We start from the raw sequence: 288,358 nt of genomic DNA on the forward strand, positions 1-288,358 counted from the left end.
CCGTGCTGTGGTCGCGCCGCAGGAGGGCACGAGCGTCTCTCTCTCGACTGGCGTCATCGGTCTCCCAGCAACAGCCGGGCGCGAGCTCATCTCAATCATCCGCTGCTGAGCGTCATCAAGCCGCACGCACGCAGTCACACTGCAGCAGGAAGCCCGGCGGATTGGACCTAGAAAATAAAAGCATCGTTGAGTTCAGGTGAGTTTCTCATAGTGGACAGTGGAGTGTTTGTACAAATGCTCAGCATTTCCAAACATCTTCACATTGGTCAGTGATGTCTCTGTTTCCAACCATCTGCGAAAAATATCAAAATGAGTGGCCCACACAAATTCGGGTTTTGTGACACACCGATGTTAAAAAAAACAAAACAAAAAAAAGGACTACATTTTGGGTGGTTGAAAAAGGTCTTCGGACACAATATCATCCACTTCTCAACTCGAAATCAATGTTGAGATTGAGGCTGTTGCACACTGAGATATTTCATTAATTTATTATTATTTCTTAAAGAAATATTACCTAGTTTTATTTTTGATTTTACCATTCATTTATTATTTACTAACACATTTATCTCACTGTTATAATTCTTAGTTTTTTTTTGTGACTAATTTTTACTTTTCTTTTATTGTTAAAAGTGTGGGGAGAAAACACACAGAGGAGGGATCCTGTGTCCTTTTGCCAACTGATGACGAAGTTGTCGAAACCGTAATCTGCCGTCTCCACCCTAAAACGCAATTTCAACATCCACACTATATGACCCTTATTTTGAAAACCACTGAGTGGAAGTCGTGTTGTGTCCAACGCTCCCCGGCTCGCTCCCTGGTCCGCTCAGACGCAGCAGAACAGACGAGAAACCATGGAGCGCAACAAGACCCGTTGGAGAGACTCACCGAGCGGACGGGGACAGTGCCAGTTTCAGATCACTTTGTAAGTCACTTTCAGCGACAGTGGGCAGATCTGAGTTCACCAGCGGGTGGACACCGAGTTGCTGTGAGCGTGCGTAATTTGACGGGAGAAGTCGAGGAGAGAGGAGAGTCTTGGAGTGAGCCGCAGCTACCAAAGAACGCGAGGAGAGGAGGAGTGAAGAGCGCCCGAAGGAGAGACGAGTCCACGCTGGATGGACATTATCTCAACGATTTTGTTTTCGCACGTTTGAACATTTGTTGTGGTATTTTTGGAGGGGGAAATGTCGCTGGTGCGCGCTGCGTAAAGAAACAAACAAACACACGGACTGCTTGCATGTCTCATGCCGTTACTTTTCTCCAAGGGGACTGTTAGCGGAGTTGAGATTTTCTAAAGAAGGAGGCACTGGGCCGAACTGAGAGCCGGTCACCGAACAGTTACGAACCATGGTGAAGTTCCATAACTCGGACCTCTGGATAGCCTGGATGGTGATTTTCTGCATGGAGGGTAAGTTATGTGACACTTTGGAAACTTGTGCACCCGTCCTTCAACTGCGAGCAGACCTGACATTGCGCACAGACAGTCCCATGATAACAATATTGTCAATAACAATGATGATACAATTTACAGGCTGAGGGGAACATATTTCAAAAGGCTTACAGCTTTACCATCACGTGCGTAAGTACAATGCATCAGCGCTGCAAAAACAGATGTATCTGGAATTAAATTGTGCCACGGGCTCAACCTCTCCTCTCCAAGTGCGCGTGCCACAGCCATTTGATCCCCCCCGCCCCCCCCCCACCCACCCCGCTCTCCTCCTTAATACGGTATGTTTGGATCAGGCTGACAAATCCCCGGCATTTCCACAAAAACTAAAGCGCAGATTTAGGAGGACTTTTCCCCAGCCGTCGCCATGTCATCGCTCCCAAAAGCACTTTTGATTGTGCACGTCTTATCCATAATGCGCTCAGCCGCGCCTGATACCACTTTTGCGCGTCTAACACAACACTTAAGGTCTCAATTCACTGCTTTTTTTTTTTTCTCTTTCTCCTTTTTCTATTAAAACACTGAGGCACAGCACAGTAAGAGTCTGTGTGCTGAATCAGAAACGGGAGCAGACGGTGGAAGGCTGCGCTGGTACCCGCCCGGTTAACGAGGAGCAGGGTGACCAGACAGCACGGGAGAGCGTGCAACCCCAAAGGACAACCGCTATATGCTCCTATTATTGTGCTATGGAGAATTGTACTATGTGTGTGTGTGTGTGCGCGCGCGTGTGTGTGTGGCACTATAGCGAGCGTGTTGACCTTATTTGACTTCTTAGTCCGGTTGTGTTATTAGAAATGTACCGAGTTTAGTGACACTTTGTTTGTCACACTTTATTTAGCCATTTTGTTTATAATGTAATAGCAACATTTACAGAATTTCATTTTGTCTTTAAAACTTTTAAAGTAAGTCTTTATGAATACTAAAAAAAAAAAAATTAAAAAAAAAGTCTTTCCTGTAGTTTCGAGAGGGCACTGCTGGAATAAGATTCATAATTGACGAAAATAGAAACGCCATAACAGAAAAGATTAATGGGCCCATTAATAAATGAGCATCGTTTATAAATTCATGCAAATATGGTGTACACTAATGAATAAAAATGTTTAAAGAAAACATTATAAAGCCATTAAATATTTGTGAGTAAAAAATTAATGAGTTCTTTGAGATGAGATTCAGCTTTTCTTTCAAAAGAAAAATGTCCCAAACCTTTATTTATAAGATCCGAGCCGAGCAGTAGAGTGGTAGAAAATGCCAACGGAGGCTTCTTAGAGCCCTGGTGTCAGGACACAAAAAGCATTTCCACTGAACCCTGCAGGCACACGCACACACACACACACACACACACACACACACACACACACACACACACACACACACACACACAGCAGCCTGACATGTCAATTTGGACAGAGCAATTGTGTGAGATTGAATTTAGTCCTGATTGCCCAGGTGTTTCACTCCGCTGCCCACTTATTCAGCTGTACACCTCCGCTGTGAGTAGATCTACGGCGTCTTGTCAGCCGGGCTCCTCAGGGTTTTACACACACACACACACACACACACACACACACACACACATACACACAAATACACACACATGCTCCATTTTGATTCGATCAGTCTGACCCTTTGTCTGACCAAATGATTTGAAATGAAATAAAATCATGGCTGCTCTTGTCCATCCAATTCGAAAAGAAAAACCCCTCTGCCGCTGTAACGAGTGCGGGTTCGAGTCTACGGATGAGTTTAGGGAAACAACAGACTGCTCGGCGTGTGAGAGCATCGGCGGCTCTATTAATGGGCCCACTTGTTCAGACACGAGCTGCATTCGCCGGGTAGTTTTTCTTCTCTCCCTATCGCGTCTTGGCGGTGAGCTGCCAGGGTTTCTATAAATAAATTCCGATGCAGCAAAGTCACTATTGATTGTGGATGCTTGTTTTGGCTGTTTGTACTGACCTCCACTTTTTGCATGTCAGACACTGCCACTGCATTGATCTGATGTGTTCATTATGTTAGTGGACACCCGATTGTTTGGGGTTATTGCACAATGAGGCCTGGGTCTAGCTTCACTTGTACCTCAAATGTGCAGTTCTGACAGTCGATGCCGCTCATGATGAGCTTGTGGCTCTGGACGCACTGGAAACACTGAATAAAGAAGTGATAAGAGGAAAGTTTCGGAAATCAAAAAAGTGAAGTGATTAGACAGTTCATGGCAGGGACCTCCGTACCTCCAGCATCAGTTAGAGGACATGTCCGCCATCAACACTCCCCAGTTACACATGAACATTGTGTCCTCTCTTCTCAGTTAGAAACAGGCGTTGAAGAGCTACACGGCGGAGACAACTGCAGTGTTTAAATCCTTTGAAGAAAGTTTGTATTAGAAGAATAAACAGCAGAGGCTCTATGCTAATAAAATGATTGGTTCAGCTGATGTCACAACGAACCCCCCCGGCAATACCCACACAGAGCCGCTCTGTCCGCGATGCCCCGATTCAACGATTCACCCGGAACAACCCTCAAGGGTGTTGCAGGGACCGATCCGGAGGTCCAATCAATTCAACAGATTAAATCCAAGCGGAGGTGGTGACTCTGAACTCTTCAACTGCGGCTGCTTGTTCGGGAAGTCTGCATAATAGATGCTACAGAACATTACGAATTTGCATCCAGCGAAATGTTCGGATTAGCCCCCAGGCGTCCATCCCGCTGTCCCGTATGTTTGAGATGAAGGGTCCAGCGAGGAAGCGGAGCGCTCGAGCATAAAAACAAACACAAAAAGACGACGTGGAGTGCTTCTTAAGCTCATTGACATTCAGAGCAGTCATGTCTGCATCAAAGCTGAAGTCGGACGGGTTCTCTTCTCCACATTCACTGTGAGCTTGTTAACCTTTGAGGCTCTGCTCGAAGTAATGAAATTACACAGCAAGTCTTTCTGCTGGTTCCATCCTCTTTAATGTGAGGATTTGCTGCTTTTCTTTGTTATTTATGAAAGAAAATCATGAGAGTCTGGGTTTTGGGCTGTCTGTTGGACGGAAGACGCAATTCAAAGAAGTCACTTTTGGTTCTTGGAAACTGGAAGTTCTTTTGACATTGTATTCACTCGTCAATTAATCAGTTAATCACTATTTGTCGCAGCCCTTTGGGCCACAGTAGCAGTAAGGATGGATTTTTGTAGATTTGCAGGGCAAAATACATTCAGCTGTCAGTTTAAAATCTGGGCTAAATTTGGCCGGAAAGTTGTTTCAAAACTGATATTACAATATAGAAGGTTCAATAGTTTAAAAACATCAACATGTTTATGTGTGTATCCGCTTTGTTTGGTCCAGTTCCTTTACTTATTTTGTAGGTAGCCAAAGAGAACGAGGGATGAGAGGGAGCAAAATGACAGGTGCTCTGAACAGACAGAAAGCGCTGAAGTGGGAGTGAGAGACGTACTCTCAGTCAGTGTGATGCACCTAGCATCTTGCTGGAAAACATGCCGCTCAACCTAGAAAACCCTGCTAATGCACGATGCATATGATAAAAAAGATCCCTTCTGTGTCGGTTTTATCTGATAAGTAGCGTCCCCCCCCCCCTTTCCGCCTGCTGCTAAAAAGGAGCAGCTGGAACAAGAGTGTTGGACAGATGGAACTTTCCACCTCGATTATTTTCCTCACTAAAAATAGCCTCTCAAAAAATTAAAAGACCTCTGGGACCGCTTGCAAAGTGCATGTGCGTCTGTGCGTGTGCGTGCGCATGTTTGAGCGACAGAGACGCCGAGAACTTCATACGACGGGGTGCTCAGATGATGGCGGCAGCGGCCATCCTGGGAGTGTGAATGAATAAATGATGGGCAGATATTTGGAGGAGAGCGAGCGCAGCATTCGCCTGGTCCCACGGTCTCTTAAGCACACATTAAAGTAGGCCCCGAAGAGTCCACAGGCTGCTCTGCTGCACGGCAGTTGGCCAAGCATCTGGGGCAAACATCTGATGTGGTCAGTTCACAGAGTTTTGGGGGGTTTGGGGCTTTGAGGTTTTGGGGTTGGTTGTACCTTTAATCAGAGAGGCAAATGAGGGAATCATGAGCGGATCATGGGCGTTTAGGGAGCAGGGCGGTGTTGATGGTGTGATCGCTTATGTTGAGGTTCGGATGAGATCAGAAGCTCATCTGGAGGCGGGCGGTACACCTGTCAAACCTGTTTTAGGCTCAGGTTTGCCATCTATAACACTTAAAGGGGCAAACACTTTGCTTTCCAGGAGAAGTTCATTCATTTTGCATGATCGCCTGTCACTGCGGCATCACTCTGTGCGGCAGGAATTGCGTGAATGAAGCATTTCGACTTCAATTTCAGGACACGGAAGACGTACAAGATAGTTTCATCATTGCATCAAAGTTGCAGCGAAAAAATGTGCCACTGGATCATTTCCCAGAGCAGCAAGATGACTGCTCTGTGGCTGGAGCGGGAGAGAACTGCGCTACTGGGAAAGCTGATGTTATTTAGGAATAGTGACGGGTGATGCGGCACGTAAATAGTATTTTGTGCCACAGTGTTGAAATCTCTGGTAACACTCGATAATTACCATCATTGGTAAGTGATGAATTTGTTGTTAATTCAACTCTAGTGAATCTATTTAACAAAAACAATTCAATTCTTCATGAAACATGAATTAAGAAATTGTTGATTGATATGTGTAATACTTTAAAAGGTTATTATATACTGTGTAGTTCATCTACAAACATTACCTGTATTACCTATATGGTCTCTTATCGTGGTAACGATACAATCCCAATTGATTTAAGAACCTGCAAAAGGTCTTCACTTTATAACTCAAGCCTGGAAAAAGAAATCACTCCAGTCCTGCAACAGTTTGGTGCAGAGGGGAAGGTGTAAGTCAAAAAACTGGAAAAAAAACCCAGAACAAACATAAGTGATTCCCCGTGATGGAAGTGTATACAAGTATCTTGGTCGCTAACACACTGGGACAGATTGTACTATTCGGATGAGAGCATCTCTTAACTTGATTTTTCCTTCTGAGTGTGTGTGTGTGTGTGTGTGTGTGTGTGTTTCTGTCTGTGTGAGGGGCCCTGGGCTTATACATATTTAAAGCGGATGTCTTCCTCATGTCGCGGCACCCTGAAGATCCTCTCCTTGAAATGAGCAGTTTTGCTTTGCTGGCTCTCGAGGTCTGACAGGACCTTTGCTGACAGGACTCCCACCCCCGCCCATCCCGTCCCGTCAGCAACTCAGGGGGGGATTTGGTACATGCGGTCACAACATCAAGGTGGCCTCGTGTATGGAACTAAAAGATCTTACAAATGTTCGACCCCTTGCAACTATCAGTGAGCTTTGGTTGCAATCAGTTGAGTTCGGGGACGCTGGAAGTCAGTCACAGTTGGAGGTGCTGGGAGGTCGGTCTACGTAATGATGCTATTTAATTGTGCGCGGCATTCGAGATTTTTTTGTTTAATACATTTGAAAAAGCCAGGATAACGCTCATCAAATAGTTATTAACAACAATTTAAAGCTGTTTTGCACTACAGCACACAGCAAACGCGAAGAGCAACATACTATAGATCACAGTCAGCCACAGCACCTACAAAGTCAAACAGGACACTCCCACAGACTCCCCTCATAAAAACGCTCAATTTTTTTGGCATAGACACCTTTATTAAGCAGTAGACAGATTGGAAATGTGGGAGAGAGAAGAGGATGTGACATGCAGCAAAGGACCTCCAGCCGGAATCGAACCGGGGTCGGCTGCGTATATGGCATGCGCTCTAACCACTCGACCACCTGCGCACCAAAAATGCTCAATTTAGTATGAAGTAGGCAGTGATGTCTGTGCCATCTTCTCAATCAGTTGGGCCTTCCTGTAAAGTCGGCAGATGTTATAGGTTTAGTATAAGCAAGAAAGTGCTCTGTCGAGAATCTGCGTCACACGTTTTTCTTGTTATTGTTGGTTTTTTTAATGCCTCCTTTGGGGCGGTGCTGCAGCCCCCTCAGAGTCTCTAGTTCCTTCTTCCATGGTTTAGTTATCAGTTATAAAAGAAAGTGAAAAAGTCCCGCCAATCCAATAAATACGAGCAAAGTCATGAGTCCAAATTGGGGATTTCCACAGACTGCTCAAACAGGACAGCTATTGTTTCGTTGTACCCATTAGACAGGAATGACTGTTTACAAACAGTCCTCTGTCTCTAAATCCATATAACTAACAGATTTTAGGCTTCGCTCCTTTTTATCCCTGTATAAAACGAAAAATAGTGTTCTCTCTGTCTTTAAGGGCACGCGCTCGAACTTCCACGCTTGCAACAATCGGTGCTAATCGATTTATATTTCGCAAAGCCCCTCCCACACCGCTCACTTCCTTGTGCGTGAGATATATTGCGGCGCTCAATCAGTGTCTGCCAGAGGGTTGTTAGGTTGATCTCTGGTATTACCAAGAATAGTCGCCGTGTTTATCATTGTAAGCCTTTATGAGCCCAGATCAATGGCGAAGGAAATGCTCCTGTGCGGATTATTCCCACAAGTGTGTGTTAACAGACAGGGTGTGAATGTGTGTGTGTGTGTTTTGTGTGTGTGCGCCTGGGCCCTTGTGTTCCCCAGGCAAATAAATTACAGTGGATCCCAAAGGATCAAGGTTTCAGACAGTTTTTCTTTTGGGATCATTAGGCAAATTGGCGCTCTCCAATGAGCTCAACGTCGAGATGAAAGGAACTCACTTAAGTCCGTCCGGCTGTTTATCGCAATGCATAGGGTTGCGATTAAACGTTTGACTCGGCTCATTCAAACCTTTTGAAAATAAATTAAAAAGTTTGCATATCTCGAAAAATGTATCAGGCGCAGCTACATTTTCCATTCAGACTACCTATGGCTAAATGGATTTTTATATTTTCTTTACCCCTTTAATTGCCTAATCTGTTCCCCAGAACTGATAAACTGATCCCTAAACTTATGAAAGGGGGTTCTCAGGGCTACTTAAGGTCCTTGCGCTTACTTTGCACCCTGCTGCAGCCAAGAATAGCCTTCAGAATGAGACGAAATCAGTCAAAGCGTTTCTAAGTCATGCCAAATATACCACAACGTCGTGTTTTCATAGCCTCATAAAAGGACAAACTGTGGTGAATTACATGAATTACACAGGGATTGATTAAGTCATTTAAGTTCCCCAACGGAGCCATTTCTGTGAACAAATGAAGTCATTTGCAGGAGCCAAAAAAAAAAGAAAAAAGAAAGAAAACGAATCTAGAGTGCAAATTGCTAAACTGATAGAATAAAATCAGTGAATAATGAGTGTGACTTTTAAAAACACCAATAAATGCACAATATCTTTTCACCGCTTGTCACTCACCGGGCCGGTTACAGTGGACTTGGACGTGACGATGATGATGTGGCCATTCATCTGAAACACTCGTTTTTTTTTAAAAACAGATTTCACAGCACAACACCAAAACAAATATCACAGGGCTTCTGCAGAGGAGGCAGGCAGTCGATTCCCAGGACACGATGACAGACAGCTACATGAAATGCTGTGGTGGGAGCTGCGTTTTACAGCAGGCCTAGGGGAAGGATGCAGATTCAGCTGTGGGTGGTTTTAGGTCAGAGTTTCCTGACAGCAGTCCTGAAGCAAAGGACTATTTCCAACTGTACTCCCTGGAGTAATGTGGCCTTGCATCACTAATTTGAAATTGATTGTTAATTGATCAGCACAACAGCTAAATGACCTCCCAGCACTTGATGAACCCAGCGGCTGAACGGGGCTGGTGTCACCCTGTGAGATAATGAAGACCCCGTGACCTGCTTTGAGCGCGTGGTGGTCCGTTGAGTTGTCTCGACCGGATAATTGCACCGACTCTATAAATACGCTCTGGATAATTTCATATAATAGAGGAATGTGATTTTGTTAATTGCTCACTGTTGCACACGATAGGCTGTCCGTGCTCTTCTGTAATGGCTACCCCCATTGTTAGGTGGCCGGCCGAGAGCGATGGCGGAAACGACTCCTGTGCTCCTTCATTCTGAGGGGCAGAGGTCTCACACATGAATAGTCAGCATTAGTCAGCAATAGTCAGCGATCTTCTTGTTTGCTGCTGTATACAGCCTTTCCTTTATCTGGAAATTTCCGTAGTCATGTTTTCATCCTCATGGCAGCAGCATGTACGTCTGGCGGATTCGTTAATCTTTCAGAAGCGATGTGCAAAGGGTGAGCGGCAGCTGGACTTGAAACCCTCTGCTTGTTGTACTGACACTCACATAATGGAGTGGAAACGCAGAATACTGCAAAGAGAAGAGAAAAGAGGGGAACAAAGGGAAAAGGGGGACAGATTCTCCTGCATTAAATATGCCCAGGGCTTTTCACAGCCATAGGTAATTCATAAACTGGCTGTTGGGGTAAAACGCTGCTGTTTTATTTGTGCCTTAATCCAGTTCAGTGTCTCTGCTCCTCACAATGTACTAACAAGAAACACATTTCAAGAGGCGGCAGGGTGGCGTGGAAGGGCTCAAGGTAGTTTTTTGTTTTGTTTATCGGGTGGTTTTGACCATCGCACTCGTCGAGTCAACTGCCGACATCTGGAGACACGACGGCAGTTCAAAACCGACTTGGTTTGAGGCTGCGTTAAGACTTACTCAGGTGGTGGTGATGCGAGGAGGGTTGTGCAGCGGTGTGGGAGGACACAACTGGGAGAGCGTCACTGTTTTGTCCCTCAGAGTGGCCGGTCTCTGACGCACAGCTTGGAGGCAACAGCTTTTTCAGAGAGGCTTTCTCCGTCCAGAACCGTTTGCATAGTATTTCTGCTCCCCTGCCGGTGCAGTCTCTTGGCAGGACGATGATGTTGAGCCACCAGGCAACATATTAGAGACTCTGGGCGATTTGCAAAACCTCCGAATGTTTGTGCATGCGTCTGTTTTTGGCCGATATTGTTTTACCCCCTTCTTCCAAACTTTTATAGTAAGTATAAGTGCCCTTTTAATGTTCTAATGTAAACAGCTTGAACAACAGTACGGTTGACCAGTCAGTCTGATTAACAGCTCATCGACTGGCCACCGTAGTGTGACGCGAGGTTGCGTTTCTCCAAAAGTTGCTACCCACAGTCAAAATTAATGGGAGGATCAGTGCCGCAATGTGTGATCCGGTCTGAATGATGCCTTAACTTTCGGGGTTTCCGGCGGGTAAATCAATCAGTGGAGGTGCCACTGACGATAAGTCCAGCCGGTCAATGTGAACTTTTTATCTCACACATCAGTGCCTGATTGGGACTGACCGGGCTGCTTGTCTTTGTTCCCTGTTGTACTTTTATGTAACTTGTCCCCTGAGTCTCCAGATCCCTCCAAATACTTTGAGTACAGTGTTATCATAACTGATAGGAGGGATGGTCAGTACTCAAAGCTCTGATGAACCGTCCACATTTCTGCACAATAAAAACACCCAAAGTTCCAATAAATCCAACTGTGTTATACTCTAAATGCTGGGTCAGCAGCGTACTTGTATGAAGCGGTAGAGTGTCACTATCTGGTTAGTAATGACACCGAAATGCGATGTCCCTGCAGGAGAGGAAGACGAGCTCTCGGCGTGACACACTTTGGCTCTCAGTAAATGTGTGTTAACTGCCTCAGTTGCTCCCTGTAGGGAAGGTTGCGTGGCAGATCTCCGTAGTTTCATTATTAGTCCCTCTTTTGTACAGCGCCCCAGAGCCCCACACTCTCACTGGTGTTCTTCCTCTGCCCGCCCTCTGTCTCTCTCTGGTGTCATTCTCTCAAAACACAGGTCCAACTTTACTTTCTCCCTATCTAGACCTTTGTCTCTCTTCGTTTTCCTTCGCCATCCCCCGATACCCTCTTATTTGTGCTGCATTGCTTCCCTTTACATCAGTGTTTTCCAATTTCATGCTCTTTCACTGTCTCTCTTTTTCAGCCTCTATTTCCCTCTCCTTCACACATTCCAAATTTTTCTCTCTCTCTCTCTCTGTCCCTCGCCGCGTCCTCCCACACACACACACTGTCGACGCACAAATCGACTTTCCAGGGATGAGGGTGAGACTGAAAAGAGGTCCCCGCGTGTTCTGTCCTTGCAGACAACGAATGAGCATGTCAAATCTGATGCATGTGAACAGCCAGGGAGAACGGCTCGCAGAGACACACACACACACGGAGAGAGAGAGAGAGAGAGAGAGAGAGAGAAAGAGAGATCAAGAGAGAGATAGAGATAGAGGTAGAGGCAAGCAGGAGAGATCCCATCTGTGAATTGTTACAGCAGACTTCACCTTAGCATTGTCGCTGTTGCATCCAGTAGAACAGGAGGGGGCACAGGTGGGACTTTGACAAACTAGGGAACACACACTTGCACAGTTACACACAGACACACACACTCAGAGGCACTTGCAAGTGAATTTCACAGACATACATTGGCAATACATGCACATGCACTTGCACACACAAACATATTTAAAATCGCTCGGAGTTGCTCATTTGTCCGCATAGCAGAGTGGCTCACAAACACACGCACGCACGCACACACAGGCATGCACGCACGCACACGCACACGCACACGCACACACACACACACACACACACACACACACACCTGAGACCTCAAACGCCTTTATAGTAATGTCTCTCATAAATGTGCCTATGACAAAGTGTTAGTCTTTGCTTTATTTGAACTCCACAGCCTCTTTAGGAGAGTGGTTCAATGGTTTAGAGTGAGGTCAGTTTGGTGTGGGAGTTGTAGGATGGGTTACAGCTGGTCGCCACTTGTCATACTACATTTGAGGCACTTTAGCTAATGTTCTCCTATGGAGATACAGTCAGTCCTTCCAGAAAAACGCAGAGTTTTTTTGTGATTGTTGTGGGCAAAAATCCTTGATTATGCGGCACGTTTTCTTAAAAAATGCGATGGAATATGCGGGATATTTATGCAATTTTATGCGATGAAATTGCGGGAACTTGCAAAAATCGCGGGAACTTGCAAAAACTGCGGTTTGATGAAAAAGAGAAAAAAAAAGTGATTCCCCCATCACCCTGTTCTCACTAGGCTACTACTTTAATGTAAAGAGTCATTTCTTATTACTTCCTATAATAAACAAGCATACTACATCACAGAAAGTGCTGGGAATATTTAAGTTCTCAGCTTGTTTTATTTCAGACCTTAATCAACACATGGCTCAAACTTACAAATCATTGATGAGTCAAACAAGTTCTGTAGCTTTACAAAAGGAATATGCTACAACTTCTGTAAAAATGAATAAATAAAATATAAAAAAATAAAATGTGTGCTTCCTGTTTACACAGGTAGCGATACAAAACAGACATCTTCTGTTAAAATAAGTGCTTCCAATGCACAAAGTGCAGTCTCTTACTGTAACGTAAATTTACATACTACTAATATACTTACAACTGTAAGGTTTTTGAAACTAGTATGAGTTTTTGTTGGCAAATGAGACAGATTTGCGGGCTTCATCATGGCTTCATAGCGGGGTTTGCAGCTTTTCGACGATGTTCACGTCGTTAAATTACGTCACTTCATAACGTTCCCAGGGCAACAGGGGAAAATGGCTGCTCTTGTGTGAAGTAAATGCAACATTTTTCAACTTTTGCTAAGATATATGTGACTTTTTTGCAGTGAAAATGCGGGGATTATGAAATCATGCAAGCCCCGCATATTTTGCGTGGAAATTCGCAATTTATGCGGCGAAAGTGCGGCGTATTTGAAAAAATGCAGCCCCCGCATAAATATGCGGACTTTGCCTGATTATGCATTGAATTATGCGAGGGACTGTACAGTGTGAACAGAGGTAGGTTTGTTAGGGACTATTGAACAGGATGCATGGTTGTCAATGGGATTGAACCAACCCAGCTGCCAAAATAAATGTTGGCAGTGCATGTGTGGCTGAAGTGGTCAAACAGCAGTTTGTCAGCCAACTCAGCCAGGTGACACTTCTCCATGGTACTGTTCGTAATATGAAAAGTATTTTAGAAAATTGATTTGATATGTATTTACAGATGCAAAAACTTATTGTATTCACAGTTTTCTTAAACATACATTGCAAACATTTTATCGCTGCGACTGGCGTGGACTGAACCTCATTAAAACTCAATTTTTGAATTTGTGATTTGTGAAAAATATTAGTCAGTGTTTATTTTGATTCCTAAAAAGAAGTTTAGAAACTGGTCTGGTCCTTACTCGTACATCTTCCCATGGCCTGTAAACTGCACCGCAACTTTGTTTACTTTGTCTTTGTTCCCATGCTGGGGCTCAGCCTGCCAGCCGCTGTCAATCAAACAGAGATGCAGACATGTCCCTCCAGCCACTGAGCTGAAAACAGAGCAAAAACCCTTTTCCCTGTTCCTCTTAGGGATGATCCAAATGACTAATTTCAATGATGTTTAAACTAAAAGTGAGAAAACCTCAGAAAAATCAAATGTAGCTCATTTATGCTAAAAAGCTTCAACATTGTCAGAAAAAACAAATATTGTGTATATTACTAAATTGTTATTTTAGTCACCAAATTTCTCCCCATTTTTCTCTCTACTTTCACTTTCCTACATTTTCTGAGCTGTTAAAATCTCAAGTGGGCCTAAATTTACTGGGACGTCATGCAGCTAGGGACAAAACCTTTGGATGCGTTGGAATTTAAAAAGCGTGTAAAAAGAGTGTTTGAATTAGATTTCAAGTGTCATAGCTTTATGACCCTTTGGCCACTAAAACTTGTTGAGGGCATTGTCTTAACTTCAGTGGTTGATTAAAAAAAGAAAAAAAGAATGTGACGAGCCCTGTTACATCCTGTGAGACCTGCTCCCTGTTGGCGAGCACATAGGCAGTGTTAGTCTACCAACAATATAAGGGGCATGGATATCAGGGGGCACCATATGCTGCTGTGCCCCTTCAACCCTTAATCCATGCCTCTGCTGTCTTATCTGGTTGCCCTCTCTGACAGCCTGGAGACCGGTGGTGGGGGCAGGGAAACACTGTCCAGTACGCTCCACACTGCTTTGTGATAGTAAAGTGCTCAATATGCAAATCCACTTGGCCCCAGATAGTTCTGCCAGAATGTGAAAGGCCAAATTCGCCATTGCACACAAACACACACACATTGGAAGGCACGCATGTACCTACCCACACCCGCACACAGTGACACAAACACACAACGATCCCTCACCCCACCCTCCCACACGCATTAATATCACGAGGATATTGCACAGACTTAACTGATAATGCCAGATAGTAGTATTGTCACAGACCCCACTGACACACTATGTGTGTGTGTGTGTCCTATTTGTCCACTATCCTACAAAAAACCTTTTAAGTAGATCCCGGCTATCAGGGGAGCTTTAAATAAGTGTAACACAATAATGGATGCTAGTCTGTGCACACGATAGCGAGGGGTGAGGGCATATGCACAGGAACACTCTATTCAGGAAAACATGGAGAAAAACGCTGACACTGACTTTGTTATGATATCCTTAGAAATGAGAAGATAATATAAACGCAGCAGTGAAAGCAGCCTGACCCAGTGCTAATTAGCACACATACATACAATGCTGTAAAAAAAAGTCATACTTGAGTAAAAGTAAAGATATCGGGTTAAAATATGACTTCTGTAAAAGGGAAAGTCACTCATATGAATAGTACTTGATTGAAAGACTTAAAGTATCTGATTTTAAATGTACTTATGTATCAAAAGTGAAAGCATTTTATACACATATTTGGCTCTGATGCATTGTGTAATCTGCAAAGTAACTAGTAACTAAAGTAATCCAATGCATTTCATGGAGTAAAAAGTACAATATTTGCTTCTAAAATGTAGTGGAATGGAAGTAAAAAGCAGCAGGAGATGGAAAGTTAAACCACCTCAAGCACAGTACTTGAGTAAATGTACTCAAATGTAAATGTACTCAGTGACAGAAAACACTGAGAAAACTCAACAAAGTTAGTTATTTGTAACAGAGATGATTACAAAAAAATTCCCCTGTACTTTTCTTCACTACATTATCATCATTTATCAGTATTTTTAACTTGAAAAGTAACTTCGCACATTTACTCGAGTATTGTACAGGTACAAATTCAAAGTGCTTTCCTTGAGTATCTCCATTTTAGTAGAGTAAAAAGTACAATGTTTGCCTCCAAAATGCAGTGCAGAAAATGGAAATACTCAAGTAAAGTGCAAGCACCTCAAGCCTTTACTCAGTTACATTCCATCACTGTATACATACAAGAACCTGGTCAGAGTGGTTGGTGTGCAGCAAAAAATACTTAGACGTGGGATAAAGCCTTGAAAATGTTAATTTCTTCTAAACTGTTATGACTGTGTCTTATTTGTGACTTATCTCTGTCATCATGGTGGCGTGATTGGCAAAGTCAGCTATCATTTCAGCGAAAGCTTTGGTGTCATGTGTGCATCAATTGCTGTTTTACAGAATCTGAAATTAATTAGTTCCCAAATAAACCTTCGATTTGTTGCACTCAAACTCAAACTCAGTTGTTTTATCACCAAGCCAAACCCCCCTTGTTGCTTCTATATGAACGAAGTGGCCGTGGCTTGCCTTCCTCTGATGAGCTGCAGCTGCTGATCCGTGCCGGCTTGTCTGCTAAGAGGTGATTTGTGAATATGGAACAATGTGTAAACTATTGAGCCAAGGCCCAAATCATCTGCTAAAACGGGCTTTGCCACAGATTATGTCTGTCATTTGGTCTGTGACCCTGGCTTATAGATTATAGATAGCTTTGGCTTTATCAGTTCACTGACACAGGGGCGAAGAACTCGCGTGAGATTCCATCTATATACACATAGAAAGGTTTTGACGGTGATATAGCCAGGTCATAATTTATTCTATATGTCTTATCCTTTGACCCGTCTATCTTGACTGCTGTGTTTCTTTAAAATTCTTGATGGTATGTCTCTTCAGCGATGCAGAGGAAGGTCACGCTCTGTTGAGTGATAGTTTTGTGAAGGTCAAGTCACGTCAAGTTTGTTTATGCAGCCCCTCACCTCAAGAAAATACCAAAGGACTCTGCATTCACCAGGTCAAACCACTGTATGTGATAGTATCTGGAAAAAGCAGAGTGAAAAATATCCACTTGAAGCAGAGACGTTTATTCATACACACAGCAGAGAGGAAGGGAGTGTAATGGTGCGGCAACAGAAAGGCAGCTCTGCTCTGCTTTTTGAAGGCTGATTTCTGTGGTAATACTCTTTACATTAAAGTAAAAGAGGAGTGTGTCCTCCCAAGATAAAGACTGGATCGTATTTCAAGATTTCCGCAGGTTTATCGCCCTGAGGGAATGGTGGTTCTAAAGATATGTAGCTTGCTAGGAAATGCTCTGCTGCCTGCTAATTTCCTCCTGATTGTTGGTGACAGTCTGCCAGCCAGCACCCTGTGATCGGAACCCGTGACAGGCTACATGAGGGATGGTGAGATCAAATAAATATGATTGTGGGGGCTTGTTTATTATATATATGCCAGCCGAAGCTACAGTATCTGGCTCAAATTGGGAGCCAGTGGAGCTCGGCCCGCATGTCTGCAATTTGAACAAATTTGATCTTCTGATTTGATTTACTATTTGTGGAGCAGTTCTTTGAACAAGTTCAAGGTTTTTAATACATGGCATGGTAGTACATAAACATTTGTGAAAGAGCTTCGTCTATAATGCATCATCAGACAATATTGTAATATTTATTTTATTCATCAGGATGCTGTAAGCTTTACCGAAGGAAGCTGTTCACTAAGTTAGCTGACAAAATTGAAGTCATAATTCTGAATATAATTTCATAATTTCACCAACATGTGATGTATAAATAGAAAAAAGCAATGGGCCAAGCGATTAACCTTGTGGCACACCAAATTATCAAAACGATTAAATCTTAGTGATGTGTCAGCTACTTTGAATGGAGAAAATTGAGTACAACAGTGGAATAATTTAAATCTTAACCAAAATTTTAAGTAATTTATTTAAATCATCAAAAATGATCCTGCTACTATGAAATTAAATGATAGAAGGGTTACAGTTGTCTGCTCCTGAAAAAAGAAATAAGTTAATTAGTAACGACTTTTCTGTCCAGGAATTCAGAGTAAAAGCAATGATATGAAACAGCTTGTTAATTATTAAGACATGAAGAAAGAGTACGAATCATGAGGAATTATTTGAAAGGTGCGATTTGTACGAATTTTAGTTGAAAAAGTTCAAAAATGAACCAAAATGATCAACAGAATGTGAATAAATAGCAGTGTTTTTCATTATGACGTGTATGTATTGTGTTGCAGAACTATCTACTGGTTCTGTGCTTGCAGTAAAAACTCCCCTGGTCCCCGAGCTCCCAGTTTGAACAGCTAGCTGCACGACTAGATGAGCTAACTGCTTCACGGCAGCTAAAGTTAGCTATTACTCCAGTGATATGCTGCCAACTATTTGTTCTGATTATGAATTTGACAGTTGTCCAATTCTTACATATTGCACCTTTAAATAGATTCCTGAAGTATAATAAAGTATGATGCTATGCTTTTGTCCCAGTGTTCCTACAAATAGACTCTCTCCTGGGGTAATTTGTTTATTGCCATTTGCTCCAATGTACACACACACACACACACACACACACACCCACACATGCACAAATGCAAAGATGTACACATCCACACAATGTCAAACAATCCAATTAGCCACCATCAAGTCAATTGGGGTAATTACCCAGAGACTATTACCGCATTTTCTCCCTGTGCACTATCACAACTGTAATTACGGCAGAGCAACAATGATGTGCAATTACGGCTCACTGTCACTGCTCTGTAGTGATGTGATGTCAGAAAAGACGGCCGACTGGTGCTGAAATGATAGAGAATTGCACTCTATAATATTGATAAAGATAGAAACTGCAGGGTGTTGAAAAGGGGCGAGCTCAGTCAGGGAGAGCAGGACAGAGTGTATCCTCCTGTGGGACCTGTGAGTCGAAGTCTGAAACCTTCATAAACATATCTCATAATCAATGGCAGAATATCAAGTGATCCATCTTCCCTGGCCTGTAAACGCTTGACATTTTCCCTTTATTAAAGCTGTGAGATGAAACGCAGGGTTTTAACGATGACACGGGATGATCAATGACTCCATTGTACTCGGCTGGAGGGTGCTTTATTAACACGGGACATTGTCCCGTTCCACAACAATTTCTCCGTATTTAGAGGATGATTTCCTCATTGGTATTTGGGTCTCCTATGGCCAAAGTTGAATGCGTGGCTCTTCGTCTTTTGTGCATTGTAATTAAGGAGAATAGGGCTACGTCACGCTCTGAGGATGGGTGTGAAACGGAGAGAGATAGAAACAGAGGGAGATGTAACCGGTCGTTATTACTGTACCACTTGGCGATGAGAGAGATGTGGAGATGTGTGTTGCATATTGGAGCACAATGGAAAAAAATACTCTTTGTTAAAATGAGAATGGTCTCGAATAGAAGGGGCCCATTGAGACTGCCATCGGTGTGCCTGCACAGCCACATGAGACGCTATTCACCATTGTTATAATAAAACACTGCTCAGATAAAGGCTCATGAATACAGGTTGCATAGAAGAGCTGAAGCAGCCACTCTGTAACAGATTACACCGCCGCCATGCACAGCGGGGAGAAAAAAATGACTCCAGTTTTAATTAATCCTTGTTTAAATTAGGATGAAAAATTAATGCTGCGGATTGGCCGTGCAGATGAGATGAGGCGAATATGATACAGTGTTTCATAGCTGGTAATCAAAACATCACAGACACCGAGAGGCTGGGGGGTTGGCAGAGTAAGAGCTAAACTCTCAAGGAACGTGTGTGGGAGAATAACCGGAGCCCAGTTGACTTAAGATGGAGAGGTTATAGTGAAGCCGAGAGAGCAAATCAGCCACACAGGCAGATTTCACACCTGGTTTAACAGTAAGTCTGAGGCTTCATCGGAACTGGAGAGCGAGGGAGGACATTTAGGTCTCGAGGATGGATGAAGAGGGCAGGACGGTGCAGGGTGCGGAGGACTGATCTACAGACTGCAACCTCGTCTGCTAGAAATTTCGTTCGTTTACAATAATTGCTTTTGCCAGTTATGTTCCGATGGAGGCGTAGTTGTGAGCGAGGTTACTTTTTTCTCCATTGAATGAAGTCCTTCGTACACTGAGACAGGTGGAGAGGGTGGATTGTGGCTGTATGAAATGAGAACTTTGACACTGGAGGCCGGGGTTCACACCCTGACACCCGTGTTAAAGATTGTGGTTTAAGTATTAATCAATGAACATGTCTTATCTCGTGCTTCCTGACTTTTTCAATATTGAAGGAAGCACCGTGAGCGCTCACGTAACATTAACCATCAAAGGGTTTAATCATGCCCAAGTTGACACAAGCGGACATTGTAGCCTATTGCAAGAGCCGACGGTGTAATAGACAGCTGACAGTGTATTTATCACCTCTGGCTCGGCTCGCCTTCGCTGTGATGTGAACACAACACCTGGGTGAACATGCTAATCTTCTCTCCTTCTCAGGCGAGATGCTATGAGATCTGTTGGAGTTAAGGCTGCTGGCTTGTTAATGTCTTTCCATCCGTCTCTGTCAGGCAGAACTTGAACGTCGTTCAGTCGGCTGTGAGTTCAAAAGAGAGACTGAAGTTAAAGCTATTTTAAAACGCAACCGTTGTTTGCATCACGAGGAAAAAAACAGAAAGGCAAACCCGTCCACTGGAGATATGAAAGGAGTTTATCGCAGATTATTTGCCAGTTTACACGTGTTAAAAAAACCTGTGTATACACACTGATTTTGGTGTATGAGTGGTATTGCACTGTGACGAGGTGGTGCATTCTGAGTTTTGAAAAGGGCAGGAAAGGACATAGTAAGTTGATCTTCGTCAGGTAGCATTCATCATCATGTTAGTAAGTTAGATATGTACGTTACATACAGACCTAAATACAGTCAGTGCTCTGACTCCTCTCCTCTCCTCTCCTCTCCTCTCCTCTCCTCCCCCATCCTCCCCTCCTCAACCCAAAAAACTTCTGGAGCACACCACAGCCTAATCCCTCTCTCTTAAAGCATTTAACACTTGTTTGCTTCGTGCAGTCCCATCATCTTCGGCTCTGTTCAGAGGGCAGAGGGCTCCCGTCTACCCAAATGTTTGATTTCCCCTCTTTTTCATTTCCTTTCTTTCTTCCCCACTTGGGGAGTTGTGAATGAATAAGAAAAAGAAAAAAGAAAAAGAAAAGGTAAAATCGTTACTTTTACAGTTCATTTGCACTGCATTTTCTCTCCCTAGCCTGGTGGAGACTCAGGTGGGCATGTGTATTAATAGCTTTCCCCCGTTGGTGACGTCAGCTGAAATCACACATGCGCCTCTTAACACTCTGAGGTGTTTTATGTTAGTTAGACACGTCAGTCTCAGCAGTTATTTAGTCAGCGCTGTAAAGCACTTGTAAAATAAAGGAGGGAATCTTGTTTTTCTCTCCTCCTGCCTGCCTCTCGGCCCCCCGAGCTACGGTGTTTTCATGTTCATGCTGTTCTGTGTTGTTATTCAGTTGTGCTTGTGCCTCATCTAACAGTTGCTAACCTGCTCTCTGCTCCTCAATCTCTCCCCGTATCTCCCTTTCTCTCCATCGTTCTTCTCTTTAATGTGAGTGTCAAACAGTATTTCATTTCCCCTCTTTTATCTATGTATCCGCATGTGTCCATGTGACTAATCTCTCTCTCTCTTTCTCGCCGTCTCTGGCTCTCTCTCTTCATTAAATAAGGCCTGTATACTCTGCCTGAAAGCTTTGTGGGGTCCTAAATGCTAAATGCCAGTCTGTCTCTGCCAGGCGCCCGCTTAGTGCCTGGTCTCCTTGGTGATGAGACCGGCGATCAGGCCGTTCTGCACCAGACACTGAGTGGCTTGTGATTGAGAGTGCGCGTTTGTATGACTACGTGTGTGCGCATTTGTGCCGGCGCACACCAGATTTGTGTGCGTTTCACCCCTTATCTGTCTAAAGGCGTGTACTGTATGTAAGGGAGGGAAAGAAAGCAGGGGCACTACGCTGGACATGTATTCACTGGCTCATTATCATGTGAATGCATTATGTTTCCTGTCAACATGCCTCTGCCAAACAAGGGGGCCTCTGTTCTCTCTGCCAGGGCTCAAGCGCCGCAGCGGCCAGGCCCCAACGTGGTGCGGTTGTGCGCTGGCACAGTCCACCAGGAGTTTAGCTCCACAGACACTGCTGCTGGCCTCATCGCGATTCAGTCCATCTGTACTGGCATCTCAGCCGCCGAGGAATGAGTCTGTGGGAATGAGATGGGAAGACTCCATTCAGAAACATTTAATGACTGATGGAGGGCTTGTTACGGATCAGATTCAGATCATTATGATATGAAATTATAGAAATAGCAGAGCTGGTTTTCTTCGGTGCCTTCCCGGTTTGGTTTGACTGCAACTAACAAGGTCGCGATTTGATTTCCGACTTGGTTCAAGTTGATTCAATATCGCTTCGATTCGGGCTATTTCAATTTTAAAACCAGTTTTGCTAGAAAGAGATTGTGAATGAACTACTGCTGTAAGTGGTACAAGGGGCCCTCTAACCTGCATTCTACTAAATATTAATGTTTTCATGAAGAATTGAACTCAGTGGTTTCAGAGATACATGGTTAAAATCTGCAGAGGACAGAAACATGTCTGTGGTTAAATTAATAAAATAAGACTCTCAGCATGGTTTTGAATAACGGCTACCTGCATGTGGCACTAGGTGGATGCTAATTTTAGACCCCCATCCACAGGAAAAGGCAAGTTAAAAGATCCATGTCAGAATCTGATAATCTATATCTGATCATTGAAATGAGGATCAATTCCAACATGCACAAATTGACAGACACATCTTAAAGTGAAGCAAACAGCACTGCATGTACAAGCAGTTTGGTAATTTGTACTCTAACCCAGCTTGGTTCAGCTCTGGCCTTGGCAGGTGACCAAGCTCACCTTTGGCAGACCGGCCAAACATGACCGCCATCATGTCTGTCTGTCTGTCTGTCTGACCAGCCCCCAGGAGCGGAGTCTGGTCACTGTACTCGGTTGCCCTTGGAGATTGTTTGGCATGCTTGTAAATTTTGGCGGAGTCAATATAAAAAACAAACGACAGCCTTTGAAATGGGCAGACAGCTGAATTAACACTTCCTTGAAACAGTTAACAGTGTAAATATCTGTCTTTGTGATATCATCATAGCAGTTATGACACGGCATGACTCAAATCAAAACAAATCTTGAGCTATCTTAAATAATGGGTAAGCAGATATATTTTTTTTTGATATTTTTGACTTAATTGTCCACAAATAGGGTAACATGATGTCCATCTTGTCCAAATGCACGTCCACAATGATACTGACGAGATGATTCTGCTTTCCTTAATCGATTGCCCGAGATGACTCTTACAACCAAATGGGGGAAAACCTTCCCTGAAATCAAACCTTTGCTCCGAGGAGAAGATGGCCTTTGCCATTACCATCATCAGCTGACTAATGCTCTACAACAGCCTCCCTACATGCGAGCTGGGTCTCCAGCTGCTGCTGGGGATATTGACCTGGCTGACAGAGACTAATTCTTTGATACACAGGCGAAGAGTTAGAGGTCAGCCCTGTGGTCCGAGCTCTCACATCTCACTGGGACCAATTTAAAGGCCTGAATAGCTGAAGGTCCTAACAGCACTCATGTAAACCTGAGGTGCTATGAGGCTGTGTGGGCAGGGTTCCTGTGTGTGTGTTAGGGCAGGTATATGTGCGTATGTGTGTGTGTGTGTAGGAGGAGGGCTTTGTATGCACGCCTGCTCATGCATGTGCGTACCGCGCTCCAAAGCGCTTGTGCAAGCAGTATTGAGACGCTTCAACCTGCATGTGTGAGAGATTGCATGCAGCTTGCACACACTTATTATGCATAAATGGGCGTTTGAATAACACCCATGAAGCCTGTGTGAAGGAGCATATTCTAGACAGATGCAGTTAGCCAGAAAATGGCTCCACTGTGGGCGAAAGTCTCATGTATTATGAAGACCACCAGTTTCTGTCTCCGGTCTGAACTCAGGTGGAGGTGGACTGAGTGTCTAAAGTGGGTTTTAAAGGCTCGAGCCCTCTAGGAATAATTAATGAGGAATAAGAAAATGAATAACTCGGAGTCAAGTGTTTGGATCAGCTTTGATTTGTTTGATCTTATCTAGGATTAGCTCAGTTGAGGTTCAGCAGACCTGGCCAGGAGTGTTTCAGATTGAAGAATAGAGAATCTTACTGCTTCCTGAACGAGAAGATTTGGGAATGACCTTTATGGGTTGAAAGGGTTGGTTCCCGCAGAAAAGCTTACAAAAGTGGCTAAACTGCCTAGTTTGTCCTTATTTAGGTCTTTTGTTTGCTACTATGCTTCTGATAATGCATCAATTCACAGAGTATGGCAGAGATTACCACAAACACTGGTGTATCTGCTGATTTCTCAGCAGCCTCAAAGTGAGGACAAGACAAGACTGAGAAGTGACTGGTCCGGGACAGGCAGGGCATGCAACCGCCTGAAAACTGCAGGTTGTTTTGAGCATAGTGTATTTTGAGCATTTTTTATCCTTTCCTCTGTTAAGAAATTACAGCACAATAAGCAAACATACCAATGTAAGCACTGCATTTCTATTGTGGATGAAAATATGAAAACATGTTTTTAGGCTGCTCATGAAAATGAGCATATCTCAAAAACTGAAATGATTCCATAGTTCAAATAAATTGGAGAGTGTTAAGAAAGATTTAGTTTGTATTCCTACATTTAAATCAGCTTTATGTTTTTAATTAAACTTTTTTATTAAATGTCCCATTATATATATATTTATACATATTTTGTATATCATATTTATTTATCATATTTATTTATACTTTTGAATGTATGACATATTGTCTATTGTTTTATCATTCATTATTGTTTATTGACTCACATAACCTTTTAGCTTAGGTTGCACGGATTTCAGGGACATGAAGCATTTGGAGACACGCTAAGAAATACTTGTTGTGTCTACTACTGTAGGCTTACACAAAGTGAAGCTAACCAGCTGCGGGTGGTAGATTTATATCATCATTTATTGTATCAGTCTTCTCTTGTAAATCATAGCAAGTGAGCAAATCAGTGTTATTCCCAAAATGTCGAACTATTCCTGTATTTTACGGGCTTTATGGACACATGGTTTCGGGTCAGCCTTGTCCACATGCTCCAATAAACATTGGATTTTCAGATGGATTTGGGGGTGATTTCTAAAAGTAGAATTTAGCAGTTGATGTGTTTTCTCTGTCAGTTATTTCAGCCCATGAGTCAAATTAAGGGAAATTACGCCTACTTTGGGAAACACTGGATCATTTACGACACTCACAGAACGAAGCTAAACACCTTCTTTTAGTTTCTGACGTGAGATGGAGGCCCGGTTGAGAGAGAATATGAAAATAATCTGGCTACCTCCTCTTGCAGATTGACTGTTAAATGACCTTCTGATAAAAAGCATATGTGACTCCACTAAGTTGGCTCCAGCAGTCTCATGCTGCAACATATCTGTGCCAGAATGAGCCACTTTAACGGCTCCCATTTCTTTCACACTTATTCCAATTAAAACGTAGCTTGTGATTAAAGGACAGCAGTCCGCCTGGTAATATGTACAGCGCGTGTAAGTGCCTTTAACCGAGAGAGACGGATACAGAGAATATGTGTGAGCTTCGTGTCATGTCTTCGTCATTATCTTTGGTTAACTGTGCGTTTGTATATGCACATGTGTGAGTGTGTGCATGCACTTTTATTATCTTGGCTTGTTGGACGTCTGCGGCAGCACTTCTCAGTTCACACTTGGGGTTAATTGACCTCTGGAGACGTTTTCTCTCCGCAGTGATAATGAATGTGAGGATGATATGATTATTCTGCATTTGCTCTCGAGATTTGTAGGAAGCTTTGAGTTCGGAGTTTTTTTTTTTTTTTTTAAACAACACATTTGAGCGCTTCGTCTCTCATATTTCAAATCTTTCTTTGAAGGCTGTGTCAGAAATGTTGCCATAATATTGCTGGTGTCACTTGCAGCGTGGAGGGTTTTTAAAAATCATTTGAAGACAGGGCTGCAACTAATGGTTATTTTTGTTGTCGATTAATCTGCCAATTATTTTGAAGATTAATTGAGATGATCGCAATTTCAAAGAACCAAAAGTGCCTTAAAATGTCTCTTTTTATTCAAACAAACCCATTTTTACACTCAAGCACCTATAATAAGCACATTTTTGACATTCTGCTTGAAAAATTAGTTAAATAATACATTCATTATCAGTGTAGTTGGTATCAGTATCAGTTCTCTTTCCATCCCCAACCGATTAATCGTTGCAGCTCTATTTAAAGATGGGTGTCAGGTATTTAACCACGGTACTGTTAATAAATCAAGCCGACATGTGTACACTTAGACGGCCCACACACGTAATTATTTTCAGGTAGTACGTTTCCCTCAAAATAAATATCCAGTGTTTTGTCGCAGAACTCTTCATTTGTTTTGTTTCATGTGCAGATGAATATTATATGAGCAATATTAAAAGGTCTGATCATCAATGATTAATAGTCTTTGTGCTGTAATGTAGGTTAGGGCCCAGGAGGCGAGCAAGCTGGAACGTAAAACAAACAAATCATTCTCCATAAAGGAAAACATCTTTTAACACCCTCTCTGCTGCAGCCTGCATCGTAATGACCTGTATTCCCAATAACAAAGAGAGCTGACGATGAAAAATCATCAATGCGATGAAGTCATGAGGGGGTTTTAGATACTTGTGTATACATTTGTTTGCAGCAATCTCAAGGACAGCGTGTGTTCTCCGATGTTTAACACACACACACACAGGAGCGAGCACGCGGGCTCACTCAGAGGCACACACACACCTACAACAATCAAAGTGAGAAAACTAATGAAGCCTTTCAGAAACAAACAACTTGATTAAGACTCAGGAGGGGAGAGAATCAGGTGTGAACACCGTGGGTCATGAAATCATGTGTGAACGTATGCCAAGGATGTGTTTTTTAAAGATGCAGTTTGTGCGTTTTTAAGGTACGCGCCGTCTCCAGAGGGAGTGTGTTTGGGCATGTTATCTCCAGCGCCGCTGCTGCTCACTACCTGGTGAGCATCTTCTGGCTGAACACGCTGGCAGGGGAGCCGAGCGGAGTTTCGCCTCTGGGAGGCACAGTGTTGTCTCCTTGAAGCTGCATTACTTCGGCATCCACTGAGGACTTTCTCTTCCTTGCCTGTTCTCCTCTCAGACGGGCAGAAAGCTGTGAGTGAGGCAAGACTAGAAGAAAGACAAACGAGACATTTCTGACTCCGTGCGAGTGATTTTCGTAATAGTAGCGCATGAGAAACAAAAGAGAGTGACTATGTAAAGATATTTAACTTTGTGCAGCGCTTGAGTATTTAGCAATGAAATCTTCAGACTCTTGTTGTCACTGTGCAAACCGTGCTCTCTGGAATGCAGGCCAAACTAAAGGCACCCCAGAGTGATTTGCTCTATTGGTGTCACTGTGTTTTTAGAGGAAGAGTAACGAGCTGGGTGAATCAACACACGGAGGGAAGGTTAACGCTGGAAGCTAACTACAAATAATACATACAAAGAGCAAGAGATTTCAGGAAAGTTATTGGATTTAAATCAGGCAGTGTAGAGACCTACTGTCAGAAACCTTCTCAGCATCCAGCTAACCTCAATGTGATCTCTTTTGTTGAGTCCCACTCTCTCTCTTATTTCTTTCATTTGGTAGCTGAACAGACTCCATGTGCAGTGTTGCAGCAGATTGGTTCCTGGATTTCCAGGAGTGATTTGTTTTAGAAGGGAGCATCAGTTTGTGACTGTCAGCCTCATTTAAACCTGTGTTAACAGATGTTTGAGCTACTCCGGTGCAGCAGCAGGGGTTAAATTTGGATTTGTGAGGAGAAGAAGACCGTGTCATAAGGAGTGTTTTTTAGCAGAAAGTAGTTCCAACGAATAGCTGTAGACATGGTGTTACTGTGGATGTAGTAACAGTGGCGCTGTTTCAACAAATAATTTTTTTTACTGCTGTAAATCAAACTAAAATCCATTCACCACCTCCTTCTATATGGTCGATATGTTGAATTTAACTCAAATCTAAAATGAGATTTAATTTACTTGTATCATATCATTTGGGTGACGCGACTGTTTCGACATGTTTGAAACGCTGTGAGATCTCAAGACAACAAGCAGTGTAATAATCCACTTGATGTGTCGAAAACAAAATGAAAATGTACAATTGCCTTTTATAAATTTACAATTTTGCTTAAAAAAGTTAATGTACTGACAGCTTTGACGGTGCCGGACTTCTCCCAAGCGCGGCTGCATTTTCCCCTGATGATTTCACCTTATAAGCTTTCAATCCGTGAGCAATAACTTGTGTGTTTGCTTTGCAGAAAAGCATCTAAGTTAATAAGGCTACCGTGAGATCACAATGCTGTATCCGAAGACTTAAATAATTTATGAGGTAACCGCTGTGGGGGGGCACAGTATGGGGGTGCGTAGATTGCTCGCGGCCCCCCTCTCGGTTTGGAGACACAGTATTGATCCTGCTGCAGTGTGGTGGCCACAACAAAGTCAGCTCAGGCCCAGTTGAACTCCTGGGCAGCAGAAACAAGCGGTGGACACACTGACATGGTGAAGATACAAAACATAATTTGATGCGTGGCGAACTTATAAGTAAATAGCTGTTTATTTGCAAACCTGGGGCAACATTAGTCTCTTTTGTTCTCTTTTCACTCTAAAAACATCTATCTATTAAGCAGCTAAATGCTACTAATCACCAGCTGGTTGCTATTTGCTTTTGGGCAGCTAGTGTAAAGTGGGTTTTTTTGTTGAAAACAGCTGTCTGCTGCGCTGATGAGAGCGGGGAGACTGAATCATTCCGATAAAGTTGTGGGCCAAAAACAGAAACAATGAGCTAAAGGAAGCTCTGACGCCCCTCAGAGCTGAGGAGTTACACCTGTCGCACACACATTGAATCCATTGTTAATGTATAAATATTGCTCAAGCACAGCAACTGTTTTTTTTTTTTCATTTCTTGATTTAGATTCCATCTGCTTCCAGCTCTGAGCCGCCATCCACCCAATTTAGTTTCTCACTTCCCAAATGCCGCATGCGTCTTTGCATTTATTTCCTACGGTGTGCTTCCCAAAGTCCGAGCGACACTTGCGGGGGAAACTGCAAATGAGCAGCCACCAACATGTAAACACAGTAAACACAGAGGCAGATGTTTGAGCCGAAAACAAACACGCATAGATTAACACAAACGGCGATGTCAGACAGACAGAGACAGAGTCACAGAGAGGTTTGTGATATGTGCCTGTCAATGTTTTCTTTTTTTTCCCTTCTTTTTCTTTTACTTGTGGTGCGAAAGAGGGGGGCAGCTGGGATGGCTTGGTCTCCATGGAAACTGACATTCCCTTGTAGGTGCTTGGCAGCCACCGCCAATTGTTGAGCTTGGGTAATGGTTTGAATTTCTCTGTAAAGTGCCTCAGAGGTTGAGATTAAATTCAACCTGCTCGGGGTAGACTCACGCGGTGACTAATCGCACCGTTTTTAGAGAGTGAAGGAAAGAAAGAGCTTAGTGGCGTTCAGACAGCCTGTGATCATGTGTCGGATGTTTATTTTAGCTCCATTGTTCTTGGCTGCCAGTCACTCTGTAAAATATCACTTTCCCATTCATTATAAAGCACCTCTTGCATCGATAGTCACCGATTGCCCTCATATTCCAGACAAAACGAGGAGGTGTATCCCTCATCATTGCAGTGGTCCCTTTAATACCGTCCGATAATGCTGCTCCGACCATACTGTTCTACGTTTGCATCATTTGTTTTCAGAGGCAGGGACTTCTCTCTGTCAGATTTGTTAACAGCTTGTTTTTCTCTTTTGTTCCTGCACCCCCCTTCCCCTTTCCCATGAGCCTTTGCTCCAGCTGGCAGACCTATCTGAACGAGCGCGGTCAGGCACTGCTGCTAAACAACTGATGAAATGATTGTTCTCCTCCGTCTCCAAGTGCAGAGCACTTAAGCCGGATGCGGCAGGTAGTGTGAAGGCCTGCTGCTGATGGGCCCGCGAACGTCAGCGGCTGAAAAGAATCGGCCGGGCAAAGCGTCAAACCTCAAATGTCTGCCAACTCATGCAGCAAATATGGACAATTACTGCTTTGTGCATCGTTGAGAATCGGAATCAGATTTGCAGACATGGGTTTACCTAAATAAGCAAACAAGCCTTTTTTCTAGTTTAGGCTGCTGCTGTTGAATTTGATCTTGTCCACATGAAGAGGATGTAATGGGATTCCTTAGTGAGCAAGTGCATGAGTCTTTGCTTCCAAGATTATGAGCAGAAAGATTCCCTTTCAGTGCGTAATGGAAGCCAAAAGCAGGGGTGTCCAGACTGAAGCTTGATGCTGGATCATGGGACAAAAGCAAGCACCTGTTGAAATGTGTTGTTAAGATGCCAAATGGTACTAAGCTCCTGTAACTGACTGAGAGAATCATTCTGCTCAACATGCTCATGAAACAGGCTAGTTGAACGCTCCTCATTCTGTTAAAAATAAATGGATTTTCAAATACATCTCTTACACTTTTGAAAATAATCAACATTGAGTGATTTGTAGTTAGAACCAAGGAGTTTCATATGTTTCTTTCACAGACCTTTTTCATGCGGCGCCTATTGTCCTCTGATATGATGTTCAGGGTGGTTATGCTGCTGTTTTCCAAGTTGCGAGTTGAATAAACATAGAAAATCTCACGGATACCAAATTTGTTATCATTTTGCCCTTTCACGAATGAAAACATGATGGATAGTGAACATCTGTATGGACATGAGGCCATCTTTCTGGGTAAAACATCATATTAAATGACCTGTTAGGTAATGTTAGCATTCAACCACTTCCTAGCTAACACTGCCGTTTGATTACATTCAGTGCATTTCACTTTCAGGTTTAAATGAATTTTATCCAAGATGTACATTGATTTTTCAGAATTAAATTTACACCTTTCTTATTGTGTTGATTAACACAATATCGAATGGTGATGTTAGCTAGGAAGTGGTTGAATGCTAACGTAAGCTGTACAGCAGAATCAAATGCAGTTTCCCTTACAGTATGACCTGATGTCCCTCCACATTTTCACTATCCGTTTTGTCTTCTCAGATGCTGATCAATCAGGAGGCGATGAAATGATATTGTCAGATTCCCCACGTTTATATGACTTGTAACCTGGAGCACATCAGTAGGCTACAACAGCATGGTTGAACAAATTAAAATGCCAAATGGATACAAAACCCAGTGCTGGTTATGATAGGGCCAAAAAAGTTTCGATCCTAAGATTCAAAATATTTTGCACATATTTTTTGAAACCCCTGACATGAAATCTTGCATGAACAGCACTGGCATTGTGTGTGTGCAAGTAGCTGATTGTAAGGCTTATTTGTATGCCACAGCAGCTGCTGTTGTTTCCCCGGCTCCTGTGGCCTGGGTGGTCAGTCTCAGTCCAGCCTGAGGGAATCAAAGGTTTTCCTGCAGAGGACAGATCGTAACTGCCAATGTCTCTTTTCACAGTCCTGTGAATGGAACGACAGTGCAGGACAATGAAGCAGTGTTCCGCATGAAAAGAAAATGGACTGATTGTTTGAAACTGTAAAAGTATATTAAAGGCTGGTTTATTTACTCCGCTTGTAAATCATCAGATCTGAGGAAAGTAAGTCTTGAGAAAGTTCTGTTATTTAGGAAAGTAAAGAGATAAAAACACACACCTAAATGTACGTTTTTTACCCCAGGAGAAGCCATGTCAAGTGATTTCGTCCTGGCAGAATGCTTTTATCACCGATGATAACACTCAAAGCACTTTCAGGGAATGTGAATCACATACACTCACTGTGGCTCAGCGAAATGTCACTGATCAACCGGCAGCCAGCGCTGGACCATCCCACAGAGTGCCTGCTATCAGGCAGCAGATGTAGCGGGCATCTGTTCAGACCAATAGAGAACATGGTCTGTCATCCTGCAGGCATGAGCTGGGTTGTCCAAGTGCACCCACGTCAGACTGGAAACCAGTAATTGAGGGCAGAGTGGTTGGGGGAATTGGGGAAAAAATGTTGTTTTGGAGAATTTACTACTGGCAGGGTTGGTGGGCGCAGCTTGGCACTGGGAGGCGTATAAAACATTCATTCATATTCCCAGTCAATCTATTATTTATTATGTATCAAAATGATGATGTAAACATATCTACAAAGTATTTTCTGTTATGTCCTCTGTGAGGGCAGTGAGCAGTACCAAGACTTCTGAGCATGGAGCTGAAATAATGAAGCAATTTTGCAATCTAACAATATATTTCAAGTGCCCTTTCTGTGACCCCTGTTGTAGACTTATACTTTGATAATGCGCCAGTCACATGTAAGCTGCTGCCACGCAGAGGTCAAATACAAAATGAAATATTAAAAAAAACTACTGGGACTGGGTGTGTGAAATGAAAATAAGAATGCAACAGAATGCAACTGTTTGCAAAAAAACTCAGACTAAAACTCAGTGTCTCAACGTTTTAGAAGCAGGGTGGGTTGATTGCTGCCCATTTGAATGACGATTTTGTTTAAGTTAAAGGGTAACTCAGTATAGTGCCTCCAGTGATGTCACTCGGTGGCTAAGTTGCATTGTGGGAAATCTAGGCGCCAGGTTTTGAGAGCAGTCCGGGGTCTAGCATTGAACCCCTACAACACTGTTAAACTCAAAAACGTTAAAACAAATGATCAGAATCAATGCAGCAGAATCAGAGAGATCCCTTTTTTATTTCACATATTCTTCTTCCTTTACAAAATCCACAATGCAACTTAGCCACTGAGTGACTGTGAAAATTGGTGGTGTTACCCTTTAAGGATGTCAGGGTAACCCCCTGATCTATGTGGTGCACTGGTCTGAGGAGGTATAATCTCTGTCAGCGGGGTAGAGGGCGAGGGGTTCACGCCATGAACCCGACTACGTGGTGCTGTCAAGAGCAACTGTGGCTAAAACACATGGAAAAACACTTTGAGAAGAATGACATGCCAGAAGATAGTCAGGGCAGACGAGCTACCAGTAGCTCTGACAAGCGACAGCTGGACAGCAAACACAAACCAAAGCCAGCTTCATTATTATCTGCAACTTTCTTGCTGTACAGCAACAGAATGAAATGTGGAAATACTTCCAGCCACATGAGACTGGTGTGCTCCTCTCTCAGAGCCCCTCGTCAGACAACCTCGTCAAAGCGGAGGCGGTGTGCAGGAGCTCAGTGAGTCCACAGAGTTCCGGACTAGTCAGATGATTAGTTATAATGTATGTTGAGCAATTGTGGGCAAAATTAACCAAACGTGACATAATCTAGTTTTAAAGTATTTGCAGCCTGTCAGATGCAGGTCGATGGAGTCACATCTAGCTGCGCAAACAAGTAAAGGAATACTTTTGTCTGCGTCGCAGAAGTGCACACAGTTCGTGTGTGCACGTGTCGTGTCTTAAGCACATGTGGTTGTTGACTCTTTTTTTTTGTGGTTATGCATGCATGCACAATAATTACTTTATGCTCAGTGCCAGAGACGGATTTAATTAACTGTCCCCTCTCAGGGTAGATAATTAGTCAATAGCAAACACACACACACACACACACACACACACTGTACACACACAGAGAATAACGTCAATATGTTGTCCATCCTAACAGTAAAGCTGAGACTAGACTGTACTAACAATTACTTGCAGTTGCAGGAATATAAAGCACACGTCTTGAGCGACACGGCTCAATAGGCAATTAAAGAGGAGCGTTGAGGGAAGCTGCAGACAGGAGCAGAGCATGGTGTGGGTTCTGCCTGCCCACAGAGACAAGCTAATGTTGTTGATTTTGCTTTAAATGGCTTCATCAGTGTGGCGGCGCACTATATGATTTTGCTCCGCCTCGCTGGTGTTAACTCTGACTGCAGCAGTAATTATATTTTCTTCTTCTTTTCTTTTTTTTTTTTGCAGGTTCAAGGTTTGATCTACACACAGGGAAAGGTAAAAAAAAAACTTTAACTTCCTTCCAGATTGCTTTGTTCTTACTCTGCTGTAATTTTTTCCTGCATGCAGAGGGATACAGGATGATAGGCAGGCATTAGACTGCAGTTATGTGTGTGTTTGTTTTGGATATCGAGGCATTATAGTGGAGATTTGTGGGCCACTTTGTCGCTGTTCTCACCGCGTGCTCTCACACGCAGTTAGTGGAGCCTGTTATGCTAATCACAGTGAACATAAAACGTGGATTAGGGGTGTCTTATAGTATCAGCCATAATCACAAGCAAACATCTCCTGAAATACTCTGGCACAAAGACACACGCTGCAGAAAATATCCCGCCTCTATCGACTGGCAGGAGGTTTCTCCCAACTGATTTTTTTCGAAACCACACAAGAACAATTCTCCATTTCACCTCTCCCGTCTAAGTACTTAATTTGTTTTTAGGATGACAATTAGAGCTGTTTTGGGTTTTGCCATCTAGGCAGGATTTGATCGTTATGGCGATGGTGGACCTGCAGCTCTTTTTGGTCTATTTCTGGCAGATGGAGTCTGTAACGGTTTATGTCTGCGGCCTCCCCTCTGTAGATCCCAGAGTATTTTAGTCCAGAATAATCCCCACCATCTGCTGTCTCCTCTACTACGTTTTAGTGCTCAGTATCTATCTGTCCCTCTGGTTTATTTCCTGCTGCATTTCCTATCCTTGTTTTCTCTGTATTTTACTGTCAATCCCTCCCAGCTTTTTTTTCTTTTTTTTTTTTCAAAAACTGCGATGCCACTCTTCCCCTCCCATTCAGGCTCTAAACTCAGTCTCCATCACCGTCTTCAATGCCAATCCAACTGCTCCTCCTCTGTCATGGGTCTTAATTTACTTCCGTTCACTTTTACATAATCTCTTCCTCATGACTTCCTTTTAATATACGCCTTTTTTTTTTTCTCTCCGACTTGTTGTAAATCTCTGGATGTCTGTGCATGGTCTGCTCCTCAGTGTTTCTCTCTTTATCCCTCCCGCTGTCTGTCGACACATACACGCCCACGCCAACCACTCTCCACATGCTGTCAAATCCTAATCTGGGCTTCATGAACACAGACTACACCCCCCCGGTTTCTAATGTGAAAGTCCTAAAAATCCACCCCCATGGGAATGCGCGGAGCTACATGTTGTGTGTGCATTACTTCAGCAAAACTACTGAGCGGGATTTGATTGCACCAGCTCTCCATAACTCCGTGGCACCGTCCTATCCAAAACAATCAACTCCGTGAAGAAGCAGTCAATGAGCTGTAACGCAACATCCTAATACAACAGTTTTACAAAGCCAGATGATACATCAAACCTACCCTGAAAAATGCTTTTTACATAAGCAGCCATATTGGGTCATTTAGTTTAAGATCCTCTCCATTAATGTTTTCAAGCGCACATAAAAAAGTGTGTCTGACTTGCTTCACACTTTTGGAGCCAAGAAAGCGCCCGTTCCTTCAATCACGCTCGTATTCCTGCCTCTTAAAATCAGATTTTCAGCGAGCTCCTGGAAAAGTCGCACAATGAATGTGAACACAGCTTTCTAGTCATTCATCATTCTGCGCAGCGGAGCTCAAACTTTCACACGAAGGAACAAGAAGAAAAAGAAATGTTTTTGACTGAAGGTGGATTTTAATGTTACTGACACAGATGTTTCGTGCAAATTTGATTTCTGTCAGATCACATGTGTCCAATTGCGTCCAGTCCTTTTCCATTTATCCTGTCGCAGTAACTCCGTAAAGGGCAATTCATTGTCATACATTAGCATGCTAGTGACAACACATACACTTGACAGTGGTTTAAATTTTGAGTAACGCATCTCTGTGTAAGAGATCTTGTGTGCGGTGCAACCCGTTTTAACTGAGCTGTGTGTGAGGGCCGCTAAGGGTCTCTCACTCAGAACAAAACAAAAGTCATAAGTAGTTTGGTATCAATGGAGTCGTTTTCTTTTATTGTTAAGCAGCCACGTTTGCCAATAAAAACCTGTATCTACCTGCGCTCACTCCCCGACTCCCTTCCTCAATCTCTGAATATCTCCAGGAAACCAAATGAAATACACGTGTACCTTGAACAAAATGCCTAAAAATGTCTAGGATAGTGCAAGTACATAGCGCAACAAAATATACAACCAACATCTAGTCGTTTTATGGCATTTGAATGCAGAAATGTTGCAGATTATAACTTCACGTTATAGCTTGGTAAACTCAGTAACAGCTGTTGCGACCTGATCGAGGAGAGCCAGAGACGACTACCTGCAAATCTTTGCTGGCAACGCTGCTGACAAATGTGGAAGATCTTACAGGCTGCCAGCTCATTCACGCTGCTTGATGTTACCATGTAGAGGCTGTAGTTTATGGCAGAGAATTACAACTACAAAGGAAGTTAACAGACGCTGCCGAGTGCCTTTAAGCACCACTATACCTGGGAAATCAAACAGACAATTTCACAAAGGGTGAAAAGTTGATTGCATTGTTTCCTTTTGGAAAACTTATTTCATGCAGAAATTGTACGGAAATGATAAGATCTGATAAAATATGAAAAATATTGCAGCTTAACAGAGCAGCAACAGTAGCTATGATCGCTTGCTTGGGGAAAAAAAATAAATCTCATTTGAAATACAGAAGGCTCTCATCTTCCTCTACCAGTACCACTAAGGTGCCAGGGGAAGAAGCACTTGACTCTCTGCTGCTCCGCTGCAGTTGTTCTCTGGCAAATGGTACATGACTACTGCAGAGATCCTCAAAGTGTGCATGTCTGTATCCCTCCTTTTCCTCTGCCCTCCTCTCTGAGTGTGGCTGAGCTCTTTGTCAAATTAATACAACCGAGAACATGACACCAACACTTGACTCAGAGCAGAGACACGTGCGTTTATGACATTGATGATCTCCCTGGAGTGGAATTTGCCGTGCTTCAGGGTACAAGGGTACATGGTTCTTCTCCTCGATATGTTCGGTGTGTGCTGCGTGGGCCCCAAAGTGGCTCCAAACAACGGCGGTGATAACATTAGCAACCAAAATACAGACAGGTATGACATCAGCACTCTGGTGACATGGTTGTCAGCCATGTACAGCACATTTTTGTCCCAGCACACAGCTGGATTAACAATGACTGACTGGATTAGTGAGTGTGTGTGTGTGTGTGTGTGTGTGTGTGTGTGTGTGTGTGTGTGTGTGTGTGTGTGTGTTTTTGCGAAAGTGAGATAGTCAGACAGAGACAGAATGATAAAACACGGTGGTGACTCCTGTGTCAAGTGGGTATTTGATAAAGCCGGATACCTTAAACAGATACCGATAATACCCCGAGATCATCATATTTTGGCGCTGCCGCGAGTGACATCACAAAACCATGCACTCCTCGCGTACACGCGACCCCACACACGCGTACACCCGCGGCACTGAGCAGGCCATATCCTCGTCATCTGCCCCAAATCCATTCAGGCTAGGAGTCACAACCTCATCCATCCGCTCCTCTCCCTCAATTTCCTCCTCTTCCGCTTCCTCCCCTCTCATTCTTTCCCAGACGTCAGGTCCCGACATCCTCTGCGAGCGCGTCTGAAATGACACGAACGCAGACAGTTGAACAGTGAGATTAAGCGTGTAGGTGTTCGCAACCCCGTGGGCGCTCGCGGCTCAGCTTTCATAAGTGGCACCCAAACAGCCAGGCTCTCTGTACGCCACTCAGAATGACGAATGTATCAGTGCTCATCATTTTACAGTCCTGTGAGTGCAGCAGAAGCAGATGGAGATACAACAGCTATAGCTAATCCAGAAGCCTTCTTGTATGAAAACGCCTGCATCCTAAGGCCTAATGCCAAAGTTGTCCCTTAAGATCTTTTCTTTTGTGTCTTAAATATAATGTTTGTAAAATTAGAGTCTGCATGGATCACCCCCCCACAGTGTGGAATACATTTGAACCCTTGGATTAACCCCTTCACAGTGTGAAATACTTACTTTTTAACATCTCGGTGCTTAGTATAGACAGTGCTGTGGTGCTGTGGTGCTTACACTGAGCGAGTCTACAGAGTGTTGACCATGGATTTATTATAAGAGCTCATAATACAAGAGTAATGTTCTCAAAAAAACAAAACAAGTACAAAATTATTATTAACAAATAAATGAATTCATAATGCAGAAAGTTTGTATCAAGTTTGATGCTCATTAGGACATAATATTGTGTTAGATTATGATAAAGCTTTGGTTGATTCAGAATTCCTTTAAGGGTCAATTATGACAGATAGTAATAATAATGATAATGATAATTATCATTATTATTATGATTGTGTAGTAATGTTTGCTGTGATGCCGTCTGTGGTGGTTAATTAGAATGTGAAAATCTCACACTGTTGCAACTACATTTTCAGTACATTCAGTGAGCGCTGGTGACGGCAGACATGGAGCGGGAAGGGCAAAGTAGATGAAATTAATTTACCCTAACCCTTTATTTCTTTTGCTGATCCGAAAAATTATCCAAAACTGTGATACCACTCAAACCATGAGTTTTGTACCGCTATGTATGCGTGTGTATGTGCTTGTGTCAGCATCATGCGCGTGTATGACAGTTGTATGATTGCCAGCTGGGCCATTTATGCTAAAAACTGCCTCTCTGCCGCCGTAAATTGCTTTGGATTGCTGTTAAGAGCTACTTTTGCACATTTCCCTGCGAGTCCGGTATTAAAATCTGCCATGATGTCATTCCTCTGTGGCTCTTTCATCCTCGCCGCTCCAGTGTATTCCTTGGATTACTGTATTTGAACACTGCGTAGTGCTCTGCGAATGTCAGTGATGAGTATAAGGCGTGCAATCTGCTTGACTATTCAAAAACGCTCCTAATTGAAAACGCTGAAAAGACAGCTCGAGCTAATCAGCTTAGAGATGTAGTCCACAGTTGACGGATAATAAAGAGGATCTTAGCGCTGAAGAGTCTATTACTGTACCACCCATGTAATGAGAGTTCACATAATATTACCTGAGGACAATGGAGGGGATAGGGAAGACAGGAGGGAGAGGAGAGGGCGGCAGGAACGGAGGAGTGAAAGGTTGCGGGAGGCCGGGGCGAGGGCTCCTTATTAAACAGGGGGTTTTAAAGAAAAAAGAGAAGAATCACATTAAAGGGAAGGAACACCTAATGCATCAAAGCGAGTTTGTTAAAACCAGTTTTAACCTGAGATTTAAAGGTCATGGGTGAGGTAATGGGGTGAACTGAGAGTGTTCACGCATGAGAGTGTCATGTTCACAAAATCAATGTATGTTGGAGCCGAGTCATGGAAGTTAATCCTCACACTCAAATGTAAAACAAGTCCTTATAAATCGATATCTGGTGACAGTTTAGTCAAATTTTGTCAATTAAACTACTGGATCATGGTAGAGCACTACAAGCTCCAGTGAAAGCAGCTGCATCTCAGTGCTGACTACAACACCTCAGAGTTGCAGCTTTGTGGCGTGGAATAATGCACCTTGTCTCTGACGGGATGTGTCTTGGGGAATAACGCTGCAGCGAGTACAGTTAACATCGCCGATGGCTCCAGTGGAAGGAAGGATGAAATGCCACAGGGCGACTCTCCGGACTGTCTGTCACTCATCTCTCTCACACTTTCACTCCCTCTCATACCCTTTCTGACCCTCTAACCTCGTCTCTCCACACACACACACACACACGCACGCACGCACGCACGCACACACACACACACACACACACACACACACACACACACACAGAGGTCAAGGCTCTGCAGTATGAGTGGAATGACACAATAAACACTAGCACCTTTCCAAGCAGCTCACTACTGGACTAAAAGAAGGTGACCACAGTGTGACATGAAATCTGGCCTGCAAGTGCACAAGTAACCCCCCACTCTTCTTACCCTTCGGTAAAGTTCACTTGGAAATTCTGGAGATTGCACTTTGTAATATCCTAATCCTATCAAAGTTAAGCAAACACCAAATGGTGTTAGCCGTGCGTGCCGCTTAGTTATGGAAGGGTCTCAGTGTGATCAGATGTCCAGTCCAAATAAGCCCGTCCTTGCTCCGACTGCCCTCGTAGTTGGCACAATAGATGAGCTCGTAATAACATTTCCACACACTTACTTGATACCTTATCTTTTTTTTATATTCTTAAATGTGATACAGTATTTTGTCTAGGTAGAGAAATAATCCAAAACGTTTGCAATAATCAGAGTATAAGGTAGTGAACTTTAAGGAAGACACTTTGAGACATTAGTAGGATCAGTATATCGACACAACTCTCATGTCAATGTGTGAAGTTTACTTCTGCAGCCAGTGAGCTTAGATGGTTCTACAGAGGAACGTTGCCATTGGTCACCACAACTTTTTGTTTTAACAACTTGAGAGCTTTTAAACCTTTTTTTAGGTTAATTTTGTTCTGTTTCCCTACGAGGTCAGAACTCGCAATGACATCACATTTGAGTTGATCATGTTCAAGTAATCTAGGAAAACTAGTTTCAGACCGCATAGCCATTGCTATTCATGTGAGCAGTGCAAATTGATAACGAGGCATTACGTGTTATTTTGCACATCCAAACGCCTGAGCAGCATGTCCACTGATAAAAAGTTGGGACAGCACTGTGTGGAAGAAACATTTAATGAGATACAAATGAGACAGAAGAGCTGATAAATATTTGTACAGGCCTCACAGTGGTTGATGCACGGTGTGGCCGATCTTTAATCTGACTTCAGGGAGCTGTCCAGTTGAAATTGCTGACCAGTAACTAAGAAACTAGAAATTCCGACCTCCCAGTTGGAACGTAGGTGGAACACACCATAACACCAATCCAGGCTAGTCGCTCCTCCATGCTTCCAGTCTTTATTCTAAGATATGAACCGACTGCTGACTGTAGTTCCATATGTATGTATTTCTCAGACATGAGAGCGACATCATCTTCTCACCTAACTCTCAACGGTTAAGAAAATAATTCTAATTCCCCAACACCACCACCTTCATATTTAAATAGTTATCCCTAATTTCGAATGTGCATTTTAGCTCAATTCTCTTCTATTGCAATCTCTTCTTTTCTCTCACGATGTGCCAAGAATGGAATATATGTTAGACTCTGTCTGCTCTGCCCTCCGGCCTGGGATAGGACTACTTTCTCTCGACATGTGTAAGGTGGGCAGATGCCAGCCACGGGGACGGAAGAAAAAGGGCACAGCTAAAGTCCCACTGCTCATTACCGTCGACGTCACTCTCATTAATCATCCCAACTTCAAGTATCCGAGACCTGCAGGATATAAACTGTGAGTTAGGCTCAAAGGGTAGCAGCAGTTTGATAGCGACTCGCCATTATATATGGGCCAAGACAAAGTGACGGCAGCCATGTGTTTGCTTTTAACGAGGTCAGTGAGTGTGGTGGTTTCTTACTGTTTGTCGACACCTGAAAACCTGCTCTCCCATATTGAGGTTTTTTCGGTGCGGCAGCAGAAGATGACTTTTTTTTGAGGATGTTTTTTCGGGCTGTACCATTTTCTGGTGAGATATCTTTTCCGACCAGAGGTGTGTGTAAATTGAGGAAGACATTGTGGTATAAGGTTTGAGGTCGGGCCCTGAGGCTCAGGCGATGGTTAGTGTCAGGCAGCTAATTTAGAAAGTGTTGTGTCAGAGTAATAGGAGCTGAGAGGAAACTCCCGATGCGTATTACAAAGACACACACACGCACACACACGCACACACACACACACACATTAGGCTGACAAACCACTGACACTACACACTTGACCCATTTGCCTTCACGGAACAACTATTCATTGTAAATGAATTAAAGAAAAGATGTGCGTGGAAGGAGAGGGGAGTACGAGTGCTTTGTGAGGACAGACAACAGATGGAGAGGAAATATGGTGAGTTCAGAGAGGTGGGGCTGCAAGAGTGAAGTTAAAAGTTTGTCCGTGATCGACAGAGAGAGGAAGGCGAGGAGCTAAAAGAGACGGGGGAGGGAAGGAAAGAGGAAGAGCAGCTGTCCTTAGATGTCTGTCTCTACGGGCTCAACCAGGAGACATCTTTTAAGATTCTCAACCTTGGCATTTGTACTCCAAGAGGAGTGCAAAGATATGAAAACATTCATCCTGAAATAAAATAGTAGCGACAGTTGTGTGAATTTTCTCTGACATCTGTCTCATTCAGACTAAGATGTACTCTAAGTATCCTTGGAAAGTGGATTTATGTTCCACAAATGGAACAGAGTGTTGTTTTCAAAGTTCCGAATAGGAGTTGGACCGAAAAAGTTGGACAAAGTGGCTTTACAGTAGTCACTGTAAAAAAAAAAAAAGTTGAGAAAACCGATGACCTCAAAATGACCAAGTAAAGTAGACTCTTTAGCTCATAGAAGTTTTAGTTGTATAGTCGACCTTGGTGATTCTAAGGTAAGCAGTTTCCTGATTTTTTAAAGTAAAGTCAACTTTTAAAACGTACAGTGTGGGACTGATCCGGTCCAGTATTGGTTTTGGGTGCAAATTCTGACGTCATTCACTTATCAGATATTGTATTGACGTCACAAATCTACATACTCATCCAGATTCCATAATCTGATTGATTGGCTGCCAGTTTTCTGATGCACCCTTTCAAATTCTCTCATCACCCTTGTACTCACATATAAAAATTTGCCTAACCAAGTGACTTTACTTAAAAAAAATCGAGGAAACCAATTACCTCAAAATGTCCAAATAATGTAGACTAATAATTTTAAGCTGTTAATCTTTTTAGCTTGTGCAACTTAAATATGACAATGCTTTACTCGAGGTAATTGGTTTCCTGATAACTTTATAGTAAAGTCGGCTTAAAGGTGTGTTTCTCTAAACACCAAAGGAGTGATGGCAATTTGCACATCTCCCCCTGTTCATATGTGAGGCCTATCCTCACGTTCAAATAAATTGCTTTGGACTGCATTCAAATGTTATGCATTTTTATTACTATTTTAATAAGCGAGAAATAAGAAGAAGGATCTCCGGCATTTGTTACGGATCAGAACTGGAAAAATAAAGTGGATTGGTGCACCTGTACATGTGGTTCTGAGAGCGCCGTGACCTCTTTTTTGTTCTCCTCGCTTTTTAAATTTGAATTGCAGAATTACATGGTCTGCCACTGTATGCGCTGAGGGGCTCCCACAGTCCCACGAGGCCCATTCAAAACCGATTATTGCATAATTTCAGGAATACAAGAGTGAGCGGGGGAAATGAGCCAGTTTTTTTATTGATTGACCTTTTGGAAATGAAAAGGTTTTTGTGTGCCAAAAGCAAGCGCCCTTGAGGCGGCAGAGCGGCGTGATCCGCGCTCCGACCACCTGGAGTGATTGTCATAATCACGGCGAGCGGCGGTGAGGGATGGTCTGGGCCGCGTATTGATTTTTGCACAGACTGTATTGTAGTTTTCGGCGCGCGGGCTGACGACTACATCGCCGCGCTGGTGTTAACACTGCAGCACCGGTGGGACACGTGGGGAAAAAAAAAAAAGGTCTGCGGCCTTTTCCTCCTCCCCTGACTGACTTTGCTTTCTTGTCCTCGCCTCCTTCCATCTCCCTGTGTGACGGTCCTGTCATACGCGTGAGGACGACTGATATCTAATAGGCAAACACAGCTCTCTGCCCCATTGATTATGAGGCTGTTTGTTTTGGGGGACGATTTGGGCCACGGTCCTGACGCTCATGCATTATGCAGAATGTATGGCACTCTTCGCTGCAGGAGAAAAGCAATAAACGTCCCGCTATCATCTGTTATTTGGGGGGGTGAAATTAAAGGATAGTAATGCGCCTGCCGAGCACCAGCCGACGTAGCAATGTTTCAGGGTTATTTTTTTTCTTTTTTGACGATAGCACTTTTAGACATCGTCGTCGCGATCACTGCCGCTGTGATTTTCTCGCAGTTTCGGGAGAGAGGGCGCCTTTTTTTAAGCGTCATTATCAAAGTCAGATATATCGATGAAAAATTCTGTTTAAAATCAAGCGACACGGCCCCCCTGCTTGAATATCAATGTGAATAACTGAATTTTGAGGTAAGCTCTTTTTTTTTTTCCACGTTGTGCATCCGCCTGCTTGTCATATCTGAACTCATCTGCGAGATAAAGAATTCATTACTCAGCATGGCAGCGATCTTGTTTTATAATTTTTTTATTTTTTTTTTTTACTTTAGGTGAAGGCCACTGGATATATTTTATTTACACCTCTGTGAATTATTCAGGGGGGAAATGTTTCTAGATGGAGCTAGCTAGCTAACTGTCTGCCGTCTATGAAGGGGCTGAGCTATTCTAATGATCCCCCTCTCTCCCATATGTATCCGTGGCTGCCTGCAGGCCTCCTCACCATAGCTGCTCATCAGAGAGTCTCCGGATTGAGATCCTCGCTCAGCAAAAAGTTGCCACTTTAGTCGGGACTCGCAACGGAGGGGGAAGCGAGATTCGGCCTCCCAAAACCCGTCCGCTCGTGTTCCAGATTCGTCTCCCCCAGGTGTGCGAGTGTGACGCATGCCCGAGCGTGTGTACAAGTTGTACTCGCGAGTGTGTCCTCGTGCGTCCTGCTACCTTTTTTCCACGCGGATCCGTCTCCTCTTTTTGGTTTCTTTTCTTTTTTAAGGGAACCCATCCCTTTTTTCTTTCCCATCTCACCCACGTTTCACCCCACCGCCGTTTGCTCCCGTCCTCACATCCCGCCTCGCTCCGCACTCCCCCTTCTCTCGTTTCTCCCTCCATCTCTTCGCTCCGTCTTTATCCGCTCCTTCATCTCTGCTTTGAAGTGACCACAAGGCAAACCCTTATCAAACGGAGCTCGATAACGGCCCTCAGAATTTCTCCCAGGAGGTTTTTTTTCCTCCGCGTGCGTGCGTGCATGCGTGAACGAGGCATATTTGTCTCTAACTGATCTCTCTGACAGTGGATCCGACCTGTCAGAGCTGACAGGGCGTTCAAACAATACCCACTCAGAAAATATCTGACTCCGGGCATCATTGGGCTGGGGTTGCGGCTTGAGAGGAAACGCTTTTTTTTTGCAGTGTAGGACGGGATTCAGCGGAAATCTTTTGAAACTAAAGTGTTAGATGTATAGTTTTTTTTTTTTACTTTCTTCTTGCAGCTCTGAGAGTTGAGCTATTCTGCTTGGACCCTGGCCAGCCACAACTGGGTCTCTAAAAACAGCAGTGATCAGTCGCTCAGCGCAGGCTCCCCTCTGTCCTCCTCCTCCTCCACCTCCTCCTCCCAACACAGGCACACACACTCCCTCCTTATATTCTCCTCTCTCCAAGATTCCCTCCTTACTTCTTCTGATCTCCTGAACATCAATCCCTCATTCCTCAAAGCAAAAACGAGGGTAAGGGAGATGACAAAAATGAGATGACAGATTACTTGCTATATATAGAGCCAGTTCTTATGCCGCTCTCCTTATTCATCTTCTCCCCGTGCCCCCAAGACATTGGATACACCTTTTGGTTTGCGACTGGCGATGCAAATAGACCCTCTCCTTCATCACAGCTGCTCTTGAAGATTCAATAGCTCGAGCCGCTTGTTTTTCATAAATGGTGCCGAGCCTCGCGGCGTGGGGACTTGATAGCGGGAGGGCGAACGCATTTTACAGAGTCAGTGCGTGAGGAGTGATTCACAGATGGCCTTTCAATGGGAGGCAGGGGTTTGTTGTAGGGGTAAAGTTCCTTGTCTAAATCAACTGAAGAACAGTCAAATTCCCCCCCCCCCCCATAGTAGAAAAAGTGGTAAGTGTGCTCACGCATGTTTGTTACACTCGCCCGTGCCCGTGAACCCCGCTGTAACGTACTTATCTATCCGGAGAGAGACAGATTACTGCGGTCCACAGTGTAATATCCTCGGGTTCCTCCTGTTCATTTGTCTGTTAAGTGTTCCTATAGACTGTGTCATACAGCAGATTTATGCTCTCTTGGCGACAGTATTGTAAAGTATGGATTAGAACCTGAGTGAAAGGCCACGGATAATCTCACTCTCTTCCTTTTTTTTTACCCTGTCACTCTCACTCCTCTGAGCTCTCCGTCTCTTTGCCATCTCACTCTGCCTTTTTTTTCTCTAAATCATACGTTTTTTTTTTATCCCTCATTCGAAGTATTTATTTTACAAAACCAATACAGCTGGCCTGTGTCTTATTATTACCTCTGTGTGTGCCTCATTCTGTAGGCAAGCTTGACATGGGCTACTTTGCAATACTTGTTATTGTTTGTGACAGAAGTACAGGAAAAAGGGTCCATTTTTAGTACGATCATCTGTATGTTCTCCTTCACTCAAAAACACCTTTGGCTTATTGTTTTTTTTTTTTTTGGGTTTTTTTTTTTTTTTACCTTTCAGTAAATTGGGGACAATTTGTTTCCAGAAATGACATTTTAGTAAGTAAAAAAAATAAAAAAATAAAAATAAACCTGTAGAAAGGTAAAGGACAAATAACAACAACGAAAAACCGACTCATAGCGGGTTAAAACTGAAGGTGAAGTATCGTCATGTATGGCCTTAGCTAAGACACTCTTAGGTCTTGATCTAAGCTGGCTGGTCAGTTCTGAGGCTGTTGTTTGATTCCAGGTATGACAGTTAGTTTCGGGGTACCTTTTGATACACACACTTTTATAAATGTCCCCTTGGTGCAGTGCACTGTTCGCAAATGATGCACGAACAGCAGACATGACATGAAGAATCAATTAGCAAAAAGGAACAGTGGACATCAAAACCCTCACTAACTCTGGCTGAGAGATGTGTTAATGATACTCCAGCGAGAACCAGACATGGCAATATTTCAAAATATTGTCTCAAAGCCAAACCAGAAAGGCGTTGGTGGTTTATTGTATTTAAATGCGCCACATGTGATTTAGATTGTCTCAGATCGAATCTTGATTATGTCTACAGTCGCTGTGCTTCAAGAGGGCAACATTTCCCACGGTAGATGTTTCCTTCACATATAAAGGAGGACTTTACTCATTTTCCTGTTGTTTGGATCGCTTTCTGTCCATCAGTGCGTGAAACTGTCAAGCATTTTAGTTTGTAGGAAGTCCCACACTGACCTCTCAACTGCATTAAACCACTTGACTTACAGGAAGTTGGCTCGAGGTTAAGCACGCAAACAGGGTTTGTTTTTCTGCACCCAGAAGCCTTAGCAGGCTCCTTTCAATGCAAAACCCTTTGTTTGTCTAAATACCAAACGCATACAAGAGCTGTCACTTAGGCAGTTGTACCCAGGCCTCAGTGCATATTTATGCATTCAAAAAACATTGCTATCTGTCTTTCTCCTTTCACACTTTCATCTTCTGCCTTGCTCATCACCATATCATCAGCATATTGCTGTGTCGTTCTCTTTCTTCTGTCACTGTAAAGTATCACTCTCCGTTCAGATCACCTTTGCGTACTTTAATCTTCACAGGAGAGAGGGAGGGGAAGAAAGAGAGAGGTGGAGGTGCAACTCCCCCCCTGAGATATAAATTATGTTATCGCATATATTTACATCAAACCCAAAGGTAAGGCTTCACCAGTCGATTCCGCTACTTCAGACGTGGATAAAGATTCTACAATTCCAATTTGATATCCCCAACTTCTACCCATCATGTCTTTGGCAGCAGAATAATCCCCCCCCCCCCTCTATTTTATATCTTTTAGATGAAACGCAAAAATATGTGCCAGCAAGGGCAGGGGGGGGAGACAAATTGGAGCCATGAAACTATTCCTTTTCATGCTGAGAGGAGAAGGAGAGCTCTGTTAGCCTAGCTGACATTCCACTTAATTTGATTCATTACTGCGTGGTGACGCTGTTGTCGCTTCATGCAGTGAACTGGGCCAGTTGTGGAGCTTTGAAATGTCCTGATGGAGGACAGGATAGCCAACACAGTATGCAAAAAAAAAGAAAAGAAAAAGAAAATAAAGGGCCCTAACTGGTGGAGCTTTTTCCCAGCCCCCATCTGGACTGCAAATTGAAAATTTAACACAATTTCTCAACGTATTTGTGAACCAATTGTGGGGGCAAATTGTGAAAACAAATTTCAGTCCAACCAGAACAAAGCCCGTGGGGTTTTTAAAGGGTTGAACCCAGCCAGTAGTGTGGAATGACGCTGTGCAGTACATTATGGGTTAGAGGAGCTCTTTACAGACAAACAGTCTGCTCTCTGATCAAACTTAATAAGGTGCCTCCATGAAACAGCATGGACCCTGGGGCATCATTATATATACCTTCCCTTAAAGGATGAGGCTCATAAATATACAGTTTCGTAAAAAAGGAAATAATAATAATTACTGCACTGAAACAGCTTGTCACTGCTGGCAAACGTTATCCCAACAGGCCTAAGTAGTGCTTTTGTCGGGGACTATTTTCAGCAGCTGATTAATACACATTTTATGCTCTGGTGAGTATTTGTGGCAGCGGGACGGTGTATGTGGGATTCATTCAAAATAAACTACAGCGTGTGCGTTCGCGGTGATGAAGGAGCATGTTAACCGGTGCAAAGGAGTGGCTCAGTAATGTGTTTTTAATGGTTTTTGGACAACAATTGAGGCCCATGGCACAGAGGAATAAGCTATATCCGGCTCTGGCTTCACAGACAATACTTGTTGGAAGGATCAAATCATTGTTGTCGGTTGTTTGTGTGTTTTTTATGTCTCTTTCTTGGGATTTGTTTGTCACCAGGCTCTTTTAAGAGGAACACCGGTTCCATTTTCCTCACTGAGCGCTCTGCAATGACTGAAAAACACTAAATAGATAAACAGATAAATGTGATTTGGAACCTCGATCAAGAGATTTCCATTTTGGACTCACAGACAATATGCTGGGTCCGAGATGGCCGAGCAGAGCAACAATATGTGGCTGTGAGATCGCTGACATATGAATGGACTCAGATGGAGAGCAAAGCACAATCTGTCTGCGCGACTTGCTGTTGTGTGACTCATACAGTATGCATACAGTACGGACAACTGGTCGCTGGGCGGTCTTGGCCACCACCAGTCTCTCAGTCATAATGTTGTGGTTCAGATACATAAGGAGTGATGAATGTTAAACCAAACAATAATAATCGGAATAATCGCTATTGGAAAAATGGGCATTTTAGCAACATTTCTCCTGGTTAAGTTTTTAAAAGCGACACTTCTTACATTTAATATGAGGCCATAAGGTGCGTTCACACTGCTATTTTCTCACAGTATAACAGAAAATTGAAGAACCTCCTGTTGTCACCCGTGTAAATGTCCAGGAGACAGTCGCTGTTTTGTATGCCGCGTGACACTCTGGTTATTCAGTGAGCCGTGGGGAGGGACTGCTCACTGAGAGCCACACATCACACAGAGGTATCATTGATATGTATGATTTTTATTCGTGGAAAATATTTTTTTGAATTACATTAACATACTAAGCAAGAACCCGCTCCCGGCTCTCCCTGTGTTATCAGCAGAAACGTGCATTTAAATGAGTAATTATATTATCATTAATCCAGAGCAGGTAAAAGACAGGCCATTACTGTCCTGGAGCTCCATTACTTTCTACATTTGTATCAGTTATCGGGACTTTAACACACTCGTCTCTTTGTGCGCTGATCCTCACTGACAAATGTCTTAAGCAGAACAATAAAGAACGGGGCTTTTTTGTTCAGAACCAACCCATTTTATGATTATTTTTTACAACATCCGACTGGCTCGTTTTTTTCTCACAGATGCTTTATTCTTACGGATTTCTACACAATGGGCTGCGATTGTCAGCCCATATAAACGCATTTGAGTTTGCCCACACACAAGACAGGGCTTATGGCTTGTTGCTTCAAAGCTCGGACAAGCTGCTGTTTTTTTTTGGTTTGTATCAGAGAATCTTGAGGACATCTTCAGGCTCTTTTTCAGCCTTAAAGAGAGTTATCTGCCGACCTTCTTCCATGCATCTTCGCCCTAATACACAGGAGTGTAGAACGGAGGGAGAAAAAAAAAAAGATCATTAAAAGAAGACAAAGCTGCCCAGAGTCTCTGGACGGATCTAAAAACCCACTGTACGCTGGAGGAAGATCATTGTGATTGGCGGGCAGAGACTACATTCATTTATCACGCTACGCTTTCGCACACCGCCACAAGTGATTTTAAACCTAGCCATCCAACAACTTCATCTCCCAAACCCCCTCCCGCTTTCCTCAGCCATAAATCATCATCCAGCCACAGGCCAGTGGGCGCAGAGCAAGGTGACACTCCACCCTGCTAGCATCGCCAGGTGGGAGAGGGAGAAAGATGGGGGGGGGGGGGGGGGGAATGAGGGAAGGAAAGAAGACGGAGGAAAGGGTGATAGGTCGAGAACAGGGAGGTGAGAAAGAGAGAGAGCCAGTGTGAGTGCATCTATCTGCTCGGCTGTCACAGTGGGAGGGAAATCTTTGATGTAAACTCTATTAGTATTTGCCGTGTAGAGACACAGCCCAGACTTGAGTGAGACCCAGGGTGGTTCACGGCACCTCCAAAAGAGTCGATCGCGGCTGCGAAAATTCATCCACACACGGACCGTACGCCTCTCAGAAATGTGCAGTTGCTAGGCTGCATACATGAGTGAGAACCGGTGTAACAATGTAAAATATATTTCCTTTACCTGCTGGGGATATGATTTCTACGGTCTGTCTGCCTCCTGGAAGGGATGGTGCAGGATTTTTTTTTTCCAACCCAACCAAAGTCAAGAAAAAACATTTCTTTATGTCCATGTGCAGTTTGATCTTATGTTAAACAGTGAGTAGCTGGTCTCAGCTCAGATAATGAGTACCTATTGTAATTAACTTGCAGCTCATCTCCATATAGAGTGAATGACAGATGGTTTAGATTACACTATGAATATGCGGTCTAATTGATAATGTTGCAATTAAAAGACACATTGTGTTAGATTAGGTATTTGAAACACTCTGATATTGGAGTTGGACTAATCTACAAACGTCTTTGTTTGAAGGAACAGCACTAGATATATGCTTACTTGCTTTCTTGCCGAAAATTAGATGAAAGATTGATACCATCATGTCTGTTATATGGAGCTACAGCCTGGACTTGGAGACTGGAGGGAGGCAGCCTGGTTCTGTTCAAAACCAATAGAAGAAATGCACAAAAAAAAGAAACAAAAGAAAAAAAGACATGTAAAAGCAACAGTTTGCCAGTGCTGTTTGGTGATTTTTGGTGAGCCTCTACCCTTTAACTAACTGTAACTCCTGTAGGTGTTGGGGAAGCTACTTTGAATGAATATTTACTTTGCAAGCTGCCAAATACTTCACACTGTAAGAAACGGAACTACAGCAAAGCTACCCTAGGGAGAAATCTGGTTTAGTTAAAGGTGCATTATATAAAAATTGGCCACCTGTCGAAGAAACTTTCCAAACAAATAGGGGGCGGCATACCACCAGAGTAACTGCTAACTGCTGCTAACTGTAGCCGCATGTAAGTTCAGTTAGCCGTGCAGCTATTGATCGTATTGGCTGATTCTGCCTGGACTGGGAGCTCTGAGCACTGGGGAAGTGCTGGTGTCATTCACTATTTGACTTTGACCTCTTGAGGTAGGAACTGGCTCTGCGCTTGCTGGTTAGCACACTAACTTGTAAGACAATACATAGACGTCTTTGACGTACAGTCAATGATGACATTTCTTAACATTCTGTGCCCAGTTGTCATCGATTTTTGAATGTTTAATCAAAAATTTGATGACACTTAATATATTCAACTTTTCGTTTTATTTTATGGCCCTGCATTATTTGTAGTTCACTTAGGTAATTAAACAAAAGAGGAAAAAAAGTGTAATTGAAACATCTTGCAAATATGAATGTAATTAAACTACCAGCAACTTCAATACTGGGCAATCTACTCATTGTAGTAGGTGGATGAGCATTTTTATTCAGTATTTTCTCTCAAAAATCCCTGTCACATCTTGCTCTTGCTACTCTATGATGCTACCTCAGGAACTGAGATTTAAAACATGAAGTTAAGCTCTGCTCACAGGAATATCCTTACCCCAACTACGTGTTACAGCAGCTCAGGAACTCCTCTATTAAATCTTTTAAAAGTGGCGCAGGGCATAAACAAGGATGGCAGAGAGAAAAAGCACTGATGCAGGCAGTCCTCAATAGAGCGTGAGGTGTGTACTGTGTGTGTGTGTGTGTTTTGTGTCTGTACAGTACTATAAAGCAGGTCTGTCCTTTTTACTGTAGACTTTGTTCTATTGCACAAATAAAAACCCCCGTTGGTTTGTAATTAGGCTTGGTTTCACTAGGGACATCTCGTTTTGATCAGCAAGATGTTCACTTGTGAGGAGCAGCTTTTTTATTTGCTCGTAACAATACCAATGATTTACACTGCCTTCATTAATCTGCTCTCAAATGTAATGAGCTCATCCAAGTGGGAGCAGAAGGTTATGATAGCAGCTAAACGGGGGAGTTGGCTCACTTAACCTGGACCGCACTGCGTCTTATTTCATGCAAGATGGTATGGATAGAAAAATCAAATTTAATCGAATTAATCACCAGCTGATGCTTAATGACCCTTGTGTATTGGAGCGGAGAAACTGATGTAACTCCCGTTGCTGCACATTACTGCCCTCATCACATTGTCTCATTCAGACACAGATGAGGCCATTTACAATCTCATATTTATCGCTTCTCAGCTGCAACGAGGCAGTCAGGCTGCTCGGTGTGAAGGTACGAGATTGACCCAGCAGGCTCAGTGGGGAAGGTTCAACACCACCATTGTTCCATTTCCCTACGAAGGGAAAGCAGAAGAGGGTGAAGTCGGCCATCTATCAGTCCACGGTGGTAACGAGGCTGCCCTTGTGCAGTGTGATGAGAGAAGCGCAGCGGGAGGGAGAAAAGAATGGCGACGCAGGCTATTCGTCCACCGCCATCACCTGCTCGACACACAGCAGTGATGGCATGTGGGATGCTGCACGGCGGTGTGGTCTCAACCATGTTGTGACAAGTCGGTATACGCTTGATAGCCAGAAGGAGAGCAGAGTAATCTCTCTTGTCTTTTAATAAGAAACAAGACAGATGTTGCAATATTTTTGGCTGTATCGCCATGCATAATATATATCTCCTCAGAAGCACTTCTGTCGTGGTTTGAGTTTTAGGGTGGGTTGTTGTTTTCTGTTTTATTTTGTAAGTTCTCTCCTTGTGTATCCTGTTCTATGCTTCACTTCCGCCCTTTGTCCTTTTCCCGACCTGGTTCTTGTTTCATTTGTTAATCAACCTCTTTATTACAGCTTGCTTTTTGTTCTTAACACTGATTGACTCCTGGGTGTCTCATGTCTGGGTCCTCACTAGTTTTGCCAACAACTTCATAAATGTTACGACTATGTGTCAAAATCACGTATCACAGTATTTTGACCAAATATCTAGATACTGAAATTGTGACAATATTGTTGGTACTTTGACAATATATTAACACAAAGAGATTTTTTAATATTATCAGTAATGTGGATAAAACGATCTAAGTTGATATATTGTCTCATCATAAATAACAATATAATATGGACATACTGCCCAGGCCTATGTCGTTGCAGGTATTAATTAATGTTGCCACATTTTATATACTTTATAGCATAAAGATGAAAAAGCCAGAAGATCTTTAACAGCATTAGTTTTTTTTTTGGAACACATTAAACAACCACATGCTGTTTTACAGATGGTACCACTGTTATTTCTTGTCGTCATTAAGCACACATTAGACAGAGAGACAGGAGTTCCTCTGGTAAATAATATGCAACTCTCTTACAGAGCTGATGACTCAGTCAAAGAGTACTCATTTTTAATTTTAACTATGCAGTAATTCCTACTGTATAACATTAGCTGGCCGGCTTTTAAATTCGGACATATTCATGGCTGAAGCCGGTGCAATGATTGGCTCCCCGAGGAGGGAATTAAAGTACGCCCTCAGAGAGAGTTCGACCACAACACTTCTCCGGTTCAAATGCAAATGACTCTATGCTGATTGTTTCTTTTTTTTTTTTTCCCCCAACGAGGGAGGAGAGGAAAGAGAGCCAGTGCTTTTTGCCTCCCCCCCCCGCAGCATTTCTGTGACACAGACTAACGCAGACACACAGACGGCATGTGAGCAGTGATTTCCTGATGTCAGCTACAGATGGCCTGTGCCATGCCAGATTAATGGCGATACTGGGAAGAAACAGAAGAAAAAAAGAAAAGAAAAGAGGAGCAGAGGCTGACGCAAAGTCCTCAAGTTCACCACGAAACCGAACTATGTTAGGCAGGTTCTCAAGCGTCATTAGAGCAAGCGCAGTCACCCGCACTGTTTAAAGTGTTGGGATCAGGTTTATCCACGTCTGTGGCGAGAATGCTTTTCCGCAGGATTGTGTGTCCGTCTGTGTGTGTGTGTGTGTGTGTGTGTGTGTGTGTTCTTGTTTTGCAGTTGGCTGTCTGTGTTGTGATGAAAGCGTCTGAAGATAACAAGAGCGAGGCAGCTGAGGACAGAGAGATAGATGGATGAATGGATGGAACCTTTTGTTTTTTGCGAGTGCCAGCTCAGCATCAGCTCATGCACTAGTTTTTTCTCCTCACACCTCACTTGACAAGGGGAGAGAAATTAAGACCGAGTCCTCGTTTGCCTCCCCTCGACTACAGCTGGATCACTTGTATTAATCATAAACAATAGTGGTAGAGTGCTGCGTGAGGCTAATGTCTGTGACATCGCAGGCCTTCCATAGCACGTTTTCGCGGAGCTCTCATAAAGAGAGGGATGCTGCAGTGTCACTGGGCTAGCCAACACACACTGTACCCACTTGTACACACACAGACATAAACACACACACACACACACACACACACGTAGTCGTCTCTCTCGCTCCAGGCGGTTCTTCTGCTTGGCTTGCAGTGCTTGTCCTCTCGTTGGCTAAATGGCTCTGGGTAGCCTCTCTGGTTCGCACTACAGTAGCAACACTTAGCTGTCCCTCCAGTTAGACTGGCAGTTAGACTACTGTTCAGCTGCGAGACTCTTTTTTGATTCATTTAAAGACAACAGCCGCCGCTAAAGCCTAATTGTCATGCTGTCTACTTTGCAGATGGAGCTTTTTCCAGAGGTGGAAATGTTGCCACAGATACAAACGCACACACACACACACACACTCACACATCCTGAACGCACACACACCAGATGATTGTTCTCACATCTCTTGTAGCTTTTTCGAGTTTCGAGCCTCTTCGCCGAGGGAGTTCATCGCCACACTCTGCCCCCTCCTCTCGATCACACCCGCTGCGCTGAGCTTAAATGTATTCCAGCTCAAACTAATAACCGGGATATTTTACAATATTTAATAGTTCCGATGATAAAGCTTAATGATTTTCCTCAGCGGCAGAGTCTGCATCTCAGGGCTGCATTGGATATTCCTGGGTTTATATTGAATCCATATATCCTGAGCGCGGTCTCTCATGCTCTGCAATAACCAGTGGCAGAATTAGAAGTTTGCACCTTAAGCTGCGAGTTGTCATCACTTTGTACGCACTTTAGTCCCACTGCTAGCAGATGCCGGGGCCTGTTCGGAGCCCATCCCTTCGCTGGTCTCCCAACACAACGGAGATGATGTGTGAATTCTGCTTTCAACTAGTCGTCAGCGGAGAAAAAAAACCCGCTTCTTTGCGGGGTGTAACACCAGCCGCATTACACTAATAGAAAGCCGAGGTGTGGCGTAAATTATTATAAAGCTCCGACTTCAAAGGGTGTTAGATAAACAATAAAACGAAATGGGCTGAGAGAATTATTTCACGGATGATGCTGTTGTTATTTGGGTTTTTGACTGATGCCCAGAGCAAGACGCAGGAGGTTCAAACCAACCGCACGCACTATTGCATGTGTCGGTGGGAGCAGAGCCGACTCTCAGCCGCCTGTCATGAGTAATTGGCTAAATAATCAGGCATGGCTGGAATGGAATTTAAAATGTGATAGAGGTAGTTTTTCTGAATATTTTGGATCCGTTTTGCATAATTGCACTTTGACAATAAAACTGGGAGCAAAAGGGGGCTTGGATTTGTTCCTGCACATGGATATCTGCCTGTTGAGTGTAGCGTTTGGACTGAATGCTTTGCGATGAAGGATTAGGTAATTTTTTGTTTTTTGGCGGCCAGTTTATAATCCTTTTATGATTTTATAATCAATACATTTTATTTCAGTTTGTGAGATGGCAAAGGGGAAGGTTCAAGCCACCCAAACCAGCTTGTTTATGTGAATTTTTTTTACAAGGTATTGGAAAAAGACAGACATATGATTCAAATTCACACAAAATATAGAACTTGAAAGTGTTTCAAAACTGAGATTATTGTGGTATTTAAGCAACAAAGGCCTTAAAGTGATGCTTTAAAGAAAATATCACTGCTTTTGATTTATTTCGGTGCTTGTTTTCCTCATCAGAAGGAGATCAGCGTATGCCGACCTTTACATTTGTCCCTAGTCATTATATAAGATTGTGACAAGAAATTCAAGCCAGTCCCATGTCTGTCCAGCTGACGGAGGCCTGGCCTCCTGCCAGCCACCCTGCTCGGGCTGTCCTCCGGTGTGAGGGTGGGACTCTGCTCCACCGTGTTTTATCCTGTCCTATCGGATGTTCTGGCAGTGTGGCTTTACAGGTTGTGACCTAACCCAGCTGTTTACTGGCTCTGCCGTGCTCAGTATATGTGTGTGTGTGTGTGTGTGTGTGTGTGTAACCCTGACTGAGCAGCCTCCTGCTCCGCCTTCTGCCGTGCACAGTGTGAAGTTGGGCCTGTAGTGGGTCATTTAGCCCATCGATCTGCTCGCATCACACCTGACCACCTCTCTGCAGCCATCTCCTGCCTCACCAGCCACCCACTGAGTCCTCATCACACTGAAGCATGTGTCCACTCGCTTTCCATCCTGCTTCTCACTTCAGTGTCCACCGGTGTCGCGACAATATTGAGATTTCTAACCTCAATACCTTGAAAAATATTGATATTCAATACCGTGTTGGATAGAGAATCTAACAGCATGAAGGCATGAATTTTTCAATTTGTATTTGTTAGATTTTACAAGGCTTGTTTTGTGTGTGTTAAGCACAAAAGCACCTCAGTTAATTTGCTTCTGACCGCAGTTAGAGGAGTGGGTGGATGCAGGGCTATGTGGGCAGCGCAGCAGTGTGTGTGTGTGTGTGTGTGTGTGTGTGTGTGTGTGTCAACTAGCTCTCGAGGAGAGGAGAGAGTTAGACATTGCAGCTGCTACAGGTCTATGTATACTGCAGAAAATGTGTATTGAAACCGCTTCAAATATTCATGTATCGATATTAATATTTTTGACAACACTAGTGGCACGACTGGTCTTAGAATGTGGAAAATAAAACCAGGATCTGGTCTGATGTTCTCTGTAATAAAGTAGGAGAAATAGAAATACACATTTTATCGGTTTCAAATATAGATATCGCCTTCAGCAATCGACCAAAATCAATTGGAAACTATCTGATTTCAGCAAAAATTCAAAAAGGGGCATCCCTGATTCATAATCCACAAATCTAACCGCATATATCCATTTTTCTATGCGAGAATTATACTTGTATGTTTATCTGATTGATAAACAGTAGTGCTGGTTTTCTATTGACATTTTTGATACTTTATAATTCCCTACTTTGATGGATCAGATTTTCTATAAAACCATTTCTTCATTTAAAGGGGCACTCCACTAAATATACAGATGCAAGTGCAACGTGGTCTCCATGAAGAGTCCCGCTCAGCCTGTGAAAACAGTAACAGTGGAATGCCTTCAGCGGCTCGGGGGAAAATGACCTTGATGATGTCTTGACCTTTACTGCTTCATTCTTTGACCATTTCTTTTTCTGTCATCTGTTGCTCGGGAGGCTCCCAGCTATAGTATACGTTCTCAGTGTAAGCAGCAATACAAGAACTCAGAATAAAATAGATAAATAACTTAGACTAACATCCCCTTAAATTGGAGGCTTACATTAAAGGAAATGTCTGATCAAAGAGTATAAATAGAAATGTTGAAGATTCTGACCGGATATTAAACTCACCCTTAGTTAATTTGACAGGCGTTTTATAGTCTGTGCTCTGGACACAGTTTAGTCCAAGCCACATGCAGTCTTTCACATTTCACTACTTTATTGCTAATTTATTACTACTGTGCCACATACCGTGTTCATTTCTCCTACTGGATTAACTGATTTTTTAAAAGCAGTACACTAGTTGCGTGCATGCCGGTCTCTACTGCTAGACAAGGGTTCATCTGTGTGATCGTGGGTCTCTGGTTAAATATATGATTTATCTCTGCTTTGACGCAAACAAACTTGTGTTCATGTGTACATCCCCCCAGGGCATGCACACAGTGTCTTGATCCATAACAGTGACTACTTTGTTTAGTTGTATCTTTGCGATTTAGAGGAGTCTTTTATCTGTGCAGGGGTTTGGTAGGTCTACTAGAGCATGTGACCCGAACACACTCAAACAAAATGTTGCTGTGTGAAAGGAGATTATGAGAGATGAACATATGTCATGAATAAGCTCTGCTTGACATTTAGCTTCAAGGTTCCACATCTCAGCAGCTTTGTCGGGATTTCATCGTATACTTTGCATGTCTGCGCCAGTCGGCGGCCTGTTATTCGCTGCGCAGTTTCCAACTGCACTTAGACTTAGCGCCTATCAGCACCTCGCATCTGACTTAATGATTTCTTCAGAGACACCTCAAGACGAAGGCACTATTTTTACACAACAGCAGCTGTGGAATTTGAAATGGTGGAGGAAATTGTGTCAACGGTTATTTTGAGGGTTTTTACGCACCGGGCCGGGCCGTATAAACCAACTGATCTGTGTAGTGAGTGTGTGTGTGTGTGTGTGAGATTGGTGAGAAAGAAAAAGAGATGGTGACAGAGAGGCTTCTTTGACCCCAGTGAAAGTGAGGAGGGGATCAAGTTGCCGGTGCTGCTAAGTGAGGTGACTATTCCAAGAAGCGGTGTACAGTTTCATCTTTGTCGCGTTGAAATACCGAGCTCGGGCCTGATCTGTCCGTCTGTCAAAGACGCTGCGCTAATTCGGAACCGTCTCCCAGACGTCTCGACATACCTCTGGATTCATGTGTCGGGAAGACTCACTCTGCCTCTCAGTGTTAGCTGTGGAGGGACAGTGAGCGCGTGTGCTTGTTGTGAGATTGAGTGACACACAGATATCCCCTACCAGGAAATTGCACTTGTGTCAGCCATTATGTGTCAAGGTGATCGCTCCTCTTCATTTCGGTGCCATGATCACGGCACCTATATGTTATATCTAGCTGCTCTGGTGGTCCGGCGGTAATTATAAGCCGTGTCCATTACCTGAAATCTCTCACGGCACCACAGGGCCAAAGAATGCATCTCTTATCATTCTCAGCTTATCTCTCCCTCGAAGAGCATTTCCGATGGCAAACCATTACTTTGAGACATCCTGCATGATTTACTAATTACGTCCTTAAGGCTCATTTTGTGAGCCATATTTTCTTTCTCCAAAGCAGTTTTCATAACACATTCTGTAGATAATCAAATAAAATCAAATGCAATTTAAGGAACTTCCAGTAATGAAGTAAACGTGTTTTTATAAATGTCCTTTAATATGCAAAGCACCAGCACCAGAGGACACATTCCTTGTGAGCATGCCTAACGAGCTGAAGGAACTAACGGGCCAAAATAATTAGTCTTCACCAGCGATCACCACGCTCGTTAATCAGCTTAGAGTGAACCGTGAATACACAAATAGCTTCCATACTAGTCCTAAATCCACAGAACATTATGAGTATGTAATTACCAGCCGGATTACACAGAATATACGAGTCTTTAGTCGTCGCTAACCACGCTGTAATTCACAATCTATTTCCAATGCAATCATTTAGAGCTTCTACCGAAGTATGAGAAGCACTTGAACGCAACCAATCAAAGGGGGAACGCAATAAATCAGCCGTAATCAAGCTTCAGACAGTTTAACGAGCAGTCAGGGTTACGGACAAGTGATGAGGGCTTCACCCTGCGCATGTGAATATCTTAAGCGTTTGTGGATATATGTAAACAACCTCAGTGCTGCTCACAATGGCAAGAGGATAATGGCCTTGATAATGTATTCTTGTTGGGGGCCAAACATGTTTTCCTGGTGCTCTGTGTTCGGTGTGATTTATGACAGAAGTTGACCTGCTCATTACTGCTCCGTTCTAACTGAGTTCACAGGCTCTCTCTCTCTCTCTTTTTCTCTCTCTCTCCTCTCCCCTTCTCTCTCTCTCTCTCCCTCTCTCCCTCCCTGATTCCCATGCTGCGATAGGTGTGAGTTTTTGCATGATGACTGCTTTTCTCACTGCATATGGTATTCGTGGATCAGATGTGTTCTTCCATACATCCACATGTGTGTGTGTGTGAGTGTGTGTGTGCTCCTGTGTGGCAATTTTGTATAATGGCTGTGTGGTTGCGCGCGTGTGGGTTTGTGGATGTGTTGTGCGTGAACTTTTGTGTGCTCTGGCACCGCATGTTTTAAATAGAGAGTTAGCTGATATTATGCACGTCACGTCACAGCCAATTAAGCCCCTGCTTACTGGAGCCCCTTTAAGTGAGATTTTTCACAGGAGCGAGTGTGAAATCTCAAGGATTCGATGGAAATTACAGCAACTCTATATTCAGAGACTGAAGCGGGCTCCTAACTCCTCTCATTTAAACCAGCCTCGCCAGGTTACCCGCCTAACGTGCTTTAAAGTCTGGCAGTTGTGGCCAGACCTGCAATTATTGAATTGTTTGAACAGTTACATTCAGGCGATGGAGGCTGATAACATCTGTTTGGTTCCCATCATTGAATCACGATCCAGATCACATCCAGCATTGCCAGATGCAGGGATATTATTGTATTTGTGTGATCATTTGGCTCTCTGTACAGTGCACATTCAATAATGCCAAAATTGCCATTATGCCCGAATAAGTTCACATTTTGTGACGCTGATAATAGCAGTTGATGTTATTTTAGTTCATTTCTCTGACTCTTGTGACATCTGTCCAGCCAATCATGCTCATTGTAGGTTCTGATGATGAACATGGTTCATGAGCGATCAGTCATTCTCTTTTGGTTTGACGCTCTTCTGAAGCGACTCGAGGTTCCTGAGCAAAATTTCTCACTTTTGCTGCGTTAAAGTCGGGATGTTGTAAATGTGTCTGTAGGCGTAGTTAATTAAATTCATTAGCTGAGCTTTTGATCTCAAAGGTGGAAAGTGTGAGGATGTTAGTTTTCAAAAAAGAATTCAAAAGACTACAATTATTAACAGAAGAACAAAATCAGTTTTGATAATGTGTGATGGACATCTTTGTTTTGTGTTGCCGAGGTACAGTATACACTGAAGTTAAAATGCTAACCAGCTAGCCCCTACCGACGCTCCTGAACTAGCGGCGTAGACAAGCCCCTTAGCTGCACTGCTAACTGCGCTAACTAGCTTACGGTGGCTACAGTCGCTAGTTACTCTGGTGATATGCTGCACCCCTATTAGTTTGGAGTATGAATTGCCAGATGGCCTGATCTTACATATTACATACTTAATCATTTCCATGTAGTGTATGAACGGGCTTCTAGTCGTGCTGTCTTTTCCTTTCCTTTTGTAAAATAGACGTCAGTAAACCTTGACTCATATATTTCATAAAATTTTTGCGTTTTTTTCCTTAAACTGAACCAGTTCGTTAAGCTTTAATGGGTGTCGTGCTATCAAAGCCCATTTCAGAGAAGGACAGTCACCACTTTCCTTCTCCAAAAATAAACAATAATAACCACCACATGTCCCTCTCTTTAGTGTATAATTGCTTGGAGACTTTAGCCCTCCCACCCTGCACATACTTACAGTATACAGTGTCTAAGTGCCTGTTTCTGGGCAGACCTCCCGTCTCTCCATGCTCGGCCTGGAGTCTGACCCTGTGTTGTCATAGCCAGGTGTTTATGATTCTTGCTGGGAGCCATCATGGCATGTCTTTGAAGCTGTTTATGATTTAAAACCTCCACGGGCTTGAAAACGATCCTCGGATAGGCTTGTGGCTGTATCGCAGCCTCTCCGGGGTCCATGTGTGAACCTGTGTGTGTGATGGGGAGAAAGCTGCAAAGTGGAACTGACTGTCGGTTTTTATTTTTAGATGGCAAGTTGGTTAACAATCTCCCCTCCGCGTCTCTCACTCGCCAGTATCTGGTTACTTTATTTTGCGACCTTAATGTCCCACCAGAGACATTAGATGGCGAATAGATGAACGGAAGTGATGCTGTTTATCTTACCCGCTTGTATTTCTGTTCCCAAACGATCCGCCCCGCTTCTTCATTTCCATCTTTTGTCACCATTAACTCAAAACAAGAGACTGGGAAGTTACCGAGCAGCTTGCAGTAGAATTTGCTTTGTCTTTTTTATACACGGTGAAAATGTACCTGTCATATTGTTCTGCTTTGTCATTCGTGGTGTGAGCAGCAAAAATAGGTGTTGCTTTTTTGAATATTTCCACTCGTCTGGAAGCTGTACATTCACTTGGCTGCAGAGTTGTTGTCTAGACATGAAATTTCACCCAGCTGCGTCCGGCAGCCCAGAAATATGTGTGTCTTTTGAGGTTCGTGTGCACTCTTTTCCATCTGTGTGTGCTTGTGTGTGTGTGTGTGTGTGTCTCTGAGTTTACAAGGCATAACCTTGTCCAATTGGGCTGCATCATGTGCTGATCATCCCCCCGTCTATCCCCGGGACAAAAATGTCTTTCTCTTCGGAGCTTTGTAAGGCGTCTCTATCTTCACTGTTAATTGGGTTTGGGGAGCTCTTTGGATCTCTCCAACTTTGTATGTTTGAAATCAGACGGCTGCTTTAATGCAGAGCATCAGCAAGGTGATTAAGGGCTCTAATCTGTTGTGACATGCCGGTTGCAAAGCGACATCAAACACTTGTAACGTTGTACGCATGAGAAAACAAAATTCACTGCTCTTCTTGCACATTTGTGTTTTTGCCTCCCCAGACAGGTTGGCAAAGAGCACTGCGTAGTTGTTTTACTGTTTATTATTTTATGAATTTGTGAATATTAAATAAGTCAAATACGTATGTATTACTACCAATAATGATTTCCTATTAGACTAACTTTATAACTTTGGAGGTCCATGACCTTTTAGCCTTTGCATAATACTAATGGCTGTAATACATCCCATAAAGTTGCCCATCTAACCATTATTTGCACTTTGAAACTAAATACCTCGTTGAACTCAGACAGCCCACAGAGATACTGTAGATCCTCGTGCTTCCCAGCCCCCCATCCCTGCCTTTTATCTCCAGCGCAGCTTGTTCTTTGTATGAAAAAAAGAAGAAAAAAAAAACTGCATCACCCCAAGCAGATTTTCAGAGAATTGGTTGATGCTAATTGATATTCTAAACTTGCCTTTCCACCCCCGAGGCAACCCCGTCTCTATTAAACGATACAGGATAACCAACAAAACTTATTTTTTTGTCGGTCTAAGCAAAAATTCTAAGCGCACCACCATGAAGATTGAGGAGTTTTCCTAGAGAACGAGTACCAGAAGAGAGAAGATTTCGATTTTTCTTCTCTCTTTTGTCCTGTTTTGTGTAAGAAGCAGGATATTAGGGATGTGATATCCACTGCTGCTGCGGGCTCATACGCTTGGCATTGTTAGACGACGACTCCCTGCTGTGGTAATATTGTAACAGTGTCAAACATTGGTCTAGGCTCTACGCAAAATTAATATAAATGTTATCAAATCACAATATGAACGAGCGCAATATCCAAATCTCAGAATTGGCAGGTAACATGTGACAAAACAGCATTATAATGAAGAACTGAACTGCAGCACAGGTGCCCAGGCCTGCACATCTTGTTCTGCAAATGTCTTTGGGGAAGCACTGGGATTTCACCATTGCTTCCTGTGATCCTTTTCATTGTGATTAAAATGATAACTGCTGACGAAGTGGAGTGACACAAAAAGCGTTCTGCCACATCTGCTTTAGGGTTGGGCTGATAGACGATCGTCAGTCAAGTCCTGATTTGAAAGGAGTTGGTGTACAGGGCAGGAGTTGTTGGCAGTTGTTGACATGTGGGTCAGAGAAAATGAAAAGATGTGTGTTGCTCGAGGCAGATCCAAGGTGCTCGGTTACTTAATTGGAAGTGTGTCTTTCCTGGAGGGCTGCTGTTAGTGTGTTTCTCTCAATCAGACCTTTGTTTTCTGGGTGTTTTTTTTTGCTTAGCTTCCTCAGTGTAGTTAGCTGGCTAGCTTTGTGTCAAGCTTCTGAGGCTGGCATCTGAGTTACGGACATGTGGTGTGGAGACAAAGACCCTTTTAGGGATCGGCGGGTAAGAGCGACTACAGTGGTGTGCTGATTAGGAAGTCCAGCCTCACAGCAACTCTGACGGGACAAACCACCTCAAATTCAGAACAACAATCCCATCGCTGTGTTTCAACGTGGACGTTGTCATATGCTAACCAGGTGGACAACACCTAACCTTAATCTTTACGGACTGCTCCTGAGCAAGCTCTCTCATTCGACACTTGCATTTAAATCGCTATACCTGCCTCAGCTTAGCATGCTGATTACCTGAGTGTATGATTAACCAGCTTTGCTTCTTGCCAGGAACTGTCAGCCATAGAAACTGTAATTGCCACTGGATAAACACATAACACGCTGCGAGGGGGGCTAAAAATACTTTGTCTCTCGGTGTTGCGCCTGCCCCCAGTCCTCCTCCTCGGCACCTCCATCCCTCCCTCCATCTCCTTGGCCGGGCCCGAAGCATACACCGTCTTTCTAGGACTATCCCCAAGACAAGATGTGGGTACGAGTTTCAACCAAGGTCACCCATTCATTTTCCAGCCTGTGACAGTTCTGTGGTACAGATATGGGTCAAAGCTCTCAGAGTGTAGCAGTACTCCCCCCATTTTCTCCCTGACCCTCCGCTAAAGGGCCTTTCGGAGAAAGAGGAGGAGGGGATGGGAGGTAAAGTTATTGCACATATATAGTCACCATTTCTTTTCGAGACGTCCCGGTGGAATTCCAGTATAAATTTAGACTCTCCTGCTCCCCCGGCAGCATTAAGTGCTGAGAGGAATCCGCAATGATCTTTCATTGATTCTGCAGCGCCATATGGAGGCCCATTAAACTGATCGCGGTGGCAGCAACAGGAGCAACAGCACGCCTCGCGCTAGTAGATTTCTTGTGTGTCACTGTCGCCCCTCACAAGTCCGTATTTCACAGGTGAAGGATGCCGCGCAGTACCTGGTCTGATTGGTTTTCTCATTATTCGTTAATCATTCAGCAGGCAGACAGCTAAGTAATCATTAGTTCATTAGGCGTCGTCCCCGCATGGGACCAAAGTGAATAGAAAATGAGGGAACAGCAAGGAAGAGGTGCGCTTCGATACCATTTACAGCCCTTGCAATGCAGCGCAGAACACTGTATACTCTTTAGCTGACTTCATACTGTATGGAGGATTCCCACAGGGCAGACTCACGCAGAGTTGAGCACCTCAGCCAAGATTTCTTTTTTTTTCCCTTCCTCTGTGGAGAGTGGTGAATGGTGATAATGTTGGTCCTCAAAACAAATACTGTCCTGGTTTTACTCACATTGTCTCACTTATAATGAATATACAGTACAGTGGAGCCAGCAGGGACTGTGCCTATGCCAGCCTGTGACTTCGCTCAACAATGAATCCACTCCTTTGTTTAATAACACTATATTATCACTGCCATTGTAACTCACACAGAAATCCCCCACTACCATTCTTCCTCGGCTCTTTCTTAATCTATCGTGATCGTAGCTAGATGAGTCTATGCAAATAATTTCCATCAAGGGTCCCCAGATGACATTTCCCTCCATAGTGTTCATTCCAAGGTTAGCTATTAAATTAGCTTATAGGGCTGCCAGTGCCCTGTGCAATATGTGTCAGGGTTTGAATTAAACATATATTAAAATATGGATGTGACAAGACAGATACACATTTCTCTCGCTCCTCATAAGAAATATCAACCCGAGACATTTTCACTGCCGGGGAGGTGGAGGGTGTGTGTGTGTGTGTGTGTGTGTCCGTGTGTGTGTGTGTGAAGGGATCCATTTGAGAAATCGAAAGTTCTTCAAATATCGTTAAAGATGAATGCATGAATCATTCATAATGTGAGCCTCTCTGAGCATGATGGGTGCCTCATCTCTCCCTCCATCTCTCACTCTCTCTCTGACACTAATTCACTCCTTTTTTTTTGCCCCCACATTTTCTCCGCCTTCCTCTCTGCACACCAGCAGAAGGCCGTTTCAATTTTCCTCTTATTTTTTCGCTTTTCTCTGCTTTCATTTGATTTATTTTTGTAATTGTTTTTGCAAAGAGAATAGCCCGACTGTTATAAGGACGGTGAGTTCCACATGGCAGTTGCGAGGCCGGCTCTCCTCTCGCTTTGTCCGACTTATATTCACCGCCCCTCTGCTCGTAAAGCTGTTACGCCGCTTAATGTGTTCGTGAAAGGGCCGACTCAGGTGAGAGAAAAAAGAAAAGCCTGACTAGGATCAAAGTTGTGACCCAGACAAATTTTGCCCTGCTTGGCCTTTTTTTCTGTTTGGTGTTTAACTCACATTGTCCTATTTCTGGAGTGTGTCATGTTGTCCACGACGGTGCTGGTTACATAATCTTAACAGCTTTAAGGTGATACCTCGTGGGACACCCCTGTGTGAGAGCCTCAGGCTTTCCACAATATTCACAGGTCAGTCACATTTGCTTACTCATCAGAGTTGGAATGAGTTGCGAGTGTGAGCTGTGTTCTTTCATTCCCACCGAATTGAATTGAATCTTTCCTATCTGATGCTGTTTTATGACTCATGTATTTGTTTTCATTGTTTCTGTTTAGTTCTAATTGACGGTTATCTTTTGATAGATAGATCTCTCAGCGAGCCATTTAAACAAATAATAAAAACAGCACGGTTACGGTGGAGAATTTAATTTATTGTCTTCTTGCTTTACATTTACAAGCAGACGGCTGCAGTCACTTCACAAGAATTGATCCAATATACTTTTTCAAATGTCTTAAAACAACAAAACTAAAGAAATGCTCCAGTGAAAGGAAACAACTTACACCATTATGGGCAAACTCTTGATATCCTAAGGTAATAATCATAGCTTGAATGTCCATTGTTTTGTCTGATACGGTTTTCCCAACAGTCAAGACTTAACTTCTGGGCACAGAATTTTGATTTCAATGAAACTGATTCCCATGAAGCCAAGCAGCAGTACAGGCTCTGAGTCAAAATCACTAGCCACACATAACCTGATGCTAAAACCCATGGGATGCAGTGTAAAATGTAAATTAATCCAGGTTGCAATGATTTTCAAAATATATTCGTCTGAATATTTAATGTTCAACCTTTTCATATTCATGGTTTTTGTCAATATAAGCTCATCATGAATTTGCAACAAGCCTGCAAGACGTAAAGTGAGTTGAACCATGGCTCGATGAAACGCAAAAATGATCTAATAGTGAATTGATGAGCATAATGTATTAAATTTAATATTTGGTTCACAGAAAGATAAAAAAAAAAAAAACAACAACACATTTTTAAAATATAGTTTGGTCTGATTTAAGATTTTGCCCCTTACTTGCAGCCCATTGATAATTTATAAGTGATTGGATCGGACCATGCAGGTCTTTCAGGTCTGTGGGTCTTTTCAAAAGGAGAGCAGGAATAGTGTCAGTGTGGATGTAGTAAGTAAGTAGATTCTTGTCTGTTTGACAAAGTGCATGTACCGTGTGTGTGAGACAGAGGGGACGGTGGGGAGAGATTTGTAAGGAAGACATGTCAGCGCAGCCAGTGAGGCAGACAGAAAGCGACAAAAATGAGAAAACCCGATGACATCTCTCGCCGAAATAGAATCTGTAATAGTCATGTTGGGAAATCCTCTGGAGGTTCTCGGTGTAAAAGCGCAGAGAGCTCTGAAATGGACTGCTACGTCGTTCTGGCTATGTGAGCAGCGCTGGCTTGGGGAGAAATATTGCTGCAAATGCACATAAATGTTTTCGAGCATGTCTGCCAAGGTCGCTCTTACTTTTCCCTTAATGGTGACCCTCGTATTTATTTTTTATTCTCTTAAGGACTCATGATGTGTAAAAATCCTCCGGGGATCATCTGTGTAGAGTGCAATGAGTCAAGACAACAAAAAAAAAAAAAATATTCTCAAGATATGTCCACCGCGTTCTGCTCTCTCTTACGAAAGGCCCGTGTGCACTGCGCTAGATCTGTGTTGCATGATTGAGTGTGCGGGTAGACCTAATCCCTTTTACCCATATGCTGCAAGGCTGAAGCATGAAAATGTATATTGTCCTCACAATCTGTTTCAGCCCGTATCTTCTGGGTGGCGAGTGCAGAGCACAGTGTAAAATAACATTGACTTATGCTGATATAAATGAGATTACACATGCAATATTTACTGCGTCTCTCAAAGCTTATCCCGGCGCACCGCTGTATTGTATGGAACAGTTCACTGTATCTACTCAACTTGAGGTACAACACTTGCGTGATACTTTTACCTTGTTAGTGGCCTTAACATAACAGCTCATTAATAATCAAACACGCATGAGCAAGGGCAAGCTTTCTTATGTGCACGTGTGACACAGTCAGCCGATACTTTCACGCGAGGGTCGGAAAGTTTTGTTTGTTTGTTGTGTTTGTTTGTGTGTGTGTGTGTGTGTGTGTGTGTGTGTGTGTGTGTGTGTGTGTGTGTGTGCTGCCTCCATCACCAGGAGGCAGGAGGTTTATTAGAGCAGCTGGAATCTGAACGCCCTCTGATGTGGCACTAAACTTTAAATTACAGACTTTCCTGGCATGTGCATGTGCATGTGCGTGTGTGTGTGTGTGTTTCAGCGTGGGTGTGCACATCGGGCATGTGGGTGAAGCACATGTGAGCGCTAACCTGCATACGTGTGCCATTACACTATAATCTATATCTGCGTGATACTTTGGCCTGTGTTTGTGCATGTGTGTGTGTGTGTGTGTGTGTTTCCTCCCACACGGTCCAGGTGGCACGAGGAGGCATCCCTTCCGGCATCCACTTTAAACACACACACACTCGGAGCTCGCTCCGGTGGATGACTGCACGTTTCTACGGATGATTAGATTACGTAAGAAAACACTGCAGAGCCCTAATAGTTGGTAAACCCAGATTACGCGGGATTATCATCCCTTTTGCTCCGCCTCTGTTCTCCCTCTGTGTGTGTGTTTGTTTGTGTGTGTCGGTGTATGGGAAGAGTGGATGATGGGGGGGGTTGGGTGAAACAGGAGGAGGAGGAGGATGGGGGAAAGGGGCGATGTGTGTGGGGTGGGGCTGGGGGGGGGGGTTTGGATGATGCCGCAAACACCAGAGCCAGATGGGACAGAACCCCTAAGCAGCTTAGAGTCACAGTAATCACGCAGGCTAAGTTGCCATCAATGGTGTATGTGCATGTTTGTGTGTGTGTGTGTGTGTGCGTGTTTGTGTGTGTGTGTGTGTGTGTGTGTGTGTGTGTGCGCGCGTAGCGTCTCATACATTAAACTTGGGCGGCGTGTACAAAGGCTGACGTCAGAGAATGTGAGAAAGAGACGGAGAGTGAATAAGAGATGGAGCGAAACATTCTCATGCAATCAAGATATTAGAGGAGACAGGGAGGGAGTGGGAGGGAGGGAGCCTGCGATTGCGGAGAGAGGGTGTTTCGCGGCGTGGGAAGAGATAATGGAGACGAGCGGGTCAGAAAGGTGGTATTATTTCACCCTCGTGCCAATGAGATATCGCGGGAACAATGGAGTGGGAAATGACGGTGTGTGTGTGTGTGTCACGCTACACGGATATCAGCCCCTCGGGGGATCGGGAATCAATAGGCCTCTGTCAATAGCAATCTGCTTTGAATTTCTGCATGGCATTGATCACTGAGGGGGGTCAAAAAAGCTAAGTTATATCCACTGGGTTTACATGCATTGAGAAGAGGTCTGAATGCAAACACAATGATACAGTAAGAGCATTTCAAATATGCATATGTATGATGCATAAACGCGTAAAGAGCACTCATGTCTTTTCAAAGCATTCCTGTTGTGTTCCCTCCCCGCGCAGCGAGCGAGGAGCCGGCTTCAAAACTGCAAAAAAAAGAAAAAGCAAACTGTAAAACCCAGGAGAGAAGCTCGCATGAATGTATTTACCTACATGAATATTCAATAAAGGGGCTGCAGCACTTCACAAAGGGAAGTAATCACTGATTTATTTATTTGTGCTTTTGACATGCTATGCAATTATGCCACTGCAGGCAAGCTGTTGGGCTGCTCCCTGCCCTGCCCCGCTGCTGTGTTTCTCTGTTTGTGTGTGTGTGTTTGTGTGTGTGGTGCTGTGGTTGAGTTTAAAGCCCTAATATTGATTCAAAAAGGATCAATAGTGATGATTGTTCTGGCGCAGGCCTAATAACGGTGATCAATGGATGATGGGTAAATGATGCCCCGCTTTCATCCGCGCGCAAACGCCTCGCGCCGTTTGTTCATTTTTAGCACCGGGCGTCTCCAAAGGAATCAGCCGCCGTTCGTTTGCGCGCGCCTTTGTTCCAATTACTCGGTCGAAATGCTGAAATCAGACGCTGCTCTCACTCTCCCAACTCTCACATCACCTCACTTTCCTCTCACTGTATCCCCGCTCTTCCTCCCCCCCCCCCAGCTCTCCAGAGGGGAGAGAGAGATGACAGCTAGCCCCACTCTCCTCTCATTGAACATTCAGCTTTGCTTTTGATGGAATTAATTTGAATGTAAATGACGCTGTGATGGAAGAGCTTTCGTTTGGCCCCAGCGCCAAAAAAATTAATAAATAAATACATTCACACAGCGATGCCACCCGCGTTACCCCCCGATGTCTGAGCCGGTCCGCGGAGAGAGGGAGAGAGGGAAAACAACAAAGTCGCTGCAACAATATGGAGCTATTACTTTCTCCGCTGCCATTAACAGCTGCAGAACATAATGAAATTACACCGTCACTCAGTGGATTGAGTCAATGATCGAATCAATAAATGTCTTGATTTTAAATCTACGCCGATGGGGCCGTTTGTGTCATGAATTATGGCTCTTAAGGAAGGGCGGTGGGATCAGACCACCAGGGGAATTCGTAGAGTAAGATGTTTCTCTGAATGGATATGTAGAATTCAACACAAACCTGACAACGGATGAGAACGAAACAGCAAAGAGAGTGAAAGGAGGCAAAATAAGAATGAGAACAAGAAGAGTGTGTTATACTGTGAGGGAATTGTTCTTAAAGGTGGTGGTTTTTGGAGCAAATGTTGCACGTCACATTCACATTATATGCTTCTCAGCTGACTTTCACATCAGGAGGTGGCGTTATTGCAGAAATCAAGGCTGGGGAAACAGCTCGAGTCACGTCACTGGATGTGTTTTCAAGTACATCTGGGGAAATCTTGTGCCGTTTTTTCTCCTCTCTGTATGTACAACAGAGGAAAATATATATGTTGTTTGTTTTTACTCCTTTACGAAAAAGAGAGCATATTAAACAATCTCAGGATAGATGTCATGGCGTGCACTGAGACCTGATTTTTATTTTTATTTTTCTCCCCCCTCCATTATGGAGCTCTTCTGCTTTTATTAATGTGGTCTAAGTGGGTAACCATGTAGGGCTCACTTTTGAAGGGGAAAAAAGAACAGTAACCACAAAATATCTCCAATCACACCTGGATATGTTTGGCTCTCCTCTCCTCTCCTCTCCTCTCCTTTTCCTCTCTCCTCTCAGGTTTCTCCCTTCCTACCCATTCATGTGTCATCTGTGTTCCGTCTTACGTCTTTCCTTCTTTCCCCGTCGTTGTTCAAAGACGCCCTTTCTCATGTGAAAACATTTCCTGTTCTCCTACCTTTTAACATCTGCTACATGTTTTAATAAACTCAAAAAGCACCAATATCAACAAGGTGACTTTGTCAAAGTGACACCCACTGAATCTTCAGGTGTGGTGATAAACTCAAGGATTAACCTTTCCTTCGTGGGACTGGGAATTTCTCTCACCTTTTAAGGGAATAAAACATTGGCTTGGATAAGAATGATTGAGAGACAAAGACATCTATCCGACTATGATGAAAAATACATGAGAAAGAATTAGTTTGAACAGCGATGTAAAAAGAAAACGGAAGCTGAAAGAGATAAGTTGAGGAATAAAGAGATGGTCAAGGATCCATGCATTTATCCACTTGCTGGTCTATGTTAGACCCATTTAAGATCATAAATACACACAATTTATGTTTGCCGACATCTGCCCTTCACCCCTTTACCACTAATCACTGTGCTTTATTAGGCAGCTCCGGCTTCCTCCGTTGGTTTACCGCGGTGTCCACCTCTCCGCGTCTTTTACACCGCCATTGATTTCCAGTGTCCTCTTGGTGTGAGTCTCTGGCCCGCTCACCCCGAGCATCATACATCACCCGACATTAAGGCTTCACCTTTTATATCCCTCCCCTTATATCATCATATCCCTTACATACACCCCTGACTTTACGGCTCTCTCAGCCCCTCCGAGTTCAAACTGATGCCTCTCTATATTGCCACTTATCTTCCCTTGTGAGGAAGACAGTTATATTTTTGAAGATTTCTCGGAATGGGAGAGGGTTTTTTTTTTAAAGATTTATCAGTCTTTTTCGATCATGCCAGCATCCGCCTGCCTTGAATCCCTCCTCTTTCAACTACGCGGCCTGAGCGTAGACTTGTGAATCAGTCAAGATGTCACTTTGATGCTTTGTAAATCCTGCTCCTCTCCTTTGACTCTTCCTCAGATGGAGATACAAGGATCTCATAATATCTTTTGGAAAAATCGTATATGCGTTCACTGTTCTCTCCGGGGCTCTTTCGAGACCAGGAATAGACTGATGAAGTGTGTGACTGCCTCCACAGTAATTATGTGATGAATGCGTTCATTCTGTGTGTAGCCCGGAGCGGTGAATAGCTCAACTGATTATTGAGGGGTGTGTTATTTGTGTGTGTGTGTGTGTGTGTGAGAGAGAGAGCTTGTGCGGAGACATGAGAATAGACTAAAACAAAGAATCTCGAAGAAAGGGTGTGCGAGCGCTGTTAACTCTTCGCAACTCTGCTGAACTCGCAACCACATCTGACGTCTCGGCGAATGAATCCAGGCGAGTGCCCACATGCAAATATTAGTAAGTAACCTCGCGCGCCTCCTCGTGGGGGTCTCGTTAGCCATCCCCACCCTCCCGTGTCGTTCTTTACCCGCAAATTCTGGAATATCGAGCCGGCTGCCAGTCTGCTATTTCTGTGACAACGCCATTTCTCTCTGCTTTGAGTGAAACGTTAAGGCGAACACATCAAGCCTTCAACGTTTTAAACCCCCCTCAGATGGATGTTAAGCCCCATTAATAATACCACGGTCCTGCTGCCCAGCTCATATGGATTTTCCTTCGCAGACAAAATATACAGTAGTGGGAGAGGCACACAGAGCCAGAGCTGGAGAGAGTGTGAGATCACAGAGGGATAATCTTCGATGGCTCCCTGCATATACCTATATGAAAAAACCTGACTATACGTATAGGTCTGTAAGGTTAGGTGTTCAAATGATAAGACCAAGTAGAGTGTAGAGAGATGACTGGTACCAGATTTTTTTTATGACTGATGCTGATATTGGGGAGTAACAGATAGCCCAGTCGCCAGGGTATAATGTTAGCAGTTAACATTTGGGCAAACCACAGATACATCTAAGGTTGATATGTGAAGCAACAATGTTATATCACATCCAGATAAAATGCCGATTAGCTGACTTTCACATCAGGTGGTGGCCTTGTTACAGCCAACAAGGCTGGCAAATGGCCAACCACAGTGTTTTTAAATAATGTTTAGGGCTATTGCCATCAATTTTTGTCACGTAAAAAATGTATTGTTCTTTAAGGAGAGCTGTGATGTTCGTGGCAATCCAAAACTGGCTATTTTTCACTCCCTAATCGTGGCGACCGATACAGGTATTTTAAGCCAAACCATGGTGCTGTCCTAAGCCCCACCAAGTGTTTTATGTCCCAAACCTGAGCAGAGCATTAGCACAGTGTTGTGATGAGAGAGCCATGGAAATGTTCCCGCATAAACAAACGTTCCGTTTTGAACTTTTGTGGCTTTTTTAAAAAAAATTTACTTAGTTAACATTTATGCCGGTGATTGGGTTAGATATGTCTGATACACACACATTCTTTTGAAGCGATCGCTCAAATTTGGTTATCAAACTCTACGGACAAATATTTTGGCAGAGGCACAATATTTTACAGTCACAGCGACGACAATCTATTAACTTTGGATCAGTGCACTAAAAAAGTAAAATTCTCAGGGAATTCAATAATTATGAGTTTCATACTGGTGCTTAAAGGACAATACGCCAATACTGATATATCTGTGATTGGCAAATATCAGTTGATAATATGGGCACCAACTGATATATTGCTCAGTGTCTACAAGCAAGTACACAAATACAACTACTGTCGAAGTGTGTACCTTTAAGCTTTAACGCTTGTTAGTTTAGATTTCCCTTTAAATAAATGTTATTGGCATGGTTATTGCATAGAAAAGTGTTAACAGTCAAGGGTTAGGGTTAGACACAGCATTCAACACATCATTTATACAGTAATAACCTGAACTAAAAGGGAAACTCTGGAACATAAAGAGAAAATTAATATCAACATTAGATTATGGTCGTTGCTAATTCCATATTGCTGTTTTTTAATCCAAATATTGCACTGATAAAACCAGATTTGTTGTCAGTAGATTGCCATATTGTTAGCAAATAAGCACGGATATAAACATTGTTGCTATTATTACTTTTGTATTTACATAGTGCTAATTCTTACCTCTTTAATATCTAACTATTACCCCACTTATTACCTTTAACATAACATGCTGCCAGTATTTCAAACCACTAGGACTGAATGAATGTGTGACACCGGCCGGGCAGGGCCTCAGTATTACATCAGATATTTTGCCAAGGCAGTTTGTTAACTGTGCTTTTGTTGTTCTGTTCTGTGCACGCAACATCTATTGCATCTCTGTCCATCCTGGGAGAGGGATCCCTCCTCTGTGGCTCTTTCTGTGGTTTCTTCCATCTTTTTTTCCCTGTTCCCATTTGTTTTGTTTTTTTTTCTCTCTCAACAAGACCTGTTTCTCCTCAGTCGAATCGAGTGTTTAACCACAGAGGATGCCGTTCACCGTGCAGTTTGTATAGCCCACTGAGGCGACGTAATTGTGATTTCGGGCTATATGGATAAAAGTGATTTGACATAGTGATACAGCCACAACAAGGCCCCATCTTTTGGGTTTATATCAAATGACAAATGACTGTTTGGGGGTGGCTGCCTGCTTTGCTGGTAAGTTGGGAACTCTTGTAAACAGTATATAAACGAAACTAAACTATCTAAGCCTTTGAAGTGCATCAATGTTATTGCAGCAGCAGTAAAAGTATATGAGATATGAGACTATAACGCACATGAGCAGTTTCTCTTTTACACAGTTGCATTATATTCTCTACTAAAGTAAAGGTTATGACTTCTTCTGCCAGCAGCAATATAACCAGGCTCTGATACAGTTTGTACACAAGACTCACATAACCACAGTTACACACAAACATGGAGACGCGCACACACACTCAGTCCGCCTCTGAGGCCCAGAACCAGCTCACCGCCTGTCAGTCAGGCCCTGAGGAGTCTCAGTGGACCCTCGCGCACACAAAGACGTGCAGGAAAGATCAATGGGCTTGCGTTTATCGAGCAACATATCCCTCCCACTCTCAAGCACGCAGCTCCACCACAACATCACCCCACCACCACCACCACCACCACCAAGTCTCTGACCTGCCCCTCGACAGCCGACGTAGTGAAGGTATTGATTTCCTCATATTAACGCAGCCTTCGCGAAAACGCCCAAGGCAGCAGAGGAGGGAGCGGCGAAGAGAACGAGCTGGAGAAGATAAGAGGAGATGGGGAGGAGGACGAGGAGAGCGGGAGGAAGGAGTGTGAAGCGGCGCCCGGTGCCTTCTGATACGGTGCACCACGCTCGAAAGGAGCCGCATGTCAGATATAAGCAAGGCGCTAAACTTTGGTGCATGCCCCGGCCTTTGAAATGTTAAAAACTGAATAGCTTGAAGTGCACTTGTTGAAGCTGTGTGCGATGCGGTATGGCGCACACATGATCCACATGCTCTTATGGAGGAGATGGGGGGGCTGGTTAGACGCACATGATGAGTAATTCATGTTTTCTTTCCATTTAACCCACTTACATTTCCTGTGTCTCCTCTGGCCCAGGTTTCACGATCCCTTGGCGTTGTAGGGGTGTCGGTGTAAAACAGATGTTTTGCCATCATAGTCATAAGGGGTGACAGTTTAAGCGGCACATCTCTTTAAAATGAAAAGTTCCTTGATTCATACAGTCCATACTGTGTCCGTGGCCCTTCAGCTCTGTTAGAAGTCAATGACGTTGGCTTAACGGTTTCTTTTAGCATTCAGGTTTTATATGGGCTTCATAAAGAGTCCGATACGTATAAAGGTGAAACTCAACAATAAGGTAAAGACTTGGCTGAGATGTAAGTCGTTCCGTAATCGGTTTTTGGCCGCGGCCTGGTGTGGATATAGGAATGCAGTCGTGTTGAGGTGTTTAAAACATTAGTGTGTTTTCGGAGGTGGGGTGGATCTGTCCGCTGAGCCTAATAGGCAGCACGTGCCGCTCCTCACTCGTCAGCTGTTACTCTCTTCTGCCTTCCTTCCCTCGTGCTGTCTCGCACACGCTTTTTTTCTTTTTTCCTCCTCTGCCATGCACGCACACGCACACACGCTCATTTTCACTCATTTTCTCTTTTCATTGCGAACTCTCCCTTTTGTGGAGGAGGAGTAGGAGGCGTATTTGCCAGCCATATGGCAGTGCCAGGGGCGTCCGGAGCAGATGTGCTCGGCATTGGGGCTCTGCTCCATCGAGCGCATGCATACACACACACATATATACACACACAGGCTTACGCGGCGCCTGTTACCGAGGAAGAGGTCACCGACTGACAACAGCATTATCTAACTCCCAGAGTGCAGCCACGCTGGCTGTAGGAGCGACAAAAAACTTACAGTGAGGATGCTCGGAGTTCTCAATGGGGCTTAAAGTGAATAAGTGCCTCCCTCTAAGTGTTATTCAGCAGTTTGTAGTCAGTGGGTAGACTTGTGGCAGGACGACGTGGGTTGTGTGCGCAAATTAATGATGGTAGCCACCTCTATATGTTGCCAGCAGCCAGAGATCTACGCCCATTTGCTGGTAAAACTCTGCCAAGCGACGTGCTTTGCGTCATTTGGCTTCAAGATTGTACTTCCACACTTGTTTTACGCCTGTACCTCCACTGACACAGAGTGTAGAAGTCAGATCGAGAGAGAGGGAGAGCTTCACCTCTGAGATCAAAAAAGGGGTATTTCACCAAGCTCAGGTCAGAACGTAAGGGGAGGAAGTGCTGCACTGCCTATTTCTTGTGGAAAATGTCTCAGAAAACATGTTTAAGTGTACCGTTTAACTGTTACACAAGACTGTCTGTTGCCAGTTGGCCACCATGTTGTTTCCTGTTTCAAAGCGGACTTACCAGAGCGCCGAGCACTGCCCGACTCGCAGTACATCGCCCACCGGGGGGATTGTTGATTGGTCCTGGTTGTTGTGGGGTTTCTGCTTGAGCAAAAGAGAATGCAACAGCCTTTTTTTTTTCGTTTCTCTGGTGGCACCAATTTCGATAATATTTCAATACATATTTATCTCCTGCAGAAACAGACAAGACCATGTTTCCAGGGGTGAAATGCTTCTTTAAAGCTGTGACTCCTGTGATAATGTACACATTGGAGTATTTAAATACACTTCATTGCCATAAAAGTAAAAGCCGTTGTACAATGTGATGCAATCACCATTCATTTATGATGCTGATACAGGCCAACAGCATATCACAGTTTTTTAGAGTTAACTAAAGGTCAGTTGTGTCTTTTCTACTTTTCTGTATGAGTGAACTGAAAGCTGGTCGGCGACTAAGAGAGTTGGCTTTGACAGATCAGATCAGAGTGCGATGAAAGTTCTCTTCAGTGATCGGGCTTTGGCGGTGGTGACTTTGACTTCCCGGTTCTTTTGCTGTCTGGGAAAGAGCCCTCGTTGACTTGAGAGAGCCGACTCAGCGTGTTTGTGTATTTTTTAAGAGCTGTTTTTCTGCTGAATAGTAGAAGACCGACAGAGGTGTGTGTGTGTGTGTGAGCGCGCGCACGTGTGTGTGTGTGCGTGTTACTGTACAGTAAAAGTTTCCTCTGAATGAAATGGGATGTAAATTTGACCAGTGTGCAGAATGAGGATGTAGGCTGGTTCTCAGTGTTTTGCTGAGCCAGCATTTGACCTACATCAAACATCAAACAGCAGAATAAGTAAGAAAAGCATCACCATGCCGGTCAACACCTCAGCATAAGCACACTTCAAAGGGGTGGAGCGAAAGAACTCCTTGCGCTGACTTCTTTTTGTTTTTTTTTCTGAATAACTATTTCATACAGTACGTACCTTTGTTTTTTTTTTATTTACTTCTGATCAGTAGTAGATCAGCGCTGGTGGAGGGATAAAAAAGAGAGGAGAAATCAAAGAGACAGCAAAGTAATGACATAGTTCAGGCCTGTCGAGATAATGATCAACTCATCATGCGCATCTCATTGTATATATTTCTTATCTTATCAGAATTACCGATGTGCATGAACTCGATCATCTTCGTTGACCCATTTTATTTATATGTTATTTTGTTATACATTTTAGCCACATGATGCCAGTAACTAGCAGGGTTTTCCTACCTTTATAAGACATTGGCACAGCACCTCAGTGTTGTTTTCTTTTGTTTTGATTAATTTTTTTGTTTGTGTGAATTTATTTCATTTGCATTTTAGTTATTAAGGATATTTTGATATTTCTCACTCATTCCAAGTTGACTGGATATTAAGAACTAACAGCTAACTGCTCTGTGAAACAGTGTACTGACCTTATTATATAATAAGGGGTGAATTCCCCCATATTAATAGCACTTGACTGAAAGTCTTTAAGTATCTGATAGTAAATATACTTAAGTATCAAAAGTACAAATAAAAGTAAATTACACACCCATGCTCTGTGTTTTCTTACTCTAACTGCAGATAAAAATGAATTAATTTAACAATGTCCCACTTTGGCTCTGATGCAGCATAACTTGCAAAGTAACTTGTAACCAAAAGTATCTTATAAATGTAGTGGAATAAAAAGTACAGTAGTTGTGTCCAACATCTAGTGGGGTGGCAGTATAAAGTAGCTGAAAATGTAAATACTCAATTAAAGCACATGTAAATTATAGTACAGTGCTTGAGTAAATGTATTTAGTTTTCATTCCATCCATGGGACCAAATCAAAAGTTGTTATAAAAACAAAATAATACAATCAATGTTCTGCACAACATATTTTCATAAAATCATAATCTGGAAGTGCATAAAATCTGCAAAGTGATTAGTAGCTCATCAAATAAAAGAAGTGACGTAAAAAAGTACAATATTTGCCCTGGAAATGTAATAGAGTAGAAGTATAGTAGTATCAGAAAGTAGTACTCAAATACTCAAGTAAAGTACAAATACCTTCAAAATGTACTAATGTACAGTACTTTATTAAATGTATTTAGTTACATTCCGTCAGTGGTATTTAAAGGAGAACTTCGGCCGTTTTTAACTCATATCCCTGTTGATCGAGGTTACCGAGTGCTGTCAGTCGGAAAAATAACGTGAATTGTTTTGCACAGTATTTAACGAGTATCAGAACGGCAGCTAAAGCGAACCTATCAGGGCAGACATCCTTAAGTTTCACTTTTGGTTATGTCTGCCCCCATAGGTTCGCTTTAGCTGCCGTTCTGATACTCGTTAAATATTGTGCCAAATGTTCTCGTTATATTTCCTAATGACAGCACTCGGTAACCTTGATCAACAGGGATATGGGTTAAAAAAGGCAGAAGTTCTCCTTTAAGTTACATTCTAACGCATTCGTTTAATGCAATAAAGTAAATAGAAGGCTGAGCTTTGCTATCGTGGGAATGATTATTTATTTCCAGTCATAGCATCGCATGAAATACACTTCTCATGACTTCTCTCATGAACTGCACAATTTCATCAGTGCACTACTCGTGGAGAGTTCTTGTTTACACAGAAATGGAAATAGGAAATGTCTATTTTGAAAGAATCTGTGTCAGCCCGTCCCCCTCCCCTGTTCCTGGATCCACTCAAACAATTAATCAACAGATGACTGTGCTGGTGTATAAATGGCGTCTGAAAAATGAGACAGTGGAGGAAGCCAAAAGATTTCTAAATGAGATCAGAATGGTCTCTCTGAGAGGAATCGATAGTTGTTGTTATTTCTTCTCTAAACAGCGACATGCATCACTTGGCTGGTCGTGTGTCATGGTGGAGTCAGCTGAGAGCAGCTGTCCACAGGGAGATCGCAAACCTGTTCGACACTGGGGGAAATAAAGTTCAAGTCACGCCTGTGTGTGTGTGTGTTGTGTGTGTGTGTATGTGTGTGTGCGTGTGTGTGCGTCTGTGTGTGTGTGTGACAGCTGGTGAAGTGCAGTCCAAGGGTTCTCGGTGCTTTCAAATATAGCACAAGTTTGACGATACTAACCTTAAACATAGGGTGTGTTGTTTTTACTAATCAGTAGGAATGGTGGAAAGGTCAGATGACAGGAAGGACGAAGGAAATAAAAGAGAGAAAGACAGGTCACGACATGTGCCATTTTTCTTTTTCCTTTGAGAGATGTTGAAGTGGTTGGAGCTCTGTGGGGTCTGGTCTGGTCTGGACTACAGCTCCCTGATTGACTTCCTCCTTGTCTGACTGATTGACGTCATGCTGTCCTCAGAACGCACACTAATTTGGGACTGGTCAGACACACCGTCTCCACCGCCCTTATGGCTTTTAAAGAGGCATTTTTACATTGTTTCTGCGGAAAGATGTCGACTAAAAGGCTACCAGAGAATCTGAGTGATTGTACCAATCTGAAACATCATAAAAAAACTAAATAGAATAGATGAAACTAAATGAAAGACAGCCTCTGCGTGATGGATTAACAGCTGAATGTGTGTTGAGTGTTGGCACAGGCTGTTAAAAAGGTTTACTTTGGTGCTTGGTTCTGTTTTCCCTCTCTTCACTCTCCGCACTCCCATCACTCCATCATTAATTTAACCCCACTGTCGCACGAATCCCAACCCAATCACTGGAATTAATGTTGACAAAGTACATTTCTGCAAGAACCACGGCTATTTTGAACCTTTACATGTGCGCTTCTTCAGCTTGAGTGTTCTATGTTATCTCATGACAACACTGTGCTTAAGCTCCGGTTAGTTACAGGCACAAAATCATCTTGGTAAGGGTGAGGAAAAGGTCATGTTTCGGCTTAAAATACCTGTTTTGTCCCTTCAAACACGGCTGGAATATGCCCCATGGTCTGCTTAAAATTATCAAGCGGCGCCATGCATACGAATGTTGAACCGCTGTCACTGGCCTGGCAGCCACTGTCGCCTCCACCTCCAGATATGACAGTCTGGTCACATTAAGCATGTAATGTGAATTTGATGTGATGCGTATTGGAAAAGCGTCAATATGGGACGCAGCCAATGACACGTGTACATCTGAACATATCAGTGATTTGCAGAAAGTTAACTGCCAGCATTTGATCCTGGCGACTGTGAATGCATCCTCACCTGTGTTTGCCCAGACAGCCACCACGTACCCTCAAGTTCCTCTATTACACTGCTCTGTGTTTCATAGTTGCCCGACAAATAAAACAAATTTACTGCATGTATTTGCCTTAACATGCAGATGCTTTATGATGTGGTCCACGGCCAAAGCGTTCAGTCGGCTCAGTCTCAGTATGAATGCAGGGAGCTGCACCATGCGAGTGTGGAGCAGGATGCAACACTTAGCAACACTTAACCTGCCTAAAAAAAATAAAGGGCTTAAAAGAACAGAGTTTTTTAGTAATTAAAAAATAAAGATAGGTCATATGTTAAGTAGTTAAAAATTCTAAATTCAACCACTTTAACAATCTGACATCAGATACAGGAATAAATCCCCCAGCAGCCTCTCTGCTTTCCTCCGATAATGCACGTCAGTGGCACTGAGTTGAGCCAGGGTTCATTTGGAAGGTGAGCCACACAGGGACTCAAACGGATGATAAATCATCACGGGCCCTTATTGCCGGAGAACAGTGCTGACCAAATCACCTGCAGAAGCGCTGCTGCTCCCAGGTGGCCCCGGCCGGTGTTGGTGGGCTTAAAATCACTGTCTCTAATTTCGGAGAGTTAACCGTAGCGAGGAAGCGAGGGACGCAGCGAGGGGAAGATCAAACTGGGCAGGATGAGTGTGGGAAAAGAAACAAAGCAAAGAACAAAGAAAAAGACGATTAAAAGAGAGGGAAAGAGAGAGAGCAGTGTCTCCCTGCAAGCCAATTACTGACTAAGGGGCAACAGACAAGGTTGCCTTAGGCTAAACGCTGGTTCCAGGAATAGTCTTCTAGTATTATCTGCTGGCTGGCCCTGTGAGGCTCTGGCTGGCTGGCTGGCTGACTGAGAAGCTTAGACTTTATTTGCGTTAACCTGTGCCTTGCAGACGGTAGCGAGAGTGCCAGGAGTCTGGCCTTACCTGCCGACATGTAATACAGAGAGGGAATAAGGGAAACACTTACAGGTCAGACTGAGGGTGCTTCAACTTAAGGATAATACTTTTGCAATAGTTGTAAGGGAAATATTCCTTTATAAACCACCTTGCTTTGGTTTATTTAAGGGTGAAATACCTAATGCAATTTATGCAACAATTAAAACGATCCTATCCCAGTTAACGAAAGGGGCTAAACTCTTACCTGTAGCCATACCTGCATACCAGACATGGAGGCGGACTGTGCCGCTTCACATGGGCATCTCTGGCGGAACCAGGCTGTTGCCGCCCACTTAAAAAGGACTTGAGGATGCCAGCTGCCAAATAGCAAAATAGAGCCCCCTGCCAATCATGTCATCTTACTGGCAGATCAGTATGCCTGCCAGGATGTTAGATTTACATACAGACACAGTGGCAGGTTTGCCAAACATGCAAGTCTGACAGGGAATGGAGCTGATACACATGGAGACGGTATGAGGGCTGCGAGGTGGCTGGAGGCTGACGGAGGGAATCCAGGTCTGGTTCCTCGGCTGTCATGTGGAACAACACACTGAGTAACATGTGTTGGCAATTTGCAAAACAGCATGATCTGTGGCCTTACGAGCAAGCATGGGGGTGATGTTTTTGAGTAGGAGCTGTATATTTTGTGATTAGTGTACTCCACTGAAGTTGGTACTTGATGTTTTTTGGACATTGTGTGTGTGTGTGTGTATATGTGTGTCCAGGGCTGCATGTGCAGAGCCATCTGTTTGCTGCTTTAGCAGCAGTCTTCCAGTGCCCGGGCTTATCTGTGCACGAGGGCAGTGGCCTACTTTAACCTTCTGCTCGCTCACTGCGCACAGCCGAGCACACTAGTTTGGTCGATCACCCGTTCTTTTTTATTTGCACGCGCGATTGTCATTTAGAAATAGTGAAATATACCTTCATTTCTGAAAAACTAAAATCCGAAAACAAATTAACGCTCGAAGAGAGGACCGATTTGTGAAACAATCATGTCACACTATCATATGTTATACCTCTTAATCGCCAGTTGATTCGTCTCATTTCCTGTGTGCGTTTTTATTTGCACAGAACTGGTGTATTTTGGTAACCACTTACTGTGAAACTTTGAGTTTAGGAGCGATACACTGATCCCGTATACTCAGTGAAGAGAGAAACTAACACATCTACAGTAATCAGCTGCACGGCTGTCTCATGATGAGCAAGTAGGGACGTCCTGTTGCTCATGTGATGCATGCATGTGTCTGACATGAGACCAGACAGAGAGGCTTGTACAGAATTTATATAACGTACGAAAAAAAAGTGGGGAAACTTTCTGCTGAGTTATCATCGCAAGCCGTTACACCGCCAATATTGTTGAAATGAGCATAAATCTTATTTCTTACTTACTTATCTGTTCTGCGCCTGTTTGGTTAAATGTAATATCTTAACACTGCATTATTGATGAATTAGTTATGGGCTATCTGCGCATGACTGTGAGACTGTAAAATTGAGGCCGTAAGCAGATAGTGTGACCGATGCTTCATGCTATAGCTCGTATGTGGGCTATGAGGCCTTGTATCTGTAGTAGTAGTGCATTAGGAGTGCGGTAAGCTGGGCGAGTCACACTCAGTACAGTTTAGAGGAGAGTATTAAGCTATGTAGGCTAGTCAGAGGGCCCTGCTAGGGAGTTGGCTGTTGTGGCTAATAGGTCAACCAGGAGGGGCGGGGCTGGGGATGAGAGGGAGGATGAGCGAGAGATTTTTTATTTTATTTTTTTCTAAGGCTTTTTCATCGGGCGAGGTTTGTCGGACGGACTGAGGAGGGAAAAATGTAGGGAGAGGAGAAGGAAAAGGAGGGATTAAAATGGGCAGAGTCATGTGAGCGAAAAAACCCTCTGGCAGACGTTAAGCTGACATCACCGACTGAGTTCCCTTTGACCCACCAAAAATCCCCCCAGCCAAATAAGACTGAACAATGGAGAGAGTTTAGTTATATCGATTCACGGGCCAGCCTGCTGCCGTAATTTGGTGGTTTGAAGAGACATTGCGCTGCGACTGGGGAGGGTTTAACATCCTCCCACAGCCTTATTTAGAGAAGTGGAGTGATGGGTTTATTACAAGCAGATGGTGGTTATTCAAGAGATTATATTAGATTATATGTTTATAAATTTGGCAGGTAGATGGTCAGCATAAAGCAACAAATTGAGATTTTTTTTTAGATTGTCAGCCTTTGTGTGTGTGTGTGTGTGTGTGTGTGTGTGTGTGTGTGTGCATTAATTAGAAGCAGCCAGCCACTGGTTATCTTAGCTCAGCATAAAGAATGGAAACAGGGGAAAACAGCTGTCCAAAGCCGACAAAGTCCAAGTACCACCACCTCTGAAACTCACTAATTAACATGATGTAGCTCGTTTGTTTAGCCTCAACAAGAACTAGAGTGTGCAAACAACAAATTGTGTTCTTGGCCGGTCGCTGCTACTTCCTGTTCAGACTGCAGAAAATCACTGTGCCCCCTTCAAGAAATAGTCCAGAACATCAACCCACGTAAAACAATGGATTGACTAAACGAGCTGTGACATGTGGGCATGTTGTTTCACCTTTGGGTAGGGGTGACGTGATTCTCTAAATCTACGAATTCAACGATTCAATTTTCCATGACTCTGGTTTGAACAACAAAAGATTGAAATGCTGTGGGTTGCAAAGTTTCTCCAACCTGTCACGAGTAAACCCTCTTAACAACAAAGTCGATAGAGGATCTCTGAAAAAGAACCGACCCGACGTCTCAGACACTTTTGCCGTTAACTGAGGGTACTAGTAGAAAAATAAATAATACTACCGTTGATCCTGCTTTTGATTTTTGATGATTGAAATTGAAAGTCAATTTTTGATTTGGACTTGAAATCATGACCCCCCCCTGCCTTTGGACCGCGTCGTGTGAGCTGCTTCCGCTCTGTCTACTGTCTTTAAGCAAAGCTAAGCTAACCATCTCCTGTCTTAACTGGCAGATATGAGAGTGATAACAATTTTCTTGAATTTCCATTAAATCATTTCATAAATGTGTATATAATATAACTATGCAAAAAGCAAAGGAACCGTAGGAAAAGATTTATAGAATTTCTTAGTCTGCAACAGACTGATGAGAAAGTTGCTACAGCAGTATACAGTTTTTAAATACCCTTTCAGAATAAAAACTCAGTTGGTCTGTGACTTTGTTTTGTTTTTTTACCTCAGCAGTGCTTTGAGCGTGGTGCTTGATGAGTTGCCATCGAGCAGCTGGGTACACAACTACACCACCTGAGTTTCACACGGATGTCTTTGCTCGCTTGTTGGTTCGCCCTGGTGCCTCACGGGCAGCGGTAGCATCGCAGGGTCAGCCGTACACAAACACAGCTCATCGTGAGGCCCCCGGGTCTCCTGCAAGAGAGTGGGATGCAGAGCTCCGGTCGTGTGTGGGCACAGGTGCCCGGTGCACATGAATCCATGTGTAGATAAGTTCATGCTTGTGTTTGATGTCATGCTTTTGCTCTTTTTTTTTGTCCTCGCAGCAGATTGACTTCTGGTGTGGAGGTTAAAGCACGCGAGCGGTCGCAATTAGCGCCCGAGTCCGAAGGAGGATTCTTGAAGGATGCAGATTAAACATGAAATGTGATCAGTGCTGCCCCCTGAAGCAGGAGATAGATGATTTTATGCTCGATCTCTCAGCGCTCCGTCTTACCCGTCTCTTGTTTAAAGAGATCTCACGCACGGAGAAAGCGCAGCCGATAAAAGGCGGCTATCACGCGTGGAACCATTCAAGTTTAAAGCTGCTTCCTGTTTTTAAAATGTATATATATTACCAGCACAGTATGTCGAGGACAGAGAAGGGGTAATTGGGTGTAAATTTCAGGTCAGAGTTTAAAAATTAATTCACTTTTGCATACAAAGAAGAAGACACTTGGTCAGAAAACTAACATACATCTCGCTTTCACATATGTACTGATGTGTGTTTTGCGTGTGCTTTTCTTAAGTCAGGCTTTCAGCACCATCATCAATCATGTCACTTAAACAGGTGTATGTATGTGTGCAGTAGGTGTGTCTCCATGTGTATGTGTGTATGTGTGTGTGTGTGTGTGTCCCAGCCCACCCAGTGAAGCTGTGCCAGAGGCTCATCACATCACGGCATCTGTTTGAAACTGAAATAAAAGTAAAGCCTATGAATAAAAGAGCCACATGAATAAAAACAGAGGATGCAAATGACTCGCCAAGCAGGGAATGTGTGCGTGCATGTGTGTGTGTGTGAGAGAGAGAGAGAGTGGAAGTGTTGTATTCGCCCCGCATTTGTTCTCCACCCCATCATGGCTGCACCGTAGTTTGACTGACTGAGTGAGTGAGTGAGAGCACACACACCCACACACACCCACACACCCACACACACACACACAGATTTCCATGCTCTCTGAGGTGTATGGTTTTCTCATGCATTAATCAACAGCAGTTTTGACACTTGGCTCCCGAATGAGGAGAGAGAGCTGTTTTAACTGAGCCACGCTGTTGGTTCTCTCCTTCACTCCACAACCACTGCCAGCGCAGCCCGGGGTGACTTTATCAATTAGGCCTCTCTGGGAAAAAAGCAGCATCCTCTCTCCTCCCTTCTATCCTCAATTTCACTCCTCCCCCTTTTCTTCTCTTTCTCCTGATTTATCCTCTCTCTCGGCGCCTCCCTATCTGACTTCTGTCCCTCCCTTTTCCCTCGCACCTATCTCCTCCTCGTCCTTGACCGCTACCGCGCAAACTTTTTTCCGCGCACCAATCACACCACTTTGCCTACACCATCCTCTCTCCATTACCTGTTTTCTCCATACCAAAACACAGAGATCACAAATGCTGAGCAGCACATCTCCCGTCAACAATGAAAATGAGAAAAAGAATGGAATACTTTGTTATTACGAGTAAAGTAATGTGATTATGAATTTATTTTTCACACAAATTCTCTATATTGTAATTAGTTGTATTATTGACAAAAACATGCAATATTTTTTTAAGGCTAATTTTTTCTTATCACTGACGAGACATCTCACATTCACAGTTCTTGAGCTCCTGCATGTAAATGTCTTCATTTTGCACATTGAGGCAATAATGAAGTGTTCATTTTTTCTACTCTATATTCAAACAGCTACTACAGTCCACTTATTTCTTGAAATTTGAATCAATCATGTTAATGTGGGCTAATAAAAGCAACAATGCAATACTCATCCATTACAGGTTTACATAACTGTGGGCAGCGTCGGCACGTTTAGTTTTTGCTATTTCCTGTCAGTCAGGCCGGGTGTTGGTCTGGCTGAGCTGTGCCTCGGGGCAGCCCGGGGCTAGAGAAATGAGCGGGTGGGAACAAGATGTTGGACGGTAAATCCAGTGAAATGGTCCGCTCATTTGCATTACACCTTTACATTTAGCCAGGAGACATGAAAAAGAAAGCAGGGCTGTGTGCTGCACTCGGCCCCTCGGCGGGAATAGCAAGGACAAATGTTAAAAAAGAAGAAAACAGGGTGAGAGCAAAGTAACAAGTCATTTGCCAGCTCCACTGCATATTATACAGTAGCTTATACATTTATTTATTTATTTTTTTAATCCACGTGAATCCATATAAGACAATGACTCGCTCACTCCGTACAGTATTCACTCTGGAAGAGCGGCCCTCCACCGGACACGCTCCAGGAGCAGAGCTGTCGTATAGCTCAGGCAGAAGTGTGTGCAATAATGAGGCAATGCCGAGCAATGTTTAGTTTGTGAGCTGTCGAGCCATTCCCATCTCTGTGTCTCAGATGTGTCCCTAACCGGCCGCCATACCATGCACATGTCACTGACGACGACATGCGCTGATGAGTTTGAATATGAGCGCATTGGAAGTGGGTGGTCATGTAGAGGGCATGTGCACGTTGTATGTGTGCGAGCGTTTGCCAACGTGTGTGTGTGTGTGTGTGTGTGTGTGTGTGTGTGTGTTTCGTCTTGGGTCGTGGGAGCTTACAGGCTCTGTGCGCAGAGGTTCCCTAATCCAGTGTTTTGAAATGAGCCCTCCAGCTGTTGTGGGCTTGAGAGACTGCTGCCTTGCAGGAGGCTTAAGGACGATAAGATGCTCCTTCTATCTTCATTCCTCTAGGATGTCTTTCTTTCTTTCTTTCTTTCTTTCTTTCTTTCTTCCTTAATTCCTCAATTCCTTCCTTTTGTTCCACTTTTCTTCTATGTGGCTATGCAGAAAAAACTCTCAAACTGATCCCACGCTGCCAATACCATCGCGCATCCTGTTAAGGTCGTCACCCTTTGATATGGACTTCCAGATCTTTGCCGTTAATCCTCCAATAGGAACAAAGATTGATTCTGCGCATGAAGTGAACACTGTGCACACAAAGGATAGAAGCAGATCAGATCAGCGTAGCGAGCTTAGAGTTTGTTATTGATGATATTTGTGACGACGGCCTGAGATTGTAAATGTCACGAGGGGTAATGGGAGCTCATTAGCTGCGCTGTGACGTGCGTGCCCGGGTAGACTGTCCTGCTGCTTTACGTTACTGTCCTGTTTGAGAAATTGAGTTACAGTGAGGGATGACACTTCTGTAAATGAGCCATATTGACATTCCAGCGGAATATAATGGCTTGAAGTGAAATTGCTTGCATAATCTATGGGGAGCCTTTTCACGGTCGTGTGTGCCTCACAAACCGTAACCGAGCAGAGCGGCTCGAGCCTTGCCTATCTCCCCTGTGCCAGCAGTGAGCCTGCAGGGCGTGCGGTGTCTGCCAACAGAGGGAAAAGCGTAGGAAGTCGGCAGGTTTTTCGGACAGAAAGAGAGCGAGCAACAGTCAGTCTGTCGGCTAGAAGAAGACGGCGACATTCAAAAGCAAGATTCGGCGGAGATGACACTCGAGGCCTGAAATGTTCAGAGGATGTGAAAAACCTCATGTTGCTCGACTCAGAACAGTCTAAATAACCGGATTGCAAGACGTGTATTTTGTTGTGTGAGGTGGGCACCGCTCGCACTTCCGACTCCGACGTACCACACACGCGCGCGCGCGACATGCTGGTGGTTTCTACCATCGGCTTATCGCAAGATCATCATCTTACATTATCGCTAACAAGGACGATTCACAGGACATGATCAATTATCTGTAATCATATCAGTGCCATCATCCTCCTCACCATGTTTAGATAAGATTACTTCCCATTGGGGTTTTTGGACATGGATACATGCTTGCGGGGGAGATCTAACTTAATTTAGGCTGTAATGTCTTTAGCCGGTCTAGAAATAGGATGCTGCATGTACACATTTGTCTCTGTGGGTCTGTTAGGGCTGACAGCTGAGCCCAGATGAGGAAAGCGGCTCCTCATTTCCTTAGTTTAAGAAGATAGACCTTTCGTTGCACAAGACAACAAGCCACGGCGGCTGCTCGGTGTGCTGCACGCGCACAGGAAGCAGCGGAATAGTATCTGAAGTAACCATCGCCATCCCCTCCTGTCATGTTCATTCAGCATGTATTGATACAGGCCGTGTTCCCGTGAAAGAAGCAAGAGGCAAGTTGTTTTAGGAAATGAATAACTCAAGAGACGGCCTATCGTGTCTCCCCATTTAACTACTACATATTTCATGTGATTCTTCACAGTGTGGTCTGGATGTTTGTTTAGCTGCTGAGAGCATTTCAAAACAGGAGCTCGGTTCGGAAATCATGTTTGCTTTGCTGTAAAGATGAGAAGGAGGCAGGGAGATGAAACGGGACTTTTTCCCCCCTCCTTTTTAAAATACATTTGCTGTATGTGCACATGGCAGAGGTTTACGGCCCTCGCCTCCCTCTCTCCGTGTGTCTGTCTTCGTCTGTCACTCACTAAAGGCAAGTCTGTTGCTGTTACGGACGATCTTTGCAGGAAGGCGGCGCATTTGAAGTCCACAGATTTATCTGAGAATTGGAACAAGGCTCTGTTGGGAGTTGGGAAGACGTCATTCAGATGTCTTCTCCGCTCGCTCTTTTCTCTCGTTTGACATGTTCGCACCTTGAATCGGGGCCGCTGGAAGTCATTTTGAACAGGGGGTGCTGTGAAAAAAATGTTTGTTTTTTTGGACAAAAAAACCTATGAGCCTATAGGCGTAAAAATAAATAAATAGATTGAGATTCACTACTTTGTTGTCATATACACTTCAGTGCACACAGCCCGGGTCTGTAACACAGAGACATCATCAGTTCTCAGATGAATATATGCGCTGCTAATTAAACTTCACAGTAACGCTATAACAATGCAATCGATTTGGTCAGCTGGCATGAACCTGAGTCACTGCACTATCTACGATTATGTCTCGCGCGACTCTATTAGCTCCAAACTCGTTTTACGCACACCACACGGGAATAATCTCTGACTATTTAAGCACGTTACTGAACAGCTCTCCACATCCATTACGCAAAGAACACACGCACAATGTAACACTTTCTGTCTCCAACTCCAACCTTTTTACGCAAAAACCACAAGGAAATAATCTCCGACTATTTACACGCTATTTAACAGTTCTCCACATCCATTACGCACAGAACACACGATCAAAATAACACACTCCATCTCCATCCCCACCACCTTGCAAAAATACCATAGTGTGACGTTTAACTGCATGAATAGATTTGAAAGTGCGCGGCGGCACCGTGCTCTGACTTTGAGCTGCAGGCAGGGTGCCCTGGTTACAGGTGTCCAAATGTTGAGGTGCACTCTGGGGTCGTGCTGCAGTGTGTACCCATGTCTTCAAAAGACACAAGGCGGAGAAAGTGCGCTCGGATGAGGCCACGGAGATAGGTAGGCACGGCATAACTCGATCGTTTTTTCTGTCTCTGAAAACATGGCTCTTGTTTGTGGCTGGAGCTTTGTCAAACATGATGCTACATCTTGGACTGTGACACACTTTAGACCCTCTGTCTTTTGTGACATCTGCAAGCTGCTTGGCGACGCTTGGCCCAAGCATTTTGAGCTGGAGTTCAAGGCGCTCTCTGTCAAGTTCCTCCGGGAGCTGAAAGGCCTCCAGATTGACGCCCCTTCCCTCTGCTGCTTTGATAACAGCCCTCTCTCGCTTTGTGGCAAGTTTCGTACTGGCCATAAAATCTTCTGTCCAGCTCCGCCGATATCACATCAATACCCTCGTAAAAGCTACGTCGCCGATCTACTTTGTCGATCAGCTCATCCACGACTGCATCGTCCCGGAGTGTGGCCATTTGTTCTCTCAGCACACCTGTGCATTCCAGTGCACCTTGCGCACTTGCTGTGGCAATCTGCAGGCTTGTGGCAACTCCATCACAGGGCTTGAACAGAGCATGGCAGCATAAATGGCAGTTTAGTGGACATGTCATGGATACACCACCTTGTCGGGCAAAGGCCTAAGATGTTGACAGCAACCTCATCACAGCCAAAAAAAACATTGGATTGAGATGTTTTCGCTTTGATGACTCTCTTATCACAGATGAGACACCCTGGACAAAGTTCAAGGTATCGGCCACAAGAGTCACTTCACGTGCGGTTTCTTGGAGAATCAAATCTAGTGAGTGGTTGCTGCAATGAACGTGAAGTGAGTGCAGGTTTAACTCTTTAAGCCAAGCTTGCACAGCTGAAAAAAACCCTGACATATTAGCTGCTCCATCAAAACAAAATCCTGCGATGTGTTCAATGGGGATGTTTAGTCTTAAAAAAACATCCTTGATGCAACTGAAAAGAGTTTCTCCAGTGCTGTCCCGGGCGTTATAAAATCCCCAAAACACAGTGTGAGGCTCAAAGCTGCTGTCGACATATTTCAGACTGCACGAGAACTGCTCAGTGTTGCTAATGTCAGTTGCACCATCAGTTGTGAGGCCATACAATCGGCAGTGCGATGAGCAGGCAACAATTTCCCTCTGGATAGCATGAGCAAACTTTTCAATTATTTAATTTTGTATAGTGTCCGACATCCAGTTGTCTCTTCCTTCTATACACTTTCTTTCTTCAGGGAGATTATAGGTGCGCTCCAGCATCAATTCATACAGTATTCCTTTGCGTGCTGTGTCGCTCCTGAAGGCAATTCCCTTGCTGCCAAGGAATCGGATGGTCATAAAGAGAAGCTGCAAACAGTGCCGAGCAGTAGCCTGCTTTCTGGCATGAGCGCTGGATAAGCGGGCGTCCATGGGGACGTCATCCAAAGCAGCCAACTTTTGTACTGACTCGCTGTGCAACTCTGATCTCTCATGCTCGTTAAATCTTTCAGTGACTTTACGCCAATTTGAAAAGCCGGCATTCACGAAGGGGTTGTCTTTCTTAAATTTGTCTCTAGGTATGACTTTTTTTTTTCCAACTGCTTTCAGGCAAATAAAACACAAAATATGATCAGTCTGTGCCATATTTCCTCCTCATTTCTGTCATTAGACTATATAAATTTACTAGTCTGCTGCTGCCAAGGATGTATGCTGCATGGAGCGAGCGGTAAACCTCTTTACTCGGCGACCACTAGCCTGCCTGACGTAACTTGTGTGAACCTGTGTTGAAGGGCCTATAAAAAATAAAATAAAATTCCAAAATACACGTTATACCCCACGCGTGTCAGAATCATTTCTAGATATATTCATAAGGAATTTATAAATTGTGGAAATATTTGTATTAGATTTTTTAAAAATGCTGCAGCACCCCCACTTCCCGCGGCCATGCCTAGTATGTATGTTATCAATTGTGTGTCAAGACGCTAATCACTGCCTTACTTCCTCCTGCAGTGTGTGTGCGGGCGCTGGATGTGACGGTGTCCCAGAGCAGCATCCAGGTGGCCCGTGGCCAAGCAGCCGTCCTGCCCTGCTCCTTCACCACCAGCGCTGCCCTCAACAACCTCAACATCATCTGGATGGTGATACCGCTGTCCAATGCCAACCAGCCAGAACAGGTACGGGGTCTATCACTTTAGGGACAGAGCATCCCTTTGGCTTTCTTTAGCAAAGAAGTGATGCTGCATTGAAGGAGTGTGGACAAATATTAAGCCTTGAAACCAGCAGACAGGGTTCTGCAACCCAATTTAGTTTGTGTTATGGGAGACCTGCTGTAATAATTGTGATTTATGTAAGCGTTAATCAGCAGGAGACGGTTAACAGGCAGAGCTGCAGCACACTGTTCAGCCCTATGAGCCGGGCCAAAACTGGCTGCAGGAGATCGTTCTGTCCAGTTTAAATCGGTCTAGCAGGAGCATGTGTTCTTTGTGCAGCAGAAGGCTAATGCTTCTCGTGATGACGACATTTTTTTTTCTACATTTAAAACTCTTTGGGATCAATATGCTTTGTGTTTCTTTTTTCGTAAAATCTAATGATCTAATCTAAAATAAATGTTTTTGTTATCACATTTTATTTTATTTTTAAGAACTATGACTATATATCATTTAATTACGTTCATCATTATTTTGGTTTCATTGTCTGACATGAACTTTGAGTTTAGTTTGTGCGGATTTTAAGGGACATGAAGCATTTAAAGATACTCCAGAAATGACATCGCAATAAGCACAAATGTCAATGTAGGCTCTGGCCGACCGTTGCTATTGCAGAGTCTAAAGGGCTGAATGCTTACAGAGGTGTATACTGTATGACAGAGATGCATTGAAACCCATGTTCTAATGCAACATTACTGTACGGATGTCCATGCTGCTTCCCAACACCAACCTCACAGTCAAAGCAGGTACATAAGACTCGATCTGTACTAAGGTGTGCTCAGATACAGCGAAAAGAGAATTCCAGAGGCTGCACAAAAGCACAGGAGGTCAGGAGGCAGATTGAGATTAGCGGCCGGAAATTAAGATGAGAACACATTAAAGAAATCTTTGGGTCTTGAGGGACATCCAGAGCAGTAAGATGACAGCAATGGCTCCCGCTCATGGTGATTATCACTACAGAAAAAACCCAAGCCAATGTGCTATATACAGTATATCTGCACATGCATACCACATGTGTTGTGGCCGCTTGTGCAAAAATACACAAAGACACAAAACTTCTCTTTCCGGTGCATCTGAACGCACCTTTCTGACATTAGTTGGGTTATAGATAGAGAACAATATATAGATATTAGATATTAGAAGACTATTGAGTCGAAGACTTAGAGTTGTAAAGGTGTCGTAGTAAGCTTAAAGGGACAGTTCACCCCAAAATCTAAATGTATGAATGTTTTATTCGTGTTTTGATGTGAGCTTTGGAGATAATGGCTGAAGAGATGTCTGCCTTCTCTCGGATATAGTGGAACTAGATGGCACTCGGCTCGTGTTGGAACTACCTTTCTACTGAATTACACAAACCAACCCTGTCACTGGGCAGAAGGAAGCGTGCATCTTAACAAGACTCGAGGTTGTCACAGCATGGAGTGTAAACATAAATGGTGTTAGGTTGTGCTGTAATGTTGGCTGTCTTAGTCAACCTAGTGAGCAGGCCTCTAGTCAACGAGTAGATGCATTCTTCTTACTATGAACTAATAGGTTTGGCGGGTAAAGTCCAGTAGTTCCAACATAAACCTGTTCACAGCGAGGTCTGTGGATTATCTTGAGTAGCCATGTCATGATTTCTGGAGGGAGACAGTGCTGATGAGTTTCTGTCTCCACCAAGGAGATTATATTTTCAACTGAGTCCATTTGTTTGTCAGCAGGATTACATAAAAACTATTGAACAGATTTCCACAAAACTCGAATGGAGGATGGGTCTCGGACCCCATTAACTTTTGGCGCGAACCAGTAATTTTTGTCTCACTTTTTTAGCACTGTAAGATGGAGCCTTTTCCAACATTCTTGATATGTATTAAGGGAATGATGCATGGATCTTGAATTTAGTTTTGTCTAGTTATGTGACTGGTGAGTGAAAGAATTAAAGAAAACTACTGGGCCTTAGAGGAGGTGCTACTGAGTGACACTCTAGTTTTAAATGCATTTGCAATCTAGTTCCATTTCATCCGAGAGAAGGCAGACATCTCGATGGCCGACATCTCTAAAACCCAACAAACACAAAAACAATCTAGATGTATACATAGCACTACAGGTAAGAGTAAAAATGGGTATTTTTGATTTTGGACTGCACTGTCTCTTTAAGGTGTGTCCATAGACTAGATGACTCTGTAGACTTTCCAACTTGCAGGACAAAAATTGCCATGTGGCACATATCTACCTTTTACAACAACGTATCAGCTGTACAGCAAAGAGCACCCTGAAGCTCATCTTCCTGTTGTGAATTTGTTTGGGAACATTGGCGACAGTCTAATTTCCGCACAAAAGCACTGCATGATTCAGACTTCAGCTTCTTCTCACTGCCGTTGATTTTGTCTCGCTGGCTCTCTCACCGCCATCCCTCCCTGGCATGCTCCTCTTGTTTTCTTTCTGTTTTGTTATTTTTATTATCTTCTCACCTTCCCTCCCTCCCTCCCTCCCTCTCTCTTTCTCTCTCACTCTTCCTCCCCCCTTGCGGGACTTCTGTGATTCCATTTGAGTTGTTTAACATGCAGCTGCAGGCCGTACAAGCTCACCTGCCTCCCTTCACTTTGAACCCCGGCGCTGGTCGGCCGTCCAAATAATACAATCATCTTCTGCACTAATTACCTCACGCCCACGACAGGCTCTATATCGCAGCTGTTCTCACCACACACAGGCGCACACACACACACACACACACACACACCCACACACACACACACAAACTGACATTAGACAGACTGCTGGTCCAAATGCAGTGCGGATCCACATGCATACACGCAGGGCTTATATATATTTACTGGCTTCACATAAACATGGATGCAGTGTGCACCACAGTAGTGTCAAATGTGACATGCATATTTACATACATCCACAAATGCACCCATTACAGAGTAATGCTCCCATGTGCACACCTGTGGTTTAGCGCTTTCACTGCTGTCTTCGCACACAGATACCTATAGAGAACAGTGAACACAAAGCGTGTACAGGCACTTACTCACGGATGAATGCACTTTTAGATGCCAGGTGAGTGGTGATGGGAGCCCATACATGTAAAAGGCAGCGTAACAGTGCATTGTGTTCTCACACTATTGCCTTCACGCTGTGTTTTAATCGCATATGACACACACAAAGTCAGGTCCACATAGATGTGGTATGTGGAACATTGGGCCCAGGCACAGTGACGCGCACACATGACCAATGCGGCCGCACAGAGGAAGGAACAAACAGTGCGTGAGCCACAGTTCTGTGCCGTGAATTTGGCGAGCTGTCTGCAAAGTGAGTGGTGAAATAAAGTGCCGTGTGGAGTGACAGCGCATGTACAAGGTCATTTTAGAGGAAAAGAATGTCATAAATGATTACGGCTGATGCTAAAAGCCATTAAGAATTACTGAACAGAAGTCTCACGACCTGTGTTAGCACTTTAGCGAGTGCACTCGGACCACTCAGATCCCTCACCGCTCAAATTTGAATACCGTGTTCGAATAACAGGAGACATCGCAACTTGTGTAGCACTGTTAGAGGACAACGGCACGTGGCGCACTCCGGTTTCTCAGCACGGCGCAAATTCGGCTGTTTGTCGTGGCTCAGATTAATCCCGCTGGGTGTTTGCTTGATGCTTGCCGTGTGGTTTTAAAGACGTCACCCCGTGGTTTACTGCACAAAGCCGACATGGTTGACTTCACATTATAGGCTGTATTGCTTAATGAGGAGAGTATATGAGAAAGTGTGTCAACCTGGTTAACATAGAGCCTGTATGGATGATTGAGCTCTGAACAAGTTAATACAAATGTCAAATGATAATTAATTTTGATGAAATATTTTATACAATAGGTATAGCGATTTGCAATGTGGAAGGGGTCACAGGATTCTGCAGCTCCCCTCAGCTCTCATGAGTTTTTCAGCGTTTTTTCATCATGTTGTTTTTGCTGTTCTCGGAAATAAAAGCTCTAAGAAGTAAAACCCGCTGTAGGCCACGTGCACAGCGCCAGACACCCGTCAGACACAGTTAGCTCGTGAGCATAGTGCAGCAGTCACTCACTGAATACAAATGACATGGCAATTTTTAAACTAGTGTCAAAATTACAAAGAAAAAGTAGTGTAAACACTTTGGTATCACTTCAGAATCAAACAGTGAAAATATTGCACACAAACTACAGGTGTACTTAGTGGATTCTAAGACGCGTGGGATGCATTTTATTCTGTGCAACTTTTTGCTGTAATGTAATGTTTAAACTAACAGGCTCAAGCACATGTCTATGAAACCCTGCATGTCAGACCTGCTTATCAATACCTAACTGGTTATTAAGAAAAAGGATTCATTATTTGTATATTTCCGTATTTACAAAACATGATCAAAAATGTGTTAATTTTGACAATGTCATTGTAGTTTGACTACCCAATTTTAAATGTAATCTAGGCTGGTTCTAATAATCCACTGATTTCATCCCGATAACATGTAATCTATTAATAAACAGAAACAGAATAATGCATATTTATGTACTTGTGCAGGTGTTGTGAAGACTGGGATACGGACACCAGAAAAGTTTAATAGTAGCTTTGTTATTATATATAATATATTCCACATCGCTCTTTTTTATATATTAAATCTGCCACTACTGTAACTGCAATGTATTACATTTGTATAAAATGTATTTATTGACTTTGCAACGCTCAAAGAAAAAGACCATCGAGCTCAACGCGGATTCTCTGTCTAAACTTCAGGCTTACTGTGGATGGTAGTCCTGTTTGTTTACTCTGATTAACTGCCTGAGCTGATCTCCGGATTACAGCGTGTAGGCATGTAGCTCAGCGGGGTGTACCTGTGTGTTTGGGTGTGTGTGCATGTTCATGCGTTGTTTTTTTGCATATGTAATCTGTCCATCATTCTGCTTTTGGGATCAAATGCCACGACCTCTCCTCTGGGCCGCTACAGTCGCAGTGTGATAATCCAGATAAACGCGTGCACACACACACACACTCACACACAACGAGACAATGGTTTTATGTTTACGAGCTGTTGTTTATCCTCTCTAAACTGTTTGCTGGATATTCATTTTGTTTATGCTCTAATAAAAAAAAAACTAAAAAAAAAAGCCCTCTGCTCCCGCACCACCTGTGAAACTATTCCGGGAACTGAATTTGTGGTCGCTATCATTAAAATGGTTGATGAATCAAACATTTAAATACAGCACTTTGGAGACGCCCCTTCTATGTAGCGTGCCGTGCAGTTCACTATTATCAAAGTTGTCTGAAATCCTTTAAGATCCAATTGTGACACATATCGTCTCCTGACTTGCTCTAGCTTAAGGAGAGAAGTAGAGGAAGTTTTGTCACACTTGAACTGATGAAAACTTTTTTGCAGCGTCACTGCATCTTTTCTGAATGATTTTCAGTCTGCAAAACCAACTACATATGTTTTTCATAAATTCCTGGAGGGAGCCGTGCTGATTTTTTACAACTCCGAGGGTAAAAATTGTGCATTTTGAGTGAAATGAGACTCCGGCGAAATTGAGGTCACATAGAATCTGTGGTGCAGAAATGAAGTTAATCTGTAATTGAGAACATCTGTCATAGTATTTTAGATGATCAGATTCCAGTCCCTATCTGAACCCAGCAATCTGCCAGAGGACAGATCGAACAGACGCCGCATTTGCACACCCTCAGATATTACCTTTTTTTCACCGCGGCGACTCCCTCCCAGCCCTGCCGAAACAATGTTCGCCGGACAAATAAAAGAAAAATGAACAAGAGGCCATTTCAAACGCAGCGCGTTGTTTGTCTGAGGCTGTAACTCCTCCATGTGGAGAGGCTGGGGAGAGGCTACGCTGTGATTCATATACTCAGCTTCTCTCATATACAATAATGTGATACATTTTATTGATCAGCACAGAAGAAATTCGTTCTTTATTTGCTCTCCTCTCTACAGGGACTTCAGTGTGCAGAGTCAGCGGTAGCACAGTCCTTCTCAGCAGAAGAGTTTTAAATTGTAAGAACTCTTCAGGGTATGGATTGTGTCGACTAATTGACTTATGTGATGTAATGTAACTAAGTACATTTACTCAAGTACCGTACTTCAGTGCAATTTTGAGGTACTGCCGCTCCACATTTCCATCCCACTACATTTTAGAGGCAAATATTGTACTTTTTTACTCACTATTATTTGACAAGATTATTTTCTAGTTACTTTTTTAGATAACTTGAGGCATCAGATCCAAATGAGTACATGTTCAAATCAACTAACTAGCCAAGAATAGATCATCCCATAATATACTGTATATGCATACATGTAAATATATGTATGCTTTACTTTTACTTGTACTTTTGTTACTTAAGTTCATTTTTTTCCCTAGAAAATTACTTTTACTTTTCACTTTAATACATATATTATCAGATACTTACAGACTTTTCACTCAAGCACTATTTGTATAAGTGACTTTCACTAACGACATATTTTCACACAGTATCTATATTTTTACTCAAGTATGACTTCCAGCTACTTTTTGTTTTACCCTAGACTTACTGTAGTTAAAGGACGTGGATCACTAACACACCCTGATCACTACCAAATCAAGATCACTTGCTCTCTTGCAGTGCGCACCTTAAAATTCAAAAATCAAATCTGGATAATCTCTCGCTGCAGCTGAGTCGATCTCGTGAAGGAAGTCGTGCTGTAAAGACTTGAAACTTGCTCAAGTAAGTTCCTCCATCAGAGTGATCGATTTGTCACCTTTAATTTTAGGATTTTTTAATGTAACTTTATTGTACTCACTGTTTGTTGAGGCATGTACATTATCTGCAGAAGTCCTTTGCATGTGATAAAGACAAGTGGTGCTTTGGGATCGGGCCAAAAGTGTAGACGCATAATGTAGATCATGGGCTAAATCGTGCAAAACCAGCTATTTGGAGAGATATACTAGTGAAGTAGCCCATATTGTTCAGAATGTTTCTCAGAGGACAGAAAGAGATAACAGAGGCAGCTTACTGTCTGTAATTTGAGGGGAGGCTGTGGGGGTTTAGAGATTTATCAGGCTTTATTGAAGCGATGGCAGTGTCCCTCGTGTCTGGGGCCAACAGGGCCCTTCGGGTCAGTCAGAAGTAGGCTAATGTCATGGGACTGGTGTGGCGACGGACAATATCAGAAGGTTTACTGTGTGAATGCAGTCGTGTCAAACAGGGTGGATTGTGGAGCAAGAGAATAGGACATGGTTAGGGGTGTGAGCGAATGCTTGTACTGTACGTGTGTGTGTGTGTGTGTGTGTGTGGAGGGTTTTAGGAGTGTAAGGATAAAGAAGAGGTTTACCGCTGGGCCAGCAGTGGGACGTCCAGCTAGTCCAGCTAGAGTTCTTAGGGCCGTCCGCCATCTGAGTGCCGGCCATGACCTCTTTTCTCGCTGTGCACAGCTACAAAGCCAACCAGGTCACGCGAGAGGATGAGGTGATTTATACACACACAGAAGTAGACGCGGACGGATCTACACAGTGGACGAAGACACAAAGTCGAGAAAATGGGGGAATTTTTTTTCTTTTTTTTGTGTGCGAAAATACATGTGGAGCACACATTTACTGTATCTTTCTATCTTGACAAACCGTACAGTGCTGATCTTCATTTCTTTCTTAGTTTTTTTTAATTTTGATTTTCAGAACACGAAAACATGAAGGAACCCAAAAATACAAAAGCAGTGACAGGTGTAAGATGCAGCACGGTTCAGGGCCTGCTTTAATCCTCTGTTCCCTCATGTACGCACACACACACACACACACACACACACACACACACAAGAAGAGTGCGTGCTGCGTGCGAGGCCGACTGATTGGATCACTTTCACCGAGCATGCAGATTATATTGTTCAGGTCATCCGGAGTGTAGAGTCGGGTCATGTCGGTGCAGGGAGGGAAAAAGAGAGGCAGGCACGGACAGGACATGGGAAGGGAGGGCAGGGAATGCGTGGACGGACAAAACCTCGGTGAGACCACACAGTTACTAGACTGATAAGAACAGTCTGTGGCCGAACAACCACACAACCGATGCACTCACCGTGAGTATACACCGATCACACTGAATCACACACACACACACACACACACACTCACACACACAGGGAGAAGATGCAGTTGCAGGCTCTCATCACAGCTGAGGAGCTGCCTATTCATCTGCACATAAGAGGACAAAGCGAGCGTACTGCACTCAGGAAATTGCAGCCGCGCAATTTACAACCGTTAAGCAGCGGTGGAGAACACAGTCACATACACACTTTCATCAGCACTATCACGCTCTCTCTCTCTCTCACACACACAAACGTACACGCACACACACACACACACACACACTGGTGCTGGTTGTTTCCCTGCCTGGGTCTTTGAACAGTTCAATGAGGGCCCTTTTCACCAAAGTGAATAGCCCCTCTGATTCCCCTCCGTGCTTTGTGTGTACTTGCGTGTCGGTGTGTGAGCTGGTTGCGCCAGACTTGCGTGCACACGCCGTGTGTGTGTGTCCTCTTCATCCTTTGTGTGGGCCCAGCTGAGGGGTGAGAGGCTGTTTTGCATGTGGCCCGGCCTCACAAACGAGCTGTTCAGCCCAAGTTTGGGGCCTGAGGGAAGCTTTTGAACAAACTGATCCTTCACTGCTCTTTAATACGGACTGGAGACAAGCTTACCTCAGTTCGCGGAAATTCACCCGTATGAGCGCGTTCCCGCTGTGCTGATTCTCAGAGGTCACTGATGAAACGAGGGAGGTTCTGATTTAATTTCTCGCTGGATCTGATTCCTTGTGCGGGAGACTCTCTGTTGGATTCATCAGATTGCAGTTTATATGTTTCAAAGTTGAAATGTTGTCAATTATGCATGCCATTTAGTGGATGCTTTTATCCGGAGAGGCTTATGGTACCAAGGCGAGCGTACTTTCAGTATGCGCTCCTTATCCTGGCATCTACCCACTGAGCTAGAAAAGACCACTTACAAATAAAAGGTTTTTTTGGTCCGTCTGTCCGTTTGTTTGTTTCCAAGGACATAAAAGTCTGTTCAGTTCTTTACTTTCTGGCTCCACTGTTGAGCTATTTTTCAGCCTTGCAGTAGAACTAGGTCTCCCTCTAGTGAGAGTTATTTGTAACAGGCCTCTAGAGGATACGTCTCAGAATCACATTCAGACAAAAGACCCTCAGAATGACAAAATGCCTCGGATTCTTAGGACTATAAACACTTGGTCACCATCTGCTGCGTTTCCTTGGAAAACAGGAGCGGATTCAGCTTTTTTTTCATAGGATTATACATCTCTGAGTTGCTGATTCTCATCTATTTCTCTTTTCTTCCCCCCTTACATTTTCTTCTTTGACCTCTTTGCCACCAATGCCTCTTTCTGCCTTCCACCTCCCCCACTTACTCATGTCTATTATTACCATTTCATTCCCCTTGAACTCTTTCTACATTTTTCTACATCCGCTACCTTCTGACATCCCGATCCAGGTGATCATTTACCAGGGCGGCCAGGTGTTCAGCCTCGCCAACCACCTCAATGGTCGTGTGGGCTTCGTGGCCACCATGCCAAGTACAAGTGCCTCCATCTTCATCAACAACACCCAGCTGTCCGACACTGGGACCTACCAGTGCCTGGTCAACAACCTCCCAGACAGAGGGGGGCGCAACATCGGCGTCATCGGGCTCACCGTGTTGGGTAACCAGCAAGATATTTCCTTTTTTGAATAATCCAAAGAACAGTTTGTTATACGAGAAGACAGCAGTTAAAGCTAAATGTACTGCAACAACATTTTGATTTGACTTGTTTTGGTCCGTCCTATAGTTTTGGGGAAGATTTTAATCAGAAGACGAAGATCTTCTTTGATTACATATTTACGCTAACCAAAATCAAAAAAAAAAAAAACTCTTCATTTTCATGACTCAATAAACTGAATAGTAAAATTGACCTGAAAGGACAACACAGTTTCATACTGTTTTACTTTGTTTTCCTACAGTGTTGTGGGGACCTGCTTTTATGAACAGCTTGTTTATTCAGAATTCACATTTCTGAGTTTATGTTATTACCTTATTGATATTGTAAACAAGACAGTTGTGAGTTTGTTAATTGTCTACAAAACTGCATAGTGCCTAATTAAGGTAAAGGAAGAAAATTAAACTTGCTTGCTTTGTCCCTGCTTATTGAAGGGCACTAAAGAATGGGAAACAATGACATTTTAAACACAGTCATCATCAGTGGTGTAAAAAGTAAGGATCCTTTTCTTAAGCAAAAGTACTAACATCACACTGTGAAACACCCCACAACAAGTAAACATCCTGCGTTCTAAATCTTGAGCGAAAGCATGTAAGTATTATCAGCTAAATTTAAATGAAAAGAACAAAAAACAAGGTAGAAGAAAATGAAAAATATGTAGAGTAGAGGTACTCATTCTGTAGTAAAATTATTATTATTTTTTTAAATAACAACTGATCCTTCTGTGCATCACAAACATTCAAAATGAACTCCACATATGTGGTAATGTTGCTCATATCAAAAATCTGAAAAGAAACTAGTTACTAAAGCAGTCACACAGATGTAGTGGAGTAAAAAGTACAATCTTGATGTGGTGGAGTAGAATTATGCATGTCATCATTATGAAACTTTTTATTTTCTATTTTTTATGTTCTAAACTAAGAAGATTCCTTTTAGTTTCACGTTTAAAACAGTTTCCAGTGAGGCATCATGTAAGCAGGCTTGTGTTGATGAGATTCTTCACCCGTCTTTGGATATGAAACTTTCCCCTGCAATTAGGAAAACATTTGATTTGCTTTGTAAAGTGGTTAACACGACACTGCCCACTCTCTCCATCTGCCAGTGCCCCCCTCGGTGCCAGCATGTCGGATCCAGGGCACGCTGGATGTAGGCAGTGACATCATGCTGTTCTGCAGCTCCGAGGAAGGTATTCCCACACCGTCCTACTCCTGGGAGAAGCTGGACGCGCTGCCCAAGCTGCCGCACAACGCCATGCAAGGTATTACAAACAACCTGGCCGTCGGAGTTCCTTTTTGCCCCACCTTCGCTGGTAAATCTCACACACATAGCGTAGCTCAGACTCAGCAACAATCCCACCATCTCAGCCACCTGTCATGTGCCAGGCCCAAACTACTGCCCACCTGAAGGCCCCTCCCCCAACCCAAACCTGACCCGACCCCCACTGATCCTGCTGAGGGATGATGATGGATGGATGGGAGTGATTCAAACCATGTGAATATTGTGAATGAGTGTCAGGAATGAGAAGATACGTGGTGTTTTTTTTTAAATGATTTTCCTCATTCTCTTATGCTGAATACCAAATCTGACACATTTCCCCGCCAAATCCAAACACGTTCTGCTTCAGTTTTTAAACCGAGCGGCGGCCTAACACACATCCAGCTCCCCTTAGAATGACAGGAGCGGGTGTACTGGAGTTTGGTTTTCAGCATCAGAGAACGCTGTGGACTCTCCTTTCTCTCCCAGCTGTGTTCGTTGCACAGCCAAAAACATCTTCATCTTTGTCTGTACACTACTGGTCAGTAGAAGGCTATTATGTTAGCGTGATTGCTACATTAATAAAACTAATTGTTTCTCTCATACTGCCATAGGAACAAATAACGTAGATAGACATGAGCGAGGGGCTGCATGTTTCGAATGACCCTGAATCTTAATTGCAAATTCGGCAAACAAAGGTGGCTGAACACACTTCAGTTCTCCGCATTTGTGAGACGCTAATAGGAATTTCTGGGAATCAGCCTTTTGATATGTTAACATCGAACAACCCTTTAGAGAGGCCTAATTGTATTTCGCCTGACAGTTCCTTATCGTTACAGTTCACTTATTGTATGCTGTTGACATGATTTCCTCTAAACACTGGTCTTGTAAATTATGTATATATTAAAGATCAGCCATTAGAGAGATGGATCATTGAGATATTTTAATTCAGGCTATTGCTGAGGGGTTCGATTCCCCTGTCCTTGGGCAAGATACTGAACCCCAAACTGCTCCTGATGTGCCGGTCGGCACCTTGCATGGCAGCCACCACCATCAGTGTATGAATATATGTATGAATTACTGTAATTGGCTTTTGACTAAAGCGTCTGATAAATGCCCTAAAAAAACTGATACACCTCTTTAAGGTGTTCTGTATTGAGTTTTGTGCCCGTCTTCTTCTGCTGTTTGCATTTGATTCAAATTGAAATGAGTACCTGATCGGGCTGTATCAGTTTTAATTGACACGGACAGATGTACTGTAACATCGGTCACAACATTGTCGAGAGAGCAGGTGGAAATCGGGCTCGCTTCCTTTTAAACGAATCCAGTAGTGTACAGCTCTGTGGTTCTAAGCTCAACCCATTCATCATTTGTGAAAGAAAGGAATCTGCAGCTATAGTTTTTTGCTGTACAGGATGCTTCACTTGCAAGTCTTGTATAAAAAGGCTATATAGCGCCCTCTGCTGGTAGGAAGTTGTTCAGTTGAATGTTTTGCCATTTCTTGCACAAGATTAGTATAAAACAAATGAGCCAAATTTCAGGTTTTGCTCAAATTATGAATGAGTTATTTAGTTTAACTTTATCCTGTGCTTTACATTTGTGTCATGTGTTCGTGTGCTTCCACATTCTGCCGTGTGCATCCATGTAAATGCGTTTTAGTCTTTCCATTAATTACCATGTGGCTGTGTGTGTGTGTGTCCTTCAGACCAGATGCAGGGCACTGTAACTCTGAGAAACATCAGCACCAGCACCTCAGGACTCTACCAGTGTACCTCCAGCAATGCAATTGGCAAGAGCACCTGTCTGCTCAACCTGCAGGTTGTGGCACGTAAGTACACGCCGCTTCTTTCCTGCTGGATCCATGCGACGCTGTTATTGTCGGATGTAGACCAGCCGAGCACACGTGGCTGTGTTTGCTCGAGAGGTTACATTTTTAGATCGGAAAAGCCGCCTCCTCGCCTGACTCAAACACTGATGGATGGGAATAAAGTTAGAAAGTCTTCTGCTTGAGTGACACGTGTCACTGAGACGGATAAACAGAGTATCAAGCAAACAAAGAACAAGACCAGAACATTCTGAAGATAGCAGCACTCCCCACTCAGAAACAGACAGAGGGTTTGTTTAGGTCACACAGGGTCTGACAGTTTGACAGGAAGGACTGTAACATGGTTTTGAGTCTCTCTCTCTTTTTTTTTTTTTCATTTGACAGTGTGTGGCAGTCTGACACTCAGATATACATGCTGACAGACAGCAGAGTGCTGAGTCTGGAGATGTAAATACTCAGAAAGAGGAGGCGTTATTCAAAACCATTCTGATCTATTCCTGTTTCCGTTTTACTTGGGGTTTCTTTGGAGAGACTTGAAATATCTCGTATCCGTTGTTCAACAGGTTTAAAAGCTCGGATCTGTCAGAGTCAGCAAGCCGAATGTGCTCCTCTTAGACAAAAGTGTATGTTTTGGCATTCACTCTGAAAACTGTCATCCGCCACACAGTTCAGTGCACCTGAAAGCTCATTCTTTAAACGCTTAGTGTGTAGGACTTAGGTGCAGCTATTGAACACATGATAAATGTTAAACTGACTTGCATTTATATAGTGCTTTCCTAGTCTACCAGCGCATTAGAACACTTGTCACATTCACACACACGTGCATACTCTGTGTGCAGAGGCTTCCGTACAAGGTGCCGACCTGCGATACAGCGGTTTCCTAACTAAAGGAAGCACTGCATAACCAAATGTGATATTGAAATGATGTTTTCAGTGGAACATAATCACCTGAAACTAAGCTTGGAATGAGCCTTTTATTTATACAGAGGAAGCAGGTCCTCGTCCATGTTCACCATGTCGCACCGCCATGTTTCTACAGTAGCCCAGAGTGGACAAACCAAACGCTGTTTGCGTTTATTTTATATTTAGCGTCCAATGTAGTTGAAAACTTCTAGACCAAAGTTTAATATTTTGTTGAGTTTTTACTTGCATCATCCCAAAAGTGATTGTAACATGAGTCATTTCTGCCCCGAGTCATATTGAAATACTAATTGTAATAAATGTTTTGGTTATTTAGTTATCTGCAACACCCAGCTCTCTCCTCAAATGAGGCTGGTTCTAGACGTCTTGGACTGAACACATTGTCTCTTTATGTGGAACAACATTTGTAACACTTGCTCCTCTTGTCTTTCCGCCCTGCAGCCCAGCCCCAGAGTGTGGGTCTGATAGCAGGGACCATCGCTACAGGAATTCTGGCTGTCATCATCTGTTGCCTGTTAGTGGTGGTCACACTCTTCTACTGGAAGAACAAGAACAAATACGACGAGGAGGAGATTCCCAACGAGATCAGGTTTGGCTTCCATTTGTGGCCGTCCCTCTTCGGGGGGGGGGGGGGGGGGGGGCGTGATTGCAAACCAAAAGCTGCTGTTGAAGAAGAGACACCATCGTTTTCATGGATGTACTGGATGTAGTGTCTCTGCTGAAGACAAACAGGGATTGTTTACTTGCGTGCACGTATTTTAGACAGTGTCAGGGTGGAGACTACATCTGCTGCCTTTCTGCTGCACTTAAAAAGATGAAACGATAGCAGCGTCTTTGTGTTTTCTGTTGTAGAGTGAGAAGTGTGTCAGCCCTGTAATCACATAATCACATAGATTCCGCTCAAAAACCCCACGAGTAATTTGGATTTAAAGTTTGGAGAATTCAGCTTAATTTGATCCCCTAGCTGTGGCAGTAGCAGTATTTTTTATCTCCATCACCACAGGCTAATTTGCCTTTCAAACCGTCTGTGAGGCTCTGTCAGTTGTTTAAACACGCTGCTGCCCTAAATCACTCCACGAATCATTTTGGAAGATGAATCATTGTTCAGATAGCCGAGGCTTTGGCTGATTTGGATAACATCTGCCTCATTTTGGGCTCCGCTACAAAACCTAATTCTGCTTCCATCCCTACGGCTCCGCTTTTCCCCACTTAAAGCAAATATTACAATGAATATATTTTATCTCAGGCAAATGAATTACCCAGGATTACACTTCATACAAAACACCATATAGATAAACATGGACTGAATGAAGTGCAACTTTAATGGAGTGTTTTCATCTTAATTTTCGAGCACTCTCTGTGTATTTACAGAAATCTAAAAATGATATATGTTCTTAAAATGTGCCTGCAGCCTATTGGTATTGTTGAGTTTTAGAAGAGGTTTTACTTTTTAATGATTAATTAAATATAAAAAGTCACCTTTTTTGTTCAGTTTTTTGTAAAATTGTAGTTTTGGGTAAAGGTTTTCTAGTTACTGTGACCACCCACTGCATATTTGACAGGGTCAGAAATATTTAATTTTACATCTGATTTTGAAAAGATGCAGATGTAGATTTTTGGAAAGTGTCGGGGTTAGAGAAGAGCTTTAAATGTTTAATGTGTCACACAGGATTAGTGCTAAATATTTTAAGACTGTCTATCCGACTTGCTTAATTGCTTAATTGACATCTTCACAACATCATCCCGTATCTTCTCAACAGAGAGGATGACCTTCCTCCCAAGAGGTCATCGTCGGTGAAGGCTTTCCATGCGGACGCCTCATCCTCAGAGAACGACACGCTGACGTCCACCAACACCTACAACAGCCGCTATTGGCACAACCCCAAACCCAACTATGACACCAACTCCTACACGCGCTACAATGGGGACACGCGCCAGACCTTCTCCACCGCTGCCCATGGCGCACACGGACACGGACAGGCCCAGAACACAGGACATGGCCACAATGCGGTGGTTACAGCGCCAGGCACAGCCCCACTGTCCCGCCACGCGCCGCCCACGACGACGGCGACGACAACAACGTTCGCCAACGGCAGCCACACGCTCCCGCCACCTAAGACTCTGGTGGTCACTACAAACTCTGCCCCCTCCCCTCCCGCCATGGTGCGCAGCAACGGCTCTGTGAGCCTCAAACCGGTGGTGACGTCCACACACGGCCAGCACACGCACTCCTACGCGGTGAGCCAGGCCACGCTGGAGCGGATGGGGGCCGTGCCTGTCATGGTGCCCGCCCAGAGCAGAGCAGGCTCGCTGGTCTGAAGTTTGGTAAGACTTTGAGACTAAATGAGTGTTTGGGTGTGATGTCTGAAATCCACTGATGAAAAACAGAAGGAATATGGGCTGAAGCAGCCCGCTGCCCTTTACAACTGTGTCTTTCTGTATGTCTCGACCTCTTTAACTCAAAACAAACTGGGATTTCACAGTGCAGAGTTCATTTGATGCCAATTCCTTGATGGACAGAAACGGACAAGCACTACAAGCTGATCATCCCCTTATTGGATGGATATCCCGGCCGGTGTGGTGGGAACATTTTTTCAACCATTTGGGTGATTTTCACAATGCTGGAGTGAAACTTCCCGCAAAACCTCGACTCCCAGGTGTTTTTTCAGGGCTGGATCATTGTGATGATTGTGTTTTGTCTTTTTCGGACTCAAAGCAACACGAGGCATTTTCATCTCAGTGTTTCCATACTGCATGGTCAGACAGAAGTGAGCTTGGAATTCCACATAAATGCATGTGTCCCTTGGTTTAGGATACCAAATGATTAAGTCCATATTGTTTCCAATAATTTCAGTTGTAATTTTGACTTTGGTGATGGTGATGATGAGGATTATGCTTTGAAAAAGTGAATGTTTAAACGTCTGTTGAGAGTAATCTAAAGGATTAAAGCATACGAATGGAATGGCGTTGGGTGAAAAGGCCTTAGCTTCGAGAGAGAGGGGTTTTATTGGGTGCAATACATCACATAATATACTTTACTTCACTGAATGCAAACCTTTTAATTACGTTTTTGCACCTTTCAGAGCTATTTTATATCAAAACTGCTGTCTTACTATGAACAATAACTCTTACTAATGATACGCTTTACCCATAGCACATAAATCAAAACTTGGCTGCACACACAGATTACCGCTGATGTTTGAAGATAGCACAAGTGATGGATTTTCAGAGAAATAAGAAAACGCACAACATTTCTCACAACAGACAACTAGTGTCCCACCCCTACTGAAACTGAACCTGCAGTTGGATGTCGTCTTCGCTGTGTTCATCCCTGCTGTTGTCCCAATCTGGTTCGTGTCACATCAGTGCTGCTTTGAGAAAAGATGAGAGGATGTCGTATTTCATAAATGCTTTATAAAGAGACAAATATATATTTAAAGGTGATTTTTTTCCCCTTGACAAAGGCTAACACCTACTGTTTTCTACTGTACATATTGTAACTACAACAGTAGGCTAGATTGTGAATCAAAGAAAAATACATTACATGTCTGACTCAAACATATTTTACAACTCACGTGTCTTAATTTTAAAACTGTTCTTTTTTTCTTTGTTACATCAGACGACAAGCTGGGTTTGATAGGCGGTGGTGTCGGTTTCACTGGAGGGACGGGTTTTTTTATGCTTTCATTTTTTTTATTGAGTCTTTGCCATTTCATCTCAACAGGTCTGAGTTACATACAGTGTGGTTTAACATTGCTATAAATAATAGACACCTATGCTGTATATGGTAGAAAGTATCACTGTGTTTCTGACCTACTGTGTTTATAGTTTAACCAAATCTCACCAGTGGAAGAAAACAGCCTGTCACAGAACTGTTCCATAATTTAGCAATCCTCATTTTCTTGTTGTGCATTACCCTCAATGCACAATGCTAATAATATCTTGTAGCTACGATGCAATATTTGATACAGCAATTATTTGTGTGTTACATGCAGTATTGGAAAGTGAGTTTTATTCTTCAAAGTAATTTTCTCTTCGCGTGGGATTGATGAGTTTCAATTCAACGTGCTGTTTTTGGCATTTAAATCTTAACATTACACCTATTCTAACAAACACAATCCCATGATTCAGGGCGGGTTTGGTCCAGATTATTCTGCTGACTTAAGAAACACTTATTTTAATGTGTGAGACTCAGATTTATGTCTTCATGTCGTTTCTTAGTAGGTGTTAAAAGCATTCACAAGCACTTAATTTAATTAGAAAATAAAAATACTTGGAGGGTTGGCAGCTAGTCTGGAGTATTATCGTGTCATTTTAAATTGAAAACATAAATTAACAATGCTTTTTAATCCCCCCAATAACATTTGGATGATTTGAGCAATAAATACAAGCCAAGGTCGTGTACTTGTGTTATTGATGTCATCCCTTAAAGGGCCAGTGTGTGGGATTTAGTGGCGAATATGTCACTTAATATTCATCATGTTTTCATAAGTGTATAATCACCTGAAAAAAGGAATCTTTTATATCTACAGAGGGAGCGGGTCCTCCATGTTGCGCCGCTATGTTTCTCCAGTAATCCAGAACAGACAAACCAAACACTGTCCTCAGAGAGGGCCTGTCATGTCTTTCATGCGTAATGACCATTATAGTGGAGGGTGAGACGAGGGGGGTTGAGTTGGTTGCAATCTCAAACCCCGCCACTAGATGTTACTGTACTAAATCCTACACACCGGTTCTTAAATTCACACATTTGTAGAGTCTCACAAACAGACCTGCTCATAAACAGTACCCGCTTTTTTCCTGGAAATCATGATGGTAATGGCTTTTAGTTTAAAACTGCATCTTAACCCCTCTACTACGTGATACTATTCAGTCACAATATGTACCAGAACAATTGAAATCTGCTCATATTATATTTGACCCAGTTACAGACACATTTATCCAATTTATCAATTTGTTTTCTGTCTTTTTGGCAGAGCAACACACACGTACACACACACACACACACACACACACACACACACACACACACACACACACACACACACACAGGTTTATAAATACAGCAATGCTGAAAAAAAGGTGAAATGATCATAGGTCAGCCATCACCTCGTCTCCTTTTTGTCGGAGAGTGTTTCCAGAGTAAACTCTTCTGTGTGTGTAGGTTTCACTCACCACTCGTCCCAATGTCCCTGCCCTAAGCACTGGCTGACAATTTCAAAGAAGAACTTTTTTCCTCCAAGAGCTCTCTTTATTCTTCCCAGAGACAAAAAAAAAAACCCAAAACGAATTCAGGCTGGAGAAGCTAAACTGAGATTATCTCACTCTAACTCTGTCCTCCGTTTGCAGGAACAACGGAGGACAGAGAGCACAATCGGTATTAAACTACTGAGGGTTTTAACCCAGGTTAAATCGACATTTCATCTTCTACCCTGGCCATAGGTTGGCGTGTGGGACACAAGGTGGTACATGGGTTGTGTACATAGATAAATAACGACATGTGATATATTGCCAATAGTACAACCAACCTGTAAATATGTATACAAAATTACATTTGTTCTTACTGTTGGGTTGAAATGAAATAGGAAAAATAACACTGGAACTTGTAGTGAATAAATATTGTTAATACATTCTAGTGGGCATCCTGCTCGTTTGTTTGTGCGTTATGTGTTTCTCTTGGTGTAATGCAAATGTCCTGACTGCTTTATGTTTTAGGGTGGAAGAAACGTTACACCTGTCAAGCACACTTCTACCTGTTCGACCCATCCTGCCCTGTTTGCCTACCGAGGTTCCCTTCCACTAATCCATCGCCCTGCCCTTCCCTTCCCTCCTTTTACTCCCTCTTGCTTCACCCAGTGCATACCTCTTCCATCCCTCCTTTTGCAGGTAGTGTGAGGGGCCTGTAACTGGCCTAGTTGACTCCAGAGACAGTTTTCCCACATTTAGATTTTACTTTTTAGGGCATTTAGCAGACACTTTTGTCCCAAAAAACTTACAGTAATTCATACATTGATAGCTGCCATGCAAGGTGCACATCCGTTGCAGTTTTGAGTTCTGTATCTTGCCCAATGACACTTCAACATGCAGACCAGGCGAATCAAACCAGCAACCTTCTGATAACAAGATGCCGGCTCTGCCCTAACTCGCTCTAACTCACTCCCCCACATTCATCCTTCCCTTCCTGATTTCCATCCACCCATCCTCAATGTCATACACTTATGTCACACTCCTATTTTATTAAACCTGTGGTGGCATGCTCCTGGCAAGCGAATCAATAATAAATGACAAGTGCAAGAGGAGAGAAAACAAGATGTCATGAAGTAGAACATCACCCTTAAGAAAAAGAAACACTGTTACTGTATTTTAGCTACATGTAGGTAAAGATTATGGATGAAATGTCTTATGCAGAGTGGGTATCGACTTCAGAGGGATTCAGAGGGAGCCGCTGCTGTAATATGAATAACACATTTCAGGCTTCGCTCAGCAAGCTTTCTATGAAACTCATTCATCGAGCCTTTCGGCACTGCTGCAGGCTGTTAAGACAACCATAAAGAGGGGAGCCGCACAGAATAACAATATCAAGAATATGCAAGTGGGCTAGTTTCTTCATGTGCTTGGGGTTTCTATTCCCATGACCAATAGTGTGATACAGCAAAAGTGAAATGTCTTCGAGTAAAGTTATAGATACAGACCAGATACATGATCAGATACTTACTGCACATTGACCAAGAATACCTAATTATTTGATTTGTTTTAGGTTGCATTTAGGTGTGTGTGTGTGTGTGTGTGTGTGTGTGTTTGTGAGAGAGAGAGAGAGAGAGAGAGAGAGAGAGAGAGAGAGAGAGAGAGAGAGAGAGAGAGAGAGAGAGAGAGAGAGAGAGAGAGAGAGAGCACAGCATTGCTTTATTGGCACCTGGCTGATTTATGCATGGCCAAGATCATTTTATCTGGCTCAGCACTTTCTGCCATGTAGATTGGTAATGTGCAGTACACTGTGTGTATTTAAGTCATGAGGAACTGCAGTTCTTGAATTATCCACTAGGGGGCAATATGTACACACTCACTGCAGCCAGGACTTCCATGAATAATTCAGTCTGAGAACCCCATCATGAGAGTTCAAGACAGTAAATTCTAAACCATTCATTGTAAAAGGCAAGTGTAACCACTGGTAATGGATTGAGTGTTAATGGACTTATTTAAATTCATTTGAATAACACTTGTCTTAATGGTGATGGTTTCATTACTACTCTGAAGTGTCATCGGTATTCCTTTTATTCTCCCTCTAACCAATTTCAGCTTCCAGAATCAACGGGAGTGACCTTTGGAAAAGCAGCGGAAAGGGCAACGGACCAGAGCTGGTGTGTGTGTTGGTGTCTCTGTGGAAGCTAGCGTACTATGTATGTGTTCACACTCCCAATTAGAGCACTGAGGTTAATTATATTTTTTTCTGAGATCTGATTTTTGATCAGTCAAAGGAATCTTTCATCCTATAATCTATGTATATGTCTATGTATCATTTAATACAAATACACTCCCCATCTGTCTTTTTTCGCACATATACTGTTCTACATTACATGTCATGCACGTGGCCACTTCCTGTCAAGAGACTGTCTGACAGTTGTGCGTTGGGCACAAGAAATTACTTGTGTGTCCAGTGTTCTGCAGACACTGTGCTTGGCACTGTCCTTGCACTTATCGTTTTGAAAAGCGCTACCTAACTGCTGCTATTTTCATTATTATCATTATTATTGCTTGTCTTCTGTAGCTTTGATAGATGTCTTTACAAATGCCTGTGCCAATCTAGACACTATATTTCTATCTCCTGCCAAGGCCAAATGTAGCAGAAAGCTTTTAACTTTATTGAATTATTTTATTTGTGTGTGACCATGTGCTTAATGGTGGTCACAAGAGGTCTGTGACATCTTCTACACTATAGAAATCTCCAGACTGTATGAGTCTAAACTCTCGTCTGTGTTCAGCTCTCTCTCCACTTGTTTCCATCTCTTGTTAGACAATTTTGATGCTTTAATTTGTAAATTGCATCCCTGATAAGGTTTTAAAAATCAGTCCAATTTATACACTCTTTTACCTTTTAGCAATAATCACTCAAACTCAATCTAAAGCAGCAGCAATGAACTCTTGACGGGAACAGAGAGTCCGGATTATGCTTTTGTTGTAGGCACAGGAAACATAACTGAGTGCATATTCATCTTTTCACTGATAGCCCTCTCATTCTCTACCCTACAATTCACTAACTGAAGCCAAAAGGTAATACACTGACGACCAGGATGGGGAACAAATGAAAGAGAGACGGAGAGAGAGAGCGAAAGCAGGCAGGAACCCATTTCCCAGCAGGGCAGACAGGTAGCCAACTATGGCGCTGAATACGGCCAATCAAGCTCCCTGGTTTGCAGGCTGAATGCACAATGCTGTTTCTGAGAAATCACTTTGGATGGCCATTACATGGCCCAAGCCAAAATGTTCCCTCCTTACTTGTGCAGCCATCCCATAATAGCCCTAAGCTGAGGAGCTGGCTCACTTTCACCTCCATGGGCCTGCTGAAACCACACAAAAAGGGGAAACGCTGTGGGAGAGTCCACAGTGGGTTTCCAGTTTGATTTGCAATGTCATAATCACACTAAATGTGTACTGGACAGTCCCAACTTCTATCAAGAGGTTAATTAAATCTATGAACCACTTTAAAGGAAATGTATTCAAATCAATAGTGATAACAGTAATAGTACATGTTTTGGTTATTCTATAACACGGGGGCTGTGAAAGGAAATTGAGTTCAGTCCCTTTATGCTACATAACAGGAGAAATGAATGAAGTGTGGAGGATGGACTGTTGAGACTCACAACCTGAGGAAAGACACTACCTGGTTGGGTGTTGTCTTTTAGTATCGTTATCACTTATTCTCAGTGGATACCAAGTGTAACCCAGTGAAAGAAAACAGGTTAAAAGTAATGATTGTTGATCTAGATGTACTATTTCTATGCTGAGAAAGCGAGAGATGACAGGCCAGTCAGAACACAGAGTTCAGCAAGTCCGCCTCTGCCTGGGCGTGATTGACAGATCATGACCTACCAGCATGAGCGGATGTGTGCGGAAGAGAGGAGACGTACTCATAGCGAACGGAGCACTATCAAGAGAAGAGAAGTGAATTAGCAAGTTAAGTTCGTAGTTGCTAAAACGTATAGTTTATGCACGCCAGTGATTCAACATAGAAGAGACTATCCAGGGACGGCCCGGAGTGGGAAAGTCCCGTTTTTTCCTCAGTCGATCTCGGTAAGCGTTGTGCTAATGTTGCTAACCATGTGTGCTGTGTCAAGTAGCATGCCTGCTATTGAGTTGGTCGATGCTAGCGGCCTAGCGGCTAATAGCAAGCAAAATCGCAATGTTAATGCTGCTAATTAGTCAACTTAACAGTATTATATGAGAAGGAAGTATTGAAATACCTTAACATGTTCATTTTGTTGTGTTATTCTTTAAAGATGTGAATGGTTAAACATTTTAATGTGAGAGATGTCAGTTATGTAAATGCACTTGTATTTTCACTTGAGAGTGGGCATTGCAAATGTCAGCAGAGCCATATGTGACAGATATACGGCTCATAATCTTTACAGTAGAATACAGTAATGTATGCTGATTATATGATATTACTGTGAAATGATTCATATTGATTGAGATTTAAAGTTATTGAACTGAACCGAAGTGTAATGAAAGGCCTAAAATGTAATAATTAAGTATTATATTGTATGTCATGCTTAGTGTTACATTTTTGTTATGCTTTGGAGTGATAGTTGTACAACGAATATATTAGGTTAAATGTTAAATTCCTGTTTGTAAAACAAAACAGGTCAGGTCTTATGGATGGAGTGAGAGCTTCTTCAGGAGATTCATTCCAATTGATGGCGAGCTTCCCAGCGTGATTCTGAACCGATTCATCAAATACTCCATCTGGTGGTAGGGTGGTGCCAGCCGCAGGACTGTCACACATTCACCTACATTTGCTCATATCCCAGGAACATTGATAAGAACACTGGACACTTGAATGATAAGGAATCTTCAGACAGTGGATTTGAAAGACACTTTACTGTGATAGTTATCACAGCACAGACAGACTTTACTGACTTTTTGACTGACCAGATTTATTATTTTAAAGGGCCCATTTTTATTTCATTGTCATTTATGTGTTATTCATGGTGTGTGAATTATCACCTGAAAGTTCATTTCACTAAACATTCAGTTGAAACCTACCTTGTCGTCTGTGTACTTTCCTGTATGGTTATTGTAGTCTCTTCCCTTAGCTCCTTATGAACCTAGAGTACTAGTGTATTAACCAGGAGTGGGTTACATGGAAAAAACTTGGCGAGAGCTAGCCAGGAGCTTTGTGGACAGACTGCAATCATACATGAAGGTCACCTGTAACTAGCAACATTTTGATTTGAATAGCAGTATTTTGTTGCATATGGTGTTTATTTTTCTGGTCAAAGATATAAAACTTTTTTGAGTGATACACTTCAAAAATGGAGATTGTTGAGAAAGAGAATATCAAAGTACCAAACTCGCTCATAATTAGTGGGCTGTCTCACACCTCTGTAGATGAGGAGATTGCGGATTACCTAAAGCAGTATGGGTTAATTGCAAGGATAGTTCGTATTGATAACTCTGAGTCTGAATTTCACAAACAGGCCATTGTTGAGTTTGAATCAGGTGAAGCAGTACAGACAATTGAAGCCATATTACCATTAGAGAGGCCAAGTTCTGCAGACCCTAAGATCATTCACCATGTACAAACCCTGTCTAGTGTCTACAGCGGTAATGCAGGCACTAAGGTCACTCATACATTTCTATCTGAGCTTAAAGACATAGCCAAACTGAGTGGAAAGTCCTTTGAGGACATTTTACGAGAGGAGCTAACTAGGATAACAGACACCATTAATGACCCTAACCAACCAGTGAGTGAGGAGTTAACGACCCCTTCTACAACTGCCATAGCTCCACCCAATCTCACACAAGCTAAAGAGTCAAAACTTACCACTGTTGAAACTCCACTTCAGGCTGAACCTGCTACACCGCTATTTTCACCTGTACAAGGAGAGACCATGCATAACTTCAACTTGTCCCCTGAGCATCTCAGTACCCCAGATGTACAGCGTGTAGTCGTGGAACATATTGTGAAAAGCACAGATATTGCATCCCAGTTCCACTCTCCTGCTAAACTGAGGTCTTTCTCAGGGAGAGTCCCCTGTCCCAACTATGAAGTTGACTATGACACCTGGAGAACCAGTGTCGATTTCTACTTGACTGATCCCACTGTTTCTCAGTCACAGTTGGTAAGACGAATCGCCGACAGTCTCTTACCTCCCGCGGCTAATGTAGTGAAGCCTTTAGGTCCCCAAGCTCCTCCACACGCTTACCTGGATTTGCTTGACTCAGCGTATGCAACCATTGAAGATGGAGATGAGTTGTTCGCTAAATTTCTTAATACTCACCAGAATGCAGGAGAGAAGCCATCTGGCTATCTTCATAGGCTACAGTCATCCTTGAATGCAGCTGTGAGGAAGAAAACTGTATGTGCAAGAGATGCAGACAAGCAGCTACTCAAACAGTTCTGTAGGGGTTGCTGGAACAACTCATTGATTGCAACGCTCCAGCTGGAACAAAAACAGAATGATCCACCCAGTTTCTCAGAACTTTTGCTGTTGTTACGTACCGAAGAAGATAAGCAAGCAGCTAAGGCTAGCCGAATGAAGCAACATTTAGGAATCACCAAGCCAAAAGTTCAGGCTAACGCACAAGCTGCATGTATCAATGACATAGATGATTATGATGTGCAAACCCAAGATAACAGTATGTCAACAGCTGTGGAGCAGATTAAGAAACAGATAGCCAATCTCCAAGCACAGATTTCAGCTTTCTCAGTTGCAAAAGGAGAACAAGCTGTTAGGTCTAAAACAGCTAAGACTCAAAAAGCTAAGGCAAATGAGAACCGACCTATCCCTCAGATCCCTCAGAAGCAGTCACCAGGCAAGACCCCGTCATTGAGGCCCAGGCCATGGTATTGTTTTAAATGTGGGGAGGATGGTCATATCGTTGCCAGTTGTAGCAATCCTCCAAATCCGCAGCTGGTTGACACTAAGAGAAAAGAGCTGAAAGAAAGGCAACAGGCTTGGGACAAGAAAAACACTCCTAGTGACACTCCCCCTTTAAACTAGGAGTCGTTCCTATTGAGGGACAAATGGGAACAGGTGAAGTTAAAAGTCCCAACTCAGAGCATAAAACACGATTCACAGCATCACTAAAAGAACACAGAACAGCACAAACCAGAAAACTGCCTAAAGGTCTTGTAGGAAGTAAAAGCACCGCTAACGTTAAAGTTAATGGAGTTGACTGCCGCTCATTGCTTGACACAGGATCCCAAGTTACAACTGTGTCTCAGTCCTTCTACAATTCGCACCTGTCAGACTACACTATCCATCCAGTGAGCGACATACTAGAAATAGAAGGAGCAAATGGTCAGTCAGTTCCATATGCAGGCTATGTGCAGGTACGTGTGCAATTTCCAAGAGAATTTATTGCTTCTGAGCCGGAAGTTGAAACTCTAGCTTTGATAGTGCCAGATGTCCGTTCCAACAGTGACATACCTGTACTGATTGGAACTAACGCTCTTGATCCGCTCTATGAGCAATTTTGTGATGACAGTTCCCTACAGGCTAAATCATACTGTGGCTACCAACAGGTTCTAAGAACCTTACAGCTCAGGCACAAACAAAACTCAGATGGTCAACTTGGTTTTGTCAAACTGCGAGGCCCAGAGACAGATATTATTCCAGCAGGTCAGAAAGTTGTATTGGAAGGTTTTGTTAATGTCAGTAGTCTGAACAATGAGAAATGGGCGTTAGTTGAACAACCTACCATTTCATCTTTACCTGGTGGAATCTTTACTGATGGTTGTCTGATTTCCATTCCAACGCAGTCTCCATACAAGATCCCTGTTGTGTTAAGAAATGAAACCAGTCATGACGTTGTCCTACCAACTAACTGTGTTATTGCTGAGCTTAGTGTCCCTCAAGAAATCACACAAGCCCAGAACACTGCCAGTTGTCAGCAACAAGAAGTTAGTCAGTCATGTCAACTACAAACAGATAGCTGCTCAAGGCAACCGCAGTCTGCTAACCACACAAATCCACAGCCAGGCAACATGCCTGAGAGCTTCCAGTTTGATTTTGGAGATTCCCCGCTCCCGTTGGAGTGGAAGACTCGAATAACAAAAACATTGAACTCCTATTCTGATGTTTTTTCTCATCATGAGCTTGATTTTGGCCATGCAACAAAGGTAAAACATCACATCAGATTAAAGGATGAAACACCTTTCAAACTGCGGCCCCGCCCCATACATCCACAGGACTACGCAGCTGTGCGACGTCATCTCCAATCCCTCCTTGATGCAAAGGTCATCAGGGAATCTGAGTCTCCATTCTCGTCACCCATTGTGGTTGTCAAGAAGAAGAATGGTGATATCAGACTGTGTGTAGATTACAGGAAACTAAACCTTCAAACTATCAAAGATGCATATGCATTACCTAATTTGGAGGAATCCTTTTCAGCACTCAGTGGGGCTCAGTGGTTTTCTGTAATGGATCTGAAATCAGGGTATTATCAGATCGAGATGGAGGAGAGTGACAAGCATAAAACAGCTTTTGTTTGTCCTTTGGGATTTTGGGAGTGGAATCGAATGCCGCAAGGAATAACCAATGCACCATCCACATTCCAGCGCTTAATGGAGAAGTGTATGGGTGACATACACCTGCGGGAAGTGCTCGTTTTCCTTGATGATTTGATCGTCTTTTCCAAATCCTTGGAAGAACACGAAACTCGATTGACCAATGTCTTGAATCGACTGAGAGAAAATGGCCTTAAGCTGTCGCCAGAGAAGTGCCGTTTTTTTCAAACGTCAGTGCGCTACTTGGGGCACATTGTGTCGAGAAACGGAGTTGAAACTGACCCAGAAAAGGTTAAAGCACTTAAGACCTGGCCGAGACCTCAGACATTGAAGGAGTTGAGGTCCTTTCTTGGTTTCTCCGGTTATTACAGGAGATTTGTACAAGACTACGCAAAGATTGTGAAGCCCTTAACAAACCTCACTGCAGGTTATCCACCGACACATAAGGGGACCAAAGTAATCAAAACCGATGCCAAATACTACAATCCCAAGGAGCAATTTGGAGAAAGATGGACACCAGATTGTCAAAAGGCTTTTGAGGAAATCATTGGTAAGCTTACCTCGTCCCCAGTCCTAGGGTTTGCTAATCCTCAGCTACCATATGTCCTTCATACGGACGCAAGTACAACTGGTCTTGGAGCAGCATTATACCAGGAGCAGGATGGGGAGAGTCGTGCTATTGCTTATGCAAGTAGAGGTCTGTCATGCAGTGAAGCTAGATATCCAGCCCATAAACTGGAATTTCTTGCTTTAAAATGGGCTATCACTGAAAAATTCCATGACTACTTGTATGGAAACACCTTCACAGTAGTAACCGACAACAACCCCCTCAGGTATATACTCACCACCGCCAAACTGGATGCCACTAGCTATCGCTGGTTAGCCGCCTTGTCCACCTTCTCTTTTGATATCAAATATCGTACTGGAAAGCAGAATCAGGACGCGGATGGCTTGTCAAGAAGGCCACATGGGGAGTTGACTGATGACAGTTGCTCTCAAGAGGAGAGTTCACGGATTTGTGAGTTTACCTCACACCACCTGGCTCCTGTGGATGTAGTCAAGGCAACTTGTCAGTATCACATCGTGGAAAAGGAGGAACCATTACTGTTTCCTTGTCTAATTGAGTCACTCGCTATTCATCCAGATGCTATTCCAGCTGCATTTGAAGAGGAGGACTCCTTTGAGGGGTTTTCCATGTTTCCCAAGTACAGTGACGCCGAGTTGGCCAGACTTCAGCAAGCAGATCCCGACATTAGTGGTATCATAAAGATGATTCAGTCGGGAGAACCAGCACCTGCCTGTCTAAAGTCTGAGTCACTTGAGTTTCGACTAATGCTGAGAGAGATGAGTCGGTTTGAACTGAAGGATGGTCTGCTATACAGGAGGCGACAATGTGACAACAAACAAATGTATCAACTTGTCCTCCCACATGTATTGAAGTCATCTGTGCTCAGTAGTCTTCACAATGAGATGGGTCATGTCGGGGTGGAGCGCACTCTGGAGCTGGCCAGATCTAGGTTTTATTGGCCTAAAATGTCATCTGATGTTGAATCAAAGGTCAAAACCTGTGAAAGATGTGTCAAAAGGAAAAGCCAGCCAGAAAAGGCTGCACCTTTGGTCAGTATCAAAACCAGCCGACCCATGGAACTTGTCTGTATGGACTTTTTATCTCTGGAACCGGACAGCCATAACACCAAGGATGTTCTGGTCATTACAGACCATTTTACTAAATATGCCATTGCTATACCTACCAAAGACCAGAAGGCCACCACAGTAGCTCGATGTCTGTGGGAGCAGTTTCTTGTTCATTACGGATTCCCAGAGCGTCTCCATAGTGATCAAGGCCGTGACTTTGAGTCTCTGATCATTAAGGAGCTTTGCACCTTAGTAGGTATAAAGAAAACCAGGACGAGTCCGTACCATCCCCGAGGGAATCCAGTGGAGCGGTTTAACCGCACATTGCTGAGCATGCTGGGTACTCTAAAGGAAAAGGAGAAGAAAAAGTGGCGTGAGTATGTGAAGCCACTCGCTCATGCATATAACTGCACGAGGAACGACGTAACTGGTTTCTCACCCTACGAGCTTATGTTTGGGCGACAGCCTAGACTACCCATTGACATTGCTTTCGGGTTACCAGTCAGAGACAGCTCAGTCACTTCACACTCCCAATATGTGAAAAACTTGAAGTCTTACTTGACAGCAAGCTACCAACTAGCTATGTCAAATGCAAAGAAAGTAGCTGACAAGAACAAGCGAAGGTTTGACATGCGGGTGAGAGAGGCAAGTCTGGAGATAGGAGATAGAGTTCTGGTGCGTAATCTCCGCCTCCGCAGTAAGCATAAACTCGCTGACCGGTGGGAGTCCACTGTTTATGTGGTACAGCAGAGAGCAGGAGACTTACCTGTCTATACAGTATGCCCTGAAGGTCAGGATGGTCCAACACGCACACTGCACCGGGATCTACTACTTCCATGCGGATTCCTCTCTGAAGTAGAGGAAGAGTCTGAAGAAACCAGACCCATTATTAAGCCCAGAACAAGACGAACCCCCATCCAACCCGATGAAAGACCGCTGGACTCAGAAGAGGAAGATGACAGTCCGTTATTTTATCCAGTTGAAATGGTTGAGACAGAGGCAAGGGTCCGTGAGCCTGTCAGTATGACTTTGCCTGAGAGGGAAATGGCAACTGAAAATAAAACAAGTCCTCAAACAAAATCTTCACCTGATCTGGAAAGTGTATCTGAAAAGGAAGCAGGAAACTTACCTGTGAACTTACCTGAACCTTCACCAGCAGACGTGTCGAACTCACCTGTGGAAAAAGGAAGTACAAATCTGACTGGAAACTTACCTGATTTAACTCTAAACAACTCTGAACCTGTGGAAAACAACCCAATGGAACAGGAACCTGAAAACAACCCCTGTGCTGAAACAGAAAAACACGTTGATTGGATGGAGACACAGAACGATGTAACTGAACTTCAAAGCTCAACTCATACATCCTTATCAGAAATGGGAAGGGATGAACAACTAATTGAGAGAGAGCAGGAACAGTTAACCACTTCCAACAGTTCTCATGAGCAGACTATTGTTGGAGCAGAAGGTACTCCTTTGCCAAGTTCATGTGACTTAGCGGATGCTCCTCAGACAGATCTTAACCAGCCAGCTATCGCTGATGACCATGTTTCTGTAGAAAACACAGATGGTGCCATTAGTGATCAAAGTATGGACACTGTACGTAGATCTGAGCGTTCAAAGAGACCACCTCGAAAGTTCACTTACCCAGAACTTGGAAATCCCTTGATTTCCTTTGCTCAGACTTTACTGGAAGGATTTAATAGAGTTTTAGTTGAAACATTTGAAAGTAATAATTCTTTTGAAAGGAAGAACATGAAGGGACTCATGTCAATTTAGAGGGGGAGGGTGTAACCCAGTGAAAGAAAACAGGTTAAAAGTAATGATTGTTGATCTAGATGTACTATTTCTATGCTGAGAAAGCGAGAGATGACAGGCCAGTCAGAACACAGAGTTCAGCAAGTCCGCCTCTGCCTGGGCGTGATTGACAGATCATGACCTACCAGCATGAGCGGATGTGTGCGGAAGAGAGGAGACGTACTCATAGCGAACGGAGCACTATCAAGAGAAGAGAAGTGAATTAGCAAGTTAAGTTCGTAGTTGCTAAAACGTATAGTTTATGCACGCCAGTGATTCAACATAGAAGAGACTATCCAGGGACGGCCCGGAGTGGGAAAGTCCCGTTTTTTCCTCAGTCGATCTCGGTAAGCGTTGTGCTAATGTTGCTAACCATGTGTGCTGTGTCAAGTAGCATGCCTGCTATTGAGTTGGTCGATGCTAGCGGCCTAGCGGCTAATAGCAAGCAAAATCGCAATGTTAATGCTGCTAATTAGTCAACTTAACAGTATTATATGAGAAGGAAGTATTGAAATACCTTAACATGTTCATTTTGTTGTGTTATTCTTTAAAGATGTGAATGGTTAAACATTTTAATGTGAGAGATGTCAGTTATGTAAATGCACTTGTATTTTCACTTGAGAGTGGGCATTGCAAATGTCAGCAGAGCCATATGTGACAGATATACGGCTCATAATCTTTACAGTAGAATACAGTAATGTATGCTGATTATATGATATTACTGTGAAATGATTCATATTGATTGAGATTTAAAGTTATTGAACTGAACCGAAGTGTAATGAAAGGCCTAAAATGTAATAATTAAGTATTATATTGTATGTCATGCTTAGTGTTACATTTTTGTTATGCTTTGGAGTGATAGTTGTACAACGAATATATTAGGTTAAATGTTAAATTCCTGTTTGTAAAACAAAACAGGTCAGGTCTTATGGATGGAGTGAGAGCTTCTTCAGGAGATTCATTCCAATTGATGGCGAGCTTCCCAGCGTGATTCTGAACCGATTCATCAAATACTCCATCTGGTGGTAGGGTGGTGCCAGCCGCAGGACTGTCACACATTCACCTACATTTGCTCATATCCCAGGAACATTGATAAGAACACTGGACACTTGAATGATAAGGAATCTTCAGACAGTGGATTTGAAAGACACTTTACTGTGATAGTTATCACAGCACAGACAGACTTTACTGACTTTTTGACTGACCAGATTTATTATTTTAAAGGGCCCATTTTTATTTCATTGTCATTTATGTGTTATTCATGGTGTGTGAATTATCACCTGAAAGTTCATTTCACTAAACATTCAGTTGAAACCTACCTTGTCGTCTGTGTACTTTCCTGTATGGTTATTGTAGTCTCTTCCCTTAGCTCCTTATGAACCTAGAGTACTAGTGTATTAACCAGGAGTGGGTTACACAAGCAGTGTTAATTTCTTTAATTTAAACTATAATGAACTGTCAACAAGCTTTTTTCCATGACTAAGACGAGCTGATGACGAGCTAAAAATATATCTTTCATAATTAAAACTATGATGAAGTAGATTGTTCTCACTACCACTCGGCGAAATTGTTGATTTCCTCCTGATATTATGTCTCATCACTGTTTGTAATGAAGTCCATTTGCAGTTAGTTGTACTTGAGCCCGGAGTCCAAAGTTTTGGATGTTCATGGATGTGAATGTATTGACTGCTGAGCTGAAGTCAACAAACAGCATCCTGAAATCTCTTTTGTTATTTTCAATCTGTGTGAAGACTGAGTGGATGGCAGTGTATGTGGCATCCTCTGCCGATCTGTTGGTTCTGAAAGTGTACAATATTTATTGTGCTTTGGAGCCAGTTTCTCAAAGCACTCCATCAGGATGGAGGTGAGTCAATTCATCATATTAAACCTCAATAAACACATTTTCAATGGTGTACCCACAAAGCCTTTTAAGGCAAGTCTTGCCACTCGTCAGCCATCTTGGCAACCTCAGGGCGATATTTTCCACCAACAAGACCAGGCCCCTGTCTAAATAAATGAATGGGGAGAGAATCCAAAGTGCCGTTATGTGACGCCGTCAGCTCATCCCTCCAGAGCATTTGAACAAATGAGAGTTTAATGTTTGAACAACCTCATCTTTCTTGTTAATTCTGTGCTTTAGCGTGATATTCTCTTCCTCCCTGTTTTTTCCATCCATCTGCAGCTGCACTAAATTGTTTGAAATTGAATCTCAACTGTGTGCTTGTGTCAGTACAACAGCCCAATTGGCTGATATGTTTCCCTGTTTGGCTGTGATAAAGCAGAAGATTGGCTTTTGGCCATAACATTATGGACTCCTCTGCTCAAAACGCTGGAAGCAGTTTGTCCCCTTTTATTATAATGTTTCTGGTACCAAGACAGTTGCTAAATAAGTGATTCAGCAAGAGATCTGATTTGTCAGCCATACAAATAGTATTGGAGTCTAAAGTATTTGATAATAAATGTACTTAAGCATCAAAATATAGGTAAAAGTGAAATCTACATCCAGATGTATGTCTATACTTTATGCTATGGGTTGATCATCAGGCTTGCTGATTATTGGATCCAATTTCAACATGCTGTTAATGTTAATTATACAACTGTAAGCAAAGAAAATACAGTGACAAAGCTGAGGGGAACAACAGAAAGGAGAGAAGAGCAGCCGTTTGATGGCAGGGTTGTTTCCCTGTCTGATGGGGTAGCTGGAGTTCTTTAGATGTTGTTAACCCCCTGAGTCAGAGGTCAAAGTATCCATCTGGGAGAGAATCAATGGAGCACGGGAAAGAGAAAGAATAGAAAAAACAAGGTGATGAAAAAAAGATGCAGCACTGTGACGGGGAGGTTCAGAGAAGGAGAGTGGCTCAGGAAAACAATTTAAAGTTTGATCAAGCATCAGATGAAGTTAGTAAACTTGGTTTATTGGGAATGGCTAAAAGAACGCGCCTGCAAATGTTATTTCTTCATAACTTGGAAATATATACAGCACAATATCAAACAGAATGAGGGGACGGAGAGAGTTTGGCATCAGCAGTGGACGAACACAGCATGCAGTGTTGGATTATTTTCACATCTTACTTGGTGATTGAGGAATTATTCCTGGAAAGTTTTATCTCGTTCATGTTGATTTCGAAGTGTGAGGTGTGTTTTACAATGAGCTAAAATGGGATTAAGCTCGTCTTAGTTGGGTAAAAGAGACAAACTTGACTTTTTTTCTGTATAGTAAGGAAAAAAGCTGCAAAACATTTCCTTTCTAAACATTTTTTTTTAGTTTATTTAGTTTACTTATTAGACTAAGAAGCAAACCTTTCACATCTCCCAGCTCATACTATGTGGCCACAGACTATTGCCTCTTGCAGTACAAAGTAGTATACAAGACAGACTGGGCTGGGGTTAGCAAGCAACTTTAGGAGACATCCCTGCAACACTGTTGTTTCCTCAATTTCTGTTGAGAATGTTAATTCACCGTTTTGAATGATTTGAACCAATATTCTGTCCATATTTTGCAAACTATACCTATAATCTCCAAATAAGTGGCGAGTTAACAGTCTATGGCACCACAATTATTAAAAGACATCCGTGGAGTGCAGAGATGTTAAGGTAAATCATGAGGAATATTGCTTCACCTATCTTTGGGGAGAAAACACGGGATATATAAAGAAACTCATCAACAGTTTCTCTGATGTTCACTGAGGGACCAACAGTGAGAAACAGCCTGGAGGATCAGTTCACCGGTTATATTTCTGAAACATCAAAATGTAGCGTATACAGGAAACCATGGGAAGGGAGAACTCGAACATACTATTTCTCAAGATGTGCTGTGCTTTGCTTCCACCTCCTTTAGCTTGAGGCACTGCATCAGAAATTCTCAGCACCGAGGACGAAGGTATTGCATGGGTTTGTGTGTGAGAGAGACGGCGAAAATAATTTCATAGTCTCATTCAAACCCACACACCAGCTTCGTTCCACTCCACTTCACTTGTTTTGTATCCGCGGTATATTGAATGAATCATGAATCTAGAGATGGAGAACGGGTGGAACTGTCCAGGTTAGAAAATGAACTCTTGGTGAACTTGTGGAGGCCAAAATATATGTGTATGACTTTCAAAGAGAAAAAAGGGACACACCCTAATTTTGAACCTAATGAAAACCACCCACGCACCCAGGATAAAACCACGGGCATGTTCAAATTTGCTCGTTTCATACGTACCATAATGACATTTCTTCTACAATACATGTCACGTCATACTCGCATTACATGTACATGCACAGATCCTCGTGTTGGGAGGTGGAGGCAATGGCGGCACTGCCACTCCACAGACCACTATGGGTCTGCCGAGTGGTCTTATGCCTAAACCTCACCAGACCACAAGCACAGCAATTGTCACAACGAAAAATCCAAGCAACGCCTAAAGAAAAGCAAAGTTTCTCCACATTTAACAAGCATGTGATTCAGCGTGGCGTTTAATTCAGCTGCATACTGCTGTAAAATGCGCTGATAAACCTGTCTGATGTGCATGTTACTGTTCACCTGCTCATTAGATGGTAAAAGTGGGACAGACTGGACGAGATAAGAGTCATGTGAAATGGAATGACAGTTATGAAAATTGTTCTGTCAACAGGAATAGAAACATGGGTCTTTATCTCACAGGCTGGGAATGAAATTCAGGTTGGCTTGTTGAACTGAGTGAAATTGCAGAGCTTTCAGGATGATCAGATAATTGATATGAAAGAAAGAAAACCCTGCATACAAGAGACAATTAACCTCAAATTCTGTGCCAAGTCACTTTTTCTTTAATGAAAGAATGCTAAAATGATGAGATACAATGCCTTGTAAATCGTCCATGTTTGCGGTGGTTCTTCGTGGTTCAGTGCAGACATTTTTACCGTAGCTGTATGTGCATGCAACGCTACAATGCAGGTGTTGTAAGATAAATATAAAGTCTGTTCAGTTTCAGTTTAAAATAGATGATTTAGGTTTTGGGTTAAACATGCTTGTTTTAAACCTCTCTGGCTGTCTCCAGACCTCAGCATCAAAACTGATAAATGATGATGTGGCGTTCAGAAAAATACACCATGAAACCTCAAACTGGCTCCACGTAAACAATGTAAAAGCTTGTCAGGCAACAAGTGAAATCCCCTCCCAGTACAGTCACACCCTTTTAATGAAATTCATTTGGCGAGACAGTTAAAGTGATGAGCAGATCAGTGCTGCCTCCAACACATCCCCTTTGCTTGTAAATAATGAAGCTGTGGGGTCTCGGCCTTTTCTTTCACCGCGTTTTGCCTCCAGTCACACTGAGAAGAAAGAAGAGAAAGGAGTGATTGGATTGCAGGGAAGAGAGAATATTACAGAGGCATATCTAAGCCTTATGTCAAGGCCTCACCACCTGTCACATAATCAGTTTCCTAGCTGCTGGCGAGGATTTTTCAGCTTCCCCTTCTGTCCGTCCTCAATCGATTTCGACCTTTTCCTGTCTAGGTCTATCTCCTCTTTCTCCTCCCTTTGTTGCCCTATTATTTTACCGGCGGCCATATTGTATTTGTCTGGAAAGAAAGAGGTGTGTTGGGCGTCAAATAATGTATCACTTCCCACGAGTGCCGGCTGTTCTGGTACTTTGTCTGCTACACTACAGTAAGTCGAACGTGAGGCGAATGAGGGATACCAGGCCGAGGAACTTTGAAAGTCTGACCAAAGACGACGTTTATATTCAGGATCTAATTTGAATTTACAAACATACTTTTAGTGTGAATCCAGGCGTGAACTTGAGATGCATTGTTAATATAATGCCAGGCACATCCAAAAAAACCCAACAACAACAACAACGCTGTGAACAACAGACTTGACAACACGGACAACTCCGGCATCACAGACGATCAAACTGCCACCAAAACCTCTCCATGGACAGAGAGCATTAATAAACAAATTCAGAGCAGCTGTGCTGGCAGGTGGCAGGTGACACAGTCAATCACATGAAGAGGCAAGGGCGAAAAAGCTCTCGAGCTTATTGAATAAACACAGTACACACAAAGACAAGAAACACAAAGAGCCAGGGGCAGGAGTGAAGTGTGAAGGCAGATGGTGCCGGCATCGCCATGACATTCATGCAGGAATTCCATCTGCCAGAGGGAGGTTTTGGTTGCCTGGAGGAGGTGAGTTGATAGCAGTCCTACCTGGGCTTTTTCTTTCCTTTTGACGCTGTGAAGATATTTTTTGAAGAGGAGTTGACAGCCAATCACATGCTCAGCAAACTGGATGATAAATTGCTGGTCATTCATGGAAAAGAGAGGCAGGGGCAGAAAGCCAGACTGTGATAAATATGCAAAGACGTTTTGGTTATCAACCGCCAGAATTTGGCAAGAATTTGAAATGATGCAGATCACTAGCTCCACCTGGATGTTGCTGGACTGTGACCAGAAGAATGCCGTCATCCTATTTTTGATATTGAAAAGTGGAGTAGACACAACCATCTACATTTATCCAGTCCTCTTGGATTTACAGAACTTCTAAACTTGGGTTTCTGTTCATTATTCCAACCTCTTGTCAATTCAAGGGTGGTCAAGAGAGCTCGTGAATGCAAAAGCAATTACTGGAATCACACAATATGTCTATCCACTATAAAACTTTCATGACTACATAAAAATGAAATACTTTAGTCATTATTTTACAATCTGCTGATTTTCATTGAGACATCAACCTACCCTGCAACAGCAAGTATTTCGACCACTTGAGGGCAGCTTGAACAACATTAACAACACCATCACCTTTTGTAGAAACCATTTGTTCATAGGGGAGCAACACCATCATTGATTTAAAAGACTATTTTTTGTTTTGAATGCATATTCAAACTGAACTGAACTGAAACTAAACATATTTTTGCATCCACATTTCGTCTCTACCAGCCAAGGGAAATACAGTATTTGGCCCTTCACCTGCTAAATGCTCCACTATGTTTAGGAAAAACCTGAGCAGGTAGTTTACAGCGGGGTTTTAAAACTTTCTCAAGTCGCAAAAATGGTGTGAGTGAAATAAAACAGTCAAGCTCATCATGAAGGAGTACACTTTAATGGTTGCATCATACTACAAAAGGTGTCGCCCTCCATGTATGACAATGTGAAGGAAAAAGTGATCGGAGGTCTGAGACCGATTAAATGGCCTTAAGGATAGATTGCAGATTTGCTCCACGGCAACACAGAGCCACGTGACCATCACATCACACTACATTAAGTGTGCTCTCTTAACATCTGCAATTACAAAATTAGTCACTAGATGGCAGGTGCCCTCTATGACTTCTCTTCTTTTGTTTACAGTTAGTTTCCAATTGACTGGTGAAACATATTGTTACATTTACAATGTTAAATCAAATCGAATCGAGGATTTTGAGAATCGTGACACCCCTACTCTGTATGATCTGCCTGGTTTTACTTTTTGCCGGGTCAATACTGTTAAGAAATACATGAAATTCAGGGGGAATGTTTTCGGTAAAATTATTCTGATATGTGTCGGCCCAGACCCTTTAGCTACCCTAGATAATTAAATGTGAAATGCAAAATGTCTATCAAGTATGAGTGAAGAAAACATAGTTTCAACTGCTGATGTTGAGTGCAGCTGTCTGTACAGCTTTGAGCTGAGCTCTGCACTCTGCCGCTGCACTTCTGCTGTCCAAGGTGCTGAACTGGAGGCAGGAGAGAGTCGCTCCCTGGCATGTTTTAAAAACATGATACATCCCCAGGCATGTAGGACACACAGCAATAGACAGTGGTTGCTTTCTACTCACTAGCCACGGACTGAATGAGCTGCAACAATCTTTTTTTCTTTTAGATCAGCTCAGTTCAGTATGTCAGTATTTAATGCTCTCTTTGACAACTCCTTCACACACCTGCTTAATCACCGTGAACAAATAGAAAGCTTTATAGTTTTATATGGTCTTAGATTAAATCAACTCATAACATTGAACATTGCACACTTCATACCTGGCTGACAGAACGAAATGAGGTAATTTCACCTACACTTACTAAATTTCTCATGCTTTGATTTGTGAAGTTGAGTGGGCTGGTTAATTTAGCATGTTATCTGCATAATAGCCATTATTGTTTAATCATTTGTTAGTTTGAGAAACTAAAAAAACAAAAACAATTTCACACCAGAAAAGTTCATTCTACTTCTATTCTATTACATTTCTTGGGGTTTCTACAGTTAGAATCCAGTAGATGAAATGGTAATGCAGCTGGATACTCCGTTGTTGTGCTTTTAGGTACTCTGCATTTGTGAAGATGACATGCACACATGCGTACAGACACACTAATCAAAAACGAGAATAGCAGTAGAGTCATGAATAATGTATACAAATGTGCAGTTTGTATGTTAAAGAAGCTCTTTAGATGTCGTCTGTGGGATCTGTTGTCAGTGGAGTTTTGACTGCAACATCAAACTACATTTACTGGGAGTTCAGCCTCACATCATCGGCACCAGGGACTTAAACAGATCTATTCGTCAAATCTATTTCAACATGTGCTTTGTTTTGTTTTTTTCTCCGAAGGGAAAGGGCTGTATTTTTTGTAAATGATGGCCTCTTTAGGACAGTTATCGTTCTGAGACTTGGTACATAGACGTCAGATGAAAAATATTCTACACGCCATTGCAGCATGATATTTAAACACACAGTATGGAATTTCTGCTGCTAAGAGTCTCTCATTCATATCAGTGCAAACCAGATGCAGTTTGATGACATCTTAAAAGCAGCACGGTAGCATGGGAATTTGTGTCTTCACTGTTAAACCATCACCAATACCGATGAGAACGTATCTGATATGTTAATGAATGAGGTAAAGTTTTATGACGTTTGGTCATCTTCGCTGGCTCCCTTCATCACTCTGTTGTATCATCTGATGTTTCCCTCAGGCTGACAAGACTAAATTACAACGCGCTATTAGCTTGATCAAAATGACAGTTTCCTGTGGGTTTGCAGAGCTGAACTGTGCTGTTATTAAATCTGGTTACATGCACTTTTACTCAGCCTTCTTGATGTTTTCTGAATAATTCATGAGCCACCCCAAAGTTGTCAAACATTTACAGACTGATAGATTGTAAATGTTTGTTGCTACTGTACAGTGTGTGCTTGGAGGAGTGATGTACCATTATTTTATGCTATCTGAATTTTCAAGTGTTATGTCAAATACGTTGCTGTGCCTCGAAAACTGAAATGCCCTCTCCTTAAGGAAACCCGACGAGCCTCAAGAATAAAGACATACAAACAACATTCCAGTGTTATATTGTGTGTGGACTGTTGCATAATTCAGACAAAACTGGAACGGTTGTTACATGCAAATGTGTGTTGTGCTCCTCCAGCTGTAACGTATCGTGGAGACCTAAATTCAAATGTAAATGCAGAGCAAGCACAGCAAAACACTGCCGAATTTGTGCAGCACCGAACCCATCCATCTTCATGTCCTCTCCTTGTCACTGAGAGTGAGGACAGTTATCCTGCAGGGAATTCTAACATCACATTCGAACAGAGTCCACATGCAGCCCAAGTGGGTCAGTGAGTCCAGAACTGTCTCTCAGCAGAGACCGAGACAGAAGAGGTCAGGACAACTCAGACCTTGGGAGTCATACAATATGTCAGGGCTGCTGTGCATTGGACTACTTGTTTTTTTTTTTCCTGCTCTCTGCTGTGTTGCAGGATGACAGACTTACAGATGATCAGCATTTTGGACTATAACAAGAAACTTTGGCAGGTGTTCCTGAGCTACATGGCATGCCCCTGCACAGTCTTTGATGTATTCTATCCACAGCTTAGTCTTACTTACCAGATGTAGACTGTTCGTATAAAGCCTGTCATTGGGTGCCTTTTCCTACACTAACCACTTTCTACGTGAACTGTTTTCTAAATCTCCATTTGCTACATAAAACAACAACAATAACTTAAAGGCTAGCAACCTACACTCTGAAATTGGCACATTACTCTTATGCCAATAAGAATAACGCTAACGATACAGATGTAAGGATGTAGCCGTTTTTTAATGCCAGGGCCTGCCTGAGCCGACTGTGATTGGTGGAAAGACATAGGTCTGGCTATGCAAGACTATTCACAGTTTAAATGCACAATATTTCTTCACTGATAAAAACACAAAACACCGTTGCTGATGAAAATCTATCCCTGTGAATCATGGACAACGCATTGTATTAAAGGTTTTATTCTGACTTTCAGGCTATTCAGGTTTAGTCACTTTCGCCAACTTCCTTCCTCACCCTGAGACTCTCTGAGGTAAAGGTGACAGGCCACCAAATGAACCGTACCATTACCTAAAAAGAAATTGCGGATTTCAACAAAATGTACAAGAACGAGCTAGAGCTTGTAAGACATTTTCATTTAGAATTTTGACGTATCATTACGCGTCCATCAGTGTATCTACAAGGAACACTGATCCAGATTCCTGCAGTAAATTTCAGATTAAAGCCCCTTCTGAGACACTATGACTCAGAGGGATAGTAACATGAGGTTGTTTCACTTTTTTTTCCCCCATAGGACAACTCTTTTCTAGTGAGATTCACTGGTGAAGTGTCAGTGTTTTGCTCCTCCTGCCTGCATGGATGAAGATCACTGAAAATGTCTTGGTTTAATATAAAAGATTTGCAGATATATTAGAGGCTTTACATGTGATTAAACAGGCCGAGGTTCCAAAGGTGAGCTTCAGTTCTTGATGTTCTTGAGAAAGAAGCTGAGAGTCAAGCTCAAAGTGTTAAAAAATTATGTCCATCTTTAATTCTTGTAATAACCTTCAAACCTTTCACCACCTCTACTAGGAGAGAACAGTTCCATCTGGCTGACTAGCTTGCAGCAAAAAAATAATTGGAACTTTCGAATTAACATTTTGGCAGCCTACGCACTGTGAAGACTCTGTACTAACTTTAAGTATGTCATTAAAAAAACATTATGTCCTACACTGACTTACCACTGGTATATGCTCCAGACTGATTGTACTTGTATTTTCAGCCTTCTATTTGACAATAATAATAATTCGGTCTGGAACACTCTCGTCATAGGTTAAACCATTTATTGCAACAGATGGAAAACAGTTACACTTGGTGCTTCTGGCTCCACTCTTACTCCCTGAATTGAACGAGCACTACGCTCAGACAAAACAGAGATAGCGATGCAGAAAGAAGAATGAGCCCTGAGCAAGACAATGAATGCGGTTTTATCTTGACCTTGAGGACTGATAGGACTCCGCTTAAAAAGGTTGAGGCAGCGTGAGGCAGCATTTGAGTAGGAGCAGTTATGAGTGAGGAGGGAGGCTTAATCAAGCGGACCGCCTTGAGGTGAGAATGGCTGTGATTGGTGTGTGACTGATCGGCAGACAGGCTGTCGGCTGATTACAGCCGAGGCGCATTACCGTGTCCTTCATGAGGCAACACTAAGCTTCACAAATCTAAGTGTTTGATGTATATGGCTTTGGGTCAATGTCCTCGTCCCTAATGGACAGAAAGTCTTTTGACCCAGGTCAAGTGTGTTCTCCACATTGGGTATCAAATGAACCCAGCAATGATGGATGATAAAATTGATGAAGTAATTCCCGCTTGGATGCTCTAACAATGGCAGATCTGCTACGGACAGTCGCCTTGTTGCTGCCGACTGTAACCATGATGCCATCTGTAATCATCGACAAAAAGCAGAAAAAGCTCATCCACATGGGCCCACTTGAATTATTTATGGGTTACAAATCATTTGGTTAGTCATTACTGAATATTTGATGACACAAGTTAGCTGAGTTAAAAGGCCTTTTACCAAGATATTCAGAGTAAACTGAAGCTACTGCTCTGATTTACAAATAGTTTGGAAATATGTATAAATAATAAATGGCAATGTAAATGATTAATGGTATGAATTATGTCATCCATATGTCATGTTATGCAGTCATGATATGAACAGACACATTACTGGCCTAAATCTAACCAAAATAATAAAGAGTGGAATAGTCTGGTTATGCATTATCAAAATAAACATTATATTTAACATACTTTTTTCACTGATGGTTATATACCAGACTTACTGGGAGACTTTTGCTGTCAAATTGTTGTAACTGATTAACAATACAGGCTCCTTGGAAGACACCTATATGCACTTCAATTGACCTTGATTTAATCCAGACTCTTCAAAACCCTCCTGAGACACCAACCGGCTCTGTGTGAGGCTCATTAAGCTCTGCTAATTATTAACACAGCTTGAGTTCTGTCTTCATACACATTTTTCCTTTTCTCTACAACCACTAGATGGCAGGGCAGGCCAAGCTATAGACGGACACCAAACAGCAGCTCCAGAGAGTCAAGCACTTACACAGTTTCTGTTGGCTGCTGCCGAGCAGCCTCGCTTAGACGCATCATTTCCTCGGGATTGCTCTCCTTCGAGGTCAAGATATTTCCCCCGTGGATACCGGCCCTCATCAGGGTTATATCGTTGTATCAGAGGTAGCAGCAAGTTGTTGGCTGATGAAATCATTCTGTGTTCAGCGCCTGTATAACATGAGGAATAAGACTTCTTATATATGTTTCCGGCTGGTGCTTGGGACCCTGAATTGACAGCAGGATGGGAGCAACACAGACTCTGAGTGCAGTGGGTGTGAGATATCTGCACTTATCTGTTCTGCTTTCTACGGAGCACTGACAATTATATTGCAAAGATGTTTTTGTGACTCGTCAATCACCTTCCCTGCAATACTGACAATTTTGGAGAGGTTGTTTTTGCTCTTTGCACTGAAGTTGCCTCTTCACATTTGGTCCAAATGCACCTTAAGACTCTCCACTATTTATTCTTCTTTTAAAGTGGCTCAGCTTTGCATTCTGACAGTCAGTTATGCCTCTGGGAATTGCACTTTACTTAATAGGTAAGTAGTTACTGCTAACTACTAGACTGCTATGTTCACACAGTGGATGTTGGTGGAGAAGTAGCGCTACGTTAGCTAATGATATCCGTAACTTCCCAAGCCAGGACTCAGGGCTGAATTTAGTTTTGTATGAAGATCAAAGATAAAGATTCTTTATTGCAGTTGCAACTTGTGCGTGGGTGAGGGAGTGAGTATGGTAAGTTACTAAAGATTACTTTCTAGGTAGCATTAGTGGGACTGCAAAGCCTCACGCTGTGGAGTAAAGTAACCAACCTTTAACTCCCCTGGATCTACACCATCTTTTTTTGTTGTTTGTTTGTTTCACATTATCTTCGAATGAACAAACCAAAGCTTTAAATTACAAAATTAAGAATATATAGATCCACTTTCTTCCTTAAGCAGCGCGACAACATGAAGTCAACCCTTCCTCCAAACCACCAACAAGTGATGATTGAGTTTGTGGGTTAATCTAAGCCCATTTGATGCACAAGGAGATTCTGAAGAAGGCCGCGGTGGAGCAACTTCCTCAGGATCAGGCTGGGCATATTGCAAAGGCAGAGAAAAGCCACTTGAATAAAATCCTTAAACTACAGCTGGAATACAGAAGTTCAGGTATTAGAGAGGTTGCCGTTTGCAGACATCCTATGGAATGACCAATAATGTGATTTTAGATCCTTGGCCAGGTTTGATTTGGACAACATCCTCATAATGAAGATTGAGGGCTTGGATCGTCTGGTTAATGGGACAGGGCTCGGTAAGACACTTTGCACTAAATTGTGCTTCTGCTATGTTGTCATAATTGTGCAGGTATTGGTAATTATGTGGAGAATGTCTTAAAATATCCATCCAGTGATTCTGAATGTGTCACTTGCAGATCTGTCATTCAACAGCATAGAGAAAGTTGGCAGATTCATCTTCCTGTACACTCCTGGTGATGTAGAATTTACTGTCTTGTGGAGGGGATTGTAACATATTTCGAATACGTGTTCAGTATGCAATTTCATCACGGACGCTACCTGGCCTTATCACTGTCACATCAACAAATGACTACCTGTAGTCACAGGTGGCTTGTAAGTTGAGAGACTTCCCCTTTCTGTTCATGTAATCCATGGAATTTGTGGATGGCTGCTGTATTTCCATGTGTCCCATCCAAGGCACTGAGGGATGCCGTGGGCTTGGTTAAAACCTGCTGTCAGTTCTTCTACTTTGGACGCCGTGAAAGGTAACTGTATATACACACAGGGCCCAAGTGGACTGTAATTGCCTCATACACCTGACCTACTATTTCAAACACCATCTGTCGAGAGAGTCCAAAGAAATTTACAGTCTTCTGTAATCTCTCCTCTTCTGCTTAATAGTAAAGTGTGCAGGCAAGTTTTTAGACAACACTGACAGTCGACCTCATTAAAGTTGTCTGTCCTTCAATATATACAACAGCTTGCCCTCGACATGCGTAAATTTTCTCGTCATTCTTCAACAACTACCAATTCAATCTCAAAATTGACCCACCAGCTCCGGGTCCAGCCAAAGCTTTTCCAAAACTGACGACATTGCTGGGCACATTTTGTGTTGGAGGAGGACGTAGCAATAATGCCTACCTTCATAGAGCATTCTGACACCTCTGTGCCTCTGTGTAGTGGGAGAGTAGATCTACATATATACTTTAACATGTAATAAGTCCTGCTAGGAAGGTTAAATGCAGACCAATTTTGGTTATGTCTGCCATGTCTGAAAATTGCTCTTTGGATATATCCACATACCTCTGAGTTGTGATAGGGTCATTACAGCAGCAACCAGGTAGTGCGACTTCCTCGCTCACTTTCCTCCACAAAAATATGATAAACCAATAAACGCCTATAAAGATTGCCCTCTGATGGTTCAGAGTCACACTCACATTATTCAGGATATAATGACAGATGTGACATTCAGTGTGTTCACTGACAGAATGTCAAATACATAGATCTGATAGATAGTTCTGACGATGTCTTTGAAACATTCATTCATTCAGAAGAGCAAGGACAACTTTCATCACCATGACTCATACAGAGAGAGAGAGAGAGAGAGAGAGAGAGAGAGAGAGAGAGAGAGAGACACACACTGGACCTTTGTGGAGCTTTAATGGTAACAGATGATCATCAGTCTGAATGATTTAATCTGTTCATTAATGTCTCGTTAATGTCTCATTAACATGTGTGACAGGATCTTTCTGTGTGTTGTTGTATTTATTGTGTTATGATGAAGTGAGGTTTTGTGGTTTTTCCTCTTCATCATGCTCATTTATATTTCTCAAAGTTGTCGGGCTGCCATGTTTCCTCCTGTTCTGTGAGCTTGGCATATTCTGTAGACAAATATGTGTAAATATGTATTAAAGAGAACCATTTGGATGATAGTGTTATCTTGGGAAAAGCACAGATACTAATTTCAGTGATTAAATCATTTTAATTACTGTAGCTCCTGGATAATACTCTGGTGCAGTCATCCATCAAGCACAGTGAACTTTCCACAGAAACTAAATTCGGTGTGGCCGTTACACAGAGCGGTTCTGCTTCTGGAACATAAACGTGTTTATTTGTGATCCATTTGGAGCTTTTAACAACATTTAGCTTGGGTTTTGTTGTAAAGGGCGGTCTCAGTGGAGCGGTTTCATTTGATGGTGGATTGATACAACAGAGAAGTAAATAATTAAATGTGCCAGTGTTTCTCAGCCACTAAGCTGATATTCTGTGTGCACACTCTATAAGATATATAAGCAGGTGAACTGTAGATATCCTGGCAGTGAAAACATGTTCTGTTTGTTCTGACACATGCAGGCTGCAGATTCAGAAGCAGTAATCATGACAGGAGAGACAGACAGTTTCAATGTGAAGCCGTCAGTCAAAGCAGCCACATTATGTCTGCTGCTGTGAATCAGATCGAGCACACAGGACGCTGTGTAGGTGAAGAGTCATGGCAGCAGGATACAAACACTGGAGAAAGGAATACATATTGGTATTTACAGCACAAAAAAACGACTACACTACAAATGCTAAATGTCACAAATCTCTCAAATCTCAAAACTCACTATTGCTAATGCTAATGCTGTCGCTCTTTAGCCACCGTCACTCCCACAACTTCCTTCCTCCCTCTTCCTCAGCAACCAAATGACATGCACTGTCATATAATTGTTTGATTCTTCGATGTGGTGCATTTTTCCACCAGAAGTGGGGTAGCCATGTTTTTTTTTTGCTTTCAAGCACTTTCTGCACACTTTCTGCTTGCGAGCACTTTCCTAAAAATAGCCTGTTTTTACCATTTCTTCCTGCACCAAACGCACACCAAATGGTCACAATATTAAGGAAAAAGAATAGCGTAAATTATTTATCAGGAGACTGGTTTTACTTGGCCTATCAACACAATTTAAAAACTGATATATAGTCTGAAGTTCGCACTTTCAACACCCTTTGAAACAGAGACTCACCGAGGCTTCTTCTTGCTGCTATGTCATCTTAAATCGCTCATGTGATTTGGACAGGCCAGCGCCTCCGTCGACTCCAGAGAGTTAAAACCAGTATCGATGATTCTTTTTTTTCCTCCAATCTGGCTTTGCCAGTGTCCAGTGTCTATATGGCTGTAGTGTGGTACAATAATGACAACCCTAACTGCAAGTATGTCTCTTGTAGCTGAGTACACTGAGATTGCACTATGTTTGAGAAGTGAGTGTTTGAAACAAATTAATTATTACTAGTTGTGTCCAACTCCAGGCTATTACCACACCTCAGACTACATGTGGCAAAAACTTTCTACCTGTATGTAGTCCCTCACGTTTTACTTGTTACAGTGTTACCAAAGAGACATACTATACATGTCACTCTATTAAGTCTTATAGAGTTACAGAGTTAAAACTTTGAGGACCACGTGTTCACTTGCTGCCTAATTTATCCCACACACTAACAAGTGCCACGATGAAGAGATAATCAGTGTTAATTACTTAACCTGTCAGTGGTCATAATGTTATGCCTGATTGGTGTAGATCTATCAGATGATGATACCATCAAGTGTCAAATGTCTACTAAAGAAATGACAAAAGTTCAGGTGAAATGACTGCAAAAAGATAAATCTACCTTTGCTATTTGTTTTGTATTTGGTGTTGTATTTTACTGGATGATTCCAGTGGAACTTTCCATGTACTTACTCAGCCTTTAAATGTTTCACGCTTGAGAACAAGGAAATCCTGTTGTCCACTATAGTGTTGTATAATTTGAATAAAATTAAGTTATTTTTTTTTTTCAATGCAACATGTTTCTTACCACCCCGACACTTAATTTATGTACAAAAAAAAAAATAGTAATTAAAAAACATTATTTTTCTGGGTCTCTTAAACAGGATCAAGTATGAAATAATTGGGCAGGAAATAAGACCTTTGTGACATAATATTCTGGAACAAATCATGTTTTACTATTGTATTACTTCAGTGCTTTATATTGTTTCCTTCCCAAAGGAAATACGCCTTGATCATCAGAGCAGCACAGAGAGCACCCCTGAAAGTTCAACTTCTGGTGGTGGTGATGACCCAGATGTGCCACCCCTGACAAGAAGTGACAGCCTATTTGTAGGTTTACATCATCAAAACTAGCAGGACACCAAAATTATACAGAAAATTTAAGTTATGCATAATTTTGGTAATTTTCCATTTTGTTTTTTTTAACAAATCTGTTTGAATCCAGTACAACAATGAACTGATCTGCTAAAAAGTTTTGTGCTTAACCCTAGCCTGATATATCTTATCCCACTGTTGAATAACTTGTATTGTTGTCCAAAGCTATTAAAAACATTGAGATTTGTTGACATGAAGAAAACTTTAAAGAAATATTTTAACACTCCTCTGCTCTAGCCGTTTTGGTAAAAGTAATGCTGAATGTCAAGATCAAGTTTCAAGTGGGTCTCTTAGACAATTTAAGAATTTAATACCTGGTTAAATGTTTATGGTTAAAGTGTCTATTATATTTCATTTTCAGCTGACCAAAGAATACCTGGAGTCAATTTCCAAGGTGTCTGATGGATCAGAACCGTCCATGAGTTTAATTGAAGACAGGTGGGATGAATATATACCGTCAAAACAATCCATACCTGGAAGCAGTTCAGAGGGATCTAATAAGTAAGCAAGGTTCCATTGGTGAAACATAAGAAACCGAACTCACAGAGGACTTCACCCTGGCAATTCAGAAGTGTCGATGGAAACACCTGCATTGTTTCACCCATACACTCAATTCGATTGTTTGGGGAGGGGGGGGTGAAACACATAGTGGACCACTTCCATCGAAGCTCCTTGTCAGCAGAGAAGGGGCACACTTGCACAGATGGACCTGAAGCTTCTGCAGGATGCCATCATCACCACCCTGGCTTTGGTGAATTTAGCCATGTCAACATTAACCCATGAGGAGTGGAAGACCATTGAAAAGGCATGTGAGGTGCTGCACCATTCAAGGACGTCACAGTGGAGAACAGTGGGGAAAGGTATGAAATATATATATAATTCACTTCATTTGGGCATTATAAATAAACACAGATAAATATTCAAATACATACATATATGGTAATTAAATAGATACATGCTTGGTGCTTAAATAAATAGATAAATACATGGTAAAAAGATGGAAAAATTAATTCATGAATGCCTAGTTATTAAAATTGATCTAGACATCTATGAACGTGTGTTCAACAAAATGGGGCAGCTCATCTCGGAGAGGCGCAGCCGTCCGTCTGTACGTGAATGTGCTGCAGTTTGATGAGAACTGCTGCTAATGATTAAATTAGATTATTTTATGGAATTTTTTTATGGCATTTATTGGAAATTAAAATGCCTTCAACTGCATCACATGTTTTAATCTGTGATACCTGTAGACAGTCTTATGAAGCTACAAAGCTGCTCAAAACTACCAAAGTGACCAAATCATATCAATCCGATCTCCCACGCTGGGAGAATGAGTGCCAAGAGAACTATACTGTATGCATCATTCACATTGGTATACAAGAGGGTTTTATTCTTTCTGGTATATTTTACAGGTTTTTGATGATGAGGATGCTGCTACTGTCCAAGAGGCCCTTACTACACATGTCCTCAACATCTTCGTGGTCAGCAAAGCCAGGGATGAAGATCTCCCCAAGCACGCTGGAAAAGCCGTTGAGGGGATAATATGGGCGTTTTGCAGAGTATACAGCATTAGGGCTGCAACTCACAATAATTTTCATTATTGTACAATGTCATTTTTTTTTAATTAATTGTTTTTTGTTGTAAGAAAATGGGGAAAAATGTTTCATCACTGTTTCCCGTAGCCTAAGATTCAACTTAAAATGTCTTCTTTCAATTATCAACAGATTAATTGATAATTGAAAATCCTTTTTAAAAAATCTGTGATGAATTGATTGAATTGAGTTGCAGCTCTATACAGTACATTCAGTTATTTCCCAGTTCAATGGCAGTATGTATGACATGGGTTTTAAGGCAACTTTTTGCATCATTTTATCATGTAGATCAAACAAGAGTTGTCTTTGTATGTACAACATTAATTGTGCAAGTCATGTTAACTTACTTTTGCTAGTAAATTGAAAATGTAACATATCGAAATTTTCAATTGCCCCATTGGAATACACTGAAACAAGCTTTGGACCTGCAGTCCCTCGCTTTGTACTGGAGCAACTGCAAATATTGAAAATCCCACCACTCATTCAGATAAAAGTAGATGGGAAAATAGGGTCCAGGGTGCTAAAAAACATACTTCCCCTTTAAGTCTTGAAATGTTCTTGAAGTTCCTATGTCTTGAAAGTCAGGGGAAAAGGAGCAAATTTAGGTAGTGATTTTGCAAATTTTTGATTGTGAATAAAACATGCATAGGATAACAAAGTTCATCATGTGTTCAAGAGCATTACCCTCTGGGTTAACAGCAAATAACATGTTTAAGTGTAAGAGAATGGACAGAGTTCACAGCATTAAAAAAAATCAGATTCAACATCACTCCAAAACTTTTTAGATATATCATAATAAAAAAACAGATATGAAGCCTTCATTTGTTTTTGTCTCCATGCTTAGCACATTGATGACGCATGCGGCGGTGTGACTCTGTGGTGGCTGGTGTTGCCAGTGTTCTGTCCGTTCAGGACGAATTAATCTGTTTGTTTGGTAATGCCTCACTGCATGTTTGGTATGCAGCTGTTTCTGTCTGAAATAGTTAAGTTTCGTTTTGACCGCAAGTAAAGCAAGTTGCATGCGCAAACGTCTCGTCCAGCATCCTTATTATACACAACAGCCAGATTGGGTGTTTTTCCGCTACATATTAAGGCTGTTCACGGTGTGTTTTAGCCAGTTTTCGCCTGGAAGGCTCGATGGAAATCTGGCACTGTCATGAACAAAGTTAAACTGTGAGAACGCGCCGCTCACAAATGCCAGAATGAACGCGTTCACAATAACATTCATCCCTCACTGTTTCATCAGTCAGTGGACATGTTGCGATGTGATGCGCCTGCTGATAATTCATTTTCATGCAAATTGAGCAACTGCGACCCGAGAACTCCACTGGAAGCCGAGAACGGCCATGGATTTTTCTTTTTTTTATGCACTGTTATCTCCTGATAACGACTTATTATCTGGTTATCTCGATATAACAAAGGTTGGTTTCTCGTGATAATGACTTATTATCTGGTTATTTCGATATAACAAAGATGTTTTTTTCGTGATAACGAATTAATTATTTCGTTAACTCAATATAACAAAGATTGTTTTCTCGTGATAACGAATTAATTATTTCGTTAATGCAAAGGGGGGGGGGATGAGTCAGTCAGTTAGTGTAATGACTGTAAATGACCTTTAATGTGATAATTGTTTATAAGAACATCTTGTTTTCATTTAGTTTACTGATATTTTGAAGCCAGGTTATTATTTCATTAATTACATTAGACGCTAAATGCGGGACTTTTATTTTGAAAGCGTCTCGCTGTGAGCCGAGAACACCTGTGTTCTTGTGAATCGTGTGTGTCTGCGTGTTGGAAGTGTGCCTGCATGTTTTTTGCTGAACGTGATGAAAATGATTTACTTAGCACCTTAGCTGATAAAGGGCACAAGCTCTTACGGTGTGTCCGAAGGTGTGTTCGAGTGCACAAGGTTCCTGTAATAAACTCCTTGGACCATCAGTTAGAGAGTCTGACCATCATCCAGCCGGGGATGCTACAACGACGGCATCAGGCTCACTTAGATTGCGCTGCCGATATAGCTGAAGCCTTGCTAACCGTCTTCTTAGATTACACACATTAATGTGAATATTATTTGTAATAACAAGGCATAATGCTATTACAGCCTGTCAGGTCTTGATTGAAAAGATATGTGACGCGGTGATCGATACGGAAGCCGTTCGTGGCAGCCCTTGTAGGTTAAAATCAGGAGGAAGACAATCACGAGAAAACAATCTTTGTTATATCGAGATAACGACTTAATAAGTCGTTATCATGAGATAACAGTGCATTAAAAAAAATAAAATCCATGGCCGTTCTCGGCTTCCGTACCGAGGAGACCTGCGATAACTACAGAATCATGCTTGACTGCAGTTATACGTATACAAGAAGATTTCCCAACTGAAGGATTAGAAGAAAAGCTTGGACATGTCTCTTTTTTTCAGACTTTTGTGCTGACATCATCACCGTGTGTTTAATTATGAAAATTAACCAGATGTAATGTTGTTGTTTCAGTGTGTGATGTTCTGTCTGCTCTGTGCTGAATTTGGCTGAATTACTGCGCAGTGCTCTGGTATCCGCCAGTAATACAAGCCTTGCGTATCTGCTACGGAAGGGTCCGCACTGCCAGAGCCGAAACAGAGTAGATACGCAATGCAGCAGAGCCAGTGGAAGAACACAATGAAATCCCCACTTCCAGCCGCACTCGCACAATTCTGAAATAAATGCGGCTGAACTCTGGCTTGAGCCCACTTCACCCAGGCGCGAGCCTGCAGCCCCCGCTCCTGCTGACAACAGACCGAGGGAGAAAGAAGACATTCCTTTGCTCAGAACCCATATCAGGCTGTGTCTGAATATGCACGAAGATCGCATTGGAGCAATTTTCATACAATTTCGGATATTTAGCATGATAAAGTAATTTCAATTCAACATAGCCATTTGTCCAGCTGAAGCATAATGAGCATTATGTCATTAATATGAAGTAGGCTTGTTTTGCGGTTAATCAGCCACATGATCCGTTTGAACCCACAAAGGAAAAAAGGATAAATGCGCAGCCTCCGTTTCCTTTCTGATTGTGTCCGTTCGGAGTGGGGGGGTTTCGGAATGGAGGGGTTTCCCCAGTAGCCTTTTCGGAATTGCTGGGTCTTTGAAAAAAAGGGAAACCCCGCCACTACGATGAATTGAAGTATATGTTCGGAACAGCGGGGTTTCGGAAAGGCCGGGTGTAACCCCGGTCTCAAATCCACAGAGTGAGCGGACGCGGTGTCTGGTCCTGACTGCCCCAACCAGACCTGCCGTGCGAGACCCCGGCGCTGCTGCAGAGGAGCTGTGGACTGCGATGACGCAGCATGTGAATCTGCTAAATCTAGTGAGAAAGACGCCAAGTTGGCAACACTGGCCTGCCCTACTCATCTGCTTTTTTCCTCAAAAAACTCTGTTGCAAAATAAATTTCTTTCCACCCTGATTTCCAGTCGCTGATCATTTGGGTCTAAAGAGGAACCCCACCGTAACAATATGTCTGAAACCTTGTGAACTAAATGAGGGATAAGAAATGTTCTCTGTGTTCCGTAGATTGGTCATTGCTCATGGGTGTATTCATTTGGCTTGCAAATGGCATATTGATCCTGCTCAAATATCATCGCAAATATATTAAGCTTACTTAAAAAGATTATTTCTAGAAGCACTGTAGTTTGAATTCAAAATCAGAGGGTTAAATCTGCGTTAAGGGAGAGTAATGGATGTGATGTATATTAGGGATACAGGTTTGTGTAGCTGAAGTGAAACAATATCTAATCATGCTACTTCTGGGTCCAGTATGCTGGCATCAAATTAATTGTTTAAGGGGGCTGGGCTGGCACTTCTGTGTTTAACAAAAAATTGGTTTAGACAAGTCTGATGAACCATCTAACATTCCATGTCTAGTGGATGAGTGGCCAAAGATGGTTTACTCTGCTAAAATCTTGCCTGGGGGGGGGGAGAAAAAAAAAAGCCATCTGTGACTTCCACTTAGGGGATGAAAAAAATAAATTGAGACAGGATAAATAATGATTTGGGATGGAGAGCTTAACAGCAACCATGCTTGATCGCAGATGCAGTACTGCCTAATTTCTTGTCACTTGTTAAATACAAAATCCACATTGGACCATTCAGTGTGTGGTGTTGTGGGCGTGTACTGTTGTGTTTCCACTCAGGCGTTGCCCTTTTTCTCTGCCTCCTCCTTGCCCCTGTGTTGAGGTCCATACCTGTTCCTACTTGCCACTTAGGCCGGGTGATGTAGAGTGCTGCTGGTGCCAGTGTGCTGTGGTCAGTGTTGCCAGATATCACGAGAGAAACAAGCAAGCGGGTCTATGAAAACAAGCCCAAAACAAGCAACTTCTCCTTTAGAGGGAGATTATTACACTTTGCACGCACCCAGAAATATAATTGAATTTATTATTGTTTTTATGTTATGATCCTTTTTTGTTCTAGTTCCAGGACTTCAAAACAATATGACATGCAATACAATAGGAAGAAAAACACTTTAACAACAAGCCCAAAGCCGTGACTACCAATATTTATAAGCGACTTTGCAGAAAAACAAGCCCAAAGTTGCTTATAATAAGCGGACTTGGAAGCTGTGGCTGTGGTGTGCAAGAGCCAGAGTGACTGAGCTATAGACTGCACATGTCAAGACGGCATTCCTTTACAACTTTTAAGATTTACACTGCCCTGTATTTCATGACTTTACAGGATTTCCATACGGAGACACGAACTGGCAAAGGACAGGGGAAACACAGGGATTATACACCAGAAGGAACAGGTTAATGTAATCAGTGCGGGGAAAGGCAGTCATGGTGGAGGGAGACGGGAACTGAAATGAGAGGAAAACAAACTATAACACAGAGGGAAACATGACAGGCAGTGGGGCTGGTAGGTTTCCCTCTTGTCTACGTGTATTCTTCCACTGGCTCTGCTGCGTTGCGTATTTACTCTGTTTCGGCTCAGGCAGTGTGGACCCTTCCGTAGCAGATACGCAAAGCTTCTATTATTGGCAGATAACTGAGCATGGCGCAGTAATTCAGCACAGAGCAGACAGAAAGTCACACACTGAAACAACATTACATCTGATACATTTTTTTAATAAACAGTGTTGATGCCAGCATAAAAGTCTGAAAAAAAGGTACATACTACAAAATAAAACAGTGGAAAACAAACTATAACACAGAGGAAACATGACAGGCAGTGGGGCTGGTAGGTTTCACTCTAGTCTACGTGTATTCTTCCACTGGCTCTGCTGCGTTGCGTATTTACTCTGTTTCGGCTCAGGCAGTGTGGACCCTTCCGTAGCAGATACGCAAAGCTTCCATTATTGGCGGATAACTGAGCATGGCACAGTAATTCAGCACAGAGCAGACAGAAAGTAACACACTGAAACAACATTACATTTAATGAAAAAGTCCAAGCTTTTCTTCTAATGCTTCGGTTGGGAACTTTTCTTGTATACGTATACGTATATAACTGCAGTCAAGCATGATTCTGTAGTTATCGCGGGTCTCCTCGGAACTCCAGCTGTCCTACACTGAAAACAGAGCCCGTGAGGGCTGCCAGACGACGGCGCAAACCGTACCGGACCCACTCTGCAACACACAGGCATCCAGTGGAGTTCTCGGGTCACAGTTGCTCAATTTGCACGAAAATGAATTATCAGCAAGTGCATCACATCGCGACATGTCCACTGAGTGATGAAACAGTAACCTCTTCGGTTCCACCAGATGCGTGTGCGGTCCGGCTGCGCTCTGTCACTGCAGAAGAGCTCATAGTTTCACTGGGGTCCGGGGAGTAATTGGCCGTTTTTGACTACTTTTGATCTTACCTTTATATTTCACCTTAAAACTGTTACCTTGTCTTGTTTGATGTCATTTTGTTTTTTCAGCATATCCTCACGTGTGAATTTAAAGCAACTTTAAATGAACGCATAAAAAAACATAAAATCCAAATTAATAAAAAACCACAGACATGTTCAATGAACCATTTTTATCACTTACAATGCAAATATAAATTGCAATCTCCTAGCAATGTCCCAGAAATGCAGCAACACAGTCTTGTATGAGCAAGCAGTTTTTCTATGCGTGGAGTACTCGATGAGCTGGTCTGACAGGTCAACCCCACCCGTATATTGGTTGTAGGCCATTATTGGTGTGGGACAGGGAATGTCTCTCACAGCTCAGCGTCCACCTCCATCCTTCACCTTTCTCTTTGTGCTGTCTCACCTGAAAAAGCAGGATGGATGGTGGAGCACACAGACACCTCCCTAGTGTCCAACCACTTTACAAAAACAAGTGGACCCTTCTCTGATCCATCTCAGATTTTTTGCTTTACCCCTCTGAGGCGTCCCTTTCTGCCCTCACTGTAGTTGACACTAGGGTTGCCACCTTGGATTTGTGGAAGATGAAGATGGGAGAAAAGTTTGGGGGCTAACAAACTCTGCCTGTGTCCACTATGTATTGCTAGAGATCACCCATCAATTATATGTCATGTATGATGTGGATGAAACAACCTGTAAATGGAACGATGTTTTTTCCTCACTGCAAATTGCTGAGTGTAGGATAGCGCTCCAGTTGCCTTCTTTCCAAAGATGTATGCATGTGTTATGTGTGAGAGAAAGTGTGTTTGTATGTGTAAATGACTTTTGGTTTTACTTGTGCTTTGTTTTGCATGCTTTTATTGTGTAAAGCATGTTGTGCTTCATCTTATTTGTATAAAAACTGTGCTGTCTTCTTGACATTCAATATGTAAAGCAGTTGTCCCAAACCACTGGGCCACTAGAGGTGTATGAATCGTGACTCATTTGAATCTTTAACCGGGATCATTAAAATAACCCGTGAGTCGCGAATCTCTAGTATCATTAGCTCGAATCACTTGAGTCCTACTATAATCAAATCTAAAATGATAAATAGCGTTACGCAGAGCCGTATACATACTAGCCAGCGAGCTACAAGTCGGCTGTGTTTACTATGTTAGTGGTTAAGAGACAATGGGCTAGGGAAAGGAAAAGGAAAACAAACACGTATACAAATAGAAACATTTATTTTTTTGGACAAAAAACTAAAGCAACAACTTTAGAATTTAAGGCTGTCCACTGCCACACCTTTTCCTCTTACAACAAATAACATAAACAACAGGCAAAAAAATTATTACACTTAAATTACACTCACATATAAAAGGCACAGCTTGAATGTAACAAACTTCCACATTAAGACCTTACCATCTTCCACCACCTCCACTACATCCAGCATTTCTGCATCACTAACATATACAATTAGCCACAATCACCATACTGTTAGATGAAGTGGTTTAGTTTTTCCCACACTGACTTTCCGTATACTTGTACTGCTGACTCACACAGTAACTTAACTTACCAGCTGAAAGAGGCTTCAGTTTGAAGCTTTTCCAGCTGAAACTTCAGAACTCCAATGGTTTTCTGCTGCTGGGTTACTGTGCAGCGAAGCCACGCTGCTTCCCTTCCCGCACCCGGAACATCCGCAGCAGTTGCACAGCTACCTGCATACACTTCTGCCCCGTTCAGAGGCACTGCCGGTATCGCTGCTGAGGCAGCACTGCGCTGTCCAAGCAGGAATACTCCTACATACACAACACACAAACATTTCCCAAACATAAATCAACTTTACGTACTCCTTATATTTTCAGTATACAGGTAGGCACCCAACCCATGTATGTATTTTTTGTTATATTTGAGAGTTTGCAGCTACTAATGTATGTGGTGCTGTTACTGTGAATGTGACATCTGTCTACCATACTGTCAACTTGTTTAATTTAACTTTAAATATGGACAACAGACTGCTGTATATATGAATCAAAATCAGAAATACTACATTGATCCCTGAGTGGAAATTGCTTGTGTTACACCTACCATTCAAAGTCAAGAATATGCAGAATAGGTCTCTGTGGTCCAGTCTTCCTCGACCCCCTGACCCATGTTGCCACTCGTTTCCCTGGGCGCGGTGAAGGGGTCGAGGAAAGACAGGACCGCAGAGAACCGCCACTTTTTTAATGTACCCCCCGCTGACCCGCTCCTTTTTTCTCCATTTCTTTTTTTTTTTTAGGTACGTGTCCCTCAGCCCCTTCCATTTTTTTCGACACACCTCAACTGAAAACACACACACGCACACAGAGAAAGACATGCACATTGCATAAATTAGCTTCAAACCAAAATAAATACTACAATAAACATTCACACAAACTGGTATCCTGCAAAGGGGGATAATGCTATAACGTTACAAGTGCTAACTGATGCTAACATGGTCAGTAACGTAGTAAAACAAGCCACAGATAGCTTCAAAACTTACCGGGAAGTCCAACCTCCTCAGCGACTTTCACCCACGCCTCCTCTTTTTTGTTTCTGTCTCTGTACACCGCAGTGGTGTCGTACAGCACCGGGTGCCCACACACAGCTACCACAAGCTTGTCCTCCATTGTTGCTCTGAGCGACCGTAAACAACCGTACGTGAGGGAAGTGACGTCGTCGGCTTGAACTCGTCGCTGATTGGATGTCGCGGCGCGGTGCCGCCTGAAAAGTTGAATATTTTCAACTTTATTCGCGCTGAACCAGACGCTTCATTCGCGCCGCGCCAGACGCTCCATACTATAGACAGGCCGGTCGTCATATAGTTCGCGCCGCTGCTCATTTGCATAAAGTTGAGCATCTGTCAACTTTCGTCGCTCGTGTCGCGTCGCTGAAATCGCCTCGCTCACGCTGCTGGTTGCTCATCGTCGCTAGCGAACATTGAAAAAGACCACGGTCGCTCAAGTCCCTTTTGGTGTGAGCGTCCCATAACAGGACGCCAGATATCCAAGAGTGCGCATTCACATCGCATTGAATGCTCATTGCTTTGGCCCTAAAATAAACCCTGATTGTTTCATTTGTGATCAATACATCTAAATTACAATAATGTGTGCCTCATGCTGAGTCACTGTAGTAACCCAAGTCACAAACATTAAGTCCATACATCGCGGTAGACAGAGTTACAAATTAATCATTGCCGAGTGCCATGCCATAAAGTCTTTCTGAAGCAAGAGTCACATTATTTATCTGAAATAGTTCAACCACTTCAGAGCGCACCAAACACAAACGAACGTTATAACTGTCGTTAGTTAGCATACAAGCTATCAAGCTACATTTACCAACTAGCTACGTACCTCGACTGCAACATCATATGGCGATGTGCACTACTGCCCATATTGCTGTAACCGCCGCAACCTTAGCCTTGTGGTTAAAACAGACTCAACCATATATCATGCAGGGGTCGTTACTTGTCCAGCATAAAAGTGACAAACTCTGATTCGCTCTTGAGTCGTTACAATTCTCACAGCTCGCTGCCTCTCCGCCATTGTTTACAGTTTGGGGCTGATCTTGACCCAGTCTCAACTGGTGACATCTGGCGCTGTGCTGGGGACAGGCATTCCGTAAAACTTCTACATACTTTTTCCCATCTACACCAAATGGCTCACAAATGTAGACTAGCAGTCCCCAACCTTTTTTGCACCGGACCGGTTTTATGTAAGACACTATTTTACGGACTGGGGGGGCTGGATTACGTGGAAGTAAAATATAATTATACAATGAATAATTGGCACTCGAAGTGTCTTCCTTATATTCAATCTACTTACTAAGATAACATACTTTAAGGCCACCGTCATTTGCAGTCTCCAGCAGTTGTCCACTGGCCGTTCCCAAGCTCCAGTTCAGCTGTGTCAGCCTACTTGAAGACAGTCAATCTCCCTACATGTAGCCTCCCTTTTCTCAGCAGTTGTAGGCTCTTCTTTCGTCTCATCATTGCACCTTCTCCTTTTTCCTTTGCAAAGTAGCTCTCTGAAGATGTTTGTTTTCCACTCATTTTAGCTATGAGGTCTCACATAAGCTGTTGTTCAACTCGTTCTACTTTCCGCATCTACTGTCTTCAAATGTCAAAACTTTTAGCTCCTCTGTGATAATTCTGACACTTACACGTTTTTTTATTTTCATGCCTTTTCAAAAATTAAGCTTTTTTTCCACTTCTATTTCCTTCATTACAATAAAGACAATTAAGCACTGACAATAGACCACTTGAATCGTAGCTGAGTACCAGTGAATTCATAAAAACGTAGAATGGGTAGAACACATTTATTGACAAAATTGAACAATAGGAACATATATATAACATTATATAATTAAAACACGTAGATTTATGAACCAAAAAAAACCCAGAACATTTATAAACTCATTACAACCCTCTGATTGGAACATACCCCCACGTTTTTGCCCCTCTCTACCCTAATAATACATTTATATAAAAGTTGAATATTAGGAACATATAAAAAATTAATACACATAAATTCAGGAACAAAAAACCCCAAGAACATTTACAATCTCATTACAGCCCTCTGATCTCCCCTGATTTCTGAGTTCCCCTTCCCATCTCTTGTCCATTGTCTTTCTTCGCTCTGCCCCTTCCTCTTCCCATCTCTACTTGTCCATGAACCATACCTATGAATTTACAGCTGACATGCTGCAGTGTCATTTTCCTCAAGGGGACGAAGTCATTACCAAGAAACATTTTTCTTACTGGTAATGCCTGAATGACAAGACGGATTATTTTGATTTCAAATGTTTTACCATGATATTCCAAACTCAAGTTTATATCATTATCATAATACTTTTAATTGTAAACAGAAGCCTTTGTTTTATCGACTAACAGACAATCAACCTCTGAACACAGACACATTAGTTATTAGTATCAAAAAACCCATGTGTTCCAGGAGTAAATGGAAAGTGCCTGCCGCAGTACTATGGACCCCTACTGCCACTTTACCATCTTAATACTAGAAGCCATGAAAAAACGTACCTCCACCACTAGGGCCTCTGCCCATTGGCGGAGTTAATCTGTGACACACATGTCAGTCGTGCGGAAGAACATAGTCCTTTCCATAAGATTTATATAATAGGGGGGGTCATTGCCCCTGATGGTGTGGCCTCTCATTATACAGGTATTGCTCTCTTTTATTTTGTTTCCAAATTGCTCAAAAATGGTAACTTTGGTGGCGGCTGATCTGTTGATTCTTTGGGCAAAATCCCACAATATCACTTTTAGGCAATCAATTATTTTTAGAATGGAAACCTTCAGGGGTGGTGGCCGGAAGTATTGATTTGCCGATTTTGGTCCTCAGGAGGAATTTGAGTGCCATTCTGAAACGACAAAAAACACACAGACATAAGTGGTTTATAAGTGTCAAAAGCCAAACTGAAAATGGAAAGCCTTGTGGGTCTGTGCGTCCGTCTGTTTGTCTGTCCATCCGTGTGTCTGTCCATACATAGCTAGATAGCTAGCTTCCCTGCCAACTGATATTGGATCACTGAAGGTTTTTATGGGATTAAAAACAAAAAAACCCCTACCTCTAGAGAACCTTTAGGGATCAATACCTATACGTTTAAACTACTTGATATTTAGAGGGAGACATCTCCTTAAATGACACTTGCGTTATTGGTTACGAATAGTGACTTAATATATAACAAAAACATCTTTATCTGTAGGAGTTGTTTCCATATTGTTGTGAGACACATGGAATAACAACCTTGGCCTGTCAGGGGCAAAAACAAGCAATTTTATGTGAAGTAACTGCTAGGCTTGCACGCACCGCGTCATACAGTGGCAGAGGGCAAAGTATCACAAACGACTCAATATGCGCAAAAAAAAGAAAGAAAGAAAAGCCAAGACTTGAGTCATCTGTGTCAAGTCTAAGTCAAGTCTCAAGTTATGAATGCCAAGTCAAAGTCAAGTAGAGTCTTTCATCGGCGTTAGTCAAGTAAGTCTCAAGTCCTCAAATTTGGGACTCGGGTCCGACTTGAGTCAAGTCATGTGACCCGAGTCCCCCACCTCTGACAAAAAGTCATCATATTTAATTGGTAGAGAAGCAGTGATAACATGGACTCACCTGGAGGTAAAAACATTGAGAAATAAAAGACACAACTGAATCAGGACAACAAAATGTTATTTCAAGTTTCAATCTTGTGAGACAATTAAGACGCAATTGAAACATACAAGAGGTCCTATCAGAGTCTGACCTGATAAAGATTTCAGCTTTTCTTTTTTTGTATTTTTTTGTTCAGCTGCCAACACAAACAACTGCACATTTAGTTTATGACACTGTGCAATGGATTGCCTGTTTTTACCGTTTCTTCCTGCACCAAACATGACGGCAATATTCGCAAAAATGCGTGGCATACATTATTTATCGTAAGTCCGGTTTTACTTGCCCATCAACACAATTTAAAAACTGGTATATAGTTTGAAGGCCGCGCCAACACATACATTGAAACCTAGACTCACTGAAACTGCGTCTTGCTGCTACATCATCTTAAATCGGACACATGATTTGGACGCACTGGCGCGTCCATTGACCCCAGAGGGTTAAGGAAAATATATATTGCACCAAAATTAAGGGGTCAGTGTTCCACAACGAAGATATCACTGGAAATGTGATGGAATGAAGGAAAATATTGCTAATGCACTAAAGTAACATACTTCTCTTTTCAACAAAATGACAGGTAAGTAATAAACAGGTTTCTTATGTTAAACACAGTAATGCTGTTACATTCACAAGAACCTTTGTGTATTAAATTGTTATTGTTTTGTCTTTTTAAGTTCTGTTAAACCACAATTGGCTTACTTAAATAAAACTGTACCAAAAACCTCTGAGGTCTCAGAAAAAATCAAATTAATATAAAAATAGTAAAAGAAAAACAAAAAAAATGAGCGCACTCAGAAAGTCTTACCACCCTTTTCCCCAGTGAATGTCAAATGAGGCAGTCAGGGAAGAGTATTGCTGGATGAAATGGCGATGTGGATGATGATCCCCTGACAGAAGATGGAAAGCAACTGGGAAGGAGATATGGACAGACAACGTTCCACTGAAGGACTCCACAAAAAAAAAACAGCCTAAGTCAATATTAAATGTCTTTATATATATATATATATATATATATATATATATATATATATATATATATGGACATTTAATTTTATTGTACTCCAAAAAAATTACCGCTCCACAGCGTCCTCTTTACCCTTCATTTATTTATTTAAAGCAGCTCCCATGAAATTATAATAAAAATATAATAATAAAATGTAACCACATTGTTTCCCTGACCCTACAGCTCACAGTGCAACTCCTGTACATTCTACTTTAAATTACAAAATTAATGGCTAAGCAGGATTCACACAGCACATAAACACTGTTATCACATGTTCATATATTCATGTTACAACTTTTTTAACAATATCCCGACTGGTTTGATAACAGTTCAAGACTAATCTTTATGGTTTTAGCAGCGTGCAACAAGTTGGTAATATAGTTAGCATGCTGATGCGACGTGTTGAGTAGCAGCCGTAACTTAGAAGTTCAATGAAGTCCTACACAATGTCAAAAGCTTCTCAATCGTCTCTGGTTTGTCAATGTTTAATTTCTGTTTCAATTATCAACCTTTTGACTTAGGTTTATCAAGCTGAAAGCTAGGGTATTTCTCTAACATCCACACTTACCAGGTAGCGTCAAGAGGAAGACCAAAGGGCATATATACAAGCGAGATGACGACTGATACGCTTTTTTCCACACCTAAACACAGCGTACTGATGCGCCTCTGCTGCCACCTTGTGACCAAACTAGAAATGGGTTATTTCTTTGAAGAAAAACTACATTTAAGAAACAAAACACATGAAATGCAGCTTAATTTTCAAAATAATGAGATAATAGCCTGGAGAATGTACTACCCGGGTTACACATTGAATAGAAGCTATCATATATTTAGCCTGAGGGCTTATTTTTTACATAATAAAGCGAGGAGTCACTAAAGTAATCAAATTTCATCATCTACACATGGGAGCTTCATGATTCCTCTCAAGTTTGGAGTATAAACAATAACTTTTTTACAACAGATTTTTTTTAATCACAAGAAACATTTTAGTTGTTCATATTATTTAGGTAAATAAAGTCACTGTTAGTCAAGTTTCATATTGTATTTTCTCTTTGTTTTGTTTTGCAGGCTCTGTGACTAAAAATCTTTTTATGTTACACAGAAGATGGCTTAGGCTGTGACCTATTACAGCATCAGTCTTCTGTCTGTGCGCAAAAACCCTAACAAATGCATCCATATCCAGCCCAGCTGTTTATGGCCTTCTCATGAGACAGAATAACCCAATTTCTCTTTCTCTCATGTAGCATAGTGTGTCGGAAAGGAGTAAGGACATGATACAAAGTGGAGAAAGAGCTCTTGCATGCTGCAGATGATACTCCAATTACAAGGGAGGTTACATACAGACGATAGAGCTCAGGAAAGGCTGCCTTAAATTCTTGTAGGCATTTGCAAATTGTGGAGAGGTCTGCACAATTAGAGGGGAACCTTTTTTCCAATATGGCTTTTGCAACAAGAATTTCATTATGAAGTCTGTCACTGACTGTACTACCTGTTAGCTTCTGCAGGGGACTGAACATGCCAACATCCAGAAAAGAGAGAGACTGGGGAAGAAGGCAATTCACTGCTTTCATGTGATCAAGATTGCCTCTGGAGAACCTGGTCTCCTTCTCTACTGGCTCTGTCTGAAATATTGAGAAGAGCGCCCTTCAGAGACTTGCTTGGAGTCATAGAGTCTTGAGCGTGGCCTAAAGTGGAGAGAACAACACTCCCTGTGAGCTGTGAGCTCATTGTCCTCTTTCGTTTGTCTGCTGGAGCACAATCGTCTATGTCAGAATTGGTTAATGACCCATCATCTCTCATTTCCCTTAGAGCCTGCAGAGATGTACTGACTACTTCCCCAGCACAGCACAGGTCTACAGAATGAGCCTTTAGAATGGCATTTGCAGGCTTCAAGGCACCAAGCACTTTCAGGAGGAATCCTCCTACTTCAAAGAAATGATGCTTCCTCAACTTCATCAACAGCCCTGATGCCTCTGTGCATATATCCACAGCTGCTGCACTGTCTTTCGAAACCTCTGAAAGGATACCGATAATACCATCCTGATTCTCCATGAGGCACTATGTCACGTCATGGTGACTTGTCCACCTTATCTCTAACATAGGTTTAAGGGAGGGGACATCATACTGTTGTGACACATAATGTTGATGGAAAAAGGAGTGCAGTGATCCGGAAAGGTCCAAAAATGATTTTGCAGATGGCTCGGCTTGCATTGCATGGACCACTGCTAAGTGCAGCTGGTGGCTGTAGCAGTGGATATATAGATAGAATAGATAGAATTACTTTAGTGATCCCAGACTGGGAAATTATTTTGTTACAGCAGTAGTGGGTCAGCAAATAAAACACTTCGTACATAACATAAATAGAATCCAATATAAACATAATGTATATATACAGTGCACAGTGTGCTATAAACAATAATAATTTATATAACAAAACAAAATATGCAGAATATACTATAACAATAATAATATGTACAACAAAACAGTAGAGAGACCAGAGTTCTCTGTCAGGCAGAGGTGAGAGAGTTATTGTATAAAGTGATGGATTGTGGCAGGAAAGATTTCCTGTATCTGTTGCTACAACAGCAAAGCTGAAGCAGCCTTCCGGAGAAGGTGCTCCGCTGTCTGACCTGTGTGAGTTGGAGAGGGTGCAGAGGATTATCCATGATGGATAACAGTTTTTTCAGTGTCCTCCTCTCCACCACAGCCTCCAGAGTGTCCTGTTTGCAGCCAATCACAGAGCCAGCCTTTCTGATCAGTTTGTTGAGTCTGTTGGTGTCGCTGGCTCCAATGCTGCTTCCCCAACAAACCACAGCAAAGAAAAGTACACTGGCCACCACAGACTGATAAAAGATCTCCAACATCTTGCTGCACACGTTGAAGGATCTCAGCTTCCTCAGGAAGTAAAGTCTGCTCATCCCATTCTTGTACACAGCTTCAGTGTTAGATCTCCAGTCCAGTCTGGTTGATGGTAACACCCAGGTACTTGTAATCCTCCACCGCCTCCACATCCCTTCCCAGAATGCACAGAGGTTGGAAAGCCGTCTTCCTCTTCTTCCTGAAATCTATCACCATTTCTCTGGTCTTGCTGATGTTCAGCCGCAGGTGAATCTGTCCAGTCCACACCACAAAGTTGTCTACCAGTGCCCTGTACTCCTCCTCCTGTCCCTCACTTATACACCCAACAACAGCCGAGTCGTCAGTAAACTTTTGCAGGTGACACGACCCGGTGTTGTACTGAAAGTCAGTGGTGTATAAGGTGAACAGGAAAGGAGACAGCACAGTCCCCTGTGGAGCTCCTGTATCACTAACCACCGCATCAGACAGAACACTGCCCATACGGACAAACTGTGGCCTGCCTGTCAGGTAGTCAGTAATCCAGGAGATCATTGTGTCGTCTACACCCATCACCCGCAGCTTCTCCCCCAGTAGCAGTGGCTGAATGGTGTTAAAAGCACTAGAGAAATCAAAGAATGTGATTCTCACAGTCCCTCCTCCACCATCCAGGTGCGAATGGGCTCGTTGCAGCAGGTAGATGACAGCATCATCAACTCCCAAGTTGGGCTGGTAAGCAAATTGCAGAGGGTCTAGCAGGGCTCTCACCTGCGGCCTCAGTTTGGCCAAAACCAGTCTCTCCAGCACCTTCATGACGTAAGATGTGAGGGCCACTGGTCGATAGTCATTGAGGTCTGATGGTGTCGACTTCTTTGGAATAGGAACCAGGCAGGAAGTCTTCCAAAGCACCGGTATTCTCTCCTGACCCAGGCTCAGGTTGTAGAGGTGTTGTAGGACAGGAGACAGCTGGCTGGCACATGTCTTCAGGATCCTGGGGCTGATACCGTCAGGGCCTGCAGCCTTCTGCTGGTGGAGTCTCTCCAGCTGTCTCCTAACCTGGCCTGCAGTCACAGTCATGCGGGGGAGGCTGCTGGTGGAAGAGGAGGAGGAGGACGAGAGGTGCTGCACAGGAGAGCTCACATCAGCGGAGTGAGGGAGGAGGGGAGGAAGCGTTTAGGGCAGTGAGGGTGTGTGGGAGTCTGGAGGTGTCAGGGAGACGACAGAAGGCTGTGAGCTGAACCTATTGAAGAATCTGTTCAGTGCGTCAGCAGCCTCCTGAGTCCACCTCCTCACGCTCCTAGTGTGGACAGGCTGCCGCTGAACAAGAGGGATATACTTAGGGGTCAGCAGAACCAGGTTGTGGTCAGATCTTCCAAGAGGGGGGAGGGCTGTGGGACTGTATGCATCCTTAGCATTTGCATACAACAGATCCAGTGTGTTACAGTCTCTGGTGGGGCAGTCAACATACTGGTGAAATGTTGGGAGGGTTTTGTCCAGTGAGACGTGATTAAAATCCCCAGTGATGACAATAAATGCGTTAGGATGCTGCGTCTGTATCTGGGCAACAGCGGAGTGGATGACGTCACAGGCCAGCGCTGCATCAGCTGAAGGAGGAATGTACACACTGATAATGATGGCGGACGTGAATTCCCAGGGCAAATAATAAGGCCTCATCCCCACAGTCAACAGTTCAATGTCCGGGGTACAGAGACGTTTCTTCACATGAACATGTCCGGGAATTACACCACCTCTCACTCACGTACAGTGCAATCCCTCCTCCTTTCTTCTTTCTGTGCTTGACACGTCCCTGTCCGCCCGAACAGTGCTGAAGCCGGGAATCGCCACGCTGTGGTCCGGGATGTGCGAGTGAAGCCATGTCTACGTGAAACACAACACCCTGCACTCACGATATTCCCTCTGAGCCTTTATCAGCGCGGCGAGCTGGTCCGTCTTGTTCCCCAGAGACCTACTGTTTCCCATGACGATCGTCGGTACAGCCGGTCTGTGTCTCCTCCTCTTCACCCTCCATTTCACTCCGGCTCTGCAGCCACGGCGTCTCCTCCGCAGCTCCTTCAGGACCTCAGGCCTGGCTCCGGGTAGCAGTGCAGGTTTACACAGCGCAATCAGCTGGTCGCGTGTGTAAACAATGCGCTCAGTGATGCGCTCCTGACCCTCCGTTGCTAGGGTTAGCAAAAACATCACAAAAAAGTGCCGCAAAAGTGCCACAAAAGTTCAAAAAAGGAAAGTGTCCATCCTCTCACGCTCACCGGAGAAGAGTTGTCATAACTCACAACAAAAATCTAAACAGAAATACAAAAAAACTACGAAAAGCTTGGAAACCCACAGGAGCTGCTGCAACAGGCTGCCACCTAGTACGGCGCCATGGCAACCAAAAATTGGATATGGAATATCCTTCACTACCGTCATTTGCAAAACGGCCTAAACACCACCCCTGATCCCACTCATGACAGCAGCTCCATCATAGCATTGACTGATGATTCATCTGCGCCTGAGTCAGAAAGATGTTGTAGAATTTGGGTGGTCATAATTCTGCATCTAACTGGCTTAGACCAAGCAGACCAATCAGGTGTTCCTCTGGAATATTGTTAGAGACGAACCGAATCATAATTAAAAGATTTTCCACATTGCATCTGTCTCTAGTTTCATCACTTTTAATGCTAAACCCTGCGTGATCTGCATTGTTATATTTATTTTTGATCTCATGTAATATTGAATTAGCCAGTATGTTTATTTCATTTTGTTTGTTTATGGATGTGTATTTTGCATTTTGAGGAATACTTTTGGTAATTTCATTAAGTCTGGGGTCCTTTGCCAGAGTGTATTCAACCAGTTTTAGGAAGAGGCCTGCAGAGACATCCTGGTCATCATGCGGGCTTTCCAGACTGCCACGAAGCAGAAGCTCATTAACTGCAAGGAACATCGCTACTTTTCCAATGCTTTTAATGTAGTACCTATTTTTTTCTATCTGGGTGGGCCCCAGTGGCGGTTCTACACAGGAGCCTACAGGGGCCAGTGCCCCTTTAAAAATGTCCCTGGCCCCTGCTGTGGCCCCCCCCCCTGAGCTGACTGAACAATAAAAATAAAACAAAATAAATTGATCAAGTTATTATGATTTTACACGCTAGCGCCAATAGTGGAACTAATGTGACTCAGCGTTCTAGACAGATTAATCAGAGCGATGCACCCAAACACTGCGTTGCCGGGTGCGAGATGAAAATGAGGATGGCAGCAACAAGTTTTGAAGAGAGGAGTCGCTAATGTCTTGGTGCAAGAGGCGAAGGTAAGCAAAATGATTTCATCTCGTAAAGTGATTTGTTGCACGATACTGTTGTTCCTCACTCCGATAAAAAAAAAATCAAGTTTGTAAATGTCTGGTCTCGCTATGTTTAAATATCAAAGCAAACTCATTGAAGCAGAAACAAATATCCAAATGTCAGTATCCTAGCTAGTTCTACACAATGTTGTGACGTTAACCACGTAACTTTATCAGTCTTGGCTGTTGCATTTCCATAAATAATGAATAACAAGTGCAGGAGGCATTCACAATATATGTTCTTCTATTCAAAGATTCTTCTGTTTAGTCTACTTATCATTCTTCCGGGTCAGAAAGTTTGGCCCTTAACTCCTTCAACATTTTTCAATGGATTCACTCCATTCAAACACAAAATATTAATCCTAAGTGGGAATCGATTCCTGTCTATTTGTGTGTCATTTCAGAAATATTTGATTTTTTTCAGCCATCACGGAATCTTCAAAAATCTTCAAAAATCCTAAATTTTCACGCTTTTTCAAGCATTTTCAAAGCTCATCTAGTCATTCACACTCCACATGGACACTCAATTTAAACTGTGAAATGTTCACAAAGATTAGGACTTTCTTGCATGAATTCAACTTGTTCACAGCATTCATACTTTTTGCACAGTCGCAGTTCAAACATTGGTAACTTTTCAGCAGCTTTGAAATTTTTGCATTGGTGTGTATGGGGTGGGGAATGCTGACAGCCAGAGTGGAGGAGCCAACTGACAGAGTGGGGAGGAGCTGCAAAAAATTCAGAAAATCTTGTTTTCAACTTGCCATTATTTACAATTTACACTCCAGCAGAAAATAAAAACACCAGCTTGTAGGTACACTTGTGCTAGTGTTACAGTGGATCTCTGGAGGCAATCGGACAAAAACTTTTGGCTCGGTGGGCTTTTAACTGACAGGAGCACCGACAAACTGCCGCATTGAGTACCATTAAACTGAGAGGAAAAGTATCTGAAGGCAGGCAAACACATCCACTTTTCTAAACTTCTCCACAAGACCCATTTTTGACCATACACACACAGAAAGAAGATGGAAAAAGACTCAGTGTATATCAATGTATAGAAAAGAATATCTGTGAAAAAGGCTTAAAGAATTTAAGGTCTGTGTCTTGTAGGTTGATTAATATTTTCGAATTATAAAAAAGGGATGGGATGTTGGATACGTTCTCGCAACTTACTGATATTATGGACCCCTCCATTGTAATCCAGTGTTTAAGGTATTTAGGGTGGGGATATCAGTTCCCTGCCTTGTTCCTCCAGGTCACAGGACACATCAAATGGTGCACAGAATAAAGCCGTATTCTTGCGGCTTAATATTATGCGCTTCCTAGTGCAGTACATTGAGAGGCCGTAATTCTTTACAATATAGCATTTTCCTGCTGATATTTGTTTTGCCAAATCCTCAAAAATAGTGAATTTCATTACCAACTTTCCGTCTATAATTGCTGCCACAACATTTTTGTGCTGCTTAACCTGAAAAACTCCCTCCCCTGTAAAGTCCCTCTTTTATGACCTCCTTGACACATATGACTTTTATGGTCATGGTGGGCAGGCGGTTGTACAGCGTTGTGATGTTGGAAAAGGATTTTGAAAATGCCATTATGCAAAGACAGACAAAAATACAATTTTAGCAGGCAAAAATACTTGAGTGAAATAATGAACACACTATAACTTTATATTTATCAATTTTTGTATTTTTGGGTCCCAGGACTTTAACGTGGACATGGAATTATTTAACATGGAATTATTTACTAATTACCGCATACTTAAGTCCCCATGGAGTCATGCACAGCAGGTAAAGTAGGGGGTGCAATTCACCTTTCAAGCCACTTCAAAACCTGCTATGAAGTGGAGAAGCTACGGATCCAGTGTACTACTGAAGGATGGCCAAGTGCACGAACAGGAGCCGCACAAGTTATATATGAAAGTGAGGATGCAGGTAAGAAATTTAAGAGACTGTAAATCGCCTGCAGTTGATGAGTGATTAGCATAAACTTAATGAAGAGTGAGATGCGGGGATTTTTATAGAGCTTTGGTCGCCAACGGAAGAGTAATCTCCAACCGCTGAGCAGTTGACGTTATGTTCTTCTGCGCACAAGCTTAGGTTATGCTTATTAACGGTTAACTGATAGCATTAACCCCTTGACGCCTGAATTTATATGCAATTATGTTAATGAATTATATGTGTTTTTGCTTTCAAGCAGAGACTAAATTAAGTGGAGATAATTAATTTGACTGTAGCTCATAGAATAGTTATATAATACTATTTAAATTTAAATTGTAATATGGTTTCATGACAGACATTCAAAACTTCATGACAATGATAACAAAACAACAATAAAAAAAAATATGTGCGTGTATGTGTGTGTACTAGATTAATTATTTTGTTCTGATAGCAGCTGCTCTTGCAGGAGTAGCTGCGCTAGGAAGTGCATCATTCTCTTCTTCAGTGCTGCTGTCATCACTGCTGCTGCTGCGGTCACCTGGTGTTTAAAAAAAAACACTATTGAAAAGTGCAGACATTTTTATTTACAAATACACAACATGCTCTCACGGTGACATGGATGCATGCATATTCTCAAATAAACGGCAAAAATTGCATTCATATAACAACATGCTAATTCTATAATGATTACAAAGAGTTACAAGATTTGTATTTGCTATAGAAATTGTGTGTGACTGCTGAAAGCCATCTAAATATAGTATTGTTTACATGTAGCCACTATGGCCAATATGGCTGAATGTCGCGAATTCGCGACAAACAGAAAACTTTAAATATCTTCAAAAATATCGGTCAAAAATACTCTATTTTGCTTTTGCTAGCTCCATAGACAAACAATAAGCAGACATGTATTTTTATTTTACTATACCTTACCTCAAATAAGACAATCCATCCGTGTTTGCAGCTTCGACTCGCTAGCGCCAAAATCAGAAGTGACCACGATCGTCAACCGGATGTGGCTCCCACTTTGACTGGTTCTACAAGAAACCAGTGATTGCAAAACGTTCCTAGGTCCGTATCGAAGAGGAATGAACCGACATTGGGTGAACACATGCACTATCTCAGCTGCATTCTGAATAGAAGCGGTTTGAGGCGAATTCGCGTCAATAGGCGTAAACGGGTTAACCCCTTTACGCCTATTTTCGCGAATTCGTAGTATCTTGTCGTAGTATCTTAACTGAGAGTTTAGCCTATCAGCAAAATTACTCAATTTCGGATATTTACGTTACAGTGTAGCAATGGTAATTTCCGCCGATGTTAAAAAAATAAAAATAACAATAGCTAGCTGTCATTTCTTCCAGTGCAACTCCAGACTTTTAGTGATTTGGGTAATCTGTTAAGTTTACTGTCTGGAAGCTTAGTTTATGTTTATTTACGGTTAAGTGATAGCATTATGCTAGTGTCAACCAGGGCATGTGAGCGGAGCGTGCGAAATATAGCCGTTTTGCTCCAGTTGCGTTCCGATACCGCTCTCCACGAGTCAAGGGCATGCACAAGTCCAGACTCACGTTTGCCTTCAAGGAGGTCATTCGTTGAGAGATGGAGTTTGTAAAATATTTCGAAAAGCAAGCAGACAGGTCATATAGGTGCAACGTCAGGAATTGCTCCCCCTTTTAAATTTGAGCGAGCGTGGAGTGATTTCACCGGAGCTGAATGAAATTTTAGGTGAGCGGAGAGCTGTCTTTGAGCGGAGCTGTCTGGTATGACTTTGAGCGATGGAGCGAAGGAGCGAACACCAACGTAAGCGGGGAGCGGAACTTCTCGCCGCTCAGCTCCGCTCACATGCTCTGGTGTCAACTGCCGGTAAAGCTAGCTAATCCTGGTGAAGTTAAACTGACATAAACTAAAGCCCTGAATACTTCATGGCAGTACTGAATATTTGGTAGAGGTACATGACTTATCCTCACTAGTACTGAGTAACAGGGGATGCTATTAATTAAAGTTTTCACAGCCAGCAATCCGCATTTGGCTTCAGTTTGTCAACAGGGAGCATCACAACCGCAAGTTCTTCAGAACTTGCCTTCTGTAGTTGAGTAAAGTAATCAGTAGTATCCAGTGGCGGCCTTAGGCATCTGAGGGCCCGTTTCAATACTACATATGAGGCCCTATCCCATAAAACATTTAATTACCGATATGTTTGCGCCCATGCGTCTCTGATGCATTGAAACCCGAAAGGATGCAGTTGCCTAAACTCATCATGCCTCCCAGGGACGCGCATGGTCTTAAAACGATACATTCTGACCAAGTGTTAAAATCTCTATAGGGCAAGAAACCAGGAATGAGCAGGGGGAAAAAAACGAGGATTGAAGTTGGTTTTCAACAAAATGCAAATGCATTTTTCATATTTATGTGCATTTTAAGACACGAATAGGTATCTTATTACCATCCAATACTATAACTCCTATAACAATCTTGAACTTGAAAATTGGCAACAAAAGTAGCCTAGTAAGCGCAACGTGCTCCGCATTATTTTAGCACCACGGACAGTGTGCAGGAAAGGACAGGCTACAGACAGACTGGTCCTTTACAGAAATCCGCCCTTTCTGTTTTTTAGTGCTGAGAATGCTCTAATTATGTCACCTGTGTCGAGTGATCTTGTGACGTCATGCTCAATTGAGATTTGAGCGAGGGCTGACAGCCGCTCCTGCAGCATCGTTCACCTCAGGTGTGTTTTAATTAGTTTCAAGCAAGAGAAACTCCTCTCTCCGCTTGCTACAGTCACGGGGACTGTCAACATCAGTCGAAGGGTGATGCTGAGGTTTGGGTACAGGTCCAGCAGGTTGTTGGTGTAGATGTAGCTCAACATCTGCAGGTCAGTATTTTCCTGTACCGGCACAGTGGTGACAGCAGCCGATGCCTCGCGCACGACCTCCTCAGCATCCACGTCGCCAAGTGTTTCCTTCATGTTCTTGCATTTTTTCTCAAGTGTACCAGCTTCCATGGCCTTCTTCATTTCTTTCCTCCCGTAAATGAACCCGAACAGACTGTGAAATGACTCCATCAGCTTGAAACGCACACTAGTGCCCATGATGGCAGAGTCCACCAGTGGAAGGAAAACATCCCACGTTTTTCGGGTGTCATCTTCAGGGAAGAATCTGCATTTTGGCGTTTTGGTTTTCGGCCTCGTGGAGTGGGAAAGACCACTGGCATCTCCATTTCTTCTGCAATGTCTCTGGCATCCGTGTGGGCCGATGAAAGCCCGTTTCTCCCTGTATTCCCTCAGGAATGTCAGAACATGTCCCACCTCACGCTGTAGAACATCAATCCCCACTTTTGGGCTCTGAAGCAGCTTGCTGACGCGATTCACCTCATACAAACTGTTGTACCAGATGATGACAGTCACCAGGAATTTCAATGTCATGATCTCCCGTTCAAGGCCACTGGCTGCAGATGCAGTCTCACCGTCACCTGAGGTCGGAAACAACAGTATTTATTTAAATTTCAGCTGACACTCACAGTACCTGGTGCCGCTGTCCATTGAACTGAAACTCACGCCGGTATGACCTGACTAACACATTGAGGCTAATTGGTAACAGATTAAAATCATTGTTTTGAAAGAAATAAGGTTTGGGTGGCTATCCATGGTGCTGAATGGTGTGTGTGTGTGTGTGTGTGTGTGTGTGTGTGTCCCTGTTCACACGAGCTTTGTCAACACCAGGAAGCTGATAGCGCAGCACTTTGACACTTTCCACTCGGCACTCCCATCACAGATATCAGCAAGTCCAAGAACGATGTAGCACTGCAGCCCAAGTTAAACATATTCTCAACCACTTTGATGGGTTTAGCCCGAACTGGTATGAGGGGGTCAGGGGTTCATCCACCACCTTATGCAGTATTGTCCTACTGTATGTCATTTAAAATTTTTGATGGCCCTACCTCATTGTTTCAATCGATGCACTCTTTATGTACAAAATAAACTTTTCTATGATTTTAATGTAAAGCAAAATCAAAGTATTTAATGTTTGAATATCATTTGTTTCCGTTTTTTAATGTGCCCCTCTGATTAAATACTGGCCTTGGCCCCCCCAGTAAAATTTGTCTAGAACTGCCACTGCTCCCCCTCGTTACACATATTTCTCTCGCACTCCATCTTTCCCTCTCTATATCCATCCTTGTCTCTCTCCCTCTCTCTCCAGTGATAGATAGATGTATCAGGGCTTCATTACTTTCAGTCCTGCTGCAGTTCCACCTCATCTGTCCCATCCATTATGCTGCATTCAGACTGTCTTTTATAAGCAAACATTGGTTAAAGGTAATAGAAAAATGAGACCTGATTCTGGTAAGTAGTTTGAGGAGGAGGAGCAGTGAGTGAGATAAAGTGCTCGAGCCAAAGTGCAAAGAAAAAAAAGAAGACATTATAGGATGACATATAGTCAATATCTGAAATTATAACTCAAAGACCTAAAGTGCACAGATGATCAGTGTTGCTTTTGGAGCTGACGGTGTGTTGACCACACAGGTTGAAAGTGGAGGAAAGGGAGGAAAGCAAGAAGAGGCAACAGGCAGTAAAAATCATCAGTCTGAGATATTTTGATTTCAAAGCAATCACACTGCTGCAACTGCTGCTGGGCCACAATAAAGACTTCATGTTTAGCTTTGGTTAGCCCAGCTAGGTTAGCCTGTGCAATCTAAATATGGTTTAGTGTGTTTGGCAGCACATAAATGGTCTGAGATGATTGTCAGTATGAAGAGTGAAGAGTTCATCAACATCTCCCAGAATCCTCCCCGTGTTTCAGCTGAGTAAGAGCTTCCCGACTAAACTTTTATCTTTCAAAATAAAATGTGTTGCGGTCAGAGGATCCTGTTCTTCTCTTGTGTTTCTCTCACCATGTGATACACTGATATTCACACCTTTGAACAGCAGGAATGAACTAGTGAGTAAATTCACCTGCTGTGGTCTGTAGCTGGTTGGCACCTGGTTTGACTCCCCTGATCCATCAGAAGCTTTGTAAACACTGGCCTGGAAACACTGTATTTATTTTCGACACTTTATCTATATGTATATCATGCATATTTCGCTTCCAATGCACATAACGTATTGTCCGTTCTATATTTTATTTCTATTTTAATTTATTTACTTTATTTTTTCTCTCTTATTCAAATCTTTTTAAATATTTCTTCAGTATTGTACTTATAGTATGTCTGTATGTCTGTCCACCTTGCTATTGTGACAAGTAAATTTCCCCGATGTGGAATAAAATAAAAGTCCAAAGTCTAAAGTCTAAAAAAAGGTGCAATGTGCTATGTTTTAAGAAGGTATCGTTATCATTCAGCTGACTAAACCTGCAGACTCTGTCTACATCTACATCAGCCACTGCAACACATCAACAGAAGGAAAGATCAAAAATGCTTAAATTTTCTCCAGTCTAATGTGTAAATGCATCAGCAGTGTGTCAGTACATTCAGTAACAGACTGTTGCCTCACAGCCACTAACAACCCCAGCATGTTTGTCCATACGAGCAACAGGCAGGCTGAGTGTGTCTCACTGCTGAATGTCACCACCATGAAGTAGCAACATGCAGGAAGGTGGACTAGAGACCGCAGACACAAACTCAACACAAAACGACAGGAACCAACCGAGATGAGCGCTGACTAAAGAGACAGCAGCTCTGCCCCCAACAGGTTTCTGCTGTTAGACACAGAGCCAGAGCAGGAGCAGAAGGACTCAACCTCATCATCAGAGTTACATTAGAGAGAAACCGGTGGCGATGCAATCTGATTCTGAGGCTTCTTTCTGGTTGTTCTACAGTAGGAGGTTGTGATGGTGGCTCATGGTTAAAGGGAGAACAACGAAAACCAAAGGAACATCTCCTCAAGTAAAATCTGATTCAAGTCATACCGGAATAAACAACTTCCTGATTTGTGTTACTATGTTTACTCCATTTGTTTACAGTGACACACTGATTATTGTCACATCAGACACCGTTTCTAATTCATCTCCTCCACTTGTTTCTCTCTCATAAAAGCTTCTCTGACAAACACAGCAGCCATGATAAATGATGAGCAGCCTCGTTAGAGGAAGACAGAGGAGGTGGAACAGCTACCTGTGATTATAATGATACTCAGCAGATGAAGAGCACTTACACACTGAAAAAAGAACAATGCGAGCAGCTTGTTCACTTCAGTGAGAAGCTAAAAGACCAGAGTTAAGCTGAATCAAAAAGTGAAGCAGATGCTTCTTCTCAGACAGAGACTGGTTCACACAGATGCTCACTCCGACACATACATGATGCTTTTATTTTGAAAGATTATGTGTTAGCAACAGTAGCCTGGCTGTTTTATTTCAAATCAAATTTGACGTTTCCATTTATCGTGAAATTTGATAGCGATAAAGGTAAGTCCAGCATAGCAGCCTTTAAAAGAGGGTGTTTGACAGCAGGGGACTGGCCATGGTGGACGCTGCTTGTCGGGACATTAGAAGACAACAAGACATGGCTCCATTCTCGGAGCCCAGGAAGCCCGCAGGCTGCTCTCGCATCGATGGCCTGTCACCGACATTATCCGACGGCTCTCCAGGCTGGTGTCTGAGAGCCAACCTACGGCGGTGCTTCGCAGGCTGTGGTTGGTGTAGATCTGCGAAAGACCCACCTGAAAGGTAGAATGATAAGGATATTTATTATATTATGGGGATGGAGGGAGACTATTTAGTAGCTATCATACAAAATAATTAGACTGTCATTTCTTCATTAGTTTTAAGTGTAGCCTAATCACCTCTTCGCTGATCTTTTTCAACATGTTCCCGAGGTAGTTGACACCCATCGGCCTCCAGCGGTACCATGATTCGGAGGCCAGGGCGCGCTTCGGGTGGAGGTAGAAAGATTTGGCATCTGATGGATATTAAGGAAATATATTTCTTGAAACTTGCCACAGGACACAGCAGATCCTCGGGCCTGGCAAACATAAACCCTCTTAGGTTTTCCTTTTCTGGGTCATTCGGGTCTTTGTGATTCTTAGTTTGTGGATTGTGCGCCAGGCTGACATATTCGACCCCATCCTCGTCTCTCTGGAGGACGAAAGATGCCATGGAGAGCTCCCGGTCTTCCTCCCTGCCACGCCGAGCCAGACACAGTTTTCTGACCAGGCCGACAGGCGTATCAGGAGATGGTGCAGTGGAATTTCAAATGAGTTCCAGGTCCGACTCAGATATACGGAGATGGTGGAGGCTGGTATCTTTACCGCTTTTCCTGTACCGTTTAAGTGCAGCTTTAAACACTGCACTGCTGGTCCTGAATCTGGTGTCAGTTATGACATTGAATCCAATTAAATAACAGTTAATAGCGGCTCTCAGACTCATTAGGCTGGCTATGCTATACTCCCATCCTGCCTTGGTGGACTGGACAGCAGCATAAAACTCCCGCAGAGTCTCATTAAGAGCATCAGTGGTGTAGTTTTCAAACTAGGAGTCCATTCGTTTTTGTGCAAGAAAGTCTCTCAGTATATTAACTTACCATTTTGTTGTTTTATGGTGTTGATCTCATCTTTTTCATCTTCTATTTGATTTAATTCTCCCGGCGTTGCATCCCATTCATCAGACTTTTTATATTCTCCAAATAGGTTAAAGAAATGTTGAAGTCACTCATTGTTGTTAGTTTGTTGCGGTGTTGCAATAAAATGTAAACAGAGGCTTTGACTGCATTCCCGTTGCTATGGTTACTCATTTTAGAGACAGAGGTTACGTCCGAAATTCCATACTAACATGCTATTGAGTATGCTAAAACAGTATGTGAGATTTTTTAGTATGTCTGAAACCTTAGTATGAACCCAATAGTACGTGAGGTGCATACTATTTCCCGTAAATATTACAGTATGCATGCACTTGACACTACGCCGGCATGAATATCCCACAATGCAATGCAGCGGTGACGATAACAACAACACAACAGATAATGGCGGACAGCGACCAATACAGCTCTGGTGTAATGTCTAACGTTATAACCCTTCAATTGACACACTGTTGTGGTTGTAATGTTAACTGAGTTAACTAAGGAGTTAACGTTAATTAAACGGTTACCGTTAGAAACGTTAACGTTATGCGTTAACGTTAAATGAAATGAGACGGGATAGGGGACATTGCTTACTTACCCAAATGATTTAGATTATTTAGATTATTATTATTAGATGTATTGAAACAGTATTATTGCAGATTGCCGGTAGAGGTGAGGTTGGCCAGGTTACCACGGTTACGTGTCTCCAATCCAACCGGCAAGAGGCTCTCAGGAAGTGCGTCACTTCTGCGCTAAGCAGTGCGTCGGAAAAGATGCATACTACTGTTATTCACTCAAAAGTATGTTGAACGATAGTCAGGGCCGCCTGAACCTAATGTTAGGCCCCGGGGCTAAGAGGTTTTGTAGGCCCTCCATCCCCTCGATTTATAGAGTCTAATTTTAAAAAAGCGTAATATCTAGGTAATCTACATCACAAAATGCTGTAGTTTCTTTCGAGACATACAACGGCAAATTTCCCCTCTTTGAGCCAGAAAACACCATAATATTGTTATTAACATATCACTGAGCCCACTTGAGCATAAACATAATACACAACAACCACACACAGCAACTTATGGTGATAATAAAACCAAAATGTGTGCAAGTATGATTTCAAACAATATTATGAAAAACGTCACCAACCATCACCTGTCTGCACAAACATTGATAATAACTAATAACAGCATAAGCGAAGAACAGTAACAGATCAAAGTAGGAGTCTCTTCTCTGGCCTCAGTGGGCCCCGTGAACCAATCACATGCACCTGCACAGACACACTCCATTCAGCCCCATGGATAGCAATATGGCCTAATGCCAGGTGCCAAAAATATGAAACTGAGCAACATTTATAGAAGGTTTGCAGTATAATCTAGACAGATATCTAGGCAGATGTGCATTTCTCTTAAAACAATGCACAACCACAACAATTTAAAACCAGCACAAGCTATAAACAGCACTTTCTTACCTTTTTAGAAATGCTTTCGTCTGGTCTTGCCGACATGTCAGCATCTTTACTTTGACAGGACTCCGGTCCCATTTTCGCCCAATAAGCGCAGACTTTTGCGTCAATATTGTTTCCCCAGCGGCCCAGGTCACTGTTATATGGGTCATCTGACTCGTCTCCCCCCTGACAGCCTGAACCGCTCTCTGGGGCTCGTGTGCTCCCCCCTCCTCCTCCCCTCCACTGCTGCGGGCGGTCCCCTGCTCCTCTCCAGCTACATCCACCTGCGCGGCCTGTGGCTCCTCCGCTCCCTCCGGTGTGTGAGATAGCGACCTTCCCCTGGTGCTGGGTCCATCTTTAGCAGCAGCTGGTTTAAAAAAGCTTTGGGATGCTCTTCAGTAATTCTTTTTCGCGCAACTCTTTCTTAATAAATTCGTTTCTTTTCTGGGCACCACTCTCAAACATCCTCCCCAACATTCTGATAGGTAAGCCCACAGGCCATAGGCTATGGGGCCACGTGGGTCACTCCTAATTTGGATCAATTGGCAGCTACGTAACGTGCGATTAGAGTGATTGACAGAAAACCTGACAAGTTACAAAACAATATGATCTTTTCAGCTCATCGTTAACCTGAACATGGGAGGCCCCTGGGCTTCAAAAGCGTGCATTAAAGCGGCATTGACGATAGTACACATATTGAGCATGTAGTGTAAAGTATCGATTTCGAACTCAACCTGATACACCAGCTAGCGCATTAGTAGTTGTCCATATATCAGGGATTAATGGACACCCTGCAGCCAATCAGAATCGAGTATTCCCCCATACCATGGTATAAATGTAGTTATATGAACCTTGCTGCCTTTCACTAACACACACACAGAATAATGACTGTGTTGGAGGCAGGTGGCAGCTTTGTATGTTGGCACAGTTGGACGTCTCATCATCTGGTGTGAGAATCATTTTACAAAACATAAAGCTTAAATCAAAAGCAAACATCTGAAGTAATCCACATGACATGATGCAGAGCACTGAGGAAACGTACGAGTCAGACTAAGTGTGTCATTACACACACTTACTGAGAGTTTAACAATGCTGCAATCAAAGACTTTTCACTGCAGGTGAGAACAAACCCACCTCATTATATTTCCTCTTCAGAGATGTTTTACACTGTTCAGTCCACACACACTGTTTCTATCATATAACAGTAGGAAGGCTGTAGTCACAATGTGAACTAAAGACAGATCCTGGATCTGTTCTGTGGACAGAGAGTGATGAACAACAGGACACTGTGACAGCAGCTGGTTTTACTGTGACATGATTCACAGCTGTGAGCCTGCAGACATTAAACTCTGTTGAGTGTCATAGCTCAATGTGTCACCTGATGACATCATCAGTCTAATAGTCCAGTCCATTAGTGCTCTGATTTCCAGGTTAGGGAGAAAACATGTTTACTAATATTGATTTAACAGTGTAAAATCGCTGCAGTAGCACAGAGGTGGATTTCCCCTCAGCTTTAAATTCTGACCTCGAGCTGTTTTCATTCATAGTTCATGAGTCCAGCCTTCAGTGTTTCAGTGTTCGCAAGTCTAGCTGGATGTTGGTGTGAAGCAAAAGTCTTTTTGTGCTGCACTCAGTATTTTAAACAGGCATTGTTCAGGCCAGGCAGACGTCCTCTGTGCTGTGACTGACAGAGGGAGAATAACAAGGCCTCCTTCTCCTCCTTCATGACTTTATCTCTGCTGAGTGACAGCATGGTTGGTTGGTCGAGTCTCACCAGGCAGAGCAGGGAGCCACACTTGTGAATAAAGGTTTGTTGAACTGAGTTGCAGTTCTAATCAGGTGGTTGATCCAGGCTCTTCAGCACTGTGGACAGAGACACTCACAGTCTGACTCACCAGGATCAACACTCTGCTTATAATAACTGATATATTATATGAAGGTGAGACATCTCTGGATATTTAGTGACATGACGACCCTGCAGTGTAGTTCAGAGGGCCACAGAGCAGTGATTAATGCTCTGCACTGCTGTACTGCTCCACTCAATCACAAATGAAAGACTACAGCTTGTTTCAGTTCGAAGCAGTATAATTTACTGAAACCCACCACATGCATGAGTTTGACTTCTGGCCGTTGACGTAATCTGATTACATTTGTATTCACCAGCACAAACACGAGGTCTCTCTGTCTGGGATCCAAATGAAACCTGTAGGTTTAGGGCTGATGGATGGAAGAGAGCTTGATTAGACCGGAGTCAGTGCTGTGTGTCCAGTGTTTCCTTTGGAGAGAGCATGAAGAGGCTGTAATGATTCAGCTGGCAGCAGGTTCACATTTACTGATTCAAAGTGGAGATACTGCTGAGAGTGAAGATTTGTTGTCTGTGCTGTGACATGAAAAATACTCTCCAGCTCTCCATTTGTATTCTGAGGACGGTTCAGTTCTCGTGATCGTGTTCAGAGGTGGAAATATTGTGTGTGGAGTTTGTGTTGTGTTCATGTGCAGCTGTGACATCACACAGTTACATGTTAACTGTTGACATTGCGATGTTTTTGACTCATTGAGGCGACTGTAACAGAGGATTCACAGCACAGTGGGACACTTCAGTCCACAGGGAGTGTCTACATCTGACTTTAAATACAAGAGGAAATCACGCTTGATGACATGAGGGCTGGTGTCTCTAAAGAAGAGAACAATGTGAGTGAACAGAGATGGAATAATGAATCTCTGCCTCACTGCCTTTAAATTACAGTGTGATGTTTCTTTGCTGTGAGTGAACCAACAGCTGCTGCGTCACTTCATAAACAAGAGAACAGAGGAGAGAAGATGATTGATAGCCACTGAGAGGAGAATAGTGGGATGTTGCTGTGACTGTGGTCTCAGTGTTCAGTCGTCTGAAACATCAACAGGTTTAGATAAACGGCCGCTGATGTGAAGGCCCATTCATTTAAAGCTGCATATTAATGATGTCACAGCAGAAACTCTGTCAGAAATGGACTGAAATTATTTTTACACAGACAAATAAAAACCACCAAACAACACATCATTAAAATGTGGGCTGGTGTGACTCAAAGGCTTTTTCATGTGTTGTCTGTTCTAAACTTCACAGACACAGCAGGCTGATGAGCACTGAAGAAAAAAGGTGAGATGTGAAGAAAACTGATCAATGATGCTTTTGTGGACACAATAAAAACTGTAACACCAGCGTTACACTGCTGCTCGTCTCCCACATGTTACTTCAGGTGATGTTGCAGTACAGCAGCTCTCCACATGTTTCTGCTGCCATGTAAAATTAAACCTGGTCCACAGAACAGAGGTCAGAACCAGGACTCTGAACCCAGCAGCTCTCTGGACGACCCGGTATGTCTGAACCATCCTACTTTGGACATCCTGACCTGCACACAGACAGCCTGCTCTACCTGCCTGATGTAACTGTCTCAGGCTCAGAGGAACAACGCAGAGCAAACCCTGCTTTCAACCAGAACACATCAAACTTTCCACGACTTTCAGCTAAATAACAGCTCTGGTGAAAAAGTTCTCCTTGTTTGGGACTTTTGTTCAGCTCTCAGAATGTTTGTTTCTCTGGAGACGTTTCTACTCGTCGCAGCAGGAGAAGCACAGGTGTGATTAATCACACTAACGAGGTTCTGTTCCACTGTAGTATCTGGTTCAGTCAGTGAGAGAGCAAACACACTAACAGAGCCCAACAACATCGTTAGTGTCATTAAGGACACCTGACACTTTCCTGCTGTGACGCCTCAGAATACGAGTCATGTAAAAGTCAGTCATAACCAGTAAGGTGTTCTTCTTTTTTCTTCTATATTTTAAATTCTACAGCTTCTTCACATCTTTGTCAGGGAATTCCAACACTTGTGGAACTGATAATCATGTTAATACCTCGCCCAGTTTATTGTCGTCACCTCTCCGTCTCTTTTTATGTCATTGTCTAGTCAGGCCGGCTTGTTGAGGCAGCAGAGGAGGAGAGAGACAGTGAGGAACAACACTGTCATGTTATTTAGTGGTTTTAAGGTCACCACACCAAGCAAGACTGTAAAATCCCTGTGGTGAAGAAGGTGTTGACCAGCAGAGATGGAACCAGCAGGAGGTGGCTGATGTAATGAATGTCTGGCCTTCACCGAGGTAACTGACTCCAGCTTTCTCTAGACTGGAATCTCTTCCTGAACAGAAAAAACGAAAAAAAAGGAGAAAAACATCTCAAAAGCTGAAATGAACAACCTGCTGAGAAGCAGCATTGTGATCAGGGCAGGAGGAGACGTCAGGTTTTGGAGCTCATAATGGAATTCATAAGAGCGAACTAAGAAGAGGAGCCAAAGCTGTAGAGACAGGATGAGAATGAGGCTGTGTGTGACCTGGACGACGACCTTGAAACATTTTGTAGCCAGTCATCAAAGCATGATGTGAGCTTGAAGGAGAATCTCAGTAATGTGATTGTGGAGGATGAGGAGCAGGATGAGGAGGCAGTGTGAAGTGAAGTGAAGGCTGCACTGCCACAGAGAAGAATAAAGAAGAAGAAGACGGCCATGCTGGGAGAGATGGCTCAGGACGAAACCACGAATGATGCAACACTCTTACAGCAGCAGGTTCACTCCGTTCAAACATCAGCTGTTGTAGAAACAGACAGTTAATGTCTAGTTTCAGATGTATATCTACATTTAAACATTTATATTTTTTAAACAATAAAAAGTACCACATTCACTTATTTGGGCCAGTAGAGATTTATTATAACACTTGAAGCTTATATGGCAAAGTTTCAGGAGCAGGACCACACCTCAACAGTGCCAACTTCCGATATTCCTATAAATAACCCAGTCTTCGCTCTTGTATTCTGCGCCCCTCCCCCCCCACCCAATTTCTCTCTCCCTGTTTCTTCTTTTCTTTCCTCTCCTTTGTAGGACCATGAGGGGGTCTCTACAGATTCTCTACAGAGCTTCCCCAAAACGCACTCGGAGAGCTTGAAGAAACAAGATCTTCAACGTTTTGGTTCTCTTTCTTTCATAATAAAGCGTTTAAACGTATCTTGTTGAAGGTGTGGTCCTTGCTAGTGAAAGAGACTTTACAACATTATAATGGATCAGTTTCAACCAAACATCAGTAATTTGACTTTAACCCAAATTTATACTGAAGAATTGTTTGTTATCAGTGTGGGAAAAAAAAAAAAACATTCAGTTTCTGCTTTGGTTTAAATCAAAGGCGGGGAAAAGCTGCAGTCTGTGTGTGTGTGTGTGTGTCTGTGTGTGCGTGTGTGTGTGTTGTGTGTGTGTGTGTGTGTGTGTGTGTGTGTGTGTGTGTGTGTAGTCCGTCCTCGACCCCCCACTGAGCCGCTGAGGTTGAGGCCGTTCAAATAACTGTAATTAGGAGGAAACAGCTCAGTGACAGGGCTGCTCTGTGCTCGCCTTAGCAATGTTTCCATCAGACAGAAACAGTCCAGTAAATGATTTAACATGAGAGCTATTAGATCAGATCTGACATTTGACATGTGGTCCACAGTTTGCATCAGATGGTTTGATTAGAAATGAGGTTCAGTTCAGTGAGTTTTCAGTCTGTTTGATATGGAAACAGAAGGATCACATCATAAATCTGTTTGTTTGTGATGTTGTTTACAGACTGCAGTGTGAGAGTTCATCCATACACACACAATACATTCTTTACTGTGTTCTCTTTATTTACAATATGAAGGATGAAACTCACATGTTCATGGTCTGTTTCACCTGGAAAATACTTTTCACAGTCCTGTAGCAGACCTGCTGAGACATGTCATTATGAAAGTATTGTCTGTGTTTCCTCAGTTATCTGCTGGGTGAAGCCCTGTGAAGTGTAACTTGAAGTCAGCCTACAGTCACACTGTCTCTGCTCAGAGACGTCACACACACCTTGTAGAGACGGTGTGGTGGGCAGAGCTGACCAAGTATTGTGTGTCTAACTATTATTATATAGAGTGAATGAAGAGAAGCATCGACAGTGTGTGAAGACGGAGAAATGAAAGTGGAGCTGTGCAGAGAAACTACTTGTGCAGGACGAGATGAGACAAACACACACACACACACACACACACACACACACACTGCACTAGACTTCTTTTAGAGAGAAGGTGAACACAAAAATGAGGGACTGAACGACTTCGAGCTGAAGAGAAGGAAAAGAGAGAACGAGGGAGGAGGACAAGGACGGAAAGGTGAGAGCGTCACAGCCCACAAGTGACTCTGCAGTCATGGAGGAAACAAAGACTGTTCTGAATGTTGTTGTGAATACTGTGAGAGGCAGAGCAGAGGAGAAGACAGAGCACAGCCACAAACAGCCACTGGCAGCTCAGCATGAACAGGAAACATGTTTCCTTTAAAACTGTCAGAAAGAGATAAAAGCCTCTCTGGTCAAATGTTCTGCTGAAGGAAACGTCTCTCTTCTTTTCCATCATAGGAGATTAATATTCACTGAAACAAACATCACACTGAGAGACATTACTGGATATTTCATACAAAGACTACATTAATTTATGTCGTACTGATGGACAAAATCTCTTAAGAAGTGAAGCTGCAGGTACTGAATCATTGGACCTTGATGGTTTTTGTTTTCACTGTTAAAAATAATGAAGCTTCTGTCCTTTATGAAAGCTCCTGTTACACTCACTTCCATTCAACATATCTGAATCAACCTTTAGTTCACTCAGGAATCACTGCGTCTCTCTTCTCAAGAGCATTAAAAGACAAAATAAATAAATGTCTTCCTGTTTCCTGTCGTGCACAAACTGCTGTCTTCTTTAAGGCTCCTGCTGACAGTGAATGTGTCTGTGAACACATGAACGCCACATGTACTGGACTGTATGTCTGTAAATACTGACATCTGTAATGTCCTCAAACAGGAAGCAGTGTCAGTTCAGGTGGGACACGAGGGTCACATGTTGTCAGTGTACACACTGATCAGCACACACATCAGACTAAATCCACTCTCATAACAAGGCGCTCTGCTGAAATGACCTGTCACACTTGTTCCTCCTTCACTGGCTTCTGCTACACTTTGCTTCCACCTCAGCAGCCCTCTGCCTGCTGCTTTCAGGCAGCTCCCAGCTGTATCTTCAACAGAGACAGAAAACCTGGATCATAATTTGTTGCAATAATCGGTTTATGGCCGACTAAAAGGCCCATTCCCCTCCATTTCTTCACTACATTATAACTTCCCATGGGTCGTTGAGCCGTGATGATGTCTGAAGGAGATTCTCTCGGGCATTGGTATCCACAGAGAGGTCGACCTTCTTTCTATCCAAACTTTAATAACACCTCAGACAGTTTCTCAGTCTCTTCCTCTTGATTTTCATTGGATTGTAAAACTCAGACACTCAGGATCTGAAATCACTTTACGATGCCTCCAGAAGCAGAAAGTGTATTCAGTGATGCAGATAATTTGTTAGAAATAGATAGTAGTGGATCCTCATGGTGACCTCCCCGACCAACCTCACTACACTGTTCCAAATACAAATGAGAGCCAACAAAAAGATTCAGGACCTGTCAAAACACGGTGCGTTAATTTGGTGTTCACTTACAAACTGTGATGTAGACTGTGATGTAAAGTGTCAAGTAAACTTTTATGTAAACTGTGATGTAGACTGTGAGGTAGACTGTGATGTTGACTGTGATATTGACTGTGATGTTGACGTTGATGTAGACTTTTTTAGACATTTTTCTGTTTTGTTTTTTTTAATTACTTGATTATAATTTCTCAGGTCATAAATTAAACCAAACAAAGACTTTCAGTGTCACAATGTAATGATTAATAACTTATTTAGGGTGGAGGCCGGGAGTGTGACCGCGGCCACCTGGCAGTGGTACAGCCTGATGAACGCTGCACTCCAGGGGCAACATGCTATCAATCCGCCCCTGTTTGTAGCCAATGCCACACCAGGTGGTGTGGTCAGCACCCTGGCCTCTACCTCTACTGCAGAGGAAGAGGCAGGAGAGGACATGAGAGAGGAGAGGAGGACAGGAAGAAAGAGGAAGAGAGAGAGTGAACTGATGAACTGACCCTAACCCTAACCCTAACCCTCAGTCATCACCAGGTTCGCCACAGTGGTGCAGTCCATGTTGGTGTAGTAGATCGTGAGATTGTGTGCTCTCCCGCAGGAGAATTGTACAAAAGGGCAGAGGTGGGGGGCGCAGGAAGCATTTATAGTGGGGACCACAGAAGAAGAAATCAAAAAGGAGGAGCTCCGAGCTACACACACAGTCTGCACTGGATTTGGAGGCATTTTCTTGTCAGGCAGTAACAGATTTTGTGTAATTATATACATATTTCATCATAGACATAACTTTTGTTTTTGTTTTTATTATTATGTAATCTAACCTGCTGTGGTGTGACTGTCCTCAGTGATCACCAGGTTCACCACAGTGATGCAGTCCATGTTTGTGTAGTAGATCGTGAGATCGTGTGCTTTCTTGAACAAAGGTCCGGGAAAGGGTGTCCTCCTGTCTGGGTCCACAAATAAATTGGCGTTGTTGTCCACATAGACTGGGGAAAAAAAAGGAAAAACAAAAGGTTTACATCACAGCCATTTCCCTCATAAATTTTTTACATGGAAAATATTTTGCAACAAAACTTTTTTTTGTTATATCCAGAGTAGAGATGTACACGATTAAGACGATAAACGAACGTCTGCATGTCATTCACCTGTAAGGATGGTGCCGAAAAAGAAACGACGCACTGCGCTCCCTCTTGAGCTGGCTCACTGGTAAATCAACAGCTGACTGAGCTCAGCTGTCAGAGTAGCTGTGCCTCTCTCTTTAGCCTGGTGTTTGGCTGTACGCTACTTTGTATAAATATAGTTAATTATGTGAACAACTAACCTCCATCTGAGGCTGTTGCTACAAGGCACAGTGGATACTGTAGCTCTCTGTGTGTGTGTGTGTGTGTGTGTGTGTGTGTGTGTGTTTTCTAACGCCAAAACAACAACAACAACAACAACATCATCGATCATCCTCTCAATCACCAATGACGGCTTGTGCCTATGTGACGGGTGTGCTTCTGCGTTGTGTTGGTTTGAATGATGCTGTGACACCGGGACCTCTTTGGAGACGATCTCCGTTTATTCTGACAAAATAGACAACAAGCAGAACCTCCATGTAAATCGTACCGTCCACTCGAGCTCCTATACAAATAAAATGCAGATAAAGATATCGACAAACCCGGAAGTTAGTTTGGTTTGTCAAAGAGTCAAGCTAGCGATTTTCAACTGTTAAAACTACTATTTTGAAATGCAACTCTGTTAACATGTATACATTATAAGACAGGAACAGACATGACAATAACATTGAGACCACAAATACATATAATAAACAAAGAGAAACATTAGGATGGTTTAGGATTATCAACTGACTGAAATAAAGTCACCCACCTCTCGTCATGCTGCCCTGCCAGAAGGTCATCCATTTCTTCAAAAAATTGGAAGCGGATGGTTCCTTTACCTGTTGACTTGTTGTTGTCCTTTATTTTTTTGTAGGCATCAATCAGGGTATTCCACTTCCTGGCCACTTTGTCAGGACAAAACAATTCTGAATATTGAATGCAGAGCTTCTCCGCCGTCTCCTTCCACAGGTCCTTCTTATTTGACCTTGCCGATTTCAACCGAGAGTTCAGCTCTTTGAGACTCTTCGGGAGGCCATCAGATTCCGCTGCTATGTGTTGCCGCATCAAATCAATCAGGAACAGTGTTTGTTCCCTACTGAAGCCTTCATTGCCAGGCAGGGCAGGAGATGGTGATTGGCTGAGAGGGGCAGCATTCTCCTTGAAACTCTCTACAATACACATATGAGTAATAGGCTGTCAAACATTGTATGAGTAACACTGCAAATGTCATGAGGCCATGTCATCATAGACATACATTTTGTTTTTGTTGTTATTATTATTATTATTATTATTATTATTATGTTATCTAACCTGCTGTGGTGTGACTGTCCTCAGTCATCACCAGGTTCGCCACAGTGGTGCAGTCCATGTTGGTGTAGTAGATCGTGAGATCGTGTGCTCTCCCGCAGGAGAATTGTACAAAAGGGCAGAGGTGGGGGGCGCAGGAAACATTTATAGTGGGGACCACAGAAGAAGAAATCAAAAAGGAGGAGCTCCGAGCTACACATGCTGTCTGCACTGGATTTAGAGGCATTTTTTTGTCAGGCAGTAACAGATTTTGTGTAATTATATACATATTTCATTAACCTCACAGGTTGACCCGGTTACACCTATCACAAGCCGTCACCAACAGTTTAATGGTTCGGTTAACGGATGCCCGTTAAGGCTCGGTAACTGATTACCGTTTTAACCGTCGGTAAAAAAAAACATTCAGAAAACTAATTATTTGTGCATCCATAATCCAGAGGTGATTCACTACATCATAGGCTACCATTTATAACCCTTCTCCGCATAAACAGGTCACTGAAAAAACATAAATTAAAAAAACACCGGCTGAAACTACCAGGCTAACGGTTAGCCGTTGTTAGCACGGTCTGCTTTATAGTTCGCATATGCACATGAAAATGTAAATTACACTCTGACGGCATTTCCATATATATACATCTAACAAAACAATGTATACGGCTGACTTGTTGTGACAACAAATAGTAAAAAGGTGTTAATAAAAGATATTACAGGAGCTTCTACTTACTGTTTACAACTGGGGCAGCCATCTTTAAATGTCAACTCGGGGGTTGTGTTGAATGTCCGACTTTCCGAGTCGGAAATCCGACCTCGGGGTTCGTTCCAGTTGAAAGTTCCGACTCGGAGCTCGGAAATCCCGACTTCCGAGTACAACTGGAACACACTATATGATGTAAACTGTGATGTAGACTGTGATGTTGACTCTGATGTAGACTGTGTTGTAGACTGTGATGTAGACTGTGATGTTGACTATGGTGTAAACTGCGAAGCTGACTTTGATGTTGACTGTGATGTTGACTGTGATGTTGACTTTGATGTTGACTGTGAAGTAGACTGTGATGTAGACTGTGATGTTGACTGTGATGTTGACTTTGATGTTGACTGTGAAGTAGACTGTGATGTAGAATGTGATGTTGACTATGATGTTGACTATGATGTAAACTGTGATGTTGACTTTGATGTTGACTGTGATGCTGACTGTGATGTTGACTGTGATGTTGAATTTGATGTTGACTGTGATATTGACTTTGATGTTGACTCTGATGTTGACCGTGATGTTGACTTTGATGTTGACTTTGATGTTGACTGTGATGTGGACTGTGATGTGGACTGTGATGTAGACTGTGATGCTGACTGTGATGTAGACTGTGATGCTGACTGTGATGTAGACTGTGATGTTGACTATGATGTTGACTGTGATGTAGACTGTGATGTTGACTATGATGTTGACTTTGATGTAAACCTGTGATGTTGACTGTGATGTAAACTGTGAAGCTGACTTTGATGTTGACTGTGATGTAGACTGTGATGTTGACTATGATGTAATCTGTGAAGTTGACTTTGATGTTGACTGTGAAGTAGACTGTGATGTAGACTGTGATGTTGACTGTGATGTTGACTTTGATGTTGACTGTGAAGTAGACTGTGATGTAGAATGTGATGTTGACTATGATGTTGACTATGATGTAAACTGTGATGTTGACTTTGATGTTGACTGTGATGCTGACTGTGATGCTGACTGTGATGTTGACTGTGATGTTGAATTTGATGTTGACTGTGATATTGACTTTGATGTTGACTCTGATGTTGACCGTGATGTTGACTTTGATGTTGACTGTGATGTGGACTGTGATGTGGACTGTGATGTAGACTGTGATGCTGACTGTGATGTAGACTGTGATGCTGACTGTGATGTAGACTGTGATGTTGACTATGATGTTGACTGTGATGTAGACTGTGATGTTGACTATGATGTTGACTTTGATGTAAACTGTGATGTTGACTGTGATGTAAACTGTGAAGCTGACTTTGATGTTGACTGTGATGTAGACTGTGATGTTGACTATGATGTAATCTGTGAAGTTGACTTTGATGTTGACTGTAATGTAGACTGTGATGTTGACTATGATGTAAACTGTGATGTTGACTTTGATGTTGACTGTGATGTTGACTGTGATGTAGACTGTGATGTTGACTTTGATGTTGACTGTGATGTTGACTGTGATATTGACTTTGATGTTGACTCTGATGTTGACCGTGATGTTGACTTTGATGTTGACTGTGATGTGGACTGTGATGTGGACTGTGATGTAGACTGTGATGCTGACTGTGATGTAGACTGTGATGCTGACTGTGATGTAGACTGTGATGTTGACTATGATGTTGACTGTGATGTAGACTGTGATGTTGACTATGATGTTGACTTTGATGTAAACTGTGATGTTGACTGTGATGTAAACTGTGAAGCTGACTTTGATGTTGACTGTGATGTAGACTGTGATGTTGACTATGATGTAATCTGTGAAGTTGACTTTGATGTTGACTGTAATGTAGACTGTGATGTTGACTATGATGTAAACTGTGATGTTGACTTTGATGTTGACTGTGATGTTGACTGTGATGTAGACTGTGATGTTGACTTTGATGTTGACTGTGATGTTGACTGTGATGTAAACAGTGATGCTAACTGTGATGTTGACTGTAATGTAAACTGTGATGTTGACTGTGATGTAAACTGTTGGCCGTGATGTAAACTGTGATGGTAATTGGCAATCAGCACAAGTTAAAATCACAGAGTGGAGCATTGATGTGATACAGTACAAATAAAACAGCACCAAAGAAAATCAAATTCAACATGACTGATGAGTGACACACATCTGAACAGACAGTCATCAACTAGCTGTGTGAAGTCGAGGTTGGTGTTAAGATTCACTCAAGAGTACAATACTCGTCTCCTCCATGACTCCACCTGTGGACATATTATCTGTGAATGTCTCAGTCCACACGCTGCAGAGACATGAGACTGGAGACTGGGTGAGTTTCCAAAAGTCTTTCACACATGAATTAAAGAGATGTTCAGAAATATGTCTCTATTTTTTAAACATCTCATCTTGTATGATTACTTGTTGATTGAAGCTCATTCCACTTAACTGCACGTCCTCCAAAAAGTCCCCTGTGCAGCTTTTATTGAATATGAGAGGGCTCATTATGAACTGAATGGATTGCAGAGACACTTGATGGTCATTTCAAGCAACAGGCAGCAGAAAACAGTGATCAGAAGGCCTCTTCACCTCGCTCTGACAAAGAGATGCAGCCCAGTTCAGCCTCAGTACAACAACAAATGACTTCAACACTGCTGGGACTGAAGTGTGCTGGACAGCAGCACAAAGTAACTTCAAATCAATGATGTCCAATCACAGACACATGTTGAAATGCTGGATATTTTAGCATGAATATTTTAAAAGCTGAAATCACTGAGCGCCCAAAAGAGAAAACACGTCATTGATCATCAGTTACTGTGTTGACCTGTAACACACTGGCTTCTTGTTCTTGTCTTCAGTCTGAATACTATTGGTTAAATATCATGTCAGCTACTGCAGCTGATCACAACCACCTGCTGTCTCAGCTGGAAATCATCACTCATTGAGTCAGTGAGAATTCTGCCTGAAGGAAAGAAGAGAAAACATCTTCCCTCCACAGTCTTTAGTGACAAAGATAACATGTACTTTCACACTTTAACTGATAACTGGATTAAACAGCCTGTTAATGTCTCAAATAAACAGCTGCCCGAGTGTCACAACTCCACCCAGCTGTGTTCAGCACACACATGCACACCGCTCTCACACCAAACTACTCCTGCTGCTCTGCAGGAGAGGAGTGATGCTGCCTCCTTTAATGTAGTAAGAGCTCCATCAGCTGTGTGAGATACAAACAGGCCTTATGGGAGCTCTCAAACACTCCCCTGCCTCCATCCACTCTAATATGAAACTGATAAAGAGAATAATAAATGTGTGATGCAGAGCCAGAGCACTGAGAGATAGAACATGAGAGGAAATATATCTGGACTGATCGTGACTCGTAGATGTCAAAGCATGACCTGTGGACCACACAATACACAATCTACTGACTGACCTGGGAGCAGCGTAGAACTGGAGCAACAACAATTTATGAAGTGATCCAGTGCTGACACTCAACTCAACATACTTTTATTATTAATTTGACTCTCGTCATGATCACACAGATGAACTCAGTGGACTTGAAATTCAAATTTTATTGTAAATATTAAATAGAACTGAGACTTGATTGATGATCAGATCAACTGAATATAGATTAGAGAGGAAACCTCCGGCTCTGATAAGAGTTCTTTAAAGAATAACAGAATTCATTCTGTGATTGGACGTCTGAGCTGCTCACAGATCCAGAACTACCACAACGTTTAGGTTTTTCAGAAAGGAACTTGTGGTGGGTGACGCTGACTCATGAACTCTGGGTAGAATGAGGGAGTCTGAACAGGTGAGTTTGTGTGTGTGTGTGTGTGTGTGTGTGTGTGTTTGTGTGTGTGTGTGTGCGGGCAGTCAGCCTGATAAGAGGCTCTCAGCGAGACAAGCAGCTGTTGAGTCACTGTGTCACTGAGGCAGAACAACATCAACACACTGCTGTTGATCCCATTTATCATTTTCCCTGAAGGACGGAGCACATGAGACACATGTTCCAGCTCTGTCCAGACTCACATCTCTCCCTCATGGGATCACTCACAGGGACACACACCTCCATCCAGCTGATGGAGCAGCTTACTTGACTGTGTGGAGGTGGAGATAATGGATCACCTTCTTCTTATCAGTCTCTGAAGTTAAACTGTGAGGTTCTGATTCTGTTCACAGGTCTAGGCGAAGATTTCCACACAAAGATGATTTTGTTTTTAGTGAGACTTTGCCGGTCAAATCCCAGAGAATCCAGTGGACATAAGAAAAAGCTGATGATATCTCCCTCTGTGAACAGTTTAACTGCTGCTCTGGGTTCAGAGAGAAGCTGTGGCTCTGTGGTGTTTTCTCTCCGTCCATCCTTCAACAAAGCCATGAAGTCATTTTGTCTGCTGAACTGTGTAACTGAGGCTCAAAGACGGAACAAGAGAGGAGAGACTTTCAGCAGGATGATCAGCATCAGACAACTGAACTGATAAAAACAGCCTGAACTATTTCCAGCTCACACACAGTCCAAGACACTGACTCAATAAGAGGAACTCTGGTTCTGTTGTTCAGACTCACTGACAGATGTTCTGGACGTTTCTGTGTTTTCATTTGTCAGATTTCACATGTTATAAGAAATTCACCAAAGGACAAACTTGTTTTGGTCTGTTGGTGAACTGAAGCTATTTTAACTGTGTGAACACGTGTGTGTGTTTTCACTGTAGATTTACAGTCAACTGTCCACATGCAGCAACACAGTGTGAGGACCGCACATCTCTCTCTCCTCCTCACAGTTTACATTTCATCTCTCTGCCTCACTGTTTGTCTTTCTCCTTTATCTTCTTCCATCTCCCTTTTTCTTCTTCTTCTTCTTCCCATGGGAAGAGAAACTTTTCTACCTTATTTGCACTTCCTTTCTCCCTTTATCTCATTTTCTTTCACGCTCTAGCGGCTCTGTTGTCACAGTGACTCTGATCATTTCAGAGAGCTTTGTTTACACCACTGTGAAGCAGCAAATGTTCAGCCTGCAGGAACTTCAATGTTCATCTAAAAGATCAGCTCTTCTTCATCTGTCTTTCTGCTCTCTGCTGTTCTATATTCCAGATACATTTCTGTCATTAGAAAAACTCTTTGCTAAATGTCTTCATGAATCATTATGATGAGGTTTTAAAGGGGAACTGTGAGGGCGGCCAGTGGTGACAGTCCTGTGAAAGAGCATCTATTAGCCAACAACACCAGAAGGCAGAAACAGGAGGGACCATTTGAAGAATCACCATCATTGACATTCACTCACGTCAGGAAACAAATGCTTTGTCTGACTGTTGAGTCAAACTAATGAACTTCAAACCTTCCACATTATTGCATGTTTCTTCACATTAACGAGGAAACAAACTACATTAAGACTTCACATCTCAAGGCAGAGAGCCTTAAAGTTCAGCTCTGACCTGTGTCTTCTTTTAAGAGAATACTAGAACAAACCTAAATGTCACATCTACTTTAAACTTTTCGAGTGGAAGATAAACCTGGTGATTCAAGTATTGTTGTAGTTTTGGATCAAATCAGCAGCAGGTCTGATACATTAGACAGATCTCAGCAGCTCAGCTCCATGAGGCTGACTTTAAACCACTGAGACTTCAAACATGAGATGAAGTCTGAATCTAACAACATTACAGTGGCTTCATAAGAACAGGAAATGGAGGAAATTGAACAAAAAGCAGAAGCTTTCCTTTAAATATCTCCTCACTGTCTCTGTTGAAGTCTCTTTGGGAACTATCTGTGTGTTCCCTCGTCTCTCTGCAGTTTCTGATTCCACTGCTGTCCGTCTGCTCTGCAGCCACAGCAGCCTGTCCTCTGAGCTCCTTCAACACCTGCAGCTGGAGGACAGGTTCACTCACTGGGACTTGTCGTCTCCTCCTATGTCCTCCCCGTGTTCACCTCCAGCAGAGAGGTGGAGCTGTGCTCCCAGCATCCTGTTTTAAACACTGACTCATTATTTATTCAGCTATCAGTCAGGGCCCAGATGATTCACTGACTCCAGTCTGAATAAAAGCTGACATTATGGAAATGTTCAGGTGCCTCCTGCATGTGGAGCAGCTCGACTGGAAAATTAAACACAGAATTGTTCTCGTTTTAAATGAACGGTTGGTAAATGTACCGTCTAGGATGAAGGTAATTAAAGTGGTCCGATGGTTCAGTCATGCGTCTCTAAAAGGTTCCTCTTCATAGTATTGGTCAGTGCTCCATCATATTAATTCTGATGAATCAGCAGTCTCAGTAGTGCAGAGGAGATAAAGTGATGCTGAGCTGCTGCAGACTCTCCAGTGAGGTCAAAGGTCGTTCTGCACAACAACAGTCACACAAGCATTGAGATTTATGTATTATAGAGATCATAAGTGAGATATAAAGGTGCTTTGTTTAAACGTGTATTATTGTAAAGTAACTGTGAACACTGCACTCTATAGTGTTAGGAGATGTTAATGACATATTACAGATGAGGGTGTCGGCCTCAGAAAGACACTTGTATAAATCATGGAGGTTAGAATACACATTTCCATTACAGTCTGAGGATTGTCTAAGTGAACTGTTTTTAATCTGTTGTGATTAAATCTCTCATTTTGAGCAATCATCCTCTAATCTGATTGCAGCCCTCTCATAATTCTCCTGCCGTGTCAATCAGTGTGTAAATGTTCAACGTATTCCACTTGAGAAGTAAAATAATCCTTCATTACTGAGAGACAAACAAAGCCTGCAGAGCTTTCAGCTCAGCAACAGAGAACATTACCATCTTTTCATCATCACATGATGAGAAAAATAATGAGCTTCAACATGAGCAGAGGGTTTACATTTAGAGAGTCGACACTGTTTCCTCTGAGATCACACTTGTTAGCACCTCTCTGTCTTTTCTGTAGTAACTGTAAATAATCAGCTATTTTGTTTTGCTGTAACTGTGATCTGTTCCAGTGTAAATGTGTAGTACTTCTGTTACTCATCAACAGTCCATCAGACAGTTTAGCAGCCTTAACTCTCGTGTGTGAGTGTGAAACTGAGATAAATGACTTTAAAGTTATCTTAATGTCCAGACAATTGAGTTGTAGGTATAATATTGTAATTTTCACATTTTGTAGTGTATACCTGTATCTATCTACAAAACCTTTGTCTTTTGACCCTTTTTCGGAAGTTACTATATTCTGCCTTAGCATCGGTCATATCAAGGCAAAAGACCTTAACTTCTATTTTATAGTACAATGTTATGATAACAATCATAACTTTCATTTACAAAAGTAAGCAATATTGACCCTATTGGACTCACTATGATAAAATGACTTTACATGTATCAACATCATATGAAAATGATAGATCAATAAGTTTTTTTCTGTATTTCATACTCATACTAGTACCACACAGGCAGTCGTAGATTGATTCACAAACCTCTCTCTGACAGACATCAGTATTAACAATGAGAGTGTTTTGATGTTTTAATGCATGTAAAACATGTTCTTCTGGATATGAGGCAGTAATTTAAACTCATTGGCTTGTTTATTTGGATAACCAGTAGCCTAGAACAGCAAAGATATTTCAGAATCATCCCATTGTAGCATCTTAATGTTTAAAGCCAGTCTGCTGAAAACATAGTAGGAATTAATATTTCTTGGGCTTTAGTTGCAGTATTTGCATTATTATCATATATAAAAGAATGAACTTTGATGATGTGTGTGGGTCTTTTTGAAAATTATGAATTAACACTGTATTGATACATTTTCCTGGATTGAATGGAATGCTAGAACCAAATGCAGATGATGACAAAACAAAGTTCTCCCACACAAATTAGATAAGATTAGGATGTGATTTGTTGCTTTTACTTGGCCATCTTATATGACTGCAATTTAAAGTAAAGGAGTCTGACATAAAGTTTAATTGTTGCTATGTAATTCATTTATTAGATACACCCAGCATCATGGCAATGGCCAAACAATACAGAGAAACAAAGTGTTTATGTCAAATATTCATTAAATGTTAGTCACTATATTGTATACTAACTTAGTTATATACCTCAGGTTATTGAGAAACCCATGAAATTAAAACAAGTACTCTTCTTGTAATAGTTTCAGAACAATGACCAATCAAAATAAAGTAGAACCAAAAGTGCTATGGCACAATCTGCCCCAAGGTTAGGGTGAAATGAGCCACCCTTAAATACTGATGCATCAAAAACAAACAATTTTGAGATAATTTTGAACTCCATGAACTCTTCTGCCCGGTGAGATATCTTGACCCACATGGACCTTGACTGGATCACTTTCAGGTCAGCCAGTCTGGGCATTTTCTTCAGCTTTGCCGTGGAATGGCAATTCACCCAGTCCCTGATGGCCTCATTTTTGCTGTTCCATGACCTCCATCTTTTTAGAATTTGAGCTTTTGACAACTGACACAAAATCCTCAAAATCGTACACCACTCCTCCTGGTCTGCGTCTCATCTCTTGTTCCACGCTATGATGAACACTGTCAGCACTCATGAAAGTCAAGAATTTTAGGGTGACATCTTCAGCTGATACTAGATCGGAGTTGACCAAGGACACAAGAGACGAAAGAAGGCACCAGTTCTTGTTTTGGGCACTGCAGTTGTCAACCCAGTAGATGATATGTTTGCAGTCCCTCTCTTTTTCTAGTGCCACCACATATGCGGATGTGATCTCCTTTGCACTCCGCCCTGCAACTCCTTCGTGCGAGACAACAGAGATGTTTTTTCTTTTTGTTGGTTTTGCACTGACGCAAATGTCTCATGGTAAACACAGATGCGCTTGGTGAAGAGTGCAGATCTCACACCAGGCATTCTAGAAAGCATTGTAACTTTCTGCAGGTCTACACTTCTGCCTGATGTACTATCGGGCCAAGCTCTATCTGCATCGGCATGATAGTGTAGCCTGGTTTCAACAGCTTTGGCCTTGTGTTTTTTCCACTTTTCACACTGCGGACAGTTTTCCAGGGCTTCCTGCTGGGGCTTTTCCTTTGTGTGCTGGTCCTGCATCAAACAGCTTTCACACTCCTCCTCCCGAGTTTGGCAAAACTGATGTTCTTAGACCTTACTGCTTTTCGATAGGTGTCGATGGGTGCACTGGTGGCCTTTCTCAAAGTAGTTAGCTAACATCAGCTTGATGCTGATGTCACTGGGGAGATACCGGTGGCAGGGTGCATGCTCCCTCCTGTAGTGGCTGATGGTTGGATTGAAAGACTCGATATGAGCATACAAGGGTGCCAGGTCGAGCTTATTTGGAGGCTCATGTCTCCCTCTTTGGTCAGCAGGTGGGGCTAGGGCTGATGTTAGTTCTTTGCCCATCACTGACAGGACTATGCTATCATTTGTTGGATGATAGCCTAGTGTAGAAAGTAAGAAGAGTTTGCATACTTGCTGTGGGTTTGCACCTGCATCTTTCAGCCTATAGATGAAAGACCTGCTTCGCTTTCTTGGGTTTGCACAGACCGTTGTCAGACCTGGCTGACAAAATAAAATACAAAGGCTTTCTTTTCTTTGTATGTAAGGTCCCAGAATTCACGCCATATCAAGGTAAAATGGTCTGCATTTTTTTTGGTAAATGGTCTGCATTTTTATAGCGCTTTTCCAGTCTAACGACAGCTCAAAGCGCTGTACAACACATGCCACATTCACCCATTCACACACACATTCATACACTGATGATGGAGGCTGCCATGCAAGGCGACACTTCGACATGCAACTAGGGGGAGCCGGGATTCGAACTGGTGACCTACTCATCACTAGACGACCCGCTCTACCCACTGAGCCACAGCCTCCCCTCCTGGTCCTCTGAAAATTTGGCAGAGCATTGTCGCTGACACTTGATTCCACATGGGGCCCTCAAGGGTGGTCTACTGATGGGCTCTGGAAAAGGAGCAGGAGTTGATGTTGCTGTGACCTCACAGCTTGGGACAAGCTCCTGGACAGACAAGGGTTGCGAGGTTGTCTTCTCTGGGGCTGAGGCTGGTGCAGCTGGTGAAAATTGTGGGTCTGGTGTACTGGAAGGCTCAGCAGTCACAGAAACAAGGGCAGACAGTGCATCAATGGAAGGCCCTGGTGCCGTGCCATCAGTGAAAGTAGAAGGGAGTCTGAAGGGAAGACTGCCAGGGTGGCATCTGCTGGTGATGAAAATGTCATCTGCTCCATAGAACAGATCATTACTAATGTCTAGACAGCTATTCAAAACGGTCCACTCCAATTTTGCAGGGGACATGCTGCCAAATGTATCCAGAAGTAGGCGCAACAGAAACTGAAATGAATAAAAGACATATATATATATATATATATATATATATATATATATATATATATATATATATATATATATATATATATATATATATATATATATATACACACACACACACACACACACATATATAACAGTATCTGACAGTAATATTCCAAGCTGTCAGGATGCGTTCCCCCTGTTTGAATGGTCAAATTTAATGATATCAGCATAAAAATCAGAAAAGAAGTCAGGAGTATGAATTTGAAGGATGTCTGAGCCTCCTTTCATACTGAACAGAGGGGGAACACTATCTGACAGTAATATCCCAAGCTGTCAGGATGCGTTCCCCCTGTTTAAATGGTCAAATTTAATGATATTATTCTGAAAATCACAGGACTTGTCTGTTGTGGGGAAAGACGTCAGAAGTATGAATTTGAAGGATGTGTGAGCCTACTTTCATACTGAACAGAGGGGGAACAGTATTTGACAGTAATATTCCAAGGTGTCAGGATGCGTTCCCCCTGTTTAAATGGTCATATTCAATGATATCAGCCCTTAAAATCACAGGACTTATCTGTTGTGGGAGAAGAAGTCAGGAATATGAATTTGAAGGATGTGTGAGCCTCCTTTCATACTGAACAGAGGGGGAACAGTACCTGACAGTAGTATTCCAAGCTGTCAGGATGCGTTCCCCCTGTTTAAATGGTGAAATTTGATTATATCCGCCTGAAAATCACAGGACTTATCTGTTGTGGGAAAAGATGTCAGGAGTATGAATTTGAAGGATGTGTGAGCCTTTTTTCATACTGAACAGAGGGGGAACAGAATCTGACAGTAATATCCCAAGCTGTCAGGATGCGTTCCCCCTGTTTAAATGGTCAAATTTAATGATATTATTCTGAAAATCACAGGACTTGTCTGTTGTTGGGAAAGAAGTCAGGAGTATGAATTTGAAGGATGTGTTAGCCTCCTTTCATACTGAACTGAGGGGGAACAGTATCTGACAGTAATATTCCAAGCTGTCAGGATGCGTTCCCCCTGTTTAAATGTTCAAATTTAATGATATTATTCTGAAAATCACAGGACTTATCTGTTGTGGGGAAAGAAGTCAGAAGTATGAATTTGAAGGATGTGTGAGCCTACTTTCATACTGAACAGAGGGGGAACAGTATCTGACAGTAATATTCCAAGGTGTCGGGATGCGTTCCCCCTGTTTAAATGGTCATATTCAATGATATCAGCCCTTAAAATCACAGGACTTATCTGTTGTGGGAGAAGAAGTCAGGAATATGAATTTGAAGGATGTGTGAGCCTCCTTTCATACTGAACAGAGGGGGAACAGTACCTGACAGTAGTATTCCAAGCTGTCAGGATGCGTTCCCCATGTTTAAATGGTGAAATTTGATTATATCCGCCTGAAAATCACAGGACTTATCTGTTGTGGGAAAATAAGTGAAGAATATGAATTTGAAGGATGTGTGAGCCTCCTTTCATACTGAACAGAGGGGGAACAGTATCTGACAGTAATATTCCAAGGTGTCAGGATGCGTTCCCCCTGTTTAAATGGTCAAATTTAATGATATCTGCCTGAAAATCACAAGACTTGTCTGTTGTTGGGAAAGAAGTTAGGAGTATGAATTTGAAGGATGTGTGAGCCTACTTTCATACTGAACAGAGGGGGAACAGTATCTGACAGTAATATTGTAAGGTGTCAGGATGCGTTCCCCCTGTTTAAATGGTCAAACTTGATGATATCCGCCTGAAAATCACAGGACTTGTCTGTTGTGGGGAAAGATGTCAGGAGTATGAATTTGAAGGATGTGTGAGCCTTTTTTCATACTGAACAGAGGGGGAACAGAATCTGACAGTAATATCCCAAGCTGTCAGGATGCGTTCCCCCTGTTTAAATGGTCAAATTTAATGACATTATTCTGAAAATCACAGGACTTGTCTGTTGTTGGGAAAGAAGTCAGGAGTAGGAATTTGAAGGATGTGTGAGCCTCCTTTCATACTGAACAGAGGGGGAACAGTACCTGACAGTAGTATTCCAAGCTGTCAGGATGCGTTCCCCCTGTTTAAATGGTGAAATTTGATTATATCCGCCTGAAAATCACAGGACTTATCTGTTGTGGGAAAAGATGTCAGGAGTAGGAATTTGAAGGATGTGTGAGCCTCCTTTCATACTGAACTGAGGGGGAACAGTATCTGACAGTAATATTCCAAGCTGTCAGGATGCGTTCCACCTGTTTAAATGGTCAAATTTAATGATATCCGCCTGAAAATCACAGGACGTTTCTGTTGTGGGGAAAGAAGTCAGGAGTATGAATTTGAAAGATGTGTGAGCTTTCTTTCATACTGAACAGAGGGGGAACAGTATCTGACAGTAATATTCCAAGCTGTCAGGATGTTCTTTACCTGTTATAATGGAACTGGATTTAAGACAAATATGATAAAATAGCGATTTATATTCGCCTATAAATGAATGAGCGCATTTTGTTCCAAATGTTCAGAATATTCAAAATGAAAAGTCTCTCACAAATATAATATTTTGTATTAATAGAAATAACAGTCGTTGGTTGTGTTGATAAAGACATAAAAACACAAACATATGTGCTGTTGTCCCAGTTTAGAAATACAACTTTACAGTCATGCAATTTGGATTTCACGTCTACAATACAACATCCTCAGATAAAACTTGCTCAAAAAAGTCAGTTTTGAACCATAGCTCTCTCCACAGTGCCTCTGTGGTATGAGCACAACAGCTCGTGGGCGAGCTTTTTGTGAACGCGCGATTCCTTTGTCCTTCGGGGCATTTCGGATGGGGGCGGGACCAGGGGAAACAAACCTCGACGAGGAAACAGAGCTTGATACAACAGTTGGACTTCAGTGGATATAATACATCCACGGGGACGTCCCGTATTTTCATCATAATGATTTTGTCCCGTACGGGACGGCATATGTATGTTCCACTCTCAAAATAAAGCATCTGCCTCTGTGTCTGTAAGTGTTTGACTGCCTGTATGTGTGATGGTGGGGAGACCACTACCCGTGAGCGAAAGAGAGAGCGGGATAGTCAAATAGCTGTAATCCTGTGGGCTGTGTGAGAAGATAGACTCAGGCTCTGCATGACCTGTTGCTGCTAAACAGACAGCGCTGCGGGCAACAGTTGGCCTGTGGACTGTTGTTTGACCACTAATGACGTTACTTATCATAACATAACATAGCACTAGCACATCAAGCAAGCAAGTCTCTGTACTTAAGTGAAATGAACAATTCTTTCAGTGTGCAGGGCCATCGCTAACGTTATCAGCTAGCCTGCCTGATAATATGACGGCGTTAGATATCGAACACCATCACACAAATTTGTCAATGTGAACTAAGTTAGCAAGCTTTAGGTTTAATCGAAATATCAAACAGAGTAGGCTAATAACATGACACCAATCATTTTAATACTGTTTTATCTACTTACCAACAACTCCACCACTGCTCCCTGGCTTGCTGGCGACCATGACTTGCTTGTCAGAAAGACGTCGTTGGTGTAGACACTTGTCACTCAAACATGTCTGACCAATGGGGAAGCACCCGCACACTGCGGGATGTTTTTGTCAAAATAATTCAATCGAAAAAAAAAATGACTTCAAAACTTTTTTCACTTCATTCAAAAAAAAAAAAGAAAAAACAACAAATGATTTTCTTTTTTTTAGGGGGGGGGGGTAATTTTATTTTTGCATTTGAGTTTTTTCTTTGATTTAATATATTTTTTAGATTGAAGCAACTTTTTTGGGATTGAATAATTAAGACACAAATGTCCTACCCATAACATGGCCCAAACACAAAAAAGATTACTTCAGTCAAAGAAAACATTTTCAAATGCAATTTTTTCAGTCTCAAATATTTTTTTGCATTCAAAAACTTTTTTTCGATGATTGAAAAAAGTTTTTTTTTGGATTGAAGTGATTTTTTTTACCTTCATACAGCTGGCGTCGCGAGGCCAAGGAGTTTCTGCGATAATCACATAATCACTCGCGACCGCAGTTATAGGTATGCAGGGGCGGGCTGGGGTTGAAATTCAGCTCGGGAGCTTGGTTTAGAGAGGCCTTTTATCCGATTGCATGACGGACGCAAGCGGAACCGTAATTTTAACATGAATGCTTTATTTGCACTATAATAACTGCAGGAGAGGATGGGCTTATTGTTTCTGTGTGACTGGAATTGGAACATCAACATATGACATCTTAATATAAGTCTATGCAAAGACCTATTGCCAACCCAGTCCTGCATACTGCATCTGTACCTGGCACTGTTTTTTTGGTGGTTCCTGCTCCACTTTCCTCCTCCTCTTCCATCTCCTCCTCCTCCTTCTGCTGTCCCTCCTCATCTGTCTCTTCCTCCTCCTCACTCCTATGACTGGCATTAAAAAATGCTATAAATTAATGTAGAAACAGAACAGAAAAACAGGATGCATAGCCTATATATTAAAATATTATCTTTTTAACTTTGAAGACAGACTCCCTCCTGAAATATGTTTTCTTTTGCAACAAGGAAACTTGTGCGTTTTTCTGGTCAGCCAGTATGGATTTTATTTTTAATTGATAAAGCAGATTAATGATTTATGCAGGTGTAACAGGTGTTCAACAGAAAACACATTTAAACCAATGAGATGTGTTTGTTTTGCTTTGTTTGTTTTGCTTTTAACAAACAAACAAAGCAAAACAAACACGACTCATTGGTTTAAATGTGTGTTTTATGTGTTTGTGGCGTTTATGTTTTGAGCCCTGTCATTATGTGACGGACAATTACGTTTTTTGAATCTTGAATCATTAGCTAGCAACATCATCACTAGCAAACAAACATGTCGGTGCTGTGGAACTTCTTCGGAGTAAATGAGACAGATAAAACACAAGCCATCTGCAACCTATGCAACGGGCGCATCTGCAAAAAGTTTCAACACGACAATGACGTCATTGATCGGATCGGTGAATTAAGACATTACGCTGATCTCACAAATTGCTCAAAATGCAAAATATTAGGCTGCATCCTGTATTAACCTTTTTTTCTTTCTTGCCCTTAATTTTTCTGCTTCACCCATCTCTTTCTACGGCTTATTTCTTTTTAACATGTTTGCTAACTTGAATTTACCCCGCTCCTCTTTCTTATTGTTCTTTTATTAAACAGGAACATAACAGTTTAATGACTGACTGAGCGGCTGAGCCAATCATATTTCAATAGATACAAGGATCAGCTCAAGTTGGGAGGGGCCACTCGTATCCCCCCTTAATATGCAAAATATGAGATTGACCAAGTCTGGCTTTCCACTCTGTGCCACCTGCAGCCGTTTTATGGGGTAAAAAAACCTTCTGACCAGCGGCCGGTTCAGTTTGGAACAGACCGGCCGTTCGGGAATACTCCCTAACCTCCCGATGGCCAGCCCGCTCCTGTTGGTATGTGTCATAAAAACAACAACAGGAAGTGTTCCCGACCAAAGGATTAGTAGAAGAGCTTGTGTTTGTCTCTTTTTTGAGATTTGTGTGCTGGTGTCAACACGGGCTGTTTTATTTTGAAAAGTAACCGGATATTATATTGATATTTCGGTACTTGACTTCCTGTCCGCTCGGTGCTAAATTCAGCTGAATTGCTGCGTCGTGCTCCGGCATCTGCCAGATATAAAAGTCCTGGTTATCTGTTCCGGAGTATTTGTAATTGCATAGCTTCTGTTCTGTTGAAGCTTTATTATAACCTTGTGGTAATAAAAGGTTGAATCTTTTAATATCTTGTAAAGTCTTTTTTTTTTTTTTTACAATTACATGTTGTAGTACCGATAAAATCCTAACAATATACATCCCTATTCATCATCACTCAACTGGGTGAAATTTCATTTCCGCTTGTTACTGGATAAGTTGTTGATTATGGCTTGCAAAGTGTTTGTGTCTAGTTTGTTAAGTAGGTTAGCCTACTAGTTTGCATTGCTGGCTAAAGGCTACGGCTAGCTATTGCTGGATTTTAAATTAGGCTACCAAGATTATCTTTTTTTTTATGCAACCAGGTGTCATTCTTACCTTGATCTTGGCATTTACGTTTCAAAGTCTTCTCCACCATAATTTTCCCTCGAGAGTATGCCATTCTTTAAACCCAGACGTCAAGCAAGCACTGCAAAAAAACCTTAGTGCGGCAGAGTGGTGGTCCTGCTGCTGTCTCTGTCCTCTGCTCTGTGACATGAGACCTCCACTCAGACTCATTCTTCTCTCTTCACACGTCTACAGCTACACAACCGCTGCCAGAGCTTTTCACTGCTTCCTGTTTGTATTCCCCCCTGCAGCAGGAGTCCAATCACATTTCTCTCATCTGCTGCCGCACGTCTGCAGAAAGCCAAGAAATAAATGTAATGTGTCCCAGTGCTGAGAATAATAAGCTCATCTAGCTGGAGGGAGGAGATTTAACAGTAAAATCTGACATGAGACACATTTTTTTTAAAGTGATAGGAAAGGTTTCAGGGCATAAAATAAAGAAGGGGAGAGAAAACATGTTATCACTTCTTCAGAGAGGGAGCAGTTTGTGGTTCAGCTGTGGGGTTCAGCAGGAGCATCCAGAAGACATGTTTTATCATGCAATAGACCACATACATATAATATAATATAATATAATATCATATATCATATCATATCATAATCACACTGCAGGCTTTTTCCTCCAAAGTCACTCTCAGAGTGTGACGCTTGAATGCTGGTATACTGTTATGCTGCTGTGTTTCAGGCTACATGTCGAATAAACACAGATAATCAGACTCATTTGTTAATCTCACAGCTTCCTGATTGATCTGCAACTGAAAAGACACTGGATAGTGAAAATCTCGAGGGACATCGGGCCATGTTTCAAGTAAAACAACATATTAGCTAACATTAACATTTAACCACTTCCTAACACTAGCGTTAAATTAGATCAAGTGTGTTTAACCTTCAGGCTTGAATAAATGTGTCCAAGATAATTGATATTAATTAATGATTAATATTTTAGAATTCATTTTATGCATTTCCTATCATATTATGTAACACTAACTAATGGAACATTTAGCTAGGAGGTGACTGAATGCTAACTGTTGTTTAGGTCATCAAATACCTTGTTTCAGCTAGAAATATGGCTCGATGTCCTTCGGGATGTTCACTGTCTGTTGTGTTTCACTTGGTGATCAATCAGGAAGCTTTATCATTATCAGAAGTCCTAAGTTCATAGGACTTGCACCCAGCATCACATCTGTACGATGTTAGAGGAAAATGGCGGCCCTGTGAATATGGTCTATGCGTTCAGATTTCAGTAGAGCACTGCCTCACAGGAAACACATCTGCCAGCTGCACACAGTGAAGTTATGGAATAAGAGATATCACACTGCTGAACCCAACAACACAGATGTGGCTTCAAACCTGTGTCTTAAAAATGAGTCAACACGTCTCTGACAAACTATGATGACAAACACAACTAGTCATATTCTGGAAGACATGAAGCCAGTGAAATGTTGAATGTATTAAGCACATGCAGTCTTGTGTCAGAGGTCAGATATCTAATAAAAGACACACATCCTGCACAACCTTCATCGTTTTCCCCACAAAGTGAAAACAATTCTTCCAAAGTAACAAAAAGTCCCCCTGACACAAATACACTGTATAAATGTGTATGTGTGACTCTGCAGATAATATGCAGATCAGAAGTCACAGCTAAACCTAAATCTGAGATCTCCACTTTACTTTTCCATTAAGATGTGATTCACTGTGACAGCTGTGGTGTAACCACCTGAGAGGGTTATTATCAGCCTTATTATCAACCTGCAGACAGTCTGGCAGTCATTTCAAATATGAGAGGAGAAAATAACTTAAACACCTGCAGAACAGTGACCTCACAGATCAACATGATTACAGCCGTGATAGACAGTCTGTGAGCTGAATATTTGATTCATTAGACTTTAGTGTTAGTTTGAGGACTCTAAGGAATACAGTCTCGTCTACTTCAAGAGTGCTCCAGAGTTTAATATGTTGAAAGAACACAGTGTGATCATGTGAGAAGCTTTCATTGGTCTGCCTGTGAAACACAGAGGGAATATGGCTGTATCAGCAGCAGTGTGCTGTTTATAATGTATTTACTTTTTTAAATATTTTTTTGGCCTTTTATGGCTTTATTGATAGAACAGCTGAAGATATGACAGGAAACAGGGAGAGAGAGAGAGGGGGAGTGATACGCAGCAAAGGGACCCAGGCCGGGATTCGAACACGGGTCCGCTGCAGAGCCTCAGCACATGGGACGCGCTCTACCAACTGAGCTAAATGGTGCCCCTGTATTTACTTTTTCAATGAGCACAATATCAGCATGAAAGGTTCAACTGTGTGTCTGTCCTGTCATATAAATGACTCTCTGCTCCAGATGGATCTTCCAGATGTGAGGTGGACGAGTCTACAGATGTTTCTCTGACGCAGTAAGAGCATGTTTACTTTGCTGTTGAACAAAACTCTGAATAATGAGAATATGCTTCCTGAGAGGTCCGGCTGGTTTAATCAACAGCTGCTTTAAAAGAGAGAAAACATCTGGAGTGGAGATTTAATGAAGAGTTGATCAATAGCAGCCGAACGTGTCGACCGGACTCTTCCAATCTTCTCGGGGAGGAAACTTTCAGTGTGTTCATGTTGTTGTGGACTTGAGGAATCTGTTTCCTTCTTCAGAGTTCTCCCTGATGCAAAACTCAATTTACATTCAAGTCTGACTTTGACCTTTGAAATGAGGAATCCTCATTGAGATGTAGAGCTGCTGTAACCTTCATCTCTCAGTTGTCTTTTGAGCTCCAGGCTGGAGTTTAAATTTCAATATTTGAATCATAAGTGAATATAAAGGGCTGTTCTTAAAATATAATCTTAACATGCTCACAGGGCAGAACAGTTTCCTGTTCCTTATGATAAGGGGACATTTATTGTTCTTAATGTATTCTTCTCTTGCCTGCAGGCTGAAGTCAACAGCTCAGTGGCCTTGAACAGAGCAAAGCTCTCAACATGAGGACGACTTTGTAAATACAGGGATTACTGCAGCTGAAGCTGAACACAGACACGGCTGTCAGTGGATGTACACAGCTTGAGATCAATGGAGCAAAAACATGTTGTTACTCAGTAGCTGTGTCCCAGTTCAGGGGTTGCACCTTTTCAAAGGACACGGCCTTTGCGGCCTTCGAAGCAATGTTTTCTTTCTGCTGATTCTGAAGGAAGAGGAGAAGCAGCTCCATCAGTGGCCGTCATATCTCCGGTTAAGAAAGGACCATGGAGAGGTAAAGCTGTTGTTGAACCCAAAGTAATGTTATCATTATCAGCTAGTTAACAGTTAGGGGTAATTAACATAGCAATACATTACGTTAATGCTAGACATATGAACTGCTGATGGCACATATGGTTAATGCCATATAACCTTGACAATCGATTAATAGTTTAAGAACCCTGACCTTAATTTAATATTGAGAGATTTTGTCATGAATCATCAAAGCCAGATTGGCAAGCCTAGATAGACTCATAAGTGGGTCAATAAACAGATTTAGCATCATCTACCAAAGCTCTAAAATGAACTACAATTATATTATAACAATTATGTAGCTATTGTTTAATTTACCATTTTTCTCCTGTTCTTCCCCTCCTTTCCCAATCCAGACCAGACCCATGTACTGCAGGGACAACCTGGCTGTTCCTGTCTTGGACAGGTTTTTTGATGATGGAGACACCAGGCAGGATACAGATTACACAAATACAAACAAGTGATGTCTAACACTAACTATCTGGAACGCTTCTCTTTTCCCCATACTGCTAGATTACGTTTTTTTTCTGTGTTCACACTTATGACTATTTCTAACACCCTCAACACCATAGAACATTTATACAAAAAGAAGCAAACACGTATCCAAACACAACAATTCCTTTTATTCAAAAACAAAACAAAAACTAAACTCTTGACTGCTGTCCACCTCCTTCATCCTCAGCCACACCTTGTACACCTACAACAAACATAAACAACACAGTCGAATAAATTATTACACTTCAAATTACACTCACATATAAGGGCAGACAACCACATTTAAAACTTACCATCCTCAACCAGCTGCACCAGAACGTGCACCAGGTGGCAACCGGTGCTGCAGCCGCAGCAGCTCCTGCCTCAACCTCTGACTGGTGTCGTGTCGTTCTTTTAGAGTACGGTGAAGCAAGGCCACCCGCTTGTTGGCCCTCCTTGTCTTGCGCATCAAGCGCTCAGCCAAAAGCAAAAGTCTTTCCCCCGCCTAGAAGAATCGCTGAAGGTGATCTGGCAACCTCTCTACACCAACCAAGAATTTGAACTGCAACATACACAACATACAAACATTTACCAAACATAAATAAACGTTACCTACTCCCTATATGTTCAGTTTACAGGTAGGCACCCAACCCACATATGTATGTGTTTGCAGTTGCCAATGTATGCATCACTGTTACTGTTATGATAAATGACAGTTCGATATTGAATCTGTGTCTGTAATGACCACATCCTGACATGTAAATGTGATACCTGTCCACCATACTGTAAACTTGTTTAATTTTATATAACTTTCAATATGGACAACTGGCTGCATCATATATGAATCAGACTCTGAAATACTTTTTGATTCCCGAGGGGAAATTGCTTATGTTACACCTGCTCCCATTCAAAATCAAGAATATTCAGAAACTTAATTGAAATCTCTATCTATCTCTCAATCCACCTTTAAAGCCCTTCCCCACAGAGGAGTCTGTCTGCAACCACGGTAACAGAGGACACCAGATAACCACGATGGCGCATTCACATCGCGTTGAATGCTCATTGCTTTGGCAACAAATAAGCCCTGATTGTTTCATTTCTGATCAGTACAACTAATTTACGATGTAAATGACAAGTGCCTCATGCGAGTCACTGTTGTAACCCAAGTAACAAACAATATCCTATACTTCGTGGTGGACAGAGCTACCAGCTAGTGATTACCAATTTCTGTACTTACACAATATCTGCTCCACAGGTCACGTTCAGTAGTAGGGTAGTGTGCTGCAATATCATAGTACTTCACACCTACACAAGAGAACCAACATATACATTACATTGCTCATGTATGTAGAAAGTAGACAATGACAAAGCCATTATGGCAATTATGTGACCATGTAGATATAAAATAGTAAGCAATTGTATAGTAGCTATGTCATTTGTTCAATGGAGATGCAACAGAGATTTCTCTTAGACACATACCCCAAGTACGAGTGTGACAAAGATACACAATGCTGAGGTAGTCCTGGAGCTTCAGGTCAATGTTCAGGCGTCGAGGAAACTCGACAACATAGACCTACAAAACACAGAAAATTATTACAAAACTACATTCCTGCATCAATGATTAGTTAATGAATCCATCTGTTTTACAAATCATACATCCAAATCATCTACAATACAAAGTCATACAAATATATATATATATATATTGTCCCTCCTTATATATATCAGGGTTCTCCCCAGAAATTCTTAGTATAGCGGCGCACCGTCTGTCCGGGGGGGGGGGGGGGGGGGGGGGGTGCGCGACCGCTCGTCAACGTCAGTCCGGGGGGGGGGGGGGGGGGGACACGGACGTACGGACAGCCGGTCATCAACTCCGTCAGCCGGGGGACGGACGGACGCTCATCGCCGTCAGCCGGGAGCTCCTAGCCGTCAACCGGGGGACGGCGGACGGACGGACGGACGGACGCTCGACACTGTCACGCGCGGAGTATAGCGGCGCTGACCGAGCGGTAGAGCGGCGCAGCGCCGCTGTTCCACCGTCTGGGGAGAACCCTGTATATATATATATATATATATATATATTAGGGCCGGGACTCGATTACAATTTTTTATCGCATTAATCAGAGGCTTTGTAATTAATTAATCGAAATTAATCGCATTTTAATCGCATATAAATATTTGACCTGAGAACAGTGAGAAGCAATTTTTTTCACATGGATTTTAGTATACCATTGAATAATGACTGAATACATAAGCTTAAGCAACAAAACATTGTTTGGGTTTTTTTTTTCCAAGACCGACAGACCAGTGCAATTTTTGCCATAAAGTGTAGTAATAGCTTATTTAGGAATACATTTCAGAGATTCAGGTAGCCTATAGGTAGGTAGACCTTCTGTAAACTATAACACTTTGTTTTTTAAGTAAAACACAATACTTTCAAGTACATTCAGAACATTGGAAACCCTGACTATTAGAAAACATCTATCTTCAGAGGCCATAACAGACTTTACCAACAGTTAATCTAAACAAATCAATTTCAGCCCAAAACAATAAACAGTTCAACATAAAGTGCCAGTTGCAACAACAACATAATAAATAGTTGCTTAGCATTTAGGTGATATCTGAGGCTTGATATGCAGCGGTGATACGCAAACTCCTTCTTGCATAATTTGCACACATCCGTGCTCTTATCTACGCTGCCATCCGTCCGCTTTTTAAAACAAAATTTCCCATCCATGGGGCCAACCAGAGCGGTCTCATCTGCTTCTTCGTTCATTGTTGTTGTCTGAAGTCATGTTGGGCAAGCTACTCGAAAAAAGTAGTGAGCTGAGCTACAAGTTACTCTACATTAAATTAAGCTTCACTACACCAAAGCTACTCCCCAGAGAAATGTAGCAAGCTAAGCTACAGCAAAATGGCAAAAGTAGCTTAACTACATCAAAGCTATTTTTTTTTATATTGGAACAACTTGATTCCAAGTCAAAGCTATCTCAGTGATCAATAAAATTATCAATCAGACAGATAAGCAGGCAAAAATGTTACGTTCAATTGTTTATTAAACAATAATTTGTGCTTTCACTATTTTGTATATTTTATTATTCAACTATCAACGCACACTTAATTCTAACATTCATGGACAGACATTTACCTTGCTACCACAGCAATATCCACCTGACTTACACTAATGGACAGTGTCCTACACTGTAGCATATTAACATAATTAAACAGCAAATAGTATATTATAGTTGTAGTTTTCGTTAAGGTTCTCTAGTCTTCTAGTTTCAGCTTTATAATTTATATTTGATATCTGAGTTAGTCTATTTAGTTATTGTATATAACTCAGCCTTTAATTGTATTTGTTTATTTTACCTACCTCATTGTTTTTGGATTTTGATTTATGTCAAGTGGCTGTAACACTTTAATTTCCCTTTGAGATTAATAAAGTACTCTATCCATCAACCAGTGTCTCATATAACTGGCAGTTTCAAAAGTGGAATTTTTATTAAGCCCACTCTGTAGTAGTAGCTATATCTACATACATTTTAAGCTAATCATTTTGACTAATCACCATACTTTGGTTTTGTAGAAATTGCATTGTTGCTGTATCCTGTGCTGGTTAAAAATTACAAAAGTAATAATTCAGAGTAATGTTTCTCTGTTACTGTATTTGTTTATTATTCAAGTTTGTCTTTTGCATCCCTCGGGATCAACTCGTCTCCGTCCTCCTTACCCTCTGCCATCTTTCCATCAAGTAACGTAACTCACTCAAGCTAACCTGTCTGTATTCCCGTGCAGCAGAGACGTCGTATGCAAGGATTAGTCCGTGGTGTCACCGTCATATGGAAGTGCTTCTGTCGGCTCCACATACACGGCCATGTGTGGCGGTGGCATCACCGACTTATCCTTTCATTTCAGACCGCAACAGAAAGCTCCGCTGCGCTGAACTTCAGCGGTGTTCATAAAAATGTAGCTTGTGAAGACGCTACCGCGCTACTTGGTCAATAAAAGAGCTAAGCTACTGAAAAGCTATTTCATTCAGAAAGTAGCGACGCTACCACCACGCTACTGAGAAATGTAATGAAACTAGTAACGCCGCTACTTGTAGCGACGGTACTGCCCAACACTGCATGAACGCTAAGCATGAACGTTTGTTGGTGCTCCAGTATAATCGGTACCCCTGAAACTCATCCAGTGAGAAACGTTCCGCGGAGCAAAAATTAGTGCGATTAAAATGCGTAAATTTTTTTAACGCGTTACTTTTTGTGTTATTAATTAATCGTAATTAACGCGTTAAAGTCCAGCCCTAATATATATATATATAAAGTATTATAATAATATAAGCTATATATAATAATATAATTATATATATATATAATTATACATATATATATATATATAATTATATATAGCTTATATTATTATAATATTTTATATAAATATATTAGGGCTGGGACTTTAACGCGTGTATATATATATAAATATAAATAAATATATATATATATATATATATATATATATATATATATATTTATATATATACACACACACACACATTAAAGAATAAAATGTAGGTCACAAAGGCCTACCTTGGGCAATAGACTGCAGACAGTGGTTGGGAGCCTGCACAAATCCTCGCCTGCCTCTACAATGGTCCTGCACGCTGTCTGGTTGTTGCCCGGAGCTGAAACACAAACGGCGTCAGGGGCCACAGGCACAATTGCCTGCTTCAACTCCATCCTCAAGTCTGCTGCACTGGCGCCTTTCGACATGAAACCAAAGGCAACACGACCCTCTGGAAGCCGAGCAATGATCACAAGTGGACGATGCTCTGCCATCCTCTGCTTAGCGGCCTGGGAACGCTTATGGGACCTTCCACGAGGCATCCTAAAATGTCCAAATCAATGTATTACTTCTACATGCATGCTCACGTTCAAAAGTCTTTCCACACCTACTGTACCAGCTACATTTGAGAAGTACAAATGTATACTCTGCTCTTATGAAAGCTGACATAGTGCTGATGGGAATCGATGGAGAATATTATCATTATTATTATTATTATTATCATCATTATTATTATTATTATTGTATTAACTATAGTTGGTTATTTACTATTAATTAAATTGTTAATGAAACGTAGGTTACTATGATTCATTAAGAAACACAGGGCACCACCCTGAAGTCAGGGATCAATAATCAAATGATATGCTTTTAGTCTCAAAGCCTGAAGTTTATTATGAATTGTTATCATGAAAATATCAAGAATTAGCCTAGATTAGATTGAAGGCGTAAATCCGAGCATACACCGTCTCAGCCATCTGTAATTATGATATGGGATTGTGCAAAATAATCACAGACACTGCTCAGTGCAACAGTGTTTATGGCTTGTCACGTTCGCCGGACTACAAAATTGATGGGCGTGACTTCGGAAACCGCGTTTAAAAGGCTACAGGAAACGCCGAACGTGACCTGATGATTCCTGGCTACTGAATAAGGTACCTGGCATTCAAAAACAGCGACATTGTGTCGACACGAACGCGCGAAATTTGACCAAAGACAACAGTTACGTCGTCGGTGGCTTCGTGAGCACTTTGATTGCACGCGAGGTGAATTCGGAGGGACAATACCCGCGGTTACGGAAAAAGTAGTCCTGCTACCGAGAGGCGTCCGCCTCTGAAGTCAATAAGAGTCTAGACACGTATCTTACAAGTTATAGCTTGGTCGTTAACTATAAGTCTACAACACATCGCTCATAAGATTATGTGTATATTACCCCGAATGTATATGTATGGCAGTGTGTGTGTGTGTGGCGATGTGTTAGTCAGTAAAAGGAAAGAATCTAAACTAGGGCTTAGCAGACAACAAATAATAACACAACAGCGTCAAGATACGCAGCGGGCAACTCTCCCTCAAACAGTGGCCGGCAAGCGAATCGAGGTTCGTTTATCGTCCGCTGATTGAGCCGGGGCACGACGTACTGTGACCACAGACGGCGGCAAAACTGCACAAGCTATCCACTGAGTGGCTCAGCACGAATGAGCTCCTAGAGAGCGTAATAACACAGTCAGTTAAGCGTACCGTACGTTAAACCATAAGTAGGACTCGGTGGTCCTTTCACCACAAATATGAGCAAAAACACGCTATATTCTTTCTGTCTCTGCTCAAACAAAAGCCTCTTTCTTTGGTAGCTCGTTGTGTTCCGTCCCACTCGAACTCGAAGCCTTCTGGCAGTGAATGATGGCGCCCTGGACGCTCGACGTGCAGAGAGGTCACCTGACCTTTAAGCTCTGAGTGACGTCGTGGTCACCCTATCGGAGTGTTACGGCCTGCGGACACTTTCAGCCAATAGGGAACGGGTGAAAGTTTGGGGATGGGCGTTGGCTCCGTTTCTTTGGTCTTGATTACAAATCAAACCACCACTCACACGCTTCAGTCCGACATCACAACAATTATGTTCCTTTTAGAAACCAAGTAATTGCAAACACTAACACAGCTGGAATAATTTTTGTTATTTTTTTTAATGATTGTTTTCTGTGTGAACACTTATAACAGTTGCAAACACCCTCAACAACATAGAACGTGCTTAGAAGGAAACTGGAATACAAACTGGAGAACACCAGGGCTGTATGGAGTGGGATGAGAGAGATCGCCGTCTTCCAGAGGAAAGGTGGAAGAAAGGCTGAGGGAAATGAACAACAAGCAAATGACTCCAGCTCCCAGACCCCCAGCTGGTGCTGTTGCTGAGTGTGTGGACAAGCACAGATTCTGTTATTACAGCTTAACCTGTGTGGTTCTGGCTGTGCTGTGTTTTAAGCTTTATCTGCTTTTTTTTTTTATATCTGCTCTTCTTGGAATGATTGCTCTCAGTAAGCAACATAATAAAAGCTGAGCAGTGACTTGATGAGGAACAGTGAGGTCAGTGGTTAGAAATTATCTTATGAGGAGAAGTTTGCTCTCATCAAAAGACAAATCATCAGCAGGAGTTAGACTTATCAAACAGCCAATGTGCTGTGCTGCAAAGCAACTGTGTAAAATGATTCAAATCAAAGCAGTTAAAGTTTTACATGATTTGATCAAACCCATTCAGAAAGTGAATAAATGTTTTATAGCCCAGATTCTAAAGTTTAAAATGTGATTTAGACTTTTAGATTTCTGAACAGAACTCTCTTCCTTTCTGTTAGAGTCTGAACGCCTGATGATCTATTTGTGATTAAATACAGAATAACACAGAGCTCACAGTGTATTTATGCTTTGATGTTCTTTCATTGCAACACCAGTCTACGTTTTCATGTTTGATTTGACCTGGTAACAGAAAAGACACTGAATGACTGTGACAGGTGAGACAGGGACTTTGAGGAGAGCTGGAGGAAGTGATGAAGCCCTCTGCACCACAGTCTTTGTCCCTGCTGACTTCACTGTTGTACTGAGGAGAGCTGCAGGCAGACACCGGGGTCACCGGCTGCTTCTTTTTACCTGCCAGCAGCGAGTCTCAGCTGGAGGCTGTGACATGCAGGAGGTTCATGCTCTCTGCCTCAGCCCACTGTACAGCTCCAAGCAGTAAACTTTACCCTGACACCATCAACAGGCTCTACTGTGGAGTTACTCTCTAACAAAAACTAATTTATATCTTAGATGTATCTTTAAGTTCTTTCTTTGCCCACAGTAAATGATCCCTGCTCCCCCACACTTTAATCTGATATTAATTAACAATAAGCCGGCCGGCTGACCGCCTGTTTAAAACACAATGGTGGGACTCCAGTGAGTCTCTCAGACCTTCAGCACACATAGACAAAAGAGTAAAGAGCATATCTGGTGTTTCAAGCTTTCAGTTTCCCTTTAAAACCACACTGTAAGAAGAATCTGTGTATTAACAGTTGAATGACTGTACATTTTAACAGATATTGTCCATAAATGGGATTCACAGGTTTATGTCTGTAAATTTACATCCCGAATTGCATTGTGGGATTTTGATCTCCCAACCAACCTCTCTTGGCGGTCATTGTTTGCGAGTGTCTGCATTTCATTTGTGGTAAAGAAACATTTTATTAATTAACAATACAGTAGAACTCAATCAATAATAAAGCAACTGTTTTATTAACAGTAGGTCTAAAGGAGTTGGAAAAGTTATATTCTGGAATAGTCAAAATACGGCTCAGATATTACGTTAATGTTTGCAAGCACTAACGCTAGCTCGCAACGTTAGACTAATGTTAGTTATACTCTGTCTATTGTAAATTAAAACACTTGGTTTGATTATTTTAAATTTAGAAACTGAGAAATGAATTAATTGTTTGCAAGATTAGAAACAGCCGCTTTGTATATGAGCCTGTCTGTCGTGATAATGATCACTCGTCAGTTGGTCATCATCTAAGTTTACAGTATAATTTACAGTATTATCTGTCCACCGCACGTTACACGTCATAACTCAACCCCCTCCTCACTCCCTGTGCGTCTGTCAATGCAGGTCTGTCAAGGTCTCATTCGGCCCCCCTCACTTCACTTCAAGGTAAGCCAATTGATTGAACTTTCAAAGAAACATTTTCTCGGTAAAATATTAAATACATAGGCTATTATATAAACGTTCATGTTAGGAGATTAGAGTTAACGTTCCCTAAAGTATTTTACTATGGTCTCGCGACTAGCTATCTACGTTAGCTTTAGCTAGGTTGGTCTGTTAAGGCCCCCACACACCGCCCAGACGTCCAACTGCCTTATCCGACCACTCTCTGACCACTCCGTTGCCTCCTGTCTGACCCGTTCGGCAGAAAAGTTGCATTGAACACACTGCTTCGACGTGCTGCCTACTCCACAATAGCGTGTACGTTCTGCGCTTGTGCGAGATGCAATAAGCGGGTGGCGCTTGTGTTGTGAGTTGTAAACGAGAGGCTTGTGCACGCAACTCTCTTTACTTTCAATCAAAACGAAACTTAACTATTTCCGATAAAAAACCTGAACGGACATAACAACTAGTCTGGTGCCAGTACTCCAAAACATGAAAACAAGAAATGACGGAACGGATTGCATAGAAAAACAAAGCGCACACAGTATTCCGCCCCTCCCACACACCGCGCTGATTCGCTAGCACACCGCCAATCAGAACGGCCATTCAGCTGGCACACAACCAATCAGAGAATCCAATGGCTCAGACGTCCGACAGCCCTCCTCCTCAGACTTCGCATGCTCAGTCGGATCCGACAACGTCCGCGCGGCTCCGAAAGCTTCCGACAGAGCTGAACACGCCAAACATATTTGTTCCCGACCTCGTCCGAGTCTCTCCAAACGCTTCAGACGTCCAACGGTTGGGCCAGTGTGTTCCTGCCTTTAGCTGCCTGTTGTCCCGTTGTTGACACATTACATTTTTTTTTTTTTGACCTATTGACCGCGGAAATATGGCTTTATTTCACCGGAGCAGACGGGTAAAGAATATGCAGCCACAGCTAACGTTAAGTTAAATAACATAGCAGCCTTAAAGCTCCTGTTTGTAAGATGGTAAAACTGACGCTTTGGGTTTCCCAACTCGTCAGATACTGACGCTTTCAGATGGTGGCCAACCCGACCTACATCCTAAAGCGTCAGTATCTGATGAGTTGGGGAAACCCAAAGCGTCAGTTTTACCGTCTTACAAACAGGAGCTTTAAACAAGAAAAAAAATACGTCAGTGGTGTAAAGGAACACTAACGTTGCCATATTTTCCGGACTATAAGTCGCGCTGTTTTTAGTAGTTTTGCTGGCCTAGCGACCTATATTTAGAAGCGACTTGTATATCAAAAATATACGCTGTTCTCTTGCTGTGCTGTCAGACCTGGGTCTCTGTCTCTGTTGCGCCGTAGCGCTTCACTGCCATTCAAGTCAATTCAGAATATTGCGCTGGTCTGTCTGTGTCTCTGGCTCCGGACATGGAGCAGACACCCAGGTCCGACAGTGCAAGGCTGTCCCTCTCTGAAGCAGAGGATGAGGCCAGCTTCACTCCCATAAGTCTTAACAGACATTCCACACAAGTTGAAGGAGTTTCTGATCAAATCCCCATCAGTTTGTTCCAGGACTGAGTTGTTTTTCTTAATCCTTTTTTCTTTTTTTTAACCCAGTTTGTAGCGGGTTACTTAGTTCCAGCCTTTATTTGTTTGTGTACACAAAGCCCTGGCTATTATATGAGACCTGGCTATTAATTAAATGTCCCGTGTGCATGACCAGAGTCTTCACCTACATCCGCAAACGGGAAAGGCATGGCTTCAGAGAGAAGTCTGAGGAAAGGGGCTGGGACTTTTGGCTTATATATTTTTTGAAAATGTAGCCTGCTAGTACCGTTTTTCCAGGATCGCCAACCCTATCTTTAAAAGAAGCTTGATGTGGTTCGACAGTATCTCTATAGAATCCAGTATGCACTGCACCAGGTATGCCCTATCAGTGTTTATTTACCATATGACCATTCTGTCTTCACTTACAACAGGATGCCTTAGGAGAGCTGCCAAACACACCATGTATCATCATAATGGGTAAGTATGTTTACAGTATAGCTGTTTATTTCATTGCTCATCTTGAATACTTATATCAAAAAACTGAATGTGAGTCACGTAATTTGAATTTTAATTGGTGAACTGCAATAACTGCATTTGGAAAAATTAATCTGAATAGCATAATTTTGAAACAGAATTAATTTGCTCTGAAACCTTATTCAGTTATGGCAATTCAAATTTGCTTCATGTCATTCAAATTAAGCAATATAAGTTTTTCAAATTCAGTTTATAGTGACATGTATTTCTGCACATAAAATGTGTGTCTTTTTGTATTGTATTTTGCAGATGAACGACAGTACAAGCTAGCAGTGGATCAAGTTACTTTTAACAAGAACATTAGCTGTCGTCTGGTGGAGTTCAGCTGTATGTTCAGCATCTTTCATGTACTTAACACAAAATACCCAAAGGAAGCAGCCCTGACGCTAGAGTTCATCCAGAGGTATGTTTTGGCAATGCCCATTTTATCGTGTACTGTACTGTACTTAATGTTGCAATACCAAGTGACATGATACATTTTGTGTTTGCCACAGGAGCCTGCTGGGTATCAATCCCGAAAGAGGGTCGAAGGCTGAAAAAAAGGTGCAAAACAGTACAATGTCCCCCCAAAACTGCTGCGATTCCTATCGGATCTGAATGACTTTAAGAATCCTTGGAAGATATAAAGGTCATTACACACTCTTCTTTGTTACTAACACACTCTCTCTCTCTTGTCTGTCCCACTCAAGTCTTTGGTCACAAGTCCAAATCAAGTTTCAAATCTCTTGAAAATTAAAGCCTTGTTGTAATGAGCCTTCCATCATCTGCTGTGATCCGGTTAGCTAAGAATACTGCACAGTTATATCTAAGAAATTCAAAGCATTTACTGTATACTGTCAATACTGTATGCTAAATAGATAAAGGAGTGATAATAGGCTAATACTATTATTATCACTCCTTTGTCTATAGCATACAGTATTGATTAGTTGTTTACCATATGATCCCTTTAAACAGGCTATTGCAATGCAATATGAAGAAAACACACAATGCTAGCATTCCTGTAAACGGGAATTACTGTTTTTTACAATCTGGACCTTATTTCTAGCATAAAATACGATCATTTACTCACCCAGATAACTTTGGTGTCATTACAAGTCGTTCCGACGAAATTAGATCCAGCCGAGAGCCGCGTATATCCGTATAATGGAGTCTACAGGGCAGCAGAATGCAGCCTCTAAATAACACATTATCTGCAGAGAAACTCGTTCATTTCACCAATATTTTGTTATGATACGCTAGTGCTATTCCCCTCTGAGTCCAGGGTTAGCTGTTATCAACATCAAGGGTCTGTAGGTTGATCTATTAACCTCTGACCTGTAGGGGTGTCACGATTCTCCAAATCCTCGATTCGATTACATTTTTGATTCTAAGGTCACGGTTCGGTTCGATTCGATTCTCGATTTTTACATTTATTTTATTTAAAGCACAGGTTGCTATGCCATTTTTAGACTAGACTGTTATGCAATATAATATCTGACCTCGCATTGTATCACACTATATTGTCAAATTTAAAACATTTATTAACAACATAATGAAACAATAACTTATATCTTAAGTCAATTGGAAACTTAAAGCAAAAAACCTGCCATCTAGTTTCTGCAGAGCTTGCAAACTGTGGCTTTTTTGTCGACAATGCGAACGTTTTCAATATAACTCACTGGAAATCCAAAATACTTCTACACCTGAGACTTCAGTGAAAAAGGAGGGGGTTAAAGTTCTGTTGATGGGTCTCCTGCGTCTGCAGTTGCCATCGTTGTAAGAGTGGCATAGCCCCTTTCAGGAATAGGGTGGTGCATGAGGTGTGTGTGCGTAAGGTGCATAAGGTGTGAGTGGGCGAGCGAGAGTGAGGGAGTGTGCGTGCGTGCCTGACTGAATTGGAGAGGAAAGAGAAGTGAAAGGAGTAGCAGTCTTAGCGACGGCAATAAAGTGTACAAGATAGGCTGCAGTTTGGCTCTGAGTAAAGGCCACGGCTCCTCCAGATACAGCAAAGCTCCCTGGTATTATTTCCCGACCAGCTTAACATGCGAAAGGGGTTCACCCCTAAGATTAGGGCTGCACGATTCTGGAAAAAAATGTGAATCACAATTTTTTTTGCTTAGAATTGAGATCACGATTCTCTGGCACGATTTTTTTCACAAAATGTTTATTGCACTGATGAACTTGAACAAAACAAAAAAAAAAACATTGTAGTATGAAAAAGCAATGTTTTTTTTTTTTTTGTTTTGTTAGTTCTATCATTGGATGATAAATGATTTTTACAAAAGTAAAGTAGTAGTAAAGTAGTAACAAGTACTGCATTTTTTTTTTTTTTAAAAACAATGTTACTTATCTCTTGACTAACTTCTTCCTCAACTTCAATATTATGCTTTGCAAAAACCTCTGAGAATTTCAGTTGTATGAAACTCGGAAAGGAACAAAATATCATTCAATTCTTCTATGATTGCCTGTATTTCATGTTTCGACACACATAGCAGACATTGCATACGAAGAAAAAGGGAAGCTAATCTGTGCTCAAGTATATCAGAGTCTACATTCTGTACACACCTTCTTCTGTGGAATGCAATCCAAGGACAGCTTGTTAAAGAAAATCCAGCTTCAGGATCAACATTACATGGCTGGTCTGTGTCATTAGACTGAAAATCACTAACCACCCTGACTGGTGTCAGAAAATCTCAAAGCTTATGTTTTTTATGATTCCGTGATGTATGTCCAGTAAAACTTTTAAGGCGGTCAGTTTCAAAGATGCACCCCCCGAATGGGCAACGCACTATCTCTCTGCATCCAAGGTGATGATGTAAAAGAATTAATATGTTCTTTTTACAGCGAATGTCCTTGTATTCACACAACCAGCACTGAATTATAAGTTCTCTTGCCTTTGGACAGTCCTGTGCAATCTTGAATTATATGATTTCAAAGCACTAATGGTTCTAAAAGTGCAACAGCACTCCCTGTGGATGCAAGGCCAGGTTGAACCTCTGTGATGCAGCAGATATTCTTTCAGCAGAACAGCTTCAACGGCGTGGGTGAACTTGCACTGCATTAATTTCGATCTGTAAAACAAAGATGACAATTTGCTGTGGATTAGTAAAGCAGTCAGCTGAAATTTTAAACATTTTATCAATTTAATGACAATGTTAACGTTAGACTGGACAATTAATTGTTAATGCATTTTGCTGCAGTAAAGATGAATTACAATTAACGCATATTAATTAAGGACACTACTCAAAAAACCAACAACAGTCTAGGTTAAGAAAGTCAGCAGTCAGTATAAAACAGAGCAGTCAATTAAATGTTTTTCAACGTTTTCAAACACCGTGATTCAGTGCAACCAGGATTAGGAATGCAAATTATTGATTGACTTCAAGTTGACTTTTAATGTAACCCAGAATGGGTCATACATGGAAATGTTTCAACTTTTTTAAATCAACAGAGATTTGAGGTTGAAGTTTATATTAATTAAGGTGCACTGTGAGACTGTGACCCAACCACATGGTAGAGGTAGTCGGTAGTGACCCGGCTAAAATACACCTAAAGGCCCCCACACACCGGCCCAACCGTAGGACGTCTGAAGCATTTGGAGAGACTCGGACGAGGTCGGGAACAAATATGTTTGGTGTGTTCAGGTGCGTCGGAAGCTTTCGGAGCCGCGCGGACGTTGTCGGATCCGACCGAGCATGCGAAGTCTGAGGAGGTGGGCCGTCGGACGTCGCCCTTTTCGAGTCTCCATATTCCCTGAGCATTGCATTGTGGGTAAGTTGGTACTGAACCACAAAGTCATCCAAACGGTTTAGCCGGCCTGGACGGAAGCGGATATGCTTCAGGTCCCACTGGCTCTTCTCCATTATGCCCTGCGTCTTATTGTCCTCTGTTATGTTCTGAGAAAGGAACCACACAATAATGTTTGGTAATAATTTCAATAAGCTGTCAAACACAATATCATGTATATGAAAAACTTCCACAAAAAAACTAGGAATTACTTGTCTTTTAATGTTTGTCAGGGCATGATACTGCTTTGTGGCCTCCTGATATGCTTGTCCACTGCCATGCCTTCCAAGGTCACCTTAGTATATAAATAAATGATGTTTTGTGTTTTTGTTTGATGAAAATACATTACGGTAAATTTATGAAATACAGGAAACAGATAGGTAACTAAATAAAAAATAAATCAATGTAACTAACCAAGCATAATTCCGCTCCAAAGTCCTGCATAGGGAAGGAGGTACTTTGTCATGTACTCCATGAGGCCTTTAGAGAAATATGGGTTGGGCTCCCCATCCATGTCCAGTGGAGCTCTGGACACGACCTTCCTGTAGCGCCTCCCAAACGTATTGTTTCCTTTGAGTTCCTAAAGTTAAAACCACAGTTGTGATAAGTGGTGTGAACATTTTTAGTCCTCTAACACAAATGTAGACTACCAAATGCCCTCAATGATTGACACTTTCATCTGCAGAATAAACACCAAAAAGCCATTTCAGCTTTGAACTTTTGAGACTAACCCTGTCCCACAGCCTAAAAAAAAAAACAGATCAGTGTCTACTTATCCCATCAGACCCGTATTTATCTTAAAAGCAGTTATTGTCTTCTTCTTCTAACTTTATTTTTGCTTTTGTTCTCTATGTCAGGGCTTGCAAGTGGTGCAGTCTCATTTGTGCGTAACAATTTATGATAAGTCTGAGAAAGCTCTATAATGCACTAAAATGGCTGAGGATGTAATTGTGGGTTAAGATTATATTTATTGTCCCTGGGCATCGTTTAAATAAATGGGCAGCATGTACCTTGAAGGGAAAATCCACCACTTTTCTTGTGGATGTCCAGTCAGTGTTGATGGTAATTTGAAAAACAATCCTAATTTCTGCTATATTGACAGAGAAAAAAGAGTTCTCAAGTTCATAGACCCATGCAGTGCCTACATTTACCAGAATGCACTGCACGGGAGCTTTTGGAAACAACAGGCGAGTTCAACATCACGCAGTGCTGCGCAGCGCTGCATAAATCGTGATGCATGCTGGTTAAAATGTGTCCACGATGACCTGGATGGGAGTGGTTTCTGCTCCGCATCTGATGTCACATGACCTTAAAGTCCGTGTAAACCAAAATCAGCCATTTTCTTCTAAACACATTAAACGGGTCATAAATGTGTTTACTTAAAACATGTAAAAGCCATTCGGCCATGTAGAATTTAATTTTGGAGCTAGGCTCACAAACAGTTTTTCAACATTTCTGTGTTCAGGATTTAATCGGCGGGTCAGAAATCATGCAAATCATGGCCGCGTTACGTAACGCGGCCATATGATTTGCATAAACCCCTCCCTGCTGCGGAAGTGGTATAAATACGTTCAACGCATCGGCTTCAGCGGTTCTCCCACTCACTCTCCAGTTTCGGTTTGCATTGCTTACAATAGTTTGCAGCTAGCTAACCAGCCAACCAGTCAGCTAACCAGTCATGTCTCCTCCACATCGCTCTGCATCTTTCCTGGATGCCACAGTGTGCAGGGTGACAGCGCTGTTAGCTTATTTAAGTTTCCTTCGGATGAAACGTAAGGAAACGGGGGAGTCCATTGACGCTGGTCAACTCCGTCCCGGCTTGCATCCTCTCCTCCGCCAACGAGGAGATGTGACCGCTGCTGACCGCCGCTGACACTCTCCGTCCTGCTGACGGCGGGTCCCACCGGCATGATGTGGCCGCCGCGCCGCAGCCGGCCCTCCGTCCCGCTAACGGCGGGTCCCACCGGCATGATGTGGCCGCGCCGCAACCGACCCTCTCCGTCCTGCTGACGGCGGGTCCCACCGGCTTGATGTGGCCGCGCCGCAGCCGGCCCTCCGTCCCGCTAACGGCGGGTCCCACCGGCATGATGTGACCGCGCCGCCGCTGACCCTCTCCGTCCCGCTGACGGCGGGTCCCACCGGCAGTATGTGGCGGTAGTATCAGGGCCGCATTATTGGTGAGCCGTCCCAGTGTGAATGGATAATCCGGAGGCGCGGAGCGAGGGCGTGTCGGTCTGACAGTCTAACTGCACAGGTCCTTCACTCAACTAAATACAGAGAAATGTCCCACAAAGCAACGTTACATGACCGAACAAAAGTAACGTAGTAACTATAACTGTCTTTAGCAACTTATATGAGGAAAACAAATACCACAGCTGTATGTGGAGAAGCGTCTCTCCTCCTGTCCGTCCCCTCCCTGTCCTCCCGACTCTTCCTCACATTTCTGCTCACAAAACAGCGTCTGTCACGCTTGTCACAAGAGTGTTTAACTCACCGAGTGTTTGACGAAAATAAATCACCGCGACCGCCAGCCCTCCTGACCGAGACTTAAGGAAACTGTCCCCCAGAAAACAGCCTCCGTCCCCGCGAGTGACAGAGTCAGACAGCGTCCTGTTTACTGATGGTGATTATGTATAATTATGTAATTTAGCGAGAAAAACTTCACTCCGTCACTTTCCAGGATGTTTAGTGGGATCTCAATCAATACACGTTATAACAGCATCTATATGATTATAAACTGTCCGCGGGTTTAGATAGACAAGAGGAACACCTGGGGAGACACCAACGTCATTAACATGACGTGTAGCCCCCACCGCATGGGCGTGGTTCCAGCGCCTCTAACTGACACGCCCCCAGCGTTTCACAGCAGAAAGAAGTGCTTGTTTTTCCATGATTTTGAGACCTAATTTTATATACTTAACAATTTTTTTAATCTTTCAAATTTGGCTCAGTGGTCAATGATACATGTTTCTTTGGTGTGACAAACTCATAACACAATTTTTTTGCCGCTTTACACGGACTTTAAGTTATCGCGGGAGCGAGGCTGCTGCAGAGCATTCGCGCAGTTGCTCTCCAGGTACTGCGCGACCCCAGACCCACCTTCACGACGTCAGGACTTTGCCCTAATTGGCTCTCATCTACGCTGACGTATATGACGTGTGATTCGATGAATTTCCATATCCATAAGGCCTCTGCCTCTTTTCTACTCAAATATCAAATACTTTCAGATAAGTAGCAGCCGTGTGGCTGCACCTATGGGATAGTCACCATGAATAAACCTATAAAATCCTTCATGTAGCGCAACAACCCTGAAAGATGTCGTCAATAAACTGCCCAGTTCATTCAGCTTAGGGTGATGATGGAGAAGTGGTTAACTGCTGTGTCCAGTGTTATCTGTATTATCCACTCTTATTAATTAACCCTTTCTGTTTAACAATACAAAGAATTATCCTGAGCTATTCTCCGTGTGATGAGATGGCACAGCGGGACAAGGCATCTGATTCAGTCATTTGTTCTGATTATTGTATTTCATTCATTCATCATTTCATATATATATATATATATATATATATATATATATATATATATATATATATATATATATAAAAAAGTAATCAGATGAACACATCCTCTGCAAAAATACAGGCTTGACACGGGTATGGATCCCCGGTCGTCTGCATGCAACACAGCAGCAGTTCCACTGCTCTATTCCCTCAGCCCAAATGTTTTGGTTGACTAATATTTTGAACATCTCAGATTGAATAATTTCTGAAGGAGATTAATATGAGAAAAAGGCCAGCAAAGTTCCCATAGCATCAGGTAAGAAAACTGATCGCAGTCGTTGTTGATTGTAATCAAACATTAATGGAATTTCAATTTCCTCCACTTCTTCGTTGACGAAGAAGGCAAACACCGCAAGCTCAGCCAAGTCACGTCACGTCTACAGGGAAGAGAGAGTGTCCGACTTCATAGCAGCGTTTGTAGCCCCGCCCCTGCTGTCGCCAGCAGATCTCGCTGATGCAGTCAGGCAGCAGGAGGTCAACTTGAACGCACCTAACATCTGTTTTGCCATGTGTCAGAGTCCTGCACGGGTCTTATTTTGCAAACCCGCACCCGCCCGTACCCGTCGTACTTAAAACCGCATCCGACCCGTTTCCTACGGTGGCCGACAAGGGCAAACGCGCAGCAACGGACAAACGCTGCATATACATAAACGATGCAGAACCAAAGACTCCGAAAACACATGCAACAACCAAATGCTGCAAATACAGAAACGATGCAAACACACAAAACACATGCAATAGAGAAAAACACATGCAACAACTAAATGCTGCAAACACAGAAATGATGCAAACACACAAAACACATGCAATTGAGAAATGCTGCATATTGAGTCCGCAACGGAAGTGTCCACACAACGGAAGTGTCACACAATGGAAGTGTTAAACAACGGAAAAGCGCCCGCGGCTAGTAGATCCCGACCTGGACTTATAATACTGTCTGGACCAGTCTGTAATACAACGTACCTGACGAGAGGACGAGAGTGGAGTAAGACTTAGAGGCGGCATAAAAAAAGGCCTTTTAGCACACCGTGTTAGTTGTTGAACTAGGCAGGCTACACAGTGCTGAGATGTATTTAATACAAGAACATATTTGTCTATTTAACTGCACTAGTGCATGGTTGTGACGTCGTCAGGGGCCCATGAAGGAAGGAAAAAAAAACGAAAAAAAACAGCTGTCCAGAATTGACACAGGCCCTGTTTTTGTGAATGAAATACCTGGGGGCGGGTCGGTACGGTAACGCTGAGTGGCCTTGATGCCTGTCGGTCATGATGAGTCGCATCTCGTCACCTCTCTGATGCGTCTGCAGCTGAGCACTGTGATGTATGTCTTTCTCTCCGGGTCGGGAGAGTTATCATACCGTACAATACCAAATATTAGTCGGGGCGTTTATTTGTTTCACTCACTTAACAGACCAGGGGTTTATTTGGGACAGACGTTTAATTCCTTCCTCTCAAAAATCTGGGATGGAAATGTTACACACTTCTCCAGCTTCTCGGTGAATTCTCTGGCATCCTTCTGGACAATAGTTGTACGTCTTCTGCAAGTGAAGTTGTTGCGGCGGAGGAAACGATTCAGCCAACCAGCACTCTAGGGCTGCAGCTATCGATTCTTTTTGTAATCGATTAATCTAGCACTTTATCGATCGATAAATCGAGTAATCGGATAATTTCTTTTTTTGCATTTTTAAACAACCAAAACAAATAATGCATAACGAAAATGATGTGGCTGTAAAATGATCAAGCATTTCTCAAAAAAACAGAGGTATTCATTCCAACTCCAACATTTGGCTCCAAAACTAAGCCCATTTATTAAGTGCCAGTGCCAATAATTAAACAACAGTACAGTTAAATCAACTTACTGTAAAACATGTACAACATGTAAAACTGTGAATACAAACTTAAATAGTAAAGGCCATTTGGCCTTGGTTTTGTTTTCTTCATACAACATTACAAAAAAAGGATTGCACCTTCTGCAAATTACCCACCTGAGAACAAAGAATGAATATAAAATATCTAGCCAAACAGGTACACAATGTGTACAATTTATAAAAAAATAAATGTAAATAAAACAATTATAAATAAATAAAATAAATAAATTATAAATAAGACTTGTTCAGTCTTCAGTCCCCAAATCCATGATAATCACACTAATCTGCCAATCACAAGGAGGCAAATACACTGTGTGGGAAGACTAGGGTCCTACCTACTCCACATTATACGTGTCCTCCTGGAACCAAAACTGATCCTGAACTGTCAGGAATCATTTCAAAGTGACACAGACACATTGGATTAGCCTGTGGAAGCGGTGTAATGCACTCAAACAGAGTTTATAATCACAAAACAGCCAATGTAGCACGTAATTCATGATCATGTCTGTATTAAGTGATGTTTATTTTTGCTCTTCTTCGGCAGCTGTTTCAGTGAGTTTTGTGCGCAGAGTGATAGTCCCAGCTTTCATATGACATGCTGTATGTAGCATTGGCATGAAGTAGCGTAATCGCTAACGCCGATTTTTCAGACATGCGCCATTAGCGTGTTTTTCTACGTGCTCCTTTAGTTGCTTGGTGTCGGAATTGAGTTTCGATTAGGTTAAAATGATTATCATGAGCGTTTAGCCGAGCTTCTTCCCGTTAAGTTGGTGTGCTGCATTAATATGTTGCTACATGGATAGCATGCTCGCATGTATAATGCAACATGCGCAGCTCTGGTTGAAGAGGTTAAAAACATCAAAGCTATACATCATATCTAGTCAAACCGCATCACGACATCACTACAAATACAGAGCTAAATTGTGCCAGCCAGCTAAATTCAAAATGTATGACGCGTTGGTGTGCTTCCTGAACAACGGTCCGTGTGGAACAATCAGATCCCTGCGCGTATAGTGCGCGTCATAGGAATTTAACGAGGCTTCGAGGCAGAGTTTTTGCCTCGAGGAATTTTTATAATCGAGTTAATCGAGTAAATCGATGAATCGTTTCAGCCCTACAGCACTCGCTGCAAACTCCTCATCTCTGCTATCACTCACGGTGGCGGACATTTGTTTCGCCCTGATCATTTTGCGGGACACTCTCTCGTGGCGTGCCCGTTTGCTGATAACTAATTCCCGCATGTTTATCTCAAGCTCCTCGCTAGCCTTCCTCCTCCCTCCAGCTGGCAGCCTGGCCCTGTTGCTGTCCTCCTCGGACAGACGCTGAAGCTCAGTTTGAGTTTTTCAGCAATCTCTCACTTTCTTGGGGTCGACAGAGAAACATCTAGCGGCTGCTTCTCCCGAGTTTTCCTCTGCATATTTTACGAAAGAAAGTTTGAATTTCAAGTCATACTTTTTATTTTGTTTTTTGCTGCACTGGAGCCATGGCGATCATCAGTGTGATATTGACTGCGGTTAATTGAAACCCGGCTATTATTTTGTAATACGGTGGCTGTGTGTGTGTGTGTGTGTGTGTGTGTGTGTGTGTGTGCAGTGCGCACAAGCGTGCACTTGTGTTTCGGGGCACAAAACATATTTGCACCGGGGCCTATCACCATGATGTTACGATACTGCCGGGAATAATGACTGTAAAAGTCTCGTATGTTTCATGAATCGGATGCCACACTGCAGCCTGACCCACAGTCAGAGCGGGTTCAGTACGATTACCGTAAATGTTAGTGCATTTGCTCACCGAAAAAAAAAGATGCGGCTGATTTCGAAAACGGAGAATGAAAATTAGATTCCTTATTTCGTTTTGGTTTCCTTGTTTATTATATTTTCAGTTTTGGACTGTAAATGGGAAAATAAACACCATTTTTTCAATGTTTGGTGCATACAGAAAAACAGAAAAACGAAATATTGACTCGTTTTTCGTTTGCCAGATTAAATTGAATAATTGAATGATCAGATGATACACGGACCATATATCAATAACAATTTAGCAAAAATAAAAGGTAGATAATAATCAACAAATGAATTCGTAACGAAGCACAGCTGGAGACCGCTAGCTAGTGAAGTTGGAGACAAGAGAGACAAATCTTTCATGTAAATACTCAATTGAGTGATAAATGCATTCATCGTATCATTATATTTTTTTTAAAAACGAAATAACACCAAAATTTACATTTTAACAAGTTCAATTATACATTTATTAATATTAATATCATCGCACATGTAAACAGTAATTATTGCATATATTTACACAATATTTCAATAGCTAAAACTCACAAGAAAATTAACAGTTAAATTAAGTTCTTTGATTATGAAAGTGTATTTTAATATGTCATAATATAAAGTAAATAATAATAATCGAAAAAGCTGGAAACGAGCTGACTTAAATAACAACAACAACAATAATAATAATAATAATAATAATAATAATAACAACCATTAAACGCCGTTTTGATCCGTCACAGTCTCTGCAGATTAGCTCTTTGGGACCGGCACTGCCTCCGTCTCCGTGTCTGCTGCTGCTGCGGGACAGTCGGCAGACATGCTGCTTTAGCTAGTCATCAGACACGCTGCTGCCCACCTTGTGCAGCCTGCCGCGGCCGCTTTCCCCTCCAAGTATTCTGCCCTCCGCTCCTCCGGACTCTCCTGCTGCTGGTGCTCTTTGAACATGATGCGGGCATTGATCCCAGCCAGGTCGAGGAGGAGGATGTTAAAGAAGACGGCCACTGGCCAACTTCCGCATCGCCTGTGACGGAGTACTCCCTCGCATCTGGTCCGGGACGTCCTCGCCTAATGGGGTTATTGTAGTACATCACAGCCTCTGGTTTTGCCTTCGCCCCACTAAAGGTGCCCACAGCTGTGTGCACGGTGCTCAGGATGCAGGCATCCTTCCTCGGCTTTCACTGCTACACAGTCAGAGTCGCATCAACAGCTCCTCTCGCTGTTTCACGGAGGGGGAACTCCCGCTTATGTTTGCCCATGGTGCCAACCAGGCTATATAATACAAATAGATAATAATTAACTTACAGGTACATTTGCAAACAAGCACAGCTGGAGGCCGCTAGCAAAGTTAGAGATGGTAGAGACACAGAGAGCAGCAAACCCGCGAAAAATGAAACAATGAACCCCGCGAAATGATGTGCGGTCAAAATGACCGCTGATGGCCGGATGTGTAATTTATATAAAAACTATTTTAAATTAAAATTCAGACACTTTTAGGAAAAGTCTTGCAGATATTGTGCAGTATTGCACATATAAATTTGAAAACGGTCAAAATGACCGTCTTGGCTGTTCTAGTGTTGACTTCTCTCCACCTTCCTCTTATTCATTTCCCCTGATCAATTAAATGTCTCATTGGTGTTGCTTAGTTTAGCTAGCTAACGTTAAACTAAGACAGCTAAACTAACGTTAAACTTACGTTAAACAGACAAACAGAAAACGTTACATTACAACCACATGATTAAACCCACGTACCTTTTTTATGCCGCCTCTAAGTCTTACTCCACTCTCGTCCTCTCGTCAGGTACGTTGTATTACAGACTGGTCCAGACAGTATTATAGGTCCAGGTCGGGAGATCGGGATCTACTAGCCGTGGGCGCTTTTCCGTTATTTAACACTTCCGTTGTGTGGACACTTCTGTTGCGGATTCAATATGCAGCATTTCTCTATTGCATGTGTTTTGTGTGTTTGCATTGTTTCTGTATTTGCAGCATTTGGTTGTTGCATGTGTTTTCGGTGTCTTTGGTTCTGCATCGTTTATGTATATGCAGCGTTTGGCGGTTGCTTCGCGTTTGCCCTTGTCGGCCACCGTAGTTTCCCGACAGTAGCACAAATTACATTCCGCACCCGAGCCGACCCGCTATAAATTGATACCGACGCCCGACCCGCACCCGAAGCAAAATTAGACTTAATGCAATTTTTAAAAATGAAAGTAAGCCAGCGTGGGGAATGGAAGTTCTGGGAGGGCTCAAGCACGCATCAATGAGCTTATATGAAATACGGTACATGCTTATCATTTTGAAATGCAGGCATATTTTTGTAGATGTGTCGCTAATGATTTTATTTTTTTTTGCACCTGACGCCATGAAAATGACAATCGCAAAATCCGACCCGCGCTCTCTAGGCGTCCGACCCGATCCGCACCCGTGTCCGACACAGGACATTATTTTTCACCCGTTACATCCAAATTGTGTGGGTCACCCGTGGGGTATATATGTATAGTTATATGACAAAAATACTCATCAACGCGCCACCTGGCGACTCAGAGGAGGAGACTTGAAATGCAAGCAGAAATAGTCTGTACCTCTTCCTGAGGCAGAAAGAGCAGATGCAGCTTTTCCAGCCGGAACACTCAGTTTCATTAATCAGTAAAGCTTGACTGCCTTAACCATCAACACAGACTGAACTTCCACATTAAAATCACTGTATTTTACATGTAATATATCATGGGTTTAATGCGCCACTCTGCCATTACTCTCAGTGACCAAAATAAAACAAACACATGGCTCTGAGTTGGACCAGCCAGCAGTTATCTCTACATTTGCTACACGGCTGAGGACCTTCTACATTCAAGGGAGGTGTGAGGACTTTTTGCTGCCTCAGACAATTTATGTTGCTGCGTCGGAACAGCGTCTTCCAGATCAGTTTGAGTGCAGTGCGACACCGAGGATACCTCTCCGGGAACCATCACCTTATCACGGTGGAGAGGTTTGCGTGTCCCAATGAACCTGGGAGCTAGGTTGTCAGGAGCCATGTGCTCCCAGTAGGGCCTCCCATGGCAAATTGGTCTCAGGTGAGGGGCCAGACTAAGTATGGTTCAAAATACCCCATGAGAAATAGAGGTGTGAGGCGAGAGACCCTGCCCGGAGGAAGCCCTGGGCCCACGTCTGGAGCCAGGCCCGGACAAAACTCTATACAAATGGAATTCTGTGATGTATTGGGTTTAGACATCAGGGCTCAGTGGTGTGAGGTTGCTCTAAAAGTGATAATAATTTCACATTTGATGCAATTGTAACCCTTATGTCTTCTTTAATATAACAGTATCATCAAATACCACCAGACAGCCCCCATGACTTCAATATAATTTTCTATAAATGTATGTGAATGACAATATGAATGTTCTGACTTTACCAAAAATTGTATTTACCATTAAGTCTTCACTACTCAGTTGAGACTTGGCTGTCTCATCCATCTGAGTTCCAGTTCTTTTCAGCCATGACTGGAGGTTGTTGAAGTGTTTCTCAACATTGGCCGCACTGAATGCACTTGAGAACACAACTGCAGCACTTTCGACCATGTCATCCAGGTCTTCCAAAGAATTTGCAGTTGTGAGCAGACCAAAAACGTGCATGGCAAGCTGGTAGTGGTTCGGTGCACTGTGGGTTGGAAAAATGAAAAAGTTTCAATTTTTTCATATCATGTAAGGAAATATGTATATTTAACCTGGCAGCATTCAATTATATTATACTATTTGTACCATAACCCCATGTGTCTTTTATGTAGCACATGCAGGTCAAGTGGTAATTTATTGAGTACATCATCACTGTTTGCATTTTACTGGGTGAGCTCGGGTATGGGAATTCTAAAGAAAATCTAATAAGAACCCTGTAATGTGTCTGTATGGGGAAGACTGGTTAGTACCAGTGTCAATAGTTCACAGATGTTTTTGTTACCACTCTGTTCTTTGTGAAAAGATGACGTTAAGACAATTTGAGAAAGACTGTAGACTTGCGGTTCTGTGTTTCTCCCATACACATAATGAAGGCAGATTCATCACCTCTTAACTGTGAGCGTACGTGGAGTTGCAGCAAAAAAAAAAAGTTATTTACTTACTGTATGTAGGCTACAAAAATATAAGTAATAATAAGTTATGCTTACTACTGTCTTTTGCATTCTTCATGACATGACTCAGGCAGTGATGGAGAATGGGCACTTCAAAATCAGCTTTAGTTGCTGTGCCACTAGCAACGCTGTAGTAATGGTCCATGGTGTCATGCAAGTTCTTTTTTGCAAATGACAGACATATTGCCTGCATCAGCACCATTGAACCATCACACATCAGCATGATGGGTGCCCACATGCCCTTTCATCCATAATACCTGGCCACATCAGTCTGAAATGCCTCCAGAAAGTATAACACGGAGGCTGTCATGTGGTCACACATCAGGTAGGTGGCAACTGGCAAAGGAGAGCAGTTTTTGGTGGGTTGGCGAACCACAAGTTCGTAGACGTAAAAGGGAGGGGAGCCCTTCTCCTTTTTTTTTAATGCTCCCTGTAGCATCCAAATAAATGATGTCCTCCCTGCATCGCTCCTGAAAGATTTCAATACTCCTAAGAGACCACAGAAGAACACCTTTGGGGTGTAAAAAGACCTCCTGGAGAACCTCCTCGGGACTGTTCTTTTTTTTCTCCAGCATTATTTGGAGGCTTAGCAAGTCATTACTAAGAAGATGGCTTCTCTGGCGTACTTCCCAGGAAATGCTTTTCAGGACCTGAGGAGTAGGAGCCTCATCCCTGCACCCAGACTCCATGAGATCCTCATTTATTTTTGCCAACTTCTTGAGATACATGGCTCGAGGTAATTGTCTCTGCAGATCCTGGCCAATTGTTCTTCTGTCCTCTGCCCATATTGGTCGTCTTTTCAACTCCGTTTTATTATGAACACAGCCCCCACCTTCAAACTCCACTTTTGCCTTCAGGTCGTCCGCGCTCTTCACAGTAACAGTGAAAGTAATTGGACAGTCCTTAAATTGGCAATAGCCTTTGCACATGAATTCCGGGCATTTGTTTGAGCCTACAACTCTTAGCCTGTGCCTCAGGAAGGCTACAGAGCAAAAAGGGTGGATGGTCCTCACTCCTTTAGCAATTACATTCGTCCACTGCAGTCCTGCAAATCCTCTGTCTTTTCTTTTATGTTTTAAGATAGTCCACTCTTTTCTATCACTCAAAAAGAATGATTGGTTTGCGGGTAGTGGGATCCTGATGAATCCATCATCACCCGGTGTGTTGCTCCAGGTTTCCTAAAGAAAATGCACAATGTTATTGCTGTGACATAAAATATTAACATTTTAATATTTTTTTATTATCCCGCACTGTACATTAATACCTTAAAGTAAGGTATAATTCTGTACTCAACACAGGCATGACAATATTAACTTAAGATGTGACCAATTCATTGTAATAATGGCATATTAGAATTAAGACAGTTTCAGTCCAAAAATACACCAACATTGAACTGTCAGTTCTGGACATTTTACAAACGTTTGATATCAAAATACAACACATACCACAAAAAAATTGTCAAATGACAATAAGTAGATAGCACTACAAGTAAAAATGTTTCTTGGGGTTGAATAACAGTAAGATGCAATTATTAATAGTGTTCCCATAACTGTTTTCACAATGAATATAATTTAGATGGGCATAATGGTGGTGATGATGATGGTGTGATTGATTACTACAATATGTATTTTACTTATTTACAGCAACCCTTGTGTCTTAAGAGGGTAGATTATTTGGACTACTAAAATCATCGACTATATTCATTAAAACCTCTCTGTAAATACTCAAATAATTACAAAGGAACATGCACCATTCAGTAGGCATAAACATGTAAATGGAAAATGGACTGCCTGTTTATGTCACTATTGGCCCAACTGCTTTGCAATGTATGCCTCATATTCATCCTTTCAAACACACACATTCATAGTTTGATGGAGGAGGCAACCTAGCAAGTTGTCGACTTGCTGATCTACAGCAATTTGGGGGTCAGTGTCTAAGTCAATGATCCTTTGGCCAAAAAATGTACAGTGGAGCTGGGGATTAAAAGTGCAACATTTCAATTATCAGATGTGCCTTAATTGCTCCACAAACATAACCAAGATGTTTAAATGCTAATAACACACAATGATGACTAACTTTTTCAGAAGATGTGTCTTCCTCTGGCTCTTTGTCACCCTTGCTGTCAGGGGACAGGGCAGGAGAGGATGCTGGCAGTGGTTTGAAAGAAAGACAACACACATGTCAGCATGTAAAGTATATTGACAGTGAAATCTATTTATCAAGTAGGCACACAATAATCAACCTTGGATTGAAATGTGTCTTCCTCTGGCTCTTTGTCGCCCTTGCTGTCGTGGGACAGGACAGGAGAGGATGCTGGCTGTGGTTTGAAAGAAAGACAACACACATTTCAGCATGTAAAGTATAGTGACAGTGAAATCTATTTATCAAGTAGGCACACATTAATAACCAACCTCATACAGAGTTTTGTCTGCATCAGGCTTTGTCTCACTCTTCTATTATTTTTCCAATAGTGTATGATGTTGCAACATTTTGAGTGACAAAATTAAATACCAACCTGCTGTGGTGACTGATGTTCATTTCTAGCACCATTTCTTGAAGATTCTGCCATTTTCTGCATAAGGAAAACAACAAATTCATACTGTGACCTATAAAAGTCATCAATGATGCTTTTAATTTCTGAGGATTAACATGATAAGTACACACCTTACTATATTCATAGGCCTTATGATATGGAAGCGAATCTGTACCATAATTCAAATTAAAATGCATTAACAGAAATGCTTTTTCATTTTCAGAATATAGCTGCATTTTTTGACTCATAAATAAAATGAGTAATAAATCATCCAGATTGCATTTTCATGTTCTTCTTCATCACTGCTCATTTTGTAACATAATTAAAATGATAAAGAAAAGGACATTTAAGATTTAAGTTTCAAAAGATGCCCCAGCAAATAGGTACCAAAATTCAATTTGAAATGTCAAATTGGAAAATTAAAATGCATTAGCAGAAATGCTTTTTCATTTTAAGGTCAGAGCTGCATTATTTGACTCATAAATAAAATTAGTAATAAATCATCCAGATTGCATTTTCATTTTCTTCTTCATCACTGCTCAATTTGTAACTTAATTAAAATGATAAAGAAAAGGACATTTAAGATTTAATTTTCAAAAGATGCCCCAGCAAATAGGTACCAAAATTCAATTTGAAATGTCAAATTGGAAAATTAAAATGCATTAGCAGAAATGCTTTTTCATTTTAAGGTCAGAGCTGCATTATGAGACTCATAAATAAAATTAGTAATAAATCATCCCAATTGCATTTTCATTTTCTTCTTCATCACTGCTCATTTTGAAACTTAATTAAAATGATAAAGAAAAGGACATTTAAGATTTAATTTTCAAAAGATGCCCCAGCAAATAGGTACCAAAATTCAATTAGAAATGTCAAATTGGAAAATTAAAAAGGAATACGGAAATGCTTTTTCATTTCAAGGTCATAGCTGCATTATTTGACTCATAAATAAAATTTGTAATAAATCATCCAGATTGCATTTTCATTGTCTTCTTCAAGACTGCTCATTTTGTCGCAGAATTAAAATGAAAACTGCTTTTTCGTTTTGAAGCCCGCCCCCCGCAAAAAAAGGTTCAAAATTCAATTTGAATTCGCAATCCCAAGCGGCGCAGGAGAGTGACGTCAGCGGCCTCTCTTCTTCATCAGCCCCCGGTCTGACCGACCGTTCTACGCAACTAATACGATAGGGGGCGGTGTACATATTTGACGCTGGAGCAAGAGAGACAAGAGGAGAGAGGGAAGGTCGTGTTGGTACTATAGACTGTGTGGTACATGTCAGAAACAGCGGGAACTTCCCCACCATGTCGAAATCTGTGCCAGAGCTGCTGAGGGAGGCCGCAGCTGCCCTGGAACGGCAACAAAATCGGCCGCAAACAGCAGGTTTCGACTCAAGTCTGTCTCCGACCACGTCGTCAACAACAACAACAACGACGACACCTTCTGCTCCTGATCGCAGTTACGCTCGAGGTAAGATTTCAAGCTAGCAAGCTAACATGCAGGTAGTTGCAGGTCCGATTTATTGTAAATGACGTCCTTACAGCACAAGACACGTTTTGTGCGTTCGTTGTGTCGTAGCCACCACAATATTATCATATGCGGCTAAAGGGCGAGAGCATACATGTAAGGCTTTTTTTTTTTTGCACACTGTCTTCACTCACACATACATATTCACGCGAAAATGGACGCTACAAAAATTCTGAAAGTCTGGTCTACGTTGCCCGTTAATGTGGATCTTGGGCGTGTGGACATCTCTATGCATACTGTTGTATACATACTGTATACTGTTACCAATCCATTTCTGCACTTCAGCTTTTTAATATATGAACTGGTTCCAACACTTCCTCTTGACGAATGTATTATTATGATTTATAATAATAACAATTATTATAATACAATTGTCATTACAATTTTTAAGTTATACATTTCTCATGCTTGTATAGGCAGTTAAAAGTTGCTATCAAACGACCTATTTAAAGGTCCCAGAATACAGGAAAAGACATTTACTCTCTTAAAACTCCTCTGGTGAGGACCAATTCCTCCCCCTTAGACCTTGTATACACTTCATAGATATATTTACACTACCATTAATTCAACATGATCCTGATCCCACCATCAATGTTATGGGAATACCATAATTTACATTTCATTATGCTTGTCAGGCAGAGACTAGAAGGAGGACTCAGAAGCAGAGGGGCGAACGGTTCAGACAAGCTTTATTTCGGGACTAACTGTCCCCTCGTCAAAATGAGCGACAAATCAAACAGGCTTTTAAACACTGGAACATCCGGAAATCCGGATTTTCCGACCTGAAAATGAGGCTCTCGTAAATCATGCGAATCAGTTTTATTTTTTTTTTTTTTTTTTTTTTTTTGCGCAAGGCACGGGTCGGGTATTGGTAAACATAATGACCGGCCACCGCTGTCAACGTATTTTGTGCCTCTGATTCATGTCACTCTACAAGTAGTACATGCATTTGTCATGATGGAACTTCATTGAAAGCAGAGCTCCACCAAAGAGCCTGCAAACGTTGCGGAAGGTTATCTGATGTGTCAATGTTTTCCCTATATGCATGCTGCTGGATTTGCAGCGCCACCACTGCAAAAAAAACAAAAAAAAAACACGTGATGTTTCTAGGTTTAATATCACGGGCGAATGGCGAATTTAAGTTGCACACAGTGAAAGCACTACACCCAAAGTCATCTTAAAATTTATTATTTTTGTCATTACTGCTATTTGTATAATTTCTACAAGTCATCCTATTCAAAGGCTGCAACTGGCGACTCATCGAACCGGGTCGAAGTTAGTTTCAGGATGGATATTCTGTGGATATCCACTCGGGTCCAGCCGAGACTTTACTGAGGTTCACCCAGTGTCAGCAGCAGGAGGACGGTCAGCTCACGTCCCAGAGCCTCGCTGAATCACTGGAGACTGATTTAGGGACTGTCATTAAATTACTTAGCATAAATATATTAATACAAAATAATTGCAGTTTTTTCAATATCACCCATGTCATGTGACCCAGTGACTCCAAACTGCACTCCAAACAGATTGTATTAGTAAACTGGAGAAATGAGACACACCCATTGTTTTTGTATTTTACTGCTTCCTCTATTTTATAGGAATATTAATTTGCAGAAATTATGATTTTTTTTTCTCAATAACTTTCATGTCATGTGACCCACTGACTTCTGAAACAGATTCTGTTTCCATAAAAAATCTATAATAATGAAGAAAATAATGGTAAAAAAAGTTATCTAATGCTCAAGAAGTTAACATATTTTCAAGCAGCAATGTCAACTTCTACACTATTTTGTCTCATGTCTTAGTTTCTGATTCTGAAAATGATTTTTTTTTTTTTTTTTTTTTAATCTCACCAGTACTCTATTTAAAGGGTTATTTTTCAAAAATTTCGAAAATTTGTGCTGCTGGTTACCGACTCAGAGCACCGCTGCTACAAAACAATCTAGGGGAAACACTGACTGTTCTTAGAGTTTTGAACGTGTAGGGTGGACTATTTCTTTCTTAGCAGAAGCCGACAGCAGGACAAAATAAATGTAAAGAGAGACATAGTGGAGCTGTATATTTTCCTGCTTTTTTGTCCTTTGCCGATCACACCTATGACACACAGAGAACATCAAGAACCTCAGCAGTTGTCATCTATGGCAAATAGGGTTGGGAATTGATGAGTTTTTATCAATGTCAATACCTTTGTTGATTCTGCCTATCGATTCAATTCCTCATCAATTCTCATATCGATTCCTGAGTGGTTCATTGAGTGGCAAAAAAGGAGTTCTACACAGTCTTCTGCACCAAAAGCAACCATTTTATTTTTTCCCCAAATTATGTCTGCACAAGACTGTGAACATGAACATATTCAACTCAAACATACAACAAAAAACTGTGCATGCTGCTTGCAGTTGCAAGGCGACAGTGCGCTAATGCAGGATATTTAATGTCAACGTTACTGTTGTGGAGGTAACAGCTGATGGCGGGGCTAACAGCTGATCAGGGGAGAAAGGTGAGTCCATGGAGCCAATTGTTCAGGTGTGCAGCCTTCAAAGTTAGTAGCACAGTCCAAGAGCTTGTAGGGACAACTTGGCTTTCTATCTCTAAAAAAAAAAGCAGTTTTGCTACAAATTGAGAAGCAGCGATATTTCAGTAGCGTCCTCTCGCATCCAGGTTGATTACACCGATTACACAAAGCAGAATAGATCGCTTCTTTTTCTCCATGATGCTGCCTCGCGGTTGAAGGTCTGAGTCGTCAGAGAGTGTGATGCCAATGTACTGCGACGCAAAATTTCCTTGTGCAGGCAGGGAAATGAGTGAATCGTTAAGAAGACTCGATAATGCCGGAGGCGTACAATTCCGATTGAATTGGTCAGTTGGAACCGGTTCTGAGTCGGAACCGGTTCTCGATTCCCACCCCTAATGGCAAATGAATACAGTATTGAGATCCTCTTTATCTATCATTCAGAAATCACATAATATGCCTATGTTTTGGCCTATTACTGACTACATGAGAGCTGAATTGCTACCATGCAGTGGAAAATACAATTTTGTATCAAATAATCCAATGCTTAATATTAATTTACTGAAGTACTAATAATAAGTAGTTTTTATACCATACCAAATGCAGGTGAATTTGTGTGCTGGCGGTTGAATTGAATCAGTTTACCAGCCACCGTGGCGGGTTCATTCCAGTCAGATCTGATCATATTAATCTTAATGAACAGTATCTTGGTTAAGGCAAAACAGTGCACTTTCCACAACCCCTAGAGTTAGACCAAATGATATGTTTCTGATTGGACCAAAGTGTCAGTTGGACTTCAGAAGGGCCGAAATTCCAACACTACTAGAAAGGCTGCAAGTGGTCATTGTGACCGCTAGATTTTAAACAGGTGAGACATGACTGATCCTGTCCAACAACACATATTTGAGACAGCAGGAGAGAGCAGCAGGAGCACGGCTTATCAGCATTAATCAGCGGTAAAAGTGTCAGAGGAGACGATAAAATGGAGGGTAGATTCTGGTGGATATCTGGTCCATCAATGTGGGTGAAGAGTTTTCCTTTCAGATGAATCATTAAAATATCTCTCACCTTCTCTCTCTGCATCTCTCACATTCAGTGGGATAATTACAACAAGCAGAAAGGTGGAAGCAGAAAACCTCCACCAGCCTCCCTCATACCTCGTCATAAATATTTATGAAGACATTTGAATAATGTGATTTTGTAACAACAAAATATCATTTGGAGGGAGGAAGAGTGGAGAGTGGGAAGGTGGAGAATGTCAACAAGCAGAGGAGGAAGAATCTGCCAGAGTCAGAGTTTGGTCTTCTGGGGCTGATGAAGGTGACACAGTCTGGAGGTGAAATTCATTTGAGTTTTCATGGTGACACACTTTGAAACCTGTTCCCCATCTGATCTGCTCCTGACGGTCTGCTGTGTGCTTACAGCGGCTCTCCACTTTCACTGACACTGTAGTTTGAAGGTTGTAGACATTAAAGCTCCACAACAAGTTCTTTTCCTCTGAATCAGCCTCAGGAAACTAAACAAAACTCTGACACATGAGCTGGTGATCAGAGGAGATGAGAGCAGAACAAACAGGGTGTGAATGGTAATCATCCACTGTCTCTCCTATTTGTTGGGATAGAACAAAAAGTGAATAGATAAATAAAATCACGACATGTTGTTTGAGCTGATGTCCTGGTACAGAGGGTACAACCAAATCTATTTTCAGAGCCAAGACGACCAACTTTGTTAAACATGTATATATGTTCCCCCTGTTGAGGAGAGATGTTCCTCTGTTTGTATTTGTTGACACCAGGTAGAGCTGAACATGTCGTGAGGCTAAGAGGACCTGAGAGTCACTCTGTGTGAAACACTGAGACCAGCAGGAGGGCTGGAGATAAATCTGCTGTATGTACTGTATACACAACAGGTCACAGGCTGAAAGTGGAAAAGGTGCATAACACTGTGAATGTTACTGAGTTAGCTTACAAAGAAAAGACCATTGTCTCAGTGACTAAGAGTTCATTTTTACACATCAACATTAACACTGTACTTTTTAAAATCATCACTTTCATTCAGTGACTTGAGTCTTCAGCAGATGATATTAATACTGACAAAATGAACAAACTCAGAATTAATATCAAAAAGATGGCTCTCTGATGGTTCAGGGTGTCACCATCACATTATTCAGGATATAATGACAGATGTGACATTTAGTGTGTTCACTGACAGAATGTCAAATAGATGGTGGAGGAAAAAAGTTCTGACGGTGTCTTTGAAACATTCATTCACAAGAAGAGCAAGGACAACTTTCATCACCATGACTCACACAGACAGAGAGAGAGAGAGAGACACACTGGACCTTTGTGGAGTTTTAATGGTAACAGATGATCATCAGTCTGATTGATTGAATCTGTTCATTAATGTCCCATTATCATGTCTGACAGGATCTTTCTGTGTGTTGTTGTATTTATTGTGTTATGATGAAGTGAGGTTTTGTGGTCTTTCTTCTTCATCGTGCTCTTTTATATCCCTCAAAGTTGTCGGGCTGCCATGTTTCCTCCTGTTCTGTGAGCTTGGCACATTCTGTAGACAAATATGTGTAATATATGTATTAAAGAGAACCATTTGGATGATAGTGTTATCTTGGGAAAAGCACATACTAATTTCAGTGATTAAAATCATTTTAATTACTGGAGCTCCTGGATAATACTCTGATGCCGTCATCCATTAAGCACAGTGAAATTCCCACAGAAACTAAATGTGGTTGTGGCCGTTACACAGAGCGGTTCTGCTTCTGGAACATAAATGTATTTATTTGTAATCCAGCTGGAGCTTTTAACAACATTTAGCTTGAGTTTTGTTGTACAGGGAGGTCTCAGTGGAGCGTTTTCATTTGATTTTCAGTGGTGATTGATACAACAGAGTAGTAAATAATTAAATGTGCCAGTGTTTCTCAGCCACTAAGCTGATATTCTGTGTGCACACTCTATAAGATATATAAGTAGGTGAACTGTAGATATCCTAGCAGTGAAAACATGTTCTGTTTGTTATAACACATGCATGCTGCAGATTCAGAAGCAGTAATAAATAATAAATAATAAATAATAAAAACATGTAACAAGAAAAACTTTGTGGAAAATGTGAACTCTCCTCTTTGTCAGTTGAAGAGAGTGTGGACAGAGAAATCACAGAGAAATATCAAAGAACAAATGCTTTTGGTGGCATAAGAGCATAAGATGTCTTTTTATGGATTCATACAAATACAAGGGGTCTCGGCCCATATCTGCTTTCCATCGAGCTTTGGGTGAGAGCAGGGGGAATCAACACTTTATATAAAAGCAAAATTGGAAGCAGAACTAAAAATCTAAATACAAGAAGAGGAGTGGTACCACATGTTTGAGACACAATGTACATCAACAAATTCATTAAATTGGAGGGAGTTCTGCTGGAAAAAGTTGTTATATTGAGATGGTTGTAACATGACATGACACCAACTGAACAAATGCTTAATAGAACAGTGGACTGACTGGTAGATCATCTCCAGACAGTTTGTTAGTGTTATTGTTAGTTTAACTTGTACTTTGTTTGCTGTATTGTTTTGCCTATTTGCATGTGAAAACTCAATAAAAATGTAAGTTCTTAAAAAAAAGAGCGTAAGACGTCACAGTCACAGGTTAAGAACCCAGAGAGTAGGCAGTTTCACTCTCTGTTGAACCTGGCCATGTAATGATTTCTGGGGGAAGTTTTTTACTTTTTCTGCTGCAGAAATAAAAGGTGAAGAAAATGAGAGATAATGTCAAATTATGCTTCAGCCATGACACTAGAAGATGGATACCGAAGAGCCCCTAAATCCCATTATCCCATTCAATGTTACAGTAATTTGAGGATTATCAACATTTATCAAAAAATCCACTTTGGTGCTTAGCATCGTATCCTAGTACTAATAAAAAAAGATACAGTAACAGTGCTTACCTCAATTAAAATATTCGTCTTCACTGTCTTCATCTGCATCTGCCCCCCTGCTCTCTGATGCTCCACTCACAGATACATGTCTCTGTTGAAATGCTGAAGCATCTCCCATTCTGTTCCTCAGTTTGGACTTGCCCAGGCCTTATAGTGGTACCGGCATTTATTTGGAACCGGTGGTTATTAATCAAAATATACACCTGCACCGGCGTTTAAAGGGGACCCTGCAGTTAACAGAAACCCGTCTATTATTTGGTAATTTACGGTAGTTACCAAGGCAAGGCGCAGCAGAAAAATAAATAAATGAATAAATAAATAAATAAAAATAAAATAAAAAACGGCCGTCCATCGGCCCATTATTAATCAGCCCACCGGGAAAATCCCGGTACTGCCGATGGCCAGTCCACCCCTGCAAAAGGAGTTCTCTCAAGTGGCTGTGCGTGTGTGTCCAAGCATGTGTGTGCGTGCGTGCAGTGCGCATGAGCGTGCGCTTGTTTTTAGGGCGGGGGTGGGGGGCACAAAAAAATATTTGCACCTGAGCCCATCACCATGATGTTACGCTACCGATCCTTCAGCTAATAGTTCTACTATTACTACTTCAATTACTACTTGTATCACCACGACTGCTAGAAGCTGACTGTGTGAGTGTAGGCGCGCGCGCGTGTGTGTGCGTTTGGATATGGACCTCATAATGAAGTGATGAATGTCAATAGTAACAGCACAATCCCAGACTCCCTTACAAATCAAGTGATTTTAAGAGTTGTTGCATCATGAGGAGAACACATTTATTAACAAAATTGAACAATAAGAACATAACATTATATAATTAAAATACAAATTCATGAACAAAAAAGAGAACATTTACAAACCTCTGATGTGAACATATCCTCCCGTTTTGCCCCGCTCCACCCTTATAATACATTTATTAAAATTGAACATAGGAACAGATTAAAAACATGTAAATTCAAGAACAAAAAAACCCAGAACATTTGCAAAGTTATTACAACAATCCCACCTACCGCCCCCCCACCCCCCGCATAAATTCAAGCATCCTGAATCCTGAACATTTACAACGCACCCCCCCCATTTTGCCCCCTTCACCCTTATAATACATTTATTAAAACAACTGAACATATGAACATATTAAAAACTAAAACATGTAAATTCAAGCACAAAAAAACCCAAGCGCAAGCCCCCCCCCCCGCCGCCGATGTTTTGTAACCCCGCCACCCCTTCACTCTTTCTTTGTGATTATGTTAATAATTTGTCCCCCTTGGGTGGTCAGTGCCACTTTAATTGGCCCGTTGAGCAACTGCTTGTTCAGTGGGGACCATAGCTCCTTGCTGATGACAAAAATTGAATTGTCATCAAGCATGACCTGAAGGAACCCCTCCTCCAGGTGCAGCTCCATTACCCCCAGGATGGAGCCCTCCTTTACTTCAGGCTCTGGTTTCTGTTGAGAGATTAAACAAACATGTTGCATGAGATGAGAATTGGTTATTGTTTTCTCCCCGTCTGTTTCCCCTCTTCTTTCTCCCTAACCTGCTTCTTCCTAGAATGTGTCTGTCTCTCATCAAGTCCTGCTAGATCAACTTGGTCTCTTCACTACTTTTGTGGCAGATTGTTTCATCCTGTATAGTGACTAATATATCTGTGTTGTACCCTCAAGTTTTTGCCAATCCTTGTTTTTCTAGTGTTGCTATGTTTTTTGTGTCTTTTTGCTCCAGTGTTTTGAACAAAACACTTGGATTTTTTTTTGTGTCATGCTCGTGTTTTTTCCCCTCTCTCGTGTGCAGTACCCTGCGCCCGCTTAGCCCCACCTGCTCTCCTGTGTGTTTAACCTCCTCACTTCCAGACCACTCACCCATACTGCCTCTCTCAGTGTCCCAGCTATTTTTGTAAATAAATACCTCTGAACTGTTCTACTGCCTCCTGCCTCTGCATTCTGGGTTTAGCATTTTCACCTAAACTAGCTTCAGTCTTAAGGCTAAAATGTCTAAACATTTGCATAAGACACTTACTTTTATCTAAAGTGAGGCTTTTTTAAAAATGTATTTTCAATGTAGTTTTAATACACCAAATGTGTTTAAATTCCATCCATTTATTTTTATTTTTGGTTGTGGTGGCAGTAGGCTTAGCAGAATTTTTAGACCTTCTTCTCAACACTCATTAACTCACTCTGATCAACTCATATTTTCACACTCCATGCATAGAGAAGTTGTTGATTTTATTTTCAAAACCTGATAAAATGTAACTCTTTCTTGTGTGTTTCAACGTCATAAAATTAGGAAAAAAAGGTTGTGTATTGAATAAGAAAAAATAAACAGTAACAAAACAGCACCTTGAAGGTAGTGTGAACGGTTGACTGTAGGCTGCCATTTTTGGTGACCTCGAGGTGGGTCACTGTCAACCTCTCCCCAACCTGCACTCGTTCAACAGCTGCCTCCCGCCAGAGGCACAGCTCCACCTTGTCACTACCCTGTCAAAGATAGGGGAATACATTTAAAAAAAACAAAACAACAATAACACTTGAATACTACCTCTTCGTTTTCATCCTCCCACTGTCTTTCCTCCTTTTTCTATCTCCCCTTCGATCTCTTCCTCTTCCTTTTCTGTATTCTTCCCCCTTCTCTTCCTCCTGTCCCTCATCTTTTCTAATCCTTCTTCCTTTTTGGCTAGTCTTCTTCCTCTCTCCCATCCTCTTCCTCTATCTCATCTATCTACCCTTCCTTCTCCTCCCTCTATCTACCTGTCCATGAACCCTATATTATATCTGAAATTATCTAGCATGAGTTCCTCTCAGTTTGCATGTACACACGCACATGCACGCGCACGCACGCACAATTTGTTTTTCCTGTACTCTTCTCTTTTTTTCTCTTCATTCTTCCCCATCTCTCCTTCTGTCTTCTCTTCCTTCCTTTTGCTCTTCTCTTCCTCTGCCTCCCTTCTACTGTCTGATCTCCATGTCCTGCCTCTTTCTTTTCATCCTCCCTCTTTCATTCCAACTATCTCCATTTCCCCTTTCTTTTCCCCATCTCTACCTGTCCATGAACCATACCTATGGCTTTTAAGCTTACCTGCTGCAGTGTCACCTTTTTTTAAAGGGACAGAGTCACCACCAAGCTTGACTTTTTTGACTGGTAATGCCTAAATGACAAGATGGATTGTTTTAATTTCACATGTTTTATCATGATATTATATATCATTATAATGATAGTACTTTTAACTGTAAACAGAAGTCTTGGTTTTATCAACTAACAGACAATCAACCTCTGAACACAGACGCAAAGTTTATTAGTATAAAAAAAACAATTTGTTACAGGAGTAAATGGAAAGTGCCCGTCACAGTACTATGGACACCTAATACCACTTTACCATCTAAATACTAGAAGCAATGAAAAAAACTTGCCTCTACCACCTCGCCCTCCACAGTCATGAGGCCCTGTGACGTTAGGCACTCAAAGATTTGAGTAAGAGGTGATGGTGGGTAGAGCAGGGCCTCTGCCTGTTGGTGCAGTTCCTCTGTCTCAACCAAGTTTGTAGTCCGAAAGAACACTGTTCTTTCATTAATATTGAGGTAGTAGGGTGGACCACTGCCCCTGAGGGTTAGGTGAAGTGGTCAAGTTCCCAAAGTCTCTCCCTAAGTTGCCCAACGACAACAAAGTTTGTGTGGTGAGACAGAGGCAAGGCACTGGCCGGCGCAAGTTAGTCCCCAGACCACCTCCCACTTGCTAGCATGAACAATATGAGAAGAGAAAAGAGGAAGTAGGAGGATGAAAGAGAGGAGGGGGGAAGGGGGATGGGAAATGCAGCAATCCAACCTGCCATGCCCAGTGGCAGAACCAATCCAAAATCACTCCAAAGAATCCAGCGTCCGTGATAGTAGTGGCTGCATATTCAACCAAAACCCATGTCGGGTTTGTGTATAGTCAGACAAAAAAGGCATCAGAGGTTGGGTTTAGAGCAAATCACTTGGGTGGAAGTATTTAAGTAAAAAAGAGAAAGGAAACCGCAGAGGAGGGGACCCAAAAATAACTCTTGGCAGAGCTCAGGCGAGTAAAATTAGGGGTTGGGGTTAGATGTGAAGGAGGGGAGAGGTTGAGGTTAGGATAACCGCCTGATGTGGGCATACAGTATATAACACCCAGAGGGCCAGAAAATCGCAGAAAGATAGGGTTGAGCTGGGGGATATGAATTTCAGAGGACAGCCACCATCATTGATGGCCTTGTAGACGCTGTTATAGTCACTCTGGCGTTTTGCTGAGTGTGCGAACCAGTTGTAGATTTCTCTGATCATATATTCCAGATTGCTTGGAAGAAGTTGCATTGCTTTATGAGCCACTATATTCAGTGAGTGGCAAACGCAGCGAATAAGCTGCAAACTAGGCTGCTTCTGTTTGAGCAGTGTGAAAACAGAGTGATTTTTTCCGACCATAACACTTGCGCCGTCTGTGGCAATCCCCACCAGATGTTTGATGTACAGGCCACATTCACACAGGAAAGCAACGATAGCATCCGATATGCCTTGAGCATCAGCGCTGAGGAGATCAACAAGCCCCAGATAAGTACTGACAAACTTGTTGTGTTTCTGTGATCGGTATTTCACACATATGCAGAGGAGCTTGTTAACGGATATATCTGTTGTTTCGTCCAGGTAGAGAGAATATGAAGACTCACCAACATCTTCCTTCAACTCCTCTCTGAAATGTGGTGCCAGAACAGATGTGATGACAGCTGTACACTTTGTCCTGTGCATCTTGAACGCTCCCATCTCCTCCTGGAGTATATCTGACAAGTCCTGAACAGCATTGATGGAAGTGTGGCAGGCAACGTAGGTTGCAATCCTCAGCTCACGACGTTTTTGGTCATCTTTGACTGTGCCTTGTCCTACACCAGATCCCATCAGCACAGCAAACGATTTAACACTCGGCACACAGCGGGACTTGTGTTTTTTTGTGGCGCCATGTTCCTTCAGATCATTAAGGTGAGCTCTTAAGGGGCGTTCAGACCAAACGCGATAGACGCGAATGGAGCGGCAACTCTACATTGAAAATCAATGTAAATGGCGCGATGAGACGCGATTCAGGCGATGGCGGAGCGTCTGGCGCGGCGCGAATGAAGCGTCTGAAGCGGCGCGTCTGGAGCGGCGCGTCTGAAGCGGCGCGAATAAAGTTGAAAATATTCAACTTTTCGGCGGCATCGCGCTGCGACATCCAATCAGCGACGAGTTCAAGCCGACGACGTCACTTCCCTCGTACGGTTGTTTACGGTCGCTCAGAGCAACAATGGAGGAGAAGCTAATCATAGCTGTCTGTGGGCACCCGGTGCTGTATGACACCACTGCGGTGTTTTACCGCAATAAATACAAGAAAGAGGAGGCGTGGGTGAAAGTCGCCGAGGAGGTGGGACTCTCCGGTAAGTTTTGAAGCTATCTGTGGCTTGTTTTATTACGTTGCTGACCGTGTTTCTCTATGAAATATTAGCATCAGTTAGCACTTGTATAGCATTATCCCCCTTTGCAGGATACCACTTCCAGTTTGTGTGAATGTTTATTGTAGTATTTTATTTGGTTAGAAGCTAATTTATGCAATGTGAATGTCTTTGTGTGTGTGTGTGTGTGTGTTTGCAGTTGAGGTGTGTCGTAAGAGGTGGAAGGGGCTGAGGGACACCTACCTCGAAAGAAAAAGAGAAGGAGAGAGAAGGAGCGGGTCAGCGGGGGGTTCATTTAAAAAGTGGCGGTTCTCTGCGGTCCTGTCTTTCCTCGACCCCTTCACCACGCCCAGGGAAACCAGTGGCAACATGGGTCAGGGGGTCGAGGAAGACTGGACCGCAGAGACCTCATATGAAGAGAGTTTGGGAGATGAGGCAGCAGCAGGACCATCAGAACTGTGGTCAGGAGAGGCAGGGCCGTCAGCAGGACCATTAGTTTGTGATGGTTGGTTAAGTGAAGACATACACATAGTAAAGTACATGTAAAAACACTTTCAAATTCAGTTGGCGAAAGAGCAGTATATACGTGTATTGTTTCTCTCACGTGTTTCCATTACATCTCAAATGATGTGTTCCCCTATTGTAGAAAAAGTTTGGATCATATAATAATAATAATAATTTCTCTATAGAGCAATCTGAGGTCACAGCTCCTGCTGCCGGTCCTGCTGCTGCTTCGACCAGTGGTATGTACTTTACAGAAGCGGGATTGTGATTATTGTGTTTATTTGTAGGGCTTCAGTCTAAATTGAAAATGAATGTTTACAGACTATGTTATCAACAGAATGTGTGATTTTGATTTCATACAGGTGCACAGACAGGGAAGAGAAAGCGAGGGAGGGGCAGTGATGAGGCTGGAAGGAGGGAGGAAATGATCGAGGACCTCCTCAAACAGAGCCTCCAGAGGCCACCTGCCCCCCTGCCACCTCCACCACCTCCACCTGCGTGGATAGAGGAGGAGAGATTTTTATCCAGCCTGGCTCCTTCCCTGCCACCCCAGCAAAGGGAATTTGTAAAATTCCAAATACATAAATTGATCTATGAGAACTCTTTTGTTTCTCTAAATTTGGACCTATTGGAGTAGCTGGGGTGGCAGCCTGTGCTGGGAACAAGCCAGGCTGATACATTTTTGTAAATGTTTTGTTATAGTTGTTCTGTTCTATGTCTATTAATCACTTTTTATTTTTTTATTGAATTTAATCTTTGTAAATATTTTGTTTTCAAATTAAAAATATTTTGTATATATTTCTTAATGACTACTATTTCTTATGTCATTCTTTCACACATTCTTTAAAGTACAATGAGATTGTAGACTGGCCAGTTTCAAAATGATAATTAAAATATAGAAAAAGTTTAATGGTGTAATATCAGAGGGGGTCAGTATTGTATGAATTGATGTTACATGCACAGTGACTGGTAGACATGAATTGTGGTAGTTATAGTGCAGGATTATTGCTCAATACTCTTATTTGGATGGCTCTTAAAAGAGCCGTTTTTGGGGTGCTTGCGCACTAAACATTATGCTGCCACGGGACCACTCCCTCCGTGGAGAAGAAGGCTGAGAAGGTCTCCCAAACCCTGATGGCCTCTCTCGCCGAGTTGTTCGCCCCAACTCTTCCCAGACCTGGCAGTGGCTCCACCTCACTCCCTGTGATGCTTCCTCCAGCTCCCGGTGTCTGGGCTGTCATGTGCAGGAAGTTGTGAAGAACACAAGTCGCCTTCACGCACTTCTCTGCCACTTCCGGCTGGACGTCGAGGACACGGTGGTACATCCTCCACTGAGCCGCCAGGATGCCGAAGGCATTCTCCACCACCAACCGGGCCCGGGACAGACGGTAATTGAAGATCCTCTTGTCTCTGGGGAGGATGCGCCCAGGGAATGGCCTCATGAGGTTCCTCAGGAGTGGGAACGCTTCATCAGCCACAAAACAATGAGGCTGGGGTCCTCTGTGTTCTGCGGCTGGTAGAGGCTGGTCTGCTGGCAAGTGGAGGGTTCCAGCACGTAGTGCCTGGCCAAAGGCAGAGTTAGCCAGGATACCTCCGTCACTGGTTCTCCCGAAGCCCCCGACATCAGTCACCCTGAACCGGTAATTGGCATCGACCACGGCCAAGAGGACAATCGAGAATGTCCCCTTGTAGTTAAAAAACTGGGATCCAGAGTTGGGAGGGGCCTTTAACACCACATGCTTGCCATCCAGAGCTCCACAGCAGAGAGGAAAGTTCCACCTCTCTTCAAACTGCTCTGCAATGGACCTCCAGGTTTCTGTGGTGGGCACAGCCATGAAGTCCTCGACCAGGCAGTCCCAGATGGCACTGACCACGGCAGGAACAATGCCAGAAACCGTTGAAATTCCCACACGGAAACTGTTGGCAATGCTCCTGTAGGAGTCTCCTGTGGCCAGGAACCTCAGGCTTTAATTTTCTTGAAAACCTTAAAAACAGCCCATGGATATCACTGTCTGCTGAACTGACGTCATGATAAAGTTGCCAAATAAAATTATGCCGATTGAAAATAAAAATACAATGCAACTCACGTCAATTATTTATTTATTTATAGATAGAGACAGAGAGAGAGAGAAAGTGCTGTTTTCACAAATATTAAAAACTCGCCAAATGTGGACACAGGTACACATAGCCAGTGACTGAGAATTGTAGTATAAGACAAATGGGTTTTTTTTTAAGGAGGAGGGATGTGTAGGAAGCATCTGAGACACTGAGGAGATCAATAAGGACGGGTAGAGCGCCAGAAAAAAAAGGGGGGGGGAAGAGAAGGAGTAAGGTAAAGAAAAGAAGCAAGAGTGCTAAATGTTGGTACTTACACATACACACAAAAAAGAAAACAATAATTTATAATTCAATGAATAAAAAAATTTGATACATTCAGATAAGATCATGTTAATAATAAAAACATAGCTTGAATAGAAAAAATGCATTCAGAATCTACAAAGAGGGAGGAGGTGGAGGGGATGGGTTGAGTGATGAGTGGATTGCAGCCCTCTGGGATAACGTGTAAATATCAACAAGAATCACATAAAAGCATTTAGATAGGAACACACATAAAAAGAAACCCAAAGGGGTTATAAATGGAAATATAAAAAAAATATAGAATATAAAAAGCATGCAGGAGGCGGCGTTCCTAAGGGGGAATCCAGTGACGTCATCTTATATCCCATCGTCCTCAAGTGTCTCCCGTGGCTGTGCAGTCCTTGTGATTCAGGTAAGGTGTGGGGGTATAAATAAATAAATAAGTAGTGAAAAATTCAAGGTGCCTGTAACGAGTCAAGAACATGGCATATGATAAACAGGTTAAGTGGATTCATAAAGTTATCGATGATAAGGGGATAATGTATAAGCAGCGCTAGGAATGACAGGTAAATTGCAGCCCCCTAGGGATAAAGAGCTATGGAGAAGAAAGGTTTTGGGATTAGGAGAGAAGAATAAGAGGTTATGGTAAGAGATGAGGAAGGGAAATGTGTAAAAATAGTAGATATAATACCAAGAAGCAATAAGAAAGGGGTAAACACAGAAAGTAGTACAGTAAATAATACAATACAAAGACAGGGGGAATTAAAAAGTAAATAAGGAACAGGATAAAATTGTATATGGTCATGGGAAATTGAATAATAGCAGTTCTAAAAAGCATTGTAATGAAAAGAAAAATAGTGATAATATTGTATTCTCAGAAACATGAGTAATACTGTTAAGAAGTCTTACAATATTTCAAGGGGTAGGGGAGCATAATAAACCAGAGCGAAATTAACGATTGAAAAAAGAATAAACGATAACAATAGTAAAGAAAGTCATTTAGACAAAGTCCAAGGCATTTTATTAGAATCAAATAGCTTTATTGAGTTTAGGATCCTTGTGAAAATTAAAAGAGTTGGGGTAAAAGATGAGCACAACATCTTAAGCAAGGTATAATCTATTACTGGGATGAAGGAGGAGAAAAGGGAGGGGGGGCGGGTGAGATATAAACGTTAGGAGAAACGAGGGGAAGTGATCAATTCAGGCTGCGAGGTGCCAGAGTGTCTAATTTGGTTGTCCAAATGCCTTCTATACGTTTGCGTTGGGTGTGAGTCCAGCTCGGGTTTGATTCAAGTCCTGTGATATTAAGGCTGTTTATTGAATGAACCTGAAAGTGTTGCGTGAGGTGTGTCTGTGGGGTTCCCTTGGAGATCCTGGCCAAATGTTGTTTAAGTCTTGTAAGTAGTGGCTTGCTTGTTTCTCCCACGTATAACAGATCACACTGCCTGCAGGTATTGGCATAAACAACATTAGGTGGCGTCAGAGTGAGCGATTGGTAGATCGGTGCACCGCATTTGCTGTGTGGGTTTATAATGTATTTCAGAGAATATAGTCTCTCCTGGTTTTCCGTTCGTACTTTGCTATCTAGACTGAAGGACGCTTTGACAAGGGTGTCCCGCAGGCTGGGTTTTTTTTTTGAGAGCGGAAATAATGGTATAATTCTGAAGCGGTCTGTGTTTTTCTTTCATCTGTGAGAAGTTCTGTTTAAAAAGTCCATGGAGTTGTGTCTGTGTATGGGAGAACGTGGTGACGAGCGGGACCAGACTGGGTGATGGAGTATTGTCGGTAAAGGAATCCTCACAGCGTGAGTTATTGTGACGTTGATAATTCCGCGGCGGGATCGGTTGTATGATGGGGAAGAAATGATGGATGGAGGAGCGGGAGGGAGTGAAGCCAGAGTCGTTCGTTTGATATTGCGTAGGAATCGGGCAGAATAATGTCAAGATCTGAGACTGCGAAATAGAATTGAAATGGCGTCATTAAAGTCAGATACCCGGCTGCAAATGCGGTAAAAGCGGAGGATTTGTGATTTGATAATTCCCTTGAATGTGTGTCGCGGATGGTAGCTGGCTTTATGTAAGAGTGCATGGGTATCGGTGGTCATTGAAGATTTTAATGAATGTTGTGAAATCATTGGCACTGTGAGGCCATGCGCCTATGATGTCGTCTAGGTAGCGAAAATAGAAGGACGGCTTAAGGAGGCATTTTCCCAGGGCTTCTCGCTCCCACTCGCTCATATAAATGTTGGCTTATGAGGGAGCATAGCAGTGGCCCATAGCAGTCCCCTGAATTTGTAAAAACCACTGGTTGTTAAAAGTGAAATCATTGTATGTAAGGCATATTTCCAGAAGTTGCAATATTTCAGAGTCCGGTCTTTTAGGATCGGGGTGGCGGATGAAAATCTCACGGACAGCACGTAAGCCGATGTTGGTGTTTATGTTGGTGTACAGGCTATCTATATCGATTGTAAAAAGGAACGACGCAGAAGGGACAGTGATGGGGCGTATGACGTCAAGAAAGTGATATGTGTCCTTGATGTAGCTTGGATGCAGTGAGGAGAGAGGGCTCAGATAGTGGTCAGTATATCTAGCAACGTTGTATGTAGTGCTGTCGCAGTCCGAGACGATAGGATGGCCGGGAGGTATCATGTTAGGGACCGTCCACGTTGCTGCGTCTTTGTGGATCTTGGGTAAGAGATAGAAAAGACGAGCGTGTGGTTCGTCTGGGCCGTACAGGAAATGTTGTTTTGCCGTTATAAATTTATTATAGTACAGGGATGAAATAATATCAGTGATTTTTATGCGACTGTCTGTGTGGATCGTGGAGGTGATATGTTTATAGTATTGAGTGTTGCTCAATTGTCGGTGAGCCTCAAATGCATACTGTTGTTTATCCATGATGACAACTTTGGAGCCTTTGTCGGCTGGTTTAATTATAATGTTTTTATTATTTACCAGTTGATGGAGGACAACGCATTTGTTTTTACTGAGATTGTCTGTGCGGTCCGTATCTGCTATGTAATGGCTGAGAGTTGCTGTATCCTGTGTCAGGAGCTGTTTGATCGGCTGGTTGAGATTTGACCATGACGGCTCCCAGGTGGAGGGAAACGTAAAGGTTGTATGAGTGTAGTTACTCAGAGGGAAGTAATCAGTAATTTTAAGCCGTCTATGATAAAGGTGAATGTCCCTACGAAGTTCAGAACTATTGCGTCTTTTTGGGATGGGGATGAAAGTGAGGCCTTTTTCCAGCAATGTTATTTGTGCCGCGGAGGGAAAAAAAACCCTGGATAAATTGAGTACATTACTTTCCGTGCAGAGGTGTGTGGTGTGTGGATACAGGTGTTTTAGCTGTGATATCGAAAAATCCACATAGAGTTGTGTGGGGTAATGCGCGACGGGGGTTGTCTTTATGCCTGATGGAACAGTCGGTTTCATGTGTTTGGAGTTTCGGTAGAGCGTTTTCCGCAGGGCACATTGATGTGATTATTATTAGTTTTCAAAGTGTAGTGGTGTGGAGAAGGTGCATACTCTGCCTCGGGTTTAGGCATAAACCCAGGTGCATACACCAGTGGGCAAACGTGTGATGCCGTCTCAGAGGTCCAATGAATATCATCCGGTTGCGTGTGGAACTTAAGATGTTCAAGTGGAGGGATGTATTGCAGATGCTGGAGGATGTGGTCATTGATTTCACACAGATTGGCCTGATGTTCTTCTGGAAGGTTGAGGGAGAAATTCATAACGACGACATAAATAGATGTGTTTGGGAAAGTGATGTGGGCTTGTCTGTAGAGGGAGCGAAGCTGTTTGTTAGAGGTTTTTATAGGGTCAAGTTCACGATTATTCACTCCCACCGAGAAGACAACGATTTTTGTGTCAGGATTCACGGCGGATTTTTTGCAGACTTTGCTGAAGTGATAGAACTTGGCCCCCGGGTAACTGTCAATTTGAATGTTCTTCTGAGTCTGTGGGGGAATACGGTTAAGGTTAGAGTCGCCAAGGAACAGGATAGGGGCATTTTCCTGGCTTCTCTAGCGTGGTGGTAGATGGGAGTCAGAGTTTTCTCAGGAGGCGCTGTTGCGGAAGGCACACCCTCAGCACTAAGTCTCGAATAAAAATTGATAGTGGAGGTTTCAGGTGGTCTCAAAGTGGTTGAATTAACCACTGAGTCGAGCACTCACTCGTTGTAAGAGACACTGCTCATCATATTCATATCTCCACCGTGTGTTTTAGAGTTCCAAAGATGGGGTCCGAGACTGAGTTTGCTGTGTGTGAGGCGGTCCGTTCATTCCGTGCGCCACCTGAGGAAAAACGTGACAGTTTGGAACGGTGTTTTTTTGGTTTTTGCTCAATTTGACAAGCAGCTGTATGGTGTAGTGCGTTGTGTACCTGTACCTCTGTGATATTTGTCTGAGCGGGTGTTGTTTGCGGAGAGGTTGTTTAGTGTGTGTGAGTGCGCGGGCAGGGCGTCGGGGTGGATTCCGACCGCGGGGCACTTCCCAGTGGTGGAATATAAGGCTTATTGTCTCTGGCTTCTGCTGGCAGTGAGGGTCCCGTTTGTGAAGGGGGGTCGGTAGGTGATGGGGGAGCCGGGGAGGAAATGATGGATAACTCGGAAATGCTGGAGCAATTGTGTGATGATGAGAGCACTGAGGGAGGAGAAGAGGAGAGAGGAGAAGTAGTTGTCGCTTCGGGTCGAGCGTCAGTCCCCCTCCTGTTACCTGGCGGTGTTATTGGCTCTGAGCCGACCGGAGAGAAGTTAGGTATGTGGATCGAGGGGCAGTTAGCTCCTGTCCTATTACCTTTGATTAGTCCCGCGCGTTTTGGCAGTAGGGGGGGGGGGAATTTGGTTGTCTGTCTGTGTTACGGTCAGCGGGTTGCTCCGGTTTAGGAGCTATATCTAAAAGGGGGGTAGACTTAGTGTGAATTTGCGGGTATTGTTCAGTGAGTGTTGGTCATGAGCCCATATAGAGGCTCCTGGTCGAGGGTATTGTGTTTCAGCTCAGTTTGGGGAACTGACGCTTGTCCATCACGTCGAACTGTCCCTCGGTGCTCGGTTGAGTGACGGTGTCCGCTGCAGCTGCATCACGGTCAGGCTCAGAAACATGTGTACCGGTAGCGGCTGCAGTATCGAAGGTGATGGAAGAAAGAATAGTAAAGGTGTCGGGGTGTAGTTGATGGCCATATCGTTTTTCGGCCCATCCCTTGGCCACTGTAAGAGTGGTTTGGGTGGAACAAATATCAGTGTGGAAAACTATTATCTCTGTGTAATGATTTCGTAATAAAGTGAAGTTATTCTGCATCTAGGTCTGTGTGTTGGCAGCTACTTGCTGGCGAAATTCCTCTGTAGGTGAGGCAGGTTTTATAAAGGCCATGAGGCGATTAACTTGTCTATTCATTCCAACTGGGGGTGTGTTAGTGCTTATGGCATGGTCAATAATTTCTCTGTGATGGATAGCCTGAATGAGTTTAAATATGTTCTTGGCTGCAGCTCGAGTGTCGGGATCTAGTGCTTGTTTGGGTTGAGGTGCTGTACTGTAGAGACGGCTACTAGGGTGGTGGTCCCGTCTCCCACGATGTGATGTAGCGTTTCCACCACGAGGAAAAGTGCGAGGGGAAGGAAGAGGGCGTCTAAAGTGAGTGACTGTACCTGCCTCAGGTGGTTGACCAAATTGGGTGGTGTTTCTCCCGTATGTGGCATAATGCGCTGTAGATGGACGCTTACCTTTATACATGCTCACCTCTCTTTGTTACTCTGCATGTGAAAGGATGAAGCCGCTTTCGTGTTGGGATTGTCCGTGTGTCCCGAGGCGTTTTTCTGCAACCGCGGCTCCTCGTGCTCAATGGCGGCAGCAGGTTCCTTTGTAGCAGAGCTCCAAAAACAGATGCAGGTCGGCGTGGCTCCGAAACGGAGTTAGGATTAGACTTTCACAAGTGGCATAATAGTTCTTAAAAGAGTCATTAAAATGCCTTGGGTAGTTTCACAGGGTTTCAGCAGCTGGTTTAAGTCGCCAGGTAGGAGAGTGGTGAGCGCATTTTGGTGAAGCCTCCAAAAACAGGTAAAATCCACTTTAATGTTTAAAAGGGTTTAAAAGAATAAACAATAAAAAGCAAGTTAAGGGACAAATTGTCCCGTTGAAAGCTTCCAATTGGTGGAGGAGTGTTTTCCTCACCCAATTTGGTCAAACAAAATTCCCTGACGTTTCACACGATTGATGCTTCATCAGAGGGAAAAAAAAGGCAGCTGGTTTGGATATTATGCGTTTAGGGTTAGGGTTAGAGGAGTCTTACACGATGGCTCTCCCCAATGTCAACCTTCTGGAAGTCATGGTTTGGAGTAGAGAGACAAAGGCAATGCACGGGCCGGTGCATGTCACACACAGTCCCTGAGTAGTTGGTGAGATGATTTGTGAGAGAAGGAGAAAGAGGAAGAAGAGAAGAGAGGGTGATCGATGGTCAGTGGGGATAAGTGGGAACCGGGTTATAGTAAGACTGACATCCAGGTTGTAAGAGCGTTGAAGAGGTCAAACTTTGTTGAGAAACTGGTCAAAACTTGACAGTGTCTGACGCCAAATCATTCTTCCAGAAAGCTATAGCTATAAAGAAAGTCGAACATTTTCTGAAATTTTGTCAAAGGCAAAATCCTCCTTCTAGAAAGTGTTTGGGAGCATGTTACAGGTAATTAGAAGTCTATCTTTACCTATAAACAAAGTTGATTTTTGATTTTTTTTTTTCCAGAAATTTTATCAAAATTTGGCCTTCCCGGAGGACAACTACTGCAGACGGCTGTCTACAGACCACAACTTCTACAACAACCATGGCACCACCGACCGGAAAACCTTTTAAGAAACTTTCAGAAAGTTGTCGGCGCCATCTTCCACCTTATCAAGACCCACCACAAATCGGAACAAATCCTGAGAGCCAGAGTGGACCCCCAAAGCCCAGACTTCATCCAAAGAATACACACCTGGCTGAGCACGGCCATTCAACCAGCCCTCCCAACAGAACACACACTGCTTCTCCTACAAACTAATAACGCCAACTGGAAGAATGCAGCCCAACGTATTTTGGAGGACCATTATGCGGATACGGCCCTGGAACTAAAAAATGCACTCAGGGCTCAGCGACGTTTCCCCCACCTGTTACCTGTCGCCATTCATCAAACGGCCCAGGATCTACACACCCTGGGCATCACGGAGAATGTTGATATTCCCCCAATTCCAACCCGACGTAGGAAACCTAGACCCCGCCACAGACACAAACGGTTAACACCCCAACAAAACAAAGTTTTTGAATGCAAAAATATAGTTGAGACTCAATAAATTGCATTTGAACACTGTTTTTCTTTGATTGAAAATGTTTTCTTTGATAGAAGTAAAGGTTTTTTTTTGTTTGAAGCAACTTTTTTGATTTAAGTAATGTTGTTTTGTGTTTGGGCCATATTATGGGCAGGACATTTGTGTCTTTATAATTCAATCAAAAAAGAAGTTGCTTCAAACAAACAAACAAAAAAAATTCCATAAAAAAAATCACTTCAATCAAAAACAAAACCTTTTCAATCATAGAAAAAAAGTTTTTGAATGCAAAAAAACATATTTGAGACTCAAAAAATTGCTTTTGAACACTTTTTTTTTGATTGAAAACGTTTTCTTTTAGCTCTATAAATATAGCGGACCATGCTGCAATTTCACTTACAGTTTAACTAAAAAATACAAAAAGAACATCAATTTGGAGATTAAACAACTCTCTCCTGCAAGACAAAAAATTTGTAGAAACAATGCAAAATATAATAAACTAATACGTAAAAATAAATGACACTGAAGAAATAGACCCAATTATACTATGGGAAGGAGCGAAAGCAGTTATAAGGGGTCATATATTATTGCATATGCATCGGCAAAGAAAAGGACTAGAGAAGCACAGCAAAAACGGCTATCAGAACAAATAAAACAACTGGAGGATAAACACAGGGAGACAAAAAGTGATAAGGACCGGAAGAAATTAAAGGAAATACGGACTGAACTACATAAACTGCGTATATCTGAGATTGATAGATTAATAAGATTCACACAACAGGAAACTTACGATGGAGGACCAAACTCTATGTACATCTTGGCATATAAACTTAAAAGACAAATAAAAAAAGCTTATATTACAAAATTAAAAGTAGAACAAGGTGAAACAATAACAGATAAAGAAGAAATAGCAGAGGAATTCGCCAAATATTACGAAACCCTGTACAAAGATGAATTTAAAATCGATAATACTCAGATTAAAACATTTCTAAGGGAGTTTCAGTTATCAAAGGTACCCCAGGAAAAAAATGGGGATTTGACTAAAGCAATCACTATAGAAGAAATTAATCAACAAATACAAGGGCTGAAAAGAGGAAAATCCCCAGGTGAAGATGGATTCACAAATGAATTTTATAAAAAATGTAAAATGCAAATAGCTCCATTACTTGAGCTTGGCTTTCTTGCTGCCCTTTTTTGGGGTCGTCAGAGTAACATTCAGCGGCTGCTTCTCAGAAGTCTTCCGCGACATGTTTAGGGGCGCTCGGCCAGCAGTGATTATTGCGAGCTAAACCTTTGATAATAAGGTTTAGGTCAGAAGATTCTTTCGGAAAATCTTAGCATATCACTCGCAGACATTTGACAAATATGTTCACCCGCTTTATCATCCTCAGTCATGGTGCACACCACAAAATCAACATTTATGCCAATTCAACATTAAACATCCTCAGAACACAACAGTACACAACAGCAACAGTCAGGACACGTACAGGAAGCATCAAATTGAAATACATCACAACAACAACAGTCTCATCAACAGTTGAGAATTCGCTCCCATGAGTCTTTGCGCCATCAGCGCTCACCATCCGCATACGGTACTCCTCCAGTTCTTTGCTGCACTGGAGCCATGGCGATCATCAATGTGATAGTGACTGACAAAAAGCAGCACAATACGTGAAAAGGCAGAGAAGAAAAACGTGCAGTGTCAGTGGTCATATCTTCTTCCTTGATTAAAAAATAAATAAATAAATAAATTAGACCCAGCATTTAAATACATTAGACCCGGCATTTATTTGGAACCGGCGGTTATTTATCAAAATATACACCTGCACCTGGTGTTTAAAGGGGACCCTACGGTTAATAGAAACCCGGCTATTATTTGGTAATTTACGGTAGTTACTGAGGCAAGGCGCAGCAGAAAAATAAATAAATAAATAAATAAAAATAAAATAAACAACGGCCGTCCATCGGCCCATTATTAATCGGCCCATCGGGAAAATCCTGGTACTGCCGATGGCCAGTCCACCCCTGCAAAAGGAGTTCTCTCAAGTGGCTGTGCGTGTGTGTCCAAGCGTGTGTGTGTGTGCGTGCATGCAGTGCGCATGAGCGTGCGCTTGTTTTTAGGGCGGGGGGGGGCACAAAAAAAATATTTGCACTTGAGCCTATCACCATGATGTTACGCTACCGATCCTTCAGCTAGTAGTTCTACTATTACTACTTCAATTACTGCTTGTATCACCACGACTGCTAGAAGTTGACTGTGTGTGTGTGCGTTTGTAAAAAGGCATGGATACGGACCTCATACGAGTGATGAATGTCACTAGTAACAGCACAATCCCAGGCTCCCTTACAAATCAAGTGATTTTAAGAGTTGTTGCATCATGAGGAGAACACATTTATTAACAAAATTGAACAATAAGAACATAACATTATATAATTAAAATACAAATTCATGAACAAAAAAGAGAACATTTACAAACTTATTACAATCCTCTGATTTGAACATATCCCCCCGTTTTGCCTCGCTCCACCCTTATAATACATTTATTAAAATTGAACATAGGAACATATTAAAAACATGTAAATTCAAGAACAAAAAAACCCCCAGAACATTTGCAAAGTTATTGCAACAATCTCCCCCCCCCGCATAAATTCAAGCACAAAAAAAATCCTGAACATTTACAACGCACCCCCCCATTTTGCCCCCTCCACCCTTATAATACATTTATTAAAACAATTGAACATATTAACATATTAAAAACTAACACAATTTTGTCCTCTAATTATATAAGAGCAACCCTCTTTGATTCTATCCCTAAACTCTTGAAAGATCGTGACTTTTGCGCATGTTTGGCCGTCTGAAAAAACGGCCACCTTATTACGGTAAGTTTTGTGGTGGCCGGTGTGACCACGGTTTTAGAAAAATCCCACACAATCCCTTTTAGAGCATCGATTCACTTAAGGATTGAAACCTTCAGGGGTGGTGGTCGGAAGTACTGGTTGGGGCATTTGGTGTTGAGGAGGGATTTCAGTGCCATTCTGAAACACAAAAAACATAAACACACACAGACAAAGTGGTTTTTAAGTGTCAAAAGCCCAACTGAAATGGAAGGCCTTGTGGGTCTGTCTGTCTGTCTGTCTAGATAGCAAGCTTCCCTGCCAATTGATGATAGTTCACTGAAGAACAACAAAAAAAACTACCTCTAGTGAACCTTTAGGGATCAATACCTATACGTTTAACCTACTTTGTGATATTTCAGAGCAAGACATCTCCTTGAATGACGCTTGTCTTATCGGTTACGAAAAGTGACTTAATATAAACATCTTTATCGGTAGGAATTGTTTCCATATTGTTGTGAGACACTTAGAATAACAACCTCAGCTTGTAAGTGGCAAAGACAAGCAGTTTTAGTGGAAGTTACGTAGCAAGCTGTAGTGCCCCAAAGGACTACTGGTGGTGTACTGGACTGATTCCTTGAGCTTTTGGTAAATATATTACACTCTATAAACTTGTTAATACCCAGACTTGCTAGATCCATCAAGGCTATTCAATTGTTCTATATGGGTTATTTGGGCATTTTGTTCACTGTAACTAAAAAGTAATTAGTAGTAAGTAATTTATTACTCTATGCTTACAGTACATTGTTATAACATATTACATTAAAATCAAGTTAACTAGTAGTATGTTATATATTGCATTTTAAAAATAATGTTAACGTTGAAGACATTAAGAGATGGTAAGTAAGATGTTTTTATTTTGAGGGGGTCTTTTGTATTTCTGACAGTATATCGGAGTATCTAGGTTGTACACAGTCAAAGAAATTGTTTACAAAAAGTCATTGTATTTACTTTAATATCTGTATTTTGCAATAAAATTCACATAGGGTCAGAATTTGGTGCAACACCGGAACCAACGTTTTTGTTCCCTGTTTGCACCCGGTTGTTTTCCGACTTCCTGATGTCTTCGTGTACGAAGACACCACCTCTAGTTGCAGCTGCAGCCGAGCTCCCTACAAAATGAACTATCGTTGGATAAAAGGACTTTCACAAGTAAGTTCTATATCGTATAGGCTTCGCCCTTTAAAGCTATGTGGGTTTATCCCTCGCACGCATGCGCAGCACTGAAAGCATTTTAGTCCACGCCCACCTACTGTGGGCCTCACCTCCGGTCTCACCCTGTGTATAAATTGGGGTGAGACCGGGCAATCGACTCCCATTTTTTCTTCAGCGAACATGCAGCAAGAAGAGCATCAGGCGAAGAAAGGAGCAACCTCGTCCGGCGGCATCAGAGTGTGCCCAGTCTGCCAGACCGGGTACATTATGAGTTATGACTTGCACGCCCGCTGCGAGTCGTGCCTCGGCCCGGAGCACGCCGGCGTGGCACTGACACCGCAAGTGGCCTGCCCATACTGCAAGTTGTTGCCTGTGGCGGAGAGGCAGCGGAGAGCGGACGCTTTCGCTGCCGTCGCCGAGGACGTATTCCCCGTCCTTGACCTCTACCCACTGGACGACTTCGCCCCACCCCATGAATCTCCACGCTGGTCGAGCGTCGCCCCCCCCTCCAGCCGGAGGGGCTGGAGCCTGACATCGACCCATCGGGGGCACATCCAGGTGTCCCTGGAGTCCCCCTATCGACGACGACCTCCTTGCCGGCCATAGGAGCTCTTGTCCGGGAACTGCCGGTCATTATCCAGAAGGCTTTATTGTCCCCAGCCTCGATCCCATCATAGAGAATGTTACATTATATTCTACTATGCTGTGCCACTCAGGCACATATGGGGTTTTTGTGATGCGTCTTTACGCATGGCGCATGGCTGGGTGTGGAGCGTTATGGATTCGTTATTGGAGCAGGTGTGTTCGTGCTTGTGGTACCGAACGGACCCAGTGAGGCATGGACTATATCCTGCTTCGCCTTTTACCCACTAGCGATAGCCTTAAAGGGCTGCGCCTATACGCATAGAATCTAGAGTTACAATACATAACTATCGTTTTGCAAGATGCATTGTAAAGAAGCGTGATGCGACAGCGCGTTGCAATTTTAATTTCTCCGAAATAAATTTAGTATTGCAACGATTTATCGATCAGGAGTTGTGTTGCTGAAAAAAAAAAAAAAAAAAAAAAAGGAGTTGTGTTTCTGCATATGAGGTCTCGTAACCTTTAGCCTTACACGTCACGCCGCAGCGCGTCACGTGTACCGGCACTGACTGGACATGTTTTGGTTTTGGGGTGAAGAAGAAGAGATTCTCTGCGTGTGATGAGACCTATATGAGAGGTAAGGAACAAACATACTCGCCAGTTCGCGCATCTGTCATGATAATAGTTTTGTTGAAATAAAAAGAAAACACTATTTTGCAGCAGCTGCATTGGAAACGTTGAATGAAACATACATGCCCTTCTTTCCTAAATCCTTTTTGACTCTTCCCGTTACAACATGTGCTTGTGAGAGATTATTTTCTGCCATGAGAAGACTAAAAACATGGCTCAGAGCCAGTATGTCTGATGACCATCTCTCAGGACCAGCTCTCATGCATGCTCACAACAACATCAAGATCAACAAGGAAAGCGTACTCAGGCGGTGGGATGCCTCTGGACACAGGAGGATCCACCTGGCCTTCCAGAAGGTAATACTGTGAAGATTAGACAGCCTTTGTAAATAAGAATGTGTTCTCAAATGCCTACCTGGTTAAAATTGAGATGAAAAAAAAAAAGTATTATTTGTCACATTTGCATTAACTGATCATAAGTCTGTCTGTCTCTCCTTTTTATGTACTTTCAGTGAGTTGAACCCTCTGGAGACAGGATCCAGCCAGCCCTCCAAAAGGTCAATATTATATACAGTATCTGTGAGTGCCAAAAGTTAATAAAAATCCAGTCAACAACATTATGTGATTGTGTATTTGTGTAATTGCAGAGTTTAAAACACTATTTATTTTACTTTTTATTCATAAATAAGTGTTCAATAAGTGCGGACAACCCTTCATCAGGCCCTCTTAACATCTGGGCAAGACGCGGAGACGAGAACGAAAACAGCGGATCCAGGAACTTATTAATGCCGCATATCAGATAATCAATGTGACACACAGACTCTCACCACTGATGAAGGGTTGTCCGCCGCACGCTTAGCGAGCAGAAACGAAATGCTTTACAGCAGCTCCCATTCAAAGTCAAGAATATGCAGAAAATTTATGTTATTATTAGTACCCATCAAAAATCACAGTTACTTGTCAGGATGTGGTTGTTATAGACATATTCAATATTTAACTGTCATGTATCATCACAGTAACAGCGTTACATAAATTAGCAGCTGTAAACACATGATAAAACACAGCCCTCATTTATCAATATTGCGTGAAAACGGGTGCAGATCTGAGCGCAGAATTGGTCTTATGACAGGACACGTGTTTATGAAACGTTCGTATCTGACCAATTCCAGTGTACGAATGATCGGGTCTTGATAAATGCGGCGGCTGAATTTGATCGTCGTTAACATGTTACGCCCTTAAATATTCCTGGTTTGGAGGCCTCGCCCACTGAGGTCAAACATGGAGAGAAGAAACACTGGCAAGAAGAGAAACTTTTCCGCGATGGAGATCGGCATCCTGGCATCGCCGGCACATCAAAGGCCGTTCACTAATGCAAAGTTGTGCAAAACTGAACAGGCCAAAATAATATCGCACACTTTCTCTGGGGTATACAGCAACTTTCCCCCGCTGGTCCGAGACGGAGCCACCTGCCCTTCAGCAACCAGAAGCAGCGCTCCACTGTGACCCGTGTGCGTGTGTGCGCACTACTGAATCTGCGATCCTGCTCTGTAGCAGGGTTTGCCAGCGGGGTTCTTAGGTATTCCGTTAATTAGTTGTCATATTTTATTTTTAAAAAAGTGGTATCAGTAAAAACGTGGACTTTTTTAAAATTATTTTTATTTTATTTTGTTTTATCCGTTTTAAGAATCCATTTTGATCTGTTCTAAATATGTGACTGCTTATGCTTAATGACAGCTGAGGTTTGTTTAATAATTATTTTCAGACAGACAGATTTTGCTGTGCTGCACCGCAAATCCAGACTCAGATTTGCGTACACGAGCTCAGACCTGACGTGAGATGTGATCGTAGCTTCCGCTCACGTCCAAATTGATAAATGCCGAAGCTTGCGTGGAGATGGTCGTACGCACGGTTTTCTGCCGTACGTTCGTTTGATAAATGAGGGCCATCATGTGGTCCCCTTTAACCCTCTGGGGTCTGGGGTATAATTGGCTGTTTTTGATTACTTTTGATTTCACCTTTATATTTCACCTTAAAAACAGTTTATCTTGCTTTGTGTGGTGTCATTTTTTTCAGCACAACCTCACATGTATGAATTTACAGTTATTATTTTATTTTGACATATTATATTAACACACTGGACCTTAATTCACCCAAAAATCATAAAATCCGAGTAGGAAAAAGTAAAAATTTTTAATGTGAAAACCACAAACATGTTGTTTTGCCCCACTGGCAAGGTACTTATGCAACTTTTTCCACCAATATGCTAGTAGACAACTTAGACAAAAGTTTTGATTTATAAAAAATAGTTTCCAAGTGCTGCCTATCACATGACGTCATCTGTTTCCTGCTACTTCTGGCTGAAGACATGGTTGATGCAAATCCTCCTGGAAAGAGGCAATTTTCATAACAAATGCATAACATGTTTCAGAGGGACTCAACTGATAAAATGATATGCCTTACAACTCTGAAAAAAATGAGGGCACAAACGGGTTAACGAACCCTTTTCATCACTTAGGATGCAAATATAAATTGTAATCTATAAAACTTATGTACAAGAGTAGCAAAAAACAAAGTTATATACAACTATTTACATTGAAATGCAGGCAATTCCTCAGAAGTTTTTTACAAATTTACAAAAATCTATTTACAAAACAATCAGGTGCCACAATAGGATGCCACCAAATTATGTGTGCCGCTCTAGAAAGCAGTTCCTGTCCAGTACAAGACAGAGAGGCACATCACAGGCCCGACATCTCCAGGGTGTGTCCCTCCTCTTGTTCTCCACCTGGTAGCAGCGTTGGCACCTCAGCCTGCCCTTTGTGGCTTTTATGCCAGGATCAGTGGCTGTGTCAGTGGGCACAGGGACATGATCAGCTCTCCTGCTCTGGGAAACACCTGTCTTGTCCATGCCACACAGCTGACACACCAGCTCCACCATGAAGTCCTTGTGTGTCATGGGCTGCACCTACCTGGCACTGCTGATCTCCCGGTGCAAAATGAATGCATTTGTGGTCGCAATGTCCAGGAAATGCAGCAACACAGTCTTGTACCAGCACGCCGTTTTTTCTGTGGGTGGAGTAATATTGGATGAGCTGATCCGACAGGTCAACCCCTCCCATGTTCTTATTGTAGGCCGTGATGGGTGTGGGACAGGGAATGTCTCTCACAACCCAGCGTCCAGCTCTATCCTTCACCCTTCTCTGTGCTGTCTCACCAGAAAAAGCAGGATGGATGGTGGAGCACACAGACACCTCTCGCGAGTCCATCCACTTCACAAAGGCAAGTGGGCCCTCTCTGATCCACCTCACAGATCCTCTTTCAGATTTCTTGGTGAAAGCGTTTGCCCTCCCTCTTGGGCATCCCCTTCGGCTCTCCCTGTAGGTTCCACATGCTCCAAATTTCATCTCGGCCAGGTCCATGAACAGTTTTGGACTGCTGTAAAAAAATTGTCCATATAAATATGGTACCCAGTACCAAGACAGGATGGCTGGATAAGGTTCATGACCACGTCATAAGACAGCCCATGCTCACTCGCAGTATTTGTTTTTCCAGTATATATCTGGAATCTGAGGGTGTAGCCACTGCACGACTCAGCCAACACAAAAAGCTTCATCCCCCATTTAGTCGGCTTGTCCTTCATATATTGTGTCATGCCAGTCTTCCCCTTTGTTGCCACCATCCTTTCGTCCACCGCCAGCTCTCTCCTCGGGTGGTAATAGACCTGGCAGGCGCTGAGGATCTCTTCATAAAAAGGCCTGACTCAGAACAGTTTGTCATAGCCTGGTGTCCCCTTCTTCCTCCTCTCATTCTCTGCATCCTCTTCAGGATCACTGAGGTGGATGTTCCATAATATGGATCTGAACCTGTCTCTGGACATCACTTTGGCTGGCAGGGGCACCGACAAAATGTGATTTTGTCTCCAGTAATCTTGGAGACTTGGCAGAGACACCAACGACATGTATACAAGGAGACCAAAACACTCTTCCATTTCTACGTCAGTCCACTGATATTTACAGCCTAATTGTTTTTTTTCTGCATCCTTTTTGTTTGTATTGCTGCAGATTGTCCTGACTGTGTCAGTAGCAAAAAACAACAAGAACAGGTCTTATGGGCTGTAGGGGGAGAGTCTCTCTAATTGGACTCCTGGTGTTCTCTATGGCTGAAAATGGCTCACTGCAGGGGCAGCGTCAGCATCCTCCACTGTCTTCCAGGGCTCAGAGCGAGGGCGTGTCTCTGCTGCCTGAGCCAGCAGAGATCGGGACCTCGTGGGCTCACCGCGCTGTCCCGCCCTCCGCGCAGACCTGCAAGGAGCGCTCTGTGTGGACGTCGGAGGCTCCTCTTCTTCTCTCTCCTCATCCAAAACATAAGCTGAATCACCCACTTCATCATCAGAGTCCTCACTCTCTGGCTCAGCGTCTTCTTCCACTCCATCCAGCTCAAAGAAGAGCTGCACTGCCCGCTCCACATTCAGGGGTCGCCTCATCGTTTTGGCACACAAAACTCAAAGACGACTACACTACACACGAAACACACTACACTACACGCTAATTATACACTCAAAACACGCTAACCATACACTCAAACCACGCTAACCATACACTCAAAACACGCTAAATATCACAAATCTCGCTATAACTATCGCTATCTCCATCAATATCACTGTCTCTCTTTTGCCGCAGTCACTCCCACAACTTTCCCCACTTCCTTAGCAACCAAATGCTGTGTTTTGATTGGTTTAGACGGTGCACTTTTCCACCTATAGGAAATAGGGAAGGGGTGTCACGTGATTGTTTTTTTCCAAACATTCACTTCTTGCAAGCACTTTCGTTGTGAATAGCTTCTTCCTGCACCAAACGCGCACCAAACGTGACGGCAATATTCATGAAAAAGCGTGGCGTACATTATTTATCATATGTCCGGTTTTACTTGGCCTATCAACACGATTTAAAAACTGATATATAGTTTGAAGGATGCTCGAACATATGAAGTCGGAACTGAGAGTCATAGAGGCGCCTTTTCACTGCTACGTCAGCTTAAATTGGTCAAGTGATTTTGAGCGGCCAGAGAAACTGAGCGACTGTAGTGAGGCGTTTGTGCAAAACTGCGGATAAATGGCAGAACGCCCACATTCCCCACGGGTGCGACGCCCCTGACCACGGTCAGCCTTCGTCGGAAACTGCCGACATACTTCACAATACATTACGCTGTCATGGTGGTTCAGCCAGATATACTGATCCCTCCACCTCGGGAGAAATCTCCTTTTCCTCCTCTCGGACTCGTAGCACCGCCTTCGCCGTCATTTTTCCGAATCACTTTCCTGCCGTCATTCTAAGCATTTCCCGCATGCATTCTAGCGAATCATGATTGTCGTACGGGCAGTGACTGGCCAGCGCCATAGAGAGAAAGAGTTGCGACACTCTGTGATGTCGCCGCCGGGGTGGTCACGTGGTTCATGTAAGCCCCAATAGTTCCAAAACACAGGCTGGCTGTCATGTTCTTCTATGGGACAGACAGCAGCGATTGCGTTTTTGAGCGGTAAATATTAAAAAACACACACATCCAAGTACTTTTTTAGCTGTTATTGTGTTATTGCATTTTTGTTAATGTCAGTTTTGCATTTGGAGAGTCAGGGTGACAACGAAAAGCTGTGTATTACTTAGATAACTTTTACATTTTTGGAGGGAAAAGCTTAGTGTTCATGTTTAACTTTTCTTTTAATTATCATGCATGTCATGATAATCGTCTCATGATTTTCATTTTAGTGCAACTGGCCTGTATTATTGATTACCGTGATTTGGCTTATAAATTCCGATTCAGCCATTAGCTTACCTTCGTGGTAGCAGAGGTCTGCCATGGTCTATTCAGCATTCACCCAGCAGCTAGCTTCACTTCTTCTGATGAACATGGTCACCCCAGGACCACAACGTCATGTTAGAACTAAGAATATTACTAGAATATTTAAGATTAAGCCATACACATATTATCGAAACTATTTATTTACGCCTGCATGCTTGGGTCTATAGGTAACTGCAGGGCTATTAAGATTTTTCTCTGTGGTTCTGGGTTCGTAATGTTAGCTGTAACTCAACTCAAGTAACTTAAGCAAATAACAAAACACTTGTAACTCCTGTTACAGTTATTGAGACATCAGTGTAAGGATGGCTGATACAAATCCATGTTTTCAAATAAAGTATTTTTTATTAAACAATGACAGACAACAAGAATGTGTGTTTGTGTGTGTGAACAAGAAAAACAAAAACCAGGGGCAGGGGATCCATGACATCGCAACCAGGAAAAAAAAAAAAGCTCAGGAGAAGGACCAAATAAGCAGCCAATTCGCAGACCATTTGCAGCAGCCACCGCCATCACCGTCAGCCGCCATGACCACCACCGTCAGCAGCCATGACCACCACCGTCAGCCGCCGTGACCTCCAGCAGCAGCCGCTTAAAATAAAGCGCAGTAGCCTACATACAGTAATGAGAGTAACCATGTTAAAGTAAACACGGAACAGTACAAAACATTAAATGCAGCCAACAACACGTCACGTAATAAAAAAGGTAGTATGTCCCAAAATTCAATGAAATATTAAATGAAATATTTATCACAAACGCCCCCTTATTTCTACTATTGCTAGCAGCTAGAACGAGTCCTATATCACACACATAACCGACTAACGATGGCTGACACGGTCAGGTTCAGCAGATAAAAGCCAAAATAAATAAAACCCATTGATAATACATGTAAATTCTGCTTGTTAGTTACCAAACATCATTAATATAAAAGTTGCTAGCGATTCATTACCGGACTCTTACGTTACCTTCACAGCTGGCGACGTCGCGCTAGCTAACTAGCTAGCAGGCAATGCTTGAAAATTGTCTCTAACAACCAAGATAAAATATAGATAATTATGCCGTGCACGTACAAATGAAGACCAGTATACGCATCACAAAGGGCCTCTGATACAATATAGACAGTTGACAATTCAAAAGAGGTCAATATTTCAGCAACTTACCTCTGGAACTATTCGATGCGCCGCAATGTAAGTGAATGAGGTCCAGCGCCCAAATGACAGTGTTTGGAACTATTCCGAGCTCCATAACCCGGAAGTAGGCGGTACAAAGCGCCGCCATTTTTTACAACGGAGGTCTATGGGAGTGTCGCCACTCTGTTAACTCTATCTCTCTGTGACTGGCCAATCGCTGTAATCAGCCCGTCCAATCGACATGCCCTGCACCTACTTTTACTGGCAGCGGGCCATGGGTTATGTCAAACCCTGTAGCTGCTGAGAAAATATTAGAGAAGAATAAGTAAAATACATAAATGCTGTTGAAGCCGCTTCCTCTTATCATTGGAAGGGGTGTGGAGGCACTCAGGGAACAGTGGGTTGGAGTTAGACTGCTTTGTCAAAACAGATAACAGTAAAAATATGTCTTGTCTAATAAATCTTGCAGCGATGGAATGTCAATAATACATTTACTTTACAGTTATTTGTACATTACTTGGGTATTTATACTTTATGCTGTTTTATCTATATCTACTCTTACTTTTCAGATTAAAATCTCCTGTCCAGTGAATCTCCACATGATTATGTTGAATGTTTGTGATAAACTGGAGGATTGTTTTTAAGCAGATACAATTTTCCTAAATTCTAAATAAAAAGTAATATAAAACCCTATTTTTATCAGCTGGAAAGTGCGTTGTTACGGAGCTGACATCACGAGTAGACTTTTCATAGATACGTGGTTCTCACAGAACAGAAAGGCGCCAAACATATATGATCTTCTAGAATACGATGCATTACTGTTGATTTAACTATACAAAAGCATGTTGTTGTTAAAAATGTGCAGATTCATGCAACAGTGACAGTCGGCACATGCACACACAGGGCCCAAGGGGTGCTTGAGTCCCTGCCCTTTTTTACCTCGCATTAAAAATTGCCCTTTTGTGTGTTTTTTAATGAATAAATAAATTCCTGTTGTACATAGGGGTGTTAAAAAAACACAGCGGTATAAAAACGCACGGTTATCTACCGTACGCATTTCGTACGTATTATGGTGTGTGTGTGTGTTGAGCCTATAAAGGAGCTTCTCTGTCCGCTGCGGCTCCACTCTGTCTCTCACAGAGGAGAGAGAGAGAGAAGCTGCATTGAGAACTCCACCATACACGTAGATGAGATGTGACAGTGGAGTGACTCCAACCTTTGTGAGTTATAAATCCATTAACATAACTTCCTTGTGGGGGCTAACAAGTCGCCTAACTGCTTGTTAATGAGAGTTAAGAATAATCTGACAGCTGTCTGTGTCGGCTGTTCAACTTCTTCCAGATATTGAGTTTACTGTGACTTTTGCTGTTGTAAACATTGATGTTCCTACTAACAGTCACAGTAGCAGTCACAATTTTCTGGTTTTGTCAAATTTTTAGATGTGTAGCCTGTATTTCAAGTTTGCACTTGCCCCCCAATGAATAGCCTAATAATAAACCAGTGTTTCATTGCTTTTTAAGAATTGCAGCTGAATTGCATGGCTTCTAAACCTCAGTATTATAATGTGAATAAACTCATGTTGACAATAATTTGTTGATACAAAAGAAATGGCAATTGCATATCACTCACAGCTACACAGCTAAGTAATTAGCTTTCTTTAAGTACTTTGTTTATTAATTTTACATTAATTAATCTACATATTGTGTTATTAAGGCCTGAAAAAAGTGTGGCGCGCGTACGTACGGCCCCTATATGACTTTGAGCCCCTGCCCCTCTTTAATCATGTGCACGTCCCTGGTGACAGTAATCCAAAACACCATATATATAAAATATTGAAACGCTGACATTTTACAGCAATGAGTACTCTTACTTTCCATACTTTCATACAGTTACTTTTCTTTTCTTATTACCACAAGCTCCCCAATTACTCCGTCTGCCCAATTTTTATCAGTTGTGAGGGATAAGACCAGCTGTGGAGTAGCTTGCGTTGAGTGACACTTGGCACAGTAAAAGCTCCATAAAATATCAATGCGCAGAAAAATAAGCCTATGTCTCTGGGGGTAGGTCTTATACGTACACCAAGGTTTGACTGACACATTTTGAGCCAATCGTTTGGGGGAAATTTTGAAAAAACACTCCGTAGACATGGTGGCCGGATTACAGTGAGTAGTCACTGTAATCCGGACCGCTGGCGTTTTCAACACACAGTATTCCGGACAAGTAAGAAGGAGTCATTTCTAACATTATAAAAACACACATTTTAGTTCAGTAACAAACAGATATTGTATATTTCTTATGTCTGAGCATTTCTACATTACTTTTTTGTTGATAAATGCTTATATGATGTTGCATGGCATCGTAGTCATGGCTGTGTGTAGGGTTGCCACCTTGGATTTGTGGAAAAAAGGGACACTCGACGAAATGTTGCAGCGGGGGGGACAGACACACAGTAATTTAATCATTTGTTAATACATTTATTCATAAAGACAATAACAACCAATTTGTTGTATTTACACAACTGGAAAAATGTATGTTTTGCAATCTGATCCGACTTACTATGAATGTTTTTTGTCTTTTCAATGTAATTTTCAATCTATGAAATCAAACTGCCTTTTTTTGGCCCAGCGTCTCTCAAGTTTTACTCTTTCAAATAATAAACCATCTACAGAACTTTTCAGTAAGCTATTTTTCTACTTCTTCTTCTCATCACCATTATCATTAATTATTATTATTATTATTATTATTATCAATAATAATAATGTTTAAAGTGAACCTCTTATCGTTTAACAGAAAAATACATCATACAAACAGCAACTTTTGCAGCCTTGTCAGTCTGATGGAGAGTTATCACCTTTCTGTCATCACTAACATACTGTTAGTAATCAAAGAAGCTCTGAGGCTTTACATTTGTTCTATATGTTATAATACAATATTTCAGCATTGAGCTACAATCAGGCTACATTCATGATTTTGTACAGTCAAACTAACCAAAAACTTATTATTGATCATCATTATGAAGTTTCAGGGCGTTCCTGTAACCATGGTAACTCACGGTGCCAGAGGGGAGAGACGCTGAAGCCGTTTACACAGATACACTGCAGACAAAGTCCAGACTATAGTTGTTATTTCACACATGTAGCACACAACAGGAGACTCTCTGTGTCAGACGAGTTCTCACGTGTTGACTAAACTCAAAAACTAATTGATAAAGTAGCAGCGCGACGAGTCCTTGCTAGCTAAGCAGCTAAACGTTAGCGGCGCTCCGTGTTTAGATCCCGCCCTGTGTGAGTCACAACACTGTCATTGGTCAGGCGGGCACACGCTGTTAACGATACCATTGGCTGTAGAGTGTGACAATCTGTCAATAAAGATCAGCCAACACTTGTTCTCCTCCGATCTACATCGATCTCAAAAGTCGTCTCTGTGAAGTTTGAATGACGGAAATCCGTCGTAGCGACGGAGAACTTTAATCCATGTGTCTTTGATGGGAACCTTTCTAGACTACAGAACAAAAACGGGACAAATTGTGTCCCGGGAGAGATTTATGTTTTCCCGGGACAGCTGATGAAAAAAGAGAACAATTCAGGGAAGAACGGGACGGGTGGCAACCCTAGCTGTGTGCCACTCCAAAAAGCTGCTTATTAACTGTATTAATGTCGATAAATTACTTTATGTCAGAATTTAAATTCATATCGGTAACGTTACATAGCTAGAAAAACTGCTAATGTAAATTCAGGTGGAGAATTAATAAACACAACTCTGGTGAATTTGAAGAATAAAAAATGTAATTAATTTGAAAACATTTTAACTTGAACCATTTCCCCCCCTTTCCTCACTTAACAAATAAACAAGAACAAAGAAGAATGAACATCATATAACAGGTAACCCTAATTAACTTTTCTTTGAATAATACTATATACATTAAACTAATGTGTGTGTGTGTGAGTGAGAGGGCGAGAGAAAATACTATATACATTGTGTAATCACTATTTAATCTCTATGTGTGTTAGAATACTATATACAATATTTAATTTGTGTGTGTGTCACATTAACACAACAGTTACATTCACACTACATTTGTGACACAGCCACTCCATCCGGGACATCATCCATATCCACACAAACCAAGTGAAACCACAGTTGACAGAGCTCACACTGAACCCACTCGTCAATGTCTGCATCTGACCCTGGTGCTGCAATGTTGCGGCAGATTGCACAGTTGCCAACACTGTCAAGTGAAGGGGTGAATTTTCTTTTGCAACTTTCTTGCCTGGCCTTCTTCTCTCCTCTCGTTCTTTCCAATTCTGACTTCTTTTTCTTCTTCTGTTCCTCCTTTTCCTTCTCCTCTTCCTCAAGCCTGTCGAGATGAGCGACATATTCATCACTGGTGATGACCCTGCCCTGTAGGCTAATTAGTCAGATAGCGTCTACCTGAAGTTAACCACTTCTCTATCATCACCACGGTCCAGATGTTCGAAGGTAATCTGATCGGATTTTGGTTAACAATCCCCCCAAACAGATTTCAGTAACAAACAAGAATGATATATTCAATTGTAATTATACATTTAACACATTGAAATACATTTAAATTGAACACGAACATTTGGGAAAAATCAAGTGAGAAAAATGGAAACATTAAAAAGGGAACAACATAAAGATTAAATTGAACAAATGAAACATTTTTTAAACTGATTAGAACTGATTACAACCCTTGTTTAATTACTATTTTTTGACACGAATGATATATTCAATTGTAATTATACATTTAACACATTGAAATACATTTAAATTGAACACGAACATTTGGGAAAAATCAAGTGAGAAAAATGGAAACATTAAAAAGGGAACAACATAAAGATTAAATTGAACAAATCAAACATTTTTTAAACTGATTGGAACTGATTAGAACTGATTACAACCCTTGTTTGATTACTATTTTTTAACCCTTTGATTGGAAGAAACCCCCGTTTTACCCCCCTCCAGCCCCTTTATTCTTCTTTTGAAATTACTGTGATGTTAGTTATGAGGTTTCCCTCTGTTGTCAGTAGGGCTTTAATTGGCCCTTTTTTTATGAGACCGGCGAGCGGTGCCCAAACCTCCCTCCGGACATCCATCTCAGTGTCATCGTGGAGGAGCAGCTGGAGGAACCCTTCCTCCAGTTGCTCATCCACCTGATCTCCTGTGTGTTTCACCTCCTCACTTCCAGATCACTCACCCTCATTGCCTGCCCTCCTCTCTCTCAATGTCTCAAAGTATTGTTGTAAATAAATACCTCTGCATTCTGAGTCCAGCATTTTCACTTAAATTAGCTTTAATCTTTAGACTTAAATGTATGACCTTTTGCATTATTTATTCTTTGTAGAATGAGACTGTAAATGTATTTTATATTTAGTTTTGATATACCAAAATAAAAAATTGTTTAAATTTCATCCATTCAGCTTTGCTTGCCTGTCCGGGGTGAGGTTGCTGTGGCAGTAGACATAGGTTTTTAGATGTCCCTTCTTAACACTCATTAACTCACTGTGATCAACATCAACTAACATTTTAATGCATCATTCATAGAGAAATTGTTGATTTTATTTCAAAACCTAATACAATTTTACTTTTTCTTGTATTGTTCAAAGTCAATAAAATGAGAACAATGGGGGAAAAATGTGTTTTGAAACTGAGTAAAAAAAACAAACAAAACAGAAACAGGACAGTACCGCAAGTGTGGTGTAACAGGTTGACTGCAGACCCTGTTTGGCCTGCATGAGGTGGGTGATGACCACCCTGTCACCAATAGCCATGTTGGGGACGGCCGCCTCCCTCCAGAGGCCAACCTCAACAATGTCGGAACCCTGTTAAAAATAGAGGAATACATTTTTTTTTTTTTTTTTTTAACTTAAATACTTTTTTATTTTCTATATTTCTATATCTGTCCTTCTGCCCCTTCTTTTCTTCTTCCTCCTGGCTAGTCTTCCTCCTTTCTTCCTCCTCTTTCTCTCTCATTTATCACCTCACCCCCCTCTTTGTCCCCTTCTGTCCCCCTCCTTCTCCTCCCTATATCTACCTGTCCATGAACCCCTAATTATGACTGAACTGATCCAGCATCAGTTCCTCTCAATTGTCTGCGGAAACAGCATGCAGAACATCCTACTTACAGTTCAGATACGCACACACAATTCATTTTTCCTGTACTCTCTCTCTCCTTCTGTCTTCTCCTTTCCTTTTCCTCATCTCTTTCATTCTGGCTCTCTACTTCCCCTTCCCATCTCTTTTCATCTTCTTTTTTCATTCTGCCCCTTTTTCTTCCCCATCTCCTCTCCTTCATCCCCATCTCTACCTGTCTATGAACCATACAAATGTCTTTACAGCTTACCTGCTGCAGCTTCACTCGTTTCAAAGGAACGAAGTCCTTTCCAACCTTCACACGTTTGACTGTGGATGTCTGAATGACAAGATGGATACATTCAATTTCCCATATATAATGTAAAGTTTTATAATGACATTCCAAACTCAAGTTTATATCATTATAATAAATCATATAAATGATGTAAAAAGAAGTCTTGGTCTTAGCAACCAACAAACAATTGACCTTGGAACACAAACACAAAGTTTATTAGTATCAAAAAACCCATGTGTCAGAGGAATAAATGGAAAATGCCCACCACAGTGCTATGGCTTTCACTGCCACTTAACTATCTTAATACTAGAAGCAATGAAAAAAACTTGCCTCCATGACCTGGCCCTCAATGCTTTGGAGCCCCTGCCTGCTCTGACACTCACTAATCGGGGTGAGTGGTGACGGAGGATTTGCGAGACGCTCTGCCTCTTTACGGAGGTCATCTGAGACAGTTAGGTCAGTGGTGTGGAAGAACTTTGTTTGTCCATCAGTTCCCCTCAGGCTGTAGCCCCTCATTATATACGTCTGTCCTAATTTAATTTTAGAGCCAAATTGTTCAAATAGGGTTAATTTTGTAAGTGTCTTTACAATAGTTAGGCGAAACGGAAAAACTGTTAAACTATAAAAAACGGAAACTATTTACACTAGTTGTTTGTGGCAGAGCAGTTGTAAACGGTCGTAGATGTAAAATAACGGTTTGCTCGCGCTGGTTGTTTAACCACCGTTAGAGCATGTGCGTGCACGCGCTAGTGAAAAATATTCTAGGTGCGGCTGTATGTAAGTAATGGTAACTGAAAAAATGAAAAAAATGAAAAAAACTTGCCTCCATGACCTGGCCCTCAATGCTTTGGAGCCCCTGCCTGCTCTGACACTCACTAATCGGGGTGAGTGGTGACGGAGGATTTGCGAGACGCTCTGCCTCTTTACGGAGGTCATCTGAGACAGTTAGGTCAGTGGTGTGGAAGAACTTTGTTTGTCCATCAGTTCCCCTCAGGCTGTAGCCCCTCATTATATACGTCTGTCCTAATTTAATTTTAGAGCCAAATTGTTCAAATAGGGTTAATTTTGTAAGTGTCTTTACAATAGTTAGGCGAAACGGAAAAACTGTTAAACTATAAAAAACGGAAACTATTTACACTAGTTGTTTGTGGCAGAGCAGTTGTAAACGGTCGTAGATGTAAAATAACGGTTTGCTCGCGCTGGTTGTTTAACCACCGTTAGAGCATGTGCGTGCACGCGCTAGTGAAAAATATTCTAGGTGCGGCTGTATGTAAGTAATGGTAACTGAAAAAATGAAATAAATGAAAAAAACTTGCCTCCATGACCTGGCCCTCAATGCTTTGGAGCCCCTGCCTGCTCTGACACTCACTAATGACGGAGGATTTGCGAGACGCTCTGCCTCTTTACGGAGGTCATCTGAGACAGTTAGGTCAGTGGTGTGGAAGAACTTTGTTTGTCCATCGGTTCCCCTCAGGCTGTAGCCCCTCATTATATATGTCTGTCCTAATTTAATTTTAGAGCCAAATTGTTCAAATAGGGTTAATTTTGTAAGTGTCTTTCCATCTGTAATTATTGCCAATGTGTTTAATTTGGTTAGTGCTGGCTGAACCACACTTTTGGTAAAGTCCCAATTAAATCACTTTTGGTTTCGTTGATACGTTCAGCACAGCAACTGTCAGAGGGGGAGGTCGGAAATATGGGTTCTCCATCTTTTTGGATAGTAGGTCATTGAGTGCCATTCTAAAACGATAAAAAACACACACAAGGTTTTTTTTAAGCGTCAAAAGCCTAAATGAAAATGGAAGGCCTTGTTAGTTTTTCTGTCCATCTGTTTGCTTAATCTATCATGGCTATTTAATTATTTGATAAGGGTTATTTAGGAATTTTGTTCGCAGTAACCACAAAATAATGTACTAAGTAATTTATTACTCTACGCTGACAGTAATAATGTAACATATCACTTTAAAATCAAGGTAACTAATAATATGTACTATATTGCATTTCAAAAATAATGTTAAAGTTGAAGAAATTACAAGATTCTAATAATATGTTTTTATTCTGGGGAGTGCTTTTGTATTTCTGACAGTATATAGGAATATCTGGGTTATATAAAACTGTCTACAAAAAGTCAAAGAGATTGTATATACTTGGTAGAGAAGCAATGATAACAAAGCACACACCTGAAGGTAAAAACTTTGAGAAATAAAATAAACTGAATCAGAACAACAAAATGTGTTTTCAAGGTTTAATCTTGTGAGATACTTAAGACACAATTGGAACCTATAACATGTCCTATCAGAGTGACCTGATTAAAAAAAAATGTATTTGTATTTTTTGTTCAGCTGCCAACACATATTTTGTTTATTCAGCATTTGGACACTGTGCAATGGCTAAAAAAGATGAATGTGATAAATCAAACGTTATTGTATACTTTATTTTGGTACCTGTGGTGTTGGTGGAAGAAAATATTATACATTTACATTTAGGAAATGAAGAAGATGCTTTTGTCCAAACTGACTTACAACAAATACATTTGTCTATTTGTATTATTTGTTATACCAGATAATAAAACCTTTTGCAGTGACAATGTAGTTAAATATTTTAATTGTTATTTTAATGAATATATACATTAAATGAATAATACTAAAATAGGAGTCACGGAGGGTCACAGAATTTGGTGCGACACCGGAACTAACGCCTTCGTTCTGTGTTTGCACCCAGTTGTTTTAAGACTTCCCGCTATCTGCGTGCAGCGTGGAGATCATTGTTATGCATCGCAGTAGCAGCTCCCTTCAAAATGGACTTTCCTCCGATAAAAGGACTCACAGGTAAGTTTTTCAAGATGCATTGTATAGAAGCGTGATTCGATGGCATGTTACAGTTTTTATTTCCTTGAAATAAATTAGCCTTCTTGATCTTCGGATCAAGAAGGCTAATTTAGTCGATAGTTTGATTGATTAACTGTTGTCATGGACTATGCGTAAATTAAAAAGTAATTACGTGGTTTGCCCCGATGTTGTGCATAAGGTGTTTTTGTACATAGGTTTATGTTTTCTGTTTGCGCCTCTCTTCGGGCGCCATATAGATAACACAGAGCGCGCAGTCACTGTGAATAGAAAAGTCCGTAACGTCAGACATTACGGTAATATGATATATATCCCCCCCGACCAGGGCCAATCATGTGGTTCGTTGAACCGGGAAACTTATCAGCCAATCGCGTTGTTGCATTGATGGGTCCGTTCTTTTAGCCCGGAGACTGTTGCTATGGCTGCCTACTGTCAAAACTTGAGTTAAAGGTCTTCGGTAATATTGACATAACCCTTTTGACAGCAATAACTAATGGTATAACGTTGAAAGGTCCTAATCCACATGAATCATGTTAAGTTAGTAATAGAAGTTAATTTTGAAAGCCAACTAAGAAAACCTTGTAGTTTAGCCTGGGAACACAGGCTGCTAACGACAACTCAGCATATGCAGTAATCTCATATTATCTGACTTTGCTGAGAATGAAGGAGTATTGGCTGAATTGTTCTCAGTTCACCAAAGAAAGCCCGGTGTTCGGAATTGAATGAATGTATCAAGCTAGCTGTCATTAGCTAAATTACTTAACGTTACCGATCGATTTGAAACGATACTAAAAAAATGTATCTGAGAAGAAAGACGCAGGTCCGGCAGCAAAATAGTTAGGCGAAACGGAAAAACTGTTAAACTATAAAAAACGGAAACTATTTACACTAGGGATTTATACATTTACACTCATTTAGTTTCCTTTACAGTTGTTTGTGGCTGAGCAGTTGTAAACGGTCGTAGATGTGTAATAACGGTTTGCTCGCGCTGGTTATTTTACCGCCGTTGGAGTGTGTGTGGGTGTGTGTGCGTGCATGCGCTAGTGAAAAATATTCTAGGTGTGACTGTATGTAAGTAATGGTAACTATTAGAGTTGAGGCGGATACTCAGAGAGTTCTGGTAAACGTGGGTTCGTTCAGACGTGGTGCTCGGTAGAATGTGACTTGCATTGCGTCTCTGCCTGTCGGAGATTTTGTTTCTTTTTTTTTTTTAACCGACAGCTGGCTCTGGTTAAACCCCGCCCTCTTCCGGTTTTGGTCCCGCCCACTCCGAGTACAGATACAGATACAGATAATTCATATGGTTAACAGATACAAATACAGATACATAATGCTGTACTCGCTCATCCCTAGTAACTATTCCAATAAAAGAACCCAAACCAAAAGATGCCATTGTTTTACAATAATTATTTAATTGCCCTTTTAGAAATCAACAGTTTGACAGATAATGACAATGATATGAGATGTATATTAGTAAATATTCTTAATATAAAGTTAAAGTTCTTGAGAGACATTTACAGGTGGATGATGATTATAACTATAACTATATACAAGATAAACTGTGTCACAGGAACATGAAACGTAGCAATTGGATTAAATATATTAGTGAATACTAATTACAATGAGTGTCATACCAAAAGTATGACTTCGGTATACCTGTCTAAAATTGATCTACCTAACTAGATCAAAATAGACAGACAGATTGGCATAGGCTACCATTTTTGGTCAGGCTAGTGCAACTAAACAGGTTTGGTTTTTTTTCACTTCAGAATAGCACTGAGGAAACTGCTGTGATCCAAACTGGACATATTCCGCAACTACAAGTACAAGCCTTCAGTACAAATCCAGATGAGATGGAGTCCCCAAGATTTGATGAAGTCTGACATGTCCAAGAAGAACCTGGTTCAAGTTAAGCTCAGAATGATGATCGAGAGCAAGCATTGGCAAGCCCCACAATGTATATACTTAACAGTGTATTTTGGTCCCTCACTGTTCCCATCCTGCGAGCAAAGAGACATAATCTGTCCCAAAGGTGAGACACAAGCAGCAGCAGCAGCAGGTTTGTCCACTTTCTGTCTCTTCTCATTCACTGATGATTCCTAACTCTGCACTCAGACACACACAGGAACATATTCAGTCAAACTGATGTTTGTCTGCAGGAACACGTTTATCTCTGAGTCAGTACATCGAGCTCTGATGGTTTCACACATAAGTGGAGGTCTCTGAGTAAATACAGACGTTCCCTCTTCAGCCTTTCAGCCAGTGATTCTGACAAATGGACTGATTCAGTGGCTCCACTCTGAATAATTTCATGCTGCTTTTCTGTTTGCAAACAAACATCAGGGGAAAAGTGGTGAGCAGACAAAGAGCAGCAGATACTCTGTGTGTGTTTGGGTGCTAGAAAGTGGCAGTAAGAAGAAAGTGTGATCCACTCAGATAACAGCTGCACAGCCCACTCCTCTCATTAACATGGTGACGGCTGTGAAGGGAGACGTGCACGTGGAGATCAGTGAGGATTTGATCCAGTTCAACAGTTTCCCTCCTAATGTGATGATTATCATTATCCAGTCTCCTTTGCATAATGACATCATCGTGATCAAACACTACATCAGATCACAGTGTGAGATTTCTCACATTTCCAACAAGAAAAGAGTGTCAGAGACTAAAGCAGAAGATTTTACACAACATTTCTACACACTGCAGTAAAATAACAGTTTGTGTCCCGTTAGGATCTGCACACTGGACTCCTTCAAACTTTACTGTTTTAATTATTCTGTATCACCTTGAACATTTTCTTTTCAATTATTTCTCAAACATTTTATTGTTCGTCAAACTTTCTCTCAAATCAGAGGATCTGAGAGGTGTGAGGATCTTCTGTCTGCTGCACTGAAGCAAAACACGAACAGCCTCAGCATGTTTCAGTCCAGAACAGATACAACAGCAACATTTCCCTTTTCAGATCATCGTCAGGTTCAGCACAGTGTTAGTCACACACACTCTGTTCTCTCTCCAACCCGCTGAATCGACCTTCTTTATCGCTCAGAGCAGGGAGGAAAAAAGGTAGGAGGAAGAAAAGAGCTGAATGAATGGAAGAACAAAAACAAAGAACAATAAAATCTAAAATTGATTTTTACAGTAGTTTTGTTGAACAAAACTTTCAGAGGAGAAAATGCTCATGTGCAAAAACATCGAGGTGGAAACAGTTTAAACTTGATGACAGAAACATCTGGAGAAGAAGGAAAGGAAAGGAAAGATGTTAAGAGTTGTAATTTGTTGTTTCATGAAAGACATTTTTATTCAGTCACGACAGTTCATCTGTCTCCTCCTGCAGCAAAACCAATTTATTCACAGGATCTGTTTAAAATTCAAGTGTCGTTAACCTTTTTCAGCTCATATAAACTCCAACAATGTGCACACACAATAAAACCTGCTCCCAGTTTCTCTGTCAGGTCGTTGATGTAATCACCAGTTAGCCTACAAATGGACTTTAACAGCTGTGGAGCAAAGACAAGTTTCCTCTACGTGTTTATAAGATGATAGTTAAGTGACAATTATCAGACTTTACCTCAGAGGAAACCTGGAGTCCTCCAAGTCAACACACGCACACACACAATGTGTGTGCTTACAGGAAGTGATGAGGTCACAGTCACATCACCAGTTATCCTTTGTAAAACTCATTCTCTCTTCAGCATTCAAGGAACGACTTGATGAGATTATAATAATACTAACTCTGCTCAGTACAAACAGCCCACAGTCGTCCTGCCTCTTCACTGTTATTCAGGAGTAAATTCATTGTCTGTGCTCTCATTAGTGTTTCATTAAGTGCAGTCAGTCCTGCTCCAACTCTTCATTCAGGGTCTGTTTCATCTCTTAATGCTGCCTCCTCGGGGCTCTGTTGGATTACATGTATTTAGAGCTGCTCAGTGAGCTTTTACACTTCAGTTCCAGTGAGAACAACAAGACCTCTGGACTTCATCACATGTCCAATATTCAGACACACTGGCTGAAACGCTCCCTGCATGTTCATACAGTAGTATAGTAGCAGTATAGTACACCTAAATACTGAATGAATCTGCAGGTCTGTAGTAATGAACATTGTGATTAGACTGATCTGTAATCAGTTGATTCTCTGCAGCTGTTTGATAGAAGGGGATCCATTCATGACTCGTTCATTTGTTCACTTCTGTAAAGTACCATAGCTGCTGGCTAGCTAACTTTATAATGAGTTTAGCCACCAGCAATCTGAGGCAATTTTAAAAACCATCAAAGAAATGAACATCTCTATTTCTACGATGTGTAGCTCCAATAAGTCCTCCCTCTGAATCCTCTGTCAGTCTGTGTGGAGCAGAGAGGGACTGTGACGTTGTTTCTAAAGAGGTGGAGAGTCTCAGAGAAGTGGATCATGTGTCAGGTTATTGTCTTTACCAGCACAGAGGAGACTCTCAGCAGTCTGGACACATCAACGCTGTTATCATTTCTTCTTCTGCCATAAAACTGCTCTCCTGCTATTTTACAGCCTGTGTTTTATTGGAGACAAAAATATCTCATCTGACAACTTGTTGTAGTTTCTCTGGAGATGGATGTTGTCCTGAGTGCAGGAGGGCTCCCTGCTGCCTCTGACTAACACTGACTGTACAGACTAAAGAGGAGTCTGGCGACGACTGAACACGAGCGGGAATCGAACCTGCAACCATTTTGAGGTCAGGAGCCTCTTGAACAAACCTCAGCTCTCTGATCACTTTATCTGCTTCTAGAAGACTCCAGTATCGACTCCAAGGCTCTGCGTCTTGTTTTTAAATCACTAACTGCTCTCGCCCTACAACACCTCTCAGACCTGCTCAGTGCTTATGAGCCTCTGGGTCTCTCAGGTCATCTCACACAGGCCTGTTTCAGGATTAAAGTGAAGTGTGGGGAAGCTTCTTTTACCTTTAATGCTGCAGTCTCTGGAGCAGCAGCCAGATGACCTCAGATGTGCCCCAGTGTGGACCTCATTTAATAGAAACATTAAACTGCTGCTGCTCTCCTCGGCTTTTGACCGGCTTCTTCTGTGTGTGTGTTGTTTGTGAAAGATTACTTGTGTGTGAGTTTTAGTGGAAGAGTCGGGGATCGATAAATATTTAATGTCAGCTGGGTTTAATCCTTTTTGTGGTCTGCTGTTTCATGTAAACCACACTGAGTCCGTTTGAATATGAAATGAGATATGAACTGAAGGAAATCCCTCCTCTTCTTCCTCTTCCTCCTCTTCCTCTTCCTCTTCCCTCTCTCTCTCAAACATGTAAATGCCGCTCTTGTCCAGGCGGCTCTGTTGAGCAGCATTAATCCTCACAGTGACGACTGCACAGCAGAGAAACGTCGGCCACCACTGGACTTGTTCATGCATGGAGGCATTATTTCCAGCTCCCTGCTGTGAGCTCCGCAGTGCTGCTGGACAGCTGTGTGCTTCACTGACTGCCGGCTCACTCGCTGCTCTGGGATCTGTTGCCAGTCTTGTTTGCTTTCCAATTAACAGTGTGTGTTTAATAAATATTGATAAGAATCCTGACGTGCCGCTGCAATCTTTGCTTTTGAATAATTGTATGTACGATAAACGCTGTAGATTCAACGTTTGTCAGAGCAGATTTTAGCAGATGTTTAATAGTTTGGTTTAAAATGAGTCCCGTCCTCTTTCCCAGGTGGTCAGGTGGACTTTCACCTGTTCACTGTTGAAGCATCTCAGATCTGCCAACAACAGCTCCATGATTAAAAAACAAAATGTCTAAAGAAGTTCCAGTTTCATCATTTCTGTGTCAAAGCAGAAAAAGCTCAGGTGTCACTCGGTGAGTTAGCAATGGCTCAGTTCCAGTGAGCGTCAGTCAGCAGTACAGCAGCACCTGACTCACCTGAATGGGATGCAGCCGTTAGTGATGTCATTAATTACACCTGTGCTGTTTCTGCTGCGATGCTAAAAAATACCTGCTGTGGAAACAACATGTTACTGTTCTGTGAGTCGAGTGTACTTTAAACTATTTACTGTTTATGACATTTAAAATAACATTTTGTGTTTATGTTTCATTGCTACTTGATAAAAATCACCTTCAGACTGGGAGGGAAGTTAATATGAATCATTAAAACACAGATCTGACAGCAGCCTGTGGGGAACTGGGTCCTGTGAAGTTGGATTTTCAGCCAATAACTTCTACAGAGAAGTACAAACAACCAAGAAGAATCCTGATGGTAAGAAAGAAAAGGTCTCTCTGAAGCTCAGTTTCAGCAGATTTCCTCCAGAAGATTCAGGTTACATGTCTTTGAAAACAGGTCGGAGGAAGCTTGAAGAAAATAAAACAGGGTCTAAAGTGGGAGCAAGTATCAGGTGTGTCTCAGGTGTCTGAGTGTGACCATGTTGATTCTTCATTATTCAGATTAGCTTGTTAGCTCTCTCAGTTCCTCTCACAGCAGCAGATACCTGTTAGCCTTGTTACCAGCAGAGTGTTTCCTCGTGTTGTAGCTGACAGGTGAGGCTTTGTGTTGTCAGACTGCAGCAGATACTGGATGCTCAGATTTTATAGAGAAATCCTCAGACTGGAACACTGGAGAGAGAGACTTGTTTTTACTCAGAGCCAATGACTCTTTCAGGTCATGTTATTTACAACGCAGATATCACCAACTGTAATTTGCCCCAAGTAAGAACCTCATGAATAGCAACAGAAGAAGACCTCTCCCAAGACAGACATGTAATGTCTGCAGAATAGATCAGTAACTATCAGTATCACATGGAAAGAAACTGTCCTCCTGGTGTGTGTTTGTCTTAACTTCAATCATAACCACCACCATCACTGTTCACAGTAACCAAACGAAACTCTAAACTGCTCTCACATGTTATTAAATCTAATGAGTGCTCCTGCTGATTCCCAAAAGAACAAGTGTCAGTGTGTGGTGTGACCACCATTTGTCTGGTGCAGTGCGACACATCTTGTTTGCATGCAGCATACAGTTGATCAGGTTGTGGATTGTGGCTTATGGAACTTTGAGATGGCTTTTCATAGTGGAATAAACGTTCAAATAATGGGTCAAATTAAATAAACAGGATTATTGATTTTATGCACCACTGTGGTTTGTTCTGTATCAGCTGCACACAGCAGAGAAGCTCTGGTGTTCATGGGATGTCTCCTGTTTTTTAATTCAACTGATGGGTAACAGCTCTGGTGGATATTCTGCAGCCAGCACGCCAATTACATGATCCCTCAAAACTTGTGACAGTTGTGTCATTGTGTGATAAAACTTTGCATGTTAGAGTGTCTTTTTATTATAAACAGTCTAAAGCACACCTGTACACTAATCATGTTGTTTAATCAGCATCTCTATTTGCCACACCTGTCGGGTGGATGGATTATCTTGAAGTGATCACTAACAAGGCTTTCAGCTAATTTGTACTCTGAGAGATATAATTATTTTGTGTGTGAAATTATTTCATTTCAATTTGTGAAAAATAGGAGGAAAAACAAAAGTGTTGTGTAGTTTGTATCTTCCAGCTGTGGTTGGTGGCAGCAGGACAGATGTGCTGGTGTGAGTGTGAACTGGGTCCTGTCTGCTGCATAATGACATCCTGTACTGCTGGGAGCTCTGGGAGCTCACACAGCACTTCCACAGCACTGTGTGACCCAGCATGCAGGAGGACAGAGCTGCAGGCAGCGCTCACAGTGAAGGAGTGCAGAGACAACAGTGGACAGAGGGACACAGAGACAAACGGAGAGAATAAGAAGCACCGAGTGGACCGCTGCAATTGTTATATCAGGAGTCTGTACTGAAGTGAGTACTGACGTCTGTGCTGTCAGTGACTTCAGTCGATGAATGTTCCTACAGGCCTTGTTTCACATTTGAACCTGTCCTTTAAAAACCACAGGTGTCGCTGATAACACTAACGAGAGTCGTGCTCCACTGAGGTGCAGCCATCGTTAATGTTATTAATTACACCTGTGACTTCTCTCATTGTAGACGTTCCTCCAGAACCAGCTAAGAAATGCAGCTCTCTGTAGCTTCATGTCACACACAGTCACATCTGTGATGGTAGAGATGAGGAAGATTCTCATGTTGACAGCTTGTGACAGCCAAGCAGTAACCATGGCAACACTTCCACCAGCACATGGAGATCCTTCATACTTTCCGAAAGTAGCTCACAATAACAAGGTGTGTTTTTAACCACGTGGAAAAGATCCAGAGTGTGTGTGTGTGTGTGTGTGTGTGTGTGTGTGTGTGTGTGTGACATGGCCTGCATTAGCCTCCATTCACACACACACACACTCATATTCCTGTACACCATCTCTCCCTTACATGCACACACACACACGTTCAGTTTGAGAACATCAGTAGAAACATTAACGCACGAGCTGAGTCATTTTATCTTACCCTGTTTAACTTCCATTATTTGACTCCCAGTTCTAACGCTGCCAGAGAGCTTTAAGTTGTTAAGAGCAGCCTTCACTCTCAAACATGGCTTTATTGGCTGAGCCACTCATCCTGTCAGCTCAGCTCACTGCAATCTGCATGCTAATGCTCAGCCATGACGAGCCCATTCAACCTTCCAGGGCTCTCCTCTGTACAGTGGCAGCAGTAACACCACTGCTCCATCACTTTCCTTCAGTGGCTCAGATAACTTTACAGCTGGACTATAGAACTGGAGGCTGACTGTCGTGTCACACAGACTATCCAGCAAGCAAAGATATAGTCCAGTATGTTTACTCATAAAGCTGAAACAAGCTTTGTTTAATAAAATGTGTCACACTGTGATTTGTCAGGACAGCAGCAGCTGAAGCTCAAACACATTTAAAGACATAAACTTTAACCAGATAAGGAACCATCAACTGTGTCAACACTGTAGTGTAGATAAAGGTGAGACACCAAGAAACACACACACACACACACACACACACACACACACACACACACACACACACACACACACACACACACACACACACACACACACACAACACACACACACACACACAAACAAACAACAGCACCAGCAACGTGACGACACCAACAACAACATCAGCCTCAGGTTCAAAGTATACTCCTTGAAAACACTCCACTCCACATAGTAGATGTAGATCTTGAGTAGATCTTGTAATCAGCTGAGTGGACCTCCATCACAGCAGTGTTCCCATCATTTGTTCTTCAGAGTTGTACAGAGGCTGAAGCGGGCTGCATCTCTTTGTCAGAGCGAGGTGAAGAGGCCTTCTGAGGAGTGTTTGTCTGCTGGCTGCAGGTACAAATGACTGTCAAGTGTTTCTGTGTCCCTGTCAGTCCATAAGAAGTCCTCTCACATTCACTCAAAGCTCTGGAACTTTTCCAGTGACACATTCAAGTGAGACAGAGTTTCATCACTCGGCCTGTTGACTTGTTCAGTTCAGGGAGGTTTGAAGGATCAGAGCGATGACTCTCTGCTTTCTCAGGTTGTTGACTCTCTTCTTCATCTGTTGCACAGCTCTCCCTGTTTGTCCTAATGTGGACTGTTACAGCTTCAGTAAATGGATCTGTAACCTCCGACACTTTGTGATGAAGAGTCAGTGACAGGCAGCTGAGTGGAACCAAGCAGAGAGGAGACGTCAGTCACTGCGACGCTCGCCTCCACACTTCACACACTCCTTACACAACGCTCACACACCACTGCTCATACAACCAGTGTGTTAGTTTGGTGACAAATCATTGTACAGAAATGAATTATCAAAGTCATGTTTGGAGGGAGGAACAAAGTGACGTGGAGTGATTTGATGGAGACAGAGCAGCAGTGAGGACAGTGTGTAGGAGTGTGAGCAGACTGACAAAGAACAATATGAGCATCTTCGCTTCATGCTGCATTTGCATTAGTGTGTATTAATGCTGAATAAACTGGATGAGAAGGGAGACGGGGTCAGGAGGAGGAGGGAGAGAAATGTTATGATCTCATTCAGAGCATTTTAGGAATCCTTGTTCATGTTCATGTGTTGTTTTCTGAGCTCATGAATTATCTTTGATTTTAACCTTGAAGACAAGATGGACAAGAGGAACTACTGCACACGTCTGTGTGTCTCTGTTAGTGCTCAGGAGGTCCACACAGCAGGTATCTGTAGGGACTGTTTCCAGACCAGCTACCCTCAGTGGAGCAGAGCAGTGTTTCATCCTGTGTGTCTCTCACCTGTCTGATCCTATCAGATCACAACACGTCTGCTGAGCTGATGAACACTGTGGCCCAGGAGATGGTGAGCTGATGATCGCTCATAATGTCGAAAATTATCTTTGAATCATCTGATAATCCGTTCAAAAAACGTGTGAATTTTTTAATGTTACTTTTGACCAGCTTGACAGCAATATTTGTGAACTTTGTGATATTTACTTACGTTTAAAAATAAAATGTCAATGTTTAATCTGAATCAAAAATCTACATCTAAATGAAATTCCACCAAAATCCAATAAAAACAGGTGTGTCTCATTTAACTAGTAATCAAAGCCATTATTGCATTGATCTTGAGTCAATGGGTCAAATGAAATGGAATTTATTGAAAAAGACGCTGACATTATGTCAGATCAATTCCTGCATAGATACGTTCATCATTGTCTTCCTCTTCTTCCCGATGTCTTACTCCATCACAGGGACACAGTCAGTTACATTTCACTGAGACAATGTGGAGAAATCTCACCTCAAAGTTTCTGGGCCCCTGCAGTCCTCAGTCTAAATGAAGACCACATCCTCACATGATGTGAACTGTGTGACTCTGTGAAGTCAGTGTTTGTCCTCTTGGTAACCCAGAGGGATGATGTGTGTCCCCTCAGTGTCCGGTCCTTGGTCCTGTCCTCTCACATGTTTCCATGTAGTCCTGCAGCTGATCCAGAGCAGGAGACCTGTCCTCCCTCCCAGCCTGTCTTCTGTCAGAGCCAGAGGGCTGCAGCTGCTCTCTTGTGTCCTGTTGGGTGGAGCTCAGCTCTCTCTGTCTCTTCTCCACCAGACTCCACAGACAGAGCAACCACACACAGACTGACCTCCATCTTCTGTCCTTCAAACAGGACAAAACTTCACGTGTCCTCCAGTGGTGTCATTGTCTCTGTCCTGCTGTCTGCTGCAGCAGATCAGGAGACTTTAAAACAGGAACCATCACAGCTGTTTGTTTATGTTTGACTGAATCTGTTCAGAAGTCTCACTGGTTATTACATTTATGTAACGCCTCCAGGTGTGAAGATCATCATCATGAATCAAAGTGATTCATCTTTTCTTTTCTTTTATTGCAGTTTATATATAAAAGGCTTTGTGCCGTTGGGCTTTTGATGATTTCCCTATCATATTTAATTGGTGCAAGAATAAGGAGAATAAGTGATCATTTCCAGGCTTTTATTGATAAAAAGTGTTTTGTCATCTTTATCTCAACGTTTCCTCTCTTTTATTCTTTTCTTCTACCACCTGCTCCTCTGTTCAGTCTTCTTCACCTCTCACTGA

The 288,358-nt window shown here is 42.4% G+C and overlaps 3 protein-coding genes and 2 long non-coding RNA genes across 7 annotated transcripts; 4 read left to right on the forward strand and 1 right to left on the reverse strand.

Moving 5' to 3' along the window:
- Positions 1-787: 787 nt before the first annotated feature.
- Positions 788-112,345, forward strand: igsf11 (immunoglobulin superfamily member 11). 2 transcript variants are annotated; one of them, XM_030404457.1, is made up of 8 exons: positions 788-1,405; positions 33,422-33,451; positions 92,779-92,942; positions 102,449-102,656; positions 103,813-103,968; positions 105,670-105,792; positions 107,152-107,299; positions 108,471-112,345. In XM_030404457.1, exons 1-8 carry the CDS (start codon positions 1,345-1,347, stop codon positions 109,027-109,029), a joined length of 1,449 nt encoding a protein of 482 aa, XP_030260317.1. In that variant the 5' UTR covers positions 788-1,344; the 3' UTR covers positions 109,030-112,345. The 2 variants fall into 2 exon arrangements, with proteins under 2 accessions (XP_030260317.1, XP_030260325.1); XM_030404465.1 differs by lacking the exon at positions 33,422-33,451.
- Positions 112,346-115,657: 3,312 nt separating this feature from the next.
- Positions 115,658-118,931, forward strand: LOC115596593 (zinc finger CCHC domain-containing protein 12-like). The gene is made up of 2 exons (XM_030441808.1): positions 115,658-115,998; positions 116,570-118,931. Exon 2 carries the CDS (start codon positions 117,240-117,242, stop codon positions 118,929-118,931), a length of 1,692 nt encoding a protein of 563 aa, XP_030297668.1. The 5' UTR covers positions 115,658-115,998; positions 116,570-117,239.
- A 2,442-nt stretch (positions 118,932-121,373) lies between these two features.
- Positions 121,374-125,186, forward strand: LOC115597025 (uncharacterized protein K02A2.6-like). 2 transcript variants are annotated; one of them, XR_003986996.1, is made up of 2 exons: positions 121,374-124,215; positions 124,787-125,186. XR_003986996.1 is itself a non-coding variant. In XM_030442593.1 (2 exons), the coding sequence occupies exons 1-2, from the start codon at positions 121,634-121,636 to the stop codon at positions 123,848-123,850; spliced, it is 2,148 nt and encodes a 715-aa protein (XP_030298453.1). In that variant the 5' UTR covers positions 121,374-121,633; the 3' UTR covers positions 123,851-125,186. The 2 variants fall into 2 exon arrangements, 1 of the variants encoding a protein (XP_030298453.1); XM_030442593.1 differs by having other exon boundaries at positions 121,374-123,177; positions 123,247-125,186.
- A 78,667-nt stretch (positions 125,187-203,853) lies between these two features.
- Positions 203,854-207,543, reverse strand: LOC115576184 (uncharacterized). The gene is made up of 5 exons (XR_003982787.1): positions 207,484-207,543; positions 205,188-205,281; positions 204,946-205,013; positions 204,023-204,270; positions 203,854-203,931 (listed from the first exon to the last, which is right to left on the reverse strand). It is a non-coding gene; the product is annotated as an uncharacterized LOC115576184 (long non-coding RNA).
- A 77,095-nt stretch (positions 207,544-284,638) lies between these two features.
- Positions 284,639-287,992, forward strand: LOC115594769 (uncharacterized). Its single transcript, XR_003986551.1, has 2 exons — positions 284,639-284,697; positions 287,701-287,992. It is a non-coding gene; the product is annotated as an uncharacterized LOC115594769 (long non-coding RNA).
- The last annotated feature ends 366 nt before the right edge of the window (positions 287,993-288,358 follow it).

Source organism: Sparus aurata, chromosome 2 (assembly GCF_900880675.1).
Source record: "Sparus aurata chromosome 2, fSpaAur1.1, whole genome shotgun sequence".
NCBI lineage: Eukaryota > Metazoa > Chordata > Actinopteri > Spariformes > Sparidae > Sparus > Sparus aurata.

Coding starts and splice junctions, on each gene's coding strand:
- igsf11 (XM_030404457.1), top strand. CDS start 1,345: ATGGTGAAGTTCCATAACTCGGACCTCTGGATAGCCTGGATGGTGATT. Junction 1,406..33,421: donor GGTGATTTTCTGCATGGAGG/GTAAGTTATGTG, acceptor TTTTTTTTGCAG/GTTCAAGGTTTGATCTACAC. Junction 103,969..105,669: donor GCCGCACAACGCCATGCAAG/GTATTACAAACA, acceptor TGTGTCCTTCAG/ACCAGATGCAGGGCACTGTA.
- LOC115596593 (XM_030441808.1), top strand. CDS start 117,240: ATGGAGATTGTTGAGAAAGAGAATATCAAAGTACCAAACTCGCTCATA.
- LOC115597025 (XM_030442593.1), top strand. CDS start 121,634: ATGTTTCCCAAGTACAGTGACGCCGAGTTGGCCAGACTTCAGCAAGCA. Junction 123,178..123,246: donor TCACCTGATCTGGAAAGTGT/ATCTGAAAAGGA, acceptor CGTGTCGAACTC/ACCTGTGGAAAAAGGAAGTA.